We start from the raw sequence: 288358 nt of genomic DNA on the forward strand, positions 1-288358 counted from the left end.
CAGCTGCTGGAGAAACGCCAGGAAAGAAAATACCAAGACCACGGTCACACAGCCCGGATAACCTACGAGAACCAATGAACTCTGACCGTGAAAGCCTTCGACAATATAATGGATAAAACATTGCCTGTTAACTCATTCTAGTGCTATTTGGTATATATCAATCATTTGATTAACTGGAAGTCATATAAATGTACAATGATTCCCACTTTTCGTCAAATTGTTCTGTAAGTTCTGTAAATAAAAAAATATTTTTTAAAATTTTTCATTATAGGATACAGAAGAAAAAGGGGAAATGCAGGTGTGGGGGGGTAAGAAACATAATATTGACAGTGCTCAAGAGTCTATCCATCTCTTGTTGGGTCGTCCTCTTTTCCTGCTGTTTTTTGACTCTGTACCGGCATTCTTCTGATAATTTCCCTACCTCAGTACCCCAGCAGTGCCATTTTAAATTACATCAGTTGCAGTCAATAAACTCAGGAGAGTATAATTCTGCTTAAGATGGCACTGAAAAAATCATACAACCGCAGTGGCAGATCCTTCGACATTTGATGGGAGCAAACGGTGACACGCAAGTGGGAGCTGCTTTCAGCAACAGCCTTACATATGTATGCAGTCCGATCATTCAACCAGCTGGACCTGGGCTGTCTGGGAGGCAGGAGCTCCTCCAGGCTCAGGCGGGTATAATTCTCAGCCTACCTGACAGCCTGTAACTGAAGAATCAGCTTCCTACATGTAAAGCAGGAGCTCTACCAAAGACACACCCTAGTCATGAATTTTTGAAACATTAAGCTTTTTTATTTGCCATCAAGTAGCAGCTGACTTATGACGAGATGTTCAGAGGTGATTTGCCTGCCTCTGCAGAGCAACCCTGGTATTTCTTGGTGGTCTCCCATCCAAATACTAACCAGGGCTGACCCTGACCACTTAGCTTCTGAGATCTGACAAGATTGGGCTATTAAACTTTAAAGGTAAAGGTCCCCTGTGCAAGCACCAGGTCATTCCTGGCCCATGGGATGACGTCACATCCCGACATTTCCTAGGCAGACTTTGTTTTACAGGGTGGTTTGCCAGTGCCTTCCCCAGTCATCTCCCCTTTACTCCCAGCAAGCTGGGTACTCATTTTACCCACCTCGGAAGGATGGAAGGCTGAGTCAACCTTGAGCCGGCTACCTGAAACCGACTTCCGTTGGGATTGAACTCAGGTCGTGAGCAGAGCTTGGACTGCAGTACTGCAGCTTAACACTGCGCCACGGGGCTTTACTTACTTTACTTATTCAGAAAATGGTCCTATTTTTGCCTCTTTGCATTTCAGCCTCCCATCCCTCCCTCGCCCATGCACCACTCAATGCTTAGGTAGGATTCTAAATGTTCAGAATTAACTCCAAAGTGCAGAAGTGCACTTTGTTTCTTTGCAGTCCATCAAAATAAATAAATTATGCATGTGTTACATAATGTTCATGGCATTTCAAAGCGTAACATGGGTAAAAGACATGACTTTGTCACAAGGCCTGCACAATGGATACTTTGCACAGAGGAAAATAAGAGGGAGAGGAGGAAAGAGGATCAATGGGAATTCAAGGGTAGAACTAGGGACATTGTCTCTTTTTCACATTTAGGAGCTGAATGCTTTTAACAGCTACCTGGCCAGTTTATTCAAAGAAGAAAGTCTTTCCATGTCACTGCCTCTCATTCCAGGATAAACTTTCTCTATTGAATGTTGCCTGTCAGACAATTTAAGGGCAGAAGAGTTCATAAGGACTAAAGAAAAGATAAACAATTGCAGTACTATAGAGAAATCCAACAATGGTATTATAAAAGTCAGTGTTTTTACCATTGCCTTGTTCCTCAGTATTTTCCCCTTTGACCACAACTACTTGTGAACCACTTTGAGGACCTCTGAGTGGAAAAGCCATCTAAACACGTGGCAAAAAAAATTAACTGGGGTTCTTGGTTCCCCTTGCTTTAAAGAAATTCAAGTATACCCTTATAGAATATAACAAAAACATAATTTTAGATAGGAAAACTACAACATTGTCACATTATTAAAATTCAGACAACTTTACTGACAAAATGAAGTCAAATATTGCCTAGATTTGAAGGAGAGCTAAAACATTTATCAGCTGTCATAAATTCACAAGGATAATGTCCACACTGTTCCTTGTTTGATCCAATTCCTTGGCATTTCTGATTAGGTCACAGGTGTTGGAATGGGCAATGTCTAGTGTACGAAGAAGAGAGAAGAAGACTCTGTAGGGGGCAGAAAGAGGACAGTTACATAGGATAGTGAGTAGGGATGTGCAGAAAAAAATTGCAGCAATAAATGGGAGCCGAAAAAGCGGATCCAAATATTCAGGCTGCTTTGGCCCCACCGCCATTTTTTCCCTCCCTCCCTTCCCACCCCCCTTCCCTTCTGGCTGCCTCACATCCACACCGCTTGCCTTCTCTGGAGTCTGGAGAAGGGGGCGGCGCAGATCTGAGCCACATTCACACTGCCAGACCCGGATAGCAGGGTGGAATTGAAGGCAGGGGCATTCTGATCCCTGCTGCCAGTGTGCTCCCGGATTTTCCATATTTTTCAAAAAAATCCAGATTTGATAAACCTGAACTGGAAAAATACTGGAAAAATTGGTCTACACCCCTATAATGAGGTCAGCACCTTCTCTTCTGTTAAGTGTTACTCCTTGTCTGTCTCCAGATTGCTATTCTTAGGGCAATATCCTGCTTGTTCTTGGAAGTTCCACAGTCAATCTCTCCCACCCACCCCCCAGGCTAGTGATGTAGCTAGGAATCTATTTCTGCCTCTTCTCTTTACTAGCAAGTATGTTAGCTCCCGAATAAAGCTTTATCTACATTATAATTAGGGTTGCAAGGTCCCTCTTCACTATCGGTGGGAGATTTTTGGGGCGGAGCCTGAGGAGAGTGGGGTTTGGGAGGGGAGGGACTTCAATGCCATAGAGTCCAATTGCCAAAGTGGCCATTTTCTACAGGTGAACTGATCTCTATCGGCTGGAGATCACTTGTAATAGCAGGAGATCTTCTGCTATTACCTGGAGGTTGGCAACCCTAACTATAATCACTCTGTGCACCTCTGCTGTGCTCTGTGTACTCTGCCAACAACACGTTGCCACTTCTGAACTCCCAGAAAAATGCTTAAACTTTTCTACTATAATTGCAGTTCTGTGAGCCACTCTGCTTCCCAACAACTCAACTGAGTGCATTTTTCCCTCATTTAATTTTCATTCAATCATTACAAGGATTAAAGGGCCCTCTCATTTATAGCTGCTGCTTTACTTTAGTCACACCCTTTTGGGATGAATGTTTTGTTTTAGGACATCCTATGTATGATTTTCAGGGTGTTTTTCCCCCTGACAACTTCAGTTAATTTCAGTGGGTGTACACAGAGTCTGTAAAAACTAGATAATTGCAGCTGAAACTAGGCAAACAAGTGCTCACAGGGATTACCGAGAAAGATGGGCGTGTTCGTGTTTCAGTCAGGCCTTAGGAACCCGAGGAAAGCTGGACTAGAGTATTAATAGAATTAATAGAAAAATGAAATTCAGTTAGTCAGATGACAATATTTTCAGCAAACCAAGGATAAAATAATGGCATTTACGGTAGAAACTAATAGAGGATGAAGCATGTTTAAGAAACTATCAGCCCATTCCTGAGATTTTGGTGGCCGAAGACAGCATGGCCGCAGCGCCTCTAAAGCCGTTTCCCGGATGCCAAAATGTCGAAAAAAGCCTGAAGAATTTGCAGGATGATGGCAGTAGTCCAGATTAAGAGTAGCTGGTTGTACTGAGTTATCCAATGGTTCACCCACTCTGTAAATCCATCTCTCTCGCTTCCACACATGCTGCCTCTTTGCAGCCAATTAGGTGGGCTGGTTATAATGCAACTTCTGCTTGCTTCACAGCTTTTTTTGTTTAACTGGGGCCTTTCGCCCCATAGGGAATAGCAAGGCTGCACCTGCTAAAAAGCAGGCGCAGCACCGCCATTCCTGGCACCAGCGGAAGTGGCCGAAAGGGGGTAGGAAGCCGCCTAACCAGCAGCTCCCACCCCGCCCCCAGAATGCCCCCCCCTGCACAGGCGTAGACTTTCAACGCCGTGGCCGCGCTGACGGAGGGGTGAGGCACGGCTCCACGGTGCTTAGCCGCCGGCAGAGCCGCCCTCCCCGCCAGCGTAAGTGCGTGTAATCACGACATTATTCGCACTTACGCTGGCGGCGGGGTCACGCTGCCTCCTAAGAGGTTTCAGCAGAAACCTCAGGAATGGGCTGAAAGTGTGCTTTACCAAATGCAAACTCATACATAACCTGCCTTTATTTCAATCAGTTATTTAGAGGTGAAAGTCTGACATTGTAGCCATTCTATACTGGATTTTCTCCAAAATTTAGCCATGCTGTATCCCACTCCGAGGAGATTATCTGTGCCAAATTTAGATTGATGGAACACACTGGTTGATTTTATGATTAGCAGGCTTTTCATGCTTTACAATGATAGAGCATTGAAAAGCAACATGCTTTAACGATAAAGCTGATTTTGAAGTTATGTAATAAAAACTACTTTCTTTGAAATGGTTGGAAAATCTAGAAGTGTCTTAATGAGGATATTTTGAAGTTAGAAATATCTAATAATGTCTCTTTGCCATCTGCCACACAATGGTGAAGTCAAAGGGAGGATGTAAATCTCTCAGGTCTGTTAGATTCCATAACATTCTCTCCCGAGACCCACCCCCAGTTTACTTTACAGGTGGTGAGCCTCATGGTGTAGCATGAGAATAGATTATATACCTTCCTTAGAGACTGTCATCAGTTCTTTTCCAAAAGATTTCAGTTTGTTTGGCCCCAAGGGTAAGACAATCTGTTCACTCTTTTTTTTTCAGCCACCAGCAAATGAGAATATTCTGACAGAGAGCTTGGTGAGCAGATGAACTGAACTGCTGCTGTTGAACTCCTCTCACCTCTCCACATGGTAATATCTGGAAAAACAGCCAAGTCACTGCAGGTAGCTGTATAATTACTGCTTGTACACTATCAAACACTGCAAGATGGACAGAAGTCATACTTTCATTTTTTCCCTCTCCCTCCCCTGTCTAAATTTAGACATATTTAGTGGTTTTCTTTGAGCACTTTGATTAAAATACTTTAGGTTTCATTTTTCATTACTAAATTCTGTTGATATAATTTTTGCTCCATTTCAATAGCTTTTGCAGAAGGTTTATTGCTTTGTTATCTTGTACATTTTGATTTTTAAAATTAATTTTAAACACACATTGACCTGCTGGAACAGATTTCTTTTCTGTTTTGAATTTGGGGAGTGTCTTAAGAAGTATATTCAGCTGGAGGTAGATATTGGCATAACCAGTAGTAGTATTCTATCACAGAAATGCATTGTCTACATTTCATGGAAAACACAACCATGTTAAATTAGTCTTCCAAGGCAGATTATAAATTGAGCTGTTAATGTGTTCAACAACATATATTTCTCCAGTTTGCACCAGAATGTTTAGGCTCTAGTATGTTATTAAGGCTGCAATCCTAAGAATACTTTTCTGAGAGTAAGCACTATTGAATAAAATGGGACTAACTTCCAAGTAGACCTGCTTAGGATTGTTCCCATAGACAATTAGATCTCCTCTTCTGTGCACTTTATTTTTATTTATTACATGTGTATGTCAAGGAGTTCAAGGTCATGTACATGGAGTTACTGCATTTTATCCACACGAGCCTTATGAAGGAAGTGGCGTTAACAGAGAAGGAGTGACTTCCTGGCCCAAGATCACCCAGAAGGCCTCATGGCTATGCAGGGGCTTGATTTCCGCAATCCAAACCACACCCATTTTACCACACTGGTTCTCATGACATGTTCCTATGAAGAGATATTCTTCTGCCAAGGGTTAAGCTTGTTAATGTGAAACTTATTACCAAGTGTTTAATTGACCCTTCCTTCTAGAAAAGTTTTATCTTGTTGTGCAGGTAGGACTGACAACCTTCAGGTACTAGGTGGAGATCTCCGGCTATTACAATTGATCTCCACCCAATATAGATCAGTTCACCTAGAGAAAATGGCCACTTTGGCAGTTGGATTCTGTCATTGAAGACCCTTCCCGCCCCGCCCCCAAACCCCACCCTCCTCAGGCTCCGCCCCAAAAACCTCCTGCAGATGGCAAAGAGGGACCTGGCAATCCTATGTGCAGGTGATGTCAAATAACAATGGAATGGGTTAGGTGCGCTACCGGTGTTTATTGCTGGCAAGTCACTGATACCTAAAATTTTGTTACATTACTTTTCATTGCCACAGTTACTTTGTGAGCCTTCCTGCCTTTTAATAAGGAGAGATTTCATTAGCGTTAGAGGTTCCATTGTTGCTGCATTAGTACTCTGAGAGAAAGGGAGTCTCTTACAACTAGACATGGCAGCATGCATGGCTCTACCTCCCTGTGTTTTATCCTCACAACAACTATCTGAAATAAGTTAGCCTAAGAGAGAGTGACAGGCCCTATGAAACCCACTGAATTTCATGGCAGGGCAGGGATTTGAATTCTGGTCTCCTTAGTCCTGGACTGACACTACTGTACCCTGGATCTCCAGTGCTGCTCTAAGTGTTACCTAGCAATTCCTCTCTGAAAGTTACTCTTTTAAGAATTCATCTGAAATGCACATGCATATTGTAACATGTGATAACTTTATAAGTGCCTTCCATGTAGGAATTGTTTAAGGCAGTAGTGTTCACTCTGGATTGTGGAGAGCCACATTCACAGTTTTTGTTTATTTATTTCTCACACTTATAGCCCACCCTCATTTACTTCCATCAGTGTCACAAGTTCTGCACTTCAAGGAGGCTCACAGCCTACCTATGTTCCTCTGGCAGTGACTGTTTCATGATGGGAACCACCTGCCAACTACAACCCCACTGGGCAAGGGCCTTGCTCATGCTTCTGAAACATGGGGCAGGTTCTCAGAAGAGCCACAGGTGGCATGTCAAAGAGCCACATGTGGCCACTGAATAAGTATCACTGGTTTAAGATGTGGCTCTCTCATCTGCTCTGTATGTCTCCTCTTTAGTTGACTTATGAATGACATTACTGGGACTTTAGAGGAAACTGGCAGCATTTAAAGATTAGCAATTACAAACTGATAATGTGGCCTAGTGAAGAATTTACCCATTGTTACCTTTGGTTACTTGTCAACTGGTTTGATTCCAAGGGTTTAGAACTAATTCATCTATTAATTGTAAAAGACTTCTTGTAAATAACAATTTCTCAAGCTTGGCCAAATCATAGAGGGTAACAGGGGCATTATATTAAATATTTCCAGTTACATATAACATCTTTTATCAAATTCGGTGTATAAAATGGAAATGCTAGTGCCTCGTGATATGAGTCATGTGAATTCAGCATGTAGGCTGGACTGAACAAAACTGCTACCTCATAAGGTATCTCGTGACTTGGCAGACAGCAGGGCTGAGCTTTACAACCCTCACTTGTTACACATGGGTAGAGTGCAGCAGGATGAAGACAGCAATATGCCCTGGATGTCGGCCATGAAAAAAGCGACCAAGAGGTAGTGGGAGGGAAAAGAACTGGAGTCACCTACGAAAACGATACAGTGCAGTTTTTCTTGGCCACATAGCCTGATAAAAAATACTCTACATGTGATAAAATTCATGTGATAGTCATTCAGCCAGGTAATGTTTCTGTGCCAATCTAGATTATAAATACTTTGACCTACCTTGACATTTCTGTAGGGGGAAGGGCTGATTGACATCTCCAGCAGTCATTAACAATTAACCATGAAATGTCCAGTTCCCACTTTTGTCAATCCTTTATCTTGCATTTGCCATAGATTTTTTTTTAAAAAATGGAAGGTTGCTCACTTGCTACCAGCAAAATGTTTTAAGCAGCTCTGATAAAAAGATTTTCCTATGCAATAAATATGAGTTGTAAAAAGCCTGCAGGCTTTTCCATTTGTGCTTTTAAGATTCCTCAAAGTAGCTTACCTACCTGTTATTAGAAAATATTTTAAAATTATTAATCACAATCCAATAAATGGTTTAATTAATATCCTTACTACACCAATCTACCACTAATCTACCACTATGAAGTTTAGGTATGATTTGGGGAGGGGTGTTCATTTTGTTTTGCTTCAAAAGGCTTTAATTCTTAAATGTCTGAAGAAATTGTATAATTTGTTATTCAATAAATTTGATAGTGCAGGAGTTTAGTGACAGATAGGGACAAAAACAGTTCATTTCAAATATCAACTCATGTTGCAGATCTGAAGTAATATGCATCTGGAAGTTTGCAAATCAAGAAACAATCTAAGAACATATGGGCGCATGACTGTAGGTTTTGGAGAACCCTTGGCACAATAGCAAAAGATTGTTTAAGAACTAGGCCACCTTTAGTAGTAGCAGCTCCTCTCAGTCCTACTCCCAAACTAGAAAGAAGGCAGTTGCTTGATACCACCAGTAGCTGTTTCTAGGAATAGCAGCCAGTGCTTGTTCATCTCTTGTTCAACCAGCTGCTCCTAGCAGCACTTGCTGCCCTCTCAGACTGGCAGCTGGCTGAGAGTGAATGCATGAATGACAACAAGCAGCAGTTGCTGCACCTGCCTTTTACTAACTGGCCAAGAAGGAGATAGGGAAAGATGAGGGATCATTTGCTGCCATTTGCTGTGGCAGCATGCATCAACTAAAGGATGAGAGCATGCTCCCTTCTTTCTTTTGGAGGGGGTTCTATTCTGTCTCTGATCCCACCACTGTTGTAGTTCAGGGAGATGGGACAGATGAGTGGCTTGAGTGGCAGTGGTGCTACTGCTGCTCCTGTTCAGCATCACGGCTCAAGTGTTTTGGACATGCAGATGAACACGTGAATGGCATCCAACCAAGAGGGGCTTCCACCTGCCCTCTGGTGTTAGGTAGCAGAAGGTAGGAAGGAACCAGTGGAGCCACCTGTCACTACTGCAGATCACAGTGTGTAAACTAGTTTATATAGGGAGGAACCCAATTTCTTTGGGGCGGGGGAGAGGGAGATTCCAGAGCTAACATCACCACTGTTGCCCAGGAAGAAGGCAGGTACTGATGACTACTGCTGCACTGAAGAGGTTCAGAGTTTGACAGTGAGCCCTCCCAGGATGTCAGAAGCCTTGGCGTTCCCTGAAAAATATCAGGACAAAATGTACCTCTCCTCAATCCCCTCCTAATCCCCAATTTTAATATTTTGAGAGAAATATGTATTGGTATTTTGGGGCTACATTCAGCATCTCAAATATATCTGGGAATTTATTGTGAAACAAAAAAAAATGTCCCCCAAAATCCTGGAAATATTTGGGATTTACCGGAATAATCAGGAGCCAGGTTTTGCAGGATCCTAGGGACTGTTTTTTTCCTCCTTTCCCCCCTTTTCTTCCCTTTGTTTTTGCACGGTGGGGGGGAGTTCTATGGGCTTGCCAGGCTGCTTCTGTCAGTGTCAAGTTTCTTTGCCAGTTTCAAGAGGTTTTTATTTCTTTGAAAGAGTTGTTCTGTGCCCCCTTCACAGTGTTGCTCGTTGCTCAGTGCTTGGATTTGTTCTTCTGTGGTATCGGTGGAATAATGGTCCTGAAAAAATCAGATTCCTGAAAAAAACCTCTGAATCTGAATACCATATTGGTATTAGAATTCAGGAGTATCAGGAATACTGATATTTTTCGGGTTTATTGTACCGGAATCTGAAAAATACCGATTTCTTTTTTTGCACACTCCTAATGACTGCATCAGTGTTTAATTTAGCCTTGAGCTACTAGCCATCAGCACATCATATGGGAGCAAATTCCATGTGTTAATTATGTACAGGGAATAGTATTTTATATGTATATTTTATTTTATCTTATATTTTAGTAGAGTTTTATTTTCTCTATCTTTAATGTGTATTAGGCTTATCTAATAATTTCCTTACCATGGTTAACATGTTTTGACATAAATCATTTCATGTAATGTCATCTAATATGGTTGATAAATGAGTGAATTTCTTCTTGATAGACAAAAATCAAGAATTATCTAACAGAGAATTAGTGGGGGGTTTTCTTCTTCTTTTACCTATACAGAAATAACTACAGTGAAGACAGCAGCATTTCTTCCATATCACCCACATTCATGTCACACTTTCCAACCACTATGCCATGGGAGCTTGCTGGCTGACCTTAGGCCAGTCACACACCTGGCCTAACCTATTTCACAGGATTATCGTGAAGATTAAATGGATGAGGAAAACGATGTAAGCTACTTTGAGTCACACTGGGAAGAAATGTGGGGTATAAATGAAGTAAATAAATCAATCTACTTCAATTCTTTAATGCCTTTGCAGAGTGTGACAGTGTCTGCCTTTTCAAGCATACAAAAGAAATTTTTCAAGCCTACAAAACAAATAGCTATCATTTCAAAATAAAAAAAAATTCTTTCTAAGAATGGCCCACCATTCCAGTAATGGATAGAATGCTTTAAGTTGCCTTAACAGAGTTTTTGTTTCTTATGCTAATACCTCACCCTGCTACTTGTATAGAAAATATCAATAAATGCAGAGAAATCTTATTGTCACTGACAACTAAGTTGTTCAAAACATCCATACATTGCTTCAGTACTCAAGAAGAGCTGTTTTTCAATCCAACATGTGGAGTAGGCTTGCTAGTCAGGCAACTGAACACTCTGTGTGTAAAGTAACATCAATTTGCAGCCGGTTTATGGTAACCCCCAGCAAAGAGCTTTCAAGGCAAGTGAGAAGCAGAGGTGGTTTGTCAGTGCCTTCCTCGGCATGGTCTTCCTGGGAGGTCTTCCTTCCAAGTACTCACCCTGCTAAACCTCTGAGATATGATGGGCTATACCATGCCACCTTCCCTCCCACTGAACACCCTACATGGTCATATTATGTCTATTTTCTTTTTTGCCATCTGCTAACTCCTCAGGTGTATTAGCAAATGATTTGGAAGGATTATAACTCATTTTTTCCGCATGGGAAGATAACATTTATTGCCTCACTGCCCTATAGCAAGTACACCACAAAACAATAAAATACACAAGTGCCAATTTTCTGGCCTTTCACCACAATGCGCTTCCTCTTCTCCTGTATGTCAGGAACGTGGCATGAAAATACATACAGCTTGAATGACAGCCATTTATAAGCATATGGATTGTCGCATTTGTCATGCGAATAACAGGTAAACTAGTGTTTAATATGTTTGTAAAACAAAATAATACTTTATGTGCATGTGTATTGATTAAAAGCCATGGTCATAGTAATTACTTAGGTCAATAGAGAAAGCTGGAAACTTTCTCACGTTGAACTGTTAACCAACTAGTTCCAACATTTTACTCATGGAAAGCCTTCCTGGTATGCCTGGCTATAAACACTCTCTTTTTTAATGAAAATGTGTTCAGACATGATGGACTCAGAAAATGTTTTTTAAGTGCTCTTTTTTTCTTCATCATGCTTAGCTATGTGTGACGGTATCTTGACGTTGGAAAGGAAAATTACAGCCCAATACATGCATTTTGCTGGTGCCAAATGAGTCAGTACTGCATACTGCTCTAGCATATAGCTGCTGGGAGGAAGGAGAATTATTATAACATGGATCTGTAGTAACTCTCCAGCCCTTTTATCTATATAAAACCATGTTGTAGTTTTAAGAATTCAGCATAATCCTTCCACCATTTGATAAATCTCAGATCCAGCAAACAAAGCAGATGTTCTTTGCAACACATTTTTCACTAAAATATCTTGGTGGAATGACTACTGTACGTTGGGAGAAAATGGCAGAGTAGCTGATTCCAGCCCGTCTCATCTTCCACTTACGTGAATGGCAGATGAGCTTATGAAGAACACTTTCACTCACCAACATAAATGGAATGGCTTGATTTGTATGGTAGGTCCATCGTAGTATGTGTGCTCTGCTGGACACGTGAAGCTTCCCAGTGCATGAATTATATATGTCTGTATGCAGATTCCTTTTAAATAAATAAATAGCCAATCCTATCCCCAGAGCTTTGTATGTGTATGGGCCTCTGGACATCATAAATGTTAAAAAGATTACCACCACCCCCACAACACAATGCCCTGTGGCATTAGTCTGTTTTTAATGTTGCACATTGTGATTGGTCAAGATCTAGTAAGGATAACAATGATTAACTTTTGGAAGGAAACCATCAGCGTGAGTTAGCTGAATGAAGTATGCAGGGTTTTGGTCAAGAGATGTAGATTGCTTTATTAGAGTACTTTGACAACATGAAAAACATTATATGTCCAGTATATCTCAGCATGTTTCTCTCTCTCTCTCTCTCTTCTGACCCATAGCTATCTATACCATTCTATTTTGGACTTTTTGTTTACTTTCTACTGGTATCTCCAATTCTATTTTTATACCCCTTCCTTTAAAAAAATCAGACCAAGTTCAGAACAAGTTTGGCAGATTAAAATCTGCTCCTAGTTTATATTGGCTAACTTCACAGAATCGCAAGGCACCTCTCACTGTTTCATATCTTTTCTAATAAATCCCTGACCTGGATAGCCCAGGCTAACCTGATCTCATCAAGTCTTGGAAGCTATGCAGGGTCAGTCCTGGTTAGTACTTGGATGGGAGACCACTGAGGAAGTCCAGGGTTGCTATGCAGAGGCAGGCAATAGTAAAAACCACCTTTGAACATCTCTTGCCTTGAAAACCCTATGGGGTCCCCATAAGTTGGCTGTGACTTGATGGCATTTTCCACCACCAAAGCATTGTGGTATAACACATGACCATCTGACCATCAGACCTATGCTACTATTTTATTTAGAAAAACATCAACATACTGCTTTATTTGTGAGATTCAGTGGCATAATAATTTACTAAGAGAAAAACTTACATTGACAACTTCACTACTGAGGTGGTTCACTATTATGGTAGCTCCACATTATGATTAAAAGGAAGTTCTGGGGGCTCAGGTACTTCACTTAAAAGTGGAGTGTCCGCTTTGAACCAATCTACAACTGTCCTACTGGTGCCACATCCTACCATGGGCTTCTAGCCTGAGTACAGCCAATTAATTTGGATGGTACATAGAGTAGTATGGATAACTCCACAGATTACTTCTGTGTTATGAACTGCTGTTGTGGGAGGTAAACTTAATGTCTATCCAGACGCTGTCACAGTACTTGCAGTACACATGCAAAAGAACTAGTGCATGGAAAAAGTGGAGGCTTATTTAAGATGCCCAATTAAGAGCAGTTTTACTTTCATGCTCAGAGTTTGTATGCCGGTTCTGGGATAGAGAATTTTCTCTGCCCAAGTGAACATCAACACAAACTCCTAACAGAAGACAATGGAATCCACTGAATGAGACATACATCCTATAAAGCTCAAAACTTCACTGTGTATTTAAAGCATTATATACACAGATGTTCCCAATGTGAAATATAAACAGACACACATTATATTTGCGTACAAACCATTATGTCATTAGATAGGGATGCCAACTCCGGCTTGGGAAATTCCTAGATTTGAGGGTGATGCAATAGTGACCTTCTGAAGCTGCTGTTTCCTCCAGAGGAACTGATCTCTATAGTCTAGAGGTCAGTTACAATTCCAAGAGAACTTCAGGCCCCATCTGAAAGTTGGCAGCCCCTTAGCATGAGAGTTAGAAAGAAGCTGAGTAACACTCAGTAACACTGAGTAACAAGAAATGCTTAAATATCACTGCCAGGATTAGAGAAGATTCCTAAATGTTAACTATCCCAATAACAGTGGTAATTCTTAGAAATCAGCACTCTATTCAACAGGATGCTTGTCTGTTAGCCATATTGGCAAAATGTCTTATTTTTGAATTTTACAGTATCACATCAGAGTTATATATTTCATGCCATAAGCCCAATGCACATATACAGCAGCCTCTAAATATAACGTACTACTTAATATCCCTGGATCCCATTATTTTTTACCCTAATTCTCTTGTAGGAACTACAAGAAAGCTGCAATGAGATTCATGTATTTGTTCAAGCACATACAGAAGCTATATGTCCCTTTGTATTGATAGTTTGAATTTTTGTTGTTCCATATTGGTTTTAGCATGACATAGGCACACAACTAACTATTGTTCCTGTGTCCAAAAATGTTCTCCCATTGACTGCTGGCTTGATCCACTTTAGTCTTGCCTTCCTTGACAGCAGATAACCCATGTTTTGTTATTAGATAGGAAGTAGATTAATAGCTACTCTACAAGTGAACATGTTGCATGCTGTAAGGCCTGCCTAGGCAAACAGTCAGCTTTCTCAACTGACATTTCCCAGAATGGAAAATAGGTCACAAATGTACAAGAAACATATTTCCAAATAAACCCAGAGCTTCTTGAATGCTTTAGGATGGAAAAGCCTTAATTTTACTGCAACAGCAACTTAGTTCCAAAAATCACATGGACAGCTGAACTCTGATGACCTAGACTAATACAACACATTTCCCAGATAATCACTGAATAGCCTTGCTCAAGGTACTACTGTTGCAGAGGCATGGGCCAGTGGCACCAGCGCGCTGGCATGTTTGCCCCCGCTCCAGCGTAGGTGCCACATTGGTGCGGGGTCATGCTGGCTCTTAAGGAGCTTGGCCTTCCACTTCAGGAATGGGCTCTGAATCAACCAGCAAGCATTTGTCAAAGTAATCTTATCATATCCAATTCTCTATAATCCCATTTCTTTCTGTCCTGATGAACCTTCCGTATTAATATTGACTAATAACACTTTCATATTAATAATATTTTAATAACTAGGATTCCTGCTGTAAATCATATAAAATTCATTTCTCTTGATTAGTAGCATGACACACACACCCTTTTATATTTATATCAGTTTTGGCTTGTTTCATGCATTGTGTGTTACTTTTACTAATCTCTTATCTCTATCCATGGTGGTATTCTTCTGTACTGAATGAGCAAAATATGTCCTTCAAAAAGTAATAATATTATTCTCTGAGATCTGCAATCTTTCTAGGATCACTCAGTTTTAAAAAGAAGCCTTTACTTTTTGAAAGAGTTCTATTTTAGGAAATCTGGAAAGCAATTCCATTCCTTCCTGGTATTTAACAACCCTGGCAAAACCTTGACATAGTCAAGCAGGTTAATCATTAACTGAAATAAATGGCCTGCCTTAATGAATTGTGGGCTGTGACTGAACATCATAACATGATCCTGTCAGCCACGCACAGAGAGATCACAGCAAGCTTTTAAAGAAGATGTTCTTATGTCTCTACTGAAGTGAATGAGATTCAATACACTGCACAGATCTTCCTGGATCAGGTAAGATACTATGATGGGTTGAACTGAGTCAATGTGGTTTTCTGTGGTATCATAAATATAGCGAATGAAAAATGTGATGTACATTTATCTGTGAGATAGATTTTCAAGAGAATTTTAAGCACCAGAATTCCATTTTTTTCATGTTTTTGTAGTAAATTTATTTCATTTATTATACTTGCTAATTTCATTCTCTACTGAAGAGAGTTTGAAGCAGTGTACAAAAGTTAAACGTTAAAATCCAGTTAATGGTGAGAATTATATTCAGTAACAATTGTATATGATTTTAGCTTTTAATACATCTCTGTCATGTTATACATGGCCCCTGCTTTCATCTGAAAAAGAAACAGAACTCCCTGCCACAGATAACACCTTCTTCAACCTTGTACACTTTAATTGGATCAGTTTTAACATGCCCTCTACAGCAAAACACCCAGTAGTGTCTCATGGATGTAGTTTGCTTAGGGATATTAAAGACTGAACATGTCAGAATGAAGGTAGAAATGGTCTAGCTGGAATGAGTTCAGCTCTGGAATATATTGTATAAATATTGTATACACATCAAAGAGAGTGGTTTGACATATGAAAAAAATCCCAAGCCCTTCTAATTTTTAAAAGTTCCACAAATTGTTAATAGGTCTAGTTTTCAAAGCAAGTTCTATTCAGAAGAATAACAGTGGTTCTTAATGAAAAGTAATTTTCCTTTAGAAAGGTTCCAAAACACTTACTTTGTTGTTGTTTTTTAAATTATGTTACGAATTAGAACTGAAAAATAATTGCACTAAAAATATATGACCAAAATACATGACCAAAGAGAAAAATAACGATATTTCTTCTAATTTCTTATCTTCTTGGCAGATTGAATAATACGCCATTCCAAACAAAATTATTAAACGCTATAGGAAGGATAATTTCTGTACTGTGATCCCAGAAAGCACAAGTGGATGTATTTCAACTGAAAAACAGAATGTTTTTTTTTACAAATGCATAAATAAATCCATCATGATTATAATAACCACTGCTCCCCACTGAGCAATTAGGGGAAGTAATAAGCTTCCTACTCCAGTGGCTCTGGGCTGTCCTCATGAACAGCAGGAAAGCTTGTGTAACTCTAAATAGCAGTTCTCTATAATCCCAGGGAACAGGCTTGCAGAGATCAGAACTGTCTGACAGGACTGTCTGCTGACACACAGTTACGAGATGACACACTCCTCCAGCCCTGCCTACAACACGACCTCTTCTATGCCAGGGCGATCGCCCTCTCTGTCTGAGGGGTTTCAAGTTAGGTTTGCCAACCTCCAGGTACTAGCTGGAGATCTCCTGATATTGCAACTGATCTCCAGCCGATAAAGATCAATTCACCTGGGGAAAATGGCTGGCTATTGAACTCTATGACATTGAAGTCCCTCCCCAAATCCCGCCTTCGTCAGGCTCCACCCAAAAAAAAAACCTCCTGCCTGTGGCGAAGAGGGACCTGGCAACCCTACTTCAAGTGGTTTGATGTATATGTATATTACAGGATACATTCTGTATTTTTAGTACTATTTAGGAGAAGCCTGGACTGAAATCATGATGGTGACAAAGTAACTGGGTTTCTGTCTTAACCCAAATAGTTTCCAGCTCTAACTGTTGGGTGATATCCTGAGAACTTAAGGAAACTCAGTTTCCTGTGACACATCATTGCAAGGGATGCAGGTACATAAACTATATATAAATAGATAAATAAACTGCACTGAGCTTATCTCAGAGATTAACTGGCATCTACTACCTGGTTTGTTAAAGTGATTCATGTACTTATGAGTCCTAGCAGCTCTGCTGTGGGGGAGGGGAAGCATAAGAAAAAGATTTCCTGTTATATGTTATCTCAGCGTATATGCAAACTGATCATTAGGCATCAATCATTATAGCTAATTCTCAACATGGCTCCATCTTTTGATACTTAAATCTGTGGATCAGGGCCATGGAGAGAGAAAGGAGAGGTTTCTACAAACCGGGGGATGAGGGGAAGAGACCCAAGTTTGCAGAAAAACCCTAAACGTTTTTTTAATGGCTTCTTCTCTTTCTCCTCCTCCTCCTCTTTTTTTTTTTTTTTAAGAAAAAATAACCCAAACATACCCTCTGCCTCTAAGGAACAGTTGTATGTGAGGAGGCAGAGGCTGTGAAAGAAGGAGCAGAAACCACTGCTCTCTGCCTCTCTCAGCTGCTGAGGGACAGGGGAGGAGGATCAGAACCCGCTGGCCTTCCCAGCTGATGAAGCAGCAGTCCCCCTCTGGTGGTACCAAAACAGGAGGTGGGTGGGGAAGAATGAACAGGACTCCCCAGCCATCCTTGAGGCTGAGGCAGCGATGCCCCCCCCCCATGTCCTGCAAATGCAGCAATGCGGGAGGCAGGCTGGGGACAGGATGTGAGAGTCATCACTGACCCCCTTGCTGAGGTGGCAACACTAGAGGTGGGAGGGAGGGAAGAGGAGCAGAGGCTTGAGTCATGGGAGCAGCCTAGTGAACAGGGTGTGTGTGACAGAGAAGGGGTGGGGAGACAGAAAGCAGGGATGAGTTACATGAAAGTGGTAGGAGAGAGGGGGGAAGAAAGGCAGGGGAATGGGAAGCCCCATCCCTACAAGTTCCTTGCAGGTCCCTGCTTGTCATCAGTATATCTAATTCTCAACATGACCCCATCTGTGGATACTTAAATCCAGAGACTGGGACCAGGAACAGAAAAGATATTTCTGCAAACCTGAGAAAAGTGCCAGGGTTGCAGAAAAATCTGAAATCTTAAGAAAAACAAACATTGGGTGATTAACTCCCTCCAAAATAGAAGCAGCACCTGTAGCTTTAAAAAAATTAATGCCCTCTCAGTGGTTGTTGTGGGGGTTGCTAGGCAACCACAACAATATTTCCGGCATACAAGTCTTGGTTTCTATCAATAAAAGGCAAGGAAGGGACAGGCTTTCCAGGATGTTTTGGCCTTTGAGGGAGGAGTCAATTGTCCAAGCTAGGTAGTAACCACCAGACAATGACCACATGGCTGTCATGATTTACCCAGACCCGGCTGCTTGGTGCTGTTGAACAACAGCCACTCCATGAAAGCCAGTGTGGTGTAATGGTTAGGATTTCAGACTATGATCTGGAGACCCAGGTTCTAATTCCCACTCTCCCATGGAGGCTCACTGGGTGACCTTGGGCCAGTCACACTCAGTCTAGCCTGCTTCACAGGCTTATTATGAGGATTCAATGGAGGATGGGAGAATGGTGTAAGCTGTTCTGGTTCCCTATTGGGGAGAAAGGTAGGGTATATGTGAAGTAAATAAATCATAAATGTAGCTGAAGATGAGGGGCACATAAATGATAGGTTGATGGGTGGGTATGAAGGAGATAAGGAAACAAGAAAAGGGACAGGCTATGGGAGCTTTCAGGAAAGGGAACAAGGAAATTGTGAGGGAAGGGAAATGAGAAGCCCCCCACAACTGCTTGTGAGTCCCCTGCTTGTATTTTATAAATATTATTTTCCCCAAGAGGGAACTACCTGAATTTCATCCACAGGTGGTTAGCTTGATGCCAGAGAACAATCATAAGAAGGTCTAGTCAGAATTCTCCTAATGTCTCTTCACTGCATCTTATTCCTAGGAAAGTGTTTTAAAGGATTGTACTGCATTATTACATTGTGACAACAGCTGGAGTTCTGGAGATTTCAGAGCAAAATATAAGTTGTTTTTTGGAAGGGAGCTTCCCATATGATGAAGTACCTTGGATTCTCCCCTTTTCTTTTTTAACGGATATTCAGCTGCTTCCTTTCTCGAGCATATTTACTCCTCGATCAGTATGGGGTTTGTAGATATTTTTTCCATTTGATTAATTTCCTAAGAATCATATTCTTTTGAATACTTGGGAAGTCCCCCCATATCTGGAGAGAACCCTAGCATGTCTGTGGGTGGCCTGGTTTTGCAGCTTTCATCATCCACTCAGGGACAAGTCAATTCATTGAACATAGTAATGATATTAGAGGTCAGCCTGCCAAAGCAAATAATAAGGTTTAGATATAAAATACCAGAAAGTGTACAGCTGCCTAAATGGAACTTTGCAGTTTCTTTGAATGACCCATTTTTAGATGCTGGAGTTGGTTCAAGATAAACAGAGAGCAGCTCTGTTGCTTATTTTAAACCAACACTCCCTCTAACTACAAATGGGGTCTCAGGTCAAAGATAAGGAAGGAACTTCTTTTGACCTGACCTGTGTGCAGACTGAGACTTTAACAGCCACAGGTTCTTTGCACTGTTGAAACATGTCTAGTATTTTAGACTCCAAGGCCTGCTGGAATTGCAGAATTACTCAGCACAAACTTAACCTTTTCTCCAAAAATTGATAAACTTAATTAAACAAAGAGAGATTCCAACAAAGGGTATTTCAGCCACACGTTGCTCCAACCAATGTGAAGAAGAGGTTTCGGATTAAGACCTTCACTGTGATGTACCAGAATATTCTTTGATAATATCTGAAGGAGATATTTTTTTATCTTTTAAAATGTATCCCTTGATATGAAGCTATCTAAATTTCAACTACAAATATATACATAGTTTCATGGATTTAAGTGAGACTATACTGGAATGAATATAGGGTTAGCAAATTTTGGGATAACCAGAGATATATGTTACTTTAGTGACTCTATCGCTACCCAGAGAGCTACCGTATTTTTTGCTCCATTAGACGCACCTGACTATAAGGTGCACCTAGTTTTTAGAGGAGGAAAACAAGAAAAAATCTTGTTTTCCTCCACTAAAAACTTGTCCCAATGCGCACGCGCCCAGCCGTCTCTATGCGGCCGGCCGCCTCCCAGCTGGCGGTCGGGGCAGGGAACGTCCGGACTAGAGCTGTTGAAAAAAAAAATCGGGCCGGTGGCTCTTTAAACTGTTCCCGGCTGGCAGCGAGGAGCAGTTAAAGAGCCACCTGCCTCTTGGGAGTCCAGGGAAGGGGGCAGGGGTCTTTAAACTGCTCCCCGCTGCCAGGACTGGCAGCAGGGAGCAGTTTAAAGAGCCACCGCCCACTCTCCCGGGATGCTGAGATGCATGAAGGAGTGGACAGCCGGCTGGGAAAAAAAGGGGCAGACGCGCCAGATCAGCTGGCTGCGCCCCCGGCCCTCTGTGATAGCAGCAGCAGAGAGGAGTAGGAGGGAGAGCGAAGGGGGCAAGGGGGGCATCAGAAGGAGGAAGGATCCTCGCCCCCAGAGGGACAGGCCGTTTTTAAATGGCTGAGACTGGACAAGGAGGAAAGGGGGACAGAGGGAAGAAAAGGGGGGCTGGCTGCTCAGCCCCCTGGCGGGCTTGCAGGCCCAAAGGACACTGGGAAGGACAAAGGGAAGGAGGGGAATGAGAGGAACGGATGGAAGGAATGGAAGGAGTGGAGTTGGGGCCGGAGATGGAAAAGGGGGGGGAAGAGATGCACATTGCATGGGAAAAGCCCATAGGAGCAAAAGAGATGGAAAAGGGGGGAAGGAAGAGATGCACATTGCATGGGAAAAGCCCATAGGAGCAAAAGAGATGGAAAAGGGGGAGGAAGAGATGCACATTGCATGGGAAAAGCCCATAGGAGCAAAAGAGATGGAAAGGGTGGGGGAAGAGATGCACATTGCATGGGAAAAGCCCATAGGAGCAAAAGAGATGGAAAAGGTGGGGGAAGAGATGCACATTGCATGGGAAAAGCCCATAGGCGGGCAGGAAGAGGTAGAAGAGGCAGAAGGGGACGGAAAAAAGGGGTGGACTCACCACAGACGGACAAGAGCATGGAAAGGAGTGGGGACATGATCCCAGACACGACATGGGTGGCTGGGCAGCAGGGGGAGGGGCTGGCATGGGAGACGGGGCTGCTGTTGCGAGTGTGAGCACTGGAAGTGGCGGGTCCCCTCGATCTGTCCGGACCTCGGGGACTCTCGGGAGAGTGGGCAGTAGGTCTCTAAACTGCTCAGTGCGGAGCAGTTTAAAAGGTCACCCCCGCCCCCTTGCCGGGTCTCCCGACGGCCAGCTGGGAGGCAGGTGGCCGCACAGAGCCGGCTGGGCGCGTGCGCGTCGGGACGGTGCGAGCCGGCATTCCCTGCCCCGACGGCCAGCTGGGAGGCAGGCGGCCGCACAGAGCCGCATTCACTCCATAAGACGCACAGACATTTCCCCTCACTTTTGAGGAGGGAAAAAGTGCATCTTATGGAGCAAAAAATACGGTAATTGTCTGTGCCAGTTGACAAATACTTCTGTATTCAGCTATACTGAATGTATAGACCTCCCTGTAGGTTTCCATATACACTTCAATTAGTGGGACAGCACTACATGCAAGAAAAGGTGTGCATGGGGTAGTGCTCTATGCACTCAAATGAATGGGATAATGCTTGTTGATAATAGAGGTCCTTATCTGTATGGAAGCTCCTGTGCTCAAATATCAGTTTAATGTGCTTCTATATAATGAGTCAAATCAGAATGTGGAGTTTTATGCCAACAATATCACACTCAGTATTATTCTCACAGAAGGCACAAGGGTATACATTTATAAGGCTTGTGCGCTTGTCTCTTGGGCAGCGCAATCCTGCAGTTGCACTGCAGCTGGCTCAACTGAGCTAGGGCCCTGTGCTGGCATAAAATGGCTCTTACACTGGTGTATCTGCCAACTATACAGGCGTGGGGGTCAGTTTGCCCCCCTATGACCCTTCATTAGGGTTGCCAGGTCCCTCTTCGCTACCGGAGGGAGGTTTTGGGGGTGGAGCCTGAAGAGGTGGGGAGGAGAGAGACTTCAATGCCATAGAGTCCAATTGCCAAAGCGGCCTGAAGAGGGGGGGAGGGGAGGGACTTCAATGCCATAGAGTCCAATTGCCAAAGTGGCCATTTTCTCCAGGGGAACTGATCTGTATCAGCTGAAGATCAGTTGTAATCTCCAGCTACTACCTGGAGGTTGGCAACCCTACCTTTCACCCCCCCTTTTAGGCTTGCACTGTCAATTATGAAATTACTGAATAGAAGTTGATTTAACTAGCAGCAGATCTACAGTAGTTATGCTGAAAACATCTGGGAATAGTCTCATATACTAGCATCACCAGAAGCTATTTTTGTTCAGTTTTAATTTCACTTCCTTGAAGGACAAAGTTTTTCCTGTTGGTGGAAAACAAGGAGGACATAACCACCAGAACTTTTGGCAAGGGATTGCCCATTTCTATACGCACACATGATATTTACCACTTTACTTTTTCTATGAATCTCAGCACAACACCTCTGTTCAGGAAGCTATCCCTACATGCATTATACAAATGCCTTTTTTATTACAGTTTTCTTAATTTATGCCAAGAGATGATTCCTCTGGAAAAGAACTATGCCTCTTTCCCATCTTCAAGAAACAATATAGTAAGTTGATAAAACTGCAGTTCTTTAAAATACATAATGTAACATGCAAAAACAATTTGATGCATACCTGGATCCGAATCATGGATGTCAGGAAAGCTTTTCAAATGTTCCATCATTTACTTTCTGGAACAACTTGGTTGCCCTGGATCCAGAATCTTGGTGTCTTAATTAGAAACATACTTGGTTCCTGTTTTTGCAAGAGATGAAGCTTAGAAAACAAGTGGGATTTCTTTTCAAAACAGAGGCTTGATACATGATATACTGAATTTATAGAAGCAGAATGACTTCATTAATCAGGTTTTCCTGTCTTGTTAACATATGGGATTGCCATAAAACTAAAGCTTATTTCAGCTTTTTTGGTGTGTGTGCCTAGATAAGAGGTTTCCAAAGGAAACCCACAGTGCTAAATCAGACCATGACAAATCTACATAGGGCAGATCTTGAAATGTTAAAAGTAGTAAACATAGAGCAAGCAGGTGCTTATGGGCACATGGAAGTTAAACTTTTCCAGATTTGTCTGGGGCTAATTAATGCTTACGGAGGACTACTGTGCACTTTATGAATTAACTGGGGTATATCAGTTACAATCTATACCCATTAAAGAGAGTGACTAGAGAGCATGCTAATCAAATTTGCAGATGAGTGGAACAGAGAGCATGCTAATCAAATTTGCAGATGACACCAAGTTAGGAGGGATAGTTAATACCACGGAGGATAGGGTCAGAGTTCAGAATGACCTTGATAGACTGGAGAGCTGGGCCATAAGTAATAAAATGGATTTCAATAGGGAGAAGTGTAAGGTACTTCACCTAGGCAGAAACAACATAAGGCACAGGTACAGGATGGGAGATAGATGGCTTGACAACAGTACATGTGAAAGAGATCTGGGAGTCTTAGTGGACCACAAACTGAGCATGAGTCAACAGTGTGATATGGCAGCTAAGAAGGCCAATGCAATTCTGGGCTGCATCAATAGGAATATTGTGTCTAGATCAAGGGAAGTAATACTACCACTGTATTCTGCATTGGTCAGACCTCACTTGGAATACTGTGTCCAGTTTTGGGCTCCACAATTTAAGAAGGATGTGGACAAGTTGGAGCGTGTCCAGAGGAGAGCGACCAGAATGGTCAAAGGTCTGGAATCCATGCCCTATGAGGAGAGACTTAGGGAGTTGGGTTTGTTTAGTTTGGAGAAGAGAAGGTTGAGGGAAGACATGATAGCCATGTTTAAATATTTGAAGGGATGTCATGTTGATGAGGGAACTAGCTTGCTCTCTGTTGCTCCAGAGACTAGGACACGGAGTAATAGATTTAAACTAAGAGAAAAGCGATTCCACCTAAACATTAGGAAGAACTTTCTGACAGTGAGGGCTGTTCGATGGTGGAATGCACTGCTTCGGAGGATGGTGGAGTCCCCGTCTTTGGAGGTTTTAAGCAGAGGCTGGATGGCCATCTGTCGGGAGTGCTTTGATTGTGGGATCCTGCATTGCGGGGCGAGGGTTGGGGTCACTGGGGATGGTGGGGGGGAGGTAGTTGTTAATTTCCTGCATTGTGCAGGGGGTTGGACTAGATGACCCTGGTGGTCCCTTCCAACTCTATGATTCTATGACTTTGTTTTAGGAATCTCTTAGGCGCTGGCAGCAATGTTACTGCAGTGATTTGACCTGCCCTATTTGCCTGCAGATGACTGATTTCCCAGTAGAAACCAATTGTGGACATTTATTTTGTGGTAAGTATTGTTATTTTTTCCAATTATTTTAATTTAAATTATATAGCCACATTATATAAATTATATAGCTTTAAATTATATAGCCACATTAATGCTGCATTCAGTTTTATAAAAGGGAAAAAAACTTCACCATAAAATGTTGTTTGTTATTTTGTATGTCTAAAGTTCACGTAGACTTCAAAATTAAGAAAAGTTTTTTTAAAAAAGAACAGGGGAATTTCTCATTAAATAAAATGGAAGGATTTACAAGAAAGGAATACACATTAATTCAAGTTAATTATTTTGGTCCCACAATTAAATAAAAAAAAAAAAAACCCTTCCTCTTTTGAAAACAGTCAAATAATCTGAACTGGCTTTAAACATCTCTAGTGTGTTTAAAATTAACCCGGGCTGGGTGTGGGGGAAACTGTACGCATTACCTTGAATGATCTGGGACGAAACTGTCTGCTGATCCATCCATGAAAACAGAAAATGGAGACGCATCCTTCCTGTTAAGTTAGCAGCGCCCCCACCCCCGGTGCTTGGTCGGTTCAAATAAATATTCAAGAGCGGGTGGGGGGGAAAGGCGGAGAACTCGCATAGGGATGGGGAAGACTCATTCAGTGTGCTCATTCAGTTTATCTGAAACGAGCCAGGTATAACGGTTTGACTCGGAAATTGCAAAAACTGGGTTCATTTGGCGTTGAGACAGGGCTGAGCCAACAGTAAATAAGGTACCATCTGTTCGTGAAGATTTGATCCTGGGTGAAACAGGGAACAAGCAGGGAAGGATGTGGGCTAAGGGATTATGCATTTTAGACCAAAGACTCCCCATCCCTACCAGGACCAAAACTGTTGTATCAGTAAAATACTATAAAGGAACAGTGAATAGTTCAAAACTTTTGGAATGCAAGCAGGGGAGAATTGCATGGCTCTGTCCCACTTCCCTGCTGACATATGCACTAGTGGCTGTAACTGTTAACATGAGGTAGAATAACAAGTTGTAAGTCTCGCATATAACTGGGAATGCCCAGGATGTGTCAGGTCAAGATTAAGAGGCCCTGTTTACTCCTTACAATGTGGGGAGGCTACTCAGAGTCATAATCCCCAGCCATGTGCTTTCCTCACAGCTGGATACAGCTGTATTCAATCACTGGGTAATAAGAAACGTTTAAAGAATCCTTAATCCTGAGGGGGGGGGAATTTGATTGGTTAACTTGCTTTTAGTGGGGCAACTGAAGCCGTACAAATTATTTTGAGGAATTAAAGCAAAAATTAACACTGGCTGTACATTAAAACTGGAATTCTTGTGGGGAAGCTTAGGATAATGAACCGTCTGCTCCTGTACAAATCTAGAGTACTTTCAGAGGTCCCAAGGCTGGTCTGGTTCTCCTTTAAACCATTCTGTTGCATGAATCTGATTTTATAATATAGTAGCTGAAATTTAGGCAGAAAACTGACTATTTCTTGCCAGGTACAAAATAGTATGCATTATAAAAATATGCCCACCAGGAAAGTTCTGATAGACTAAAGTAATCTGTATCCCTTGCAACAAATGAGTATCAACTAAAATTTTAATTATGTGAAAATACAGTAATCTTGAAGAGCCAATAAGCAAATATTGTGTTTGGTTTTTAAGCCATGGTACCATCTTTAATCTTAAGCACATAGTTCAGGGTTTATCAGAATCAGGGAGCCCTGTCTGAGAACTGCTGTGTGATATAGGTTTGCCAACCTCCAGGTACTAACTGGAGATCTCTTGCTATTACAACTGATTTCCAGCCGATAGAGATCCGTTCACCTGGAGAAAATGACCGCTTTAGCAATTGGACTCTATGGCATTGAAGTCTCTCCCCTCCCCAAACCCTGCCTTCCTCAGGCTCCACCCTAAAAACCTCCCGCTGGTGGGGAAGAGGGACCTGGCAACCCTACATAGTTCACAAGGCTACATGTGTGTTCTTTCATATAAGTGCTGCTTTATAAAAGATGCTTGTAAGAGAAATATGATTCCAATTCAACATGGAATACAATCCACTTTGGAATATATCAAGCCTGCTCTGTTACTCAGCTGCACAAAGTATCTAGTTATAAGAATATTATTCTGTTTCCCACTGCCTTAGCTGTAGATTTTCCTTGATAACATAATATTGTCTTGAAAAAGCATCACAGTTAACTAACCATGTTCTAATACGTGTAACTTGACATGGCTAGAAGTGATTCCATTATCTAGTTAAGCCCACAGGACCCTTAATTCATCCAGGCACACTCACACATGCCCCTGCTTTCTGTTCTTATCTTATTTTGATATTCAAGTTCCATAAGCACAGAGCATGAATGAATAAAGTGTCCAATAGTTAAAGTTCCCACCCAGAACAATGGCTAGAATCTTTGGTTAACTTTTATAAATTTATAACTTAATTCTATAAAGTAGTCCAGAAGGCATGAACTAGTTAATCCACATACTACCATTGACAATTGCAACAACATTATTTCAAGCTCTTTCTTGAACCCTTTTTCAAGATAAGGGTATATATCTATATACATACAAACACACATATTAAGTGAAACCTGACATGAAATGCAGGCTTTCTCTTTCTGAGGTCATTCCATTTGAAAGTTGGCGATTTCATTCTAATTGACATCCATAGAAGCAAAGATAAGCAAATGCCATACCTAAAATTCACATTATGTGCTAGCATTTAAAGGGCAATTGACTATAATTTATAGGGAAAATGAATGATTGCTATGGAGTGTTCCTATGTTTCTTCCAAGACATTTTGAATTCCAGCTATATCTCAAACCATATGTCCAGGAAACAGGCTAGAAAGCTGATTCCAGGCCAATATTATTTTTCTCTAATTGCTAATAACCAACAGGGTGATTAGTGGGAGCCTCAGTAAACTCTGCAGAACGCTGGATTAAACATAATTTCGGTCTCAATTATGAAAATGTGGAAGAGCACAAATAGCCTGGGTAGAGAGGGCTATGTAGTTCTTTCCTTCTTTCTGTACTGTTGTAAATGGGTCAACTCAGAAAAGTAACATTAAAACATAATTTTAAGGCCTTGCAATGTTGGGCTAGTTTCCTGTGTGGAATAACATTGCATTGCCTTAAAATTATGTTTTGAGTGTTGTAATAGCAGATCTCCAGCTAGTACCTGGAGGTTGGCAACCCTGCTAACCCCTGTAGTTTAAATGTGGCCTGAGATGCTATTGTTAATGCAGGACTGGTGCTCGAAGAGCCTGTGAGAGAAGCCTTTAAGTGGACTTTGTTGTGTACTGTTGACTAACCCACCCTCCCTTAGGATCCATATGGGATTAGTTGGACATCTTTAGGAGCTCAACAGGAGATCAGTTCACCTGGAGAAAATGGCTGCTTTGGCAATTGGACTCTATGGCATTGAAGTCCCTCCCCTCCCCAAACCCTGCCCTCCTCAGGCTCCACCCCCAAAACCTCCTGCCAGTGGTAAAGAGGGACCTGGCCACCCTATGCATTGCCTTAGTTGCAACCTGCCCTTAAAAGTTAACTTTTAGTTTGATACAAATCAAACATTTAATAACACCTATTTTAAACCATATAATCTCGTCCCTTGTCTTCACTGTAGGGGGCAGGTTGAAAAAACTGTCTTTTGTCTTTCAGCTATGCAGGTAGTTTTTTCTTCCAGTTCTTATAAGATTCATCCATCTTTTTCTAGGTTCCTGTCTGATTGAGTACTGGAAACATGGATCTTGGCTAGGAGAAATAAAGTGTCCACTCTGCAGACAGAAGGTAAGAATTTTCTCTGTGGCTTTTTATGCAGGTACGTTTCCCCGCAGTCACCCCCGCTGACTGCTTTGGGGCGTCCCTTTTGATTATGCATGCATGCTTTTTCCACCCGCCACAGGTCACCTCGCTCTCCCCACACATTTTGCCACACGTTTTCCAGATGCAGTTTTTGCCAGAATCTGGAAAATATGGTCAAAACACATGGGGAGAACAAGGCGACCTCTGACAGGCAGAAAAGGCATGCACAATCAAAAGGAAGCCCTGAAGCGGTTGGCGGGGGTGACCGTGGGGAAACGTCCCTGCATAAAAGGCCTGTAATTATCTGTGCTTTGGCTGTTATTAGGAGAGGTGGAATGATACCGAGAGTAATCCTGGTAGATTTACATAAGTTTTCCAGACTCTTCTAGGCTCCTATAACCACTTGCATCTCTTATCTGATACCGGTAAGATCAGGAACACCTATCAAATATTAAACAGGGTGCCTGCAGCAGGCTTTTTATTATGGCTGGTTGGTTCTTTGACATAGCTTTCTCTCACCTAAGATAAAATTCTTATCCTCATCTGCCCCTCATCACGGGCTGCACGCATATGACATAGGTAGCATTCACAAAGGTCTCAGAATAAGGAAGAGAAGCTGCAATGGAGGAAATTTGCCCAGTGAAGGTCAAAACTGATGAGCAGGGCGTCAAAGAGATAATCCCTAATTAAACTATAAAATACATTAATTTTTTTAAAAAGGAAAACTTGTGCCGTGTGAATTCTACCCTAAAATGCTGCTTCTTTTCACCTAAAGGTTATTCTTCTTTACAACGTCTCTTATGAAAATCAGCAGGATAAGCAAAGCAAACAAATTATGTATGACATCAGAGATTACAACAAACGCTTTTCAGGACAGCCTCGGCCTGTAAGTAGCAAGATTTATATTTTGCAATGATAGGAAATTAGTTCTGTGTTTGCATGCATTGCTATTCCTTATTGTACCCCCCAAACTGATCACGATGGGTAGCCATGTTAGTCTGTCAATAGCTGTAGAAAAGAGCAAGAGTCCAGTAACACCTTAAAGACTAACACAATTTCTGGCAGGGTATGAGCTTTCCTGAAGAAGTGAGCGGTGGCTCACAAAAGCTCATACCCTGCCAGAAATTTTGTTAGTCTTATAAGGTGCTACTGGACTCTTGTTCTTTTCTACAACCCCTATACTGGGTCAGCTAAGTAAATGGAGCTGAATATTCCCATTAGCAAGAGTTCTTTCTGAACAGGGCAGTGAGTCCCAAGAGTTCCAATTGTAGGTGTCCACAGTAAGAAGTAACTGTGAAGATTAGGCAAAAGAGGAAGAAGGGTTGTCACCAGGTTACTAGTTACTGGTTTGTCTGGTTTTGCAATACCTGGGATAGCTGCCAGTCCTGGCAATAAAAAGGCTGATGTTTACAGTCAGCCCAGATACCTGGCACACCCACTGTCTCGCAGATCCAAGGAAGCAATATGAATTTGCAATAAAAATATGATGGTTTTATAACCCACTCAAATTTCATGTTTAGTTTGCAGATTACCTCTATGACATGCCATTACTTCTCAACCTTGCCGTCCGAGGAGTCTTCACCTTGGGTGGTCTTGTAGGAATCTTCTTCCTAAGAGTTGTCATCTGCTCGTTTGGAATTATTATGAGCTTAACTTGTCCATTTGACGTGATGCCAGAACCTCTTTGTGGAATCCTGGGTGCATTCGATGACCTGGTTGTTGTGTTCCTACTTTTAATTTGTATGATAAACATTTGTTCACAAATGGAATCAGAAGGAGCAAATTTGGCAAACTCTACAACACAAAACATCTTGTTGGAATCTTAATGGACCAAAGCACTGCTTCTTCCTAAATGAAAACTGATCAGATCATGATGAGCTCTCCTGACATTTGGAAGCAAAAAGGATAGACAGGACAATGACTCAGCTCAAACCCAACCCCTTTCTGACTATATATTACTCTTCCTACACCCTTGACACTGAGAGACACTGTCCCTCAGTGTTACTCCTCTGAAGATGCCTGCCACAGCTGCTGGCGAAACGTCAGGAAAGAAAATACCAAGACCACGGTCACACAGCCCGGATAACCTACAAGAACCAAAAAGGATAGACTTCGAAGAATTTCAAAGGTTGATAGACCACACTGGTGTTTAGTGAAAATATTTTGGATGAAACTTCTGTAAATCATGGACTAATACCCAATGTCTGTAAGTCTTCAGAAATGTACTGGTGAAGGCGGACCTTTGTTAACAAATGCCAATTTTGCATGTGTACTTTTTGAGTTCTGGGGGCACAAGGATTACAGCTCAACAACTCTGATATTGCTATAAACAATTCAGTACATTTAAACTTGAAAATATTCTATTTCAACGGCATCTGCAAAGTAACCTCCATGGGACAGGTGTGCAGGAGAAAGAAAAGTGTCTGTTTTAGTTTGTGGGACATTCAACAGTTGAACATGGGATTCTACATTTGTTCAAACACATGTGCAGTGATTGCAATTTGAGTAGGTTTTCCAACAGTTGTTAGCACTCATGACGTTACCTGGAATCAGACTACAATTCACGACTGAAGGAAAAAAAAGTCTAAAACAAAACCCAGAAGCTCAGGAATGAAATAAAAGGGATTAGAAGGCTCAAACACTGAACCTGAGAACATTATTATCTGGTTCTTCTACAAATAAGCAAGCAGAGCTCATTTCAAATCACTTCCTCGTGCTTTTATTTTCATGAGAGTAACTCCCCCCCTTTTGTTCCCAAGAAGGGCTTCTTGTATACTGTTTTCAGACACATCCCTGTAATAAAAAAATCAGGACAGAACCCAGAGCAAACTTATATTAGATGTAAAATCATGTGTACATGCACACAGACGCACACACACACACACACCTTTGTGAGGTGAGTACACAAATACTTTCAGTGTTACTTGTTTTGTGTTTGTGCTATGGAATGAGTGTTGGGAATTCAGTTTTATACATTAGGTGTACATAAGCATGTGTATGTGTATATATAAATATTTATCATTCCAAAACATTCTAGAATTGTGTTGTTTCTTTTTTGCAAATGTGTATGCGTACACCAAATTTTTAAATAGCTTCTTTAAAAAGTGTGTTGGAGACCCTGTTCAGCAAACATTAACAGAAATAAGGCAGACAAAATAAGTCAAGGGACACACTGTTAGTAGTAGAGTCCTACTCTGGGCAGGAATTGTAGGCCGCCTATTAAAAAATATTTTCTGTTTCGCTTGGCATAGATTGCTTCATGACTGCAGTCAGTAACATGTGAACAGCTTAATCAAATCTAATTGTGTTTCATTCCAGCCCAGGGTAAGGCTGATCATTTTGAAAAATACCCTGGACTACTGAGCTTAAAAGAAATTTAACAAACTGCACCAGACATTTATGTTATTTTTTGGCTATCCTTAGGATAATCATATTCCTCTTTCTCTACCTAAACTTCTGCTGCTGCTAGGGAATGTCATGTGAACCTGTTCAAACACAGATTTAGAAAGGAGACTCATCTCCAGATGACTATACCATTGAGTGGACGTTAATTGGAGAGATGGCCTTTTCAGTAGCGGCATCCTTTTTATTATCATCCTTCCCAGGGCTAGGTTAAGACTTTCCTATTCTCCAAAAATTCAATGCCTCATTTGTGCTCTATCTTATCTATCTTATCTAGAGCCAAGCGGGCTCTAGATTTAAACCATACTGTTGTTTCACACGCTCCGGTCAGGGGCATCTTGTGATCTTTCCTTTCACTGGAGTCAAGAGCTTTTCCTCTGGTCAGGAATGACAAGAGGGAGGACTAGAGTTTCAAAACTTCCTGGTCCTGGTTACTGAGAAGGGGCCTAAGAAGCAAGGTTGCCCTCCTGCCCCATTTTACTCTCATTTTGCAGATGCCTGCAATAGTGGACTTCAGTTGCATATGGAAACCTCTCTAGGCATCAATTTAACTCCTAACCTGACTTGAGATCATAGCAAGTGCTTGTAGAAAGGCTTTGCCCTCTTTGGTTTCATTCAAAATTGGTGAGTTTCCTCCTCTGTGTATGTCTGGTTCACTGATTGACAGGAGCCTGGAGAACTCAGTAGGCTATATGTATTTAGGATTCTTTATTAGCCATAAAAATACACGGTGGGTTATCATTGACTTTGAAAGATAAAACCATTGTGAAATTTCACTAACATGATAAGCAATTCTCTTTCATGCTGTCTATGTACTCTGCATGATGGTTTTATACTGTTGCTGATGTTCCACAAGTTTCAGAAACACCTGGTATTTCTTGTCATAAAATCTGTAAAAAAAAGCATAAAATGTAACCTTTGGAAACTAGATGAACGTACCTAGAATATACACATTATACACATCCAATGGGACCGCAATGTATTTACCCAATACTCTAAGGGAGAAACTTCTGTGTCAAGCAGATCTACTGATCTTGTCTTGAGTCATTCTATGTGAGGCACATAAACATTTGGCTGTGGATTTATGGTAGGTGAATATTTGCCTCAATATTAATTTTAATACTTTATAAATTTGATGACTTTAGAGATATAGGTGTTCTTCATGTTGCGGTATGTAATACAGGCTTCATTCAAACGTGATGCTGGCCAAAGCACAAGAACTCTTCTATAAAAGTCTGGTTTTGCAAAACTTCTTGTTTAAAGCCACCAGAATTTGTAACTGTTTTGCATGGGTAGCAGCCAGCCTGATGTGCAAACGTAACGTTCCAAAGCAGAATGCTTTTGCTTCAAGTAGCTTTACAGTTAGATCACGCCACAATGTCCAAGAGTTCTGAGACCATGGGAGCAGGGAGGCTGCCATATTTTCCAGTGCACACTCTGATTTTTATAAATGCCAAGTGTTATAGCTTTATACTCGGAAGCATCAATGGGACAACACAGTGTTCTACTGTAAGCCACCGACAGCCACTTAGAGGCCAAGGCTATGGTCCTTTCCATAATTAGTCATGGGTAAATCCTGCTGAACTCAAGAGACATTACCATGCATAACTTGTGGCATCTCAATCCTAGACATGTTCGCAGGGAAGCAAGTCTAGTGGCAATGACTTCCAAGCATGTTTAAAGAACTAAATACAGCTACCCTACTGGGATTTTAAAGAACCCAGCCCTACTTGTCGATCCTATGTAAAAGTCAGGACTGGCAAGCTGCAGAGCAGTCAGTCAATTAATAAGTCACACTAGGATAGGCAGCTTAAGATCTCAGTCCATGTCTGAGAAATTGCTCAAACTTAGCTATTAGACAGTGGTAGCAGTTTTACAGAGCCAAGTAGAACCCTACTGGCCCCTTCTGGCACCTGCTGATTCCTTCCAGCCATGGACTATCTGCAGCAAAGAGCATCTTTCACAACACAAAAAGGCACATACTGCCAGAATCCTTGATCATTCATGTTACCCTGCAGTTCTTTAGAATCCAGTTTACTTCCACATAACTTCTTGTAGAGTTACATGCCTCAGTCTGTGTATATAAAGGTACATAGTAATGTTTTTCAAAGATAGAGGCACATGTCTATGTTGACACTATGAAGGACAAATGGCTGTGATTTCAAAGCCAAGAAGTGTTGATTCAACAAATCTAAACTTGGCTCTCCTGCTGCTATCTTTTCTCATAGCAAATGAAACTGCCTTCTCCTTGTTCTTCAGGTGAAAATGAAGGCAAGCACGCCATTTTCCTGTCAGGGTACCCTGGCCGAAGAAAGAGGTAAAGCAACAACCACGTTACATGCATAATACCACTGTAAATCCCCACTGGCTGAAAAAAAATTCATTATGAACTTCTCTGACTTATTTTACATCTTCACTCCATTCTACCCTTTCTGGTGTTAATGTTCTTCAATTATTTGCAGTTTGAAAACTTCATAGCAAATGTGTGCTATGTACTGCGAAGTTGCTTCTGACTTACGACGACCCTATGCATTAATTACCTCCAAAATGTTCTATCATTAACAGACTTGCTCAGGTCTTGCAAACTGAAGGTTGTGGTTTCCTTTATGGAGTCAATTGATCTCTTGTTGGGTCTTGCTCATTTCCTACTGCCTTCAATTTTCCCCAAGATTATTGTTTTTTTCCAGTGAGGCTTGTCTTCTCATGATGTGACTAAGGTATGATAGCCTCAGTTTAGTCACTTTAGCTTCATTCGTTGCAAATACAAAATAGTTTAAAAAAATAATCCAGGAAATCAATGAATAAAACTGTAGCTCTTTCATTAAGCCTCTAGGTGATGCTCTAGCACTTCTTAAATAAGTTTGTCTACTGCTTTAAATTGCAATGAACCTTGCTCACATTGAAACATACAATAAGTAGGACTGTATAGATGAGAACGAGTTGTAACGGATATATGTGAAACGTAGTGGAAATTAATTGTTTAGATGCTGTATTCAAAACAAAGCTACATTAATAAATAATGTAAGTATGTATGTTTTTAATAGGTATATGTTGGAGCTGTATGTTTTTAATAGTTTTGCTACTGTCTTGCAAATGAATGTTTTACTAGTTTGCTCAAAATATCTATCACTCTAAATATCCAAGATGCTACCTTTGGCCATGAAACACCTTTACAAATGAATGATAGAATGACTGGTTCCTGTCCTGGCTATAGCACGTCTGTGATTCAACTCAACCACATTCCTCAGGTCAAACCCACATTCTCTGACCTTCTAAGCTTCCTTTCAGTGTCCTTTTCTGCTCAAGAACACACCCAAACTGCCTGCTTATCTGCTCTGTGACCCCTCTGTAACCTTTTTATGTCTTCAACTCCTGTCTTTTTTGGGGCCCATCTCTTTCAGCAATTTAAGGAAACCAAACAGTAGCTGCACCATGAAAAAGTTGGTCCTCCTCTCCTTTCAGGATTCTGACAATGCAAAAAGGGATTTTGTGGGTTTTCAGCCACATCCTCTTGTTTAAATGAGCAGTTGCTAGGGTTACCAACTTACCGGTACATTAGAGGCCTGGAGTTCTCCCAGAATCACAACTGATCTCCAGACTACAGAGATCAGTTTTCCTAGAGGAAGTAACAGCTTTGGAGGGCACAGTCTGTGATACACCACAGAGTCAATGAGAAAAAAGCAGTCCTAGGGCCTTTTAAAAACACACTTTTAAGCAACATCAAGTATCTCTGTTCTCCCTTCTTCCTTTATGCGTGACATACTGGACAGTTCCATAGTTACAGAGAAGAAGAAATCAATCCAAAATGTCAGCAATATGATATAACTGTAAACCCACAGAATCCTTTGTTCATATAGATAATACAATAAAAGCTTTGTTATCCAGCACTGATGGGGAATGGAAGCTGCTGGTTAATCAAATGTGTGGGATACCAACACTTATTGCTCTGCCCCACGGCCTTGCCAGAGGAATCTGCAGTGATACACCCTACCCCTTTGGTGACACCATGGCAACAGGTCCCACACCTGGTGGACCCCCTTTCCCATTCCCCCAAGCCACAGAATTGTCCTGAGCAGCAGGCAAAAAAGCAGGCCAGCTGCCTAGGAGACCTCCAGCACAGCTGGCTCTTGATAGCTTGAGGCAGGCTGAAGGGAAAGGAGACATCCAAGGATGATGTTGGCTGCAGCACTGACTGCCCAGCAAATAACAGAGGTATCAAACTGGCTCACTGGAGAGGCAGGAGTAGAGGTATGCATGCCTGAAGACACAGGGGTAGGGTGGCTGATGGAGAGAAGCTAGCCCTCAAGAGTACTGCTGGGTAAGCACTCTGGGTAAACAAGTGCCAGCCCCAGATGACAAAGCCTTTACTGTAATTCTGAGAAAATCTTGATTGAACGCTCAAAATAAATCCATCATAATTAGCAGAGACTTCTCCCTAGTGGTTTTATAATCAGCATTGTGAGTTACTGTACCAAACTCCAAAGGTTGGAACTTAACATCTGGCTGCCATCACCTGTCTGGGAATCCTGGCTATGCTCTTCTTTGCAGAGTGCGGAAACAAATAAGAATTTGCAAGAAAGAAGGGGTGAAGGAACTGATTCAACTTTGACCTTTTATGTAAAAACGTTTCTAGTAATTGATCCTCATGGACGCAGTAAAGATGCACTTGAAATTTCGGCTGCGAAAAAACAACCGGGGTGGGGGGAGCTGTAGGGGGAAAGTGGCAGGCAGGAGAAGGGTTAATAATTCCTCCCATCTGCTTTGCACTCTTCCCATTTTTTTGGAGTGGAGAAACACATGTGGGGTTTCCATATGTTTGCCGCGTAACATTTTGTTTTCACCTAAGATATGTTTTAGCTGCAGTCCAGTGTAGCTTTCCTCACTCTGTCCAGTTGATTGGTGCTTGCATGATTGCTGTACCTGAAGATTTTATAACCAGCCTATTATCCATGTATTAGTAAACACTGAATATTCCCCTACCTGATATATAGTGGAAAAGCTGGAGTAGACCTTAAATCCCCCAAACAGAATCAAGATTAGACAGCTTTTTGAAATTTTGTATCTCTCCCAGACTAATACTCTGAAAAGAAGGAACTCAAATTACCTTTTATCCTTGTGGTTTGGCAGCACAATTTTCCCAACTCTTCCCATTTTCTCCATAGCATCCTGTTTAAAGATCAACAGAAGCCAGAGTGGCCTGTTTCAGTTTAACATTCTTCGTAAAGAACAAGATGTTTCAGAAATCAAACAGGAACATCACTGGTGAATTTTTGTTCAGAGTTAACACACCAGAGTGCTTGAAATATGGTCTAGCCTGTTATAAAGCAGCATCAAGAAGTCATTGCCAGACTCTTCAAGAAGCCAGACACCCTTGCAAGGAGTACTTGAAAAGAGTAAAGACATCAGATTATTTAAAATGAATCAAAAAGTATATACAGTAGTGGACAGTTGACTAATATGTTCAGGAAATTCTTTTGTAAATGCACATGTAGCATACAGAAACTGTTAATATCATCAATAAGGTTGGGGAAGGTATCTAACCTTTCAGAAATGTCTGGGCCCAATCAGGCTAAATGTATGGCCAATCCAATGATCCAAAAGTCGTCATGGCTACCACTAGAAGTTTGGATCTCATGTGCACTGGGAGTTCTGTGCTTCTCAGGTGTGTGGAGGGCGTGATATATTTTGGCCCTGTGAAAGATGTGGAGAAGGATCTTGAGCTGTCCCTCACAAGCCATTTTCCTGACCTAAAACAGTCCCCAGGAAACTACCATTTGCACCATCTGATAAAAGTCACATGTAGCCATCACTATACATAAATTTCCCAGCAGAGCATATAGCAGCCCCCCTGGGCCATGTCAGGTTAGGAAAACAGCATGTGGGAAAAGGAAGAAGTCCCTTCCCCACATGTGCCATGGTCCTGATCCAAATCAGTACAGTACAGAATTCCCAGCACACATAATCCAAGGTCCTTCTAGCCACCACAAGGATTTCTTATTGTATGAATTGATCCTTAATTCTAATGGATTAAATATATGTGCTGGTGGAAATTCCATCACTGGAGCGCCCAAGCATTGTTCTTTCTAAAGAGCAGGTGCATGGGGCCAGGACATGGATAAAGGCTATGGCATGGTCCCCATTACCATTTTCTTATATTGAAATGACCTTGTGGAGCTGCTATTTGCCTCACCAGGGCAAAATAAGGCAAAAGACAGGAGTGCCTCACAGCACTCACATGTCATGACAATTTTCTCCTTGGGATGAAAATGGAAATAACTTCTTAGCTGTGCTTGTGCACTATTTCTCTGTTCCATCTCCCTCCTTTCCTCATATGTGATACATGAATGAAAGTTCCCTGGATTGGAAAACCTTCAACTGAACTCCAGTTTTTCACTATGTCTGAATCGCAGGATACGGGTGTGTGCTGAGAAAAATGTCGTTATAACTTAGTATCCAGGGTTCCGGGGGAATTTTTTTTACTCTGATTGCTTAAGTTTGTGTAGGACACTGCATTTTTGGGATTATAATCCATGTGGTTTGTTTGGGTTCTTGAGGTTCAGGACCATTATTTTCAATGGAGAATTTATTAGAGGGTCAGGAGCAGCTGTTTATAAAGATAATGGCCCAACATTTGCAAAGAACATAGTCCTCTCTTTAATCTAAAGATCCCTCATGTTTCAAGCGAATTGGACCAAGGAATTTGAATTTGATTTTATAGACCCTCAAAGTAGGTGCCTCTTGGCACAGGCCCACTTCTTGGGGGAGAAATGGGGGTCAGCACTGGCCTAGCAGGAGAGCTTTGGCTGCCTGACAGCATTAATCTCACAGTAACTCTGTATTTGCCATCTTTCCTTGTGGTCTGTTCATTCTTTGTTTATTTTCAGAAAGTGAGGAAGGCTTCCTTTTCAGAAAACCTCCCCTCCCGGTCCCCAGAGTTTCAGGACAAGCACTGCCTGGAGGGCTTGGGGGGGGGGGCAGAATGGCTTTTTTTCAATCAAATGACACCAACATTTCAGGGGAGCTAGTGCTGCCTGTCCACTAAAGACCCCTCCCCCAAGTTTCAAGTGAACTGACCAAAGTGTTCAACTCTATAAACTCCTGAACAAGTAGGGTTGCCAACCTCCAGGTACTAGCTGGAGATCTCCTGCTATTACAACTGATCTAAGCCAATAAAGATCAGTTCACCTGGAGAAAATGGCTGCTTTGGCAATTGGACTCTATGGCATTGAAGTCCCTCCCCCAAACTCCACCCTCCTCAGGCTCCACCCCAAAAACCTCCTACTGGTGGCAAACAGAGACCTGGCAACCCTGTGAACAAGGTGCCCCCCCCCAAGCCATACTACTTGCAGAGCTGCAGCTCAGCCCCCACAAAGAAGGAAGGGCTGGAGAATGAGGTAGCAAGGCCAGTAGCTCTGCTGGGCTCTGTGCCTGGCTTGCCCTGGTTGGGAGCCACCCTTGCCCAGTGAGACTTGCCCAATTGGAAGGGAAAACCCCATTGCCAGGGAAATATGGAGAATAAAAAAAATCAATATGCCTGCCCTGCTGCTGCTGGTAAGCACTAGAAGACCAAAAAACACCACATAGCTTGTTTGGGGAGTGAAGGTTGGCAATATCTAAGAATCCTGGATTTGTATTACCGTTCTGGGAAATCACTCTAACTACCCAAACCAGCAATTTCTGTGCATATCTTCCGCTCAGGAATTTTGTTATGCACATCTCTAATGCAGGAGCCTTGGCAAATTGGAGGTTGATTCCTCCCCACAAACTATGGTTTAGAAGCCTGGTTCATGGAGAGGAGATAAAATCCCAATCTGCACAGGCATTGCATTTGGATGCCCGAGGAAACTGGAGTATGATGGAAGGCTTTCCCGACTAGGAAGCTTTCGATTATGCTACTGGCACAAGGGGAAGAGAAAGAGAATGCGCAGTGATAGCAAACAAGCCATATTTGTGCCAGCCACAAGAAGACACAAGGGCTTATCCTAACATATGGATGTGGTCTCCGTATCTTTTCCTGCAGAGATTCTAAGACCAAAAGCAGCAGAACGGGGTGGAGCAGGGGAATAGCCCACAGTATTGGGAGAGATTGGGGAACAGGGTTAAACCTGTCTCAACAGGGGCTGTTGTTTGTCCTACAAAGATAGCCAATGGTAGCTTGTGGCTACCTGTAATTTTTTCTCTGTGGCAAATACAAGCTCAGGGGGAGAAATTTTAACCTAAATCCTCCAGACCCAATCCAAATCCAGTCTCTGTGGCTGCTTTTAGCCTTTAAAAAATCACACCTGTGTTTAATCATAGATTTTCTAGGTCATGTCTAGCTTGACCCTTACTTTAAATGACAGAAAGAATCAGACCCTTCTAAGTTCATTGAAACCAATGGGCTTAGAAGAGAGTAATTTGATTTAGGATTGCACTGTGAGTCCTTTATTCATTGTAATTAGTTCCAAAATATTGTCCTAACCACACAAAGCAATGACTAATCTTATACTCCCTACTGTTATGCGATCCATCTGGAGTAGCACAATGTGCAGTCATGTTCCCAAACCAAGAACTAGATACTGTAGTGCTCCATATGAAAGAAAACTACTAGATAAACTCAAAGACTCCTCAGTATCCAGTGTCACAGAATTCAGTGAGACATCCATTGTGATATGGCAGTTAAGAGTCTTTGACTAGAACCTGGAACGCCCACATTCAAATTCCTACTCAACCATGAACCTCACTAGAATCATAGAGTTAGAAGGGACCACCAGGATCATATAGTCCAACCGCCTGCACAATGCAGGAAATTCACAACTACCTCCCCCATACACCCCAGTGACCCCTACTCCATGCCCAGAAGATGGCCAAGGTGCCCTCCCTTTCATGATCTGCCTAAGGTCATAGAATCAGCATTGCTGACAGATGGCCATCTAGCCTCTGCTTAAAAACCTCCAGGGAAGGGGTGCTTACCACCTCCCAAGGAAGCCTGTTCCACTGAGGAAACACTCTAACAGTTAGAAAATGATTCCCAATGTCTAGATGGAAACTCTTTTGATTTAATTTCAACCCGTTGGTTCTGGTCCGACAGAAGACAACTCAGCACCATCCTCTCTATGACAGCCCTTCAAGTACTTGAAGATAGTTATCATATCCCCTCTCAGTCTTCTCCACTGGGTGACTTTCTCTCGGCGCAGCCTACTTTTGGGTTGTTGTGAGGACAAAACAGTGGATGGGACAATCATGTGAACCGCCATGAGTTCCTTGGTTGAAGGGCAGGATAAAAAGGTGATAGAAAAGATAGGAAATCGTAGATTCTTCAATCAGGAATTCAAGATTTTGCAACTGAAGTATATCCTGCAAAGTCAAAAAAAGTAGCTACCTTTTGCACACAGAATTAAACAAAATTAAGCCCAAGTGGCTGCAACCATTGTATTGTTTTGTCACGGAATGCTGATGTTTATTGGCAAGAGGTTAGTTTATGCGTGAAAAACATGGGGCACTTAAGTACTGGCAGGGAGCTATGAGAGGCAGCGCGAAGTGCAGGGTGAGGATGAAGAGAACCTATTCAAAAGCAGCCGCTGGCAGCTAGCCCAGCAGATTGTATCTCAGCTTCCAAAGGGTTGGGTCAGAGGAAGCCACAAGATCCTAGCACTCTCCAGCTATTAATCATGCACCCAGATTCTTAATGTCCTGTGGCTATGGGGATTTTCTGAAAAATGTCTGTGACTGCAAATTCTAAAAGGTTTTCTTTTTTGGCAAGCCTGGCACCCATGAATATTTTAAGGGCTTGTCCTGATGCTCAGTTCAAAGTGTGCCCTTATTGCCTGTGGGATAGTCCTGATTCAAATATAGTACCATGAAATCCGGTCAGTATGCAATGGAAGGCAGTTGGCAGCCTCACTGCAGGATAGGACAGTTGTGTCCTTCTCTGCGTTTTAAAGGCAGATGCTGTGCTCTGATGCACAAGAGTGGAAGAAGAATTCGATTTTGTACCCCACTTTTCTCTATCTTTAAGGAGTCTTGATCGGGCTTACAATCGCCTTCCCTTCCCCTCTCCACAACAGACACCTTGTCAGGTAGGTGAGGCTGAAAGAGTTCGGAGAGAACTGGGACTGGCCCAAGGTCACTCAGCAGGCTTCAAGTGGAGAAGTGGGGAATCGAACCTGGTTCAACAAATTAGAGTCTGCCGCTCATGTGAAGGAGCAGGGAATCGAACCCAGTTCCCCAGATTTGAGTCTGCCACCCTTATCCACTACACCACACTGGTCCACTCGGCCTGCAAAGAAAGTACCTACCTGCTTGGGCAACTACGGTAGCTGGTTTTAGGACAAAGTTTGCAGACTGACTGCCAGATGTGCAATTGCCACGGGCTTTCTCTGCACTTGTCTATATTATTCAGTTTCAGGTAGTAATGGGCCAGTGCATTCAGGCTGAATCAGAAGTGGGCCAGCAACTGCAAAAGACAGTGCAGAATACTTGGGAAAAGCCCCCCCCCCGCCAAGTTCTTAATTCACTTGCAGTTTTATTCACTCCAATTCTCTTTCCACAAGCCTTGTAGCAGAAACTCCTCCAGTGGTGGCAGGAAGGAGGTATTCCCCCCTTCACCTCCCACTGGTGCCTGGAATTAAGGCTGCTCTGGCAGCACCCCAGGTAACAGGGACCTTGGTCAATGTAGCTTTCCCAGGTCAACTGATGGCCTTAGAATGGATATTAAATGCCCTTGGAAAACTATATGTCCAAGGACTCCTACCGCTTGGAATGCCACTGAAGCAGGTGCTGGGCAAGGAGAGACGGGCTGACTGATCTCCCTCTGCCATCAGTACTACAGCAGCAGCAACCAGACAGCTAGGTGGTAGGGAGGGAGAGGGCACTGGCAATGAGCAGTGTTTGTCGAACTTGTATTTAAAGCCAAATCTAGAAGAACTCGTGGTGCTGCCATATTTGCCTCATATTGCTTGGCTCTTGGCCTCTGGCCTGCAGGGTTCCACAAGGTTCTATCTTGTCCCCCAAGCTTTTTAATATCTACATGGAACTATTTGGAGAGGTGATATAGAGATTTTGGCTGAGTCGTCACCAATAAGTGGGTGAAGCTCTGCTCTATTTTGCGCTACCAGTATGTCCCAGGGATGCTGTGAAAATCATGAACTGGTACCTGGAGGAAATTTTTGGATGATGAGTGCTCATGAGCTAAAACTCAATCACGATAAAATGGGGGATGCTACTGGTGGGAGGAAGCCAAAACCCTCATATTGCAAGATCTGAGCAAGGCTGTCAAGGACAGGACATTTTGGAGGACACTGATTCATAGGGTCGCCATGAGTCGAAAGTGACTTGACAGCACTTAACACACACACACTGGTGGGAGGAAGGCCTCAGCCAGAATGGGGATATCTCAAGTTCTGGATATGGCCAGCCTATGCCTAAAGGAGCAGGTCTGTAGTTTGGGAGTGCTGCTGGACCTGGGGCTCTTGTTAGATAAACAGGTGGTAGTGGTAGCCAGATAAACATGTGGTAGTGGAGGACAGGAGTGCCTGTCACCAACTTTGGCTCCTGAGGCAGCTGCAACCTTTCCTGGACAAAAAAGATCTGGCCAGTCTGGTGCACGTCCTGGTAATATCTAGATTAGACTGCTTCAATGTGCTCTATGTGGGGCAAGCTACAATTGGTACAGAATCGATGGCCAGAATGCTTACTGGAATGGGTCATAAAAGCCATCTCATTCTAGTGTTGTTCTACTGATACTTGCTCTCAATTTACTTCCGAGTTCAGTTCAAAATTCTGGTAATGACCTTATAGCCCTATATGGCTTGGGGTCAACATGCCTTAAGGACCACCTACTTCCACATAAACCTACCTGACCACTATGGTTATCTTTGGGGATCCTGTTTTGGATGCTCTCACTGTGACCTTTCCCACATTTACATCTTTTGGCTAGGTTCCCCCGTGGCAAGACCATAAGGCACACCTCCGAGTTGGTTGTTGTCACTCCCCACTGGAGAGTTGTCCTGCGAAACTTACAGAAAAAGCGGGGAATCCCTCCACTTCCCCCCAAATGGCAACAAAAGCAGGCAGGACAAGTCTGGGCACCCGAACAAAGCACGAAGACTTAAAGGGCTGAACTTGCAGAAAATACCATGTGTGGAAACAGTCTGTCTGACAGTCACCACGTGGCAACCTGAAAATGTCTCTTCTAAACCTGAAAATGGCACCGAAATCATGGAATTGCCTCCCCAGGGAGATTTATTTGTCCTCCTCTTGCACTGTCTTTCTCCAGAGGATGAAGACAATCTTCAGTCTTTATTGGTACAGTCTAAGACCAGCAAAGAGGATGAAGAAATTTCTGCTTTGTTTAGGATTCCCTCAGTGACCCTCCCTCCCGTTTATGTGTTCTTGTATTTGTATATTATGTGTTTGTGTTTTGTTGAATTATTTTTATGGTTTTCTATATATGCATTTTAAAATCTGGAGACCCTGAACTGGGGTGGCAAGACAGCATGACAATATACTAAATAATAATAAGAATTCCATGATGCACTTCAAAGCTACCCACTAGCTTGGATAATAATGGACAATACACTGTGGTCTGAGAATTGGGGGAAAGCAATCACTTCAAAAGCGGAGGCATTTGCTTGAGTGAAGATATCTAGTGCTCACGCAGCAAAAGTGGAATAATTGTATTTGCTGCACTGTAAACTGATCGTGTGGAGAGGCCTTAAGTGTCCTGGGAAGCAAGGAACCCGGCCTGAGAAGAGAAGGACAGCTGGCTGCTCCCTCAAGCAATTCTACTCTGCCTCAACAGGGTCACAGGTACTGTACAGACAGAGAACATTCTCTGCCTGACAGAAGCACTCGTTATTCTCTTGGAGAGGATCCAGGCTTTCAGATTAAAATAAATACTCACACACATTTTATTTAAAAGCAGTTATTCATTTAGCCTTAGAGTTTTTCCTGGCCCTCCGGAATGAAGAAAACACCCACCCACGCAAGCCATGAAAAGATTAAATGGCTTTTGCTCAGGGAAAATGGAGGAAAGACACCACCATCCTTAGCACCTTGTCATGATGAACTATGTTCTTCTGGTTATTTATTGATGCTCATCTTTGCAAGTTGGCTGATAGAGCCCATGGAAATCTCACTCACGTCAGCAGGTATACAGCATAAAGAAATTTACTGAAGGCACCTGTGTGTATGTAAACATTCTACTGGACTCCTGTTTAGGGTATGGCTGGAAAAGCCAACCCAGTTTTTATCCCGCCTGCACTGGATTAACAGGCTGAGCCTCAGTGGTGTTGAAAGTTCCAGCCTTAAACCACTGGATTTATATATTCTTTTCCATACACAGTCTGGGATTTGGGGGCAGGGCCAACTGGGGGTGGGGGGAGACAGAAGGACCCTTTGGGCTGGGCTTCAAGCTCAAAAGGGGGGCTCAAATTGAGACAATTGTTAATCTCTTGGCATTCAATACATTTCACAATTTATTTTTATGTACAACACATGTTGTACATAACGTTTATTATGGATTTGGGGGCTCAAAAGCTGGAAGAGGCTGGGAACTCTCTGTACCTCTGTTCATTTTGGAGCAGAGGTCTCAATCTATTCTTATTTTAAAGATTTATATGCCACTTCTCTACCCATGACATCTTCACATCTAGGGTACAAAGCAAGAGCTGACTTTGCCACACAGTTCTAGATCTGTCTTCTGTACTTGCAACTCACTCACTGAAAGGGTTTCTCTTGACCCCTCAACTTATTTACCACTAGGAGTTCTGGGTTTCCCACTTTTATGGACCCACTGGGGACATCCTAAATCTTAGAGGTATATCAGTGTCCCAGTGCCACAAGACGAAAATGGCTTCACATGGCTTTACATGGTTTCCTTCCACGGAGGCTTGGAAATTACCAAAGAATGATTGGAAGTGCTAGATTTTTTTAAAAATGTAAAGAATGTAGAGTGTCAAGGTATAATACCATTGCCATAGGGGAGTGAGCCAGCATAGCGTAGTGGTTAAGAGTGGCAGACTCTAATCTGGAGAACCGGATTGGTTTCCCCACTCCTACACATGAAGCCTGCTGAGTGACCTTGGGCTAGTCACAGTTCTCTCAGAACTCTCTCAGCCTCACCTACCTCACAAGGTGTCTGTTGCGGGGAGGGGAAGGAATGAGATTGTAAGCAGCTTTGAGACTCCTTAGAGGTAGAGAAAAAGTGAGGTATAAAAACCAACTCTTCTTCTTCAGAGGGGTCATGATTGCTGACACTTTAGATCTTGTCAGTTTGGATATGTCTATCTTAAAAATTAGTTCCAAATCACCTATGTACTTTGGGTTCATCACGTCCAATTTTGATTAAATATAACATAATGGCAAAAATGCTCTGCAAGGAGAGAGAGGCTTTACATTAAATCTGGTAAACTGCCAGATGTGAAAGCACACGTGTTTGTTTTGCCTTTTTTATCCAATGCATTCTTTACTAAAGTGATGGAATTAGAATTAATCCATTAAAAAAAAGTATTTTCTAAAATTAATTTGAATAATTTCTTTTCCAGTAAACGCTGTGCTAAAAATAAATTCACAAATGTTCATATTTGATCATAAAATGCAAGGGAAAGGTTTTCTGCAGACAAAAATAGAGCCACTGTAGACCATAAATAAAAGGGTACATTCATGCTTTCTACTCTTTTGTTATAGTGTCCAAGCTTAGACAGATACAAGCCAGTAAACAATCTAGTGGGCACTGAGAGAATACCAGAACTGGAGTAGTCACTTTCCTTTTAACAGAGCATGCTGCTGTTTTATTATGTTTTTTATCCTGCTGAAACTAGTGTTCATTTTGTATAGTTTTATAGCTGACTACATATGCTGTTTTTCATGTATTTTTAGAGTGCGAGGTCTTTATGGTGTTCGAGGTCTTTATGTTGCAAGGCAAGAAATAAATTATCTAAACAAAGAGATAAATAAGTTGACTGAGAGAAACTAGGTCTAGTGGACGTGATTTTTAAAAATAGATGGAAAACAAGCAATTTTGCTAATGAAAGTGAACAGCAGCACTGATGTCCTGTTAGGACTTATTAATGGTGGCTCAGGTGTATGATGTGTCCCACAAGGGGATTCTTAACCGTAACATGCCATATATCAAGGGTCCCCAACCTTTTTTTGAGCCTATGGGCTCATTTGAAATTCTTACACAGGGTAGCGGACCAACCACAAAATGGCTGCCACAGAAGGTATAGTCAACTATAAAATGGCTGCCATGGGAGGCGGAGCCAACTACAAAGTGTCAGGGAGTGCGGTTACGCATAACTCTTAACAGGATACTTTTTAAAAATGAACATACTGGTTTCAAATACATTCTTGCATACACACAGCTTGCTTTCAGTTGTGCAGCTGTAGCAGCAGCTGCTGCCAAAGCAATTTTTTAAAAAAAACTTGCATAGTCTGTCAGATCTCCAGTGGCCTATCAGAAGCACTGCTGAACAAAAGCCCCACCTGGTCCCGCCCACTTTCTGAAAACACTTGACGGGCAACAGAAAAAGTGTTGGCAGGTGCCACATTGCCCATGGGCGCCACGCTGGGGTCTGCTGCCGCATATAATCATCATTGCTCATGGACTGCCTCTAAGTCTTCTCTGAGTTTCCACTGAGGAAAACTCTAAATGGATGGTGCAAACATATTTAAACAGGAGGGTTTAGTGCCATAAAGAACTAGTTTCAGTCTAGTCATTTGATAGAGTCTTCCAGGTCTCTCCTGAAATTGGGTCAGACATTATGCGTGTGTGTGTGTGTGTGTGTGTGTGTGTGTGTGTGTCGGGGTGGGGGGGTTCTTGGAAATCTAAGGCTCGAGCTTTCAAAGGCTAATTAAGACAAGGAAGCCCGATACATTTCACAGATTTGTACCCTCTGAATGCTTTGTTGTTATGGGGAAGGGTGCAGTGCCAGTCAGTAACACTTTCACTCCTGCTGTGACAATCCAAAATATCATTGCTGTCTTGCTCATTTAAGAAAAAAAAAACGAGTCAGGTGGGCAACAGTACCCCATTTCGGAAGCTGACAACTGGAGGAATTCCTTCATCCCATAAATCTCAAATAGGTGCCCTTTTGTCCTCGCCCCTGCTTCGGAAGGAATTTGATTAAATGATTTGAAACTATGCCAGCACTGCCTGATTTTAATCTAATCCACTTCCTCCCTGCATTGCTCCTAACTTGTTTCTGAATACAAGTCAAAGTGTTGATATTCATCTTTAACAGCTAAATACCCTTACTCTTAGGGAATGTCCCCTCAAGGATGAAACTTCCTGCCACACATTAATATGTTCTGAGGCCCCTGCTCCAAACTCCATTGTAATTGGAAATTAGACTGATGTCAGAAAGGAGCAGACTTTTTCTGTAACACCACACGTACTGTGGAACTCCAACCAAGGGGAGGCCAAACAACTTCCATTTTTGCCTTCAGAATAAATATTTGTGTTTGTTTCAGCAGGAAAATGGATGATGAGTCTTGTGATTTTGGTATTTTAAGGTTTTTTATGCAGGCGTGCTTGCTTTCGTGTTGGATTTTTTTCCAAAAAATATTTTTATGTTGTTGCTGCTTTTACCATGTTGTTGAGGAGTCTGCAGACTCACAAATATCAGAATATAAATCTAAACACATAACATCTTGAGATTGAGATAATTCTATAGGATAAACCTGGCATAATCCACCTACATCCCTCCCCTGAATTAAAGTGCAATCCTAAATAAAGTTACATCCTTCTAAGTCCATTGACTTCAGTTGCTTTAGAAGGGTTATCTCGGTTTAGGATTGCACTTACACTGAGAAAGAGTTTTGTGTAAACTGAAATCCTTTGCATTAAACACTAACAGCCTCTGTGTCTATGGGTTTATAACGTTAAGTGTTTATATTAGGTTTTGTTAAATTTAAAATATTTTATATATATTTATATTTAAAATGTTTTTAAATGTTTGCTGCTTTGGGGACCCTAAATAGGGTGGAAAGGCAGCATAGAAATATTTAAAAGAAATAAACAACCTGGGACCTGGATTTATGAAGCACCACCTACTAGTCCCAAATATTCCTGTTCATCCGTTAGGTTCATAACATTGGGCCCTGCTTCTTCTACTGCCAAGGTGGGGCCATCTAATTCAGCCTTCTCAGCTGCAGCCTGGACATTTCACTTAGCATCAGATCAGTTTAGTTTCCAGTACCAGCTGTGGTGCAGAGTGGTAAGCCGCAGTTCTGCAGTCAAAGCTCTACTCATGAACTCAGTTTGAGCCTAATGGAAGTCAGATTCAGATAGCCAGCACAAGGTTGACTCAGCCTTCCATTTGGAGAAGGCAGTGGCAAACCACTCCGTAAACACAGTCTGCCTAGTAAATGTAATGATGTGACGTCACCCCATGGGTCAGTAATGACCCAGTGCTTTCACAGGGAACTACCTTTACCAGCTGAAAATTCATTTGTAAGCTCGGGCTTTTTTGTTGATATATTGTTTGCTGTTTTGTTATTAGTTGATACATTTTTTGTTTTGTTTTGAATGATTCTTGTTTTCTCCTTCCCTCCTTATATTCTGCTGTTATAGTTTTTTTTTTACAATATGTTTTTAAGTCAATATAGACTTGTTTTATTGCTGCTTTGTTTGTTGTTATTTTGCCTGTAATCTGCTTTTAACTGTTGTCTGAAATGCTGCTTTTTGATAAGTTATACAGCTTGATTTAGTAGTATTGCTACTTTTAGGTTGTGGATATCGGATGGGCATTTTAACTGATAAAATACTATTTCTATGTTGTAAGTCACCCAGGGAACCTCAAGGCTGAGAGACAGTGTCAAAGTCATGCTTTCACACTGTCCTATAACAATTAGGCAAAATTAAAATTTATAAAAAGTTGACAGTAAGAAGACAGCCAGTATGGTATAATGGTTAGGAGCTGTGGACTCTAATCTGGAGAACCAGGTTTGATTCCCCACTCCTCCACATAAGCGGTAGACTCTAATCTGGTTAACCAGGTTTGTTTCCCCACTCCTCCACATGAAGCCTGCTGGGTGACCTTGGGCTAGTTACTGTTTTCTCTGAACTCTCTCAGCCCCACCTACCTTACAAGGTTCCTGTTGTGGGGAGAGAAAAGGAAGGCAATTGTAAGCCGGTTTGAGTCTTCTTAAAAAGGTAGAGAAAATCGGGGTATAAAAAAACAGCTCTTCCTTCCCACAACATACTTTGCACCAAAAATAGTAATATGCGCAACAAGAGAAGCTCTTTTCATTGTAAGGGATAGTGCTGCAGTAAGAAAAGGGTGAGTAAGGGAAGGGGTTGTTCGGGATCACTGCAAGACAAAGAAGCAAATGAAAAGTTTCTAATTTGTCAACAGCTCCTCCAGGAGTAATCCCCATATAAACAGACCCAGAGTGAGACTGGACAGCTGGATAAAATCACAAGGATCAGAGCAACTGAAATAGGAGTTTGCTAGCACTCCAGTCATAATTTTAGTCACTTATTCTGAAGACCAAATTTAGAAACAGAATGAGCCATTCTGATTGTCACCCCACCACCTTTTAGTTGGAAAGTCTGCTTTGTGGCTAATATCTGTGGCTGAAATTAGGCAATTGCTTATTCCATGTGCTGTTTTTCCAGTGGCTCCCAATCTCTTGAAACTCACAAGTAATTAAGCAATCACATTTACTGAGTGGCTGGCAATTTTGCACAGACTAAAGCAGATCAGGTGCCAGTCTAACTGCCCAGTAGTGGGAGGCTCAGTTTACATGGGCAATGGAAGGAGACCAACAGCTCAACTCCATTTTCAACTCTGAGGTTTTACTGGCACCAAGAAAAATGATTTAATAGGCTTGGTCTCTGACTCAGCAGTGCTGGACTGGGCACAGTGGAAGGGAACAGGTGCTCTTGAATGGTTCCATGACTCAGGATTGGGATGGAGTTAACAATCTATGGCCTATAAGAATCCTCCCAAATAAATATTCTCTTCTTCAGCCTATGAAGAACAGTTCGTTGATGACATCCACACAATACATCCTACCAGTATTGGAAAGGTTCCCACATGCTCCTTTATATCAGTGGGAAGCTGTTTATGAACATTTTTAGGGTCATCAACTGTTGTTCTAAGCTGTTTTATTGACCCAGCCTGGTCAATCAATTATATTGATAATTTATGATATTTTATGACATAGTAAGCTAGCTCAAGCAGGATGCTGGAGAGGCAGCATACAAATTCCATAAATGAATGAATGAATGAATAAATGTTAAAGGAACTGCAAGAGGGGTTGCAACAGAAGTTGGCTACTCTAATGACTAGATATCCTCAACTTGAAAAACAGACATTAGCCCAGTAACCATATGACCTAGACCTATATTAGAAAATAACATCCATTAACGTCTACATAATACACACTCTTTCTTTGTGTTTCTGCAGATGCTCGAGTATTTTTTAAAGTGGATCTTATGCTGAAAGACATTTGGAGATACTTCTTTTCAGCATGACTATAAAAACAAAAAGAGAAAGCTTTTCCACTAAGGTTTTCGCAGCTTCCTTTGGAGCAAACTGAAGCAGATGATCAACGGCACACTTAGAATAATTTAGAGCAGAGTATGGAGAACAATATCGTGTCTACAATGAAACTTTGTAGGGAAGGGTGGAAGAGATGCCAACAAATTCTTGTGAGGCAATCCCAAGGTTGTGAGAAGATTCTGCTCACAGATGGTACCAATTGTTTTTGCTATTTGGCTGGGAATTTTTCCGCACAGTGAAGTTGGAAGGTGAGATGGGAGGTAGGTGGGGTTGGTATCAGAAGAAAACTCTTAACGAGGGAAAGAGGATGGGTGGATTGGACTAGCACATTGTTGTCCATTGCTGAAAAATGACTGTACTTTGGATTGTGTGGAAAGGCACTTGACTGAGGATGCCAGGCTTATCCCTGTGATTTCTTGTCATATTCACTGCACACATTTTGCTTTCATCGCCTTCAGTTCAAACTTTTCTTCACCATCTGGTGAACGGCTGTTTTTTAAAAAAATACAAATCTGTATTTACTTTATGTCCTATGGCTAGAGCACTGTTTACATATTAGAAGCTGGATGGGGGTTTTCTCAATTCTTTCCATATGTTCATTTACCCTCTCATAAAAAATGTTTTGGATTTAGCCAGTTCACATGCATATAGAGTGCTTTGTCAAATCCCCAGGCACAGACCACAACACAGTTCTGAGCATCCAGCTTGGATTTTATCATGAGAACCGTTTCATAGAGGCCACCATGCCTCACAGTTATTGCCATAAAAACACAGAACCATGTAGTTATGCTTCCTAATGTTCTGTCCAACAGGATGGTCTAATCATTCATTCCCATCTTTCCAGCACTGGGTCCGTGACCTTAACTCTACCCCTAAGATGCTCTTCTTCAACATGTTGTGGCTTCCTAAGGTCAAGATTTTAAATACCAATTGCTGAGCTTTGCATCATATTCTTTTCTAATTAGAGTTGCTTGAATGCTGTCACAGAGTCTGTATCAGGGCATAACCCCCAGCATCATGTACAGCTTACATTTGTCAACTTCTGTCAGGTGCTTCTACTTTTTTTTTGGTTTTCATGTATTTTGTTATTTCAAGATATTACAAGGTATGTTACAAGATATTATTTTTTAAAAAACAATGAAGTAAGTACTTATGCATAAAAATAATGTGCATAGGACAACATGTTTCTCTACTAAGTTTGCACTGTTGATAACTCTTGTCTCCACACATAGGATACTATTCCAATTATCTCCTGCAGTAGAGACAGGGGAAGACTGACTTTCTTCCTAGACTGAGTGAGCCAAGACCAAGTGAAAGGCATTTGCTTTCCTTCATCTTCTAAGGTGGAAGAAAAAAGGCCCTAATTCTGCATATACTTATTTTTTAAAGTATTTTTATTTTATAATAATTAAAATACAAATAAACATACAATACATACCAAAAAAACAAAAACACAATACAAACATAAAAACTACAACAGACCAAAACAAGCTTTAGTTGAGTGAATGTACAGAATTTTGTTTTCCTCTTATAATCTACCCTATAATCTGCTATTCTGGTTTTATGAGATTGTATATAATACTTTTTGTTCACTCATTCATCTCATGTTCTGCATATACTTCTAAGAGAAACATCAGGCTGCATACAGATGTCACTTAACTATCATTATGATGGGATATACATGAACCTGGTTTGTTGTTAGGCACATACACCACACTCTTCCACCCTTCCATTCTTGTGTGGAGAATCTGTTAGAACTCCAGTTACCTGTACTGGGGAAATGAAGCCACATGGATTAGCTGGAGTTTGTTTAGCCACCACAAACGGATTCTGAGCCTGGATTAAAGTCTGGAATTCTCCATGCAAGAAGAGCAGGGGGAAGGAGGGAGGAGTGCATGTGAGCCTGACAAGGGGCCAAGCTCAGGTACATCCTAGTTTAATGTCTCTCCGAAGTTATTATCTCAGAGAGCCAGGTAGAACAGATGCATTTCTTCCATCCTTTGACCTCCTTTCTCTTACCTTTGAGACAGTGGTTACAATTTATGGGGGGGAGCATATTTTCTTCTCTTACCTGGTACCCAATACTATTGGAGGTCTCATGGATAAAACATAAGAAGTACTTAATCAAAATAAAAATTTGGAACTCACATAGCCTAATTGATTTAAGGGGGAGGGAGAGACCAACAACAAAGAGGTACGAACTTATATTAGTATTTGGCAATATCCTGCCACTCAATGTGGAAAGTATAGTTTCCCCGTATTCCTCTTTCAGCTAGGAAGGACAACTAGCTGAAATTGTTCCTCCCTCCTCTTCCACAAGCGCAGAGTCCACTGAGGAGGGGACAATTTCCTCTCATACTAAAGGGGAGGGGCTGTAGCTCAGTGGTGGAGCATCTGCTTGGCATGCAGAAGGTCCCAGGTTCAATCCCCAGCATCTCCAGTTAAGGGGACTAGGCAAGCAGGTGATGTGAAAGACCTCTGCCTGAGACCCTGGAGAGCTGCTGCCAGTCTGAGTAGACAATACTGACTTTGATGGACCAAGGGTCTGATTCAGTATAAGGCAGCTTCATGTGTTTATGCCCATCATCACTCCAGACCCCCAACCCTCAGAGCTGTTCCTTTGCATGGACCCCATGACCCCAGGAGTGATTGGGGGGGGGGGTAGACAGAAAGAATGGCAATAATGCAAAAGAACATGGGGAAACTATGTATGCCTTCCACATACAGATGATAGGATACTGCCCATTTTATTATTACAGATTATATTATAGATTATATTACTAATTTTTCCAGAAATGACTATACCCACTTCTCTGCATAAAACACTGCAGGGCACTGACAATCTCAGAGAGGACACACACAAAATAGGAAAATACATTGAAAACCTTTTTTGACACGGCTAATTATGCTTGAGCTGGTCCATGGTATGTGCTGCCAAATGTATCCTGGAAGGCGGGGGAGGGAGGCAGACAAGGGAGAGTTGTGACCTTTCACAACAGAGGAAAATATCCAGAGACTGTAGGATTCATGTTGACAAAGGCAAGGGATGATTTGTCAAAGAACATGGTGACCTCTCCACTGAAAGAGCAGCCATGCCTCATCAATATCTTGTACAAATGCCACTGTATGACCCACAGAAAAGAAAAAGTGTATAGAACTGCAAACAGCAGTTAAAGGAGAATAGAAGGTAGTGTTATTCATTTTTTTCCCCATACTGCTTCACATTTGCTGCCCAGGATTTATACAATCGGGATTTGCTTTCAGTAGGGTACTAAATATAAGGTAGCAGCACTGTAGCAAAATCAGCACAATCAATGGAGACCATTATCAGTCATCCCCAGCTTAAAAACTACCATATTCCAAATGTTAGCTTCATCCAGGGCTTAAATATCAATAGGGATGGAGCAAAACAGACCTCCCTGGCAGAGAATTCTACAATCTCGATGCCACTGTCAAGAAGGTCCAGTCCCCCATAACCATGCACTGCATTTCAGCTGGTGATGCCATGAGGAGGGCACCCAAGAAATATCACATTGTACAGGAAGGCCCACATAGGGAAAATGCCTTGAGGTATTTAAGACTTCTAATACTTACATGGGAGCATTATTTTTGATGAGAATGAGGCACACTCATAATAGGTGAAAACTAGTTGAAGGGGAGAGACTAATCTAGAAAGAGAACTTCCCACACCGTGCTGCAATGCATCTTAACAACTTCATTCCTTCCCTCTCCCTTGCTTCCACTTCCTCCTGGCACTTTTCAAAATGTCTTCAGAGTGGGAGGTGGCAGCAAGCATGTCATTGGGAAGGATCAAGCCTTCTGGCTTGAACCAGTGTGCGATCTGCTGATATGCTTGGCCCTCTTCAGACATTACGTCCATGTGAATTGGAAACCCACCAGTTCAGGTTTGTGTGTATGGAAACTGACCGCATACAATCAACACGTTGCCCAATGCACATGAAACAGTGACTATCCCTATCGGATCCATCACAGTTCCACAAACTCCTGATATGCATGGTGAGCAAGCTCCTAGTTTGCGTGGACTGTAGAGGTTTCTTTTCTGACATTTCCAGCGCAAAGCTGGCCTTGCATCTCAGTTGAAGAATGTATTGCAACATCCCTTTTTATATTACATCTGCCCCCCGTCACACACAAGGTAAGGGAGGTGAGCAGCCATCCCTAACCATGGAACAGCTCATCTGCTAAAGTAATCCTGTTGTAGACGCCAACCTCTTAGGGATACAGGTGCAACGAGAAAGAGACCAGGGCAAGCCAATGGAGCAGAGGTGGTATGGAGTTCAACCTGGGAAAGTGACTGTCTGTCATGGACCATCCTGGTTTAGCATGGGAAGAGGAATCATTGGAGGTGGACAATAAGCCCCCAAGCCCTACCTTTGTGGACCTCCATGTGACAGACTTTCCAGTGCCTCCCTGAAGGGACCAAGAGCCGGGACCAAGAGCCAGCACCACCCCCTGAGCCAGCAGGGCCATCCGATCTGGAGGCCCCAGCATGGACCCGCTTGAGACCAGACCTGTCATGGTGTCCTGAAGCACCCCAGGAGCACAGGAGGTGAAGGCAGCTCAAGGCCTCCCCTCTGCTAAGGAAATGCTAGGAGGGACTGATAAGTCACCACAGGATCTTGGCCCCAGTACTCCTCATAACTCAGACACAACTCAAGAGGGCAATGATGATCACTTGGCTATTTTAAGACCCCCGAGTCCTGGTCCCATTCTCAAATGTTTGCCTAATTGGAGGCAGAACAATTCCTTCAACTTGTAATTCTGGTGATGACAAAAGGAACTTGCCTTCAGTGTATCTGAATGTTATATTTTTAGGTTTTTTCAACCTCAATTTATTTATTTCAATTTATATCCTGTCCTCCCAGGACTCAAGGGCTCAGAGCCACTAACAATAATTAATAAATTACATTTTGAATTACAATAAAATATAACAAATACATTAAATACAATTAAAAACACTATAAATAAACATAATAAAATATAATTTAAAATTCTATAAAGCCAAGAACCTGGCAGCCTGGCAGCCACTCAAGATAGTCAGGAAAAAAGAAAGGGGAGAAGAGGGCAGAAGAGGCAGTACCTGTGGTGATAGCCAGTCCCAGGATTAAATGGAGATGCATCATAACCACCACAGGCAGAATGTTCCACTAGGTCACGGCCAAGAAGGCCCTGGCTCTGGTTGAGGAGAGTCAGGCTAATTTTGGCCCAGGGACCACCAGGAGGTTTCGTGCACTGGAGCGTAGACTCCTTGTGGGGACATAACGGGAGAGGTGATCATGAAGATATGAGGGGCCCAGACCATTTAAGTCTTTAAAGGGTAGCATCAGCACCTTGAATTTGATCTGGAAGCTAATCTAGAGCCAATGCAGTTGGCTGAATACTGGTGTAATATGTACCTTCCAAAGTGTCCTCATAAGGACCCAGGCAGCTGCATTCTGAACCTCCTGGAGCTTCCAAAGCAACCTCAAGGACAGCCTTGCATACAGTGAGTTACAGTAATTAAGCCTGGAGGTGACTTGCATGGATCACTGCGGTGAAGTTGGAGTGGGACAGGTAGGGGTTAGTTGCCAGACTCGCTGTAGCTGATAGAAGGATGTCCAGACAGCAATGAAAACCTGCCTCTCTGTAGAAAGAGAGGCATCTAGCCTAACACCCAAACTTTTAACGGAAGTAGATTGTATTAGTTGTATCTTGTCAAGGGTTGGGAGTTGACACCCCTGTTCCATTTTGGTCCGATCCAGCCACAGGACTTCCATCTTAGATGGATTCAATTTCAGCCAACTCTTTCTCAACCACTTCACCACAGCCTCCAGGCACTCAGCCAGGTCCAGACTCATATGTCCCTCTTGGTTGTCCATCAACAGGTAGAGCTGGGTGTCACTGGCATATTGGTGAAAACCCAGCCCAAAGCTCCTGACAAGTTGGGCGAGGGGGCACATATAGATGTTCAACAACATCGAGGAGAGGAATGATCCCTGAGGTATCCCACATTCATGAGAGTACCTGGCCAATACTTTCTCCCCTAACACCACCCTTTGGCCCAGCCCATGAAGAGAGCCATTGTAAAACTACCCCCTGGAATCCAAGGGTGGCGAGGCAGGAGTTCAACAGATCATGATCGACCATATCGAGTTGCGTAATATCAGTGATGTGGACCCACCTCGATCTAACTAACAGCAGAGATCGTCTGTGAGGGCAACCAGTGCAGTCTTGGCCCCATAGCCAGGCTGGAAGCCTGACTAGAAAGGGTCGAGAGCTGTTGTATCTTCCAGGAATTTCTGGAGCTGCTAGCTCTCTCCACTTGCAGTTAGCCTACCCTGACTGTTTATTAAATACATACCATCTCCAAATTGAGTAGCTCATAAGAAAGACTGCCTATACTAAACTAAACTATAAAAGCAACACAAAGCTTTCTGCAGGTGCTGCTGTGGGAACTGGAATGCCTCTGAACATTCCAAAGATTGTAGAGCTGAACTCAGCCATTTAAGAAAATAAAATTTATGCAAACTCTCCACAGACAATTGTTTTTTCAAGATGTGACCTTCCCCAAATCTGCCTTCAATGCGGCAATAAATCATGGCTTATAGCTCTTGAAGAAACTTACCTCTTCTATTTTTGTAACCTTTCCATCTATGGACATTTGCTCACATTTCATAGCGCCTTTCTCTATTTCGATACTCTACAATTTCACACTGTAGAAGATATCGTGGAAATCAGACTGTACAATTTGCTGGGAAACAAAACAACTATCATCGACAGCTGCCACCATAAACCCTTGCACTACAGCTGTATTTCTTTAATTGCGCTTACAAAATTTTTGACGCAAAAAAAAAAATCTTGACATTTATTAATTACCCCTAGTATTAGACCTGCTTGGTTTTCAACTTGAATTTTGACCGGAGTAAGATTACTTGTTACTCAGCAACATCTTTAAATACCAGAACCATCTATATTTATTCAGCCATAGGAAAATATTTACTATAGGTTTGGAGGGGTGGGGGCTAAGGAAAGCATACATGTGGAATGGGAGGATTTTAAATGTTAGGAGGCTATTTCTGCAGTGGTAGATGACCATCCGCACCATGTGGATACAACTGGAAGAGGTCCTGGCTTTTTCTTATTTTGCAACCCATTTCAAACCAAATTTAACATCCAATATGGAGAAGACCCAATATGTCATCCAAGAGTCTTTCATTAAAGTATTGCTTCTGCCATGGAGAGTATCCTATTTTCACAACACGAAAAGGTAATGCATCGGCAGCCTATTTGGTTCTAGGTACAGCTGGAAACTCTTCTACGAAGCTCTACAAAGCTAGGACCATCTCTACCAATATATCCCCCTGGGCAACAGTTTCACTTATCAGTCGCAGGCTGACAAAGAGTGATGTAATGCAGACAGATTAGATCTACATATGTTTGCTCCAAACATTTTTTAGCAGTAGTTCCTATGTGGTCAAATAGTCTGCAGATTATGAAGACCCCCCCACCCCACCACACACACACATACATTAGTAGCACCAATGACAGTGTAAGACTGACAGCACAGTCCTAAGGGGGGGGGGAATGGGCTGAGAGAGCTGACTGACCCACACACTGGCGAAAGGGCCAGTTATGCCAGTACAGGACCCCAGTGCCACTGTGCTGCTCTTTGCTGCAGCTGCGTACCAACGCAACACAACGCAGGGCTCTGCACCAGCGTTGTAGTGGGCAGTTCTGAAGGCATGGTTGGAGTCAGTCAGTTCCCTGAACCCTTTCAGCCCAGGAAGGCCCCAACAGAGGTAAAAATTTACACAATGAAAAAACACGGTGTAGCTCATAGGTGCCCATCAAAGCAAAAAATCAAGTGCCCCCCGCCACTGCTGCAGCCACACCCACGAGGCCCCAAGCAGCTAGGTATGCCGACCAAGGGAATGACCAATCACTTCCCTCCCCTGCGGCAACCAAAGCCTTCACCCCCAACACCCAATCACAGTCCCCCCAGGCCCTACAAAAACTCAGGCCGGGACGCCCCACAACTCATGAGGTAAAGCGCCCAGCATGGGATGCTGTCTGACTTAGAGCAAGCGGTGAGCAACCTTGGTGATGGGAAAGCACAGAGTAGCACTTAGCACTACTGCACAAACACCCAACTGGGAGAGGAAAGTCCACACTCTGTGGCTGAACTCTCCTTGGTTTGAACCCTGACAGGTCCCCCCCCCCCATCTCCTCAGCCAGGATCCAAAGGGGCAGCCATGTAAATAAATAAATCTTTGTTTACATTCAAATCCTGCCTCAGTGAGCTGAGCTCCATAAATCCCTTGCACACCAAAAAACTTACCTCAAGGCAGCAAACCCAAAGCCTCTACACTCACTATCTTTAGAACTGAGGGGAAAGTTTATAGTTCAAAACAAACGTCAATCCCAAAAATCTTAGGAGGCCGTGTGCATCCCCTCTGTAGGGGAAAAAAGGCTTGTCACAACAGTTCTGCTGAAGCTGTGCAGTTACAATGTGCATTTTCTTAATAATAAGAAAAAAATCACATAACATAATTGGAATTGTAGAGACATATGAACCCAAAGATTGTCAGTCATTTAATTTTACAAGAGCAGAAAGTATGCAGGCCCTTTCCACCCAATGTAGTAATTTAATTGTCAAACAAATACTGCCAAGTCTTACTAAGACATGCCACTCTCAAACAAGGAAGTCTTGTTATCTAGGGACATGTTTTATATTTCTTTTCTTTAGCTGCTCTGCTTTTATGAAACAATTTCGAGTTCAAATCGGAAGGATGCAGTAGTTCTTGTTATCCCTGCAATATCTGAGCCAAGCCGTGGATATTCTTTAAGGAATGAAAGCAACACTGGGAAGAAGATAATGCCCCGACTAAAGAATAGAGAGTGTGCCAAAAGTTGAATTCAATTTGTAGCAGTGCATGCACACACATGCTCAATGGCCTCAGTGTGTGCTCACATGGCCGAAAGAGTAGAAAAAAGTCCGTTCCCGTAGTAAGTGCCACAAGCAGAAATGGTTGGGTGTGATTCAGCCTTGGTGTAGAATCCTGGAACACTTTATCAGGGTAGAATTATCTAGCACCACAAACTTTAATGTGTATAAGAAGTAGGGTATTAGGCTTTTGCAATGGGGGCAAACGTTAATAGATCTGGGAGTCCAAAGGACACTTATATTTTTAGGCTCTTTGGGTATGCTGTACTTCTTATACTAAGAAATGAAAAACAAAGTATTTAATGTGGTTTCTCCTTCTAACGCCAAGTGTTTATAAATTAAATGTTCTCACTCTTCTTATCTCAAAAGGTTGAACCTGAATTCTGTTTCTAATGCCAAGTGTTTATAAATTAAATGTTCTCACTCTTCTTACCTCAGAAGGTTGAACCTGAAGTCTGCTATTTGATTGCTGCATCATTTAAAGACATCTTTTCCCTTTACATCTTTACACAGAATTAAAATTAATGTGCTGGTCATTGCAGGTAAAGATGATTCATTCCACATTCCTTGCTTTTAGCACTGAGATTATCCTCAATACAGCAAGATGGCACCATGGCGGGAGCTCTGGACGGGAGCTCCCATTTCCCCAGATTTTCTACCATTTTTAAACCATTTTCTACTGTTTTGACTGCTGTTCTACCATAGATTTATTGTATTTGAGCTACAGTTTCCCCATTAAATTATCTTTAGTTCTCATTACTACTGTCCTTGAGACTTGGGACTTGGAATTTTATTTAGAGGAACCTCTTGACCACCTCCTTGGTCGCCTTGGTTTCCTTGGTTGCCGGTGGTGCCCACGGCCTGGATTGCCAAGCCCTGATCTTGCTACTCAAGTTGGCACAGTGGCTCCTGCCTTGGCAGGTGCCGAAACAGGACTGGGTGCGGCAGGGCATGCAGTGGGGTTGCATCCATGTTTACAGCTACCAACGCTACAATCATTAGCAATGGGGTGGCAGCAGCTGCTCCCTGTGCCAGTTGCCTTGCACTCCAGAGGCCCCTGGGGCTGAAGTTGGTGCCCCAGCCCCAACAGCTTGGTTGCTGCAGAGGTGACAGCACGGTCCAAGTGTTAGGCAAGCTGGCAGTGGCAGCGAGAGAGACTCACTTCCTTCCCCCAGAAAAGAAAGCTGCTGATCTCTTTTCTCCAAGGTCAGGGACAGAGGGTGTAGCTAGGGTAGAGAGTTTCAACACGATACTCCTTAGTATATGGTATCCCGCAAGGGGCTATTCTCTCCCCAATGCTTTTCAACATCTATATGCGTCCCTTGCCCAGCTGGTCAGGAGGTTCAGGCTGAGTTGTCACCAGTTTGCAGATGGTAAGGAGGTACAGGCTGTATCTATTGATGGATGGCCGGCCCCGGAAAACCTGGCCAAATGTCTGAGTGCCGTGGTGAAATGGCTAAAACAGAGTTGACTGAAATTAAACCCAGCAAAGATGAAACTCCTGTGGCTGGGTTGGGGTGGTCCAGATCAGAAAGTCCAACTCTCCACTCTTGATGGAGTGAAACTAACACCATCTTCCTCTGTCAGGAGTCTGGGGGTGACTCTGGATGCCTCCCTGTCATTGGAGGCCCAGGTAATAAACACCGCCAGGATGGCATTTTTCCATCTTCGCCAGGTCCGGCAGTTGGCCTCCTATCTGGCCACAGTGATCCATGCAATGATCAGTTCCAGGCTAGACTATTGTAACTCGCTCAATGTAGGGCTTCCTTTGAAGCTGCTCTGGAAATCACAACTGGTCCAGAATGCAGAAGGATGGGTCCTTGCGAGGACCCCATGTTGAGCCCATATATACCCTGTGCTTTGCCAGCTGCACTGGGTCCAGACTGAGTACTGGATCAGGTTCAAGGTTTAGGTACTGACCTTTAAAGTCCTAAATGGTCTGGGACCTTTGTATCTGCAGCCTGCCTCTCCTGGTATACCTTCCAGAGGGTGTTACACTCTAAGGGAAACAATCTCCTGGTGGTCCCTGTCACCAGAGTTATCTGGCTCTCCTCAACCAGGAGTTTATCGGCTCTGATCCTGGCCTGGTGGAACTCTCTGTCTAATGAGACCTGGGCCCTGTGGGATCTAGCTCAGTTCCACAGAGCCTGTAAGACAGAGATGTTCTCCCAGGCCTATGGTTGAGGACAGCAATGGTCCATAAATAACCTGGCCTTACTTTTGCCCTTTCCCCTTTTTCTATTCCCTTTGTTAAGTGATTGACTGTATTTGTTGGAAGCCACCTGAGCCCAGTTTCAGCCAGGGGAGGGAGGGGTATAAATTGAATAAAATAAATAATAAATAAATACATTCTAATATGACATTGAACAGTGTCATCTATCTGGTATGTTTTTACCTTTCCCTTCCTCTAAAGAGCTCAAGGTAGCACACACAGTTCTCCCTTCTTTATACAGCCACTGAGATGATTGGGCTGAGAGGAAGTAACTGGCCCAAGGTCACCCACTGAATTTCATGGCTGAGTGAGAGTTTGACCTTGGGGTGCTCAGATCCTAGACAGGCACCCTAACTAGTACACACTTCACTGGTTATAAAGGTAAAGGTTCCCTGTGCAAGCACCGGGTCATTCTTGACCCATGGGGTGATGTTACATCCTGACGTTTACTAGGCAGACTTTGCTTACAGGGTGGTTTACCAGTGCCTTCCCCAGTCATCTTCCCTTTACCCCTAGCAAGCTGGGTACTCATTTTACTGACCTCGGAAGGATGGAAGGCTGAGTTGACCTTGAACCAGCTACCTGAAACCAACTTCCGTCGGGATTGAACTCAGGTAGTGAGCAGAGCTTGGACTGCAGTACTACAGCTTACCACTCTGCGCCATAAAATTATGCATGGTATGGAGAGAGTGGACAGGGAGAAACGTTTCTCCCTCTTTCATAATATTGGAATGTGGGGTCATCTGCTGAAGCTCGAGGGTGACAGATTCAAAACAGATAAAATGGTAGAAAATCTGGGGAAATGGGAGCTCCCGTCCAGAGCTCCCGCTATGGTGCCATCTTGCTGTATTTAGGATAATCTCAGTGCTAAAAGCAAGGAATGTGGAATGAATCATCTTTACCTGCAATGACCAGCACATTAATTTTAATTCTGTGTAAACGTACATGTATTTAATGTGCTACCCAGCAAAACAACTGGAGGAAACAAACAGTCCTACAAATGTTTTGAAAGCAACTGTAACATCAATATGTTCTTTTCTCCTGTCTTCCTTCTAATGAATTATACCTAATCTCTACTACACATCTGGGCAGCCAAAAGTCTGAATAAACTTACAACTCTTGTGAAATTGTTGTGACTACTGTCTTGTTTTCATGTCTACTGGTACATGAATGACTTTTTGTTATTGGTCTTGAATGCTGGAGCATAAAAAAAGTAAGTTCGGAAGTCAGCTTTTAAAGATTTCTGTTGCACTTTGAATATTATTCCCCAGATGGAGCTGCTGCAAAATTAAAAGACTGCTCAAGCTCTCATTACCAGAAAATACAAGAAATGTATACTGGTACACCAAGTTCTTTTATATATGCTGTTAAGGAAACACAAGAGCTGCCCATCCCCCAAACGCAACTGACTGTCTTAAAGGGCTTCTGATATTAAGCTGCAGGTAGAGCTGGAAAAACTGCTAGATAATTACCACACAGGGCTGGCAGACCAGGAAGCAAAAAGCTATTCAGTGTAGCCATTGTTAGGAGGTTCTGTAGAATCCAGCACTGGTTTTCATTAGAGCAAGCTTCTCATCGGCTGGAAAAACTAGAAGTCCAATTGGGTGGTATGCCAGTAGAATAATCCCCAACTATAAGGCTTTCAGATTCTACTGCAGGGATCCCCAACTTTTTTGAGCCTGTGAGCACCTTTGGAATTCTGACACAGACTGGTGGGCGTAGCCACAACATGGCTGCCACAGGAGGCGGCGCCAGCCTCACCCTCAATGACAGGGAATGAGGTCTAATAGTAACTCTTCAACATTTCAGGCACATGCCTGAAACAGGATGCCTTTTTAAAATGAACTTGTTGTTTTAAAATGTTGTATTGCATACACGGTTTACCTTTAGTCACAAAAAACCTTGTGCTGTGGTGCAAGCTGCTATCAACGCATTTTTTAAAAAAAAAAAATCTGCCCAGCTAATCAGATCTTCAGTGGCCAGTCAGACATCCTGCTGAACAAAAGCCCCATAATGGCCCCACCCACCTTCTAAAAATACCTGGCTGGCATCAGGAAAGGTGTCTGTGGGCACCACACTCTACTGATGTCCTCCTAAAATAGTCCTAATTACCAGGATACCTCACAGAAAGCAGCCTGTGGGATGATGGCATGGGCCGGAAAGCTGACTAGCTGTTTACAATGACTGGGGGTTTAATGGATGAGTGATCGCTCCAACAGACTTTCTCTACAATGCTTCAGGAAGTAGCAAGAATCAAGAACAGAAAGAGGACTAAAAAGAAGTATGCAACTTTCTGCTTTCTTCAGGTTCAGAAGTCTGGAAGCTAACCACTAACAACACTGCCTGTAAGTCATGGGTAGGTGCACCCGTGAACGTTGATCACTTGATGGTTATAACATCAAGTGACAACTTGTATCAGAGAATGAGCCTTCACAGACCAAAGGCATCAGACACAACTTTTAAACCATTTCACATTGCCATGAATACAACCATTTTAAAGGGAGATAATTCATGCAATGAGATATGAGCCATCCAGGGGCAAATCCGTGAGTAATGTCCAAACACAGCTCTATGTGTTACTTCATTCTGAGGGAAAAGGAAAGTTGTAGAAGTGTGACAGATGACAGGAATTAAAATTGTACAGGACACAGATACAGCACTAAAGAGGCCAGCACAGATATAACACAGAGAAGGCTTAACTTCAGCAGTGATATAGCATCAGGTGCCCTCGGGCCTTTTGTATGTTTATTTTGAAGTCAACCCCATTGATTTCAGTAAGCCTTACTGCTCTATCAAGATACTGAGAACTGAAATTTAACTCTTGCAGCCAACTTCAGAATAAAGGGCAAAACACGCAAGGTCGCAAACTTCCCTAGGAACCAGGCTTGTTGCAGTTCGTCCTAGTGGTTCAGATGGCTGGTGTCAAGTGTGCAGACGCAGTAATCATCAGTGTCCTCTGAAAAAAATGCATTTTAGAAAACCCCAGGCATTTCAGACATCTTGCACTGACTCTACATGCCTGTGTTTCCTTACAGAACACTCTGATCTCCGGCACTGGCATAGCAAGAGTTCAGATCCCAGATGGGGAATTAATGAGGGGGATCGGGTTTCCTACTCTCTTGTGTATGTCTTGAAGTTTCCCTTCAACTTAGCTAGAGGGGAGGGCGGCCAGACTGCTCAATTTGCCTGTAATACAGCACGCATAATTAGGGAAGGCACACTCTGAAAAGAGAGACAGCTGACTTGGATCTGCTATAAAGAGTCCAGATTGTCCTACCGTCACTTCAAGAATGGCACTATTTTATCAGCAGTGCAAAGAGCGGCTTCAATTGCCATAGTAGAAATTGTGCCTGTGTACGAAACATATAACATTATGCAAGATACAGATAATTTGGGCTTTGAAAGAATCACCGCGTGCCTATTAGTTTTCAAGCACACAAAAGGCAGGATGTCATTGCTTTAATATAACCACCTTTGGGGAATAGACATTAGAGCAATTTTTATGTAACTGATGTATGTTTTAAGTCAATTGGGAAAATCGGTTTACTCTGGAACAACAACTTTCAATGATTTACACGCTTTATTTAAATGGCAACAGCACTTTCTGTACCAAGGAAGACTTACAGCATGTGCCATAAACAGGATGCTTGAACTATTTTATTGTAACATCCCATTCCAAATGCATTACATGGAATTAAAGACAGCCATGCCCATTATGATTACTGTGGGAAACACCATTGCTACCACAGTGCTTTCTGCAGCACACACATCCAGCATAGACATACACGCCCTGTCGTGGTTAGAGATTTGTACATATGGGAAACTGTCGGAAAACTGATGTTATCTCGGTGTTCCCTGCAACAAAATTGTAACATGTAGAACTGTACTTCATCCCATTACTTTTCAACACATATGTGACTTCAAAGGGAATCATTTTTAGGATCAGGGTGCCAATAACTTTCCTTCAAGCTCTGATGCTATATGGGTAGGGTGAGCAACTACTGAAGAAAGAAAACAGTAGGCTCTGGTAGAGTGAAAGCCAATTCACATATGGTGAGTCCGGTACTCACAGGATTGTACTACTTGAGATCTGTGTGTACGACGGGGTTCCCAACCTTTTTTATCCTGTGAGCATCTTTGGAATTCTGACACAGCATAGTGGACGCAGCCATAAAATGGCTACTATAGGAAGTGGAGCGAGCCGCAAAATGGCTGCTACCACAGCTTTCGTTCAGTAAGACAGTGAAAATCCTTGTGCTGTGGTGGCAACTGCTGCCAAAGCAGCTTTAAAAAAAATCGGCACAGCTAATCAAATCTCCTCACGTTGAGGATGCCTAGTGTAAGGTAATCGCTTTCAGCGCATTCTCAGGAATGTAAACTTTGCAAGTGCAAGGACATTTTTTTACCTAGCAACGTCTTCAAACAAGTGGTGCTCATGTTTGTATGGCAAGTGTCCAGCTTGCCACTTGATACTGAATTAACTGTACGATTGTGATCCTAAAATGCACGTAATTGTAAAACAGGTTCATTGCATCTGAAAACCTGACTTTCAAGTAAAAGTGCTTTGGACTGGAATGCAAGTGTGCTTTGCTTTTAGTTGGCTAGGGCACTGTTACTTCATTGGCGTGATGAATGCCTACTATCTAAACATCAAGAGGACCTCATTTCAAAATCTGAACAGGACTGCAAAACATATGCTAAATTAAAATGAAAAACAACTTGAATTTATAGTTATAGGAACTGAGCAGAGTAGTAGTAGTAGTAGTAGTAGTAGTAGTAGAAGAAAAAGAAGAAGAAGAAGTTGGTTTTTATATGCAGACTTTCTTTACCACTTAAGGAAGAATCAAATGGGCTTATAATCAACTTCCCTTCCCTTCCCCACAACAGACTCCATGTGAGAAAGGTGGGGCTGAGAGAGCTCTAAGAAAGCTGTGACTGGCCCAAGGTCACCCAGCTGGCTTCACGTGTAGGAGTGGGGAAACCAACCCAGTTCATCAGATTAGAGTCCGCCGCTCATGTGGAGGAGTGGGGAATCAAACCTGGTTCTCCAGATTAGAGTCCACCGCTCCTAACCACCACTCTTAACCACTATACCGCACTCACTCTCAGCAAAGTAAAGGTATATGGGACAAAGTGGCAAGATATTGGAGGAATAGGAAGGAAATGCCTCAGTGCACGGTTGTTAAGGGAAGAGGATGTGCTCCTCCAGCTGCTCCACTGCTACTCCAGTTCTCAGACATACATTCTAGAAAGTCAGATAATGCAATTCTAATCACTTGCTAGGGAGTCTCCCTGAATATTCAGGGACTTATTTGTGTGTAAATATCACCCTGGCAGGACCATTCTGAAGTTGGCTAAGGGTCTCAGCAAACAAAGCTTGTACAATTCATTGCTGGTCACAGGCATCAAGTCTTGGTGTTTGACATTATGTTTGGCCAAGACAACATTTTCCTCAGGGATTCAGATAAAACTACAAACATTTCTGCTTAATTACTGCTGTGACATTTTCCTTTTCTGGCGATATACATTTCTCAACTCAGGGCCAGTAGCTGAAGCTCTCTTGCCAATTCAAGGAGATTGGAAGCCAAGTGTTGTTTTCACCTAGGCTGTTATTTGAAAAAGACCTCTGGATTTTTATTAAAAATACCACAAATAAATTATTAGTCAAGTCAGAGCCTCAGCAATAATGGGCCCAAATAAAACAATCAATTATGTTTTATACCAGCTGATTACGCATTATGGTCTGCAGAAATTATGACCTACTGTTAGACTTTGGCTTTGCTTAAATAGGTTTTACCTATACATTTCTAGCAGCATAAAATGGTTACAAATCATCCAAAGTGACAGCTAACCATACACACATTTTCAGTATGTACCAATCTGAGAATATATCAATTGTATGGCAGCTCCTAACACAGACGACACAGCCTTTTCCTTGAGTCATTTCAGAGATTGGGCTTATGCTGGTTTTCTTCTCTGATTTATTGGTTTCAAAATCAGCCTGATAGGACGCTGTGAAACCTAGCCAAAGACGGGAGTCCCACAAGTACCATGCTGAATGAGCACAAGAATAAGAACGCTTTACTTTTGGTACTACCGCACACAGCAAAGTGGAAATGTTAACCATAAATAAAGCACAGCAAGTGCTCAAGCAAGAGAGAAGGGCAACAGATGTCAGCCTGTATCGTGTGTCAGTAAACAGCCGTGGCACATGAAGCTACAGATCTTCCTTTCCCCGTTTGTGAAAACATCATGTTAGGGTAAAAGCCACGTTGCAGTTGCTGAACTCTCTAAGATATAGTCGAAGGGTGGGATCCATTCCTCTAGGGCAGCTGCTCCAGCAAAGGAATGCATAAACTGTCCACCCATTATCATCTCACAAAAGAAAGGTTTAACAGGAGCAGAGCTATATCCTATGGTTCAAAATCTAACACAGAGCCCATAGAAAATGGTTTGATTTGGGAGGTATAGGTTTTTGAGAGTCAAAGCTCCCTTCGTCAGATACTTCTAAGGTGCTACTGGACTTGAATCTAGCCCCAGTACAATTGATTGTGTTATGAAAAAGACTCCTGCATGGAGTATGGCTATTTCCCCATTTCCTCTGTTGACAGGACAACTTTTCCCCTAAAGGGAGGAGTACTGACTACACTAACCTTCCCAAAGAGAAAATCAGAATATCTCTCCATATTAAAGAAAAATAAATCACTTTATGCAAAATGTTTTTCATTCATACAGTTCTAAATTATAGACTCGTGACATAGGAGAGTGAACTTAAACCTGGTCCTTTGGCAAGGAATGAAAGAAGAAGATTAAAGCATCTTAGCCTAGTTCTGCCTGTCAGTACAGCCTTCCAGAACCTCTGTCTCTTCCTTCTTCCCTCAGTGTTCATACAATGATTAAAAGAGTAGTTTCTGACACTGCAGTAGACTTTTAATAAAAGGTGCATTATCAGCAAGCCAACAGAACAATTCAATAACCTCTTGCTTCCAATATGATGTTTACACAAGATGAATACAGCAACTAATTACTAAATTATCCTAGTTTACATAGAAGAGTCAGGGTTTTTTATTGAGGTGAAGGAGATTTAGACTAATTCAACAGATACAAGTGATCTCAGTACTTCTTCTAACGTAGCCTGCTTAGTCATCAATGAGTGCCTAGGCCTTTCTCCTTTTCATTGTAAGCAGACACATAAAAGAAAAGATCAGCAGAGAGCTTGGTTTCCAGCCTGAAAAGTTTTGGAAGACCTGAATTTGTGTCCTGATTTTGAGAAATTTTAGATTAGGCCCTATATCTGCTGGATTTTGAAGTACCGGTAGTCATTTGGGCCTCTACAACTTAACAATTAAGGTAGCAGCTCATTTAACATGATGAACCTGTGTCTCTGTACACACGGATAAAATCCTAAACCATTCTTGAAATCATAAGAAAACATATTTAATTATGCTTAGGTGAATAATGGTTGCAAAGCTCCAACAAGAGAGTGGACATTTTTACAGATCAGAGAATTCATCCCACATCAAGTCTAAAAACGTGGTAGTGGAAAGCAGCAAGCACCTGGGATCCATCGACCATACCTTGTCAAAAGCAACCAGCTAAAGCTAACCAGCTAACCCGTGACCTATATATTAAAGGCGACTTACTTGTACCAAAAAACTCTAACCACTAATGCAGATACAGAATATACAATGTTCCTCTGACTAAAAGAGCTTGCCCATGCATGTGCAAAATCCAAGGCACAAAGTCATAGTGGTGCAATTTCTTGTTGGGGATGGGACCTGGGTTTCTAAGTGGCCTAGGTTTCTAAGAGATCTCTGCGTGACTCTGTGCTCACAGAATGTACACAAAGGCATTGAACAATTTAAAAAATCCAGCACTTAGCAAATCGGACTGAGATTATTGATGTAGGAATACATATAAATAAATCTGCAAGATCCCATACCCAAACTAGATGGTCTTGCACCAGCCTTATGGACCAAAGCCCCAGTATTTGCTACCCTAATAAACTGAGCTTCCTTAATGGGATGGGAGATACTTTGCAGGTGGTCACTCAAACTGGACAGGAACACTTCATTCTCATTCAAGGATGCCGCACAGGCTCAACCTCATTGCTTGCAATTCAAGCCAAAATGGGAGTCTTTTGCTTACAGTCTGAGCATCCATGCCTCTTTATACCTCAGCCAAATAGTTTAATACAACACCTTTGTCACTGAACATCCTTTCATGGGGAAAGCCATTTTTTAAAATTAACTATTTCACTTTGTATGTAATTCCTATTGTGAAGAATACCAAATGTTCACAATGGGGAAAAACCCTACGAGTGAAGAATAGGTCCTTCCTCTATGCTTTGAGGAGAAATCCTACCAAGATATAAATCAGCTTATAAATCTCATGCTCTCTCCACTATTCCCTGAGGATACAGCTCTTGCCTTCTTAGCAACCAAAGTCTATCTCAAGAAGTTAAACTAAACAGAAAGCTAGTCATTACACATCATAAGCATAACTGTATGAACTTCAATATACGGGGCGGGGGGGGGGGAGGGAATCTGGAGGTTCTTGATTTTTGAAATACAATAATAATTCTGGTCCTAGGTGTAAATACTCTTTCTGAAACAGTGAGTTGTAAAGACAAAAACTGGATGATTGCCAAATAAGATTTCTACGTTTTGACAAAAATGCAGCTATAAAGTAGAGTAATATGAATAGCCTGTTTCCCTAACATTAGGGACTGTATCTTTGCCAGTTAAACTGAGAGTGAAACAAAGTGTTCCATCTCTAAAACCTAACTTTCAAATCTCCCCCTTAAGGTGTAGGACTAACAGAGCATAGGCTTGGATCCAATAGAGGATATCCGCAAACAGAAGTGATTTGCATTCGTGGAGTGTGACTTTTGCCCCTCCCCCTTCAGCCCCAGATGCCCCCCACTGCTTTTCCTGGTGGATAGAGACCCCAGGGACAGCATGAGGGGAGAATAAAAGAAAATCCTCTGCTGCATCCAATTCACTGTTTTTAGTAGAGACGCAATGGTTAGGAGAAAGCCCCCCCTGGCTTTCCTCCTTCACTCCCCAGATCTACCTCTCTGTCACAAACAGATGTTTGCACTAGATGGGTAAGTAACTGGAAGAACTTTGCTTACCAAGAATTTATAGAAAAATCACCAAAGATTTCAAATCCTAAATTAATTCAGCAGAATAAAGTCCTTTGCATCTATTTGTGAGTGTTAATCATTTCTACCGAGCAACAAGCCGTCCACAAAAAAAGTCTCAAGTGTGCCAAATGGGACACAGGTGGTCAGTTTTACAGCATGTATAGGAAAGAAGAGATATGATCATGAGGGTTCAAGAGAGAGTAAACAGGGCTGGAGAAAATGAAAAGAAAAATAAATAGCAAAAAGTATGTTCAGACAGGGTTTCCGTTTCCTCTCCTGAGACTCAAGAGATAATCCAGAGATTAAAAGGGAGAAATTTAGTTCCTCTTGAGCACTGTGTGTGAAACTGTGGTATGCATGCATTGTTTCATGGGATACTGGGGTGGGGAGGTTCAACACACAGAGGTCAAAGAAGAGAAAAAGAAGGCAGTCTGGTGACTTTAAAGAGCAAGACAGGGAGGCCAGGCACTGGAGATGGTTGTTCTAATTTCCTACTTGGCAGAATTACCTAACGGTGATATTTTCAAGTTAGAGTTTTATACTCACACAAAAATCTGGCAAATTAGTTTACAAAACTTATTATAACTTATTTTACAGCAAGCTATCAAATTCAGATAAATTGGTGGTACATTCCTCACATGCAGGTGTCCACGTGCGAAATAGCAGGTGCAACAACGCTGTTCCGGCCACTGGCGCAAGTGGCCGAAAGGGGGTAGGAAGCCACCTAAGCCACCTAACCGGCAGCTCCTACCCCCGGCCCACCCCCCTGTGCCAGCACGGCCTCTCTACGCTGTTTCCGGCGCTATAGAGAGGCCGTGCTGGCGGAGGGGAAAGGCGCGGCTCCGTGGAACTTGGACGCCGGCGGAGCCACCCTCCACGCCAGCGTAAATGCGTGTAATCTCATGTCAGGCCGCCTCCTAAGAGGTTTCGGTGGGGCCCTCAGGAATGGGCTGTCAATTTTACGCCCAAGACTGCTAGTTCTAGCTGAATACGATTTCCTATATCTGACATGCTTGTTTCCAATTCAGGGGGAAGAGGAAAGAAACAGGCTCTTGCTAGAGATGAACAAGCAGCCATCAAGTTTGCTCTGCTAAAAACATCAGGTTCCTAGTCCTGAACATGCTCACTAATGTGTGTGGAAGAGGTGACGACCAGCAGACTACACTGGGGACCCCTAAAGAGCCAGCTAAGAGTCCTAATCCTTAGCAAATGAAGTTTCAGACATTATTGAGCAAGATGTCCGGGATGTTAAGGGACTAACTAGACAAGAGGTTGGAGGGATCTATAATCAGATCTTTCCATTAGTTTTTAAATAGAAATAGCAGACAAGCAGTGCCCCACTGGATCAACAGGGCACAGAGAGGGGGCTTAACTAATCAACGACTGCAGTTTGAGAAGTCAAAACTAATCTTGCCCTCTCATCTTTTGCCTACCCCCTTTTCTTCCTTGGGGAGGGGGCAGAGTGGATTAGTTTTGATTGGTGAAATCAAACACGAGTGGAAGAGTTAATCCTCCTCCCACCCGATATTTAAAAATTTGGGGGAAGATCTGATCACGGACCTTCAAGAATCCCATCTAGTTAGACTTTAAGATCATCTTAAGATATGCTTAATAAAGATAACAAATAGGACGAAATATGATATTTAGGAAGAAAGCCCCTGTAACACATATTTCAAATTATTTCCTCTGTTTCTCTTTTATAAAGCAGATAATGATACAAATATGGTATTTGGAAAATTCTTTCAGTTAAATATTTTTAAGAATGTTGCCAAATACCTTTACTTGGAAGTACATTCTACTATAATTAGTGGGATTTATGAACATACGTACTCTAGATTGTGCTGTGGTTTTAGATTATGTGCCTGCACAGCCAATATGTGCTTTGAAGAGCAGTTTCTGATATACTTGCATATTGGGGAGCCATAGATGTAAAAATTGATGATGCACAACAGGCACATATCTAAATTCAGCCTTACTGCTAAGTAAATGTGCTTAGGAGGATTTTTTCCTTACAAGAGATTGGAAGCCTCCTCACTGTAATCGCATTGCAAATGGTTACCATTATTGCTCCTATATAGTGCTCTAAGGGCCATACACATAAAGCTAGGAACTCATCATTAGATCCCCCAATGTGTAATTTACACTTAAGAAACAGGTGCAGGCAGGCCTGATATGAATCAGAGCCATGGCGCCCAGGGAAGGGGGGGTGACTCCCCTCCCTCTGTTTCTCAACTGAAATTGACCCAATGAGCTAAAAACAGCCCGATGAGGCCATTTTCCATTGAAGAAATGGGGCAGGGGGGTGAGTCAAATCACATCTTCCTTAGCATGTGGCCACAATCCACAATGCTGTCCTTCCCCCTCTCCTCCCGTGACCATTTTTTGAGGCTGAACTAACATTAAGGGGATCCAAACATGCCTTCCCAGCATCATGCACAGTTTGGCCCTGTGAGAAAATTACTTTCTAATTAGCGGCCTTTTCTTAGGCAGAAGTAGCTATCACACTGTTTGCAGCTGGTTGGAATAAGCCTCTTCTAACAAGCGATTTGTCTACAGCTGCCTTCCAGCAGTCTACTGCAGCAAAGCTATAATGATTGCCCTTCAAAATGAAATAAAGAATTCACCGTTGGCGCCTAATCTTTCAATTAATTCTTATAAATCCCCAGTGCTAAAAACACAGGTGAGAAATTTAAGCAGGGATTTATTCATCTGAGCACTGCCACAGCATCAGCACAGTGCGATCCAAAGCATATTGACCAGAAGTAAGCCCCACAGAGTTCAATGGGACTTGTTTGGGTTCAGGTAAGTGTGTACAGGATCACAGCCAAAAAATCAATTTTCTCTTCAGTGAAGAGGATACTGTTCCAAGCAGAAGCAAATGACTGTGGGAATTCTCTTATTACAGAGGCATTCTACAAAGCAAAAATATTCTGCTCTTAGGCAACACATTATTCAGAAACAACTACAAAAGTCGCCTTCTGAGGTCAATATGTATTATAAAATGTTAGCATACCAAAAACAAACTTAGGAGAGAAAGCCTTTGTGAGAAGAAACAATGAATACGATTTCAAGATGGCCACTCTATTACATTTTCAGGAAGTATTGTTCTTTTTAAACAGTGCACCCAATGAAGGAAATGGGTTGGCTATTCCTGATTCGGCCAACATGGACAAGCAGAACCTTTACCATACCATTAAAAAAAAGAGAAAGCCCAATGATATAAATGTACTTTACCAACTGATGGCATTGTGCCACTTTACACCAGAGTTCTTTACTAGCAGGGTTACTGCACCAGCTGCACATTTCATTGTGTGTGTGTGTGTGTATTTTATAAGAAACCATACCCACTTTAGATACAGTGCCAGTGAGCCCATGAGTCATGTGGAAAAACCTTTGAATGACTGCTATTTTTCTAATGCAGAAATATAGAGGCCTGTATAAAAATATATATGCAGCAATGCCTTACAAAATCAGTCTGTAAAAATAAAGTCAGTAGCTCATCAACTTAACGGTGAACTCTTATCCCTAGTATTTCAAGCTTTTTCTGCCTTGAACAACTAGGTCCTGTTATGATCTGGATGCATGATGCATCTGCTAGGTAATCTAAAAAGACCAGCCTAGTAAACTGAGATGAGACTGGAAGCATCCAATTTTGTTATGAATATAACTTGCAATTTGATGTAAGACAGAAAAATGCAGAAGTCAAGTTTTCACATCCAGATCTTATATGATTACATACCTGCAGAGAAGTAAAATCTTTAGAAGCACAAGCTCCAAGAATAGCAGCACCCATTAGAACGGACTCCACTTCTTTGGCCAGAACAATAGGCATGCCTAGACAAAGATAATACCTTTTCAGAATGCCCAAAGTGTAGATAATATTAAAAAGATAGAACAAATAATCAGAAACACAAACAGCTGGAGGATTATTCTATGCATACCCTATGCAACATGGTAACATGGTATGATCATATGAGTGACTGACATTTGGAGTCTTTTTCCATGGCTGCAGAGGTCATAGATATCAAATTAAAAGCATGAACTATGCTAGTTTACAGGAAAAAAGTAAAGCTGTAAATCTGAAATTTGAACAAAGAAAAAAACAAAACCCAGAAATTCAAAACAGTAAACACAGGCTGATTTCAGGACAAGATTGCTAGAACTTGGGCTTCAGTATATTCCAATGATTATACATAAGTTGAAAGCATGGCTACTTGAAGGAAGGCTGATGAGAAATGAGTGGAAAGGGGTGGAATGTGTTAAAATAATGACATTTGGTTGTCTGTTGGGGAAGGGAGTTGTGTCTGACCCAGGATTCGGTGATAAGAACAGCCAGAAGAAAGTGCGAGTATGAAAGGGAGAGGATTTGTTTATTTGACTTTTATGCCACCCTTTCCCAACCAAGTAGGCTTACCAGGTCCCTTCCCTCCTCCGGTGGGAGGTTTTTCAGGTGGAGGTGAGGTGAGATCGCGCAGGCGTGCCGAAGCAATCACATCACTTCCAGTTTACACCCAGAAATGCCACTTCGCAAGGGGCCTTTACCACTCAAACTGGGAGTTTGAGTGGTAAAAGGTCCCTTGCGATGTGTCACTTCCCGGTGTAAAACGCATCGCAAGGGGCCGTTTACCACTCAAATTCCCAGTTTGAGTGGTAAAAGGCCCCTTGCGATGCATTTATACCCGGAAGTGCTGCATTGCAAGGGGCCTTTTACCACGCAAACTGGGAGTTTGCGTGGTAAACGGTCCCTTGCGATGCGGCGCTTCCGGGTGTAAACCAGAAGTGACGTGGCACCATGGGCAGGCGCACGTGCATGCGCTGCCCGCTGACCCTCAGCTGGTCGACAGACAGCCAGGATTGCCCACCACCACCTGGCACTTGGCAACCCTACAACCAAGTCAGGCTCAGAGCAACTTACAATAGGTTAAAACATTCCATTTATAATCAATAAAAGACAAACTCACAGAGAAGTGAAAAAGACAGACCATAGAGAAGAAGAAGCCAAAAACAGACTCTCTGGAACTAAGAAGTAGAGAGATCTGAGTAGGAAACAACACTGCAGGATCTAGAACCTTCAAAGAGGACAAAGTCCTACCCATCAGCTGATCGTAAATAGCTGCCAAAATGTTTAAACTACCAGAAGACGGTACAGAGGTAGTCTGGGGGTGCCCCCTAAGGACAATGAAAGGCTTCATGGTTTGTTTGTGTGTGTGTGTTTTTTGGGGGGGGCGGTCAGGCTGCTTTATAGAGCTTTGTGAAAACCCCTTCCTCAATATTATCAGAAGGGGGCAATATGGCTCCAACCACTTTATCAGGAGCCAGATCAGCAACCAACTGTACAACTTTCTCCAATCCTCCCACAACCTATCCATGACTTTTTGTAAGTTTCAGATTGTTGTGGCACAGATAGGTTCACACAATGCACATATGGAAAACAACATGAAATAAAGAAGTATGGAACATTTGTAGGTGAACATAAAACTTCTCCTGTTAGTTTTCTGATAGCATCTCACAATACAGATTTTGAAACCTCCTGCATCTTATTCAGTCTCTGTATAGGAATGATTTGTAGCTTATATTATGAATGAATATTTTTACCAAATTTAACTATTCAGTTTTATGTTACTGAAAAGCAAACAGTTTACACAGTTCCTGAGTTAGGGTTGCCAGCTTTGGGTTGGGAAATACCTGGAGATTTTTGGGCGGAGCCTGAAGAGGGCAGGGTTTGGGGAGGGGAGGGACTTCAATGCCATAGAGTCCAATTTCCAAAGCAGCCATTTTCTCCAGGTGAACTGATCTCTATCGGCTGGAGATCAGTTGTAATAGCAGGAGATCTCCAGCTACTACCTGGAGGTTTGGAAATTAGCACGGGTAAATGGTACACAAATGCACAGAGCCAAGTTATAGCAAACAAGTATATAATATGTGATAAAGCCAAAGGACAAACAATGTGTAGCAATTAAACCTAACTAATGTGTGACTAATATATACATTAAAGCACAAAGATCACAGTGTATTTCACAGGCAAAAATGTCCTCTTCTTAATGTTTCAAAGATGATCAGTTCCATAGGATATCCCTTAGGTATAAATCCAAAAGATGGGGGACGGCCGTTTCACCTTGGTTTCTTCAGCCCCACATTATATCATCTATTCCATAGTATTCCAAAATATTACTAAGTCCACTAAGGTTCAATATTAAGCCACAGCAATGTCAACAGGTTCCCTTGGGATACTAGTGTGGTAGATGATATAATGTGGGGCTGAAGAAACCAAGGTGAAACGGCCGTCACCCATCTTTTGGATTTATACCTAAGGGATATCCTATGGAACTGATCATCTTTGAAACATTAAGAAGAGGACATTTTTGCCTGTGAAATACACTGTGATCTTTGTGCTTTAATGTATATATTAGTCACACATTAGTTAGGTTTAATTGCTACACATTGTTTGTCCTTTGGCTTTATCACATATTATATACTTGTTTGCTATAACTTGGCTCTGTGCATTTGTGTACCATTTACCCGTGCTAATTTCCAAACCTTGAAGGTATAGGCACGGAGGTGCCCTTGTTTTTGTTTTGCTTACTACCTGGAGGTTGGCAAGTCTATCGTGACTTTATGTGCAGTCCTTATGACCACACGTTGATTGCTGCAATTATATCACAGTGTGACTGGCCAGAGAATCCCAGCAAGCCCAGTTGGCGGCTGGGGCGCTCCCACAGCTTGGAGAGAAATTAGAAGGTCCAAGCCAGTTGTTAGTGGCTGCTACCAGGGGGAGTCCAATATCTGACCAGACGGTCAAGGACACTAAAAAGGGCCTCTGAGACACACGGGGAGGAGAGTGTTGAGCAGGAAGCCAGACATCAGGACCAAGTGCGCCTCCGAAGCAGTAGCTGCCACAGCAACTGAGGCCACTCTCACTCCCGAGGAAGAGAGCATGGCCGCAGAGGAGATCCTAGCAAAGGCACCACGAATCCTGGAGGGAGCAGGCAAGAACCCGGGCAGCTAATCCCTTGACACAGCAGCAGAGCAAACATCCAGTGTGGCAGGGGCAAGCAAGAACCAGGGCAAGTCCTCAGGGCCTCTAGGGAGACCTTGGGTCCGCAGCTGGCAAGTTGACGGGGGCAGCACCAGGGGAAAGGACTGATGCACATGAACAACCAGGGAATCAAGATGGAGCTTGTCTGACAGTTGTCAACAGAGAACTGTAGAGGGAGAACTGGGGATTCAGGAGGAGTGAAAGGGCTCTCAAGGGACTTTGGGGACTGTACAGAAGTGGCTGAAGCTGGCCTGGTTGGGGGAGTGGGAAGGCACTTGGGTCTTAGATGGCTACTGAGATATGGTGAACAGGTGCTGGGAAAAGGTGGAAACTTCCTGTGGCCAAAGAGGAGCTAGGGAGGGTGTTCCCAGCATATTTGCCACTGGGCAAATATTCCCGGCATATTATTCCCGGCATATTTGCCACTGTAGCTACTGGGAAACATAACAAACGGTAAGAGGCAAACATAAGGTACCCAATACTACCACTGCCTTGTAACGTTATAGTAGGACCAGGGGGACATTAAAATGGGGAAATGCCTTCCCCTGTCCATATACTCCAAACCCTTTACCCTCTGGGTAATTTTTCCTGTTTTTTTTTTTCTTCCAGCCAGTCCTTCGGACCCGAATTAAGCTTAGTACTGAAGATTCATGGATCAAATCTGTGTGCTCTCAATGGCAAAAATGTTTTGACACAGAATTGTTTAAACGTAACAGAATACTAAATTAAGAACTGGGTTTACATCTGGTGCTTTTTAAACGTACTTTAAAACTTGGCTGCTTGTTTTCCGCTCTGCAAGTGCTTCACAATGAACACATTCATCTTAGCACTTAACAATACGAATCTGAGGCTTTTAAGTGGTCTAAGAAATTGTCTACTGGTAGCCTGCATAACTGGCTAATGGGAGCTTACATTTTACAGTAATATATTCAGATTTTTCCTGTCTTTTCCTGGAAGAATAGGGGATTGATACAGGAATGCTAGCTATTTTATCTGATAGATTTTAATGAGGGCAGGGGAACCGAGAGCATTTTACTCAGATGAACTCTGACTTCTCCTGTCAGTCACACTTCCCTGCAAACAGGGAGAATTCTAAGACGGCAGAAAGGCCTCTTTGTCTTAAATTGTGCTTGGCTATTAGATACAGTCAAAGGGCCCTATTTTAAAATTTAATCAGAATTATCTATTAATAGATCTTTAATTTTAGACATCAGAAAGCAACTCTCAATTCCAAGGCTCTTTGAATTCGATAAGAAAAGGTGTGGATTTGATAAAATCTTGCTTGACAAGTAGAAAGCAATAGTCTGCACTCGTATCTAGCCTAGGTCAAGGCCCTGTGTCATTTGGTTCACTCTTTCTGCTTCCATTAGGCATAATTACATAATGCTGATTTTCATCTTTCTTCCTGTATCAAGGTAGGAAGTCTGGCTTGATGTTCAAATGATGCAAATCTGCAAGCTAAGTACCCTGAAACCAAGCTTTAAACTTGATCTAAACCATATTGACTTGTAGGTTTTTAAAAAAATTACCCTTATGGGGTTTTCTCTTTCCACCCTGCCCCTCCTTCAAGGCTTTAGAATGAAACAAAGATGTTTTCCACAGGTTAAATCACATATTCTATTGTTCAAAAATGTGCTATATTAAAGCTGAATTTAGATGAATCTGAGGCCTCTTTTGCAAACATATAATTTGTTCTGAAGACTATTGCATTGTGGGCTCGAGAGAATGCAACATGAAGCTGGATAAATTACACTTGGTTAACTAGCTTCTGCCGGTTATAATATCTAAACAATGAACCTCCGAGAGACCTGACAAAGGCTCAACATTCTTTGACAAAGGCTGTCTGAAATTAAAAGCCGCCCCTTATGTATTTTGTATAAACGTGTACATGGTCGAAGACTGCAGCTTCAGATTTGGTTTACCCAAATTGATTATGCAAATTGATTTCATAACTAATTAACTTATCGAATTACTATAAATCTCAATGCTGTATAGGCGGTCCTGACAAAAGCGCACTACCCACGTGTCCCTCAGTCTTTTGTGAGGCTTCCCTCCCATTGCCCACCACTCCCTCAGTTTTGCAATCTTCAGATCCTCTTGCCATAAGGACTTGCTTAATTTCCCACAAGTACTCCTTGGGCAAACCTTCGGTCTTCCTCTGTTCCTTTGCAGAAGACATTCCCTCTCATCTCTAGGCCTGAACTTCTGCTTCTTATACTGCAGCAGCACTGAATGGTGACATATTAGGCAGCAAACAGCTAGGTCATTGTATCATATGCTAACTCCTACCTAGCATATTTTCTACAAAAGTGTAGAAGTTCTCAAACTTTAATCACCTGGGGACCCCGTTTTGATTTTAAATATGCATGGACCTTGAGCTATCCCATCCTCCCTCATCAGTGACTGTCATGGGTTAGACAGTCTCCGTTCAAAGAGCATGACAAGCCTCATGTGCCCCATGGAGGTCTCCATCTTCTAATGTCCTCCAAACAATACAGTGGGAACCACATTAGACATTCATTAAAAACAGGTTGAAGTAAAAAGTTTGCACTGTCTGTACATGGTCTTCAAGATCAGGACTAGTTGATGCTGTGAGGCCACAAAGCAAGTGGTCCTAGAAAAAAAGTTCTAAGCAACCTCGCCCCTTGGTCAGAAGGGATTACTGCTGGATGCAGCAATAAACTTTCCTACTGGTTAATGACAGGGGTGGGAAGGTGTGAAAAGGTGTGATGGACAGGAGGCTGTCCTGCCTCTGAATGGAAAAATCAACCACTCAGTTCCCTCTTCTCCACCAGCGGGAGGTTTCTGGGGCAGAGCCTGAGGAGGGCGGGGTTCGGGGAGGGAAGGGACTTCAATGCCATGGAGTCCAATTGCCAAAGCGGCCATTTTCTCCAGGTGAACTGATCTCTATTGGCTGGAGATCAGTTGTAATAGCAGGAGATCTCCAGCTAGTACCTGAAAGTTGGCAACCAATGCCACTCAGAGGAGCCCATAGGAGCACTGTTCCAACCTCCAATCACTTTTCAGGAGGGGGGTTGGAATGTTGGAAGGAAGACAGGAGGAGGAGTCTTGCTTGGGACAAAGAGCAGGCAGTCACAGCTCAGGTCTGGCTCAGGAAAAAGAGCAGATTGAGGGGTAGCTCTGCCTAGTAGAGTGGAAGAGTGTTTCAGCTCTGTCCCTGGGATGGAATAGAGTACCCCATTTATTAGGCCTGTCTCTGGTGATGAGCAGACCTTGTAGCTTTTAGTCTGACTCTTGGGAAAGGGCAGGCTGGTGTGGGTGGAATCTGAGTAGTGTTACATCTGCACAGATCCACTGTATGGGGCTCCCCACAACATCTAAAAACCTTTGTACTCTTTCTTCTGCCTAGAAATCAAAGCTTCTGGAAATCAAGCAAGAAAGTATCCCATCATTGAAAAACTGGTTAGATAAACTTGCAGAATATGCAGTGATGTCTAAGCTTACGAATATCATCAACAAAAGACCCAGAGAAGACTTTCTGAAGAATTGAAAATTGTATTTTGAATATAGTGCCAAGTGATATGGAAATTAATTAACAGGAAATGTTACAAAAGAGATGGCTACAGTTAGTTACCAATTTTAGCTCTGTAATAACTATATAACTCAGTAATAATTATATAAGATTTTGATATAAAGATAAGTTTTTTATATTCTGTCATAACATGATCGCATTAATTTTTAGATATATTACTAAACTGTTTTATTGTTAGTTCATTGTTAGTGATTACTTTTAGGCATAGTAGCATAAGCTGTATGAGAATTATACTGCATAATGGGCAAAAATATTAGGTTTATTTAGCACCCATATATCCAATATGTCTTTGTAATATTTACTTAACTGTTTTAGAATAATTGAAGTTAGTCGAATTGTAGACCCATTTCAAATACTTATGGATAAGTGCCTTGTCTGAGATGTGTACTAATAAGTATGTATGCTATGTTATGTGTTTTGTATTGTATTTTGTGTTGAAAATGTAAATAATCAAACATTCCTAATACAGATTTCCACCAAAAAGTAATTCCTATTTCATTCATAAGGGGTTAAACAACACCTTAGGGCCACAATCCAGAGGACTATTAGTTGCTCTTAAGTCCCTTAAACCAATGGGACTTTAGTAAAGAACAACTAACATTTCCCATTGGTTTCAAAACTACCTGGACAGAGCAAACTCTTAAATCACTTAAAATAATAATTAATTAATTTATCTTCGCCTATCGCTATGCCTTCAAACTTACCCATGATGTCCGCATGCATCTGCACAAAGAGGGGGTTCTTGCTCAGCCCGCCACACATAAACAGGGTGTTGACATGATGCCCCGCAGTTTGCATGGTTTCCACAATATGCCTTGTTCCCAACTTGAATATGAGAAGAAGAAGAAACACAAAAGTAACCAATTAAAAAGACCTCAAGCCTGTCTAAAGAGCTGGAGAGAAATGACTGTTGGCAGTACCCACTGAAAATGACAGATAGGCAAACTGCCAGGACACTTAGAAAAGACATGAACCAATTTCAACATGAGCACGACTTACATAAATTTCCCATTTTTCAAGATGAAACTGTATGTCTGAATATGCATGGAGAATTTGTATGGGCTGGATCCCATGCAAAGGTTCTAGCGACCAAAGTAGGGTTGCCAGCAAGGCTCTTCACGCCAATGGGAGCAAAAATGAGTGACATTGAGCAACTATGATAAAAACCACAGGAATTTGGGGAATTCCGTGTTGCAGGTAGCAACCTGAACAGACACTGCAATGCCACTTCCCACCACAGAAAAGGTGCACAACCTGATAAAGTGTAGATAAAGGTTTATTAAGGAACTAATGTAATTGATAGAAAAGAGTAGACCAAAGTAGTAAAGAGCAGACACAGAGATAGTCTCCTAACTACATAATCAGCTGAGAGAGACACACACACTAACTGTGGAACTTCCGAGAAGGAGGATACTGCCCTAAGAGTAGCAATCTGGAGACAGACAAGTAAAGACACTTAACAGAAGGTGCTGACCTCACTATCCTATCTAACTGCCCTCTTACTGCCCCCTGCAGGGTCTTCTCTTCTTCTTTGTGCACCAAACATTGCCTATTCCAACAATATATCCTCCTTTAATTTCTCTATCTGGTGCTCTTATCCATCATAACTTAATGGTATGTTCATATTCAGATCTAATACATCTTGAATGCCAAATGTTAAGAAGAAGGTATGGACATTACCTTTGTGCCTTGCTTGTGAGCTGAATGAGAACATCTGGTTGGATAGAAATGTTGGACTCACAGCCACAGACCCAGAATATTACATTACGATTTTTCTTTTATTTGACAATCATTTTGAGTTTTCAGCCCCACACAGAGATGTAAATTTCCCAGTCAGCAAATGTTTAGCAGGGAAGGGGGAGTCCTAAGTTGAATGTCCTCCAGCTCCCATGAAGAAGAATGATGAAAGGCCCCACAAGGACAATTTTATGCGATCACTGTGGTGAATCTTTAGATCGGAACTAGACCCAGACATTAACTAGGGTTGATGATGAAAGATTCTTCCTCACCTACAGGAATAGGGTTGAGTTGTGAAAAGTTTAACAAAGGACATCCTCTCATACTGTTTTTCGAAAATAAAGTACAAAAGATAACAGCTCATCCCTGAGCCTTGCAGCAGCCGGGGACGGCATGGCTGAGGCAGTGCCGCAATGCCTCCAAAGAGGTTTCCTGGCTGCTGCAAGGCTAAAAAAAGGCCTTTTAAAAGACAAAAAAAAATAAAAAATGGGGGGGGAGCCCCACTGAAAACAGTGATGCTGTGCCAAGAAAAACCTGGCGCAGCAACGCTGTTGCTGGAGGGAAGCTGACTACAGTCAGCTCTGCCCCTGGGAATACACCCCCTATGCCAGCGCCACATTTCTCTTCTGGGATTTAGGTCCCAGAGAGACTGTGGTGTCGGAGGAGCGCCATGCAGCTCCGCAGTGCCCAGGTGCTGACGGAACTGCCCCCATTGCCATTGTGTCTCTTATTCCATGATAAGAGGGCACTTACACTGGCGGCAGGGTCACGCTGCCTCCACTCCACTTTTAGCCCCCAACCTCAGGAATGGGCTGAAAATTTAATACATGCTCAAGAATTCCTCATGTTTCTTTGAAAATATGTAAAACAAAATTTGAAACCCAAAAGGAAACCTGAAAGCCTCTTAAGAGCCCATGTTGCATTTCTTTTATTTGAGGAGTTTGTGAATCTAAGAATCAGGCAAATCAGGGCATCAAAGCCTTAGCTAAATTGTTATGATAAATGAAGAAACAAGGAAAAGGCATGTGAAAGATCTAGCGGTGATACAAGCTTTCGGCTATTTCACAAAATTAGATCTCAAAGTTTTCTTTAATCTTAGGTCTGTGGTTGCAAGATAACAACTGTTGTATAACCAGGAATTAATGAGTGCCTCAGAGAAGCTAGATGGGCGAGGTGGTCAATATAACCATTGTATGAACTTAATGTTGCTCTGCCAGCTTCGTAAAGCAGTTAAACAACATACAAACATGCACATGTGAACATATTCACACTGAAATTTAAAATGACATTTCATTGTTGAGCTAAAATTAATTTAATGTAGGGTTAAGGTAGAGTTGCCAGCTCCAGGTTGGGAAATACCTGGAGATTTTGGGGGTGGCACCAGTTGAGGGCGGGGTTTGGAGAGGGGAGGGACGTCAATGCCATAGAGTCCAGTTGACAAAGCAGCCATTTTCTTTCTCCTGGAGAAAGGTTAAGGAAAATCCAAACGTGGAAGCTACCAATGCAAATTTCATCCTCCCCTGTAAAAAGTTTTTCAGTGGAAAGCAATTAAAAGGCTAGAATTTAGCAAATACGATTACAATTCTGACTAGATTTTAAATGAATTTCATGCTTATATCTAGGCACTGTTTCAGCTAACATCAATGGCAAATGCCAACTGATATTGTGTTAGTATCAAACCTCTAAAGAATTATAACTATCTTAAAAAATTAAAACTATGCATTCAAAAGAACGTATCAAACTTCACGAAAACAAAAATTAAAACCTGAACATTACAAAAAATGACAGGTTCTCCTCAACATAATTCTCTGTTGCCTTAATTGTATCACTGCTGCATATAGACAAAAATCACTTGTCAAGAAAAAATAAGACAGGATCAATTCTCCTTATATTACAAATCTCAGTCATCACTAAAATCTAATGCAAGCAAAACAGGTCTAAAGAAGCTTAACTTAAAACTACAGTGCAGTAATGTGCAACGAAGCCCTTGGATAGTAATAGAAGGTTTTCCCAGGATATCCAACTGAGTAAGCTTCCACCTCATTAGCATAGAATAATGCTGTGGTACTTGTCTGGCATTGAAAAGTTGTGGTCTGTAATCTCTTTCATGAGACAATATTGCCAGCTCTCATTTTCCAAGAAAGTGATTGCATTTCTTATTTAAATTAAAGGGGTGGTATGAAAGTACAAAGCGTATTGCTATTACACGACTTGAACTCAGCGATAATAGGACTCGCGTTAATATATTCCAGGTTCAGTAAGAGTAATCCTGTTTTTGTCAGGAGTAGTGCAAAAACAGTATAAATCGCATTCACAGAATCTGCTCTTACCAGCTAGAACTTCTGGAGTGCCGTAAGGCTGAACGCAAAAGCAATTTGCACTGCCTGACTGCCTTTGTAACCTACATCAGAAAACAGTAGCAACTGGTGTCTTTCAAGGTAACCCTAAAACATGGCTGACTGGGCAGGAGAAAGCTAAAGAATTTCATTTCCATGCCAGGCTTTATATTGCTTTTCTAACAAGTACACAAGGCTGTAGATTTGCATTGCAGAATTAAATTACACATTGATGACTATTGGCCGAAATTAGCTATCAGGCATCACTTCAGGATGATGGACAGACAAGATGTAAGTAAAAGTACAGTTATAGATAAGGTTGCCAGCCTCCAGGTACTAGCTGGAGATCTCCTGCTATTACAACTGATCTCCAGCTGATAGAGATCAGTTCACCTGGAGAAAATGGCGGCTTTGGCAATTGGACTCCATGGCATTGAAGTCCCTCCCCTCCCCAAACCCCACCCTCCTCAGGCTCCACCCCAAAACCTCCCGCCAGTGGCGAAGAGGGTCCTGGAAACCCTAGTTATAGACCTCACTGCATCTAAGTCTTTAAAGAATGGCAGAATTGCTGGTGAACATTTTGCCTTCTGAAAAATGCTGTAAAAGGCATATGGCCTCTGACCAAACCAACATTTTTTTGAAAAAACGGCAAAATCAAACCTCTCTTCTTAAAAACTTCCAACAGTTTCAGAGGAAAGACAGGCCTACAGAGAACTCACTAAATACGCCCCTCCCCCCAAAAAATCTGTGGGGCAATCTCCCGCTATACTCTACACAAGGGCATTTTCTAAATCCTCTGGGGAAGGACTTGGGCAACTAGACTATAGGCATTTCAGCACTAACATTTTAAAATGTTTAATGAAATGTTACATTAATTCTTGTTCGCACCATTTTCCTAACATTTTGGGTTGAGCCATTCTGCAAACGTTATATCGTCATCTTATCAACAAACACTTTTATGGCGATGTTTTCCTTTTTCAGGTTTTTAAGACATCTCCCCTTGAGGTGCAGACACGCTTGAGAGGGCATATTTGTTATTCATTTCTCCACCCCTTCATTGTTGCCCATTTCCCTCCCCTTTCCCCTCCCCCTCCTCCCGCCAACCATTTCCCACTTCTTATTTTTTAAAACTAATTTTGCATAGCAAAGTAACATAGGATCGTTACACTAAACAGAGCTCACCCCCACCTCTGGGACATGCAGTAGCTCGGACGGGGGGGGGGCTTTGCAAGTATTCTCCCCGCTTGATAGCATAAGCCTGCATACATATGCATATGCGCTGTCTCCCACCCCCCTCCCACCAACCATTTCCCCGCTTGTTACTTTTAAAAAATCTATTTTGCATAGCGAAGCTACATTGGAGCCTTGCACTAACCCTTGAGAGCGCGCGAGGAGGGAGCCGAGCGGGGGGTGGAGTCTGTTTGGGACCCCCAAGGCCTCACCTGTCCTTAAAGGTGGAGTGTAAGGTGGTGGCAGGGGTTCCCAAGCGGGTAGAAGGGGAGCGGTGGGCAGCAACTATTTAGGAATGCATAGGGTGACTGTCTGGCTGTGCCTGCTTGAACTCCATGTGCCTTGCGGGACAACTCAGTGAGGAAAAAAAGAAACCTCTGGCTACACTAGAGACACAGAAGTCTTTAAAGTGCTGCTGCAGACCAATACCCCCAGGACCTGCAGTATTTCTTGCCCACTCAGGGCTAATTGAATTTAGCAACGAGACCCAGGGCACAGCTCATTAGCAGCAACACAACAACACTGGTGTTGATCAACCTCCACTGATCGTTGGGGGGGCGGGGAGTGTCTCAGTTTTCCTAAACATTTAAAGTGGGTCACCAGGGAGCCCCGATGGAAGAGGCACATGCCCGAAGAAAGTAGGGGAGGGTGTCCTGCATGCCCGCAACGTCAGGAATGACGCAACACTCCCCCTGGGACCATGAGGTTTATTTTTATGGAAGTGCGGATAGGGTGAAAACGTTCTCAGGAGTAAGGCAAGAGGCAGCATGTGACCATAAAATTGGAACACATCGCCAAACCTAATAGATCGCCAGCGAGAATTCTCTGTAGTAAGTGATTAGTGCAGAAACTGTCTATGTTGTGAAGTTTTTCCCATAGTGCTTTAGCAACCCAGACAGAATTCCAGTAGAAGTAATTATTTCTATACTTTCTTTTGAAATTGACCTTATTCTTACCTTATGGTAAATGTACTGGTAATTACACATTTGTTTCAAAAACAGGTATGGTCAATCAATAACACTGGATGAATTAAAATTTCATTTACCTTTTCTAAAAAATGAACCAAAAAAAAAGCATAAATTGCTTGTTTAACAGGGCAATCCAAAACAGAATTACACCTTTTAAAGTCCATTGAACTCAGTGGTCATAGAAAGGCTTAATTGCTTAGGGTTGAAGTATAATGTACTTACTGCAATGGCTTGAATTGTGGCCAAATACAGAACAGCAAGATCATCAAGGCCTCGAGATAATGTCAGTCCGACAACCTGCAGGGAAAACAAGGAGAAGCATACCATTCTTGCTGATCTGAGACTTCTGTTTTTCCAGGATCATTTCCTAAGCAAATTATTACAGTGAATTGCAACTTTGCCTTTCTAAACTGCACATGTAGCATACATGTTTTTTTTCTGGACAAGTGCAAGATTTACACGCTCACCTATTTAACAAGCAGCAGGTCAAATAATTAAGATGGTATTCTCCCTGATCACATTCTCCTTGTGAATCACGTTTTAAAAGTATTTTTCTCCTTTCAGAAAACCTTTCAATTAAATATTTCAAAGCATACGCTAAGACAACCATCGTTGCCAAGGGGCTGCAGAACTTAAAATAAGATCCACCCCCACACCCCCAGGAAGAACATAGTAGTAGGGTTGCCAACCTTTAAGTATTAGCTGGAGATCTCCTGCTAACACAACTGATTTCCAGCTGATAGAGATCAGTTCACCTGGAGAAAATGGCCGCTTTGGCAATTGAACTCTATGGCATTGAAGTCCCTCCACTCCCCAAACCCCACCCTTTCCAGGCTCTGCCCCAAAACCTCCTGCCGGTTGTGAAGAGGGACCTAGCAACCCTACATAGTAGGTACTATAAATAATAGTAGACAGCTAGGGTAGGCAACCGCAGACATGTGTGCCAACAGTGGCACACCAGATCATTTTGCTTGGCACCCAGGGCCAGAGAGCACTGACAGCCCCTTGTGCATCGCCTGCCACTTCTCTGAAGCTGGCTCATGCACTGTCCCCTCCCTCTGCTTCTCTATATATTTTGAACAGAAGAGAAGAAGGAGTGCTGGACTAGCCATGGCTCCTCAAGAGAAAAGAGTTAGCACCAAGAACAGCCACCAAAAGGCAGCACCATCCCATGCTTTTCTGCAAGTTGCACATGAGATTGAGCAAGCTGAACTCGTTGGGACTTCAAAAATGGCGCACGGGGGGGGGGGGTAAACAGCCTTGCAAGGCACAATTCTTAGTGGACCATGTTTGTCACTTCATACTTCGTGTCTTTAGGTGTGCATGCAAGATGTCGGAAAGCAGCAGACATCTTTGCAAACCCAAACTAAATGTGAACACACACCTCCCTACATTTTATTCAAATGGTATTATCTATTTAAAATACTTAACCCCATTTTCCCATGAAACTGTTCAAATCAGCTTATTATAATGGATCAGTAGAAGTACCGAAGGCCCTGACCTGGATGGCTCAGGCTAGCCTGATCTTGTAGGATCTCAGAAGCTAAGCAGGGTTGGGCCTGGTTAGTATTTGAATGGGAGACCACCAAGGGTTACCAAGGTCAATGGCAAACTACCTCTATTAGTCTCTTGCCTTGAAAACCCTACTGGGTTGCCATAAGTCATTTGTGACTTGATGGCATTTTACAGATGCACACACATAAGTAACCAGAACCCCTGTGTCTTTTACAAATCTACAGATTTCAGCAACAGCAAATGTCAGAGAGAAACCCAAATCATGTGGGATTTGTAGTGATTAACAATGAGAATGTTTAAAATTAAAAATGCTAATTCCAAGCTTTTATTTTGCCCCCTTATTCTGTTTTGACCCTTCTGAAAAGACAGGCTATTTCTTACCATGCCCTTTAGAGTCAGATCTGCTAGGGGAGATCTGTTGCCATGGAAATCTGGCCAAACATGTACATCAACAGTGAGGAAACCCACAGGCAAAGATTTCTTAATCAAATCCAGGTGACCATTCAAGTACATATATATACTTTGAGCACTGCAAGGGAAACAAAAAAACAGGGAGGGGGTGGGGATAAGCAACGGAGGTTCTTCCCTTATTGCATGATACGTACTCCTAACATAAGCACATTCAAATCTTCAGAAGGCCCACCTGGTGAAAATGGACAGGGAGCTGGATACTCATCTCAGTAGCACCTAGAAGGTGATTTATAGTCCAATCCTAAGCAAGTCTTGCTTAGTGCAGGGATTCGCTTAGGGTCGCAGACTTGCTGGAAAAGCTCTGACCAAGTCTCAATGACTTCATCTATATTACCAGGTAGCCTCACCGACCGCGCCTGAGGTTTGAGACTCTCACGAAGAGGGCTGCAGTTCGTGAGACTTCTGGAAAGCCACTGTGCACATGAGCCTGGCATGCACAACATCTGCATGTGGAATTAGTTACCAGACTGGCTCACGGGAATAATCTTGTGTTTGGAAACCATGGCACACAATACAAATGCTGTTGCGCAGCTATTAGAAACCTGGAGTGCCATCCAGAGAATGCTTAATTTCCATTCATTTCAGTAGAACATGCGTGTGCTTAATTTTCTCTGGAATACACCCAGAGGATGAAATCCAAAGAACGTAAACTTGCCTCTATGTTCCAGTGAAAATAGTGGGAACCGTGATCCAGCCTTGACAGCCTATACTGGCATGCCAGCTGAACATGCTACTATGACTTACAATTACCGTGCTTTCTAAATTTCTAGGGACATTTGGAAAAGATTTTTAAATTCTATCTTTGGTTTTGCCTCCCATGAAACACCCTCATTTGCAGGAGGTAGGTCAGTGTGTGAGCATCTTCCTCTAATTACAATTGATTGGTCATTGTCTCTGTTTTTGAGGTCTAAGTAGTGATATTCATTTAGCCTCTGCATGTATATTCAGTCATGCACTAATGAGCTCCCTGAGGGAATTTGGCATGTGTTTACTGCTCTGACTTATGACCTCCTTGCAGCTGTATATTTATGCCCTGCATTTATGCATTCAGCCACACATTGTTTCAATTATACTATACCATGTGTTAGCTATCAAAGGTATCATTCAAAATGAAATGCACTTGGAAGACATTAAGTGAACTAATTCATATCATTATTCTTATACTTTAAAATTTGCTTTATGTAACTTCTTCAGGGGAAAAATACACAGCTTAGCCAGTTATTAAAATTCTTTAGTGTCCTCATTTCATTTCTGCTTGTCCCACACAGTCTTCCACTGAAACAGAGACAGTGATCAGACTTCCTTACTGATGTGTAAAGCACTGAAGCCATTCAGAAAAACATGGTGGGTTGTTTACTGAGGAATCTAGGGAAACCTAGCGGAAATGTAATACAAGGCCTCGTCGTAAATCATCATCCAAGTTAGTACATTTTAATCATACAGATATTAAGGATAATGTAATGAAATATTAGTACAGTGTAGAAGATTTATATAGCATGTGATGGTTTTTAAAGCATTTTATGTACATTACCTTGGTAATCCAAATAAAGCAATCCTTTAAGACAGGTCAAGATTTTTATCCCCTCACTGCAGATGTGACATATAGAATCCAACTATTTCAATCTGTAGAGCAGCTATGGACTGAGGCCAAGAAATATCGCTACATGACCAAGCAGCTTCTTCCCTCCCACTCTTCCTTCCCATCCTCCAATTCCTTCTCTTTAACAGCAAACCACAGTTTGCTGTTACATCCAATCCCACACTGGGAAACTATAGTATGAGCTCACCCTGCAAACCAGGTTTGCAAACCATGGTTTGTAATATTGATTACTAGGGCAGATCCTTATACTTGGTTGTAACAGCAAACTGTGGGTTTGCTAAAAACCATGAAGTAATTAATTTGTTCACAGTGTGCAAGACGAGAAAGGAGTACATAAGTCCAACAGTGAAATACTAAGAAGATGTACACCCTTCTTAATTCACTGAACTCAACTGCCTTAACAAGGATGCAACTCTGTTTGGGAGCGAACTGCAAGATTCCTTTGAAGATTGCTCCCATATTGCTAAGGTTTGGGGTTACAGCTGAACCATGTACCTAATGAATTCTTCATAGAGGCAAGCTTTAAACTCAAGCCTTCCTGGTTCATAGGTCTTAGCTGCCATGTTACACTAGATCTTCATGAACTTTCTTGTATTAAATGTATATGTGCAATCACTTCCTGCCAACCAACCCCACCCCCACTAAAGCATAGCTCTGTGTTAGTATTAATGAATTATTGCACTATGGTAAGAAAATAAGTAAGAGTCTTTGTATTCAGTGCTCAGGGGGAAGACTTTGTATGTACTAGTTTCCTGTCCAAAGAATGCTAAATGAATCTAAAGTTATGATTGTTTCAAATATCATAAATATTCCTTGGGGCTGACTGTAAAGATGACATCTGTACAGCATAATTTTATTTTGTAGCCTGTGTCTCAAGAACTGTGTCTTCACCAAACTTCAACTGTTTCTGGAAGCTATGCTAACATAAAGGTGAATCTTTTAAACTTCAGATTTTTAATCTGGATTACCGACATTAATGCACTTGCAGAATTTTCCAGTCTGTTTAAACACAGGATTAATTATTCCTGTGATCATTTCTGAGGTGGCAAAATTACCACAAGTGGATCATTCCTGAAAGTTTGATAGGGTGAAGGCTCTTTGTGTATTTCAATCATGTGGTAATGTCCCCTCCAAACAAGGGTTTGAAATTAGGCTGAGGCACTGAAATGTCTAAGCATTTGCAATGCCAAAATGGCTAGGAAAAGGCAATTTCTGGGGATGTCACCAACTCAGAAATGAGCATGTGAATCAGTCCTCAGGTGGATATGTTCACAACATAACTGACTATATTGTGTAACGGGAAGTATCGAGTGTAAACTTGTAAGGAAAGGGAAAGAAATTAAGATGGTGACAAACAGCACAACCTGCAACCCAGTAAAGCTGGAATATTTCAGATGAACTAGTTTTTGATTTGCAGCCAATGTTTCTAAGACAGAGACTGTAACGAAGAAATAAAGATAGTGACCTGGCTGCAGCTTTTGTTTGTAGTTCAGGGAATGCAGTGTGTCCTTGGACGACATGCTCTACCTTTAAAACAGAGAAAGACAGGGGGATTGATAAATGATTTTGCATATTATTTCTTGGTTGTTGTTTTTTAGTAGAGAATTTTTGTGATTGTGGAATCTTCCCAAAATACCCATTCTGATTTAACTGTGTGCAATCCCAGTCAAATAGTTAAAGGAAATTTTTACAGCTTCAGAATGCGGTTTGGGCCATTCATCGATGCTTTCGATATCGGGCAACAGGGTGGTCACCCGAACTTTGGATCAGCCCCCATGGTTTTTTCCGCCAATTGCTCCATCTTTTGTGATCCATAAACCTGTGGCCATTTATTTCCCAAGTTCAGTTGTTTGTGTGTTTATTGGGGGTCTTCCCCTTTTTCCCGTGGAGCCGTTAGCCCGTGGGGCCACAATGAGCAATCTGAAAAAAGAGGATGGTCCCAACCTTCTCAGTCCTTCCAAGCACAGGATAACTGAACAATTTAACTGTTCAATGTGTTTCTGGGAAATCTGAACTTCACCTTCTCCTGCATGCCTGATACAATTATTATGGTGTTTAACACAAATATTTACCCTGAAAGGAAATAAGGCCCAACTAGCAGTCTTGATTACTCCTGGAAGTACTAAAACAATGCCACTTCAAATAACTGTTTATGTCTGAAGTATCATCTTTATATTCATATGATGATACACAATATTGCTATCAACTTAGTTCCAAATGGCTATTCGAAACACACAGTGCAAAACTAATTGAAACACATAATAGGGCTCTTATCTGACCGCAGGATTCCACTAGGTACTGTACTATTGCCCATGCTCATATCAACAATCCATCTAAGTGGATGATCATATCAATATCAATATCAATGTCAATGTCAATGTCAATGTCAATGTCAATGTCTATCTATCTATCTATCTATCTATCTATCTATCTATCTATCTATCTATCTATCTATCTATCTATCACCACTGAATTAAATCATCCAAAGCTTTGCAGGGTGCCATCAATATGTTGGTCAGATCCAGCTATTTTCCTCTTTGAATAAGCCTCCAGAAGAAGCCTCCTCTGATCTAGGATGGTATCTGTTTGGTGTGGTCAAGTAGCTAAGGGGAGAACAAGCTGAAATTAAAACCAGGCAAGGTGAAATTGATTCTAAGGCTGATGTTCTGGAAAGGATTATGCTACCTATCTTTGAGGGTATGAATCTCTGTTTGACAAATTTGGTTAAGAATTTGAGTTTTGTTGGACCCAGAGAAATAAGTTGGAATAATAGCTAAAAGTGTTTTCATCAGGTTAATTTAGCATAGAAGGTAGTTAAACGTCTTGCTAAGATACTACACGTTTTTTATTTGAAAGAAAAAGCCAACAGTTACCAGTTTTCCTGTAGCACTCTGGCCTCCTTCATTTAACCAGAACCCTGGCACCATTGCTGAGTAGTATGGTCCCCAAACACCAGGGACAAACACAGGAGAGTCACTTATCTGAAAAGATAAATCCAAATCTGGTTAGTCAAAAGTGCAAGCCTTCATCTGTCTTCACTGTTGAAAATATAGGGCAGATTCCTTCTCCTGAACAGATGTTTTGGACAGGGAAGATTGAGGAACTGGGGCAAATAGTGGTAACAAGGCCGGAACTCCTAGAACGTCCAGACAAACTGCAAACTAATAAGTCACAGGAACCAGACTGTATTCATCCTAGAGTTCTTCAAGAACTCAAATGGGAAATTGCTGAACTTCTAACAATAATATGTAACATGTCCCTTAGATCAGCCTCTGTACCAGATGACTGGAAAATGGCCAATGTAACACCCATTTATAAAAAAAGGTTCCGGGAGGACCCAGGAAATTACAGGCCAGTTAGCTTAACGTCTGTTCCAGGTAAATTGATAGAAAGCATTATTAAAGACGGAATTGTCAAGCATATAGAAGGGCAAGCCCTGCTGAGCAAAACCCAACATGGCTTCTGTAAAGGTAGGTCCTGTCTCATTAACCTATTAGAGTTTTTTGAAAGTGTCAATAAACATGTGGACAGGAATGAGCTGTAGACATTGTGTATTTGGATTTCCAAAAGGCTTTTGACAAAGTCCCCCACCAAAGACTGCTAAGAAAACTTCATAATCGTGGGATAAGAGGACAAGTCCTCTTATGGATTGAGAACTGGCTGAAAAATAGGAAGCAGAGAGTAGGAATCAATGGTCATGGTCAGTTCTCACAGTGGAGGGATGTGGGCAGGGAGGTCCCTCAGGGATCTGTGTTGGGACCGGTGCTTTTCAACCTGTTCATCAATGACCTGGAGTTGGGGGTGAACAGCAAGGTGGCCAAGTGTGAGGATGACACCAAATTATTTAGGGTGGTTAAAACAAAATCGGACTGTGAAGAGCTCCAAAAGGATCTCTTCAAACTAGAGGAATGGGCATTAAAATGGCAAATGAGATTCAATGTGAGCAAGTGTAAAGTGATGCATATTGGGGCAAAAAATCCCAACTTTACATATACACTGAATGGGATCTATGCTGGCAGCGACAGACCAAGAAAGGGATCTTGGGGTGGTTGTGGATCGCTCAATGAAGAAGTCAACCCAGTGTGCAGCTGCTGTGAAAAAGGCAAATTCCATGTGGGCCATAATTAGACAAGGAATAGAGAATAAAACTGCTATCATATTGCCCTTGTATAAATCTATGGTGAGACCACATGGAATACTGTGTGCAGTTCTGGTCACCACACCTAAAAAAGGATACTGCAGAGCTTGAGAAAGTGCAGAAAAGGGCAACCAAAATGATCAGGGGACTAGAGCAACTGCCCTATGAGGTGTGGCTAAAATGCTTGAGGCTGTTTAGCTTGGAAAGAAGGCAGTTAAGGGGAGACTTGATGGAGGCCTATAAAATTACACACGTATGGAGAGAGTGGACAGCTTCTCTCTCTCTCATAATACTAGAATGCGGGGTCATCTGCTGAAGCTGGAGGATGACAGATTCAAAGCAGATAAAAGGAAATATTTCTTTACACAACACATAGTTAAATTGTGAAACTCCCTGCCCCAGGATGTGGTGATAGCTGCCAACTTGAAAGGCTTTGAGAGGGGAGTGGACATGTTCATGGAAGAGAGCTATTCATGGCTACTAGTAAAAATGGATACTATTCATGATGCATACCTAATCAGGATCAGAGGGCCGTGCCTATTATATTAGGTGGTTTGGAACACAGGCAGGATAATGCTGCTGCAGTTGTCCTGTTTGTGGGCTTTCTAGAGGTACCTGGTTCGCGACTGTGTGAACAGATTGTTGGACTTGATAGACCTTGGTCTGACCCAGGCTTGTTTTATGTTCAAGCATATTAACAGCTAAGCCTTAATCTTCATTATTAACATAGTGCTTGACACAGTAACATGATGAAAACTAGTGGGTCCCTACCTTGAGAAGCTTATGCGCAAAGTTTCAATAAGAGAGATGACAAAGGGAAGTGGGAAAGGAAAAGATAAGGGTAGCAAAGTAACATTATCTTTGCTGAAACACTGCCATTCTTCTGGTCAAGGTTTATTAAAGGTTTCATCTTGCAGACATGTTGCAACAGCCTATGTTCCCAGTAACAGCATCTATATGGTGGAACTGGCATCCTAAGGCGGTAAAGAGGCCACCACCTAGACACTGGTTTTTTGGAGGCTATGAAAAACCACATTATTCTAATGGGTGTGGATTTACTTGGATTCTTTGATGTTCTAGTTTTTGGAATCTGGTTGAGAATAGGGTTGTGCGGGAAAAAAATCAGCAAATTTTGGGTTAATGTTTATTGGGCCCGATTTTTTTTTTTTTTTTTTTGCAAACCCAGAATAAGCCAAATACGCATACTGGTAACTATGGGTATGCAGGTTTATTTCTGGGTTTACCGAAATACCAGGTCTATTATAGTCTATGGGGATTTTTTTCGAAGCTCCTGTGGGGGGAATTTTTGGAGAGATAGTCACCAAATTTGCAGCATAGCTGCAAGGGACTATCCTTAGACGGACACCGAAGTTTGGTGAACATTGGGATGTGGGTCCAATTTTATGAGCCAGCAAAGGGGTCACCCCCATCCTTCAAGCATTTGTGAGCTAAGCTGTCCATCGGTTTTCAGGTTCAGAAGTTGCCAAGGACTGGTGGAAAGAGCCAATTGGCAGGCTGGCACCTCAAGGTCTGGGGACTCCCTTCGTTTCTGGGATGCACAGCATGATGTCCATGCAAATTAGCTTCCAAACTGAGGAAAACAGATTAATTCCAAGAGAAGTAAGGCACGGAAAACATTTTTTGTGTGCCAAATGACATCCTGTGAACAGTCTTTTATTATAGTCATCAAAAATCTGATTTCAAGAGATGGTCATGATGCGGGGGAATGAAGCTTCCACTCGGGGCAACCTTCAGTTTGAGAGCTGGTTTTCAGGGGCGGGGCGATACTGGAGCCAGCCAAAGTCATGATGACCAAGGCAGCTCTTGTGAAGAAGATTGCTCATCTGTGCAGGTGAGGAGTCTACTTCAGAAGCCTGGTAAGCAGCTGTAGAAGCTGGGGTTTTTTAGTTGGAGGGTATATCCCTCTAGACGGGACTGGGTGAGCCCCGTCTTTTAAATGACACTTCCAGACTAGTTTGGTCTGACCAAGCTGGCTCCGATTACATGACCCCTACCTCAAAAGGGCCCCAACTATGGGGTCCTAACAAAACCAGTCAAACATAGAAAAATGGGAGAAAAAACAAAGCTGTGCATCTGAGCAAAGGCGAATAGCCAAAACCCGAAAAAGCCAAATATCTATTCAGCTTTTCAAGAATTGCCTATTTAGCTTCGGGCAGATTCCCAGGTTTTCATATTCAATCTACCCAAAACCCAAATATTGCCAAAATGGCTGATTTCGGTTTATTTTCGGTTCAGGTATATTGATATGCATAACGCTAGTTGAGAAATACTGATATGGCTATAATGATCTTTGTGTCTTTTCATTATGGTTTTAAGTAATATTGTAACTATGCCTTGAATCTTTTTATAAGGCTGAAGAAGCTGCAAATAAATATGAGCAATCTGGTCTTGGTTGGCCTACTACTGCAAATAATTGCTCATGACCATTGCAGCATATTTATACCCTTTATTATAGGCCTCTCATGATGGAACTTATCCCGGATTTGCATGAACAAAAAATGGCAGAACAAACACTGTTAACAGTAAAATACCTTTGAGGAAATAGAGCTAACAGGATTACTTGAGGGCAACAGCAAACAAACAGTTACTTGGGGATGAGGCGAACTGAGGATGAAGTGAAAAGTCTCAAATCTTTTGCTGTACTTCTCATACCCTTCACAGGGAACAAGAGGGAATCAAGCTGCTCTAAAAAGATTTATAATTAACAGCCTTCCCTCCCTCCTCTCATCTACCACACCCATGTTTACAAGGGACATTAAGTGATTTATTTACTGAAACACTTCAAATAAACGTTTGATAATTGGATTTGTTTAACTGAGTGTGCCACATCACACAAGCTAAATATCAATTTCTTCCACAAGACATGGAGAAAAAAACCTTGCTTTCTAACATGGGGAGGAAAGGGTCTGGATTTTAATTGGCCCGAGGATGCAGAAAGAGGCAGGACAACAGGCATTAGTTAACACTGTTTATTCTTCCAAGTTCAGAACTCTCCTTTCAGTGGACCAGGCCACAGTTCACTTACAGCTATTATGACAAGACACTGTTTTGCTTTCCCAAAAGGGAGAGGCAGTGAGGAAACACCCATAACTAGTCTCACTTTACCCTTTGTCACTCCCTATTCTGCTTTCTCTCCCTATCTCCAACACCCTCCTTTGCACTTCCTTATAACACAAAACCCAGCAGCTTTATAAGGCTTCAGGGCCTATGGAATGCCTTTCTTGCCTAGACTCCACAGCCACAACATTCAAGTGTGTGGCGAACGAGGTGAGGGTCCCTTTAAATACCCAGCCATTAGACGTGAGTGAAAAACCCAGGTCTGTAGCCCGCCTGCCGGGGCCCACCCCAAACAAGACCAAGCCTGATTGGCTCATTCAAACCAGGGGTGGGAAAGGACGGAGCTCAGTTGACGGAAAATGTTCCTGCCAGAGAGGAGCCTGCGTCACCATAGAAAGGCACTACACCTGGCCGTGATTTTAGGCTGCCTGTCCCCATCCCTGGCCAAGCTCCTGCTGCCAGCTGGGATGGCTTCACCTCACCTGACACCTTCCCCAAGTCTCCCCAACACGAGGCAACAAACAAACAAACAAACAAACTCCAGGTGAGTCCTGAGCCCGCACTTACACGCTGACAAATGGCATTTGGCATTCTACCAAGCTAGAGTGCTATTTTCTGTTCCTTTTCACATATCTGATTTTTTTTTATTTCCTTGACATGGATCTGGTGTATAATTAGGGTTGCCAGGTCCCTCTTTGCCACCAGTGGGAGGTTTTTGGGACGGATCCTGAGGAGGGCAGGGTTTGGGGAGGGGAGGGACTTCAATGTCATAGAGTTCAATTGCCAAAGCAGCCATTTTCTCCAGGTGAACTGATCTCTATCAATTGGAGATCAGTTGTAATAGCAGGAGATCTCCAGTTAGTACCTGGAAGTTTGGAGAAACAAAGGTATCAAGGTTCTCGTAGGTTATCCGGGCTGTGTAACAGTGGTCTTGGTATTTTCTTTCCTGACGTTTCGCCAGCAGCTGTGGCCGGCATCTTCAGAGGAGTAACACTGAAGGACAGTGTCTCTCAGTGTCAAGTGTGTAGGAAGAGTAATATATAGTCAAAAAGGGGTTGGGTTTGAGCTGAATCATTGTCCTGCAAAAAGTAACAAAGTAAAAAATAAGGCTTGGCTTCCTGTCTTGAAAACCTCCAGACTAACAAAGACTACAGTCAACAATAGCCATGCAGATTAGCTTTGGATTTCACACATTAACAGATCAGGATACAATGGTTCCATATTAACATACCACACCCTCATTAGCACATTATCTGATACTTACAGGACAATGGTTAGCACATTACCTTTGTTACTTTTTGCAGGACAATGATTCAGCTCAAACCCAACCCCTTTTTGACTATATATTACTCTTCCTACACACTTGACACTGAGAGACACTGTCCTTCAGTGTTACTCCTCTGAAGATGCCGGCCACAGCTGCTGGCGAAACGTCAGGAAAGAAAATACCAAGACCACGGTTACACAGCCCGGATAACCTACGAGAACCAATGAACTCTGACCGTGAAAGCCTTCGACAATATAAAGGTATCAAGCTCACAATAGTAATGCAAAAAGTGCTCTATTATTTACAAGTGCAAGCGTCAAAAATATCATGAACATATACAAACATAACACAATGACAATGTGTAGCTGAAAGCTTTCAGCTTGTAAATAATAGAGCACTTTTTGCATTACTATTGTGAGCTTGATACCTTTGTTTCTCCACAGTTCGCTGTTGGTATCTGTGCTGTATTTTTGCTTAGTACCTGGAAGTTGGCAACCCTATATATAATAGTGTTGTTGTGTGCTAGATGTTCAAAAGCTCTAATCCCACATAAATGTCCAGCCACTTGAAAACATATTCCTCTTGATACAATACAGAGATAAGCAGCACAGTTAGAAAGCCATGTACGTTAAATAAAAAAGATGTGCAGCCTTACAACAGTATTACTTATCTATATCCAGAAAACTCATTTACCTTGATATAAAGAAAGTACTGCGTAGTGACAACATGAAATGTTGTGAGTTTACTTTTCCTAATGAATATTAAAAGTCACTCCAGAGCAGTTCTAGAAATGATGTTTGTGGGCCACCAGGAGTGGTCTTTGATACTGTGACATTTTACTTTGCCTACCTGTGAAGGCTAAATAACAGTAAATCCAGCAACTATGTTAACATAAAACCACTCCTTTCCTGAAACTGGAATTAAAAATACGATAAAATAAAATCCTCCTTCCAGTTATACTTAGGAACCTTACCTGTAATTATGAACACAAGGACATCTAAAATGCATTTTCTGAACAGTTTCAGGAAGGTCTAAATATTACGTGTCCTGCCTCATTATTTCTCACATTCCATAAATTATTGTTTAACTGTTCCCAAAGCTACCCTGTGCTTCTGCCAGCCTTGAAAGGCAAAGTCCAATTAAAAGACTATAACTGGTACTTCTGGGAAACCATCAGGTTTTGAATATCTGCAGTCAGGCTTGGTATTTTAGAGGATACCCACAAGAATTTGCCAGGACAGGATATTTCCGTGCTGGCTCGTTTCTGGTTACACTCTTAGTTGTTCATATCATCTTACTACTGAAATACCATTTGTATACATTCCAAAAGACTATAAACAAATGTGTGGAGCAACTAAGAACTGAATATCAGCGCATCTGTAAGCACAGGCAACGGGTGTGGAGTTTCTCTTTTGCACAGGGAATTTTCTTCTCTTCACAGTAACTCTGCTGGGAAAAGGAAGTTCCCTGGATATGGCTGAGAGCCATTTTCTGCTTCCAATAAATCACTACAGAATCTCAGATACATATACACACCCCAGCGTTCTCATTTGCACAATATGTATTCAAGTGGTCAGCCAATACATTCTTAACAAAGATGGGACATTATAACATTATGTGTACACCTTGTGGACGATTTGCATGCTTAGTAATGCTCACTATTACCCCAAAACGGCTAGCTGAGACTACAGGACAGTTCTGTGCAGCTACACCAGGACTATGTCCAGTGAAGTATATTCATATCTGATTTGTACATGCACCTGAGTTTTCCAGTTAGTTATTCTTTCAGCAATGCCACATCTTATCAGCTCCCAAATATAAAAAATAGGATATACTACAAAATTTATTCATAAAAATATAAGAAATGCCATGCTGGATCAGACCAAGGCCCATCAGGTCCAGCAGTCTTTTCACACAGTGGCCAACCAGGGGCCTCTAGGGTGCCCACAAACAAGATGATTGCAGCGGCATTGTCCTGCCTGTGTTCCAAAGCACCTAATATATTCGGCATGCTCCTCTGATCTGGGAGAGAATAGGTATGTATCATGACTAGTATCCATTTTTACTAGTAGCCATGAATACCCCTCTCCTCCATGAACATGTCCACTCTCCTCTTAAAACCTTCCAGGTTGGCAGCCATCACCACATCCTGGGGCAGGGAGTTCCACAATTTAACTATTCATATTTCTGTTTACTCCAGTAATACACATATAAACCCAATGACAATCTAGTTAACTAATATCTGTATTCACATCCCTTTTCTAAAGCACTAAACTCTGTATGATTAATTTTACATACTTTGGTACGTACAGCGTAATCCTTTGCAGATTCTCTAGTCTAAACCCATGGGCTTAAACTGGAATAGCTCTGCATAGGATAGCATTGTAAGTGGAGGAATAGAATCTCTTGCCTGCCTCTCTCAGATACTGGTGAGACTTCCCATATCTTCCCCATTGTCTCCACAAACTGACATTCCCCCCGCCATCTTTTCTCCCTGCCCATGCACTGCCTCAAATCAAAATGGATCCCATTGCAAGGGCCACCCTTGCAAAGAGGGAGGTTGCTGCAGCAGTAATTCTGTGTGTGTGTGTGTGTGTGTGTGTGTGTGTGTGTGTGTGTGTGTGTTAAGTGCCGTCAAGTCGCTTCCGACTCATGGTGACCCTATGAATGAAAGTCCTCCAAAATGTCCTATGTTTGACAGCCCTGCTCAGATCCTGCAAATTGAAGGCCCTGGCTTCCTTTATTGAGTCAATTCATCTCTTGTTGGGTCTTCCTCTTTTCCTGCTGCCCTCCACTTTTCCTAGCATGACTGTCTTTTCCGGTGACTCTTGTCGTCTCATGACGTGACCAAAATACGACAGCCTCAGTTTAGTCATTTTAGCTTCTAGGGTCAGTTCAGGCTTATTTGATCTATAACCCACTGTTGTTGTTGTTGTTTTTTTGGCAGTCCACGGAATCCGTAACCCTCTCCTCCAACACCACATTTCAAAGGAATCTATTTTCTTCCTATCAGCTTTCTTCACTGTCCAGCTTTCACACCCATACATAGTAATAGGGAATACGATGGCATGAATTAATCTAGTCTTGGTGGCCAGTGACACATCCTTACACTTCAAAATATTTTCTAGCTCCTTCATGGCTGCCCTTCCCAGTCTCAATCTCCTTCTGGTTTCTTGGCTGCAGTCTCCCTTTTGGTTGATGGTGGAGCCAAGGAATAGAAAGTCTTGAACAATCTCAATTTCCTCATTGTCAACCTTAAAGTTGTGTAATTCTCCTGTAGTCATTACTTTTGTTTTCTTGATGTTCAGCTGTAGTCCTGCTTTGGCACTTTCTAACTTTTAGAAGTAGTCATTTCAAATCTTCACTATTTTCTGCCAATAATGTAGTGTCATCAGCATATCTCAAATTATTAATGTTCCTTCCTCCAATTTTCACTCCAACTTCATCTAAATCTAATCCTGCTTTCCTAATTATATGTTCTGCATATAGATTGAAGAGATAGGGAGATAAAATACATCCTTGTCTGACACCTTTGCCAATTGGAAACCATTCTGTTTCTCCATATTCTGTTTTAACTGTGGCCTCTTGTCCAGAGTACCGGTTGCGCATTAAAACGATCAGATGTAGTGGCACACCCATTTCCTTTAAAACCAGCCATAGCTTTTCATGATCAAAAGCTTTGCTGTAATCTATGAAACACAAGCTGATTTTCTTCTGAAATTCTCTCGTATGCGCCAGTAACTAGTGTATATTTGCAATATGATCTCTAGTGCCTCTTCCTTTTCTGAAACCAGCTTGAACATCAGGCATTTCTCATTCCATATATGGTAACAGCCTTTGCTGTAAGATTTTGAGCATCACTTTACTTGCATAAGAAATTAATGCGATGGTCCGATAGTTGCTGCAATCTTTGATGTCTCCTTTCTTGGGAATTGGAATATAAATGGATCGTTTTCAGTCTGTGGGCCATTGTTTTGTTTTCCATATCTGTTGGCATATTCTTGTCAAGATTTTGATGGACTCTGTTTCTGTGGCTTGGAATAGCTCTATTGACATCCCATCTGCTCCTGGTGATTTGTTTCTCCCGATTGCTCTCAATGCAGCTTTCACTTCACTTTCTAAAACTGTAGGTTCTTCTTCAAAGATTCTTCTTGGAAAGAATCTTTTATCCTTTCATCTCTTTTGTATAGTTCTTCAGTGTATTGTTCTTTATTTTGTCCTGTTCAGTTAATGTATTTCCATGCTGATCTTTCATCATGCCTAACCTTGCTTTAAATTTCCCTTTGATTTCTTGGATCTTGTGAAACAGATCTCTTCTTTCTTTTTTGTTGTTCTCTTCTATTTCTTTACACTGGTTATTATAATAGGTCTCTTTGTCTCTACGTGCGAGTCGCTGGAACGTTGCACTTAGACTTTTGATTCTATTTCTGTCACCTTCTACTTTTGCTTCTCGTCTATCTCTGGCAATTTTAAGAGTTTCCTCAGACATCCATCGAGGTTTTTCTTTTCTTTTGGCTACAGGAATAGTCTTTGCACATTCTTCCTTGATAATATCTCTAGTTACCACCCATAGTTCTTCAGGTTTACATTCACTTGAACTCAGTAATGCAAATCTGTTTTTTACATGGTCTTTAAACTCTTCCAGAATATTGCTTAGATTGTATTTCGGTGCTATGAATGTTTCGGTATTTTTCTTAAGCTTTATCTGGATTTTTGATATTAACAATTCATGATCTGTACCGCAGTCGGCTCCTGGTCTTGTTTTGGCCGAGAGAATAGAGCTTCTCCATCTTCTGCTTCCAATTATATAATCTATTTGATTTCTATACTGGCCGTCTGGTGATGTCCACGTATACAATTGTCTATTTGCCTGAAACATGTTTGCAATGAACAGATTATTGTCTTCACAGAATTCTACGAGGCGTTCTCCTGCTTCATTCCATGCTCCTAGCCCAAATCTGCCAACAACATTTGATTCTGCTTTGTTTCCTACTTTTGCGTTCCAATAACCTATGATTATCAGCATATCTTGTTTAGGTGTCCGATCAATTTCTTCCTGAACACTGGCATAAAAACTTTCAATTTCTTCCTCATCAGCATCTGTAGTTGGGGCATAAACTTGAATTATACTTATGTTGATAGGCTTTCCCTGAAGTCTGATTGATATTATTCAGTCAGACTTTGCATTATAGCTCCTGACTGCCTTTGCTACATCTTGCCTCACTATTAAAGCAACTCCGTCTCTTCTCTTTTTGTCATTCCCTGAATAAAACACTTTGTAATTTTCTGATTGAAAATGTCCTAATCCAGTCCACTTTAATTCACTTACTCCCAAGACTGAAATGTCCATACGTTCCATTTCTTGTTTAACAATTTCAAGCTTACCCTGATTCATGCTCCTCACATTCCATGTTCCTATTATATGCGTCGAACAGCTTCGGACTTTCCTTTTGCATCTATTCATGTCAACCACTGAACGTCCTTTCGGCTTTAGTCCAATCGCATCATTAAGAACAGCGCTACTCGTACTTGTCCTCTGCTCTACCCCAGTAGCAGATTGAGTGCCATCCGACCTGGGGGTCCCATCTTCCAGCACTATATCTTTTTTCATTTTGGATTGTCTCATCATAGGGTTTTCAAGGTAAAGGTTGGTCAGAAGTGGTTTACCAGTGCCTTCTTCTGCGCAGTACTAACCAGGGTTAGCCATAGTGGCACTGCCGTTGTCTACGAAAGATTCTCCGCCAGTGTCACCTTCCACTACTGCTGCTGCCCAGTAGCTAACCTTCAGGGATTCCTCTGCCCCCATCCCCATTGGAACTGCCTGTTCTCTTCTGCGGATGTGGCCATTGATCCCTTAAGGGGGTGGATGCATCTTCATCTGGTGTCGCAGCTGTGACCATTCCGTCTTGAGTGACTCTGCTAGGAGTTTAGTCTCTTGATAGAGTCTAGACCCCTTATGGTATTGCTCTCAGCTTCCCTGACACACACAAACCCCCTCACCACGTTAAGGTGTGCATCCAGAAGGGGGAGCAGTAATTCTACAGCCTAAGTGGACGTCCTGGTCTACCACTTTAAGCACTACACTCTATTGGCTCTTGGTGAGTATTCTACAGGCTGTGCAGATGAGGCTGATCACTGCTGTTGACTTTAAGTAACTTTAATAAAATTGTCCAGAATGCTGAAATTGACCAGCAGTTCATAAATGCAGTTTTAAAAAGCAGTAATTCTACAGCCTTTTAAAACTGCATTTATGAACTGCTGGTCAATTTCAGCATTCTGGACAATTTTATTAAAGTTACTTAAAGTCAACAGCAGTGATCAGCCTCATCTGCACAGCCTGTTGAATGCTCACCAAGAGCCAATAGAGTGTAGTGCTTAAAGTGGTAGACCAGGACGTCCACTTAGCCATAAAGGTCTGTGGATGACTTTCTCCAGTCTCTCTCTGACCTATCCCACTTAGTTGTTATGAGGATTAAATTGCCCTGAGCGTCTTGACTGAAGGATCTCAAAAATTTATAGACAGATTGTGGAGGTGTAAAAGTGGTACATAGAGAGCCAGCATGGTGTAGTAGTTAAGAGCAGCAGACTCTATTCTAGAGGACTGGGTTCGACTTCCTACTCCTCCACATGAAGCCTGTTGGGTGACTTTGGGCCAGTCACAGTACTCTCAGAACTCTCTCAGCCCATGCGGAGGCAGGCAATGGCAAACCACCTCTGAACGTCTCTTGCCTTGAAAACCCTACAGGACTGCCATAAGTCAGCTGTGACTTGATGGCACGTTACACCACACACACAAAAGTGGCACATGAGCACAACATGCATCCTATTTTTAATTACAAGGAAAGAATCTGATTAGTAATGAGTATTAGAAACATAGAAAATTTGAATTATGAGCCTATTGTTTTCCAAATTTGGTACCACTAATGAAAACTCACTGAGACTATGCAATTGCCTCGTGGATTTATCTCCATCTTGGTTCACAACATTTCACTACTAAAAAAAAAAATCCAGTGTTTTTAATAAGAGGAAGAAATGTAAAAACTCTGTGTAGGAGGCTTTAACCTCTGTACTCCCTGCATGATTTATGCTAATATGTAAGATATGTAAACATAAGAGAGCAATCAGAAACAAATGAAATGATGAATTCAGTTTAACAGTCTTCAGCTGTGATGTAACTGCCAGGAGGCCAAGGTTTGTTATGAGTAAATCATCTGGATGAGATACAGTCCTCAAGTCAACCTCAGCATGCCCTAATGAAAATCAACATAAAACTCGCTAGGCTCAGAAGACTGCAGAGGAGCACTGAATAACTACATAATGCAGTTAAAAAATAAATCATACACAACTATACAATATATAATTCTATGTGGAAATACACTAAAATACCAAAGGACTTTCTTGGCAAATGACTGTCACTTATTCCAGAAACAAAATGCAAACCATACAAAGCCAAACAAGTAGAGGCGCATTCCCCCCACCCCCGCTTCATCCACACTAAACTCATATGTGGTTTGCAGTACCAACCTTTTTGGGTTAGACAACAAATGAACCTTCCCACCAAGATAAAAGCATATCGGGTTGTTGTTTTTTTAAGTGGAAAGACCAGGAAAGAACATTTTTTTCTTACAGATGTGAACATCTACAAGAGTAAATTTGTATGTCTCTTTCTCTCAAAATGTCTTTACTAAAGTCAGTGATCACGGCTGGGGATCAATTATGGGAGAAGCATGGGAAAGCCAACATGGCATAGTGGTTAAGAGAGGTGGACTCTAATCTGGAGAACTGGGTTTGATTCTTCACTCCTCCACATGGAAGCCTGCTGGGTGACCTTGGACTAGTCACAGTTCTCTCAGAACTCTCTCAGCCCCACCCACCTCTGTCATGGGGAGGGGAAGGCGATTGTAAGTTACTTTGAGACTCCTTAATTGTAGAGAAAAAGCAGGGTATAAAAAATTATTCTTCGTATTTTTTTCTTAAACGTTTTTGCACTGGCATCTTAAAAGCATTCAATGGGTCTATGGAATCCTGCCTCTCCCAATTTATGATGTGCTTGCACCCCTTTCTGCCTAACATGACGCTAGAATTTCTTCCCAGATGATTGCACCATTACAGAGGGAAGGCGCAGTAGTAACCGGCTTGGATCTAAAGCAGAGTTTCCAGAGAAAAAATGATTTCTGCCCATTTTATTCATCTAATTTACAGCTCAATCCTAAACAGAGTACTACCTTCTATGATCACTGCAGTAAGCGGATTTTAAAAGGAATAGCTCTGTTTAGGATTCTACTGTTCATGTATTTGATTGTACTCATTGTCTGAACATTTGTGGTTCGGAAGACTGAACTTCCAAGGTGTAACTAAATGGGATCAATTTCCTCCACTCATCCACATCAGGTCATCAGAATTTTAAGCTCATCCTTAACCTGGATATGGGCAGACATTTACAAATGGCATAAAGGTATGAACAATGCCCCTACTTTTTATTTCTGAAGGCAAAGATTCTATGAATAAAGACTGAGATTTTCTATCCCTTAATTTCTCCTCCCTCCATTATTTTTGAAGTCCAGTTGTTTCTAACAGAGGCAGAATGATTCTTCCAAGACGTTAAGGCCAGAGCTCTTCTCTCTCTTTAGAAAAATCATTTAATGAAATTGTCTGGGTATGGAATAACCTTTGCCCTTTCAGTATTTACTGTGTCGCCTGCCATGAAACTGAAACAGAGCGCTTTGATAAATGGATACAAAGGTTGTCTGGGTACATGTCTACAAACTGTGTTCTGTTGTGTACTGAAATGCCTTTTTGTACCCTTCTAAAGTACCACAGACTCTGTAGCACATAGCAGAAATTCTATATGGAGATGGAACTCTACATGTCTATTAGTAGGGTTTCCGTATGTCCGTTATATTAAGGGATCTTAAAAAAAGGAAGGGGGAAATGTTCCTCTTTGCAGAACATGACAGCTCCACAGATATCACTCACATCAGAATATTCTTGTTTCAAATTATAGAGCAGAAATTACTGATTTAGTGCATGATTTCTCACTTGATTTTTCTTTTAATCTGGCAAACCTAGCTATTGAGTCTCAGACCTATCATTCAATATATCTAATTCTCAACATTGGCCAATAAAGCTCAGCATGGATTGATCTTGTCCCTTATGCTATTTAATATCTATATATGAAGCTGCTGGGAGAGGTCATTAGGAGAGGTTTGGGCTGCAGTGTCACCAATATGCAGATGATACCCAGCTCTACCTTTGTTTTCCACTTAATTCCAAGGAAGCTGATGATGTTCTAAACCACTGCTTTGAGTCAATAATGCGCTGGACAAAAGTGAACAAGCTGAAACTTAATCCTGACATGACAGATGTTCTTCTGGATCAGGAGAAAGGCAGACTGGGGACTTGAGATTTCCTCCTGTACTGGATGGGGTTACATTCCCCTTGAAAAGCCAGATTTGCAGCTTGGAATTGCTGCTCCACCCAGTGGTCATCTTAGAAAATTAGGTGGCTGGTGTGGTTTGGAGTGCTTTCACCCACTTTTGGCTGATACGCCAGCTGCACCCATTCCTGGCTCAGTCTGATCTAGCCACAGTGATCCATGCCTTACTTACATCTAGACTGGACTTCTGCAATATGCTCTTTTGGGGGGCTACCATTGATGAGTGTTCAGAGGCCGCAGCTAGTGCAGAATGCTATGGCTAGATTGATGGTTGGGGCCAGTTACCATGACCATTTAACCCCAATTGCATAGCAATTACACTGCCTTCAGATCTGCTCAAAAGCCCAGTTCAAGGTGTTGGTTTTGACCTTTAAAGCCCTACATGGATTGGGACTGGGGTACTTGAAGGACTGTCTTCTCCCCTACAGTCCTCCTCAGGAACTAACATCTCAGGGAGAGGCCCTCTGGACTGTCCCGTCAACCAAAGAAACTTGTCTAGTGGGGACATGAGGGCCTTTTCAGTGGCAGCCACAGTGTTATGGAACAACTTTCCCAGGGAGGTGGATCTTTTCTCCTCGCTCTTGATCTCCAGGAGGCAGCTGAAGACAGTTTTATTCATGACAGCATTTGATTAGCTCTTCTGCCTACCAGCAGTTTTCATAAACTTCGCTTTGAAGCCTTATGAGACAGTTTTACTTAGCACCACATTTGATTAAGTTACTGGCAGTCCTAAACGGTTATTTTAAATTTTGGGTCTCATGTTTTCTATTTTATGCATTTTATCTACGTTGTAAGCTGTATTGAGCTCTGTAAAGAAGAAAGGCAGCTAATAAATATTTTAAATAAGTACATATTTTGGAAATAACCAACTTAAACTGCAATTTAGAGCGGGGGGGGGGACACAAACCAACAAGCTCAGCAACAAATTGGGATTCCTGGTCATGTAGATAGTCTAGAAGCAACCACAGATGTTCCACGGGACAGCAAAGAACAGAGAGCCTGAACTTCTTCAGTCTGCAAGCTTCTTTCTTTTTGTCTTTAACGCTTTACTTGGCAGTATTTCTGAGGCTCAATATACTTCATCTCCCTTCGCTTATGTGAGCCGGCCTGTCCCTATCCGCAAATCCACATGCTGAACAAAAATAGTTCCATGACGCTCAGATGGAATGAATGACCTTTTGCAGCCACTGAGTCTGAAATCTGTATTTTTAGTAAAAGCTTAGACGTAAAGCAAAGTTAGTACAGAACCTTATCATTCTGTGAGAGCCCCATTCCACCACCCCTGGCTGGAAAACATGTTTATTAGTTGAAAAGCCTCCTTTATGATTTAGTACAATTAATCAGCTTGTTAACTATGTTCCAGCTCCCTCCACACCAGTCTATAGATCCTCTTTCTGTGTTACTTTTTTCCTGTGTAGAAATTAATCTGTCTCTTCATGTTGTCAAAGGAGCATTCACATTCAAGATTTTTGGTGTTGTTGCAGTAGGCATATAGATCTGAGAGGGAATGTTTGTCCTGTGAATTAATACCATAAGATACAATACTACAGTAACAAAACAAGGTTTATTCCCACGTGTGTGCGCGCCCCTAAATCACAGCTGACTTATGGCGATCCCCTAGGGTTTTCGAGACATTCAGAGGTGGTTTGCCATTGCCTGCCTCCATGTGGGCTGAAAGAGTTCTGAGAGAACTGTGACTGGCCCAAGGTCAACTAGCAGGCTTCATGTGGAGGAGTGGGGAATCGAACCGGGTTCTCCAGATTAGATTCCACCTCTTTTAACCACTACACCACCCTGGCTTTATATCGAAGCGGCCAAAGCAGGCTGTGCAGTGAGGTTTTTTTTTTTGTTATCAAGTCACAGCTGACTTGATACAGGTGACCCCGTAGGGTTTTCAAGGCAAGACACGTTCAGGGGTGGTTCGCCATTGCCTGCCTCTGTGTCACGCCCCCGATATTCCTTGGAGGTCTCACATCCAAATCCTTGGCAGGGTCAAGGGTGATTGTGTGCGACTGGCCCAAGGTCACCCTGCAAGTTTCCATGGCTGCACCTCAGCTATGGTGTCACAATGACCTGTACTGCATGAACAGACATTAGGTTGGAGTATTTCCAGAAACAGAAGAGTTTCCACCCACGGAACACACCTTTCTCACACACACCCCTCCTGCTACAGCCCAAACTGTCTCCCCAAATGCTGCTCTCAGGGAACCCAGGTGTGCTGCGCAGGCAGAAAACCTTCCATTCACAGAAATGTTGCAAAGGATCCAGCCCTATATGTTTCATGATACTTGTCCTCTTCCCTACTCCCACTGTCTTTTAGCATAAGAGAGGCCATATCCCTGAAGAAGAATGCCCAAATACGTTAGCTTCTATGTAGCAACATAGTGCAGTAATTCAGCTCTATGTCATTGTTCAGAAAACAGAAAAATGCATGTCCATCATACCATGTGAATGAAACAAGCAGGGAGATAGGAAGTGCAATTTGTATTTCAAATAGCTATATCCCATATGTGAAAATGTATTCTGTTACTTGTGGTCATGCTTTAAGACAGGGGAGGCTGTATAGTTTCAGTTTGCACCATTCTTTCAAAGTTGTTTTATGTGCATTGCTTTTGCTTTTGATTTCTTTGCTCTGCAATGAATTTTCCCCACCTCCCACCCCTCTCCACTGGTCCACCGGAGGACAAATTGCTGCCTTTGCTAAATGCTGGGTTATGGCCAGCTGGCTCAGAGATTCATTGCCCCGGGCATTAGGCAACATTCCCTTGGAGACAGCACGTTTCATCTCTCTAACACGGGAGAGCCAGCAGTGGCTGAAAAATACAAGGTGAAAATCCAGAATTTAGGTTTTGGATGTTCCTTCTGAAAGCACATTTGCCTAGCCCTGGTACACAAAACCCTTGAACAGAGCTTCCAGGCCAGCAGTGTTGTGTGCTCTGTGCTTTGGTTGTGTGCAGGCTTTTCCCGTCACAGCCGGGGACTCATTTGCAATACTGATTCCAGGGGTCTGAAGCTTTAAGTATGTGGCATAGTCTTCCCTCGAATCGCAGCCAACATATACTGAAACCACTTGCTTGTCTGGCTCCCACTGAGATTACAGAGATCGGACTGCAGGAACACTTTGAGTCAGCATGCCTCTGCGGTCTCCACCCCAGGATGTTCTGCAAAGGACACGTACTGTGCAAACTCTGGGGCTGGAAACGTGCTCCAGGCTCTATTTGTGTAAACAAAGCTGGCAGTTTGGGTGGATATTGTACAGCAAAAGCAGCGCTGTTTTATGCTTGCTGGTTGCTGGGAGGAGCTAGGGAACCAAGTCAGAACAAAACCCTTTTGCCTGAAGTTGCTTATAAAAAACAAACTGGAAAGGGAGATTCCCTTCCAACCAGAATGAGAACCTTTAGGATATTTTAATATACATGTTTACCCCAGCAGTCCCTTAACTCTTGTGCACTTTTGATCTTTAAGGAGATAATTTCATAAGACTGAGAGGACAAAATTAGCTCAACAGATAAATAACTGCAGACCAAGTGTTGATAACTTCATACTCAAAGAAACAATTTAATGCTTAAGAATATAAGAGTAGCAATTCTGGATCAGACCCAGCATATCCAGCAGAGGATACAAAGACCAAAGTCTCCCCTGCTTCTCCCCCACAGCAATTGGCATTCAGAGGTATACTGCCTCTGAACATGGAGGTCTCATTTAGCCATCACCATCATTTAGCCAATGAAGACATTTTTTGGAACCCATGCACAACTTGCATGTTTTAATAATTGCCCATTTCAGCCTCTGTGAGTGTCCAACTTAAAATACAATGGTGGTTTACAAAGTAATGTGGATTGAACTAGAGAAGGAAGAAAAACTACACCAGGGTTGTGGTAAGGATAAAATGAGGGGCCCTGAGGTCCTTAGAGAATAGACTGAATATCAATGTAATAAATGTATTTTTAATTAAATTGTAGGGCTGGAATGCTGTGCTGCAAGAGTTTATGCTAATACTCCTCCTGGAAATTGAGTTTTCACACAACTCTTAAGAAAGGAAGGAAGCAGCCATTAGAAATGTGGGAAATCAATTTCCCATGATTGATTGTAACCCTGCAATTAACCATGGGAAAATTAGTGTCTTGAGGGAGAAAGCAGACGGCGGCCATTTTACAAGTCTAAAATGTACGTATTTTTAAAATTATCCGGGGGGGGGTTTCGAGGTAGAGCCCCCAAATTCACAGTGTAGCTTGAAGGGACTCTCCTTTCACGACCCCCAAAGTTTGGTGAAGATTGGATCAGGGGGTTCAATTTTATAGGATCCGGAAGGGGTTGCCCCCTCCTCCATAGAGAATCATTGCAAATTTCACAATGTTTATGGAGGAGGGGGGTAACACATTCCGGATCCCATAAAATCGGACGCCCTGACCCTATCTTCACCAAACTTTGAGGTTTGTGCAAGGAGAGTTCCTTCAAGCTACACTGCAAATTTGGGGGCTCTACCTCAAAAAATGACCCCCTAGGGCCAACATTTTTGGGGGAAACTCGAAAATCAGTAGAATGCCTATATTTACTGGTATGGATATTCAGCTAATTTCAGGTTTCCCGGAAAAAAATCGGGCCCAATAAACCTAAACCTGAAATGTACCAATTTTTTTATTTATTTTTTGCACAACCCTAATACCAGGGCTAGGTGGAGTATGCATCTCACACCCATTCTGCAGGAATTCTTTTGGGTACCAGTCAGTCAGATACTATCACCTACAAAGCCCTTAATAGCCTTGGACCCACGTATCTGCAGGACCATCTCTCTTGCTATGCGCCACAAACAGCTTCACTCATCTGACCAAATGAATAAGATCTGTAGCCTGTTCACACACATACTCTGCAGTGGCTCCCACCTTGTGGAATGACCAGGCTGAGGTCAAGAAGTCTCCCAAGTGTTATTATTTTGCAAAATTTGCAAAAGAGAAATGTTCAGGAGGGCATTTTTAGAAAGATTAAAATGGTAGCAGAATGGAAAGTCCACAAAGGCACCTTTGTATTGGAATAAGATTGCTCTTAGTGCACTCTCTTCTCCATCTATAATTCCACTATACCTTGCCTAGACAGTTTGTGGTTCACATTGACTCCTAAAATTCTGTAATCCTAGTCCCACTGCATTGAGTGTCAGTGTGGTGTAGTGGTTAAGAGCGGCGGACTCTAATCTGGAGAACTGGGTTTGATTTCCCACTCCTCTACATGAAGCCTGCTGGGTGACCTTGGGCCAGTCACAGTTCTCTCAGAACTCTCTCAGACCCACCTACCTCAGAAGGTGTCTGTTGTGGGGAGGGGAAGGGAAGGCGATTGTAAACTGCTTTGACTCCTTAAAAAGTAGAGAAAAAGCAGGCTATAAAAACCAACTCTTCTTGTTGTTGTTCACTGGACCTCTTGGGCTGTATGACTGCATTGTTTTTTTAATTTTGTAATCTGTCTTGAGTCTCAGTGAGTAAAGGTGGACTACAAATAAAGTAAATAAATAAATCACAGTGATAGAGAAGATATCTATTACAGTCTGTGAAACCTAAAACGGTAAGAACAAAGATGACAAATGCAAGTACAGTAGGAATGGATGTTTTATGAAGTATCAAGAATACTGCACTCTGACCCTACTAAGTCTGATCTACCGGGTCATATGAGAGTACATCCACTTTTCATCAAAATAACTCTTAATGGAATACATGTAACCTTTACCCTTACTAAATCATATGTACAGATGTGTCCTGCAGTGAGCAGACCCTTAAGAGTTTAACACATATTTTGTATTAATTGTGCTCTGCACATTTAAAGTGTGCTTTCCTTCATAAAACAAATGTGTTGCCTTTGTCAAACAGCTTTAAATGGAGGCTCTCTGACAAGTGCCATGAAATGAATTTCAAGGGCCGACAAAGAATTTCTCAGCTGAAAATCTGGATTTACTGGACTAAGTCTGGGGTCCTGAGGATCATACGGCAGCCTTCCTCAAATAATTGAAATATTAGAATCCAAAAGGAAGGCTCTCTTAATATGTTCATACTTAAACGCCACACCGTTCTCTGAACTTTCTCAGGCCCACCTACCTCACAAGCTGCCATGGGGAGAGGAAGGGAAGGAGATTATAAAATGGTTTGATCCTCCTTTCAAAAAGGTAGAGAAAGTCGGCATATAAAAACCAACTCTTCTTCTTCTTATGCCAAGAATTATGGCTAAACTCCAACTCTGGTTATTCGTGATATACAAATGCAGCTGTGTGTTGAACTGGAGTTAATACCCTACCCACCAACCAGGATTAATCCAAGGGTTAATCCAGGCATAGAATCCTATTTAAAGGGAAGTGGGGAAACTAATTTTGGTTAATCCACACACCTGCATTTGCACATCAAAGATGGATAACCAGAGTTATCTTTTTAACCACACAAGTGGTATTAATGCTTTAAAAAATGTATAACTGCAGTTATACATGATGCCTGAAAACAGGGCTAATGAACCTTTATATGGAAGGTAAGGGGGAAATCCACACTTGAGTCCCTCATGGCCCAACCCAGTATTTGCCCCACTGCACTGCACATTCTAACTAATCAGTTTTCTCATATATGCCTATCTAGAAATCATTCCTAGAGTATGCATGTGGAAGCAAGAAAGGTGTCAAAAGAGATTAACTGATATACTAAATGTAGTAACTGACAGCCATTGTAATGACGCTGTTTGCTTCATTGTATGTGAAGTAAGTAAGGATGAGATGTGTATGTTAAGTGTTGTCAAGTCGCTTAAACTATGCCAATTACCCTTTTTCTAGCACTGATTCACTTTAAAAGCGATATTCGGTTTCTGTACTATTTGTCAGATCTATGACCAATAAAAGCCTTTATTCGTATTTTGGAGATTCCTAAAGGTCTGAGGAAGTATATAAAGTAACAGAGCATCTTTTAAAATAATTGCACATGCCTCTGCCGAGGGGATATATACATCTGTCTCGCAGAACAGTCAGTTTAGGAAGGGAATGTATCATATTGTCTCTGAGCTTACAAGAACCACCCTCCCCCACCCATGCTTGCAAGAAACTAAAGTAACCCAGCAAATTATTTTGAATGCTTTCTTGTTAAGACCCTTTGAAAGAAACCCACGACTCGACCACTGCACTTTCACCCTGCTTTATGTTCCCTGAATTTCTCCTGACAGTTGACTTTTTCATTTGCCAGAACCACAACAAAGGAAAGCCTTGAGTTTCCATACAGGCCGTTTCCCCACCCCCCCTCTGTTTCACATCTCCGTGCTGATCATCTCACAAAGATATTATTGTTACTGGCTCCGTGCACCTGAAGCAGATCAAAGGCACTTTTTTTAATGCCAGCCTGACCACACAGGTCTCTCTCCCACTGCATTAAATTAAGCCCGATGATTCATCTCTATTGCCCTCTGGGTCTCTCGGTACAAAGGGAAGGAGAAATATATGTAGAGAGAGATTTCTAACAAAAACATGGAGGATAATAAACTTTCATTTTATGGCCCTAATTAAAAAAGGTACAGTTAATTTCAACCAACTGCAGCTGCATATACATCTCATTAAAAAGGCACACACAATTGCCCCGTGTCATCGGCACAGTATAAACAGGTAGAGATAAAAGAATACTTCATTGAAGACTTTTTCATACATTCATTTCAAACCGGTTTTGAATGCATTAGTTGTCCACTGATGGGAAATTACATTCCATTGGTCAATGAAATGTGCTGGAATAAACACTGAGTGGTTGTATTAAAAAACTGCAGCAGATTATGCTATATATTAAAGTACAGAAAAAGCCTTAAGTAGGAAGCTAACCATTAGCAATGTTTTTGTTGTATTATTTCTTCTGAGTAGTACTTCACACTGCCTTTGACACTCTCCTTCATAGGCCAAAACATAATAATAACAACAATAATACTGATGATGATGATGATGACGATAACAATAACAATAATCTCTTCTTAGAGAATGCCCATGTATATCATCTTACTTAATCCTTACACCACTGTAGGATAGATCAGTATCTCCATTTTGCAGTCGTGAGTGCTGAGGTTGAGAGAGGCTTGTCCCAAGTTCATCTGGGGATGCACAGCAAAGATTCAAACAAGGGACTTCTAGATCAATCAGCATACATGCAACGCCAGATCTGTACATTCAGAGCCTCAGCAAATGAGCTGAACTCATGAAGCTTCCTTATACTGAATCAGAACAGTGGTTTATCAAGATTTGTATTGTCTACTCTAAGTGGATCTTTAGAGTCTCGGATCCAGATCTTTCATGTCAGGAAGAAGAAGAAGAGTAGGTTTATATATGCCGACTTTCTCAACCACTTAAGGAAGAATCAAAGTGGCTCACAATCACCTTCCCTTCCCCTCCCCACAACAGATACCCTGTGGGGTAGGTGGGGCCAAGAGAGTGTGATTAGCCCAAGGTCACCCAGCTGGCTTCATGTGTAGGAGTGGGGAAACAAATCCAGTTCACCAGATTAGCATCCACCGCTCATGTGGAGGAGTGGGGAATCAAACCCGGTTCTTCAGATCAGAGTCCACCGTTCCAAGCCACCACTCTTAACCACTACACACCACGCTAGTACTATCTGATCCTTTTAACGGGAGATGCTGCTGGGGTGTGAGCCTAGGATGTTGTGCCTGCAAATAAAATGCTTTACCTTTAAGCCATGGCACCACCCCATTAACCACACCTGCAATTAACCATTAGACAAACTATGCTACAGGAGTGTGGAATGCATATACGTATAAATTTAGACAAATGTAAATATAGGTAATCAGTACTTGGTAGCAAACCTATTGTGTCCTTAGTAGAATGGGGGCTTGAATCATCTTTAGTACTTAAAGGTGACTTGCTTGAGTCTTGTGGGCCCATATGATGACATATATTACAACTAAGCTTAAACTATTTTGTGCAGGTCAAGAATCTCTCTCTCATTCAGAACCTAAGAGCCAATTCATGCAGGGATATTTTCTTATACAGATTATTATCACTGGTAAGGAAAAATGCATACAAAAGGAAAACACTAGAATTTGTGAAGAATAAAAGTTTCTGTTCTGCTGCATGTACTCATTATGTCATACTCAACTTATAATGACTCCATCTACATTTAAGAGAGTTAACACGTTTTAAATGAAACAAAAATGGCAGGAAAAGGGTAGTCATGAAAATTGAATGCTTTCAGGCTTATACATTTTAAAAAGGTATAAATTTCAAAAAGAGACACTAAACTTTAATTGCAATCTCAGGAAAAAGCTTTCCCCCCTAATTCAGTGAGAAAAATTAACGAAGTAAAAATTGCTTATCTGGGCTCTTTTGGAGCCACAACGCATCTCATAACTCAATAGAACATTACAGCTCTCACAGCAAGATGGATTTATATTGATTGAGTGAGGAGGTGGTCCAAGGGGCTTTTCTAAAGACACTGAATACTCAGTTATACATTAGCGACAAAGCACATCATAGGTTACCCAAAGCCAGAGTCTGACTCCAATTTCACACTGCCCAGTTGAAGTCACAGTAGAATCATTTGCTTTTACATTTTGTGCTGTTCCCCCCAGTATTGATTTCTGCAACTATTAAAGATGCTTCTTGATAGCAAATGCATGATGATATATAATTAATATCTCAAGGCAATGATAGAGTTACCATCATAATACACAGGACAGACACACACAGAGAGACAAAGGCAAGGAAATTAAAAGAGGAGTTTCAAAGTCAGTTTCTCATCAGCTCAGTTTATATGAGTAGCATTAAGATTCTGCCCCCAACTTACCCCCATGTGGCATGAAGACGTTCCACATATCACAGCAATTCGGGAAGTAATTGGCTGGTTTTCACAGGGCAAGTTATATCCCTTCACACTGGCTCCAATCATGCCTAGCATAAACAAACGAAACCTAGTTTAGAGCAATATTTCATGACATTATTGAGAAGGCGGACAAAGAAAGCTACAGATAAACTGATTTCTCGACTCATACTTCTTGGCTTATACTCTTAAAATATATTAATCCATTTGATATATTCCGTCTAATCAGAACCAACACAAGGGTTCACATCAAGGAGACAGGGCAGATCTAGAGGTAATTGGAGCAGATCTATATCTTGAGATGCAGCTCTTAAGCAGAAGGTGAGTGCATATGTGTGTGTACAATTTCAAGCTGAAAAATGACAAGGTAGGAGATGTGGGACACAGGTCTGCCATCGTGTTTAATTCTGCCCATAGTCACAGGCCAAGAAAAATTGATCAGAGCCATTGACTGAAAATTTTTGAACTTGGCTGTCCTTGATTCACAATGGACCCCCCCAAATATAGCTACTGAGTGTATGTAAGTCACAATGAGTGTCTGAAATGTAGTGAATACTAATAATCATATATGAATACAGACTATCCAAGAGTAATTTTGTGAATCATCAAAACATCAGACACACACCAGCAAATGTTGTCAGCATTCATCAGCATGTGCATAACAAGTGGTTACTGACATTCGCTAAACTTGTCTGGGATTATCAACATTCACCAAATTTTGGACATACTTTACATATACAACCTGCATTTAACAGAGCTATACTACACTTGCTTCATTCAAAGAATTCAACTGTATCTCAGACACAAATAGCAATAAATTTATCTAGAAAATGAATTTTCAATGTTTATTCCAGTTCAAAAGGAGTGGGTACCCTCCCAAATATATGTAGTATTATTTGGAACATTTTTGCTTGTGTCTGTTATTATGGCTTGCAATACTCAGATCAGATTATCCAAATTAATCAGCATCTGTGACTACTTTCCAGAGGTGTTAATGCTTGCTGTATTTGATGCTGATAATTTTTACAGCATATCGGTCTAAAACGCACGGTCACTTACTCCGGTTTCTGCCCAGTCTCCTCCCCATTCCAACCAGGATTAAATGAACCCAGGCGGGGGGAGAATCTGTGCGCATCACCTTTGTTGATCCGTGGCGAAACAGCGTGCTGATCCATCCATCAAAACCACTCAAACTCCCAGTAAACCGAAAAGTGATGCGCGCACACGGGTCAGCACACGTGCGAGATCCCCCCAGATCTGCCCCAAAAGTATCCCGCCGGAGGAGAGAGGGAACCTGGCAGCCCTAGATCCTACTGAAGTCAGAATACAATTATATTAGACTTTGCATGAGAAACTATGCAAATGCAGTATGTGGATGGAACCTTGAAATGGAAGTTCTCTCTTTAATTAGGCTCAAGACTGCATCTGATACATGGAACAGAGAATTAAACCTTCATGTGTAAATTCTAATGTAGTGTTCCTACAGCAAATGCGAGAACATAATCCAAAGCCTTAATCAGTCTTTTAACCAAAGACCATTCATTCTCACAAAGTAAAGAGAGAGAGAAGTCACTTTCCATAGGTTTTACATAACACTCCCTCACAACTGACTAAACTCAAGTTAACTGGGCAAAGAAATGTTTCTCTGTAGTATTTTGGGCACTGCTATTGTCCCACTGGCAGACACGGCATTTACATGCTTAGCTCCCAACAGCCTTTATGAAAGATAACCTCTTCATGACTAGTGGATTACTCCGGGGGTGTATCAGGCTCACATGAGACTTATTCATTTGCAAAGAACAGAAACAATCAGGACTTCCTGCTAACAATTAAGCTTTCTTATTTTGCCCTACAGATAGGCAAATATTCTACATTGTGTTATCGGTTTTGCACAGAGAAAGCCAACAGGCAATTTCCTGTACAAAGCAGTGCTATAATTAGAAGTGTACCAGGATGTTTAAAATACTTTCTGTACTTCAGAATGTTCATGTAAATTAAAGAAAGAATCACCCAAACTAGTAGAAATCTGTATGAATCAGATTGCTATTAATGACTCACACAGCAAAATGTGTTAATCATACAGAAATAAACATCAAGTAATATTTGTGCCAACTTTCCTGTGTTTGAACCAAGTTTACCCAGAGAATGAGTCTCTTAATTTAAGTAATTGGAATGGTAGATCTAAAGGAAGTCTGTGTATGTTATATCACTCAAATGTTGTGTTGTTTCCTGTACAGCCATCTGAGTTACTTTGGCCTATCTGAGGCTATGGCTCCATTCAGAAAACTACATGATTAATCAGAATTTATTGTACAAACCACAGTTTGTATACAAGATGTAAGCAACAAATATCAGTTCATGTGCAAACATTGGTCTGTCTAATACTTGTCTCTTCTCTCACCTCTCTGGAGAGGGACTGCTGGCCTCTATGGTCAGCTGCTTATGACGGGCTCTACTACTCAACAAGCTGAATATAGCAGGACAACCAGAAATGCCAAAACAAGCTAAATAGACAAAGTTTTTCCATCCACCCAAACTGTATGGATACACAAATTTCATGAATGCTAAGAATAGGGTTGCCAACCTCCAGATACTAGCTGGAGATATCCTGCAATTACAACTGACCTCCAGCCGATAGTGATCAATTCACTGGGAGAAAATTGCAATTTTGGCAATTGGACTTTATGGCATTGATAGCTCTCCCCTCCCCAAACCCCACCCTCCTCAGGCTCCGCCCCAAAAGTAAATGATTAAAAGAGATGCGTTTTTAATACTAATTTGTTCTATTGGTTCCACTAAGTCAGATCAAGTCACAACTAACTTTAGCTGGATTGGGGGCAAAGTTTTTAACAAGCAGTATAGTTTAGAGGTCAATGATCTTTGAAACCCAACAACATAGATAGGGTTTAATTTCCATAATCTGAAAATGGCCTATGCTGTATCTGATTTGGGCTCTAGGTCTTTTAAGATGACCTGTATAGATACATGTTTCTATTTTTATGGAACAGGCTCTAGATGAAATTATTTGGAACTTGCCATTTGAATGATCTAACACCGGGGTGTCGAACTCAATTGTTACGAGGGCCAGATATGACATAACTGTCACTTGGTCAGGCCGGGCCATGCCTCGCCAGCCTGGATTGAGAGTGAGGGGAGGGTAGATGCCTCAGCTGGCTTGTGGGCCAGATAAGAGCTCTCAAGGGGCCGGATCTGGCCCGCGGGCCTTATGTTTGACACCCCTAATCTAACAGATTGGGGAGAAAGTGTTGCGCAACTGCACTTTACACACAGAGAGCATCCTGGCGCAAGGAACATTACATAGAGATCAATGAGAAGGGCAGTTTGTAGATTCATTTCATTTCAATGAGACTTTCATATCATAACTGGATGAAAGCGTACAACTTAGTTTTTTAAAAAAAATATGAAGGTGGCTAATATAGTTCAAGCAACAGATGATGGACAGCTGAAGGAGTAACATTGCAGAATTAGAGAGCTGTGTGACTAGAACGGCTTCAAATACCACTTTATCCAGAGTAACTTCACAACATGCTAGGGTTGCCAGGTTCCTCTTCGCCACCAGTGGGAGGTTTTGGGGGCAGAGCCTGAGGAGGGCGGGGTTTGGGGAGGGGAGGGACTTCAATGCCATAGAGTCCAATTGCCAAAGTAACCATTTTCTCCAGATGAATTGACCGCTATCGGCTGGAGATCAGTGGTAATAGCAGGAGATCTCCAACTAGTACCTGGAGGTTGGCAACCCTACAACATGCTGACACATACCTCTTAGCGGTTTGCCCCAAGTCTTCCTGGCATAAGGTTTCCTGTCTTAATTATATCAAATGTGTCACGGAAACCAAAAATACTTTGACTGACCCTGCCCTGTAACCTCTGCAGTAGAACCTTCTGCCTGCACTGCCACGGCTGCAGCAAAACCTTTGCAAGGCAAGGAGGGTAGAGCAAAGGCATCGATTGTTTATTGGAATACCTATTCCTCCAGCATGGGCATCAATAAGAGATGCAGCTACCGCAATCCCACTAGGAAGGCCAAGGTCATTTGCAGCATCTGGGCTTAGCCCATTTCCAACTGGAGCTCCGGGAGGCAGAACTTCATTTCCTGAGCAGACACGAGAAAAATCAAACATTTATCAGTCTGGTGAAAATGAAAACCAACTTAACTGTTTTTCAGACAACTCCTTTGACCTCTCTCACTCAACAAATTCCCTGTTCCTTTGACACACACACGCATCCCTTATTTTCTTTACCAAGCATTAATAATCCTGCATTTTATTTTATTTTAATACTCATGCAGATTGTATAATGTTAATTGTAACAGTTGAACTGCTTATAATCAACAATGCATTTATCCATGATTTAGATAAACAACATGTTTATATGGCTACACTCAAGTGGATTTCAGAGACATATAAAGTTAGTGAAATTTCAGTGGTTGGTCAGTATTTCCAGGTTTAGCTTTCTGTGGCTTTTGAAGGTCAAGCTTGCTTGGCCTGCACTAAAGCACAGACAGTGTTGTGAAGAAATTTACAACAGTACAATTCCAGTCCACCAGTTAAGATCCTCCTCACAAGACCTGCTTTCTGTGCCCCTGCTTGCAGAGGTGGAGGAGGGTGGCGACTGAAGGTACCACCTTTTCAGCAATGGCGCCTCATCTGTGGAATTTCCTCCCCCCTGAGGCTTGTCTAGTGCCTACTCTACTCTCAGACACCAAACCAAAATATTTATTTTAACTTGGGATTTCATCTTTTTAAATTTTTTTTAAATAATGTGCACCTAGCTTGATACAGGGATCAGGTGTGTGAAGAGGTAGCCACAAATTTTTAAATAAATAAATATACTGCTTCCCCAATGAAATTGGAGGAGTTTTTCTGGTGGGTACACAAGTGCTAGGGGGTCTGGACTCAAAGAAAGGTGGTAGATTGAGACAAAAGCTTCTAGCTCCAGCAAGGTATCGGGTACTCAAAAATGGCTTTCAGCATCTCCAGATCAGGAGGCAAATAACAACAACAACAACAAAACAGGGCCGTTTACAACAAGATCTAAACATCCTCAATAATATAGGACATAAAAACACAAAAGTTAATATGTTAAAATAAAGAAAAGCACAACCCTTAAAATAACTTTAACTCATATAATAACATCACAATCACATGACAGTAACTACAGGAGTCATCGTGCCCTCACTGGTATCAAGCCTAGGACCATGGACAACAGAACCAAGACAACACCTAAATCGCCATAAAACACATAATCACCAGAAGGTATACTTTAGTGATGAAAAGCCAAGAGCTAGAGCAGTGGTCCTTTACCTTTAATGCACTACCATACACTGAGTCTGCAGCATCACCAGTGAATGAATTCTCAAGCCGCTGTGCACAAAATATCTTTGTTGGTTGACTCATAGGGTCTGCCTCCTTTTTGTGGTATGACCCTCATCTGTCTTTTGGATTTTTTTGTCCCCACTCTGGACTAGGGATGTGTATTCGGATATATCTGGTCCAAATATATATATATATAAAAAACACTTTTTGGGGGGTGGTATTTTCTGGATACATTTGGGTCTCCAGATGGTATCCAGGATTTTCCAGGAAACAGGTCCCCCCAAAAACCCAGAAATATTTGGCAGTAACCAGGAATACTGGAAGCCAGCATTTTAAGGTGCCAATACTGTTTTTTCCTTAATTTTACTGTGTCTGTGTCTTCCCGGGAGTTGGTATCAGTTTGCTGTGTTGGTCTGGCTTTGATTGTCTCCTTTGAAATTGGTTTTGTTGGTCTTGCGTTCTTTGCCAAGTTGGTTTATGTCAGGTGTGCGGTAGAGCGTCAGGTTCAACATTGAACTAGATTCATGGGTTGTATATTGGACTGGATTCTCCAACATTTGTTGGGCTTGCAACAGCGTTCTTAATTCAGTTTGGCTTGGCCGATTGTCTGGTTTGACATTTGCTTGGATTCTTGGGTTGTACATTTGTTGTGTTAGGCTTTCACTACTGCTGGGATTCCCTGGTTCTGCATTGGTTGTTTGGGCTTTCTGGTTCTGTCTGATTTGGCAACCAAATAATATCAGAATTCCCCCCCCCCCCCAAAAAAAACACCCTGGATCTGAATACCAAACCAGTATTTGGAACTTGGATAACCAAGAATACTGACATTTTTCAGCTTTCTGATATCTAGATCCAAAAAATACCAATTTTTTTCAAGGTGCACATCCTGTTCTGGACTATCATTCTTCTGGTGTTGGAAGAAGGTTTTCTGTGTTGCCAGTTCTGCCTTTACAAAATTGTAAATATTTAAGCTATAACGTGTTGATTTTCTAATACCTAACCACAGAGTGGAAGAATATATGTAGACTGAGTATGCTAGCTGGGGGGGGGGGGTTGCAAGGGGAGGTTTCTTCCTTTGTATTGTTTCACTTTTTGTTAGCTCTGATGCTCCCCCTTCCCACAACGTCGCAAAACTTTTCTACAAAATATGGAAACTATTTATTTTTACCTTATAGTAAAGGGTCATGCACTGTGCTTGTGCTCAAAGACACTGCATTGAATCCTATTAGTTCATTCCAGTACTGTGCTCTTCCAGCACACAAAGCATACTTGGGTCATAGCTCAAACTCTTCCCTACCACACTGCATCAACTCATACATTCCAATAAGGCCCCATGCTGGTACGATTTATTTACACAGTATTCAGATAGATCAGCAGAGCAAACTGAGAAGGATGTACATATCTGTATACGTATAAACACACATATACACACTTCTCCATCTGCAATTCCCCACCTATCTGTGGATGTGTGAATTTTAAATACAAAGGTATTATCACAACTGCATCAGTTTTAATTCTCGTTGGACAGACACTCTCTCCCCCTCACCCACTGCTGCTTGATAGGAGGTCAAGATATCCTTCTTGATGCATGGCTTATGGATAATTATCAAAGGGTGTGTGTGTTACAGAGAAAAAGGCCTAAAGTGAAACAAGTGAAAGCTGACTTGAGTAATCTGTGTATATGAGTGGTATATTACCATGCAAGATGAGTTGACATGTGGTTATCCACAGAGAAATATTTATCTTTTCAGTCAGTGGGGAATTTCTGATAAGGTGTCAAAGTCTCCTTTAAAAAAAAAAAAACTTGCAGCAGTTTCTTCTATTTTCTCAGTGGGCTTAGCTTTGAAGGTCTTTGCTGCACCTGTGAATTTTAGAATGCTTCAGCAGCCTTTTTCTCTGAAGGAAAAACTTATAAACGTGACCCTGTGTCCAAAATTTATCAGTCTTTCATGCTGACTTAACTTACACACAGACGTCATACTGTGCATTATACCAGAGCATATCTAGTATGTGATACTGTCTAGTTTAAAATAGTTTAAAAGTTTAGCTCTACCCAGAAAATGTAATAGCTTGGATCCCACCTAGATTTCTACAAGTGCAAAGAGTAAAGGAGTTTTTGACAATTCCCCCAGTAGTGAAACTCCAATCCCCTCCAACCTATTCCGGGGGGGGAGGGCTGTCCCCTAGGAGTGCCATTTCAGAGTATGTTTGGGGCTTCCACAGGAGGAAAGAATTGGTGAAATCACCTTCTCTCCTTGCATCTGTGGAATTCTAGGTGGGATCCAACCCATTTACATTAGCTAGTTTTTAAAATACACCTTATTAGACTTCACAGCTGACATCATTGATTTCAATTTGTGCTTCTTTATATCCCAGTTATTTTCCTTCAGCAAGGAAGAACAGTTGCTCTGTATAGTTTCAAACTCATGCAAGCACCATTTTTAATTTGAGAATTTCCTGAAGGGGTACTGGTGCCAAACCCCGGCTACAGTTAATATAGTTAAACAAGTGGGGGACACGAAACTCACAAGGGGATGCCATCTCCCTCCCATGGAAAGGATCCCCCGGCTGGGTGTGGTTGCCTGTGACAGTGGCCATCCCTAAAGTGGTCCAAGGCATCCGCCATGGCAGCAGCAAACCCTGGGAGCTGTTCTCAGAATCTCTTGCAGCCTGACCTGGCCCGGTGACCAACGCAGCCAGGTCTAGTTTTCTGAGGCGGCGGCAGCATGCATCCCCTGAGCAGTCATAAGAACATAAGAAAGGCCCTGCTGGATCAGACCAAGGCCCATCAAGTCCAGCAGTCTGTTCACACAGTGGCCAACCAGGTGCCTCCAGGAAGCCCCCCAACAAGATGACTGAAGCAGCACCATCCTGCCTGTGTTCCACCGCACCCAAAATAATAGGCATGCTCCTCTGATACTAGAGAGAATAGTTCACAGTGGGTAGCCGTGTTAGTCTGTCTGCAGTAGTAGAAAAGAGCAAGAGTACAGTAGCACCTTAAAGACTAACAAAAATATTTTCTGGCAGGGTATGAGCTTTCGTGAGCCACAGCTCACTTCTTCAGATCACTTCTTCAGAAAGCTCATACCCTGCCAGAAAATATTTTTGTTAGTCTTTAAGGTGCTACTGGACTCTTGTTCTTTTCTACTAGAGAGAATAGCTATGCAGCATGACTAATATCCATTCTAACTAACAGCCGTGAATACCCCTCTCCTCCATGAATATGTCCACTCCCCTCTTAAAGCCCTCCAAGCTGGCAGCCATCACCACATCCTGGGGCAGGGAGTTCCACAATTTAACTATGCATTGTGTGAAAAAATACTCCCTTTTATCTGTTTTGAATCTCTCACCCTCCAGCTTTAGCAGATGACCCCGTGTTCTAGTATTATGGGAGAGGGAGAAAAACTTCTCCCTGTCCACTCTCTCAAAACCATGCATAATTTTATAGACCTCTATCATGTCTCCCCTCAGCCGCCTTCTTTCCAAGCTAAACAGCCCTAAGCGTCTTAACCGCTCCCCATGGGACAGTTGCTCTAGTCCCCTAATCATTTTGGTTGCTCTTTTCTGCAAGTCCAAGGTGTTTGCTGCAATGGCAGCACAGCCCAGGAGCCACTCCCATAATCTGCTGCCCGGCTCTCTGCAGCGGTGGCCTCTTCGCCATTTTGAAAGAGCTTTGTCTGGGTATGTGCAGACAACTCTTTTTAAAAAACAGAAGGGGGTTTAAAAATCCAATTTTTTAAAATTTCAGATTTTTCTGCAGACCTAAGGGGTTTTCTAAATCTGCAGAAAAACCTGTTGGGAGTGAGTGTGCCTCCTATATGTAGATTTAAGTATCCGTAGGCAGGGGGCACACTTCAGAATAAGATATATAGATATTAATTAGGTTCTCTTCCTGCAGCAGTTAAGATAAGGAGGTACTGAACTTTCAGTATTAATTTTTATTTATTTTTGGGAGACAGAAAAGGCTAGTAGGGATCATTTGTTTTAATATAAAATCACTGACATTATTACAGAACCAAAATGTTATATAGAGAATTAGCACTAATCTTGATATTTTTTAAATTATATTGTCTCCTAGGCACTTTTAAATCTCATCTTTTTAAAATAGGGAGATGTTTATCTGACTGTAACATCAGATTAGTGGAGCACTTTACACAGTAATCTAAGCATTAAGGATTACCATGTTAGTATTATGTTGCTTCTGTTTGTGACAGCCAGAAAAGAAGAATTTTTATACTGCACCCAAGGAAAAAATCCGAGTTCCTAGATTTATCTCCTGGGCCCTTAAAAAGTGGCACCTGGCAACAGGAATCAAACCTAACAGTAAGGTCTTGGCTGATGATACAAACATCTCACTGAATATATGCCTGATATCTGTGCATCATATGCATATTAATAGGTAGGTAGGTAAAATTTATTGTGTAATGCCAAAGACCGTAGAAATACAACAAAAACAATTACCCAGATAATAATAAGTATAACAATTTAAAAATATACAGCAAGTTTAAAAACAGTTTTAAAATTGTCAGGACCAGGACATAACATAGATCACATCAGGGCGAGAATTCTGCACGAATCTTCTTGGATGTCAATGCATACAGTGACATATAAGTGACACAGTGATTGTCATCAGATAAAAGATGATTTTGTCTGCCACTGAATGCTGGGCTAGCCTAACTAAAATGGCTGCAAGAAACATGGCCCTGGAAATCGAATAAAAGTCACAAAACAGGACATACGGAAGAAGATCCTCCAATTCCAAGGCTCCACGGATACCCCTTCCAAATTGTTCAAGAAACAGATGTTCTCAGTGGACATTGCCCCCACAAGATCTTGATGGTCCTGCACTTGTAGCTATATACAGTTGCTTTGTGTGGAATGACCTTTATATTGCCTATTCCCCGCTCCCTTTCTAGTACACAGTACATTCATCTGCTGGTAACACACCTGAGAGCTAATTAGAAGACCATGAAGCAATCTGAAGCTTCCAAGACTCCTGGGTCTAACACAACATAACAGTCTGAACATTGAGGTTGCCCTTAGCACATATCATGTGATTCTCTGACCAAACTTCCTTGCCACGTATTGCTGCCTCTGTATTCAGCTATGGAGAAAGCAAAATGACTAGATAACTCTTTCTCTTGAAAGACTAAGCAGAAAAATGTGACCATGCTTTCCTCAAAGGGATGGTTGATTCAACTGTTACATATTCTTTAGTTCTCAAAAGAACTAAGGACCAGCTGAGCATTTATCAACTCCAAGTTATGTATGCAAAGCATACTCAGAAGTTCACTGTAGTCTCTAATGCATTGCTATAGCATTTTGTAGAGCAATCTCCACTGTTGCTCACGGTCTAAGGTCTGGTATAGACAGGCAGAAGTGAACAGTTTTTGTTTTCCTAAATCTGGGCCATGGAGCTGTCCAGACGGCTGCTTTGACAACACAGCAGTTGCAGGTATTCCCACGGATTACTTTCTTCAATACTAACATTCAAGGTTTTTAAAAAAGCATATAATAAATCCAGCAATTAGAAAATGTGCTGTTTCATCTATTAAACAGTATAAATGTGTATGCACTTATGTATATGTGAATGTGTATACAAAAATGTAAAATAATCAGCAGAACAGCTGAAAGCGTGGCCATTCCATTAAAGGGATGATGTCAGCTAAGGGAGCAAGCATTCAAGACCTTACCACTTGCTGCAATGTTATTCCTTTTTAGAGTGAACAGATAATTTTTGAGCACTTCTCTTGATATTCTCCTGGAAGATGCTCTTATGTTATAATGAACAATGGAATTCTAACTTTTCTGTACAAATACTAGAATGATCATACTACTTGCTCTTAAGTAGCTTTCATTGCAATCTAGGCGACTACTCTGAATGCAATGGGTTAGACTCAGTCAGCTTTTCCCCCCCGTCTGTCCCAGTTCCCCTCCTTATGACAGGCCTCCATGACACATGGCTTTTGTCAATGCAAGGCCCCAGGTCTCCGCCATAGCTTGTTTGATGGTTAAATGATCCTCTTCTCTCATTTTCACTAGTAGAATGGCTGGTTGGGTCCAACCTAGCTGGAGGTCAATTTAATTTAATTTAATTTAATTTAAACACATTCTTAAAGAACCCTAAAAACTAAAGTCTTGACTTCCTGAGGCACTTGGAAAAAGTGGAAATTTGGAGAGTCACAGAATATAGTGAAAGGATTTGCATTTTATGCTACACCAACAAAATGCTGCATGACTCATAAAACTAGGCAACATTGATAACAGAGAGCATGTGAATGGGTTATAAGCAGCAGTAAAAAGAGGTCCCAGGCAGGAGATTTCATTGGGACAAAGAAGGATAAGGTTATTGTACAAGCGAAGTGCCAGGTTATTTGATTGTATGAACTATCTAGCAGTGCTGCTACACTAAGGGTACCTAAAAAAACCCGGTAAAGGCAAAGAACCTTTTGTTTCACATTTAAACAGCTGTTTGAGAACAGAGCTTTTCTTATTGCAGAGCTTTAATTCATAGCACTTCTATTTCATTGCAGACAGCCCATTTTTAGAAGAGGATTTTTCCCTGTGTGAAGTGAGAAACAAGTTTACCAAAGGAAGAACCTGTCTGAAACCTTTCCTTCCCTTTTATCCTTTCCTGATGACTAGCTCTGGAATTTGCTATGCTCTTGTTTTGTTTAAAGAAATTTATGTGGTACCAATGAACGGACAGCTTTCTGGGCAATTGCCATGGTAACCAGTTGTTTACCAGACGTAACACATGAGGTGCACAACTGTGTAACTTTAGTAAGTAAATCACTGAATCCAAAGTTGGCACTAATGTTAACAGAATCAGCCATTTTAATACTCACTAGCCTTTAAAAATAACAAAAGAAAAGTGGGGGACCAGCGGACTCAGCTATGATACATTCACCCATTCAAGAGCAGCTTTTAACCTGTCTACTGAAAATGAAAACTGAAAGTATATAAAAACATCACTGAAAGTATATAAAAACATCACTCTAAACAGGAGAAATTCAACAGGAGAACACCCCTATTGGTATAAAAGAAAAAAGGAAGAATGTGTTCCAACACAGTAGTTTAAAATCAGACTTCTTTGCGCAGATTAAGTAAATGTGTCCTTCCTCTAGGGTGATGTTACTTGAGCATAATTTCCCTTGCATCAAAGATATAGACACAACCTTCTTGGCCTATGCAAGAAGGTTGTGTCTATATGGATAAATATATAAATGGATAAATGTTTCCCCTTTGCATTTTAGGGACTTAGCTCAGTCATTTTAGCATATAGTAAAAATCCTCCCCTCTGCCCCATAACTGGTGTCACAAATAGCACAGGTCTTCTTCCAGCCTGAGGAGTCTGATTCATGGAAAGGAAAGCAGATTTAATCCATCACTGCACAGTTTCACCTATTGAAACTGTCCTCCTTTCACTATTGGTACTAGAAGCAGGTGAGATCCAAATAGGGGTCACATGTGCCTGAAAAGTACTTTTTAAAAACACTAGGAAGAACCAAACATGGATCCTGCAGAGTCTCACTTACAAACAGGGTTGCCAGGTCCCGTTCTGCACCCCCACCCCCGCCACTGGCGGGAGCTTTGTTGTGGCGGGGCAGAGGGGTGATCTACACGCACTGTAACATCACTTCCTGGTTTCCATAGAGTTTTTTTGAGGAATGTGCTAGAGCGTCTCCATCGTTTCCGGGGTAAACCCAGAAGTGGTCTTATCTTAACATTTGACTAACTATTTGAAGTATTTCACCTGCCACCTTCCTGCAAGCAAACAAGTCACTAAGGTGGCTTATAATATGAAAAACTGAGACACAAAAAAATAATCTTTTTGAGGGCCAAGGTAATATGTAATATTGGCAGTGTGTGTGTGAGTGAGAGAGAATATAATCTCAATCCTCATCAATTATTTGGATTATTTCTATACTGCCTCTCCATAGAGTCTGCTCAAGGCTTACAAAGTATACATGATGTTAAAAAAATAACACCATAAAAGGCATAACAATTGAAAAACAATTAAAATACCGCATTTACATAGAAACAGCCTAAAACACACAGCACAAGTGTGTTTCACACACAAGTCTCGTAAAACTCTTCTCAGGCGCATTAGACTGTAAAACAAGTTAAAACTGCTACTCAGTAAAGGCTCCACAATTGCTATAAAAGAAATACTTTATTACCACAGGACTAATACTTAGCTACCAGGGATAGATAGTACCAGATGTTTTTTCTCCACAGTGGATAAGATTCCCTTCCCCCAAGGGAAAAAAATAACTTCTGGAAAGTATTTGGCCCCCAGCTATTCCCAGCAGGAGTAGTGAATGATCAAGGCACTGGGGTAATAATGACACAAATTGTCCTCTTCCTTGTCCTTAGATGATACTGAAGTCTAAGTGTGTATCTTTGCCTTGCTACTCTTATGGTACCTTCATTAGCAGCGTTACACCCTTCTAAAACTACGGAAGGCTTAGAGAGGGAATACCTTTGCTTAGAACACCTCTGCTAAAAGGCCAATTTCCTCTTCACTTTCCAGAAAGAAATGTCTACCTAATACCAGTCTGAATACTCACTCATCCATAAAGGTAAAGGACCCCTATACAAGCACCGGGTCATTCCTGACCCATGGGGTGACGTCATATCCCGACGTTTCCTAGACAGACTTTGTTTATGGGGTGGTTTGCCAGTGCCTTCCCCAGTCATCTTCCCTTTACCCCCAGCAAGCTGGGTACTCATTTTACCGACCTTGGAAGGATGGAAGGCTGAGTCAACCTTGAGCCGGCTATCTGAAACCAACTTCCGTTGGGATCGAACTCAGGTCGTGAACAGAGCTTTTCACTGCAGTTTATCACTCTGCGCCATGGGGCATCCATGCCCAACCCTTAAAGTGGATGCCGTACCTGGGAAGGGAAGGCTGAAGGGTGGGCTAGGGCTACTGGTATCAACAGCTATTAAGGCCATGCCCAACCCCTTCAGAATCAGAAAGTAACTTTAGCCTACTTATATCACATCTGTTATATCTTCCAGACCCCATTCCTTCCAAGCACAGTTGGTCAAGGAAGTAACACATTCTTTATTGGAGGGAAATAAGTGAAGAGAAGAGGATGAAAGAGAGCCCCAAATTGTACAAGGATGAGATTTTCCCCTTGGAATAAAAAATAAAATAAAATAAACAGGTCCAAAAATGGAAGGTTTTATTATGAATATGAATCCCAATTGAAGTCTGAATGCATGTATTTGCATCACAGATATAGTGATAATATATTTATAAAAACAATCCTTATGCTACAGTAGTGGTTTGTTTTTTTTAATGTGAAGTATTGACAATCCCAGGAATAACTACAGCACATCCACAGCATTTTCTACATCGAGACAAATGTGAATTGCTCTAGAAAAATAGGCTATGTATAAAGCACCATTATTCAGTGAAAAAAATCATTATTTAGTCCCTTAAGTAGCCCCTTAAGTAGAGGAGTGGGGATGAAAATTTATCAGTCTATTTAAAAAAACAGATTGCACACTTCAGCACCAAAAAGATGCACAGTTCATAAAAATTTAAACAGAATTGTTAATGTCTACCTATGTTTTGTAATACCACAACAGTCCTTACTTTCATCAGAAAACATGCATATTAGAATCTGCTGCACAGTATTTTTTTTTTTTTTTGGCACAAACCTACTCCTACTATTAGGCTGAAACTGATTGAATCAATAAAGTTCACAGTAATTTAAGGCTCAGATCTATACCCTTAAGTATATCATTATTCATAACATAAAACAGAAGAACACAATAAACACAGATTGTTGCAACCCTGAACATTTAATCTAGCCTGGGAAATGCAAAAGGTCAGGTCTGAAGATTGATATGTTTATAGGTGAAACCCCACATTTTGATGTGGCAAAGGTTCAGATGACATCCTGTAAAGTGTGAGTGGTTCTGCATAACCTATGAACATATGAATTAAAAGTGAAATTGAATGTAGATGTTACGTAAAATTATAAACAATAGCTTTCATATGGGGAACCTGGTGCTAAATCATCCTTAGATTACTTGATTCTAGGTCAGAGTTTTGTACATAGAGCAGCTCTCTTGTTGCTATCTGTTGGAAGTCAGTCTTCAACACAAGCTTTTGTAAAACTAAAGTAATACTGGTTATAGGGGGATTAGTTACCTTTTGCTTGATTTAAAAGACATGGCTTTCAAAATATGCATACATCTATAATTTTAAATGACAAGTTTTTACAAATGTTTTATGAACCCTGTATTTTCTCTTGTTAAATAGAAAGCTGTAACTTTAATTTTAAGGAATTATTATTTAACCAGTATGAGATTCCCTATAAGGCCAATATTTGTAAGAATAGCTACAATTGTTCCTGACATGTAGATAACTAAACATACATGGCATTTGGCCAGAGTGAGGAAGAGATGCTCCATGCAGATATGAAAGCATGGTGGAGAGGGTTAAGATCATGCCTCTTTGTTTTGAAGTTCCAGTTGCCTATATACAAACACCGGTTCAGATCAAATATGCAAAAGCCTGAGTATGCTGAAGGTTTTGCCCATGGATGCTGCCCAACCAGGTTGATCCTTTCACTTCTGAATCACCAAGATAGCTACAATGTGATCATTATGAACTGAATTGACTTCTAGCCCAATCTCATCAGCTCTCAGAAGGTAAGCAGGGGCATCCCTGGTTTGTACTTTGATGGGAGTCCACCAATGAAGTCCAGACTTGCTACGCAGAGGCAGGCAACAGCAAGCCCCCTCTGAATGACTCTTGCCTTGGAAACCCTATGGGGTCACCATAAGTCGGCTGCGCAGCACTTTCCACCACCACTACATAATCATTTTCCTGAGGTTGGAGGTACAGTTGCTGTGAGGAATGATACTATTGTGTAGTGGTTAGAGGGTTAGGCTAGAAATGGTGAGATCCACACACACAAAAAACCCTCTGCCTTTGAACAACTTTGTCATTCAGTCATTCTCTCAGCCTAAAAAAAAGGTAAAGGTCCCCTGTGCAAGCACCGGGTCATTCCTGACCCATGGGGTGATGTCACATCCCGATGTTTACTAGGCAGACTTTGTTTATGGGGTGGTTTGCCAGTGCCTTCCCCAGACATTTTCCCTTTACCCCCAGCAAGCTGGGTACTCATTTGACCGACCTCGGAAGGTTGTAGGCTGAATCAAACTTGAGCCGGCTACCTGAAACCAACTTCCGTCAGGACCGAACTCAGGTTGTGAGCAGAGCTTGGACTGCAGTACTGCAGCTTACCGCTCTGCGCCATGGGGCTCCTTCCCTCAGCCTAACTGACCTCATAAGTTTCTTGCGAGGTTAAAAAAAAATGGAAGTACCCATTCACATACACAGGATGAAAAAATACTGAAAGGCAGAATAAAAACATCAAATAATAATTAGTCCCAGACTGAATTCATCTACATTTCTAGTCTATATTAGGTCAAAAGTCCACAGATTGGGCAGCTGTGGGTATAGTTCTGTGTCAAGATTCTAGTACCAGGAACAGGCTCCTGTAGCTCCATTTCAGGAGACAAACGGGACATGTCCGCTGGCCTCTAAGAACCCTCAATCTTGGATCTATGACCAAGTAGGAAATGTATAAGCCTTGTAAGCACAGATTAGCTAGCAACTACCTTTACGTTCTGTTATTAGCAGCCTCAATTCTACCCACCTATAGATTGTTCCCAAATATCTAGAACTCATGTGTAGTTAAAGTTTTTGCAGATCTGTGATCACTCAGGTTTACTGGCCCTGCTCAAGAAAAACTCACTCATGTTGTCTAGGCTGCTGGGACATGCCAACCAGACTAGTCAGTGCTGAAAGGACAGTTCCAGGAGACACACAGAGAGAAATGGGAAAGAAGCTGAAATCCCCTTTTTGCTCTCATGCATGCTCAGACAACTTATAGTCTTTTCGAGGAAGGATAAAGGAGCAGTTCAAGTATGAATGAACCCCACTGAATCCTCAGAAAAATTCCTTTGAATCGTTGGAGCAAATGGAGTATAACGAGGGAACGGGAAAAGCTTCCCTAGTTTGCTTTTTATTTGTTTTTAAAGCACAGATCCCTTGATGCTTGGCTCAACTGGTGTGCAGATTGGGGACCCTGAAAGAGGGGGAGGTGGCAGCTGAATGAATCATATGCCAGGAGGGTCTGAAACATGGACTCACCACACTGGAAGCATTGGAACTTTCTGAAAGTGTACTTTATTTTGACATTAAGGTAAACACTGAGTAGATCTAAAATCACAAACCACACACCCTGAGATGTAGAAGAGGAAGGATACTGCATATGGAAACCATCCTGAACTTTCTGACTTGAAGAACTTGATTTAGGACGCTTCGGTCTAGAATAGGCCTCATAAATGAAGTAACTGCTTTTTATTGTTCTTGAAATTATGCCAAATTTATTTAATTATTTACTGTATTTATAGTCTGCCTTTCTCACTGAGACTCAAAGCATTTTCATGCAGTGTAAATCAATAACAGTCCATACAAAGAGAGATCTAATAAGCACAGTGTAGGTTGACAAAATCTATATGAGCAGAACAAGTAATGTACTAGTATTACCGAAATCTGAATGATTATGGCATATTAGGCATATTACAGAGTGTGGATATAATGGATACAATAGTATTACTTCAGAAGAAAACAATGAATCAACAAGAGGGTAATATGTGCAACAAACTGATAATACGTCCAATTCATAGCGGCATAATCCACTCCCCTTCCCTTTACAAAATACCTTCATGAACTATTCTTTTACAGTATAGCCCTACGACATTATAGAAAAGCTCTCTTGAACTGTTTCACATAATCTGAGGAATGAGAGACACGTGGCAGGCTTCCTGATCTCCAAGGTGGGGGCAACAACAAAGCATGCATACAAGTAGCTGTTCATCTTCTCTGTTCAGGTACTGTAGCAATGGATTTAGACCCACACATTTCTGCTTAGGACTGCAGAGTTAGTCACTAAAAATGGACCACTGCTTTCCTCTGTCCTTGAAACGCACTATATAAATATTGTATTCAATCCTTGGCTCCCACACCATAAATAATTTATGCTTAAAAATTCTCTTCTGTGGGGCCATAGGCATTAGGGTACTCAAATTTCTTTTAAACCATTTATTTACTGCTTATTCTGCTTTAGTGTTCTCACACCACCAAAAAAAAAAGCTAAAAGCTGCATCTGGTAATAGCTGTCAGGATGGTGTTTATGCAAAATAAATACTCTGGAAAAAATGCCAAAGGTTTAGCAGCCACATCTTACACTCTATTGCACAGGATACAAACAGCATCAGGGCCCCCAAGGTTTTTTTTTCCCATAAAATTTTTATTATTTTTAAAATATTTTACTGTCTGGTACTTTTCAACAACACATTCATTTCATAAATCATACAATAAAAAACTTTAACAGCGTCATCGAAAAGCATATGCATCTATTAATGAAAAGATATTCAAATAAGAGACTTCCCCCTCACCTTCCTCCATCTTGTTATAAATTTATCTATTCTTTTGCAAAGAAGTTCTAATCCAGAAAAATACATCAAGCTTGATTACTAAGTTAATTCTAAATTATTCAATTCATTTACAATTAGTACGTGTTTATTATTGATTTCATATATAGTAACAGATTTTATTTCAAAACCGTTCTTAAGATAAAAGGATTAGATCAGTAAATACAAAATTCCCTAGTCATCATTTAAATCCCTGTTTAGCCCTCTGTTTCTCTCTATCACCCATAAACTGCATGTTTCCTTTTAGTTTTGTTCTTGCTGTGAATTTTTGTTTTTCCAACACTTTGTTATTTTTGATGTCCTGTCTTTTTTGTCCAGATGTCAAGGCCAACTCCTTTTTCTCCTCTTCTTGTTGATGTTGTGGCTCCTGGTTAAGGCCAGCTAGATCTTTTTCATAATTCTTCAAAAAAAAATTATTTCCTCCTGTGAAGTGATAGTAAATCTGACCTCTTTGTAGGTAAAAGTGACTCCCTGTGGGAAGATCCAGCAGAATCTTATTCCATTCTTCTTCAATGTCCCAGTAAATTCTTTGTACATATTTCTCTTCATCATCAAATGTCGTGGGATATCCTTAAGAATGATAAGAGGATTTCCATTCACAGACAAAGGATTATCATAGAGGGTTTGCATAATATAATCTTTCATCCTTATATCATAAAAGGAAATCATAATATCTCTTGCCTTTGTCTTCTCCAAACTGGTGGGTAAAGGAATTCTATATACTTTGTTTATTGCATAATCCAGATCTTGTTCACTTATATGAATCAGGTCAGCCAATGATTTTATGATAGTTATTCTGGTACATCCCATTGCTTCTGGAAAATTGCGAAGACGTACGTTCGATTGTCTTAATTTTAACTCCATAGTAGCCAGTTGGTCTAAAACATTTTCTTGTTGGAAATGTATAGCTTGAATTTGATTACCTTGAAGTATCTGTTTATTTTTAATATCTTTCTGTTCTTCAATTGCCTTTTTAATTGAAGTATCCATTTTTTCCATGTCAGTTTTCATTGTAGATATTTGAGATTTCATATTCGTAATTTCGCTTGCCAAAATGTCCAATTTCTGACTAGTCTGGTTGGTAGTTTGAGTTAGACTAGTCAATATGTTGGTTAGCTGAGCCAGACGTTGAGATTGTTGCTCATATTGTTTAGTAAAGGCATCCATGTGTTTTGTTAACATTTCCCGTATTTTCTCGTCGGCCTTTCCCATGTTTATTTCTGAAAATAGTTCTAATAATTCACCAATACCAAGAAGTGCTGTTTTAAATATGTTGGCAGGGTCCAAGACCTTGTAGTGGTTCTATTCATCAATTATATAGATCCCGGGATTAAATGGCTGCAAATTCTTCTCTCCGCTGTAAAACAATTAGTGTTGTTGTAAAGGGCCATCAAGTTTTATTGACACTCTGCTCGATTGTAAAAGAAGGGGGTGAGCTGGGCATTATTTAAATCGCGGACCTTCGGCTGTCTTGTTTTCCAGTAGTAGGAATATATTGCATGTTGCACAATAAAGACACACTTCAAGCCCTGCGATTTTCCTGTATGATCTTTCCTTTCAGTCTCGATGGTTTTCTTTGATGAATCGGAAAGACGTCATCTCCAGAGGAATTTAGCCCATTCGCTCCCACCCCTTTTAACACCTCGGCTTCTAATTGGTAGCTAGAGTGTCTGTCAGCCGTCCCGTTTGTTATGCCAAAGTGGAGATCGAATAGATAAGGCTCCTGCCGTTCAACTATAGTCTTTTTAAACAAACAAAGTCACTTATATTCTGGACAGAGAGATGCAGATTGCATTGATGATTGTTACGATCTTCCAGAGCTTCAATTTCAAGGTAAAGACAAAAGAATTCTTGCAACTTACTCAGATGTTGGATGATAAGGTTACGGTGATGATAATTTTCTTAGATGGTGATTGAAGGGGGAGGACTGAACCTTGATTACCCATGAAATGTTCCGGCGATGACTTTCCCTCTGCCCGCAGGACCGGCATCAAAACTTCCGAGGGGCTTAGAAGCCTCTCTCGGAGAGTTCTGGAGGTCAAACCGCATAAGTGGCTGCAGGGAATTCCTGCTTCCCAAGTCCACTGTTTAGGACCGGGTTGAGGTGCTGTTTAGCACCCCAATTTGAACATTTCTTGGATTTTTCCTGGAGAGTCCAGGAAACATGGCGCTCAGCCCAGCTGCCCCAGCAGGACGTCCGGGCCCCCAAGGTTGAAGCCCTATCCCCTCATTCCAGCACTATATGAGGATCACTAGGGATGTGAGCTCAGATATAAGCGAGCCAAATACATATACGAAAAATACCTTATCAGTATTTTTCAAATATAATTGGGTCTCCCAAATATATCCTGGATTTTTCAGGATACCAAAAAATTGGTCCCCAAAATCCCAGAAATATTCAGAATTAATCAGGAATATTGGGGAATATTAACCAGGAAAACAGTCCCAGGGCTGTTTTATCCCTTCTCTCCCCCCCTCCCGGTTTTCTGTGTCTCCTGGGGCTTGGTATTGGCTGGCCAGGCTGCTTTAGGTAAGATTCTGTCAGTTTTCAATTGGACCCTTTGGTTCAATTGACTTAAAATTTAGGGGTTATTTAAAGGACAGGTACCAGGAGTTCCCCTGCAATTTTGGTGTCAGTACCTTTAAAAACACCACCCAGCTCCTCGGAAAGATTCCCCATAGGGAATAATGGAGCCGAAAAATATTGGAACCTCCCCCCCAAACCCAGATCCAAATACCACACCAATATTTGGAAACTGAGAAACCAGGAATACAGATTTTTTTTACTCCAGTATATCCAATCCAAAAAATATTGTTGTTGTTGTTTTTGCTGCACTCTTCTAGGTCACACCATCTTCTGCACTGAAGCAGCGGCTCCAGCAACAGAAATACTACTGTTTGGCAGGAGGGAGTCCTAAGTAACAGGATTGTTTATTTGCATGTGTGGGGGTACCACCAGGTCTTTGTAACCCATAGCAGCCCACATCTTCAAATACTAGCGTTGCCTTGTGAAGGCTGTGGTTTCTCCTTACTTACAGAAGAAAGCAGAATAGATACATCCAAGTTTTCCCCTGCTTACCCCCACACACAGCGGTACAACAGGTGCTATGGTACAAATCTCTATTTGTACCACAACAGATGAGAAGGAGAAAGGATTTGACTGTAATAAGCAGCATCAGAAAAGGCTTTCAACCACAGCTATAAAATGAGTCCAGAAATTACTTCCTACATCTCTATTTAAAGACAAGAAAGCTTCACAGATTTCATTACTGGTATCAAATTATTTCTACTTAGTTAAATCCATTAAACTGTTATAGAAATTTGTTCAATTAAAAGTGTTAATTTAAAAAATCAGGTGATTAACTTTGAAGAATAGGGATTTTAAATTCTTGTATGAGAACACTCTCATTAAGGACATGTCTGCTTAGGTGGCCATTAAAAATCCATTAACTTAATAAGGAAAGCTTTTTTTTTTTAAGCTACCCTGAAAGATTTCTGGTAAATGAACATTATAGACTTTTAATGGAAATCTGCCATAAATATTATGCAATTAGCAAAGCCAGCAGTCTAATTAAGCCTTGGGAAAGTTCAAAGCAACATGAAGACAGTACAACAAGCACAGTGCAGATCACAAAATATGTAAAGCACAGCATTTTAAGACCAGGTTACTTTGCATGAGCACTACAAATGCAGGGGCTTACCCGCAAGACCCCCATTCCACCCTGCAAATACTGACACTATTGACACGATCTGACTGCTTTGCAATCTTCTTACTAGTATTTTTACCAACACTCTGAAAACTCTGAAACATCTATCCATTAGTTGTGTATGCCTGCATTATTAATTGGTTGTATTTTGATGGGTTTTTGTAAGCTGTCTTGAGGGCTAAATATGGTGGAAAGACAGGGTAAAAAAATCAACAAGAAATGCACACCAGGTCCTGGGCAATGCTTGGGAGTATCTTGGCTATTTATCCCAAATAAACAACGTTGCTCAGTGTTGGAGGTTTCATTCTCCAGTGGGCCAACATTATAGAAAGCACATATTTCTCCTCTGGTCTCTCTTCCAACTTTACGTTAGTGTTCTTGCCTGGTACACACACATTATTCCGCACTCTAACCTACCAATAGCTGAAAAGAGGGAAGGTTTTCCCTCAAATTCTTTCCTCCAGAAGGTATAAGACTAGACCAGACCTCAATCCTATGTCCACCTCCTTCAGAGCAAGCTCCATGGTTCTTCTCAATCACATATATTGTGTCACAAGACTATTTCACTTCTGAAGCTGGTGTAGATATGAAGCTGGCTACCTTTTCTCTGCAGTTAAGTGAAGGAGCCAGCCATGAATATGCATACTCCCTTCTCCAACCTCTGGAGCAAATTCTCCTCACATGACTTTAACAATTGATGTCAAGGACCAATGACAACAATGCCAGTATCAATGTACCGGTGTTACCAATAACCAGGATTCTTCTTAATGTCATATCAGAAACCAATCTTAAATCTTGATTTCAGATCCTCCTTAAAAGGGTAACCTGGTTAGAGTTGCACATGCTTAAAATTGTTGCCAACATCTCCTTTAAGTGGGCAGGAGAGGGAGGAAACTTCTCCAGAGAAAAGAGCAAATGGGAGAAGGGACCATACATTCTTGAGGCTGGCTTCCAAACTCCTATTAGATGTCAGAGGGTGCCAACATCACATCTGGTCTGGGCCTTGATGGGAAAATTAAGCCAGAGCCTTTCAAAACCGTAGCTTCTTCTAAGTTGTAGACTGAATTTATCTAACTGGAAAGAGAAAAATGTTTTCTTGATTGACAGATGTAATATTTCAACAGTTATGGGGCCAAGAAGAATGATAGAATGTACAGTTAAGTACTACAGGACAACTGTTATGCAGAAGTACTTTCTTTTATTATTTTTGTTAGATTTCCCATTAACACGCACATGAGAAACACTTAGTTCTATGAAAGCGGTCTTCTAAAAATCATACCAAGTATTTAAGGTAAACTGTTACCTATTTTTGTGTACTTATCTGCCACCACATCTTCTAATCCAATCATACTCCAGAAACTATGGTCCCAGCCTTTCTCTGAAGAGTAGGTCCACTTACACACCAATGTACACAATGATCTGTTGAGGGAAAAACCAAATTGGCATTTTTTTAAATCAATGAAAAGCAAAACATATGTGTGTTAGAAATGGGAATAAACCACACTTACAATTATAATATGCAATCTTTACTGTGAAGGTTTAAAAACTGAAGTCTATTATGACTTCATGCCATGTGGATGAGAACATATTTCTGGAATATTTGCTGCCATTATCCCCTTGTACCCACTATTACCTCCTGTGCCATTTTTAGTCCAGCTTTTTACTGGCTTCCTTTTAAAAACTGGTATTTGCTGTATCGCTATAAATGTTGCACTACAGTGATACAGTTAACTACTGTTTTTTTTTCTAAAGCCAGCAAAAAGCCTCTCTGGTGGCACAGGATGACAGAAATGATGGCTGTGATAGGACGACAGGGAGGATGATCCTCCTATGTGGACTCTGCATTGCCACTCAAAATTTGCAACAACTGTGGCTGCACAACAGGGCATTGGCATGTGCGGAAGCATGCTTTGTCTGCAATGTCTAAATCGGGGGTCCCCAACATGGTGCTAGTGAGCTGTAACCATGACGGTGATTCCAGTCATCAGGAACAAAATTAGGTCAACTGCTTTGATAACGTGCATTTAATTAGCAACAGAAACTGTATGAATCCATAGCTGTACAAACCCAATTTGTTTTACCAAGCCTGCACAATGTTCAATTAAGTGATGGTGACTGTAACAGTATAATTAACTGTGCTCAAGTTTATTTAAACATGCAGTGTAAGCACTTTTGGTCCCAAAAGAAAAAGAGAGACACTCCTAATTGGCTTTGTCACTTTCAGCTTTGTCTTTGTCATTTTTGGGAGCAGCAGCTCTTAGCGTACCTTTTTTTTTTTTTTGGTGTCAAGTCACAGTTGACCTATGGTGACCCTGTAGGGCAGGGGTGTCAAACATAAGACTCAGGGGCCGCATCCAGCTCCTTGAGAGCTCTTATCCAGCCCAGGAGCAAGCCGAGCAGCCACCCCCCACACACACGCTTAATCTGGGCTGGCCAGGCATAGCCAGGCCCAACCAAGTGACGTTTATGTCATATCCAGACCTCGTAACAATTGAGTTTGACACCCCTGCTGTAGGGTTTCAGGGCAAGAGGCATTCAGAGGTGGTTTGCCATTGCCTACCTCTACATAGCAATTTTGGATTTCCTTGGTGGTCTCCCTTTTTGGATTTCTCTTGATGGCCAACCCTGCTTAACTTGAGATCTGACGAGATTGCACTAGCCTGGGCTATCCAGGTGAGGATACTACCTGAACTCTTTAAAATTTCCCTGCAGGGCCACAGCTGTCACAGACACCTTGAGGAAGAATGAGGAGGGGATAAGATAGCAGAACACTGATGGTGGAGGTAGAATGGACTGTACCAGTTGACACTGTAGGAGAAAGATCACATTTCAGGATACTCTTACGTTTTAAAAAATCCCTGCCAACAGAAAAGCAGCATAACAAAGAGAAGGGACAGGGGGTTTCTCTGTACTGTGCTGCATTTCTATTTGCATGGAGTATTTTTCATTCAAAAGATCATTCAAAGGTGGAAATTACCACCTGCAGTCTGAAATGTTGTAATCCATCCCATCATCTCAACATTCTACAATGTGTACATCAGACCTGAATTTCCAGATACCACAGTACTCAGTGCTGCTGAAGACCAAAAGCTGGACTAAATAGACTTGACTCAGCAAGGAAATACTGATGTTCAGCTTTGCTAGTCCAGGTTACTATCTTCATTTTGGTCTACCATCTCCTAGCCAATTCCCTTTGCTTCTCTTCAATTTCAACATCCTTACCAGGAATTGGGGGAAGTGTTTCCTATTAGTCAAAATAAGCATTTATTATTTGTTTAAATTATGAATATTAAGTCGCTCTACTGCATTGCAAGATCATAAGCAAAGTATCTGTTCATGAAACTTCCAATGCTCTTTATGGAAGGAAAGATGCATAAGTGCGCAGTGAACTCATGGCAGAGTCCCACAATGCACACAAACCAACTGCATCAGACTGCAATCATCTTGTAAATGCCCTATTGACGTCAATAGAACCAACATTTAACAAATGTGTTTAGAGTGGTCATGGGGTGTCTATCAAGTTAGAGAATAGGGAATCATAGGTTTCCATTCAGTAGTACTTATTTTAGATGCAACACTCTGTGCCCAAGCTATGCTGAACTGGGAGGTCAGCTTAAGAGGCACAGACTTTACAAGGGAAGGAGAGATCAGTTGCTGTCATGGGAAGAGGGAGATACTGTATCACACTGCACTGTCTTTCTGCAGAAATTTCTCATATTTCTAGTTTCACGCTAATGTACCATACTGGAAGCATGGGAACTTCAAATACAGATGAACCTTTTTTGAACTCCTTTGAACTACTTGATATATCTCAAAGAAGCAGAGAAAACACAAATACGAGTAATCTGCAGTTCTGGCTTTCCCCACTTCTCCTGTAACACATGAAGCATGACTCGTGCATCTCAGCTTCAGTGAGATCCAGAGGGATCATCTGGAGTTCACAAAACACACCATGCAATGGACTTACCCATCTTTTCACATTACACCAGAAAAACACTTCATTCTGTCCTGTTTTTCTAGCGGTATGTAGCTAACGTAGCACTTCTCAAACTGCAGGCATTCCTACCATTTCACCAGACCTAGGCTCAGAGTAAGCAGACATTCATACCATTCCTGTAGAATGACCACATTCAGGACTAAAGCCTTCAATACATGTTACCAGCAGGACTGAAGCAGTTCGATAAAGTACTTGGATGTATACCTATTTGATTCCATTTTCCACACTTGATGCTAAATATTCTTCCTTTAGAAAAAAATACCACTGGATAATGCTGAGACACTGACATTTTAAAATGGTATGTCATTGTAAGGTAAGGCTAAATATACCATGCTATGTGCACCATGTCTTCAAGTATTAATAAAAGCATACCACATTCAGCACAAATATAAATCTTGTAAGTAGCGAAGACTCCAGAGTCTATGTACTAAACACAATAAAACAAATTTTAGGGAAAGGGAGGCATAATCATTGACTGCACCTCAAAGCATAATGACCCTCCAATGGTTCTGAGACCAATGGGGAGGGAGGCTTTCACAAAATGTTGCCCTGTGAGACATGCATCCTCCATTTGGAGACAGGGCAAGGTTTTGGAACAGGGTAAAAACATCCACCCATTCCTTACAATATTTAGCCAAATATCGTTGAATATTTCTTAGAAAATACATATCCCACCCTTCCAAAGCTCAGGCCAATTACGACAAAACACACAATAAAATGTAATAGGTTAAGCAATGAACTTACGCTATGTCATCTATAATATATAACCCTCAATAAAACAGATCAACCCAAGATTCCTCTCACCCTCATGAGCCTTTATATACCGGTAGTCTTCATTGAATAACTTTGCATAGTTGGAAAACTGCACGAATCTATCTGGAGGAAATTATCTTCAGCAACTGTAAGTATTAACTGTGCTCTAATGGACCCCTACACTTCTTGCAATGTGCTTGATCTCAAAACCTGCTTAGCGCTATCTGTATGGAGAACAAGATTGCCCTCTTATTTTTCCTGGGAGTATCTCCTGATTTGGGGCTGGACCAGTCAAACATATTTATTGTGCTGTTTCAGGTGTGACTAATGGTAAATACATTGTCAAAGTTAAAACAAAGGAATACGGCTAATAAATATGCCCTCCTTTGTTTCATATATTTGCCACTGTGGGCCTTTTTGATTTTGCCCATTTTTGTTGCTAGTGTCCCCAGTTTGTTTCTTTTTCTGGACATTCATGGCATTTTTAAGCTGCTTATACATTATATGGCATTTATATGTAATTGACACAAAATAGTGTAAAAATTGCAAAACTTCACCACCATAAAACATTAAGCCATAAATGCAATGTCTCAAGGGGTTGATTTATCCAAAAGGAAAATTAGAACAATACTGGGATTTCTGTGCCAACAGAAGCTGCAAAAGTCAGTAGCAACCCTAATTAGAGCGGGCTCAGCTCCAGTAACCTTAATGGTTCAAGTCTCCCCTAAAGCTTTAATCAGAAATTATTGTTCACAAATGAGAAAGATGACCTGGAGCAACACTCCCACTGTCAACACTGCAGCTCAAGACGGCTGAAGGCAGGAAAAGCAGCTGTAAAATTGTGACAGTTTGTAACTGAGAGCCAGTACTGCATAATGGTTAGCGTGTTGGACTGGTATCGAGGAGAACCAGGTTCAGATCCCCATTCTGCCTTGGAAGCTTCCTGGGGATCTGACTCAGATCGCCACCACCTGCTGTCTCGGAAGTCTGTGGACTTCGGAGGGTGCAGTCAGAAGCGATCTGAATGTAGATCCCCACTGCCTGCTGCCTACGAAGTCCACGTGGACTTCGAAGACTGCTGGCAGCGGGGATCTGACTCAGCCAACAGGTGGGGAGGGTGAGGGGGGAAATGGTGGCAAGGCCACAGTAGCCCCGAATAATGCTTTTTTAGTTCCTTTTTATTGCTGCCATTTTTTACCAATAACCACCACCACCCCAATACCAAAAAGGTATTTTGGGGTTTTTTTTCCAGTTTTGCTTCAGATGAATGCACACCCCTATCCCAGCCTGCATTCCAGCAAGGATATCACTGTATGTTATGCAAAACCATAGTCAAGATTAACTGTGGCTAATAAACATTTTTAAGGCATGGTTTCAGATCCTGGTCTGACATACCCTAACTAACAGCAATTAGTGGAATGTCCTATATTCCTACAATCATATTAGTTCACGCAACATCTGAACCCAGCCCTTGAGACTACAACAGATAAGAGTTTATCATCAGAGAACCAGCTAGAAGATTATCTTCTGCAATGTCTGACAAATGACACGTACACACAGGTCATGGAAACACAGTTTTAAGCTCAGACTGGGCCTTACACTAGAAGTAGCAGTAATACTTGGACACATCCTTTATTATCCCAGCAAGCCACAATGAAGACAAGAGAAAAACAATTAAAAAAAAAATAGAGGAGTAAGGTTTCCAGTCCCCTAGGAATATGGATAAAGATATAATCTTATGGGCAGAATCTGGTAAAGATTCAGAAACAAAAAGAACTTTTGGCAGAGCTCCAATTATTAGAAGACAGGGCTTTCAGCACACAGGAAGACTCCAAACAGCTCTAGGCTTCTTTTGTTATGAAAACAGACCTATAGAAATCCTAGTGTTCTCCCCTCACCCCACCCACAGTTGTCTCAGACAGAACATTCAGCACATTTAAACCCTCCAGCAATACTTTATTTTAAATAGAACTGGGTGTTGGTGCCATGGAAGCCACAGGTCATCACGTGGAAGTATGTGAAAACAAGCAACCATTCCCTCCAGCATGGTTAATTACAACAGTATTAATTGCAGGAGGATGCTGCATTAGTTCTAGACACACAGTGCACATATAAATGGCCCTTGTGTCTGAATTAGCAGCGTCTTCTCTCTGCAGGGCTACTATCCTGTGCAAGGTAAGAGAATAGCTGAAGGAGAACTGGGGGAAGGGGAGGGATGGAAAGATTGCCCAAACCTGGTAGGCATTGATAACATCACAAAAAATATTTAGATACACATGACCACAGCACATAAATTAAGATCATGCTTCTAGAGGAATATCAACTTAGCCCTGTAATTTGAACCCACTGGCTAGTTAAATTTCAGTTATGTGTTACATCTTTGGCTTCGGTAGACGTTAGGTCAGGCCAGTAAGGTTCCAGGTTACATCAACACATGAAGAAAATTCTAGGGCAAAGGAAACCATTTTGAAGGTGATGATGAATGCTCAAGGCCCATTTCCGGTCACCTGCAGGGAGTGCGCCATGTTTGTTTTCCTCCCTGAGGACAAGATGGACTTTGCTTGTCAAAAGTGTAAGCTGATAGGGATCTCAGAAGAGAAGGTTCAGAGCCTGGTGTAAAGGATCACTACCCTTCCTGAGATTAGGGAAGAGGAGGATTTCATTAAGCAAAGCCATGAGGCCAGCATAGGGATGGAGACCAATCAAAGGGACAACAGAGTGTTTGACTTCCCTGATGTGCCTCCTCTGAGCATGACAGCACGAACCAGGAGGCATCAGATGAGATCGCACTCAATGCAATTGGAACTCAGAAAATCATTATAATGTTCGGAAATTTACTAATAAATGAAGTATTGCTGTTCCCATTATGAATTATCTCCCTTCACTTTGAAAACTGTCCCTTTATTACTTTCCCGTGCTTCTGTTATCCAGCTACTCACGCATAAAGAGGACCCATCCCCACCAATCTGAAAAAAAGATGAGCGAAGGACACCAGATTTCCTGTTAATTAGCAGAAATATGCTGGCCCTCAACAACTCTAGTTTGGCACAATAGTGTGCGTTTGCCCCATCCACATCACTGCTTCCTGCTATCTTATTAGGGCCTGGACAAGTAACCCTGGCTAGAGCAGAACAACTGTAAATGATGAGCCCTGTCCTCCTTTTTTTTTCCCTCATCCCCATTTTACTCCTACAAATAATCATTCTGCATCTGATTGTTGGCCTGCCATTTCAATTGGTTAGGAAACAAAACAGGTAGCACAATTTTTTAAAATGACTTTTGTAGTATTATTTTCATTTCTACAGTCATGGGTCTTCTTTAGGTAATATAGACAAATATCCAACTATGCAGATCCTCTGACAGAATGGCATTTCCATTTGTAGAAGAGGGGCAAGCAACTTCCACTGATTCTTCCCTCCCCCTGCAGATCCCCCCCTTTGACCTGATGCTGTTTCTGAGGGTTGGCTGAACCCCAGGAACAAAATTCAAGGGCCTGCCATTGGAATGCAGGAGGAAGGAAAAATGGGAAAGTCCCTGCTCCTCGAAGTCCACAGATGGCTGGATATACACTACTGCTGGAACTCTTCCCATAAGCCAGAAATACACTGTATGATTAAAGAGTACAAAACCTGTTTGGCTTCTTTTCTTATTGTATTTTTAACATAAGAAAAATTGGATTTAAGATGTACTAGATCTAATTTGTAGAAATATTTGTATTTATTGTTCTCAGTGGGTTTGTGGAAATGCATAAATCACATGAGCACTCAACCTTCACACAGCAATATTCATTTTATCTTCTGTTTATGAATACTGAGGCGCTTAGGCACAGCTATACAGTCTCCATCTTTGCTAGTTAATCAAGGAAAAACTGGACAGTCCTCCTTGGAAATTAGACTAGACTAATCAATCTTGGAGTTTCTTGGTATTGTATGACAAATTAATCAGCAAAACCAAGCACGAATCCAACAGTATTTCATTCTAAGAATCCTTGCATGTAGAAATTCATAAAGCATTTGCTTTGATTTTGAATTTCCAAAGAAGGTATAGTAAACGCTATTATGCACCCCATTTGTCTCAGCTAGAACCCCCATAACCTTTGGGGGGGGGTTTGTAACAGGTAACATTTGAATGAATTCAAGGTTCAAGAAAACCTTGGCCGCCTAACAAGCATAAGGAGACAGCTAAGGTGAGAATCCCTAGAAGATTAAAAATCATCCCTGAAATTGTTGTAGGTAGTTTGCCAAGCTACAAAACCAACTAAGATACAACATATCAGTACCAGTGAATCCTAAAGCAGTCAACTTGAAATAGTGTTGCCAACCATGACCTCAGTTGGTTAACTTCTGGGACTGGACACAGCTGATAATGGACAGAATAGATGTACAAAGGAATTAAAGCATTCCATGAATGACCTTTAAATGTGCCCCTTTTAGTGAAAACAGGAGCTGTGCCAGAAGACTAAGCCCCTTGTTCCATGACAGCTTGAACTCCCCAAATAAATATCTAGGGTCAAGGTTTTTTGGGTTAACTAAGATTCAAGGTTCTTTGGATTAACAATGAAGTTAATGTCAGAGTGTACAAAATGGAATGCACCATGCATTCTGCCTCTCTAGATGTCCCAGTGTACATTTTCTTTAAAAAAAAAAAAAACTTCCTGGAAATCATATACTTCACAATATCAGAAATGCTATTATTTTATCAAGCATCTAATTAGTAATTTTGCTTTTTCATAAAACAATTATTATATTTATTACTTTTTACTGTACTGTACTCACATTGCTTCCCATTACTAGACAAAAATTTTAACCTACATGTGCTGTTTCATAAAGTTTAGGATTTTACTGTTGGGGAGAGAAAACTCTTGCAGTTTTCTACACCCATGTGTGCAATTAATCTTCTGTGATTTCAGCCACTCCCTGGCAAGTTCCATTTATATTTAACACTGGACAGAGTTTCAGAAATGGATAGTGTACACAACCGGATTCTTTTCCAGGACAATGTAACAAGATAAACAGAACCCTTTGATCTTAGGGAATTCTCTGGCAGTTTTGCACCCAAATTTGGAAGTGACCTTCAGTTAACATTTCTAAGCAAATGATGTAATCAAGAGAAACATTTGGAGACAGCAAACCACCAGGGTCAGACTCATCTAATCAAAATTATACAAATAATTATTTGTATTAAAATATGGACCCTGTTACTTATCTGTGTAACTGTGTCCTGAATGCCAGAAGCTTTGTTATATACGAGAGTTTAAGTGACAAAGTACACATGATGTTGACATTTCATGATTGGAGATGCCAATGTCTTTTTGGATCCCTCCCCCACAAAAAGCAACTGTGGGTCGGGCTACATGGATTAGAAATATAATCCTGGGGAAGGGTAAATACTCTGCCCTCTTGTACTTTCTCGTGTGTGTGTGTGTGGGGGGGAGCTGACTTCTCAAACCTAATGTTTTCCTACCCCCGTGTTTAAAGAAAAACTTTTTGACCCAAAAGGTTTATAGGCCCCACATATGAATTGTGTGAATATATCACTCAGAAATCTGAACTGGATTTTGCAGTGGCAACCATCTGCTTCCTATTTCTACTAACTATTTAGCCACCCCTATCCCACCACCTCAATCTCATTGCCCTTTCTGGATTTTGACCAGTTCTTTGTATACAGTAGTAGTAAACAGTTTGCAGAAGACTGAATAACCAGACTTCCAAAGCTGCTTCCTCAGTGTGTCGTCCCCATCCCCCTGCAATTTGTCTAAATTTTTGAGCCAGGTTTTCCTTTACACATTGGAGCCAGTGAAAGACCACTTTTCTCCTTTGTCAGTGCTTTCATCACCACTGAGTCTGCAACACACTGCCCTGTTCTGGGTGTCTCCCCCACACCAAGCTGACATACTGGGATACTGTCTGCTTCCGTGCAGCCCTCCATCCTCCTCCTTCCAGCCCTGCGCCTCCACTAAAAACCATCTGGATACATTTTTCTTGGAAACATTGGTTCAAAGGTGGACTGAGAAAGCATGGAGAAAAGGTGGCTTGAAACTGGCACAACGACGACACACAGTGCTGTGCATATGTGTGTAAAGTGCCCTCAAGTCGCAGCTGACATGGCAACCCAACAGGGTTTTCAAGACAAGAGACATTTAGAGGTGGTTTGCCATTGCCTTCCTCTGCAAAGCAACTCTGGTCTTTCTTGATGGTCTCCCATCCATGTACTAACCAGGGAAGACCCTGCTTAGCTTCTGAGATCTGATGAGATCAGGCTAGCCTGGGCCATCCATATATATAAGGGGAAAACAAATGTATCTAAGAAGTCAAGTAGAGCAATAAGCTCACGCATAAATGCTTTGAGTCCTGAAAGCTTATACCCTGAAAATTTTATTGGCCTTTAAGGTACTACTGGACTCAAATTTTGTTCTACTACTACAGTAAACATGCCTACACACCTGAAACAATCTGTAGTTTGTTAACTGGACTGCTAGAATGAATAGGGTTGCCAGGTCCCTCTTTGCAACTGGCGGGAGGTTTTTGGGGCAGCGACTGAGGAGGGCAGGTTTGGAGAGGGGAGGGACTTCAATGCCATAGAGTCCAATTGCCAAAGCGGCCACTTTCTCCAGGGGAACTGATCCCTATCGGCTGGAGAACAGTTGCAAAAGCAGATCTCCAGCTAGTACCTGGAGGTTGGCAACCCTAAGAATGAAGGAAGAGAAGAAACCAGCAGTGACTCTTTTGTGGAGGGAAAAGACAGAGGACACAGCTTCTGCACTGAAAATCACGGCTTAAGCATGTGCTCAAACAACTCATACCTGAATTCTGTGTGCCTTGTGGGGAGGGGGCTGCAGCTGTATTTGGTTCTAGAACCCGCTTTCTGCTTGAGGCTCCTTGGAGACTGGGATGTGTTGGCCTTACAATTCCTTGCCAGACCAGGTTACCTGACTGTGCCCAGCCTGCCTTTCTCTATAAGAATCCTCATTCTCATCTCTGCAGTGTTGGAGGAAACACTCTGATATCTGCCCTGCAACTTAAAGCAGCCTTCACATGGCAGTTATTAAAAATACAGCAACCCTCTGAGGCAGCCCCTGTATATTCTGGATTACATGCGTTTTAGAATTATTCCCAGAGATGCATGCACAAGAAAAGTCTCAGTGACATCATCAAAATGCCTTGTTAAAATAAGTTTATAAGCTCTATTTACCAGGAAGCCAGGACATAATATAAACAGGATTGCCTGAGCATGCTGCATAATGATCTCATGTACATACATCCAAGAGAACTATTTTTTTTAATCATCATGTTGGAAGAGAGCTTTATATCAAAACTGTCATCTTAAAATTGCCTAATAAAAGAGTAAAGACACATATGATAACAGAGCTCACAAAGAATTCTTAGGCTTCAGCCCAAATCTGGCTTTGCAACCTAAAAGATGGCTGTGCATCCCGCCAGATCAAGCCCTGACTCAACCATGAGTTTTGCCTCTTCCCACCATTTTTATACAGGTTGTTTACTCTTCTGTGTGTTTAAAAGGAACACATGAACTCATGTGTTTATATTTTACCATACTTTTTAAAAAGGATAAAAAAAATTTTTAAAGGAAAACTTTTCAGGGAGTTTTCTCCCCGGGGGGTGGGGAGGAAGAGTTCCTTGGTGACATCATGGAGACCAGCCATTAGCACTATATAGCAAGTTTGCAAAACTTTTTTTTAAAAGAACTTGACCCTGGGCAATTTTAAAAGAAGTGCTCTAAAAATGGGGGGGGGGGGAGTTGCAAGTGTAAAATCTTCACCCATATGCTGCAAAGTACAGAACAATGCACGGAACTGTAAACACTATTGTCCATCATCTTTGACAGATACCTAATATGGGAGAAGAAAATAAATTATTCATAATGAAGATGTCACTTGCTAGTTGAAAACTGCCAAAACCCATCTTCTTTTTTAATTTGTGTCTTTATCACTGAGGGCAAGTGTCAAACTATGTGTACAAAAAAATTAAACATGCTGCTGTTAAATTAATGAGAGAAATTTATTTTGACAGCTGTAGCAGCTAACAGAAAGTGTTTCTCTACTTTAGGGGACACAGATCTTATGTACCACAAATCATGTCCATAATTTACGTGCTGACAACACAAACTCTTTAGAAAGTCTAATGGCATATTATTTTGTCAATAGCATCATTAACTCTAATCCAAAGAGCCTCAAAGACAGAAGTCTGGAAGATATACATAATGGCATCACCTGCCAAGGCCGAGCCCTAGATCCGAGTCTGTCACTGAGCAAGAACCAACATCAGGAAACTAGGAGCCCCTTGCTGAGACCACCAGTCTACCTCTGCATCCCCATGTGAACAACTTGGGACACCAAGAACAGCAAATACAGCAGCTGTACTGAAGCCTAGGCCAGACAACAGTGGGTGTCTAGCAGCTCAGACTATCCCATCTAACAGATTGACTGCAACAGGAAGAAAATAAATGAACTCTAAAGTCAGTTATGCGTGGTACTTTCACTCAGTTCACCCCCAGTCTGTCTCGGTTGTTCCCTGGAGTTATGCATGAGTTTTCCCTTCATTAGAGATGACCTTGCTGCCAGCCCTCACAAATCCCAGGTCTTCCCATCCCTCTGTTAACCCGATTCTGCCCTCTCCCCTGAGCTCAGCCCACTTGAAATCCCCATGCATAAGGCAAAGCATGAGACAAGAAGCTTGGAGGAGCGACATTTCTCTCACAGAAAGAACTACAGCCGATTACAAAGCGTGTCAAGAGGTGGGGATTCAAATGCTTCCTACTTCCTGGGAGTTCTTTCTGAGCATTTAGAAATGAGGCTTGGGTTTCTCCCCCACCCCACCCCCATTCCTTTTAGGGAGCTCCGTTTTGTTTTTTGTTTTTAAAATGCTTTTTGACTCGGCACTTGGGTTTCTGGGGGTGGGGACTTCTAAGCACTATGGTCAATTACAAAGTAGCATTTCAAGGGGTGGGGACTCATAAGTGTCTTGTTTTGAGCGTGAAGACTGCTAGTGCATAGCTTTGCAAGACGAAAGTGTGGGTCCAGCAAGCAACGAACCTCAGGTAAAACTCCCATGCATAATAGAACCTAAGTCTTATCGGGAGCAGGGTCCTACTAAGTACACCACTGATAAACAACTGACTATGAAGAATGATTGCAGGGCACTCTACATCAGAGGCAACTGTGTAAAGGGCTTTGTGAACATGTAATTACCGATGCCAAAAGCAGTAACAACATGGATTCAGTCACACTGAAGCAAACCAGCACAATGATGCCCATAAGGATCAGTCCACAAAAGCTATTGAACCAAACATACCAGCCTGTTTTACTTTTCTTTGAAACTGATCATTAACAATAATCATTATAATTGATTTTTACTCCAATTTTATCATATTGATTGGTTTAAAGGGCTAAAATAGCCAAAGCTACAGCACAGCAATATCAAGCATGATGGTTTGGGAGGTGGGGGTGAGAACAAACACACGCACAACCCTGTGGCCTAAGGGTATGGGTTACTGTGTGCGCACACACAGAATTCTAAACCTCCCAGGTGACTTAAGGAATGCCTGAACATGCCTCACAGTGAATGTTGTCAGAGAAATCGGTGAACCAGAAGGGTGGAGTCCATCACTAACCTCAGGAGAATTGTTGTATGCAGCAGTTTGAAATCACATCATTAAGACCTTTTTCAATCCTCTATATGAAGCAAGAATTGAAACAAAAGAGTGCAACAATGTAGAACTACTACAAGTTTAAGAACAATTAGACTGTAAAGAGCAAGGGAGAAGACTAAAACTAATTTACTTTGAGGTTCACATATTCAGCCATAGTTACAGTTTGGGAAGGATATTGTCAACTTAGAGAATTCAAAGGAAAATTAGTAGGTCAATCTATAAGTTCAACAGAAATAAACAGATGTTTAACCTTTCTGTATAGGAGGGAACAGAGACTGATAAATACAGGGAAGGAGGATAGATGTGTGAGTTGGGACTCTCTTGGGTCCTGCCCTTAAGGCAGTTTAGTAATGGAATAAGCCACCTGTAAAACGTACCTATTTTCATCTTTTCACTTGGAATTTTAAGTTGGTCATTTGAGATCACCTGACTTGACATAGACTACTGTTGTATGTACATACTTACATAGAAACACTGATCAGGATACAAGCATGTCCCTCTGCTGAACATCACAGTGGCCCATGTAAAAGGTTGACACAGGTAATATGATGCCAGCAAACACACATGCTAGCTTATAAGCATACTATCTGGCACAGGTGACTATCATAAAGAGCTTTTAAAAAGGGCAATGCTATTTTGCCAGTCTGCTCCTAGCTGTGAAATCATTAAAACTCTGGACCACTTTCCTATGAAAATGAATGACAGCATAACTCACTTCTAAGCAAGAGTCAAAGTGGTTAAATCCTAGGACAAATATCACAAAAATCAAGGTATTCCTGATCTCAGAAAGTTTAAAGGAATGCAGACTACCCAAAAAAAAGAAAGCAGTTGTTTGTTTTTTCTGCCACCTTTCCAAGGTTTACGTCTGAAATGAGGATAAAAAGTCTTTTTTTTTAAGTTGCAGCATTCAGACTTTATGAAAATATAACACCAGACATGCATTTCTTAAGATTTTTTAAAAAAATCATTTGATCTAACTTCATGTGAATTTTCAGGTACAGCTCCAAGAAGTAATGAGGCGGATGACACAAGGTACCAACATATCAAAGTTCTTCAAACCAGTTAGCATGTTTAAAAAGTTGGTCCACTGCAAACTCCTTACACAATACTCTCTAGTGCAGGGGAAGAATACATTTACTGGGTTATTTATTTCATTTATACCCAACTTTTCTCCCCACTAAGGACCCAAAGTGGCTCACAACAGCCACCCCTTCTTCGTTTTATTCTCACAACAACCCTGGTAGCTTAGTGAGAGCATGTGACTGCACCGAGGTCAACCAGCCAGCTTCCACGGCAAAGCGCTGATTTCAACTTGTCTTCCTTAGCTAAGGTTCTAACCACTACACCATCAATTGTACTACCTATTTTTCATCCTAGATAACACGCAGTTGCACTTACCCATAAATGATGTTCCCTGAGTGGTCATCTGGGAACTGCTCATGAACATTATAAAGCTCTTCAGACTGTCTGAGGCACTCCTCTCCCTTTTGTGCCATTCCCCCCCCCACTTTCCCACTGAGACTAATGAGCAGGAACATACCTCCCTCAGTTCCTTGAAGCCACCACTAGAGAGCAGATAAAACAGATAACTAGGAAGCTCACAGAAGGGTCAAAAGGAGGGATGGATGACTGCACAGATGACCACTTAATGAACATCAGCTGCAGGTAAGTGCAACCAGGTTTTCAGCATCATGGTCATTGTGCCCACATGTTAGAATAGAGAGCTAACTCATGCAGATAGTGGGCAAGCAGCTTTCAGTTGAAAAGACTTTGCAAAACTACCTTTCCTGCTTGTGCTTCCTTCACGGTATCAACATCCATTGAATAGTAGCTGCTGAAAGTAGAGGAAGAGGACCAAGCTGCTGCTCTCCAAATCACTCCAGTGGAGACCTGTAGAGCTCCGGTAGAATAAACACGAACCTGTAGGGGACAACTGACCCATGACAACTCATAGCAAAGTTTAATCAAAGACACTATGAGAGATAGACTGTGAAGAAACCTGCAATGTTCTTTAGAACTTCCATAAGAAATAAAAAAAAGAGCTGATATTTTCTTAAATCTTTTATTCTGTTAAAGTACAAAACAGAGTGATCAATGGATATCAAGGGACTGCAATGAGCATTCATGCTCATCCTTTGGGTTTGGGAAATAGATGAGGAGGATTATGTCCTGATTAAGGTAGAACGATGAGACCAACTTGTTGCAAGGCCACAGAATCACCCTGGTATTGTGGATTTTCAGAAAGGGGCTCATTGCCTTAGGGCTGACAGCTCACTACTGATTGCCACTAGAAAAAAACAGTTTTAAAAGTTAGAAAGTGAAGAGAACAGCTAGCCAAGAGCTTAAAAGGATTCGGAAAGCATCTTCTGGAGTCTGGATCCTGAGCCCCCAAGAGAACAGAAGTATAAGGTGAATTGCCATCTCACAAGAGCCCTCTGGGACCTGCTGAGGGGGGCATTTTTCACGGTAGATTTTGCTTCTGTTTTGCCACGAACTAAAAAAAACCACGATTTAAATGTTTTTTTCATGGCCGCGATTTATCCCTGTCAATCTCGATGTAGTTTTGGTTTTTCATGGGAACAAAGCACGCTGTATTTGACAACGATTTGGTCTGTCCCTTTTGCAGGAGGCCTTCCCTTCCAACAGGCTCATTGTTTATGCCTGCCCCCAGCTCCGCCCCAACTCCGCCCAGCAGATTACCTCATGCGGTTCACCAGCCCCAGAGCAAAAAACAAGCACCAGTCTCTCTGGTCTCCTCCATTTTTCTTCTACCCTCGCTCTGTTCTGCTTTTGGAACAGTCAGATTTCAAATTTGGGGGGGGGGGGGGCAAGGCAGCGCTTTCCTCAAAGCTTCCCTCTATTTTCTATAGGTGTGGAACCCATTGCCCTTTAATGATAGACAGGATTGGGGGGGGGGCAGGAATTGCATCCATGTACTCAGAGAAGTGTTTAGCTGAAAGTGGGAATGGCGGGGGGTAGAGGAAAGAAGGCCCCTGGCTTGCGTGCTGGCCATGATCCGGCCACAGTGCATCGAGAGAGAGGAGGGAGATAAGAGCAGGCTGGCCGCCCCTCTTCAGAAGAGTGATGGGAAGGAGTTTTGCCTTGGGTTTTCCACTCTCAGGATGCACATTTTTCCCATCCGAATTCTCAAAAATCCCCCCTCCCCACTGGGGTAGAGGGGCATGGCGGGGGGGGGGAGAGGAAAGAAGGCCCCTGGCTTGTGCGCCGGCCATGATCCAGCCACAGTGCATCAAGAGAGAGGAGGGAGACCCAGAGCAGGCTGGCCGCCCCTCTTCAGAAGAGTGATGGGAGGGAGTTTTGCCTTGGGTTTTCCACTCTCAGGATGCACATTTTTCCCATCCGATTTCTCAAAAATCCCCCTCCCCGCTGGGGTAGAGGGGCCAACAGCCCCTTCCCTTGAACATCCCCCCCACGGGTCCAGCTGCCCTAGACCGAGCTGCCGCCACCACCACCCCCAGCACAAGAGGAGCACATGGCGTGGCCCCGCCGGTCTCTCCCTGGAGCCGTCTGTCTGACTTCCCCCTGGGTTTGGAGGTGTGGGCCCTACTCCAAGGCCCATCCCGGGCGAGGGGCGGGGAAGGTGTGCCACCTGCCCGCCAGCCAGCCTCCGGGACGGAGGGAGAGAAGTGCCAGGACTCTAGGCAGGCAGGCAGGCAGGCAGCAAAAGGGGCGGTATTCTTGTACGAGCACGAAACTCCCCCAGACAATCACCGTTCTTGGGGGAGGAGAAAGGAGACGTTACGGGAAGGGACAGCGGAACCAAAGCAAACATTTTTTCATGGGCATCCGAGCAACAAAACGTGCTTCTACTGGAAAGTACGGCTCAGAAGTGGTTTAGTTTGCCACTGACATAACGCGGCTTTTATACCTCTATCAGGGAAAAGCCGGATCTGCAGTGAATAACCAAAATTTGACTCCAATGCAAATCAGCGTCGAAACAGCAGCAAATCTCCGTGAAAAATTCCCCAGGGAGTCTCCTATCAGGTTCAGGCAACCTGGAACGTGAACTGCCAGGATGGTGGAGTTATTTCTGACCCTCCATTCCTCAATTACCACAACTTTCCAACAGAAGAATCACGAGGCTGGGCTCCCTTGTTTGTTCAGGTAAAACATAATTTCATAAGTGGCCTTCTATCGCTTTCCAGCTTACTACAAAGGCAATATACCATGAATAAATACAAATACCTGACAACTGTAAAATATTCCAAAAGGTGCATTATAAATCATAATATGTGTTATAAAAAGCCAAGCACATTTTGGCAAAGGTCATTCTGAGCACAACATATTTTCAAAAGGTACATATTGTCGCAAAAACACTAAAATACATAGATAGAACATCTGTATAAATACTTCTGATCAGATACAATAAATATCTCATGATTCACTGATTACCTCATCATAGCATATAATTTACAATGGACTGTAGGTAGGTACGTACAGATTTATTGCATACAGCCAAAGGCCATTACAATCAAGTAGACACAATCAAATACTTCAGTAGGTCTTTATGGTACTCTAAATAAAACTGATCAGAATTAAAGCTAGTACTTAAGCATGGCCTCGACCGCCATTGTGATACCATTTACAAGGATTCAGATAAGGCTATTACAAATGTGGGTCATCAGAGTATTCAAGCTTCTATATATTACAGCCAAAATACAAAACCTGGCATTCCCAGGGAGCTGATTAATTCCCTGCAGAAATCCACATATGAAATGTCACTGGTTCATTTTAAGGTAGGAGAATAATGGAATATACTGGCCTTTTGTATGGTAAGTCTGGGAGTTTTTTGATAAAGCTGTTTCCCACTTTTCATGCCATTTTCCTCAGTTGTGTTGGGGGGGGGTGCAGATTCATGTAAGGCCTAGCTGAAGTTTAGAATCTCACCTAGTCTTTATATTCTCACAGGCCACTAGTAAGCACATTTAATTATAGTAGTCACCCTGTTTCTCATCACTTTGAGGCTGTACTTCAAGCTATAAACCTAGCTTGAGATGCTCAGGAGTCAATAAGCAGGTAGAATATTTTTTTAAAAAAAGAATAGGACAAAAATGTATCAATTGCATTCAGGCCTGAGAAAAAAAATTCAGTTAGAGAATATAAAAGACAACTGTCGGTCCCCCCCCCCCCCACCATTATTTCTTCTTTCCCATCCCTGGAAGCCCCATAGCTTCTCCCCTTTTCCTGCTTCCTTCTCTCCTTCTCACCCACCAGCCAACCTACCTTTACCTGCCCCTGTCTTCAGTTTTCCCTCCTCCCTTCCCCCTAGCAGTCTCTCCTGGGAACACTCTGGCCAGCTCAGCAGGGCCCAGTTGCATAGCAGGGAACTCGCAAGGACTTGCGGGAGTTACCTCACTTTCCTCTGTAAACCCTCCCCACATTATTTCCTTTTTCAGTTTTCCTGGCAGCCCCCATATCTTCACCATCCCCAGCTTCCCTCTCAACAACCAAACAACCTACATTTTATCTTCCCCCTTCTCATCTTCAGCTTTATTTATAATGTACTGGTGTCATTTATATCTGGCCTTCCTACACAACAGGGGCCCAAAGCATCTTACACCATTCTTCTTTCCTCCATTTTGGCCTCACAATAACCCTGTAATGTAGGTTAGGCTGAGAGTATTTGACTAACCCAAGGTCACCCAGTGCACTTACAGAGCAGAGTGGTGATTCAAACTTGGATCTCCCAGATCCTAGCCTGAAACTAACTACTGCACCATACTGACTTTTATGGGGTGGCTGCTGTTGAACAGTAGCAAGCAGCCAGCTATGGTGACTCAAGCAAGTCTTGCGGTAGCAAGTTGCCCAGTGATTGCTGATAGGCCTGGCCCGAATGAGCTCTCCCTCAAAGGCCAAAACAGGCCTGAAAAAGGCCCGGACAACTCTCCGTTGCCCTTTTCTGGCAGAAATCAAGGCTTCAAGTCTAGTACTACTGTTGTGGTTGTGTAACAATGGCCACTAATTACATCCTTTTCTTAAAGCTACAGGTGTTCCTTTTATCGTTTTGGGGTGTTTTAACCCACACATTTTTTTTCCTGCAAACTGGGCTTTTCTCAGGTGTGCAGAAAGTTGTCTTGACTGTCCATGGCTCCAGCCACTGCATTTAAGATGGGGCCATGTTGAGAATTAGATATACTGAATGAAAGGTTCTAGGCTGTGACAGTAATGAGTGCAAGTTTTGGTCCTCTTTTAATTTTTCTCCCACTGCCTTTGCTGTTTTATGCTACTTTTCAGATAGTGCCTAAGGGTCTTCCAATCAAAATGTAATTGTATGCCATACATTTAAAAACCCAAACACTCAAGGAATTTCGTTGATTCTACAAATACACATCCAATTTGTCAACTGTAAAATGTAAAACCATTCACAGGAGGAAAAGCATAAGAGAAAGCATATAACTAATCCATCCACCTTGATTATGTTATATATTTATCTAATGCTGCTCTTGTTATCAGGGAACATCAATTTACAACCTACAGTTAAAAGGGTATAGTATCCTAATGAAAGTTGAAGTCACATTCAGATGCTTATAAGAAATCAATAATTAACCTTTACTCAGTCTTAAGGTGGCAGACGCTTCACCACAACTCAATATACAAGAAGAACGTCAGGGTTTGAAAATGAATTATTGAAAGCCCTGTGCTTTTGATGTACGAGGATTTTATAGGTCTGTTTGACAGGTCACACATAAAAGTACATTATTTAAAAGGTTAGAGTTTGCAAAACTGATATCACTGTTGTGGATAAAGAATGAACTCCCTTTGAAGTATGAGGTGTTAGGATACTCATTGTTTTCTAGTTAAAAGGCTGCTCTGTGGATAAAATTATTGCAAAAGCAAATGGAGTTGGTTTTTTAAAAATAACACACGTACAATGTAATCTACTCATACTTTAGAAAGATAATAAAAACTAAACTCCAACAGAGCCAAAGAGTGAAAGTATTTAGAATATTGGGGTGGGGGGAGGGGTAAGCACTACTTGCCAGGAAGTGCAGTACTTAAATAAATCCAAAACATTTGAGACTGTCATAGTCATTACAATGCACTTAAGAAAACATAAGCAGGATGTCAGAGAAAGGAGTTCAAAACCTTTATATATCAAGATCTATTCAGTATTCCCCAAATCTTCACTGAGTAAAAACCAACAAACAGAAATGGGCCTTTGGTAGTCAAATTATTTTTTAACCTTTATATCTGCACTGCTAATATAGAGATTTTAAAGAATAATGCATAACAGAGAAAATACATCAAATGAGTACATGAAGTAGAAAGAGATGATGTAGAAGACTCAAAAGGAGCCACAAACTGAGAACAGGCCTTCTTGAGTCTTCTGTGATGCAGAGAACTTGCATGTGTGAGTGGGATGTCTCACTTAATAAAACAGTGTTGCACTTACCTGTAGCTGTTGTTCATTGAGTGTTCGATTGTGCAGATACCCTCAGGACTGCTCAGGCCAGCCTCTCTCTTCATGCAATCTCCTACTGCCCCTCCATGACAGAAGACCAAATGGGCAGAAAGATTTCTATATTGTGTCAATTTCCCTGACAACATCTTGCACTCCAAATCTCATTGTTTAGAACTGATTCTCTACCTATGTGGAATACCTTAAAAATGGTAAATACCATGATAAATTAAGGTTGCCAACCTCTGGGTAATAGCTGGAGCTCTCCCACTATTACTACTGATCTCCAGTTGATAGAGATCAGTCCACCTGGAGAAAATAGCCACTTTGGCAATTGGACTCTATGGCATTGAAGTCCCTCCCCAAACCCCGCCCTCCTCAGGCTCCGCCCCAAAAACCTCCCGCCAGTGGCAAAGAGGGACCTGGCAACGCTATGGTAAATTTCAATCCCTACATCAGAGGAGCATGCCTATCATTTTGGGTGAGGTGGAACACAGGCAGGATGGTGCTGCTGCACTCATCTTGTTAGTGGCTTCATAGAGGCACCTGGTTGGCGACTGTGTGAACAGACTGCTGGACTTGATGGGCCTTGGTCTGATCCAGCAGGGCCTTTCTTATGTTCTTATGTACTTCACATTTGTATTATCTGCTTGTTAGAGATTTTAATGACAGCCCAATTTGAATGTCATTGCTTGTACATCTCCACTTCAATATGGGCTCACTCTGTGTGGGGAAGGGCTGTGGCTCAGTTTGTAGAGCATCTGTTGGCATGCAGAAGGTCCCAGGTTCAATCCCTGGCATCTCCAGTAAAAGTGACTAGACAAGTAGGCAATGTGAAAGATAGAGGATCTGAGACCCTGCCGGTCTGAGTAGACAATACTGACTTTGATGGACCAAGGGTCTGATTCACCATAAGGCAGCTTCATGTGTTCATGTATACGTAACTTGACAAAATTAGGAATCTTTCACACCAATTATGTTCTCTACTTAAGGATAGATGGACTCACATTCTAACTGTATTTGAAGAAGTGAGCTGTGACTCATGAAAGCTCATACCCTGCCAGGAATTGTGCTAGTCTTTAAGATGCTACTGGACTCTTGCTCTTTTCTACTGCTACAGACAGACTAACACGGCTACCAATGGTGATCTATCACCAACAGTGTTTTTTTAAGACACAGTCATTTTGAGGTACAATAAGCATATAGTGATTAAAGACAAGGATATGTAAGATATAACAAATCAAATGCTTTTTTTAAAAAAGGGGAGGGGGGAGGGGGAAATGTCTGATTTCTGGTAAAAAGCACTCTAGCACTTCTCACCCACTATTTTAAAAAAGCCAAACCACACTGGGCAAGATCAGAGCCTCACAGCCAACAACACAAACATTCAATACTTGAGATCATTTTCCTGAAATAGAAAACTACATACATTTCTCAAATTTCATATCAAGCCATTGCAGAGCCCAAGAACTGCAGAGAAGAAGAGAGTGCCAAAGCGGTTCTCAAGCTTGAAAGTATATGTTACAACGGGGAGGGGGGGAAGAAAAAATGATTCTGTCGTATCACCATATTTCTCGCTCTCCACCTAAACTTACAGGCAATGCCCCCTCCCATCATTTAACAGCATTTTTAATAGGCCTGCTTATCAAGAAGTCTTTAGTTTGTCAAATTAAGGCACAGGTCCTTGGATTAGAGAGACTTTTTAAGTTCAGCATGACTTCATGGTTGGCTCAGAGTTCAACATTTCTATGGCAGGCTGCCAGCCAATAATACACCCACTACAACTCCTCCCTCCCTCCACTGTTCCCTTGCCTTCTAACTCAATACCAAGCTAGCTCATTTTCTTCTTTCCTCAAGGCAAAAGAGCATCATACAAAAACAACAGGCAAACACCACTATGATTTAAAGCCCAGGCACCTGCTTAAAAAAATTATACAAAATATTTACAAAAGATTGCATGTTCGATAGACCCTAACATACACAAGTGCAGCACCAAACTCAGATGTTTCAAATCTGTTAATAAAAATTGGAATCCAGTTTCACGCAATTGTACAATTAGTTAAGCACTGTAATGGAGCCAAGAACAACAAAAAGCTCAAGGTAATTTGGAAACCACCTCAAATTCCGCTGCTCTAAATTTGATAGAAGTCCTTTGCGCAACAGTTAGATTTGCCTGCCTGCCAAAGAGCTGCTCTAGTAAATGGCAATGACACATGCAAATAAGTTTTGCATTTATCCTATATGCATAAAAGTTATAGTGACATGATATTCACAAACTGAAATGTAAAGCCTTGTGTGAAAATCACAAGGTTCCCTTTTTTTATACTCTTCATAATCTCACACCTTTAGGTAAAGTTTTCAACTGTTTGGTCAGAGCCAGCATGGAGTAGTGGTTAAGAGTGGCAAACTCTAACCTGGAGAACTGGGTTTGATTCCCCAATCTTTTCACAGAAAGCCTGCTGGGTGACCTTGGGCTAGTTCTGTCTGAACTCTCTCAGCTAGTGTTGCCAGGTCGCTTAGATCGGCCAGAAGCAGGGATCACTTGCATGCACAGCTGTGCCGACGCGATCACGTCACTTCCGGTTTACACCCAGAAGTGCCGCATTGCAACAGGCCTTTTACCACTCAAACTGGGAGGTCCCTGTTGTGGGGAGGGGAAGGGAAGGCAATTGTAAACACTTTGAGACTCGTTAAAGGTAGAGAAAAGCGGGGTATAAAAACCAACTCTTCATCATCATCATCACTGACAAGACTGAGATGTTGTTAGTCAAAGACAAAGTTGCTACCCTTAAAGAGTGTTTGGAAGCTGCTGCTAGTGCAGAATGCTGCAGATAGACTTGTGATCAGGGCCAGCTGTCGGGATCATGTGACCTCCCCCCACTATATTAAAGCACAGTGGGTAGCCGTGTTAGTCTGTCTGCAGTAGTAGAAAAGGGCAAGAGTCCAGTAGCACCTTAAAGACTAACAAAAATATTTTCTGGTAGGGTATGAGCTTTCGTGAGCCACAGTTCACTTCTTCAGATACCAAATATCTGAAGAAGTGAACTGTGGCTCACGAAAGCTCATACCCTACTCTGTTAGTCTTTATGGTGCTACTGGACTCTTGCCCTTTTCTACTATATTAAAGCAGTTACCCTGGCTACCATCCACTCCTGAGCCCAATTCAAGTTGCTGGCTTTGACCTTTAAAGTCCAAATGACTTGGTACCAGGGTTTCTGACCATCTTCTCCCACATGTTCCTTCCCAGGAATTAAGATCACAAGATAAGGCTCTCCTGACTTTCTGCATGCAAACAAATACTCTATCACTGAGTCACAGTCCCTTCCCTACACAATTCTACTGTCCATCTCCTGACATGGGGTGGCTGCAGGAGCACATTCAACATGTTCTTTTCTACGGTTTCTGATGCAGACCCCAAGGTTATTGCATTTAAAGCCCTGGGCCTAGCCTACTTGCAAAAGAGATGCCTTGCACATGAACCATCCTGATCTTTGACATCTGCTGCAGAAGTCTTGCTCCAGGTTCTTTGTCTTTAAAGGGGACAATTGATGCTATAACTGATTGAGAGGAAGAGTTCTTTCAGGTGTGGAAGCAGTGTAATTTCAGGTACAGTTCATTGCTTGGCTTCAGGGGTGCTATTTTTACTCACACAGGCATTTTAAATTTCAACTAAAACTGCTTTAATGCAGTTTGAGTGCTGAAGAAAACTGTTCCCCTCAACCGCTCATTTAATGCTGCTTTGTACATTTATGCTATTTTAGGCTTATCATGTTTGCTATTTTTATAGAAGGCAATTATTTAGCTTTATAAATCTGTAAGTCAACAAATGGTTTCCACAGCCCCTTACCATACCATGTGCTTTATTTGATTACAATTAATTTAAAATCCAGTGTAGCCTCCAAGTTATTATTCCAATAATTAAAATGAACTTTCGCTAAAGATGGACCCATAGAACTGTGATTGAAGTATGCTCCAAACTTGGGATGTAGGATGACAGCCAATAAAACATCTCAATCTGACCTTAGAATCACAAGGAGGGTTGTGCATTTTAATACGTTAATTCTTAACTGGATCAGTTATTCATTGAAACTGAGTATTATTACTACTACTAATAGCTTTAACCAGATGACCATATAAAGTAAAATTTATTGGAGTTCATAGCGGATGGGTGGAGAATGATGAGTCATACACTTCCTAATACAAATGTTGAACTTTGAAGAGAAGGTGGAGGAGGAGAGTTGGTTTTTATATGCCAACTTTCTCTACAACTTAAGGAAGAATCAAACAGCCTTACAATCACCTTCCCTTCCCCTCCCCACAACAGAGGACTGAGAGAGTATGACTAGCCCAATGTCACCCAGCTGGCTTCATGTGTAGGAGGGAAAGAAATCCAGTTCACCAGATTAGCCTCTGCCGCTCATGTGGAGGAGTGGGGAATCAAACCTGGTTCTCCAGACTTCACCGCTCCAAACCACCGCTCTTAACCACTACACCATGCTGGCTCTCAGAAAAGTAAAGGTATATGAGACAAAGTGACCAGATACTGAAGGAATAAGATTTACAGCATTTTTGTAGCTATTGATTCAAACCATCTGAGTATGTGTGTGTTAAGTGCTGTCAAGTTGCTTCCAACTTATGGCGACCCTTTGAATTAATGTCCTCCAACATGTCCTATCATTAACAGCCTTGCTCAGGTCTTGCAGACTGAGAGCCATGGCTTCCTTTATGAAATCAATCCTTCTCGTGTTGGGTCTTCCTCTTTTCCTTTCACTTTTCCTAGCATTATTGTCTTTAAGCTCTGATAACCCTGCTACTCCTGGCGATTTTTTCTCCCAACTGCTCCCAGTGCAGCTTTCACTTCACTTTCTAAAACTATAGGTTCGTCTTCAAAAGATTCTTCTAAAAAAGGATCTGCCTCCATCTACCTCCATTCATATTTCAACTTTGTCAGGTTCCCTGGTTAGTAACAGATAATTTGGGCTTTTATGTGTAATGGAGCACCTCCAAATACCTAAAGGCATCAACAGAAGTATTCATTTTAAATATAAGTTATTAATCACTTCATTTGGAGTCATGGCAATGATTACTGCCATTTTAGGGATTTATTTTTTAATCAGCTTGATAAGGAAGTTCAGTAGTAGCTCAGCTGAGACCAATGAGCCTGTGGCTTCCTTTTTTTATATAATTTTTTTATTGTTTTCTATTTTCTTATATTAAATCATTTCAACAATCAAAAAAGAATTTTTTAGCAAACCAACAAAAACAAATATTGTTGTTGATCTTATCTTGTTACGTAAACTAAACAAGTCTTGACCCCCCCTTCACCCCCTCCAATAATAAATTGTAATCTCTTTTGCATAGATTTACTAATCCCAATGTTATTGTATATCCTAAAAATTTCATTAAAACATATATTTCATTATAATCAATAGATCTATATATAATTATAAAAAGAAATCATAAAAAAGGGATTAGATTAACGAGTAACCTTTAAACATTCCCATTTGAAATTCATTTTCACAGTATATCCTCCATGCCTCCCATTCCCCCAAAAACTGTGCATTGTCTTTTTGGTCTATCAATGCCGTACGTTTCGCCATTTCCATCAATTCCAGCATCTTTGATATCCAGTCTTTTTTGTCTGGCATTTCCGCTGTCTTCCATTTAGCTGCATATATCAATCTTGCTGCAGTGGTGGCATATGAGCCTGTGGCTTCCAATGCCACAAAACTGTGGTGATAATCCCCTAAAAGGGGATTAGACAAATTAATGGAAAATAGGCACGACAGATTTTTGGGTTGCCTTTTGGGTAAGTGGTACAAAAGCTTATACATAAATGCACACCTGAACCTCTGTGATACTGTTCCATGAGTTGTTCAAAACTTCCTGCTCAACTTTCATGGAAACATGTACTTGACAAGACAGAAAGACATATTTGTAGTAGTGAGAAAGAGAGAGAGAGCTGTACGAATAAAATAACACATACTTTCTAATGCGACTACCTAAATATCACATAAAATTAAGCATTCAACTTATTTTTATTTTATATAGTAATTTATATAGTTATTTTCTATAGTTATTTAAAACTTTTCTATACTGCTTTTCCACCCAACTCAGGGTCCTCATCACTGCAAACATTAAAATATTTAAAACAATAAAATAGCATTTAAAATATAAATATTTTAGTGTTTGTTTTAAATATTTTAATGTTTGCAGTGTTGATGACTCTGAGTTGGGTGGAAAAGCACTTGTGTATATATATGTGTCTATTAGTGAAGGAATGTCAAACAAAAGAAAAGGTCTTCACCTGCTGGCAGACGACAATGATAGTGGGAGACAGATGATTCTCCGTGGGGAGGGAGTTTCAGTTATCACTGGATAAACTTCTGAGAACTGAAATATAGTAACAGGGCAAGCAAGACTATAGATATATGGTAATATGACTTTTAAGGGACTTTCAGTGTATTTGCTTTAGCAACACCTGCATCATTAAAGACATAACAAAGTCTTCACTCCGTTCTTTCACCTTTACTCACACAGACTATTACGCTGTTTGACTCTTCAAGGGTTCCCAAGAGGCTAAGTTTAAGAAAGAAAAATATACTCTTATCTTTGACCAATGTGAACATCTAATAGGAATATAGAAGTCATTATTATTATCTCTTATTATTAGACAGCAAATACTCTATGGCATGCTCACAAGAACAAATATTAATTAATGCAGAACAGTACACCTTCCCTCCAAGGTCTTTTCATGGTCCTTTAGAACAGCCATCAATTATACTTTTGGGTTCAAGAACCATTTTTTCCTCACAGTGCTTATAAACCAAAGACCAGAGATGGATACATTTAAGAGATGGAAGAAGCTTCCTTTGAGCCACCGTTTCAGGAGAAATAAGTATGAAGGACTGCATCAACTTTTTTTGCAATACAGTCAAGCTGCTTTGAAATTTCTGTGTATTCTTCCTTCTGTCCTTCCCAATAAATACTGACAAGTTTCATAGATGGTATCAAAACACAGAAGACTGGCGATTTTAAGGCAATGGTTTTCATCCCATGGATCAATATGTTTATGAGTCCCTATAAAGTTGCCTTTTTAACTGCCTCTTGGGAAAACCTACTACTAGTGTTCATGCATTTTGAGCAAGGATGCTGTCTCTCTCTCACGCACGCCAAGAAGAGTAGCAGACAAAGTCATTCAGTGGTGGAGTGGATTCCTCTAGATCAGAGGTATTGAACTCAATTGTTATGAGGGCCAGATATGACATAAATGTCACGGTTGGGCTGGGTCATGCCTCGCCAGTCCAGATCCAAGGTGGGGGGTGGGGGCTGCCTCAGCTGGCTCACGGACCAGGTAAGATTTCTCTATGGGCTGAATCCGGCCCACGGGCCTTATGTTTGACACCCCCGCTCTAGATCATCTGACTCTAACCTTTGTCTTGTTTCTCATTATGGGAACACCCTCTTGGTGCTCAGTTTGTGTTTGTTGTTCCCCATTGTCATGGTTTAGTCCTCTGTCCTCATCTTGAAGCCAGTAAGGTCATAATCTGCACTCTATGATACGACTTTGATGTCACATAGCTTCCTGTCTCATGCTTTCAGATCAGTGGATACCAGGTCTGAAACCGTTGAAGACCATTAGTTAAGATAGCTTGATTCTCTTTTGCTCAAAACCGTTAGCAAGTATACTGCTGGGAACAGGATAGGATTGAATTACAGTATGCACAGTTAAAAACCAGGTCTGGATGTTCCAGACAAGGAGGGTAGAAGCTGTTTAAACAGCATGGGAAGAGGACCCATTTCAAAGCTGAACTCTCTTTTGCTCACAGAGACACTGCCAGTGTTGACTGTGGAAGAACAATCTCTGGAGGAATGTGAAACTTAAACATATCACTTTACTCCACCAAGATAAAAGTCAGATTTTTCAATGCCCGCATCTCAAATTACCCTGCAGATTATGTCTCAGATTTAATAACATTTTAATTTATGACAGAGGCTTAATAACAGCCCAGAACTAATAATAATGACCAGAATTACCTTTCCTTACAGTAAATTCAGCATGAAGTACCCCTTAAGCTATGTTTTATTTCCCATCATTGTGAAATGTAGCTATAGAAAGTACAGACTTTGACTTGCTGATTACCAAACCAGCATAGGAAAAAAAATAGTTTCAAATGTGTGCTCAGTTCAGAGTCTCAAGAGAGAAGTAGTAGACTTAAAAACTACCAGAGTCTGAACCACCTTGGGAAGCGGCAGGTACAATAGGAATGTCATCACTGACTATAGCCCAAAAACCCTAACTCTGAACAGAATGAATCATGGGGAAGGGGAGAACACACACTCATCAATAAAACTTGTATGTTAATGTGCTTAGGACTGGAGGGTCTCTGGGCAAACTTATAAATAGCAGCTCCAGGTTTAAAAACAAATAAATAAACCACCAGACCCTAGGTGCTATGGCCAATGATCTACAAAACTAAGGAGGCAAGTCAATACTTAGTCTTGTTCTCATATTTTTTCATCAAAGGGTACTGGAAATGCTCCAGAAGCTTCACTGAGTGGGTTGCTCCGGAGCCTCTCAGCAGAAGTTTGTTCAATTTCCAGTAGCATCTTAAACAGACTAAATACCATTCTACTTTTTTTTTTTAACAAGTCAGGTCCATGTTCCCATGTTTAATCATACTTTTCATATTTTACTCTGTTTTTCATATGCTTGCAGTGCCAACCCCCTAAAATCAGCAGAAGAATAACAACAACAAAGGATAACCACACTATATAGTATGAATTTAGAACAGTTTATAGCAGTTTAACTGTCCTGGATTCCCCAAAGAATGCTGGAACTTGAGCTACAGTTCCCAGGATTCCATGGTAAGTAAGAGGCAAGGTCTACTAATCCTGTTTGTATAGATATGCTCAAAGTGGGAAAGAAAAGATCAATATACAAAGTTCACAGACATATTTTAGGTGCTTTACAAAATTAATAAATAAACACATATAAGCAAGTTAGTAAGTCTTTAATAAGTTAACTTTCTCAAGACAAAATCTTGAAGTGGGTCACTGATCAGTCACCTCATCTGCGATGAGTCACTGGTTATGCCAGATGTTTGATGTATGTTCTGGGTCATAAATTATGAGAACAGCTAGAGCAGTTGTATGGTGATTCTGTGACAAAACTGCTTTCCCTGGTACACTATACAAACCTTGGCAGTCGAGAAGCTACAGAAACAGTTAAAACGGTATGTTATAAGGGCTAGCCTATTCGTTAATTTTTATCACAGATTTCCTTCAAGGCCAAAGGTTTTGTTTTGATGAAATTTGCATTTTGCTTTCCCCCCCTCTATTTTTAAATACTCTGACTTTTTACAGTGCCAGAATATGCCTGGCTTGTAAACACAGCAATGTTATAAGTACAGGAACCAGATAAGGGGGAGAGAAAACAGAGCCTTTATTATGGAGGTTTCATCTAGGTCAGAAATTTCTAAATGGTGGAACGGCATGTATCTGATATTCCTGGGGTCAGTTCCAAGCTATCTTCCATATAAGGTACACTAGACTATTGTGAACAGTATAAGGGTACACTAGACTATTGTGAACAGAAGATTTGATCTTGCCCCATCAGAAGCAGCTAAGGGCTCAGATGAAGCAGAGACTTCCTAACCCAATGAGGATCATGGTGCTCGACTATTCATTTTCTTCCCTACTATACATAGCAAGCAAGAGAAAAAAGGTTTGAAATTAATCTGTAATTAGGACTTGTTATAACTAAAATTATAACTAACACCCATCAGTTCAGAGGATGCAAACAGGTAGCTCACTATTCATGGCCAGTTAGAGACCATTTGTCAGGTTCCTTTCCAAGAATCCAAACAGTACAGTACAGAGTGTTTACACATGCCCAGTCTCACAGATCTCAACGGCAATCCTACTCCCCACAAACCTGTTTTTGTTTCATACAATTCAAGTTGACAATATTAAATGGTATTTTAAAGAATCAGCACATCATCCATGAACCTATTTTCCCCAATCAAGAAAAATGTCTACAGTGTTTACAGCTAAATGGAATCCATCCTACATGGAACTGGTCAACACATGGGCAATAGCCTTCAAAAATGTAGTCAAATAGATTAACCTCTAAATAATCTTTAAATAGATTAAAGATCTCTTTCATGCTTGGTAGATGTCTCAGAAAACTATTGGAGAAACCAGTAATTTTGGTAGTCCTGTACCCTGGTAAGGATATCATAGTCTGCACCTTCTCCAATTTGAAAGAATAACTTCATATTGGTATGCTTATATTTCATCTTTGTTATAACAAGGCAGAGGGTTATTGTTCAGAGGCATTCACATCACACTGTACCATGCCAAACATTACTACCTGGAGGAAGTACATATATCCCAAAATTTATTTTACACCAGAAAAAAAAATACTAGTATTTCAGAATGGCAGTCATTAACAGCATGCAGAATATTCATATACAGTGACATTCTCACAAGACAGTATCTTGCACCAATAGAATTCCACAACTGTTTCTGTATACTTAAGAGACAGTCGAGTTTGTTACTTAAAACAAGAGCCCATGTCTCTACTTTCAAATATTAGGACAGCTTCTAAAGCAGTTTCTTTGCTGTTCAAAAGATAAGGGGGGGGGGGAATTCACTGGTTCATTCCCAAGCCTTTTGGCATCCCTAAAGTAGCAATTTGTATCCTAGTCACTGCCTTGAAGGAACTCTCTTTTAGGAATTTGTCTCCCTGCCCCCTCAATGGTGCAAGTGATACAAAATGTTGAGAAAGAAGATTGCCTAGGTTCTACTCAAATTATAAATCTCTGCCATTTGTTCCTATGGACAAAACTGGCATTGGGCTGGCTCAGGATCCCTCCCCCCACCAATGGAGCACAATAAGCTAATGGCAACATACTGTCTATAAGAATTAAAGCACTTCGAAGAACCATTTTGTTCAGGAATGTACCATGGCAACAGAAGATTGGTTCAAGATGTTCTCAAATAGCCCAAATCACATACAGATGTACATACATTATGTGCAGTCAAAATGAATTAAGCTAAAAACCAACTCAAGAAGAAAGATTTTTTTTTAAAAAAAAGCAGGAAATAACATTTTACATACCTTGCAGTGACACCTGTTGCTTTCCATGATAAGAAATCCGGAAGATCAAAGAAGCAGCCTGCCCTTTCCCAGCAAGACTCTCGCAAATTCTGACAATTTTTTGAAAGACACACATTAAAAACACTGTTGCAGCCCATTATAGTTTTTAAACAAATTTAAATCGTATGCAATTATCCAAGGAACAAATCAGTATGTTCCCTAACATGAACCATTCAACATGTGCCGGGCCCACTCAGATGCTGACAGAACAGACCCAGGGCCATTTGGCCCCAATCATTCCTTTGTTACCAATATGTGTTGCTAACGAGAAAAACAATTGTTTTCCCAAGGACACTTTTACAAGTCATACTTGAAACCACTGCAGGACAATTAGAGCCTATATAGTACCATTACCATTTTCTTAAAATTTACTGCTCTGAATATACCATATCTACACTTGGACAAACATTTTGGTTATAACTGTCACATGCACATGGGTCAGAATAGTGCAGGGGTGCCCAATGTAGTGTCAATGGATGCCATGGTGCCCGCAGACACTTTTCCTAGTACCCACTAACCGTTTTTAGAAGGAGGGTTTGGCCAGGTGGAATTCTGCCCAGCAGTGCTTCTGACTGGCCACTGAAGGTCTGATTGGCTGAGCGGATTTTTGAAAATTGCTTTTTGGCGGCAGCCACAGCACAAGGCTCTTCTCTGCATGACTGACGGTAAGCCATGTGTTTACAAGAAAATGTTTTAAAACAATATGTTAGTTTTAAAAGCTATCCTGGTAAGCAGAGCTTCTGCCTGAAATGCTTTAAGTGTTACTATTAGGGTTATGCATAACCTTACATCCTGACATTTTGTGGTTGGCTCCACCTCCTGCAGCAGCCATTTTGTGGTGGTGCACAGAACCCTGTGGCAGAATTCCAAAGGTCCTAGCAGGCTCAAAAAGACTGGGAACCCTTGGAATAGTGTTTTCTTTAACCACAGCGATCCTTTAAATAACAGAAAAATATATAAACCTCTAGAGGAAGCAATATAGAGAACAGTGTGGGTAGCATTCGAAAGTTCTAGTGCAAAAGGGAAGACCCTGGATTATACAACTACTGTATTAACATCAAAATAAGAAAACAATGGGACGCCGTACCACTGCCACTGGGTCAAAGTGGCGGCTGAAAGCTCTTCCCATAGTTCTCAATATGAAATTAATGTTGCAGTTCATTGATGGAAATTTTTAAAAAATGTTTTTTAAAATTTTAAATACGTGGCTTTGGTGAAAATCTGTGCTGCTTTTTTTCGTGAAGCGGCACTGCAATGACAGTATAACGGCAGCAGCAGATGCCTCCACCACTACTATTCAACTATCATTCTTCCATGAGCTCAAAGGACATGGAGTTGCTTTACCAGGATCAGGGTCCTGAAAGAAACAAATTCAGGCAGATTCAGGAAGAAAGTGCTTTGGATGAGGAACAGTTAACAAACTCTGGGCAAGAGCTGTCAAACAGCCTGTTCCAGATTCTTTTATGGACAGGACCAGAGCAGCCTAAACAGTCAAGCCTGTGCTTTAATTATTGGTAAGCAGGGTAGGACTGAAGAGAAATTCCTGACAATAGTATGCCCTTTCCATGATGATTTAGTGTCAATAAGAACAGATTTTTTGGTTAATATTAATCATATAATCCTAAACAAATCCTACTATTCAATAGAGAGAGAACTATATATAGTCATTGGTTTTAATTTTATTACTGTAGAAATCTCTAAAAACCACAATAAAATGATCCTGAAATATAAAGAGGTATCCAAGTGATTCATTTTGGTTGTCGTGACTGTGATTTGTCATCACTGACTAAGTACAGACGAAGTATATGAGGCTCTGCTGTAAGCTTCCACACTAGGACAATAATCCCCATGTATTCAGTGCTAATTATAATTCACTATTATATATGCACTACCCCCACGCAATTAACAAGTATACTGAAATCACATGGACAGGCCCTAAAAAAGAAAAATATCTTCAATGCAGCAATTCATCCCCTGCCATTCACCCCCCCATAGCCACAGGCAAAGAAAATTAGTTTAGTCACTCTTGTTTTCCTGGGGACTTCAGGGCTTCTTTCTCCCATTTTCTCTCGCTCTGCCAGATTCCACCCACTTCACTGTAACTCACAAAAGCCTCATCAGGGCAGCTGTTGCTGAGACAGTGGTCAACACCACAGTAATTAAACAGCTGGAAACACTACCATGCTACATACAGTGTGCCCAGTTATTAGCCACATTTTCTGAGCTTCCTCCTCAGAAGAAAAAGAAAACAGGGATGACAAATAATCCTTAGTTTTTAATGGCACATTTTAATGAGGGCGGGGACCAGCAGAGAGATGAAGCCAGACTTCGTACTCTGAAGTCTAGCTACATACTGGTCCCAGACTTAAGTCATAAGGGCACCAAATCAGCGATTTTACCACTGCAAAGAGAAAGACTACAAAAATCATGTGTGCAAACCTGTGTCAATACATTCTCATATATAAAAGGGGCAACAAAGGAACACAGTAGAACAACTAAACTGTTGGCTGGACCTACTGCCTTGCAGCAACCCCCTTTCACGTGCAACCATTGCATTTGTCCCAGCTACCATGTCGCAAATTTTATCAATCAATACAGCCATTATGCTACCCTATTGACTTACAGATCCATAAGGGAGTAGGAAGAGAGGAAGACCCAACAAGAGATGGACTAACTCAATAAAGGAAGCCACAGCCCTCAATTTGCAAGATCTGAGCAAGGCTGTCAAAGATAGGACATTTTGGAGGACTTTCATTCATAGGGTCACCATGAGTCGGAAGCGATTTGATGGCACTTCACACACACACACACAAGGGAGTAGGCAGGTATGTCTGTCCCAAAGTATTTTACCTTCCCTGAAAGATCCCTTTGCCTCTCCCCCTTCCCTCCCTGCCACTCTTTCCCACCCATCCAACAGCCTATTTTTATCTCACCCCTACGGTTGCCAACCTCCAGGTACTAGCTGGAGATCTCCTGCTGTTACAACTGATCTCCAGCCGACAGAGATCAGATCACCTGGAGAAAATGGCCGCTTTGGCAATTGGACTCTATGGCATTGAAGTCCTTCCCCTCCCCAAACACCGCCCTCCTCAGGCTCCGCCCCAAAACCTCCCACCAGTGGCAAAGAGGGACCTGGCAACCCTACTCTCCCTCCCTTCAGTTTTCCTTCTTTCCCTACCTTCCTTCTCCTGGGGAAAAGTCTGGCCAAGCTGTGCAGTGCTGGCCAACAGGCCAGGCCCATTAGCATGGTGAGAAACCCACAAGGACTTGTGAGGGGCATTTCAGTTTAGTCTGTATCCCCTTCCCCACACTATTTCCTCTTTTCTTCCTCCTCCTCCTCCTCCTGGCAGCCCCTTGTATTTCCCTGCTTCCTTCTCTCCTTCCCACCCACAAACCAACAATTTATCTTCCCCCCATCTTCAGCTATATTTATTATTTTTACTACATTTATATCCTGTTTTTCTCCATAATGTGGACCCAAAGCAGTTTACATCATTCTCCTTACCTCCGTGTTCAGAAGAACCCTGTGATGAAGATTAGGCTGAGAGTGTGTGACTGGCCCAAGATCCCCCAGCAAGTTTCCACGGCTGAGCAGGGATTTGAACTTGGGTCTCCCAGATCCTAACCTGAAACTCTTAATGACTAGAGCCAGTGTGACAGCCAATGTGGTGTAGTGGTTAAGAGTGTCAGACTAGTATCTGGAAAACCCAGTTTCAACCTCCCACTTGAGCCATCAAAGCTCACTGGGCGACCTTGGGTCAGTCACACTTTGTCAGCCTAACCTACCTCACAGAGTTATTGTGAGGATTAAATTGAGGAGAGGAATAGGGTTGCCAGGTCCCTCTTTGCCACCAGTGGGAGGTTTTTGGGCTGGAACCTGGGGAGAGCAGAGTATGGGGAGGGGAGGGACTTCAATGCCATGGAGTCCAGTTGCCAAAGTGGCCGTTTTCTCCAGGTGAACTGATCTCTATCGGCTGGAGATCAGTTGTAATAGTAGGAGATCTCCAGCTAGCACCTAGAGGTTAGCACAGAGATATCCGTACAAAGCGGACACACAAGTATCGTGTTTAAACATATAATTAACCAAAGTGCAGTGATACATATAGGGAACACATACAACTATGTACACAAATATACAATGCTTTTTCTAATGCAGTCTTTGTGCAAAAAGATTTTCTATTGTAGCAGTAGTTGTAGAAAAGTTCTTTAAAAAGTCCATAAGGTACTCTTTATAAATATTCAAATCTTCAGAAGAAGGCAATGGCTGGGGGACGGCTTTTACACTTGGGAGTATCCTACGGGAACCAGCTAACTGAATGTATGATACATGATATTGTAAGATTGAATGAATTGGGGCTGAAGAAATTTTCTTGAAACGGCCGTCCCCCAGCCATTGCCTTCTTCTGAAGATTTGAATATTTATAAAGAGTACCTTATGGACATTTTAAAGAACTTTTCTACAACTACTGCTACAATAGAAAATCTTTTTGCACAAAGACTGCATTAGAAAAAGCATTGTATATTTGTGTACATAGTTGTATGTGTTCCCTATATGTATCACTGCACTTTGGTTAATTATGTTTAAACACGATACTTGTGTGTCCGCTTTGTACGGATATCTCTGTGCTGATTTCCAAACCTTGTGGTAATAGCGCAGGAGTGCTCTTTTTCTGTGGTTAGCACCTGGAGGTTGGCAACTCTAAAGAGGAGAATGATGTAAGCTGCTTTGAGTTCCCATTGCGGAAAGGAGCGGGATAAAAATGAATTAAATAATACAGCACACTGGCTTTTTTGTAGTGGCTGCTGAGTGGCAGCAAGCTGCCCTGTGACTGCTGCCAGGCCGGGCCTCTATGAATTCTCCCTCAGAGGCCAAAGGAGCCCTGAAATGGAGCCTCTCCCCTCCCTCTGCCTTTTACTGACAGGATCTAAGCCTTCAACTAACAATTCTGTTGCAGTTGTGTCGCAATGGCAACAGAGGGCATTTTTTTTTAAGCCACATGTGCTACTTCCATTATTTTGGTGGATTTTAACCCCCAGTATTGTTTGTTTTGTTTTTAGATTTTTACTGCAAACTTGGTGATCTGTCTTGTCTGTTCATGGCTCCAGTCTGTAGATTTACATATTACATATGCGGTGTGCATACACACATAATTTTATTATAGAACATGCTGAGCAGGACTGATGTGCCGGTTGCAATGAAAGGCTACAGTTAAAGTGTCCAAATGCATGGGTCAGCAAAAGGACAGGAAAGAGTCAAAGTGGAAACTGAGCTCAGAAAAGCCTGCACTCCGTCACTTTAATCAATGGAGCAAGACACCAGTAGTAGACTGGAGCCAAATCAAAAGGGGGATTTATGAAAGTTTCAAGCATCAAACCTCATGTCTATTATTATTACTTATTATTATTAGGCTACTTATAATCGGTCTTGCTTGCTATGACTCAAGGTGGATTGCATAGTGTAAGTCAAGTACAATCAACTGGGCAGGACATCCAACGAGCAGTACAATCTGAAAACAAACAGAAATCTCAAACAGAGCTAAAATGAAGCATGAGATTTTTAAACATGATATATCAAGTGGTGCACAAGCTACCTAGTCTGGAATATATTTACAGTGACAGGCAGCAATACAGTAGTGTAGGCCACAGTCCCTATCCCTTTACCAATGCAACTTTCAGACCATTTAGTTACAGTACAGTCCTATTTATAGGGTTGCCAGATCCCTCTTTACTACCAGTGGGAGATTGTTGGGGCAGAGCCTGAGGGTGGGGTTTTGGGAGGGGAGGGACTTCAAGGACAGAGTCTAATTGCTAAAGTGGCCATTTTCTCCAGGTGAACTGATCTCTATCAGCTGGAGATTCAGTTGTAATAGTATGAGATCTCCAGCTACTACCTGGAGGTTGGCAACCCTACCTATTTACCTGTGCAAAAAGCCCTCCTGAATAATTCCATTTTGCATGATATGTAGAAAGCCAGGAGAGTGGGAGCCTACCTAACCTTGTCAGGGAGGCCAGTCCATAAGGTGGGGGCCATAACAGAGAATGCATGTGTACAGGGAGTTGCTAATTTTGCCCATTTGCAGGGTGGTACCTGCAGAAGGTCCTGCTGGGATGAGCGAAGCTTTAATGGTAGAGAGAGGGAGGCAGCCCTGCAGTTACGAGGGACCAAGGCCATGAAGGGCTTTGTACATGATAGTCAATACCTTGCATTGAGCCCTGTAATTGATGGGCACCCGATGGACTGACTGCAGAATGGGAATGATACGCATGCTCCACCTAGCTCCCATCAGTATCCTAGCTAGTAGTCGAGTCTCGATGTTACCATGGCTTGGTTACCATGGCTTGGATCCAGGTCACCAGATTGGCAGAGTCAAGGTAGGGGCCATCTTGCAGGCTAGACTGAGTTGGAAGAAAGTGTTGCTTTCCCTCTCAGTGGGGTATATGAAGCGAAGTTCATGGACAAAAAGAAGATGTAGTGATTACTTATGAATTTCTAGTGTTCCCTTGAATCTTTACTTGAAAGCATTTTCTGCTTTTAATATAGAAACCAGAATCCATTGGGAGAACAAGGGGACAGCCTGTTTAAATATCTTCATCTTGCCTGGTGAGGACACTCAACTATATGCCTAATGTATTTGTGATAAAGTGCAGTTTTTCAATACTACGTGTTTGTTCTAAATACATACAAGTTGTTAGAAAAGTTATAAATCAAAGAAATGTTCACTTTTTAACCACATCAGCATCAGTGGTCCAAATTCAGTCAATACCAAAGCTCTGTACTCAATGTAGTAACATTTGGAACTTTGTTATGTATTTTCTCATACTTTGTGACGTTGTTTAATGAAAACGTAGACATATATGCATAATATTTGCAGTCAACATCATTAACTTTGGAATTATATTAATTCATTAAAATTCGTTTTGAATCAAACATTCACATTTCTGGTCCTGCCCTTTTCCTTTGGGTTGTGCTGTACAGTTTCAACTTCCTGTAACAAGGCAATATTTATTGAATCTATACCTTGCCTAAACTATTTGTCTTTTGTAAGTGTCCATGCTCTGACCTGGATAGCCTGGTCTCATCAGAGCATGGAAGCTAAGCAGAGCCTATCCTGGTTAGTATTTGGATGGGAGACCACCAAGGAATACCAGAGTCACTATGCAGAGGCAGACAAACCACCTCTGAAAGTCTCTTGCCTCGAAAACCATACGGGGTCACCATAATTCAGCTGCAACTTGATGTGGGGGGAGGGAGGGAAAGACTCAAAGGAATAGAATAAAAGGCAGAGAAAGCACAGCAATTGTTCACAAATGTTTGATCTAGGGAGCTTCTAGGAATCTGAAGTATTTTCCCAGCCCCAAACACAGTTCTCAGGTTTCCCAGTCCACTTGCCTAATTTTGCCTGCAAACATCCCACTCCCAAAGAGCTTGATTTGTAAGCCATTTCAACTGAACTGATATCTGCTAAATGTGCTTAAGATATGGGTGCTGTTGTGAAAGAATAATATAGGATACCTTGATTAACACTTTGGGAAGCCCCAATCTCAAAGAAAACACTCTTTCCTGGGTTTCAGACTAAGAGGAGATAAGTTCTCCTTTATGGAGACAAATAGGATGGAGATGACCATTTGCCTACCTGACAGGAAGGGTCAAGACAGATGGCTGCTTGGATATCCCAAGCTGGTCCATAAAAAGTTTGGAGACCCTGTGCCTTGATATGATTGGAGAAAGGTGGAAGGCAGCCCCCAGATGGGAGAGTGATAAAAATGTAGAATTTGCTGCCTGAAGATGAAGTGATGGCCACAGGCATACGTGGCTTTAAAAGGGGATTGGACGGATTCATGGGGAGTAAGTCTGTCAGTGGCTCCTAGCCACGATGACTAAAGCAAACTTCCACAGTAAGAAGCAGAAAGCCTCTGAATACCAGTGCCAGTCTTGGCCTCCATGCCCTATTGTTGGACTTCCAAAGGAACTGGTTGGCTGTGTGACAGCATGCTGGACTAGATGGACCACTAGTCTGATCTAGCAGGGCTCTTCTTGTGTTCTTTTTAAAAGGTGTGACACACTGTGAGAAGGAATGCAAGCCAAGAACTAGGAATGGGGCAGAAGTGGAGTGAAATCTGCCTTGACCTGCCTCTATTTTCACGTTCCAGCAGGAGGTTCCATGGGAGGAAATGCCAAGGTAACACCAGTGATTTTTACAACTTAAGCCTCATTTTTTGTTTTTTCTTAGTTCTGTAACACCCTGTAGTGTTTTGATATAGTGTTGCCAGTGCTCTTGTGCTCTAGTGAATCAGGACTGTATTTTAGGTACTTAAATAACTTTTTCCTCCAAAGATCTCTGACTGTGTTCAAAGATCTTACTCAGGGTGCCGGGCTGCTTGTCCAGGCTTAGACCAGAAACTCCTAACCGGATCAAAGTCATTAAGCAGGCAGGGGAGGAAGGAAACAGCATGCACACATACATATAGCCTCTATCTGTGCCTCAAACTGCAGATAGAAAAAGAAGAGCCAGCATTTTTAATAACTTCTCTGAAATTTCTTCAATAAAGCCTTTCTTTTGCTTCATGGTGTCTGTTGCTTGGGAAGTTACTGAGACCAAACCCAGGTAAAAGCTTTGTTATGTTACTGCACCAAAGTAGGGTCAGCCATGACTTACATAACAGCAGATTGGCCCACAAAAACTTTAAACATTAAATTTAACGTTAAGCCTTATATGTTAGATTGCTAATTCAGAAAACAATATTATCTGGCATGTTTAATACTTTGCTTTTTTCAAGAGACAGTTCCATTTCAAATTTCTACAATTCCTAGTCCTATCGCATTGCTTATTAGATGTATCATCCTATTGACTGCACTGATTTACATTGTTTAATTCGCTTTGCGTGAGAAAGGCAGAGTAAGATGGGAGGGTCTGTAAAACAGCAAAGCCAAAAGGATATGACATACAAAAAGGTACCAGCAATTTTGCTGTATTTCAACAGAAAAAGAAAGAACTACTCAGTGAAGCAAGTGTCACTTAAGAATATGTGAGGGTGATCTGGCTGCAACATCTGTCACCCCATTGATCACCAGGGTTGATTCAGAAAGATTCTCTAGCTGCACAGTACTTCAAAGAAATGTTTTTAATAGTGAATTGGGTGACATTTCATCCCCTAGAAGCTGGAAGCTAAAGGCAGAGATCAAGCCAGACTCCATGCAGGCAGACACTGTGTCAACTTCTCTACATAGCTGTGCCAAAAACACTCCAATATATTGCCCATCCAAAAATGTTTTCCTCTTACAAACAAGAAGTAGGGATATATTTTAAAATACTTATTTTAATGCTCTCATTAATGTGCCCTGTGTAAGTCATTTCCAAAACTGAACTATGGAGGAAATCATATTTCTCCACTCCCTCTTTCTTTTAGACACCAAGTTTTTAAAAAAGGCAATACACATTTTTCACTAATAAACAGTTACCAAGTTTTGCCTTGTTTTGTTCATTCTTACCTTCTGAATAATCACAACTTAAAGAAACATTTTGTTAACAGATCCAATTAAAAAAGATTGCTGAGGCCAAAGGGAGAAGGCAGCAGCTGGGCATCCTTCCAAAACCTTACTAAAATTGGATTCTAATTAATATTTATATTAGTTTTTAATTGCCAAGAGCCATTTTGGGAGACTTTTGTTGAAAAGTGGGGTGAAAAGCAATAAATAAAACAAGTCAGAAAGACTAAAACAATGGACAGAGAAAAAGCAATAAGATTCCACAATTAACATTGCTACAGCTTACTCTCTCCTTGTCAAAGACTAATAATTAGTAAAACAGGAATGTACATGGAGTTGGTTCACATGTTGTAACAACAAACCATGGCTTGGCACTACAGCAACGAGGGCATAACTACATAATATGCCCAATACGTGCCAGGTCACGGGCGTAAGACCAGACACGCAGTCAGAGGTACACTGGGGGAACTCGCCTCAAAAACCACTTTCTTGCTCGGTGCTACACGAGTGTACTGAGAAGGGGGCAAAGCTGCTTCTGGCTTCCCTACCAGCCTGCTTTCACCATCAGAAAAAGTGATGGCAAGGGGTGCTTTTCGCCTCTTCTCTGGCTCCCTGTGTCCTTCTAGGGCACAGGGAGCCAGAGAAAAGAGGGAAAAAGCCCCTCCTACTGCTCTTTCCCCTGGTGAAAGGGAGGTGGGAAGGAAACCAGAACCTCCTCCCCCCCACCCCCACAGAGCAGTCTCACAGCACTAAGTGAACAAGTGCTTTTAAAGGCAAGTTCCCCCAATGTACATCTGACTGCGAGTCTAGTCACACACCCATAACCTGATACATGTAGAGTATATTGTGTTCCTTGGCCCTCACTCACACATTCCCCTGAAAGCTCTAATTCAATTACAGTAACTACTTCTGCCTTAGTGCAGCCCATAGTTTACCATTGCATGCAAACCAGTGCTGTTTGCTCTTACCCTCCAAACCAGGATAACAAACCACAACTTGAAACTAATTTGCAATCACCTGGAAGGCAAGCAGCACAAGCCACATTTTGCCACCTTGGATGTAACAGCAAATTGTGGTTTATGTTAAAGGAGAACTAACTGCCTTGGAGCAGTGAGCAGAGAGGGATGTATGTGTGTAAGCGAAGGTTCATTCCATATTGCCAAACCACTATTTCACACCGTGCATGAATTGATTGTATTACAATTTATTTTATCTGAGATCTTACAAGAGATCAAACCCAGCTGAATATACTTATGTATAATTGGTATATAAGAGTTTTTAAAAGAAAATAATTGCATAAACATAATAAAAATTATTTATTTACATTTTCAGTTAACAACATCTGAAACTTTTCAAAAGGTTTTCAGAGATAATTCAAACTCTCTTTCAGTGGTCCATTACACAGAGGCAATCGTTATTATGGAAAATGGGATTTGAATACCAACTCGTATATGTATTCATCAGATAACCAAGACTCCTCTCAAGTTCAATTTTCGGTCTTTAATACAAAAGCCCAAACTATTAAAATTGTGGTGGTACAACCATTTTAATTGTGTGTGTGTTTGTGTGTGTGTGTCGTCAAGTAACACCTAACTTATGGTGACCCCGTAAGGTTTTCAAGGCAAGACATGTTCAGAGGTGGTTTGCCATTGCCTGCCTCCACATCATGGCCCTGGTATTCTTTCCGCAGGTTTGTCTGCAAAAGTGATCGGCTGGGAGCACTCTGTGCTCCTCCCTTGCAAGGATCTGACTGGAGAAATGTCATTGCCCAGGAAAACAGTGGAATCAAAGAAAAAGATGACCATGTACTGCATGGCTGGTAAGCACCCAATCTCAAACACACACACAGAGAGAGAGAGACTGTTTTGGGGAAAAGAGTTTTGTTATACCAACAACCGCAGACTTGTATTAGTATTCCGGAAAATCACTGCACCAACCTGAACCATCGATTTCCATGTATACCTTCAGCTCAGAAATTTCATTATCACACCCCTAATAGGTACTTCACATGCCAAAGATGGGATATAAATGTTCAATTCAAATCCTTAGGAGTTTCAAGCTGGTAAAGTAATCTTTTTAACCAAAAGGCAATCATGGAAATAAACATGCACTCCAATCTACTGGGGAAAGCTTCCTTGCCCCAACCATTTGTGATGTTGTACAAATTTGCTGGGAGACAGACTACAGGCTGCAAAGCCTTCAGTCAACTACTCTAAAACTTTCAGTTAACTACTCTACATCCACAACATCAATTTTGGCAAGTCAAGGAGATCTTACATCTTCACACCTACTTATTTCCTTATGTGGCCATATTTGTCCACTTGGGGCTACGAGACTAAACATTTTTGTTGGCAAACTCTACTTGTTGATGTTTCTAACTCATTGACCTCCCCCACAAAATGAAACCCAACTTTTTTCTAAAACTATTAAAATAATCAGAAGACTACGGAAGTAAACAACAGGAGTGTAAGTGAATAGTCATATTTCCTGACATGATCCACAAGCAATGCTAATTAACCCCTAATTAATATGAATCTGTCACTACCCACTTCTGCCAGTTAACTTTCTTGACCTTCTCCAGACTGCACCTTGTTTCTTCATGAAGAGAGTCAAGAAAAGAGACTCCAGCTGTTGTAAGTTGACAGAGTGTAATTTACACTTGGCCTTTATTAAGAGACGGAAAGCATCATTGAGACCAAACGTACAAGCCAGACTGGTGGAGGTTATAAAAAATTCAAGTGGCACACATTTTTGCCTTTCATCTGACAGTTAGTATTAAGAAGCTATATATCAACCTGAGCCACATAAAATATAACCTAAAGAGAGGGCATTAGAATGTGACTATGAACAGAGTACCTACTTTTGTTCAAGGGCACAGATGAAACAGAACAGCTCAGGACGTGATTTCAGAGATTTGATGAAAAGCTGATTACTTTACTAGAACAAGTAAGTGAAAACACAGACCTAGAGGGATCTTTGTACTAAAAGCTGGACCTTGTAACAGAGCAGAAAGGCATGATATGAATTTTAAAAATAAGTATGCACGATATCCTCCCTGTTACTTAAGATCCCCCATCTGCACTGATGGGTACTTTCGGGTATGTAGCTGAAAAAATTCTTTAAGAGGTCCTTCAGCCAATCCCTTTGTCGCATAAACTGAATCTACTTAAACAGTTTTCTTAACTTGAGAACAAACCTACAGTTAGCAAGATTCATCTACATCCTTGGCAACATATCCTAGCACCCCACATTCTGGCACTGTAAAGTACTTCCTAACATTCAATGTATATCCTTTGGGTTGTTGAGCCACTGTTGCTTTGTCTTTTAGATAAGGAAAGGAGTTGATCCTGACTCTCCTTGAGGTAATCATTCAAGCATCTGAAAATTTTAGTAAGTCCTCTCATTACTTTCTGTAATTAAGCACAACATTACAACAAAAACTCAACCATAACCAAGAGACAGTGGATGCCCACAATGAGACTGTGGCACAAACAGGGCTTTGCATTGGTTTCCAGATCAACTGTACCATGCTGTCCTTTCACTGTGGCTGCTTTCACACACATTTGCAAGTTGTGATGAATGAAATACCAACATAAAGATTGCATTATACAGTAGATTACACGTTCCATGACATGGACATCAGAAAGCCATGGCTCACAAATGGTCTCCCTTGGATCACAAATGGTGTCAGTTGGCTGGAGGCAGGTCAACAGTGCTGATATTATTCGGCCTGTCAGTGGCGTTTAATATGGTCAACCACAATCTGTTGACCTCCCGCCTTGCCGCCCTTGGAATCCAGGGGATTGCTTTATAATGGCTCTCCTCCTTTCTCCAGGGGCAGGGACAAGGGTGGTGCTAGGGGAGAAGGTATTGACCAGGTACCCTCTTTAATGTGGGATACTGCAGGGGTCGATCCTTTCCCCAATACTGTTTAATGTCTGTATGTGCCCCTTTGCCCAACTTGTTAGGAGCTTTGGACTGGGTTGTCGCCAATATGCTGATGACACCCAGCTCTACCTGTTGATGGACAGCCAAGAGGGATATACGAGCCCGGATCTGGCCGTGGTAAAATGTTTGAGACAGAGTCGGCTGAAACTGAATCCAGCTAAGATGGAAGTCCTGTGGCTGGGTCAGACTGAAATGACACTGGGGTTCCAGCTCCCAACCCTTAACAGGGTTCAACTAACACCATCTACTTCTGTCAAGAGTTTGGGTGTTATGCTTGATGCCTCCCTTTCTATGGAAAGGCAGGTTTCCATCATTGTCTAGACAGCCTTCTATCATCTACGGCGAGTCCAGCACCTAGCCCCTACCTGTCCCACCCCAATCTCACCACAGTGATCCATATAACGGTCATTCTCCAGGCTTGACTACTGTAACTTGCTCTACACAGGGCTGCCCTTGAAGCTGCTTCAGAAGCTTCAGCTGGTCCAAAATGCAGCTGCCCTGATCCTTATGAGGACACCTGGGAGGGTACATAGTACACCAGTATTCTGCCAGCTGCACTGGCTCGAGATTGGCTTCTGGATCAAAGTCAAAGTGCTGGTGTTAATCTTTAAAGCCCTAAATGGTCTGGGGCCTTCATATCTTTATGACCACCTCTCCCATTTCCCCCCCCCCCAATGAGCCTACGTTCCAGTGCACAAAACATCCTGGTGGTCCCTGGTCCAAAGTCACTCCAGCTATCCTCAACCAGGGTCAGGGCATTCCCAGCTGTGGCCTCTGCCTGGTGGAACACTCAGCCTGTGGGATCGCTCCCAATTTCGCAGGGCTTGTAAGACGGAGTTGTTCCACCAGGCTTACGTTTGAGGGCAGCAACGGTTATGTTCCATCTATATTTATAATCTGAGACAGGCTGGACACCAGTGTTGTCACTGCAGGTACTGCCTCTTTTGCCTTCTCCCCCACCCTTTTCTCCCAACTATGATGGGTGGTTGCCAGGCTCCTAGCTTTATAGAGTTTTAAATTGTGTTTTATTGCATTTATTTACAGTGTTTTTAAATTGTTCTTATTGTATTTATTGTATTTTTATTATAATCTGAAAGGTACTTTATTAATCGTTTTTAGCCGCTCTCGGCCCTGCTTTGCGGTGGGAGGGCGGGATATAAATTGAAATAAATAATAAAAATAAAAAATCAAGGGTATAAGACAGAAAAATAAAAACTTCTTGATAATCTATTACATTTTTCAGATAAACTCACTTCTTTCAACCACAGCAACTTAGGCGGTTGCATCTCAACAGACATCACACCACCAACACAGCACAAGACCCTGTGCCGAGTCCCATTGATGCGTGCTACTTGGTCAGATGCACGATGGTCCATCCACATGATGATGTTTCTGTTGCAGACTCCTTAAAAGACAAGATCAAATCCACATGTAAAAAATAATCATGAGAAATTTCTCTGATTGTACTCATGTTTATCACTACCTTTCTCCTTTCACAATGGTTGTGTCAATTGAGCAAAACTATTCAAATCAGTGTCAATGCACATTTGAGGCAAAATCTGGTGGCACCTAGTTTAATTCTTGTCCCATGAGAATAAAGAACTTTAAACCAAAGCAAACATTTGGCATAAAAGGGACAGCCCTCTATTGGTTCTTGTAGGTTATCCGGGCTGTGTAACCGTGGTCTTGGTATTTTCTTTCCTGATGTTTCGCCAGCAGCTGTGGCAGGCATCTTCAGAGGAGAGTAACACTGAAGAACAGTGTCTCTCAGTGTCAAGTGTGTAGGAAGAGTAATATATAGTCAGAAGGGGGTTGGGTTTGAGCTGAGTCATTGTCCTGCAAAGTATTAAAGGTAATGTGCAAATCATTGTCCTGTAAGAATCAAGATAATGTGCTAATGAGGGTGTGGTATGTTAATGTGGAACCATTGTATCCTGAAGTGATCTGTTAACAAGTGGAATCCAAGGCTAATCCGCATGGCTATTGTGGACTGTAGTCTTTGTTAGTCTGGAGGTTTTCAGGACAGGAAGCCAAGCCTTATTCATTCTTAAACTCTCTTCTTTTCGGTTAAAGTTGTGCTGGTGTTTATGAATTTCAATGGCTTCTCTGTGCAATCTGACAAAATAGTTGGTAGAATTGTCCAGTCTTTCAGTGTCTTGGAATAAGACCCTGTGTCCTGTTTGGGTCAGTCCATGTTCAGCCACTGCTGATTTCTCAGGTTGGCCCAGTCTGCAGTATCTTTCATGTTCTTTTATCCTGGTTTGTATGCTGCGTTGTGTGGTCCCGATGTAAACTTGTCCACGACCGCAAGATATACGATATACTCCTGCAGAGGTGAGGGGGTCTCTTTTGTCTTTTGCTACACACTTGACACTGAGAGACACTGTCCTTCAGTGTTACTCCTCTGAAGATGCCTGCCCAGCTGCTGGTGAAACGTCAGGAAAGAAAATACCAAGACCACGGTTACACAGCCCGGATAACCTACAAGAACCAATGAACTCTGACCGTGAAAGCCTTCGACAATAAGTCCTCTATTGGTTTCATTCTTTTCTTATTGGCAGGACACAAAGAGCTCTCATAGGTGAATTAGTCAGCTGGTTGGGACCTGATGTGTGAGGAGCCACAAGGGTTTATTATATACTCGATGCTTTATTCCCTTTATGTTGGCTTTTGGCCAAAATCATTTGGAGCAGATGCCAGCAACATGCAGACAATACCCATCTCTACAGACTTTGAGAGAGCCTTGGATTGAAGTAGTTCTGGAATTTCTTCTAGCACTCCAAACTTTTATGGTACAGTTTCCAAATTTCATTGTTACCTGTTATGTACATTTGATTGTTTTAATAGTAGTCTTTTTTTAAAGCACTGGACATATTGGTGCCCAGTTTGAGAGTCGTACCATCACGGTTGACTGCCAAGGGGTGGAAATTATTATCCAAGACAACAAGGGAACAGGTAGCATCAAAACCAATTCCTCGAATCTGTCCAATATCTATCCCTTGGATAACTTTCTAGGGAAACACGAGAAAAAAGCATTCAGGTAGAAACCACAGAATGACACACATTAACATTCAACCCACATTCAAAATACTGATAGCTACAGAGGCTTAAAAATTAACACTTAGGACAGGAGCACAAAGGCACTGATTTATTTATTTATTTATTTTGACAAACTTCCATTTAACTACATTAAATGTAGGTGAGAATTCAAAAGTTTATGTAAACTATATACGCAATAAAAATGCCATACACTGAGAAGAAATTACTGGCTTCTCTAGCTCAGTGCTGCCTACTCTGGCAGTAGTTCTACAAAGTCTCAGACAAAGGAACTATTATACCCTTTTGTGCTGGAGGGCCAGGCTCTTGGGGGCATGCCGAGGGCTTTTCATCCACCAACTCCTGCAAGCCCAGGAGGAACTCTCTACTGTACCAACCTATTATGCAAAACCTGACAGCTGCTATCATCTAAGATTCATTTGGGGAAGGGTAAAGTGTTTTGGCAGATTTTTTAAACTCTGTGTATTAATTTTTAACTCTGTGTTTTATCTGTGTACTGTTTTCCCCTCTTTTTATGGATGCTTATGATATTTGTGTCCTTGCAGATTTTTTGCTGCTTTATTTGCTGTGTCCTTGCAGATTTTGCCTTGCGTCTGAGGAAATAAAGCGTGGTATAAATATTTTAAAATAAATGAATAAATATAAGTTTCAGGTACCAAGAACACCTTCTCTCCAGCTCTTAAGGCAATCAGAACTTATTTTATAATCTTCCCCTATGATCAGGGGGGTGGGGACAGAGAAACAACCTAGTAGGCATCATGAAAACATGAGCATGTGTAAACAGAAGGTGAAAAGGGTTATGTAACATTCAAAAAGTCCAAAAATAAATAAAATTATGAAAGGAAAATAAGAAATGAGCCTACAATTTTAAAAAGTCAGAAAACTGATACAAACTGGCAGAAAACATAAAAATAGAAAATGTAAACACTTCTGCATTGCCTGACATCAGATGCGTCCCCCAAAAGAGCCAAATTTTCGTAGTTCAGATAGAATTCAAGGCTTCAGTGTGTGTGTGTGTGTGTGTGTGTAAAGTGCCGTCAAGTCGCAGCTGACTTATGGCGACCCCTTACGGGGTTTTCAAGGCAAGAGACTAACAGAGGTGGTTTGCCAGTGCCTTCCTCTGCACAGCAACCCTGGTATTCCTTGGTGGTCTCCCATCCAAATACTAACCAGGGCTGACCCTGCTTAGCTTCTGAGATGTGACGAGATCAGGCTAGCCTGGGCCATCCAGGTCAGGGCAGGCTTCAATGGAGCTAGTATAATTAATTTGCTCAAGACTGTACTCCCTGTTGTCAAGCTGCTTTTCAATATGACTTACAAACATGGAGAACACGATATAAGAATACAATAAAATGAGATGAACATAGTATCAAACAACAGAGCTACAACAATAAAATCAGCATATAAAACACCATTTAAAAAGAAATTATGAATAAACCTTTTTTGCTGTAAGGGCACAGCAAGGTGAATTTGAGGGAAGAAGGCATTTCAAAGTTCTAGGGCAGGGGTGTCAAACTCAATTATTAAGAGGGCCGGACATGACACTTGGTCGGGCCGGACCCTGACTCAGCAGTCCAGATCGACAGAGGGAAGTGGGTGGCTGCCTCAGCTGGCTCTCAAGGAGCCAGATCTGGATCAGGGCCCTGGGCCTTATGTTTGACACCCCTGTTCTCAGGTCACCACTGAATAGGCAGAGGCCAACTTGGCAATTCCATGCAAAATTTGAAGCAGGGTCTCACAAACTGATCTCAAACCATGAGAAGGTTCATCCTCTCCAAGAAAATTTATAAAGCTTTAAACAGTTGAGTTCCTGTGTAAAGCACTTTGAATTTAGCCTTTTGGAGATATGATCTTGCCTGCAAATGCCAAATTATGGTTTGGCTTTGGTATTTTGCATCTGTTCAAGTTTCTGAACCATGTTCAAGAACAGACTGACATACAGCCTGTTAGAACAGTCTAATCTATGCCTTTGAAATATCCACATCTTAGTCTTGTCACCACAGCGAAAGGTTGCCGAAGAAGCAACTCATCTTATAACTCCCAGAAAATGCTTAGAAATATAGACATCAACCAAAAGTAGATATCACCACCATATGTTTGGGACAGCAAATTCTCTTCCTACAGTTTCTGGAAAACCACCTACTGATTTAACAAAAAGCATTACCCTAAAAAATTTTTTAAAACTTTTATTGTTTTTTTTAAATCAGAAAAAAAACAAAAATAGATACAATGAAATTAACATCAAAAGAAAAAAATTACAAGCATAACAAAATAGAAAATACAAACAAAAAATAAAATAAAATACAAAATACAGAGGGGTATCTATATACCTTAGCTAATACAATCTTGATTACTAAATTCCAAAGTTCAAAAAGATACCCCTTCTCCCTCCACCCACCAGAAAAGTGACCCTTCACCCGACTTCCGAAGAAGTGTCTTAACAGTTTTATTATTTTAATAACACAAAGATATAAAATTACTATAATTTCTATAACTCGTTAATTAAAGCTATAAAATCCATTTTTGCCATTTTATCCCAATATGTGGCGGCCTTAAACCATGTTTGTTTGAACTTTTCCATATCTTTTCCACATAGGGATTCCGTTAATTTGGCCATCCTCATATAGATCCATAATTTCTCTCTCCAGATATTAATTGAAGGTTTATTCACTTGCTTCCAGACTTTGGCTATCGCAATTCTTGCAGCAGCAAAACTATATTGGCAAATAACCCTATCATTATCACTCAAATTTTTTGGTGGTATTCCCAATAAACAGAATACTAGTTTTCTTTTTACTCTACCCGTGATCAAATTGTTCGTTTCCCTCAGTACTTTTATCCAAAAATTTTTAATCTTTTTACAAAACCACCATACATGCATATATGTGCCTCTTTCCTTTCCACATTTCCAACATAATCCCGTATCTCCACTATTCATTTTAGATCTCATCACTGGGGTTATATGCCATCTATAAAACATTTTATATAAATTTTCTCGAATCTCATTGGTTATTGTAAATTTAAATTCTCTTTTCCATAAATTTTCCCATATTTCCAAGTCAATATTAAATCCTAACTCCTTCATCCATTTAATCATAACTGGTTTAATTCTTTCTTGTTCTAAATTAGTTACCATTAATAGTTTATATATTCTACCAATCAGTCCTTTATTTCCTTTTACTAATATTTTCTCTAAATCAGATTTATTTTTATTAAATCCAAGCTGATTATCTTTGTTAAATATATCACTTAACCTATAATATAAAAACCAGTCTTTTATATCAAGTTCTTCCCTGCTTTTTAAAACCCATTTCCCTTCTTTCCATTCAATCATATTTCTATATATATCCAATTCTAAATTCAAATGAGTTCCTCTTTTCATGTAAGTTTCTACGGGATTAATCCATCCCGGAGTTTTACTTTCTAAAATCCTTCTATACTTTTTCCAAATTTGAAACAGTCCGGCTCTAATAATATGAATGTTAAATTCTCTATTAACCTTTTCTTTCTCATACCATACGTAAGCATGCCATCCAAAACGTAAATTATAACCTTCTAGTTCTAATACTTTAATATTTTCTAACATAATCCAAGACTTCAGCCATGTAAAACATGATGCTTCATAATACATTTTTAAATCTGGTAACCCTAAACCTCCTGTTTCTCTTAGTTGAATCAAATTATTATATGCTATCCTATGTTTTCCTCTATTCCACAAGAAGTTTAAAATATCTTTTTTCCAAATTTTAAATATTTTAGTTCCCCTAATTATTGGTAAATTTTGGAATAAAAAAAGCATCTTAGGTAAAACCATCATTTTAAAATAACAAAAAGCATTACCAAGCAGTGCAGCACAGAAGGGTAACACTACTCTGTTACAATAAAACAGTTTTAGAAAGCAGAACCATTTATTATAACCCTGAAGCAGTATAAGTCTACAGGTTCTGTTTCCCTGACGTGGAGCTTTATCATGGTCTTCATTCCTGCTCAATACACACTCATTTCCCCCTGTTTTGAGAACAGCGGCTACAAAAACAAATCTGGGAAACCTAGCTCCTGCGTTGCTGAGTAGCTTTTGGACACTGGTTGGTGAGGGGAGAAAAAGGGCTTGGAGGTTAATGCCCACTAATACAGAAAATTCCATCCTACTTGTAAGCTTTTGTCATTTTCTCTTCTGTGCTTTCCACTGCTTTCCACTGCTACCATACAATATACTTAAACTAAACCTTTACTAATAGGAGTGCTAGGACAATGCTCGTAATAGGTGTAGTTTCTGAATACATTTCATTATTCACATCAGCACCAATAGTTGAATTAGCAGAGCCTTCCTCCAATACAAGGAGCACTCAGCTGGGGCAAGCCGCATGTCCCACCAGTGCAAGACACAAACAAAATTCTCCTTGCAAACAGAGGCAGTCTCCTCCATTGTTAGCAAAACAGAAATTTTGGATTCAAGGCTCTCCCCCCACCCCCATGTTTTGTATGCACTGAAACACTTTCCCCCAAAAGTTAAAAGGTGGGGAGTAAAGATGTGATCAAAGAGAGTTCAGTTTCATTATTCACGTAGTACAATTGCAGTATCATATCCCCTGCCCAGCCTTCATCTTCCTTCGCCTTCTTTATCTTAGGATGCTCAATGCACAGGAAGGTTCATTAATGTTTGAAAAGGCTGATCAATAATGAGAGAACAGCGAACTGTCCAATGACAAATTACGAGGCATCTCATGCATATTTAAAGAGCCAACCCCAGAACACCAAGCTCTCCTGGTCGAGGGCTTTTTGTTGAGGACCACAGAGCCCCCAATACTCATTGCCAATACAGGTCATAATACCCACACAGAGATGCAAAGAACAATTCATAACCAACTAACAAAGAGCAGGAGCAACAAAGAGCAACTGCTCTTTATTTCATTTGGTACATTATGGTTCAGCGCAGCTTCCCAGGAAAAGAAAACAAGCTACATAGGGTACCCCTTGTATTTAAATGTATTATGTTTGATACCAACCAGAAGCTTCAGTTATCATACGGAACTGGATTGTGCCAGAAGCCAAACCTGTTGAGAAGCCCTATAATTGAGAAGTCATAAATATATCTCCTCCACTCCTACAACACACACACACTCTTTAACAAGCTTGACTTTACCCCTGTAAAAGATGCTGTTATTTTTCCAGTCATTTTCTATGTACGCGTCTTCCTGCACGATTTGTGTCAGGGGCACTCTCTTTATTCCTGTACATTACAACACTAGTAAATGCCTGTAGTAAAAAGCTTCCTGCATAGTTGAAATCAGTTGGTTTAGATGTGAGTGACTCTGGATTTTTAACAAACAAAAGGATTTCTCCTCACAATTTATAATTTTATTTTATCTAACAAGAATGCCACGTGTCCTTTCTCCTTCAACCCTGAGTTTGAAAACCAAAACTCACTTAGGAATTCTCACAGACTCTTCCCCCCCCCCAAAAAAAGAAAGAGACAATGACTATAAGGGGGGAAGTTAAGAATACTTTCAAGTATTTCAGACGACCCCTATTTATTTGTACCAAAAAAACAAACAAACGGAAAACCCCAAAACATAAAAATATATGGAATGCATGTATTAGTATATGCAGCCATAAGACATACTAACTTACCAAATAAAATAACTCGATCAACTCTTTAAAAAATCTGGCCACGCTAAAGGAATGTTCATTATAAATGGCTACTCAGGAACAGGGAAGACCACATTAGTGATGTTACTGCAGGGCACAACAAACACAAGCTGCCAAGTCGCCGTGGTGCCTAAAATTCCACTGTGGGCACCCATTGTGTGCCAACCCTTCCTCTCTTATCTCTTAGCTTGGCTGCCACTGCTTCCCACAGCTCTTGTCCACTCCCACTGCCCTTGTTGACTATATTCAGAGGACAGGCTCTGCTGACTTCAAACAGCTCCACACCATCCTGATTGTTAGGAGTGGGGAAGATATCCGCGGCATGTAGCCCTGAACAGGTACATATATTGGGAACAGCTTCATCGAGATCTTAATACCTCGAGGCAGACTTGTACATTAAACACTGGGTACCATTTAATTTAATTTTAAAAAAGGTTATTTTGGTCTTCAAAAATGTCTATTTTATATCTGGGTTAGAGGTTAGCTTTTTTTGTTGTGGATATGACAACCCCTGTATTTATTTATGTAACTCAATATTTTGTCACATTAATAAAATTACAAGAAACTGTGAAAATAGGTTAGGATTGGATTTTGTAGGAAATGTAATCATTAATAATAGAACATATAACAGAAAATGTAATCATTTCTTTAAAATCCCTGAGGGCTGAAAAAGGCATCTGGCCCCTAATTGTTTGGACAGGTTCCTAGAACTAACAAAAATGTGCCAAGTCCCCTTTTTGCTTTTTCCTAAAGTTAGTGGTAGAGAAAGAAATTGGCTGGCAAATTTCACCAGTTATCTCAGTCAGCCCTCTTAAATTCTGTTATGTCTGGGTTATCAGTGAGAAAAAGTTCAAAGTGATAAAGTAGAGGGAAATTGCACTGGGTCTCATTAGACAAGCGGTATTACTACACCTGACACAGAATAATGGATTTTTGTGTCTGTACCTTTGTGACTGTACAACAAGCAGTCCAAATGTCATCAGAGGATTGCTCATAGTGGTCTGGTTGGGGTGCCCACATTTGAATTGGCTGGTCTGCGTAAACCACCACTGTCCCAAACTGGTCGACCAAAGCCGCACGGACGCTTGCTGTGCCAACATCAATTCCAACATAGTAATTTACTGGTTCCATGTTCTCGCTTTGCATTTTGATTGGACCTTTGAATGACAGAGGGGAGGAAGAGAGAAGAGAAGAGAAAAACAGTCCTTTAAAATTGCACTGGACTTACATAAAATATCACTGTTTAAAAAAATAAAGTAGCTTTGCAATGAAGTCTTTGCAACAAAAAAATTATCCAACATACAAAACATATTATAAAATTGGAATACAACCTGATATTACAACTATTTATCATTTACATAACCCTTACCTTACGGTGTACTTTATTATTTTTATTGTGTTTGCCTTTACAACTACCCAGATAGCTAATAAAGCTGACAGACTTTGACACATCCAACTTAGGTCCATTTTACATATCACTCAGGGCAAATCCAGGCAGCACTGTAGGTTTTCCAGAAAAATAATCTGAAGCCCTAAATAGGGCATGAATTGACGGAGGTTTTTGTTGTTGTTGTTGTTTAATAGACAATTTTAAAGGAATACCTCATGTTAATTTGATGGCCTTTTATGCATGGCTGTTTTCCCTCACGGTCACCCCTCCAACAACTTCAGGTCGTTGTTTTTATTATGCATGCCATTTCCAAGCATCAGAGGTCACCTCGCTCTCCCGCTGCATTTCCCATGTTTTGCCGGCGTTTTCAGATACCTGTTTTATCTCAAATTTGAAAATGCGGGCAAAACATGGGGAAATGAAGGCGGAGAGCAAGGCCAATTCTGACGATCGGAAATGGGATGCATAATCAAAACATAGACCCGAAGTTGTCGGAAGGGTGACCGCGAGGGAAACAGCCGTGCGTAAAAGCCAAAAAAAAAAAATTGAACTGAAATATTTCATTAAGAAAAACGTATCCAGTGTGATTATAATGTTATAAACTTTGACTATATGGACATTGTTATGGGCATAATACTTATCTTTAACTTTTTAACAATAAAGCATGTACTTCTTTGATTGAATTTAAGAAAAACCTCTGGCACTGAGAACTGTTCACATAGTAATTGTAGCAGAACCAAAGAACGATATGCTGTGGAAAGGGCTGTCTACACAAGTATTTCAGGTCATTTGAGCATCTTATATTTGCACTGCTTGTTAGTTCCATATCAGATTGGAAGGCTATACACAACTTTCCAACCAATGACAACAAACTTATTGGGCAGTAATTCACAGGGTCAGATTTAGAGACTTTTATGTATGGGGACAATTACTGCATGCCTCCAAGGTGGAGGTATGATTCCTGAGTTATTAATATGAGTAAAAACAGGGGCTAACAGGTTACGCCATCATTGTGGGTTAGCTTTCAAAAGATCTACTGGTATAAAATCTAGGTCTGATGCTTTACCTGGCTTAACCAAACATAGAGGAGAAATGCTCTTCCCAGATCTCCAATGGGATGCATGATGGTAAATTAGATACCCTGGAGAGGCCACTATTAACCAGATCCCAGAATGTGTATGTCTCATGGTTGTTAATAGCCGAAATAAGAATGCTCCATCCCTTGCATAAAGCATACAATTTTTTACGCTAGATCACAAATTTAAAAGAGCGTTTGATTGAAATCAGCTTTGGTAAGTGGGGGTATAAATCGGAGTGTTTAAAATGTTGCTATTTTGCTCTTATCTTTCTGATGTATTCTCTACACTCATAATAAAACCACATATTGCTTCTTACCAATCTGGGAGCTGAAGACAACTCAGTACAGGCTGACTCAAAGAGCTCTGGAATTTTCAGTAGACGTTCTATTGATTTAAAGGTCTGCTTGCAAACTCAACAATTCAGCAAGGAGAAGTTTACACACCCTTGAATTCATTATACCAAACACATTGTGTGTTAATAATGGGGTCCATCTAAGTGGTCCATCTAAGTCAGTGGTTCCCAACCTTTTTTTGACCAGGGACCACTAGGACTTTTTTGTTCGGTGCAGGGACCCCAAGGTTCAAAATAAAAATTCTGAGGATTTGAAAATAAACTTTAATCATAATTGTTAGTTAAACATTAAACTTAGAATAACATTTGAATATATATTTTTATAATAGAGAACTTTTAATTGAAAATATTAATTTATTATGGGTTTATAACTTTGTTTCGCGGACCTTAATTTAGTTCTCGCGGACCCCTGGGGGTCCACGGACCCCTGGTTGGGAACCAATGATCTAAGTGGTCTTAGAATTTTTGTACCTTGAAGTAGCTTGAAGATGCAGGGCCAGAAGATAATAAACAATGTGGTCGGAGTTGTACCAAGAACTGAAAAGGGCGATGACCACTACCTGATGGTCTCCCACCCCAAAATCATGGATCTGTGGCAGTAGCCCAGGTGAAGCCAAAACAATCTATTAGGCTAGCACCTTTATGAGTCACACAAGTGTAGCCTCCTTCTGGCTCTTTCTCTATACCCACTTAAAATCGCAAGGCCATAATTTATCGCACATTTAAATAACAGTTTGCTAGCCAAATGGATCTTGGAATCGCTCAAAGTTCTCTCATAAAGATACAGATATGTTACATCATTCAAAAAAATCAGCTAACTCTGCTGATAAGAGAGCTTCATCGCTGGTCCCAATCCAGGCATTAAATCACCAGCTAAAAGTAATAATGCCCTAGGACTGTGTTGGCGAACCTATGGCATGCGTGCCGCAGCCGGCACACCGAGCCCTCTCTGTGGGCACGCGCGGACCCGTCGCATCTGCCTAGGGCTGTGCCGTGTTGCCGTGGTGAGGGCGCTGAGGGCGGTGCTCTTTCTCCCCAAGCCCATGCTCCCCAAGCCTGCGCTGGCACCCTCCCTCTCCTTGCACCCGGGGCAAGCCCCTCCCTCTCTCTCAGCTGAGCTGGGGCCACAGCTCAGCTGTTTGTTGGGGCCCCCGCCCATCTTCAGTTTGTCTGGGGCCCCGCCCATCTAAAAAAGCATTTAGAAAATTCTACAACATTTGCAGACAATCCTACAAGCCATCAGGAAATCTACAAGGAATTTTCTAGCATTGTAGCAGCTGCAAAGGTGAATTTCAGTAACAGATTTTTACAGTTCCGTAAGATGGAAACAACCCTGTGTTTTCTTACTTCTCCAGATAAAGCCAAATTTGAAGAACTTGATCTTTCCTGCCTACACTGGTTAGATTTAGAAAATCTGGAAATGGAGCTAATAGAATTTCAAGAAAGCAATATCTGGGAAAATAAATTCTATGACCTGCGTGAAACACTTGAAAAGATAGAAGGGATGCCAAAGGACACCACAGTTAGTTCTGAAAATGAAATCCTTAAAGTGTGGAATTCTCTGCCAAATAATTTTAAATCAATGAAAGCTGTTGGGATTGCTTTCCTTACTTTGTTTGGATCATCTTATGCTTGTGAGCAGCTGTTTTCAGCTTTGAATTATATCGAATCTGACACCAGAAACAGGCTAACAGATGACCTAAGTGCTGCATGTGTTGCTCTCAAACTTACAAAGTATGAGCCAAGGGTAGACCAATTATCAGCATGCACACAACAGCAAAAATCACATTAATTGTTCAAAAAATTTGACGATGTCCTCAAAGATGTCACAAAAATGGTGAATTACATCATGGCTCATGCTCTGAATTGTCGACAGTTTCAAGCACTTCTCGAGGAGGTTCAGGCACAGTATAATTGTTTACTTATGTACAATAATGTCCGGTGGCTGAGCAGAGGATGAGTCCTGGAGAGATGCATGCCAAATGCAAACTTTTACCTTTCAATAAAAAGTTGTTTGTATCATTGAAAGCTCTGTTATTGTGTTTTTCTTTTAACGAAAAATATGTGAATGTATGAGTTGTTTTTTCTAAACTAAAACCTCAGTATTCAGGTTAAATTGCCGTATTGGCACTTGGCGATAAATAAGTGGGTTTTGGGTTGCAGTTTGGGCTCTCGGTCTCTAAAAGGTTCGCCATCACTGCCCTAGGATACTGAACTGTAGTTTTATTTTAAAAGTCATTACAACATCTTACAAATTCATTACAGGAGGTTAAAAAAAGGATAAATAAACTGTAATAATTAAACGGGAAAATAATGGCAATTGTAATGGCGTTGCAATTGTAATGGCCCAGGTTTCTTGAACTAAAATAATCTAGAAGCCTGAAAGTTAGGCAGAAACCCGAGGATCTCTTAGTTTGCTACTCCAACCGGTAATATTCTGTGAAAGGTTTTAAACAGAGTTCAATCATTCTTAGATAAAAAGCAATCTGGAATATTTTTGGGATGCAACAGTTGTCGCTAAAGCTGGAGAGCGAGAGATTCAAAACAGATAAAAGGAAATATTTTTTCACACAACACATAATTAAATTGTGAAACTCCCTGCCCCAGGATGTGGTGATGGCTGCCAGCTTGGAGGGCTTTAAGAGGGGAGTGGACATATTAATGGAGGAGAGGGGTATTCATGGTTATTAGTTAGAATGGATACTAGTCATGCTGCATACCTATTAGCTCTAGTATCAGAGAAGCATGCCTATTATTTTGGGTGCGGTGGAACACAGGCAGGATGGTGCTGCTGCACTCGTCTTGTTAGTGGCTTCCTAAAGGCACCTGGTTGGCCACTGTGTGAACAGACTGCTGGACTTGATGGGCCTTGGTCTGATCCAGCAGGGCCTTTCTTATGTTCTTATCATTTTAAACAGTTCTGTTGGCCCATCAGACAGAAAAACAAGTTAACAACAATAATTTCTACATTAGCTACAGTACTAGAGCCAGAGGAACTGAGTTCACTCTACATGATGATTCAACTTCATGATTATTTTCAAATCGTTTTATTGAATGACTACATGCATTGCCTTGGATAGAGAGGTACTTTATATATGCACTAAACAACTATATAAAGAAACATCAGCAATTGAAAAACTAGTACTGTCAGTGAGCAGTAAATGTTGTTTATTGGTTACAAATGAAGAGCATCGGTACGGATTTTTAAGATGTTCAACAAAAATCACACCTTGGCAGCCATGTAATTCCATACATCACACAGTGGCAGTCTTGTGATATATGTCCTTCCTGCCCAAATAGCCTACATTCAGCATGCCTGTCAGCATGACCTGATACTTATATGGGCAGAAGTCTCTTGAATTAATATCTCACAATTCATCTATAAAAGGTCCAAAAATGCCCTTCCCTCTATCGGAATGGCAGCTGCTTGAATGATGCATGTGTGTGTTAAGTGCCGTCAAGTCTCTTCCGACTCATGGCGACCCTATGAATGAAAGTCCTCCAAAATGTCGTATCTTTGACAGCCTTGCTCAGATGTTGCAAATTGAAGGCTGTGGCTTCCTTTATTGAGTCAATCCATCTCTTGTTGGGTCTTCCTCTTTTCCTACTGCCCTCAACTTTTCCCATCATGACTGTCTTTTCCAGTGACTCTTGTCGTCTCATGACGTGACCAAAATACGATAGCCTCAGTTTAGTCATTTTAGCTTCTAGGGTCAGTTCAGGCTTGATTTGATCTATAACCCACTGATTTGTTTTTTTGGCAGTCCACGGAATCCGTAACACTCTCCTCCAAAACCACATTTCAAAAGAATCTATTTTCTTCCTATCATCTTTCTTCACTGTCCAGCTTTCACACCCATACATAGTAATAGGGAATACGATGGCATGAATTAATCTACTCTTGGTGACCAGTGACACATCCTTACACTTCAAAATCTTTTCTAGCTCCTTCATGGCTGCCCTTCCCAGTCTCAATCTCCTTCTGATTTCTTGGCTGCAGTTCCCCTTTTGGTTGATGGTGGAGCCAAGGAATAGAAAGTCTTGAACAATTTCAATTTCCTCATTGTCGACCTTAAAGTTGTGTAATTCTCCTGTAGTCATTACTTTTGTTTTCTTGATGTTCAGCTGTAGTCCTGCTTTGGCACTTTCTCTTTTAACTTTCAGCAGTAGTCGTTTCAAATCTTCACTATTTTCTGCCAATAATGTAGTGTCATCAGCATATCTCAAATTATTAATGTTCCTTCCTCCAATTTTCACTCCACCTTCATCTAAATCTAATCCAGCTTTCCTAATTATATGTTCTGCATATAGATTGAAGAGATAGGGAGATAAAATACATCTTTGTCTGACACTTTTGCCAATTGGAAACCATTCCGTTTCTCCATATTCTGTTCTAACTGTGGCCTCTTGTCCAGAGTACAGGTTGCGCATCAAAACGATCAGATGTAGTGGCACACCCATTTCCTTTAAAACCAGCCATAGCTTTTCATGATCTACACAGTCAAAAGCTTTGCTGTAATCTATGATTTTATCTGATTTTATTCTGAAATTCTCTCGTTTGCTCCAGTAACCAGCGTATATTTGCAATATGTATGAATGATGCATACCTGAGCCTTTTCTTTCCAACTAGAGTTGTTTAATGTACCAGGAGCCAAGCAGGGAGGAACCAGGTGCAACTGGCTGCCATGGCATGACCTTGGACAAACTCTTGATAACATCCTCACCCTTCCTGCACAATAGATTGTATCATTTAATGGGAACACGAAAACTGTTGAACACCATAGCTCACATTCGTTCCAACCACAGACTCACCCTTACCTGCTTCTGCTCCCACAAGTGACTTGAAATGTAGAAATTTATACCTCATTTTTCTCCCCAACGGGGCCCAAAAGAGCCTACAACATCATTCTCCTATCCTCTGTTGTACCCTAACAACCACCCTATGAGTAAGGTAAGGCCGATGTAGAGTGACTGGCCCAAGGTCACCAAGCAAGCTCGCACGGCAAAGCAGAGATTCAAAACTGGTCCTCCCAGGTCCTAGTCCAGCACTCTAACTGGTGCACCAGACTGGCTATATCAATATGAAATGACACTTTATCAGTGCTTAATGTGCATACAGCAATGCTGCATGATATTTTACTCTGGAATCTGCTGTATGATACCTTGTGCGCAATCCAACAACGGTGAAACACTGCTCTCCCTTCTTAGTTCCACAGTCTCCTTTGCCACTGATTAATTCCGTTGACAGATGCTCCAACAATTTCTGATCTAAGATTTGCCTGAATAATGCAACTTGACTACAATTGTTTAAAAATATTATACATTCAATCACTTTTAACAACAGTATCCCGAGCCATGAGTTATTTAAGGGGCAACGTTCCTATACCTCAGTCCAGTTTCCTTACAAAAACATTGTTGGATACGAGAGGCATTACTGGAGCACAGTACATTTGAGATTTCACCTATATGACATCTGGAGCCACAAAAAAGGACTGTATTCTCCTGGGTGTCCTGTGGGGGGGTGTTCCACAATGAATATATTAATGTCTTAAAACAGATCTCTGCAGAGCTTTGCAAGTGGACATGCTGAACGTGTTTCACAAGAAAAATTTCTAACTTGAAAGAAGAAAAGGTTAGCTAGAAGACAAATAAAGGTAACTGTAAAAAGCAGAAAAGAGGAGGAAGCTAGAAGCTCCAACCTGTACCTACTGCTCTAAATGGCAGAATATTACTAAAGGTCAGGGAGCCTTGGAGAACTCATTACCAAACAAGGTATCCTTACACTGGCTCCACATACCCAGGAACCAATAACAGGAAAGAAAGAAGCAATCCATTCAAGCATTCCCTTAGTAGTTAACATCAAACTAATTCTGATCCATTCAAGGGGACATCCCCATCTATTCTGCCTCCTGCTACAGAAATATCCAACACTCCAAACCTGCAAAAGCACATTCACATACAGAAGTCTTTCCACAAACACAGCAGGTTAAAGAATAAGAGTCTGTGATAACTTAACTGATGAAACAGACAGAAAAAGACTGCCAGTATGCACATACAATGCAAAACAACATACCAAATACAAACTCACCCTTCCACTACTGACACTGTAATTCAGAGAAGGACATCATTGGGAAAAGGACAGTTAATGAAAATGTTAACTTGGGAGATTTATTAGGAAAAGAGACAACAACTGCTTCTCAGTAGGGACTGAACTGCTTCTCAAACAAGTGTCAGTGATCAAAAGCCCATAGTACATGAGAAGTTTTTTTTCCCGTTCATCCAATAACAGTCTCCACAAATATTTAAATTATATGCACAGGAAGTCATAGGCTTCCCACTTTGTCCTTGAACAAATATACCAATCTTCCCCACTGAGGCAATGATGAAAGAAGAGAACTACTACTACTCTTTGCAAATATATTCTTCTATTTAAAAAAAAATGAACATTGGTTCATTTGAAGAGAAGCAAACACATGACTGATAAAGGTAGGCAAAGGGACACTTTGCTGGAATTAATATATTAACCCAGTGATACCATGTACACTGACTTCCAGTCTGTTTCCAGGCTCAGTACGAGCTACTGGCTTTGTCCTTCAAAGCCATAAATGGTGGTAATAGAAGTGGATGGCATGGTTACTTATGGTATGATAAAATCAAAATGCATACATCATTTCAGCAACATAGGGTCAAATCTTCTTTATTTAGAACTTGGAAGAAATATAAATATCTTCTTGAACCAAAGACACTGATGTGGATATCATCACAAGAAATATTAACTCTTAGACCACTTAGGCCTGCACAGTTTGTCACATACCAGGAACTTGTGAAATGGGAAGGTAATAAATGTTTATTAAAAGACTATAAGGAAGTAAAAGATCTTTTGACCTGGTTTCAATACCACCAGATTAACTCTGTCTTTACACAAGATCTGAAAACAGGGTTTTCTAAAAATAAATAACTTTTTCAAAAAGCTTTACTGGATACAAATGACCATCTAATTTCCAAGATGTATAAACTACTTTTGGAAATGCATTGCGAACAAGATCGGATTAAACCTTCCATGATTACTTGGGGACAAACTTTAGGCCATGATATTCTATTGGACAAATGGGAAAGACTTTGGTCTCGAGATATGAAGCTTGTTCTTGCTCAATCTTTGAGAGAAAATATTTATAAAATGATATATACCGTATTTTTCGCTCCATAGGACGCACCGCTCCATAAGACGCACCTAGTTTTTAGAGGAGGAAAACAAGAAAAAATCTTGTTTTCCTCCTCTAAAAACTTGTCTTATGGAGCGAATGAAGGCTGGGCGCATGCGCGTCGGGACGGCGCGAGCCGGCGTTCCCCGCCCCGATGGCCAGCTGGGAGGCGGGCAGGGCTGCACAGAGCCGGCTGGGCATGTGCGCGTCGCGCTGGAACGACGCGAGCCGGCTCTGTGCACCCCTCCCACCTCCCAGCTGAGCCGGCTTTCCCCGCCCCGATGGCCAGCTGGGAGGTGGGCGGGGTGCACAGAGCCGGCTCACAGTGTTCCAGCGCGCCCAGCCAGCTCTGTGCGCCCCGCCCGCCTGCCAGCTGGCCGTTGGGGCGGGGAAAGCCGGCTCGCGCTGGAACGACGTGAGCCGGCTCTGTGCGCCCCGCCCGCCTGCCAGCTGGGAGGGGGCAGGGCGCACAGAGGCGGCTGGGCACGCTGGAACGACGCAAGCCGGCTTTCCCCGCCCCGACAGCCAGCTGGGAGGCGGGCGGGGCGCACAGAGCCGGCTGGGCGCGCTGGAACGGGACGCACAGAGCCAGCTCGCGACATTCCAGCGTGCCCAGCCAGCTCTGTGCGCACATTCGCTCCATAAGACGCAGACATTTCCCCTCACTTTTGAGGGGGAAAGTGCGTCTTATGGAGCGAAAAATACGGTAGGTGGTACTTAACATCTAAAAAGATGGCGACGATCTACAGCACAATGTCCCCAAAATGTTGGAAGTGTAATACGGAAATAGGCTCATTTCATCACATGTGGTGGACTTGCGATAAAGCAAGACTTTTGGGACATGATTTATAATGAAATACGATTGATTATACAGAACAATATACCTAAAACACCAGAGATGTTGTTGCTTAGTATGATACCGGACTCTATTTTGATGCAAAGATCACTTTTACTTTATGCCACCACGGCTGCAAGATTGACTTATGCAGCTAAATGGAAATCATCAGATATTCCAGATAAAAAAGACTGGATACAAAAAATGTTGGAACTGGTGGAAATGGCGAAACTCACAGCACTGATAAACCAAAAAGATAATATGCAATTTGTGGGAGAGTGGGAGGCCTAGAGACATTACTGTGAAAATGAATTGCAAATGGGGAAGTTTGAGGATTATTCTTTGATCTAATCCGTTTTAAACTAATTTTAGGGACAACACTATATTAGTATATATAGTTACTACAATTGACTATGTGATAGATAATAGATAATTGGAAACATATATACACGAAGATATTTTATTTGATTTAGACATAAATATATTTACATGAATATAACAATATAAGGATTAGAACTATATTCAAAAGAGTATACAAATTTATATTGAGATGGACAGAGATGAAGGGGAAGTCTTATGTTTAGTTTAAATCTGTTTGTATTTTCCCCAATAATTTACTATTTTTATTTTTTTATCTTAATTATCTTTAATATTGTTGATTTGTCTTTTTAAATATTTTGAAAAAATAAATTATTATTTTTTTAAAAAGCCATAAATGGTGGAGGCCAACTGTACTGCCTCCATCCACATCAATCAAGCCAACACTTGAGGAGGACCTGGGAGACTTCTGCCGGGAATCGAATTTAACAGAGGCTCAGGTGATGAGAACTGGGGGAAAGCTCTTTTGTTTTCCTTTCTACGTCAGGAGGATTCCCATCCTCTCAAGTCGAGAACTGCTGCTTGCCTAAGGTGGCATTCCTGATGGGCTTGAAAATCTGCCTTTTCTGCAGGTCCTTAGAGCTACATTATTAATAAAGGGTGTGAGGGGATTGCAGCATTACTGAGAACATTGCTTTTTTATTGTATTGTACTTACTTTTCACAGTATATTAACAGTACTTTTATTTGTATTTACTTTTTATTGTTTCATTGTGTGGTAAAGCACCTTGGGGATGTTTATAGTTGAAAGGTGGTTTATACCCAAACTGAAATAAACACGCCAGCTGTCTACCCACATTGTTAAATTACTTGGCTTAGTGGGGGAGTGTCCTAGAGCAGAGTGACCCTGGTTTTCTTATCTCTGTTTGGACAGGAAGGTAGGCCCCCCAATATGGCACCATGGGCATCCTGGCAACCATGAACACCTTTCCTGGTATCTACCAAGTGTTCTTAGGAAATGACCAGGGTCAGGTGGGACTTCTGCCCAGCAGGGCTTCTGATTGGCTGTGAAGATTTTTAAGAAGTTGTTTTGACAGCAGCTGTCACTACAGCACAAGGATCTTCCCTGTGTGACTGAAGGTAAGCTGTGTGGATGCAAGAAAGCATTTTAAAACAATATGTTCATTTTAAAAGGCCTTCTGTTAAACAGGTTTTTGCCTGTAATGCTGAAGAGTTACTATTAGAATTATACATTACCTCACTCCCTGACATTTTGTAGTTGGCTCCACCTCCTACAGCAGCCAGTTTGTGGTTGTGCCCAGAACCCTGTGGCAGAATTCTAAAGGTGCCAGCCAGCCTTAACAAGACAGAGAACCCCTATTGTATGACATCAGTCTGGCTGTGGGCAGCCTAGAACACACCCAACACATCCTTGAGACAGAAGATTAGTAGTGGCAGACAAACTTGGGATGAAGCCACTTCTGTTATTTCCTAACTTCTCATGGAGGAATCCCCAGCAAGATACAAGAACTCCAGGTTCCTAGAAATACTGTATGAAACCACTGTAAACAGAGACCAATTGTTCCACCTCCACTCTTGTTACAAACCTCTAGTAGAAAGCACAAGAAAGTAGCACAGGAGTCATTTCAGTGTTTCATTAGAATTACCACACTTGGTTTGCCTTACCTCAACTAAGGATTATTGAAGAATCAGAAAAAAATCCCCTCATGAGAATGGTGACATTCAGAGATTCTGTGTCTGCTTTTACTGCATGCAACGGCGCAATAGAAATATTTAGCTATTAATAAGTACAGATTCTCTGACACTGTGCTGTGTAAGGAAAATCTCTTGGACCTTGATCACTGGAGCTTCCCAGGCTAAGGTTAGGGAACCCATGCAAAGTGTCATTTAGTAGCAGTGTTGTATAGATCTAGGCTCATGAAGACAAAGTTCAAGAAATTATCTAATAAAGCTTCATAATCTAGAACAGAAACAGGAGCTAAACTTGCCCATCATTTGTACGAACATTGCAAGTAGTTAATTCCTGTATTGTTCATGTCCATGAACCTGACACATAAACAAGTATAACATACAAGTTGTACAAATACACATTTTCAGTTATGAGCTGTGCTTGACCATGGTTTCTAGTTTGTCCAGCAACACACACACACAATTTTTGTTTGTTTTATTTAATTTGCAGCAAAAAAACAAACAACAAATGTATAGGGCCACAATTACTTGGGAGCAGAGAACTTTCTCCCTATTCACTTACATACAGTTTGCTTACCCCAGCTTGGATGCTAGTAGAAAGAAGGTTCCCCCCCACACACACACACACAATTTCCCAAAGCATCTTGGTGTTTCAGTAAAACTCCCAGGTTTTCCCTGTCTTTTCAGCAATCTTTACCAAATTCACTTTGCTATGAAGTTTCAGGAAATACTGCAGCAAGAGAGCTCCTGAGCCCTTGAGTTGGGTAGGAGCTGATTTGCATTAGCAGGCGGAAGGAAGAGCCAGATATCATGATGCTTTCTCCTTTGTGATACAGTTGGAGGTGGAAGGATGAAGCCCATAAAAGGGAGAACATTTGGCCACCCCCACAGAGGACTGCAGGAGTAACAGAGTAGGGGTGCATGTGGTAGAACAAGTATGGGTGGGGGGGACATTTTCTGGGGAGGGTAAGGTATTTGCACATCTATCTCCCTCCCCAGCAGACCCTTCCTTTGTCCCTGTTCTGCAGCTGGCTCCTTTACTCTACATCTGGCAATACAGAAGCCCGCCTCTGCTCCATCCTCCCTTTTTTGTCCTGGCAGGTGGAGAAAGACAGAGCAGGAACCAGCCACCTGGAGGGGGGAGAGATCTCCCTGGGCTTAAGTAGTACAGGAAGCCCTTAAAGGGTGTTATTATCCTCAACACATAGAGCCTGCAGCTAGGGGGAGAGGAAGTGGCACACCTCCCTTCAGCATCATGAAGGCTTGGCAAGGAGGAACCCGGGCCGTATGTATGTGACAGCCCACAGCTTGGAACCAGGGTGGCCTCACCCATAAATTCAGGGACATGACAGTAGTCGATTCCAGTGTTTCCCAACTGGTGTGTCAGGACCCAAAAGTGGGTCACGAAGCCTCTGAGAGTGGGTTGCGGGGCAGCCATCCCTAATGGCTGCCACTGCCCTTTCCATTGCTCTTGTTTTTTGTGTCTTGGAAACCAAGTTCTGACCCTCTGCTCTTACTGCACTGCTTTCCACTTTTGCGATTCCATTCTTTTTTACATTGTTTATGCCACATCATGTCTGCTACTTTTTTGCATTGTTTCTAATTTTTGTGATCCTTGGTATCCTGCATTTTCTCATGCTGACTGATTGCATTGTTTTTTACACTATGTAATTCACCTTGGGTCTCAGAGAGAAAGGTGGGCTATAAATAAAGTATATAAAAATAAAATTAAAATGAAGGTTGGGCCTTCACCCATGTTTAAGCGTGAGATGGAAGTGTTGTGTAGCCAGTAACACAGCATAAAAATTGAACAAGGGAAGCTTCTGGATCCCTCCTACTGTACTCTAGGAGAGAACTAAAAAAAAAACCCCAGCATGTACACACCCTTCTGAATACACCAATAAAGAAACATTGTTATAGCGGTTCCCAACCTTTGTACGAAGATGACAGTCCAACAACAGACAATTCCTGTTTTTTAGTCCCCATACTGATCACTGGTACATGCAGCCAGCCATCTGGCATCACATCCCCAAAGCTTTCATGACACAACCAAATACAAATCTGGTATTTGGGAATCTCTGTGATAACACGCACAAGAACCCCAAGGGTTTGTGAAGGAGATCAACATTACTGTATTTGCCATCTGCTATTACTCCAAGGAATTCAAGACAATATACACAGCTGTGGGATTGTTTTTCTTTTTATTCATCCCCCTCCCCAAACACACTCTTGTTAATTTAAAAGATGCTAACTGGCCCAAGGTCACCCACTGAATGTCATGGTTGAGCAGGAATTTGAACCCAGGTCTCCCTGGGGCACGTCCAACACTATCCGTTGTGCTACGCTGGCTCTTCTCAGCCTAAAGGAGACTTGAAAAGAAAAAGCAGCAACAAGACTCGTTTTTGAACTCTTAACTGGCTAAACAAAAATCTCACTCAAGCAGGAACAAGATGTTGCCATGACAGATGTCAGCAAAAATCAAATTCTGTCCAATGAACCCTAAAGTTGTTACAGCTGATAATTCTGGATTAATGAAATCAATAAACATAAGACTGACATTTATGCTGCTTTCTGTAGCTGTCCTCCCAAGCATGCATTAACTAATCCAGGGTTTCAATAAATAATGCACACATTCCTCAGCTAATCAGTTTTTCAGGCTTCAGGAACAGGACTAAAAGTGTAAAAAGGCTTGTTTACACCCTGAGTTATCATTGGATAACAAGCCTTGAGCTCATGTAAACCTCTACTTTGTTGCTCCTCATTTGAAAGGGTAAATAAAAAAGAAGCTGAACCAAGTTCAAAGAGACTCCACAATCACAAAGACCAGCTCAGATGTAAATAGGAGACTCCACAATCACCAGGACCTTACCAAGATCAGAGGGACATGATTAAAACGAACAACTAGGGAGAAATCCTAAACAGGTTTTCTCAAGAAGGTAAGTTATTCCCTGGGGCCCAGGAAAATGCCTTAGGACTGCAGCCTAAGGTTACTAAACCATGCCCTAATCCCCACAGGCAAATTTACCAATGTACAAGTTTCAGCAGAAAACTCCTGAAGTATGTCAACGTGCCTGAGTATGATTGCCTACTGAGAACCCCACGATAAACTGCAGGGGGGAAGACACCACCACAAGGACAGGTTGCTAATGCTACTGCCAAGAGAAGCAAAGTAATCTTTCCATAGACATAGCTGACAAATTACTAATTCCACAAATCTTTGTACAGGCCTCCAGAAAGTGACAAGACATCAACATTTGCATATTGGCTACAATCCAATATGTTTCCGAGCAAGCTCTTACTATTGAACCATCACCCAAACCAAGTGTCTATAATTATTCTGGCAGATACTGGAAAACCTAGGCGAGTAGTAAATTCAACAATTAAATCAATTTTTAAAGACTTGCTGTAAACCACATTTTTACAGACACTTTCAGCCCGGCAGTAAGAATATTTCAGTAACCAGTTTCCAAAGTTTAATGCATGGAGCTTGGCCATCCTTGCATAGTAATTATGTAGAGACATAGCCCTAAGTAATTTGTCACTTGAAAATTAACATTTATTTACATTGTTGATAAACGTGCAATTCTAACACACTAGAGTACTGAAAGTTCCTGTTCCATCCATTTAAGAGAAATCAGGAGCTCTCACATCAGCAAATTTACAAGAAGCACACTTTTTTAAAAAAAAAAGGATAAATCAGATCACAAAGGTTATAGTACACACCATTTCTCTGTAAACTTAACATTACAACACCTGAATACTTCTGAATCAACCACTAACAGAGCAATTGTAAGAACACTTTCCTAGGAGTCTGTGCCCCAATGCACAGACCTGAGTAGGCTTCTGAGTAGACCTGCCTAAGATTGCTTTCTGAAAGAGCAGAAGGAAGACCCATTCTATTCAATGGTGCTTACTCCCAGGAAAGCACTCTTCCAGCTTTGCAGCAGCCGGGGACGGCATAGCCACGGCACCTCCAAAGAGGTTCCCTGGCCACCGAAAGACTAAAAAAAGCCTTTTAAAATCCAAAAATGGGGCATTTTCCACCATAGAGAACAGTGAGGCTGCCAGGAAAAACCTGGCCGCCGGAGGCCAGCATGGGGTTGGCAGGGCTTTCCATGAAGGGCAATGGCCAGGTGCTCCAAAGCAGCTCCACATGGGGCTGCTGAGAAACAACACTCATTCTCCTGCAGCTCTCAAGGGAAAGGGACAGGTTAGTGCAACGTTCCAACGATTCTTTGCTAGTCCCAATGCATTAAAATCAGGACCCGGCACAATTCAAGGGGGGGGGGGGAATCGTCCAACACTTCAACTTTAGTCCAAGTGCATTTAATTAAAAAAAAAATAGCACAGAAAATGGCCACCGGAGGGAAAGAGGAGGGGAGGGGACATGGGCTACACAGCGGGTGTGGACAACAGAGAGGCAGAGAAATAAATAGTGTCTCGATTTTGCCTCCATCTCAGGGGAAGCTGTCTGGGAAACAGAGAAAGGAAAAACATTGTCCAATAAGTGTTTGCAGAAATCACAGCAATTAAACGATTACAAAACAGTTCCACCCCCAAAGGGAGGGGAGAAAGTGTGAACATTAATAAATAAAGTCTCTTTAAAAGTTTCAAAAAAGTTGGTGCGACAATGACCTAAATCTGGGGCCAAAAAGACCCAAGTCTTACCTAAGTGACAAAAGCTTCACACCCTGGAAACAGGTTGTTTTAGGCCATGACCTGACAGCCTTTTGTTTGCATCCTGGATAAGAATGGCAGGTAGGCCAGTGGTGCAGGGTGCAACTGGTTACAAGTTGTACCTTTGGCCTTCTTCCAAGGTATCAGCTCCACCCAGCACCACTATGTGTCCAAGTCTACTTGGCGCTCTATTTAGGATGCAAACAAGAGGCTTTATGGTCATGGTCTCAAACAGCTTGTTCTCTTCCTCCTCTCTGCTTTGACTGATGAAGAGTTCCGTAGAGCTTGCAGCCTGCTTTGTGTTATTTTAGCCAAAAGGCCTTTTTGTTCTGAATGTACGCTTCATATTCTATAATGCTTTTTCTGAGTGCTCGAAGTGTTTTACAAACAGACTTCTCAAGAATGAGAGAAGCAGAGATAAATTTATGCCACATAGATAGTTATACCTGTGGCAAAAAATTGTTTTCCTCCCTCCCCCACCCTATTACTGTTTTTCAACATCCAGCCTGATGAAGAGTTCTAGAGAACTGAAGAACCTGCAGAGTCTTTGGGTTGTTGTTTTGGTTGACCTGAATAAACAGTATTGCACAGCTTTTGTTTTTTGTTTTTGCTTTTGGTTACCTTCAAACTCTAAATACATATTCTAGTTACTTTACAATATTTTATACTGCTCTTTTACAAAAAACAAAACAAAATGAGGACTACCCAGTTAAGTTTACATTACAGGTTATATCGTATATGATGGATGCACATGTGTTCTCCTCCATGTGCTTCCCATCACTTGTTAACATACAGCAAAACACACACACATACAATTGTCACACATGGCAATCTACATAGGGACTGCATATTAACTTCAAGACAGGAACCTTTCCCTTGCAGGGATTTCATTTGAAATGGCCCTATTTTGCCCAGTGCCCTGGATAAAGAAATAAACACCATGAGTGTATGTAATACCTACCACCGGATTACACATCTGTTTAAATGACTTTTTTTAAAACTTCATTTATACCCCATCTTTATCCCCAACAGGGACTCAAAATGGCTTACACAATTTTTTGGTCCTCCATTTTATCCTCACAACGTTGTGAAGTAGGTGACTGGCCCAAGGTCACCCAGCAAGCTTCCATGGCAGAATGGGGATTCGAACCTGATCCTAGTCTGACACTCTCCTAGGATAATATCATAACTTGTTTCAAGGTAAGAAGAATATGAGGCACTTGTCATTAGATCGGGGCTCTTGACTTACCTGCCTTTCCTCCCAAGACAAGTAGTGAGGTACATAACGCTAAAGCATTACCTTTGGGATGTTTTAGTGTTAGTCCTGGATCACACAAGCAAAAAACCAGAACACGAGCAAAGAAAACCTTCCTCCCTACTATACTATTCAGTTTGCATGGGAGGATATGTGTGTGTGTTTTTAATGCAAAGGAATATTTAAAATTAGACTACACTACCAGCAGCTGGGGTTCCCCTAAAGAAAATAGCAGGGTTGGACAGGAGACTCTATCGCAGGAGTGTCACACATAAGGCCCAAGGGCCGGATCCGGCCCCTTGAGAGCTCTTATCCGGCCCATGAGCCAGCCAAGGTAGCCACCCCACCCCCATTCTCAAATTGGACTGACGAGGCATGTCATATCTGGCCCTCATAACAATTGAGTTCAACACCCCTGCCCTATGGTTTCACACCCTCCCCAAACCCCACCGTCACCAGTCGCCACCCCCCAAGCCTCCAGGAATTTCACCACCCAGAGCTGGCAACCTTCCCTCCAGTCTGCAGTAGTATAGGCCATTCTCCCACTTCATTCTCCCGCCACTTGTGAACCAGGCCTCCATTAACAAGGACCTTTGGCAAGAGTTTCTCCAATTTCCTTGTTTGTTTCTTCAGCTTATATGGAAAGGAACCATTTAACAAGAAGTTTTTTTAAAAAAACAACAACACAAACATCCTGGCATTTACACACACCCAAAGCATGAATTAAAAGCCTAGCTTGTCTTCCCGTCTCCACCCATCAGCCACAGGCAGAATCCCAGTCTTGTGTCTCCCCAGAGGTCCACCGAATTCGACATGAATTAATCCCAAATGCGTTTTGCAGAGGATTTCAGCCGTATTGTCACCGATGAAGAGGAAAACATGAACAGAAAACAGCCAAGGCCTGGTATGTTTGCTTTGTTTGTTTTTCCTACGAGAAGGGGGGGAGGGGGGGGCGCAGCCTAAGGATTTCCTGAAACACAGCTAATTATTATTTGAGTTGGAAAGCAGAGGCCACTTACTTGCCCAAAAGTGAAATATGACCTAGCTAGCAACAGAGAAGCAGCTAGCAGCACACTTTGCAGAAACCACAGCTCTCCTGACAAGGCAATTCCCGGGCTCCTGGTAGCAGCAGCGGTTGCCGGGGGGGGGGGGGGGGGGAGAGAAGCCTCCCCTTCTCCCCTCTTGGCAGGCGAGCGTTTGCAATGCGTTTCCTGATTGGTGGACTCCCCCGTGAGCTGTGACTGGCTGGAAGTCTGCTTTTGCTGCCACGCTCTCGAGACGTGCTGAGCAGTGAGAGTCACAGGCCGTTTATGCACGGGGAGGTTTTGCTTCGGATTTGCCGCTCTCTAGATGCGCATTTTCCCCATCCGAATTCTCAAAACTCAACAATCAGCCCCCAGGCAGAGTTTTTTGCCTCCACCCAGGCAAAACCTCCCATGCAGTCAGAACTGGCAATTCTTAACTCCGGGCTAGCAAAGGTTCCCCCCCCCCTTTTCTTAAAAAGTCAAGAAAATCTTTTAACGATTAAAGTTTTGTTCCTTTCCCATCTTGCCTTTTTAAAAGATAAAATTTCAATTACCGGTACTCCCAATTTGGAGGGTTGCCAACCTCCATGCAAAAAAAACCAAAAAAACTGCATAGTATTGCACAGACAATGATTGTATAATTGTATGTTAACTATATCCCTAAATTGAACAAAGACATACCTTGCATTTATTGAATGCTTGATTTTCTGCTATTTTGGATTTGCTAACCTCCATGTACTAGCTGGAGATCTGCTATTACAACTGATCTCCAGCCGATAGAGACCAGTTCCCCTGGAGAAAGTGGCCACTTTGGCAATTGGACTCTATGGCATTGAAGTCCCTCCCCTCCCCCCAACCCTGCCCTCCTCAGGCTCCACCCAAAAAACCTCCTGCCGGTTATGAAGAGGGACCTGGCAACCCTACCAAGTTGGAGCATGTACCAATGCTGCCTTTGCCACTTCCTGAACAGGCGGCCTTAGGCAAGCCACTCTTGCTGGATTGAGAACCAGAGAGATCTAGTCAGTGAGTGTTGAAGGCAATCTGTCAGAAGACTTGCCAGGTGACACTAGGTCAGTCTCTCTCTCTCTCTCTCTCTCTCTCTCTCTCTCTCTCTCTCTCAGCCTGCTCTGTCTCACAGGGTAGTTGTGAGGATAAAATCGAAGAGGGGAAAATCATATGCAACCCTGAGCTCTTTGGAGGAATGGTAGTGAATGTAATGGGTGTAGAATCAAATGTCATTACAAACTCATGAAGCAGATGCTTGCCCACGTTGTGCAGAAACAAGTTTAGGATTCCAGTTTGTGAGGGACCTGTATTTGACAGTCATGGCAAACTGAAGCTTGGTCCAGCCAGAAAGTGTTCAGCCAAACTCCCCCTGCTAGAGGACATGGGAGGGGTGAAGTGAGGTGAGCACGGCAAACTGAATGCTCTCTGCTTAATTAGAGTTTGCAGTGATATCCCAGTTCAGCCTTAATCCACCTCCACCTTTATGACATGGGGATACTGCAGGTCTGTTGCAAGCATTACAAATGAAGCTGTGTGAAGTGTTTTGAATACTGGAGGTACTGCACTAAGTATTAATAGGACCTGTTTCAACATTTAACAGTAATCCCAGATTTCACCCCGAAAAGCATAAATAATAGGGGGGAAAGGTGAAAATAAAGATGTCTTCAAAAATTACAAAATCCTACACGGAAAGTACTTCTGGTAGAAATTAATGTACAATTGATACCTAGTCATACTTTTTGCTGTATGTACAGGCTACAACACACACTAGAAAGCTGCAGTCAACCATACTTCCAAATTTCTACACAATACATATGTAATTGAATGATAAACTATGTGTACACTAATTATAGCTAAAAATAAATGCACAAAATCACTTTCTGTGAAGAAATGTGTAGGCTGCACCACAGCTCACATTAAAAGAAACAGGATTCTAAAGTTAAATCTCTCTCTCTCTCTCTCTCTCTCTCTCTCTCTCTCTCTCCCCCCCCCCCCCTCTTCTCCTTGATCCTTTCCCTTGAAGAAAAAATACTCTCCACCCCACAGATGAACCCAGGCATTGGAGGGTAAAGAAAGAGATACATTGCAGGAGTCTCGCCTTTTTTCCCTACCAGGTCTGCTAATAGCTTAAGGAGGAATGGGTTGGGTTGGGTTTGTTTGTTTGTTTGTTTGTTTGTATGTTTGTTTGTTTGTTTGAACTTGCCAGAGCACCCTGGGTCTGATCCAAATCTACCACTGCATCCACTCCCATTACTATTTTTTACTATTGGAGTAAACACTGGGAGATCTGATCACAAAATCCCTGTGCAGTATATAGTTTAACCCTCTGAGTTTTATAGGAGACCTTCTTGAGAAGACTAAAAGAAACACAAGCATTTCCATGATTCTCTCTTCCTTTAGCACCCCAGTTCTGCCTATGAATGAAAGCTCTTCTTTATTTCAATTAGAAAGGAGGACCAATACCAACAATACTATAAATCAACATTGCTCCAATGTGACTTGTTGACTGTTTGGCCACTAATGTCTGATACGTAGTGTTTCTAAATATGAGATGGCGTCTTTGAAGTATTCTCCCGTTAAGGAGCTGGACCTGATGTGACACTTACTGGAGGAGAAACTCTTAGCATAAATCTGTCTAAGAAGACGCTCTTAGTCATATTACTTCACTAGCAGCCGTAGCCTTTCAAGGCCAAAGTCCAAGCATGTTGAGAAATTGAGTCTCCGTAAAGCTGATTATTCTGTTAACTATTGCAGCGCAGGGCCTAAAGTTACATTGGAGGCTCTGGTCATTGTTTGGGAGAATTTCCCAAAGTGGAAAGTGTTTCTGCCTTGCTGCCTGCACAGATCTCCTTTAATACCCTCTGCAGCACTAAACATGTGGCTGATTCAAAATAAAAACAAAAAAGTGACTTTTTTTTCTGCTGTAGCAACAAGGTAGAAGGTTAAGTGCCACAACAAAAGAGGTCTTGTCATAGGGTTGCCAGCCTCCAGGTGGGACCTGGAGATCACCTGGAATTTCAACTGATCTCCAGATTACAGAGGTCAGTTCCCCTGGTGGGAAAATTGTTGCCTCGGAGGGTGGACTCTATGGCATTATACCCACGAGCTCTCCTAACCCCAAATCCCACCCTTCGCAGGCTCCACCCACAAAAGCTGGAGGAGCAGGGCCACAGCAATACTCAGGCAGGATCATATGTGTGCAGACCGTTCTTTAGATACCCAGGTCCCCAATCACATACTTTGAACTGTACACAAAAACAGACAAGCAGCCAGTTTGCATCTACTTCCTAGGCTGAATTAGCCTGAGAAACACCAAAGATCAAAGTTTAAGAGATTTGAAGATCCAATACTTAGCACTTTGTCATGGAATTTGTACTTAACAACAGTGAAACATTTTCACTGAGCACCTGCATGCAGAAAAAGTGGCCATAGAATCTCTGGATGTCACCGTTCTCATCAAGAGATTTTTCATGGTTCTTTGATAATCTTCAGTTGAGCTAAGGCAAACCAAGTGCAGTGGTAGTTCTAACTAAGAAAAATGACCTGTCCCTTTAATAGCTTAATGTGTGAAAATGGACAAATGAAACTTTTTTCTGGCATGGAGGTAAGTAATATTACCATGTAAATAACATCCCATTAGGCCTCTGATAAGAGCACAAGACAGGGTTTTCCCCCCTCCAAGCAGTAGCAATGGTAGTCTCCTGCATAACTGCTATATAGCTTATTTCTTCAAGTATATCTTTAACAAAAGAACAAGTACTGTCTTTAATTTTAAACAAGTGCATTGTGGGCTTTAGCACAGTAAGTGTATACAGCATACTGGAATCATAATTGAAGTTTCTTCAGCAATGAAAAAGGCAGTGACCCCTGTTTAATTCTGTGGAATATAAAAGTACATTAGACATGTTTGAAGTTAAGACAGTTGCCTAAGTGATTAACTAGCTTCCTCATTGACCAGAGGTGGTGTCTGTTATCAGTATTTTCACTGCTTGCAATGTTTTCCATCAGCAGAGTGATTAGTAAGAACCGAGGTGCTGGACTTCAGTAACTGCCAATGACATACATAGTGCTTCAGTCCAGAGGAAATTTTCCACCAGTGGAAGAGAATTTTCCTGCCTCCCCCTCCCACTAATACTCCACAACATGGGGGACAGGGGACCTTGAGGAATGACATGGGGGGGTCTGTAGCAGGAAGGGAGAATTAGTGGAAATTGGCAATTGGATCCAACCCACAATTTAGAAGTATAACAATATCATCCTAAATGCACTTGCTAGGCAGCATGTCCAAATGCTGGTAAAAACCTAACCTGCTAAATTTAGGACAAACACCAAGTTATTAAAGATCATGCTCAGTTCAGCCATAATACAATTTTTAATTATATTTCATTTGAGAAACCAGGACTCAGTTTACAAACAAACCCTGGTTGGGTTTGACAAATACTGGCATTGTTGGCTTTGGCCTTTCCCTTAACCCTTGCAGAGACCCAGCTGGTATCCTGGCCTGCATTGTGGAGAGGGTGGTGCCAAAGAACAAGACAGGATTATTTCAAACCCACCTTTCTCCAGTTATGGACTCAAGACAGCTCACTGGTACAACCCCCCCCCCCAAATGCCAAGGTTTATTCTAGCCTATAGTCAGGAATCCTGCCAGGAATAAAGGTGGCAGTTTGGCAACTCTTAAAGTGACCAATCCGTGCTATTATTTGTCAGGGCAGTTATGTGCATTGAGTGTGCCTGGGGGAACTCAGATGCAAGAGGATTTCTTTCATTGTGTATTTGCACATACAAAGGTCCTGAACTTGGATTGATGGCACTGTGGTGTGTAACGGGGACACATTTTTAAGCTGTATGTATGATGAAGTAACCACATAACTGCTGCATCACATGGCCAAGCTCAACCACAGCTCTGTTCACAATTTATGGTGAATGCACATACAATCCATATACCTCCTACACACGATTTTTCTTTATATGCAGAAGAGTTGGTTTTTATATGCCAACTTTCTTTACCACTTAAGGAAGAATCAAACTGACTTACAATCACCTTCCCTTCCCCTCCCCACAACAGGTAGGTGGGGCTGAGAGAGCCTTAGAAGAGCTATGACTAGCCCAATGTCACCCAGCTGGTTTCATGTGTACGAGCAGGGAAAATCCAGTTCACCAGATTAGCGTCCACCGTTCATGTGGAGGAGGGGGGAATCAAACCCGGATCTCCAGATCAGAGTTCACTGCTCCAAACCACCGCTCTTAACCACTACACCACACTGGCTCTCAAAATGTGCATTGAGTAATTCTCATGTTACATCCAGTGCATGTATAGCTGAACGCGTGATTGAAACACCACATTTGTCTAGGTACTGGTCTCTGATTTCATTTGTAAAGTGTCTGTGCATTGGCTCTTTCTTACAAACTCTTGTACATGCAGGATGCACATGCGTTCACTGTAACATGTGAACAGGGCTCAATAAACCTCCCATGCCCATTTGATTACATGGGGCACTAGCCTGAAGAGGAGAAGACTGAGAGGGGATATGATAACCATCTTCAAGTACTTGAAGGGCTGTCATATAGAGGAGGGTACCGAGTTGTTTTCTGTTGCTCCAGAAGGTTGGACCAGAACTAACGGGTTGAAATTAAATCAAAAGAGTTTCCGTCTAGACATTAGGAAGAATTTTTTAACAGTTAGAGCGGTTCCTCAGTGGAACAGGCTTCCTCGGGAGGTGGTAAGTGCTCCTTCCCTAGAGGTTTTTAAGCAGAGGCTAGGTGGCCATCTGTCAGCAATGCTGATTCTATGAACTTAGTTCATGAGAGGGAGGGCATCTTGGCCATCTTCTGGGCACTGGGTGTGTGTGGGAGAGGTAGTTGTGCATTTCCTGCATTGTGCAATGGGTTGGACTAGATGACCCTGGTGGTCCCTTCCAGCTCTATGATTCTATCATTGGTTAGGTTCTTCTTCCATCTTGGGTTCTTTTATAGATTTTCATATCTAAAACACTGTTGCTTGGTGCTACACAAGTAGCAGAGCTTTAATTGCAGGAACAGGTTAATTGCAGGTTTTATTGCAGGAACAACAGTGGGCTCTGCAACGCAATTGCTGGCCACGTTCTGTTTTACAATTAATTTGATTTTTTTTTTTTGCATTGCAAGGGACAGCGATACATTAGGGGGGCACGACCTTACCATTTGTCTCTTGAAGTTACTGCTTTTTTCCCCTCTCCTGGTTTTCCCAGGTTAACAAGTTAACAGTTTTTCTCCTTGAGGTGTCCCTTCAGCATGGCTGTGATGTATCATAGATCAGTGTGTCGCTACCAGTGCATTACAATATTCGTCGTCAATTAGTTTTAACCCCCCGACTATAATATATCGTTTATCTAGCCTGTTGTGGCACTTTTGTGAACAATTTAATTTTTTAAGACATCTTGATGTTACTTTAAAGCATACACCCGCATCTCTCGGTTGTCTCCCACACAGACACCATCTCCTTAAGGAACAATAAAAATTAGATTTGTTTGACCTGCACTGCAAGTTCATTTAAGTAGGATGGATTTAATTGCTTTGCCTGGTTTGCCAGACAGCTTTTATGTAACATTCCAGACATTTACGTACTGTCTTTTGCGTGGCTGCAAGCAGGTGCGTTGGTCCAAGGGAGGACGCCTATAAAGCAAGGCTTACAATTCATTGTGCATCTCCATGGTAGTCCCTTGGGAAATTGCCTACTCTGAGATACCACCAGCATCTAGTTAAGAATTCACATTATTGCTATGTCTTGGTTCCTAATGACATTGCTTTTACTGTTCAATGTTTGTATTTATAGTGTAATTAATTCTAAAAAGACATCAATACAAGCACAGATACATGTAATCATTCCCTCTGCAGAGGACAAATCTTCATAAAGACACTGGCACCATGTCCTGGTTTTTCACCCCCATTTTGGTTCACTGCCTCCTCCTATTTTCAGCTGCGCCTTTACCTGCTCCAACAACACATCTCCCAGCCCACCTTTTCCCCCTATGCAAAATAGTGCCTTTGACTTAGAGATGCCATACAAATATTTGCCCCGGTTTCTCTCATATTTTGACATGCTTCATATTTGTACAGCCAATGAATGAGTTAGGATGAGCATGGGTGTAAGGAAATACAGGACTTTGCTTCTTCAGACTGGCAGCACCCAGGAGCTCTGAGTAGCTAAGTACATTTTATATTCTCCAGTACTGGTTTGGAACAGTTGCCTTCATTGTCCAGGACATAAACAGGCCATGGTGTCCACATCAGTTACTATCTGTTATTAATTATAAGGGGCACTTTCACACATTCTGAATAATGCACTTCGGATCCACGTTCAATGCACTTTAACAATAGTTTGCAAGTGGATTTTGCCATTTCACACAGTAAAATCTGGCTTCAAAGTGCATTGAAAGTGGATTGAAAGTGCATCATTCGGCATGTGTGAAAGTGCCCAAGGACTCTTGTATTTTGCTGTATCCTTTCTTAAATGTCATGCACATTCCCCTTTTGTATTCTTAAGTCATTCATTTTTAATAAACACTCACCCTGCATCTTACAATCTAGCAGTCATCTTCCCACAATTCTCCATCCTATATATATTCAATGTACAGGATGGATAGACAGACTTTATGAAAAGTCAACTCTCACTAGAGATGTTGAGGAGGCTTAGAATACCGCAGAAATCTTACTAACCCCAATGTAACAGACAAGGAGTTTTAATGTGATGTTTCCTGTTATCATCTTATTTCAGCCATGATTCAAATTACCTTGGGCTTCTTTTTGTATACATAACTTTTAATAAATAAATAGACACATTTCCTGGCTCTAAACTCAGATTCTTGCTACCATGCCACACCAACTTCACATGTACATTTTTGTGACCTCAAACTGGCCACATATAAACTGTGTGGGGAAAGGGGGGGGGAATCCAGTCCCATGAACTCAAGTGCACCAGTGGTCACTGTGATCAAATTTTTACCCATTCATAGGAAGAAAAAAAAATCCTTAAGTCTTGACTATTTGATACTTCTGCTTAAGGAATTCTTAACAAAAACTGGAAAAATTTAAAATGGCAGCAATCCAAGGCAACCTACCAACATAATACAGACTCTTTGTGCATTATCTGTGGATAGGGTTGCCATCTTTGCTATCGGCGGGAGGTTTTGGGGGCGGAGCCTGAGGAGGGTGGGGTCTGGGGAGGGGAGGGACTTCAATGCCATAGAGTCCAATGGCCAAAGCAGCCATTTTCTCCAGGTGAACTGATCTCTATCTGCTGCAGATCAGTTGTAATAGCAGGAGATCTTCTGCTATTACCTGGAGGTTAGCAATCCTATCTGTGGACTACCTCTCAAAGTCACACTTAGAGCCAAGTACTACCTTGAACTGAAGCAGTAAGGAAGGCAGTGTTGTTGCATGAATACATCTGTCACACAGAGTATATGGCAGCAGGCTTTAAAAAGTATTTGTTTTGGTTTTTTGTTTTAAAAAATTAAGCAAATTACCGAGAAATTTAGGCCCAAGGTAATGTATACTAATTTTTATCTCAAGCAGCCTGGCAGGTCAGTGTTCTTCTTGGTTTTATATCATCGACACAGTGTTTGTACTCTTCTACCTTCTGTAAAGTTCTAAGATACTTTCTAGATTATTACTATTATTATGACATGGGTGTCAAACCTAAGGCCCGAGGGCCAAATCAGGCCCCTTGAGGGCTCTTACCTGGCCCGTGAGCCAGCTGAGGCAGCCACCTCTCCCCCATTTCTGATCTGGGTTGGCGAATCCACTGCAAGCTTGCCCTCTACCTTCCCCAGCCCCGAGGTGCCAATGATCAAAACCTGTTAAATAAAAGAAAATACTGTAAGACTGTTATTGTTTTAAGCATGTTTATATTTTAAGTTTAAAAAGCAAAGTAAAAAAAGATAAGCAGCCTCAGTAAGTCAGGCCAGTTATATCATTGTAGCTACCTTCCAGATCTGACTGACAGCAAGAGACATTAACAAGAACAGTAGACTGGCTGTAACCTCCAAAGATCTCATCACACATGACCGAATTTCTAAATAGGAAAAAAAATTGAAATGTTGGAAGCAGTCCTGAGACATAGAGGTGTACACCTAGGGGTCCCATTTCTCTGGTTGGGGGCAGCAAATACTCTGTCCCCACTCCTATTTCCTGCCTTCATTCTAAGCGGCAGTACGAGAGAAACAAATTTAAACCCATAATGTAGCATGCAGCACTATGTCGCTTATGGTTAAAAAATGGAAGTGACATAGGGTAGCTCTAGGAATCGCTGGAAACTCTATGGTAAAACCATAGACACTGGTAATACAGAGACTACAAGGTGCTTCCTATTGCTCTCAGCCTGCAGGGAAACTATGTGTCTCTTATGGCATTTGAGACAATTTTGGAAGGACTTTGGTTGGTTTCTGTATTTCAGTGAAAGAGCAAAGAGGAGATGACATGGAATAAATATTGCTTCCCAGAGAATGTGGTGTAATCTAACACCAACAATAAAGTTCAGCTATTTGCCTGCATGCAGTTCACAGATGAGTGCAAGATCAGGTCATGACATTATAGCCTGGGGAATCTGCTTCCTGCCCTTTTATCTTTTTAAAATTTTGTAACAACCTGCATCATGAAGAATTTTGGTGAGCTCAAAAGCTTGCATAGTGTTTTGTGTCAATTTGGTTGGTCTTAATAAATGATAGCACATAGATTTTGTTCTTGTTTTGGGGATTTTGCATGGACTAATATAGCTATTCACAACTTTTTCTACAACACACAGTGCCTCTGATCCCAATTCCAGACAGTATGTCCAGAAGAATATCATTGTTGAAGCTTTCAGTTGGTCCAGGAGAATCAATAATTACACATGCCATGTCTCTGTCCTAGCAAAGGTTGCCAGCTAGGGTAACACAGAACATTTCAGCACCAAAATTCTGGAGGGAAGCCAGGTATCATTGAGATGGAAGCCAGATATTATCCAGGCATCACTGGCATTTAGTTGCCATCATCTGCTCAATACTTTATCCCAAACGGTAACTAATAGTTTGTAACTGATAGTTGCCAAAATTATCTTAGTCCAGGCAGGGCCTGTTCAGGAATGACCATTTGGCTGCCTCCCACTAAAGCAGCCTTAAAGTGCTTAAATTTTAAACCCAGATTCAGCTTGCTTGGGAGTCTTGTCCTCTGGAATAACAACCTTTCATCTCATACAGAGGGAGCCTAGCTATGGCTATTCAGTAGTGATCAAAAAAGGAACTCTGCACATGTTCAAAAGGTACAACTTCATTATTATTGAAGATGCTAGAACAGAGCCCTAATATTGAAATGGATTAAAGTGCCTACATTCTGGCAAAGATTACATAAGTCCCTTGTAAAGCCAATTGCTCTGTTAGCTTCACTGCAAGAAATCCATGCTCATAATATTCAAGGAATGGGCCAAAGAAGTCTATGAGTGTGAATCCTTCACACCTATTAAAATTGTACAAGGATCAACATCTCTGTTGAAACATGATGCTCTAACGATTCTGCATCTTGGAGCTTGGATAATAAATGGTACGTTCTTAGAAAGGGATTAAAAAGAACAAGTCAACCCAACCATGGGAGAAAGAGAAGAGAACCAGCTGCTGTAAAAACTTAATGCTGCCTTTAAAAGAAGGGAAGAAGAAATGTGAAGTGGCCAGCTGCCAAATTGTCCTTCCCACCTCTGAAAGCCTTTGGAGTTGAAGGATGTATAAACAAACCTTACCATTCTCTACAATTAACTTCTGATCCTAGCTGGTGTTCAGATGATAGAATTTCAGCATTGAAGTATGAACTTGATATGGTACCAACAGTTTTATTTTAATTATAACTTTGGGTGTATGTGTACTCCTAAAAGTTCATTAGGAGAAACGCATAGCTTGTCATATGGAAAATGACAACCTTATATTTTTTTCAAAGTACACTGCATTCATTTATATCCCTTCACCGGCAGTGACCTGGAATAAACACTAAAGAAGAAAAAGAAGAAGAGTTGGTTTTGATACCCCACTTTTCTCCACCTTAAGGAGTCTCAAAGCTGCTTACAATCACAATCCCTTCTTCTCCCCACAACAGGCACCTTTTGAGGGAGGTGGGGATAAGAGAGTTCTGAGAGAACTGTGACTGGCCCAAGATCACTCAGCATGTGGAGGAGTGGGGAATCAAACCCGGTTCTCCGGAGTAGAGTCTGCCACTAACCACTATACTATACCATGGTGGCTTTAAGAAGAATGGAATTTTATTATCATGTAGACTCAGAGTCAGACCACGCTTCTCATTAGCATTAAATTCAGTTTGAATGCTTTAAGAAGAATTTTCTAGCTAAGTACAACAGTGCAGTTGAACATTTATATACACAAAGCTCAATGAGGGCCATTGAGTTTTTGAGGGAGAGTGCTAGAGCGTCCCCTAGAAGTGACGTTATTCCATCGGCCATGTGGATTGTTGCTCCCAACCCCTCCTCTTGGAAGCTCCTGCCAGTTGCCAGAAGGGACCTACAACCCTAGCCATGGTCCCCAGCACGATTGAGTCGCTGAGTAGGGTTGCCAACTCCCACATGGGAAATACCTGGAGATTTAGGAGGCAGAACCTAGGGTTTGGGCAGGAAGGGGGAGCTAGCAGAGTATAATGCCATAAAGTTCACCCTCTAAAGCTGCCATTTTCTCTGGGGATCTGATCTCTGTCATCTGGAAATCAGTTGTAATTCTGGGAGAGCTCCAGCTGCCACCTGGAGGTTGGCAACTCTACCCCTGGTGCATTTTGAAAAGTTAAAAAAACAAGCTCTAAAATGGTACTGTGTTCCCATGGTGGACTCAGGACGTGATATTGTCAAGTTTGGCCCTGAATCGTAGGATCATTGCAGGGATTCTTGTGGGCATGCCCAGTCCTCCATACAGCACACCATGCGGTGTAGCTTTTGTTCCTTCATATGGCTGTTAAGTGGAGGGGGACAGGGTGATATCAAGGTGGTATGTTGGGATCAACAAGCATAGGCTGGGTGTTGCCATATATGGTGGGCACAGAGGCACTGTTGACATGCTGCTGCGAGGGTAGTGTCGCTATGGACTGCAGTGCAGTTGTCTTGCTGGAGCCTTGCTAGCATCAGCGATGTGCCAGCATCCAGGATTTAGGATAACCCCGTTAATTTTCTCCAGAAGCCCTCCAACCAATGTAGGCATAGCAAGCTCCCTAAAAGTCAGTAGTCAGGAGCCTTCCTGACATACTTGAGTGAACTTCAAATAACCAGGGCTACTGCTGAAAAAGTCCACAACAACACAGTGGCAAATTTAATCAGCCTCATGGAAGAAATTAAAAGTAGAAATTGTTGGGATGAACACAGTTGCCTCATGGGTTCGTACAGAAAGATTTGGGAAGAGAGTGCATTAATTTCTGCCAGCCATTGCTAAGAAATGTTACATTTGTGTAAACAAAACTTAATTGAAAAAGTATTTAAAGGAGCCAGAAACTAGCTGGCAATCAGCTCAGGGCCAAACTTGCTGGGTTTCCAGAAGTTTCTTGGTTTTAAACGAGGAGCATCGATCACACTAGGCATTGCTCACATTGAAAGGGTGTTTTACTTTAGAATGAGTTATCATTCTAACAGCAAAAGGGGTGCATAGATGAGCAGGAATTCTCCCATGAGCAGAAATTCTCCTTGCAGTCCCTTTCCACAAACACTGTTCTCTTGACTGGGCACATTTTTGGTATCTTAGCTGAGAAGGAAATTGAGGAGAGAGGTTAAGTAGCAAATATAATATACTTGTTGGTGTTCAAGAATGTCTCCTACATTAACTGGTAATCTTTACAGCAAGCTTGAAAGGTAAGGGAGTACATTGCACAGGGAGAGATTCAGCTTGCCAAACTCCCCTTAGAAGGTTCAAGGCAGAGATGAGATTTGAATCAGGAGCCTGCAATTTCCCAGATACTCATCTCCAGAACATCGCAGGCTCATAGCTTCAGGGGGCAATTTTTTTTGGGGGGGGGGGAGACTCCGGAGAAAAGAGCTTTTGAAAAGCAACACTATCCAGTGCTTCTGTTCCAATCGCATTGTGAGCCTTCACCCCCGCACACACACAGCTGTTTTTAAAGTAAAAATAAAATGGTCACAAGACTGAATTCTGGATCTCCCACATGACCTGTAGTTTTGCTCGCAGAGAAGGTTACACATAAAAGCCTTCAATAAGTTGTATTGCTTGGTTAAGTGTGGAATATTCTAGCACAACTCATGCCGGGGATGTCATAGTTGCCTCCATTTATATTAAAAATTTCAGACATATCCAATTTACTTCCTATGATATTCTCCCAGAATATTAGAGTCCTTCTTCAAAGTTTTATTATTTTAACTGTGACAGGAGTGATGATGACATCATGTATGATGATTTATATTAAAAGAAAGAATCTGTTGGTTTGTTTCTTGTAGGTTATCCGGGCTGTGTAACCGTGGTCTTGGTATTTTCTTTCAGAAAAGAAAATACCAAGACCACGGTTACACAGCCCGGATAACCTACAAGAACCAATGAACTCTGACCGTGAAAGCCTTCGACAATAATCTGTTGGATATTTTCAGATGGCATATCCTTGCTAAGCCTATGAGAACGTTTGGAATTTGGAGTAAGGTGAGTGGGTGCCACCACTAAACGGCTGCCATGGAGGGTCGGGTCTTTGCTTTGGGGACAAGATGCTACTTGGTTTTAGTTTTCAACAGAAGTGGAAAGTTTGCTCCCTATGCAACCACAGGGAGATGTTGCCAAGCACAGAGCTAGGGTTTTCAAGCACGGCCTGACACCTGCCAGGAATCCAGAGGGCAGGGTCATTGGGAAGGCTGTCAGGGTGGTGGCATGATGTCATTTCCAGGGAAAACCAAGAAGTTAGCTAATGCTAGCACAAAAGTGCCTTCCATGCAACTTTTGTAATGCCTTACGGCCCTAACTGTTTAAAAAAAGCCAGAACCATTAAAGGTTCAGAGCGAAGGTAATATGGAATTCTTTGAACATTGCATTGGTTCTCAGTTTTTTTTAAGTGGGATGCACTTCTAAATTTACTCTACCTTTTGGGACCACTCACAAAATAATTCCACGCTACTCCCCCCACCCACCCAAAAAAACAAGACTCTTCCCAGTAGCCAATGGTGAACAACTTTATATTTTCTTTTTCTTTTTTACTGTTTATAAATGTTGAGCAACAGGCTGTATTTCATTGGTCATTTAATATTTATGCACAGTCAACCCCAGGTTTAGTACTGAGCCTGCCAGAGACCCCTCTTCCTCCTCTTCCTCGCCTTACAACCCACATGTAAGAAAGTCAGCACCCATTTTGTTTGAGAACCATTGGGATAGTGAATAAGTTCCCCATGAAACTTCCAATTTCTCAGCCATGCGCTTTCAACTTGAAAATCTCCATTTCAGTTTTGCTTCTGTCTTGTGCACTTTGACCTTGTGATTCTTTGTTTTTGAGCCACTCTCTATGGAAACTGTACACATCACAAATTAATTTACAAAACCAATTAAAATACCTGGAATATAAAAAGAAACAAAACAGGGAAATTCTAAATCCCTAGTTCTAAATCCCAAGAAGCAAAAAAGACAAATAAATGCCTCTGGGAAGTGGAAACTCAATATGCTGAGTACTTTAAAAATACCAACCATAAAATTTTATCTGTCTTTTGGATGGTAAGATAAAACATTTTTTAAAAACTGACAGAGGATTAGGAGGGCCAGTAAACAATGGACAGTGAAGCGGAGACAAAGCTGGGAATGTAACTATAAAACATTACAGGAAATCCCTCAGTATGAATCTGGTGGTAATTACTTATACATTCTGCTGTCCAGCCTTGACTCTGCATAAGTTTTGCCACTTAGGTAAGTAGCAGCCTTTTAGCGTAAAAAGTCCACAGTCTTACTGGCTAATTATTTGTTCCAGCTTCTACCAAACCCCCCCCCCCAAAAGCATACTGGCTTACATTGTAGCAGAGGTTCTTGTTCACAATAGCTTCCAAACTGGAGAGCTTTTGTCCTGTTCCTGTTTCCAAAAGGGTGTGAAGAAGAGTATTTTATGGGATTTTGAAGGCCTGAGAGACAAATTTTTGTAATTTGTTACCTCTTACACATTTTAATTAATTTTTATTGGTGGGAATTGCATCACCATCATAATATATCAATCATTACTCATAATAGATCTTTCCAGCATATTCTCTTGTTATATGGGGAACTTGTCTTTCTCCTACCTTCTGGTAGAGACCGTTGCCATCAAATGGGATGCATTAGTCACATGTTAACATTTGATTCCTTGCAGTTACATTCAGATCAAACTGCTGAGTTTTTCTTAGTGTGTTATCACAGTTAATTACAATGAAGGTCTGTCAAATACCGGCTTTGATACTTCAGTGCACTGCTTTAGACTGCTGCGTCTGAAGAAAGAAAAATATCACAACTGGAGTGGTGATTGAAGATGGTGACATATTAAGCTTTGTGGACGGTATGGTTTTCCATGTAATATGTCGGCCCTGCTTTTGTTCTCTGCCATCAATCCTCTGTGAAATGTTTCATTCCAAAGACCCATATTACCTTTCAGAGGGGTAGTCATACTAAGTCTCTTGCAGCAAGTGCAACAAAGAGTTCGGTGGCAGTTTAAAGGCTAATACATTTATTGTGTCATATGCTTTCATGTGCAAAAAGCATCTTCATCAAATCTATGAAGTTACTGTGTGATACTGTGGGGTCACACAGTGGTCCATCTTAGTCTTCATGCTGTTTAACATCTACATGACACCACTGGGAGAGGTCAACTAGGGATTCACAATGAGAAGGCACCGATATGCAGCTGGCACCCAGCTGTTTCCCCTTAACAGGTGAGTTGGGGGGGGCAGTGGAATCCTGCACTAATGCCTGGAGAAGGATATGGGATGGACTGAAGCTCAGCCCATACAAGAGTGAGGAGCTGTTGATCAATGACGCAGACTATCAAGGATAGAGAAATTATCCTGTGCTCGGAAGAGGTTGCTGTCTCTCCATGCCAGTGTAACTGTTATACTGATGTAGAATTGGGAGATGCCAGAGAAATGCTGTGGGCAGTGCTGGACTCCTCTTCAACCTCTGGCCCAACTCGGACATTGGTATAAAGTCATACCACCAGAAAACAAGTCGCTTAGGGCTGTTGACTAAGCCTTCAGTCAATCAAGCCCCTCCCCAGCAACCAGGCTCACCCTCCTGCACTCAGTCACAGCATATCCCCAGCACTACATAAACCCCAGCAAGGACACACCTAGCTCAGATAATAGGGTGTGCATCCTGGGACTATGTCTCAAGCCCTTGTCATGCTCCCTTAGAGCCTTGAACCTCAGTGGTGGGAAATGTACTGAGAGAGGTCTTAACCCTACAAAGGAGGGGGAAGAAGAAGAAGAAGAAGAAGAGGTTTGACTTTCTCTACCACTTAAGGAAGAATCAAACCAGCTTACAATCACCTTTCCTTCCCCTCCCCTAAATGCTTAGGGCTGTTTAGCTTAGAAAGAAGGTGGTTAAGGGGAGACATGATAGACATCTATAAAATTATGGGATATCAACAACTTGCTGCTTCTTGATCAGTGGGTATTGCTGGGGCTACTAGGGACTTCAGTATGCTCACTGAGTGGTCTGTCCTTACAGAGGGGTATTTGTAGAATGACCATAGCATCCCAGCTAGCAGCATCAGTGCCCTGCTAGCACTCCAGTGGTGGGGCATACCACTGCTGTCCGGATTAGAATGGGCTATCCAACTACAACCCTATTCTTGTACTAAAAATGCCTCCTGGACAACTCTGTTTTATACTTTCTGTAGAATTATACAAATGTGGCCTCATCAGGCAGGCCACAACAGAGAATGTTCAGGTACAGGCAGTTGTTGATCTTATCCCTTTGCAGAGTGACACCTTCAGAAGGTTTTACTTTGATGAGAAAATCCTACACACATGTGTACACACACACACACACACACACACATCCACCGTGTCCTCGATAGCTCAAGCTAGCCGGGTCTTGTCAGATCTCAGAAGCTGAGCAGGGTCGGCCCTGATTAGTATTTGGATGGGAGACCACCAAGGAATACCAGAGTCGTTATGCAGAGATAAGCAACAGCAAACCACCTCTGAACATCTCTTGCCTTGAAAACCCTACAGCAGTGGTTCTCAACCTGGGGGTCGGGACCCCCAAGGGGGTCACAAAGTGTTTTCTGGGGGGTCGCCGCCACTGTCCTGGGACAGCCCCCATCCCAGGCTGTCCAGGACTAACCCAGACGCCCTGTAACCCTGATCCGTCCGCGAGGGCAGGGAAGACCCCAAGCAGAGAGGTGAGGAACTGGCCGACTGACAGCCAGAAGGAGCCGGGCTGCAGAGATGCAGCGGCGTGCCGCCGCACACCAGCTGTAGCCCCGCTGCCCAGCTGAGAGGCGGGCAGGCCGGCCAGCCCTGGGCGTGGTCGCACCTGCGCCGGGCGGATGATGCGGCAGGATGTGTGGGAGGCCGAGGAAGCTCCCCTGGCTCGGCCAGTTCAGGTCTCGGAGGAGAAGAGGGCGGTCCCCCTTGAAACCGCTACAGCCACGTTGTTTTTACTTTTAGCTGCGCTCGGGTGGGGTGGGAGGTTCAGCCTGGAATCCAAGTGCTCATGTCTGTAGGGTGGCTTCGCTTTTCTGCCCTGAGTCATCAGTTCCGCTCTGGCAAGGCCAAGGGGGAGAGAGTCAAGATGCATGCGCAGTTCGGGATTTCCCCCTCGAGCACGCAGGTTCGGTGAGGCGCAGAAGGAGCGGTGACTGGCAGAGGGGAGAAAAAGGCACGAAAAGTCCGAGCGGGATAAGCGGCCCTCGGCTCTTTCCTGGCCCTTCGCTCTCGTGAGGTGATTAAATGGAGCTCCGCTTTGAGGGATAACTGCAGTTCTGTGCACAAACAGTGTCCCAGTCACAAGAAAGGGGATTTCCTCGCGAGAGCCCCGGCCTGTTTGGAAGAGTTTTTGGGGAGAGAGGGGAGGACAAGGAATGCAGTGCATGCTCAGAGGCACTCTTTCCTCCTTGCCAGGAAAGGTTGCCGTGCCACACAGTCACAGCTGCTGCGCAACACGTGGTAGTACCATTTGCTTGCTTCTTTTAAACTTTAAAGTTTAAAGTAATTATATATATGGATACCCTGGACTGCCAAAAAAACAAATGTGTTTTCTTTATCCTATTGAAAATGTCATTTATGCAAATTTATGCAAATTTATGCAAATGTAACGAGGGTCGCAGGTTACTTGGCAATTGTAAAAGGGGGTCGCGACTCGAAAAAGGTTGAGAACCACTGCCCTACAGGGTCCTGTAAGTCATTTGTGACTTGACAGTAAAACTTTCAGTTTCCATTTAACTGTTGACCAAAGGATCAAGCATTATTTATTACTAGTCTTCAAACCATCTTTTTTGGTGTGAATGTGTGTGTGATATGTAAATATTGAGGAACTCTTGGCACAAAACTTTTCTCCACAAAGTGATAATGCCATAACCAGATGGCAGCACCCCATGCTATTGGGCAAGCCCAAACTGAAAACAAGGAATGTGTATTGGGTAATGATGGGTAGTTGTTACTAGGGCTGTCAATTTGGTTCGGCCCGAACTGAAAATCAGCCGAATTTCCCCTGATTTGGTGGTTTTTAGTTCGGGAGGAACCGAACTCAAAAATGGCGGGCAACTGGGGGGCCCAATTCAGCGAGTTCGGGAGTTCGCGAATAAATTCGGCAAATTCGGCCGTCAGTAAGCAGCATAACCATCAGTAAGCAGCATTCTCCTCCCCCGGCCAATCGGTGGCCAAGCTGGGTCTTCTTCTGGCCAATCAGTCAGGATTGAGTACTGGAGGAATCAGCTGATGTGCGGCCCGGCCAGGGGGAGAGAGAGAGAGAGAGAGCGAAATCCTCGTGTGTGTGTGTGGGGGTGCTTGTGCACATTCGCTCCTTTCTGTGGCTGCAGGGGGCGTATTTTTTGGGGTACAGACACAAAACTTTCACTGGAGCTTCAGATCAAGCTTCTTAAGATACCCCCCAAGCTTTGTAAACATTGGGTCAGGGGGTCCCGAGATATGGGCTCCCCCCTTTTTCTTTCCATGGCTGCAGGGGGCGCGTTTTTGGGGGTACAGATCCCAAACTTTGAGCGGAGTTTCAGACCAGTGTTCTTAAGATACCCCCCAAGTTTTGTAAACATTGGGTCAGGTGGTCTCGAGATATGGGCTCTCCCTTCTTTTCCCTCCCCCCTTTTTCCATTTATGTGGCTGCAGGGGGCGCTTTTTTGGGGATATAGCCCCCAAACTTTTAGCATAGCTTCAGTCAATTATTCTTAAGATACTACCCAAGTTTTGTAAAGATGGGTTCAGTGGGGGCAGAAATATCGCCTCCCCCCCTTTTCTCTTTCCATGGCTGCAGGGGGCGCATTTTTGGGGGTGCAGATCCCAAACTTTGAGCGGAGTTTCAGACCAGTGTTGTTAAGATACCCCCCAAGTTTTGTGAACATTGGGTCAGGGGGTCCCGAGTTATGGGCTTTCCCCTTTCCCCTTTCGGGATGAATGGATCAGCTGAACCTGTGCATCTTCTCCAGAGAAAACCTCCCGTGCCTAATTGGAATCATCTTGGATTACAAGTCCTCTTCAGCCCCTCTTGATGGAACAGAAGACAGCCACAGTAAGACCCCTTTGGGGGCTTTAATCTATAATTTTTCTCCTGTGTATGTGTGCGTGTGTGGGGGAAAGCAGAGTCTGTGTGTGTGTGGGGAGGGAGCAGTTTCTGTGGGTGGGGGGGAAGCCAAAGGGGGCTTTCGTCGGTTCTGCCTGGGGTGTGTGTTCCCCCTCGAGTCTCTCGCTCCCTGGTTTGAGGGGGGAGGTTTCAGTTGTGTGTCTTCTGGTTTTTCCCTGTTGCAAAGGTGTTGTTTTACAAGTTGAGTTGCTTTGCAAACTGTTGTCGGGGCTGGGAGCTTTGTGCGTGGGCGGCAAGCTCTGCTGAGAGATGCACATTAAGGGTGGGGGGGACCCCTTTCAGGGCCCATATCTCAGCCCCCCCTGACCCAATCTTTACAAAACTTGGGGAGTCTTTCAATATACGTCCTCTGAAGCTCTGCTGAAAGTTTGGGACCTCTAAGCCCAAAAATGCCCCCCCCCCAGAGCCGCGGAAAGGCGCGATTGTGTTTTTAATGGCTTTATTCGGCCGAATTTTTTTTCCGAACTTTGAATTCCCGCTGAATTGAACGGATCTGAAGTGGGGGAGTTCAGACTTCGGCATGTACCGAACCCACAAGGGCCAAATTCGGCCGAATCCGAACTGTACCGAATTTTTTTTTTGACAGCCCTAGTTGTTACCTCATATTTCTACACACACCGCTTATGCTAGCCTCTGTCAGCCTTGCAGACCAAGTAATCCTGCACAGTGCATTTTGTTTAAAAACAAGTGCCAGTACTCATATGTGTGTGTGTAGCTTCCTTAATGCCCCATCTAGTTCCACAGTTGCTGATGCCTGACTTAGGGTTTCCAACCTCCAGGTGGTGGCAGGAGATCTCCTGCTATTATAACTGATCTCCTGCAGATAGAGATCAGTTCACCTGCAGAAAATGGCCGCTTTGGCAATTGGAGTCTATGGCATTGAAGTCCCTCCCCTCTCCAAACCCCGCCTTCCTCAGGCTCTGCCCCAAAAACCTCCCACCAGTTGTGAACAGGGACCTGGCAACCCTAGCCTGATTTATCGCGCACTTGTAAAACATCCTCCCCCTGCATGTTGATTTGGTGCTAAAAATGAGAGCAATTTGAAGCTCATGCCTCAGGTGGGACTCAAAAGAGAAAGAGGACTGGGAGGCACTGTTCTGTGATGATTGCAGCCCTACCTCAGGGGCAGGTTGCAGAGTGTGGTATTGGGGGACTGCTGCTCTGCCCCTTGGCCTCTGGCCTACGGGGTTCCCCCCAAGGTTCCATCTAGTCCCCTATGTTTATCAAGCTTTTCAGCATCTATGTAAAGTGGCTGGAAGAGGTCAGTCAGAGATTTGGGCTGAGAGGCCACTACTATGCAGGTGACACTCAGCTGTATCTCGTACTATAAGCAGATTCCAGGTTGGTTGTGTAAGCTGTGAATAGGTGTCTGGAGGATTTTTTTGGAATTGGTTGGAGTGGATGAGGGTCTAATAAACTGAAAGTTAAACCTGACAAAATGTAGGTGCTACTAGTGGGGGGAAGGTTGGACACCCGAAATTATCACCCGTTCTGGATGGGGTTGCACTCACCTTGAAGGAACAGGTTTGCAGCTTGGGGGGGCTCTTGGACCCAGGCATCCTGTTGAATAAACAGATAGCAGCTGTGACCTTTCATTACCTTTGGCTAGTAAGCCAGCTGTGGCCCTTCCTGGACAGTGATGCAAGCCCTGGGGTAACATCTACATTAGATTACTACAGTGTACTCCACATAGGGCTGCCCTTGAAGACTGTATGGAAGCTTCAGTTGGTACAGAATGCAGTTAGAGTGTTGACTGGCATGGGTCATAGGGACTATATCACACTGGTCTTGTTCCATTTTTCTTCCAAGCTCAATTCAGGGTGCTGGGACCAACATAATTGAAGGACCGCCTTCTCCTATGTGAATCTACCCAGGTCTGAATTCACTTTGGTCATCTCTGGAAGCCTTGCTTCAGTTTTTCCACCATCTGAATCTAAATGGGTGATGACCCAAGAAAAGGCTTTCTCGGTTGAGGCAGCAAAACTCTGGATTTCCCTCCCCAGGGAGATTCATCTGTTTCCCTCTGTCAGTGGCTTCTGCTAGTGCGTGAAGACTTTTTCATTTCATTTGGCATACCCCCAATAACAGTTATTGGCCTTCTTCCCTGGTTTTGGTGTTGTTAATGGGTTTTTATTGAATTATTTTATCATTTTAAATGCTTTTATTGTTCAAAAGTTTTTAATTTTTGCTGCCTTGGAGACTCTGATTGGGTGGAAAGGCAGCATAAAAATGTTTTAAACAAATAAATAAAAGCTACAACTATGTTTTTATACTTTGCTTTTCTCTACCTTTAATTAGTTTCAAAGCAGCTTACAATCACCTTCCCTTCCCCTCCCCACAATAATTATTTTCATGCACCATTTTCAGATTTGGGAATTTCAGTAAAAGCTATAGAGTTGTGAGGGAATCCTAGAGCAGCAGTGGAGGACCAAGGCAGAGGACAGGGAGTTGCCTGCCAAAGCAGAGAACCTGGCGATCCTTATACTTGTTTGTATACTACCACTCCACACAGCAAAGTCTAAAGCCTTCCTCTGAAAGAACTGCTGTCCTTCCAGTAGAACAGCCACGTCTGACAAAGAAAGACCACCTTAGGCTGGAAAAAGGCTTCAGACTTTGCTGAGCATAGTGGTAGGATACAAGACATTGCTTTAAGCAGAATTCAGTACTAGTCAATAAATGCCTTTGACTAGTCAAATAATAGTTGCCAAAATATATATGTAGTGTATAACATTGAAAGAAAACAATATTCATCATTTTCTATTTATTTTTATATTTTCCTCATGTTTCTTTTTAAGAAACCCCACATGCCCAACTTCACAAAACCTGCTTTCGCACGGCATGATTCTGACACCCAACAAAATGTCTAGCTACATTAAAATAAACTGTACCACCACTTTTCTCCTCATGAGGATTTCCTCAATTCCTACAGAAAATTTCCACAGAATTTTCAGAGAAATAATGCCATTAAAGAACTCTGAACACCAAAAAATGCTATACGTGTTTATTATTGCTGCTGTTGTTAGTCTCCTGAGTTTTTGGGATAGAGTGGGCTATAGATTGAAATGCTTAAGTGAATAATGATATATGGGTCAGATTGCCTGCATTCCATTGCTAACTAGCCCTAAAGAAACTCCCCAAGCGTTACTAATACATTTTCCAGCAGTCATTAGTCTAAAAAGGGCTGTATTGACAAAGGAACACCACTACTAGGGGGGGAAACCACACACACACCCCAAAATTGGGATCATTTTCAATGTTTGTGCACATTGACAGGGCTTACTGTGCCATGTCCTTCATCTTGCCATGTCTAAAATGAACACTCGCATAAGAACAGTTTATTATGTCAGATGAGACATCTGCTGCTTGTTTGGATGGTAAATTGGCAAGTGTTTAATATTGTCATATTGATCTAAGAAGACAGTAAACAACCAAGTGGCCATGGAAACTGCACAGTTCCCCTCCACCCCCTCCACTTTGTTGCTTTGATTCTTAAGCGTGAGTTTAATTCTGGTGGATGGAGCCAGATTGGCAGCAACAGAGGACACAGTCTTCTGCTTCCCCAGAGATCAGAGGGAGCTTGGATGAAAACCATGTCGATGTCTCCACTAAAAGTTCTTTTTAAACTACCTCTCCGGCATTTTGAACTTTGTAGCTAAGGATAAGCTTTATCTTCATGCTGCATTCTTCTCCTGGTCCTTCTGCTAAGAGTACAAATGAGGGAGTGGAGTGACCAGTGCCAAGTGTGCTTGTGACTTGGATAATATGGGACACTGGCCTTCTAAGAGTGCTGGTGGTTCAGGAAGCCCAGGTAATAAGCAACATTATTATCTATATTTTATTGGACTTTCCGAGTGCAACATAAGTCTGCTCCATTGTTCAGACAGTGGTGGAATATCTGTTCAAATGAGCAAAATGCTCATTTATTCTTTTCAGAAGAAAAGGCCTATCTTCAGTTTGGAAGAGTCTGGCACCTTACTTTATGCAAAGATGTGTATCTCATACAAGCTATTTGCATGTTATACCGGTCAAGAGAACATGACGTTCCCCAGTCGTTTGCTTGTGCAAGAGCAATAATAAATAACATTCTCAATCAAAAGAGGACTCAAGACATACTGCATGTCATCACATGAAATTACATGCTTTCTTGGTTTGATCTGCAATATCTCATTTGGAAAGAGTATGTTTGGTTCAGTGACAGGTTGCAAAACAGAATGTGGTAAAACTTGATCCAGGAAGTTGAAGGCAGTTGTGGCCTTTCCCATTCCTTAACAGACACCATCCTGTAAAAGTGCAGCACATCAGTTTCCACTGTAGTCAATAAAATTTACCTTTTCAACAGGAGTTCATCCCTTGAGGGAACAATTCTCAGGTTATGCAGTGATCAAGTCTGTTTTTATGTCTACCATAAAACCCCAGTTAATCTAGCAGAGTGTTGTGATGGGCTGTATCAAATTTAGCTGACAAATCCAGTACAATCAAAGGAGATGAATTGCCCTTATCCATTTGCAGACAGAGATCATCCACAAGAACGACTGATTCTGTCCCATGGTGTGGTCTGAAGCCTAAGTGAAACTGGTCAAGGACAGATGTGTCATCCAAGTACCCCTGAAGATGTTCTGCTACCACCTGTTCAATTGCCTCTTCCAAAAAAGTAGATTAGACAGTGATCTTTAATTGCTTACATCATCCTTTGCCACAGCAGGCTTCTTAAGCGGTCTAATCATACCTTCTTTCATCTGATGTGGAAAAATCCCTTGCACTAAGAACATTTTGCCAAAGGAATTCTCACCTTATCCTGGAATGATTTAACCAGCCAATTTACAGGAGGTGGTTTTCACAACCCTAAGTACCCTGTCAACATCATTCAAGGAAAGGAACCTAAAACTATTCATAGAACTGTGACAAACAGATGTCACCAGTACTTCATGCACTGGGTCTACTATTAAATTGGCTTCCGAGCTAGATCAGATGAAGAATCTAGCAAAATAGGCACAGCTGCAGTTCACTTTCTATCAGGGAGTTGGGTTCCAGATGCCAAAATACCACAAAGATCTCTGAAGAATTTCGCCAGACACAACCTTACATATTGGAGTCATCGCATGAAATGCATGGTTGGTGGGTAGGGTTGCCAGGTCCCTCTTCGCCACCGGTGGGAAGTTTTTGGGGCAGAGCCTGAGGAGGGCGGGGTTTGGGGAGGAACTTCAATGCCAAAGCAGCCATTTTCTCCAGGTGAACTGATCTCTATCAGCTGGAGATCAGTTGTAATAGCAGGAGATCTCCAGCTAGTACCTGGAGGTTGGCAACCCTATTGGTGGGCTCCCAGTTCATGTGGATATAACATCCAAAGAGGCCTACTGTTTCTTCCTCCATGCAAATATTTAGGCCACTTTACAAATTAACAGCTTCTTGAATATTTCTTCATCCAACACATTGATATGATGCTGGGACATTACAAAGTATTTGTAACTAGGTGTTCCTCTTGCTTTTCATCCTTCCAATTTCCTTTCAACAATTAGGACTTCTTTTCTTTCCCCTTCCCTTTAGAATGTGTTGTGTCATACTTGATCACCTCTTGCATTCCTGCTGGTCTCTTGACAGCCTTGAATTCACTGCTGGATAAAAAAGAAAACTAATGAAGAACTGATGGATAGGATTAGAGAGGGACCAAGCCTGATGCAAACTCTGAAGAAGAGAAAATCAATTATGTCAGATATCATTAGGAGTGGAAGGAAGCAAAGCAAGAGATAGAGACAAACCTTGTGGCAAATGCAAGAGTAAAGGAAACAGAGATATATGCAGACTCTACTTAAGTAAGGTAGCCAACTCCAGCTTAGAAAATTCTTGAAGCTTTGGATGTGGTGTCTTAGAGGGTGGAGTTTGGGGAAGAGAGGGGGTTCAGCAGGGATGTGATACCACAGACCCTGCTGTCTGAAGTTGCCATTTCCTTCAGCGGAGCTGATCTCTGCAGTCTGGAGAGACATGTAATTCCAGGGGAACTCCAGACCCCACCTGACTGTAATCCTGTACATGGGAGAATTGGTGGAGAGCTGTCAAAGACCAATCTGAAACACAAAATAATAACTGAATGACAACAACATTGCAGAGTCTGGTGCAAGGATGAATGGGATAAGCAATGACAGCACTACTCTTGCAGGCAATCAAATATAAATAATAACAATTATTATTTTTTAAAAATGATACTGTATTTATAATGATTAGGTCAGTTTGTTTCCTTTTTGGCCATGACTTCTTCTGTCAAACTCAGGCCAGATTTTCTCATCTTCTAGCCACTTAACTTATTTTTTTAATAAGTGTCCTACCCAGAACTCTCCATTAATGGGAAACTCTAACAAACATCAGTATATACATCTTTGCTGGCCACATTTTTTGAATATCCATTTCAGTCACTGTCTGGCAAATTCCTGATGAAGTGTGTGGCATGCATTTGTGGAGAGGCAAGGCTGTATGACAACTGAAAAGAACTTTTAATATTCCACTGTGAAATGTTTTAAGTGGAGTAGTAATCAGTTTAGAGTCAGACAAGAGTAATATGAAAAAACTAAACAAATCTGCTTGAGAATCTCAAATTGTCTCTCCTGAACTTACTCTCTCTGTGCTTCTCTGCTGAGTCACTTCCTGTAGCTGTTCCCCCTCTTTCACTGTGTTCCTGAGTTATTTCCCTTGTCTACTTTCCTAACTCAATCAGTTCCACATGGATTGATACATGAAAAACTTGAGTACATAAGAAAACCTGCTTATTTCACATCACCAAGATACATACTATTTGTGTGTGTGTGTGTGTGTGTATGTGTGTTAAGTGCCGTCAAGTCGTTTCTGACTCATGGTGACCCTATGAATCAATGTCCTCCAAAGTGTCCTATCCTTAACAGCCTTGCTCAGATCTTGTAAAATTGAGGGCCGTGGCTTCCTTTATAGAGTCAATCCATCTCTTGTTGGGTCTTCCTCTTTTCCTACTGCCTTCAACTTTTCCTAGCATGATTGTCTTTTCATAATATGTCTTCTCATAATATGTCCAAAGTATGACAGCCTCAGTTTAGTAATTTCAGTTTCTAGGGTCAGTTCAGGCTTGATTTGTTCTAAAACCCACTGATTTTTTTTTTTTTTGGAGGTCCAGGGTATCCGTAACACTCTCCTCCAACACCACATTTCAAAGGAATCTACTTTCTTCCTATCAGCTTTCTTCATTGTCCAGCTTTCACACCCATACATAGTAATAGGGAATACGATTTATATACAATTTATTTACATACTATTTATATAGTGCTTTTTGTAAGTGTTCTCTATTCACAAGACATAAGTAATCTCCAGAGACCAGGATAGTATTGTTATCCTCAGATTACAGAGGGCTGAGACGTAATAGCTTGTCTAAAGTCACCCAGTGATCCCATGGCTAAACAGAGTTTTGAACCACAAGCTTTTCAAATTGCAGTGCATGGGATCTCAAAATGCTGAAGCAGCTGTGCATGTGTTACATTTTCATCCTGCCTTTACTCTGAAGAGACCAAAGCCACCAACATGGTTCTTCTTTATCCACACAACAACCCCACAAGACAGGCTAGGCTGAAAAATGTGTGACTGGCTCTGGGTAACACCGTGAGGCTCATCGATTAGGGTGGATTTGAACTCAGCTCCCCCACATCCTAGACACTCTAACCAGTGCACCACAAGAAATTCTGGTACAGTATTTGTGCTTGAAAAATTACTTCCTGTTAACTCTGTACCCAAGCTTTGAGTATTTCTGGGGAGCCAAGGGAAATTGGGAACATGAGCCTTAACGGTGTCACCAGGATGGAGGCCCCGAATTCCATTTGCCTGTTTTTAACATTCCCTAACCAGTCTATCTTGTTTGCTGTTGTGTCACCACACAGAGAATTGAGTAATTTCTCACAGCAGGTGGACCAACTGCTAACAGGCAGCCTTTGAAAAACCATCTCCTACTCTTTGGCTTCTACTCTGCTGACATCTGTTGCAGAAAGGGAGTTCACCCCATCCATGTGTCGGTATGCAAACACTCGGATCCCAGGAGGAAGCTTAGAAAGGGAGGGATTGCAGCATTTTGATTCCTATTGCTAGAGATTTTGTTTGTTTGTTTGTTTAAAGGTCAACCAAAAAGGGCTACATTCAAGTACAGAAAATTAGGCATGATATAGTCCCAGTGATTTAAATGGGATATCAGGGTATCTAGTACATTTTTATGCCACCTTTCTAGGACTGCCAGGAGGAGAGAGGGAAGCAGAGAAAAGGAAGGAGATATGGGAATTTTCACCAAAGGGAAAGAGGAAATCATGGGGGAGGGAAAATGAAATGCCCCACACAAGTCCCTGTGGGTCCCCTGTCTGTACATATAATATCCTGATAGTTTCATTGGCCTAACTTTTACATTACAATCTTTCTACTGTAGCATGTTTTATGTTACAGTATCAGAAGATTCAGACTGTCAAGACTAAATAGGCTTTAAGTCAAAATGCAGTATTTACGGAAAGGCAAGATGAGGTTTTAGGTTTTCTGTTTTTTACTTCTTTATCTGTGCCATCTGCTACATTCATCCTAGACATAACAAACTCTTCCTCCTTCAACTTTCTTTCCAGAGGCACTCTTATGTAGGGTTGCCAACCTCCAGGTAATAGCAGAAGTAGGGTTGCCAACTTCCAGGTATAGGGTTGCCAACCTTCAGGTACTAGCTGGAGATCTCCTGCTATTACAACTGTTCTCCAGCCAATAGAGATCAGTTCCCCTGGAAAAAATGGCCACTTTGGCAATTGGATTCTATGGCATTGAAGTCCCTCCCCTCTCCAAACCCCACCCTCCCCAGGCTTCGCCCCCAAAACCTCCTGCCAGTGGCAAAGTGGGACCTGGTAACCCTGGCCAGGTACTAGCTGGAGATCTCCTGCTATTACAACTGATCTCCAGCCAATAGAGTTCAATTCTCCTGGAGAAAATGGCCGCTTTGGCAATTGGATTCTATGGCATTGAAGTCTCTCCCCTCTCCAAACCCCGCCCTCCCCAGGCTCCGCCCCAAAAAATCTCCTGCAGGTGGCGAAGAGGGACCTGGCAACCCTACTCTTATGATTCCTTCCCTGTTCTCCCCTAAATGTACTATATCCACATCATTGACTTGATTCAAATAGTCTCTCCTTGGAATAGTGATAGAAACGGCACCCTTGTGGTTGAAGCTTATATGTGGCTGAAAGAGTGTTGAATGCCATATGAGTCTGCTAGATCACATGGGAAGCCCCCTTGCTGCCAGATCCCAGGAGGATGTGGGACTCTCCTGAATGATCTGGTGGACTCATGTGAGAAGGGGATTCAAACATTCCTATAGCCATGTGGAGCCCTTATTACGTAGAAGGGATTTTCAGCAGCAGCCATGCCACTGAAAGAACATTTGAGTTAGGCCTGAGGCTCCAATCCCATTTCCTCTATTATGTTCCCTGCTTGGATTGCCAACAGGACTGTTAAAACATATTCTGTCCCTTTAGTGGAAGCTTAATGCGTGGAAATGTGCAAATAAAGCTTTTCATGGCATATAAATAAATAACATCCCCTGGTAAATTACATCCTATTAAGCCTCTACTAAAGAGAGAGGACAGTGGGCAACTCTATTCCCTGCTTAATCATCTAATGAATATCTTAACTTTATTGTGCAAGGACTGTGAAAATGTCTTATGTCTTCTATATAGGGTTGCCAACCTCCAGGTACTAGCTGGAGATCTCCTGCTATTACAACTGATCTCCAGCCGATAGAGATCAGTTCACCTGGAGAAAATGGCTGCTTTGGCAATTGGACTCTATGGCATTGAAGTCCCTCCCCTCTCCAAACCCCGCCCTCCTCAGGCTCCACCCCAAAAGCCTCCCGCCGGTGGCAAAGAGGGACCTGGCAACCTTACTTGTATACAATATAACATATTGTTGATGCTCCATTGCCAGTGAATAGGAAAAATTGTATTGCCTTTTTTTCTAGAGAGGCTCTTTCCGATTTTAAGAACTGTCCAGCAGGCCAAAATTGAATAGGTATAGTTGCTGTCAGCATAGAGGTCAGTAATGGGAAATACTTGCTTGCTGAATTTATGCACATCCTGGAGATGATAAACCTGAAGCCTTGCCAGGAAAAAAAAGCAGCACAGAAACTTAAAGCAATGTTAATAGCAGTCCCACTACAGTTAATTTAATAAAAACAAGACTTTTTTTAAAAAATCCCTGACTCATGTCATAACCGATTTGTATTTCATCCTAGCAACCTGCTATGCCAGGGCTGACTCTTGAATCTTCCTGGAAGCAGGAGAGAAAGAAAGACAATGGACCTATGGGCTTTGATACTGTAACAGCAGGTAAACTAACCAATTGACATTAAGTCTTCACAGTCGTGCCCCTTGGACTAAACGGTGAAGCTGTAAATTCACTTTGGAGGTAAAGCATGTGCTTGCTGGTATATGCCTGAGGGGGGTTCTGGGAATTAACTCTGCTCTCAAAAACTATTCCAGTTATTCATGTGACTCAGCTGCTGAAATCAGGATCTTATTGTGGTCACACGGTGGCATGCTGACTCAGTCTCTGCTTGAGCAGCACAGAATACAGTAAAGAGACATCTCGCCAGAGATAAAAGTGACTTTCTCCATTCGTTTGAAAAGGGAACCATCACTGGTTAGAGAATAATTTTTTTTTAATTGTCTGTTAGCACAAAAGTTTGACATCATACCAATAATGTTCTTTTTATTGCTCTAAGATTGTTCAGGAGAAGAAAAAACGCACACGGGGGGGGGAAGTCTTCACAAATGTATATCCATCTCTATTTACCAAAAACCTCAATACTTATTCTTTCTCTCCCCACAGGAAAGGGATAGGAGACAAGGATAGCGTTTGGAGCACTGCCTTTCCTGAAAGGAACTATCTTGGAGTGTGGAAGTATTCACAAACTTCCCTGTAGAATTTGCCTTAAAAAGGCCCCACTACGCTAATGGGATTTCTTGCTCTGATTAGTTCTTGAGGGTTTTAGAACCTTAGTTTGGCTGAGTGGCCTGAAAGGGCCCTGTGAAATCTTGTATGTAGGGTTGCCAACAGGCCTGGAAAAATGTCTTGTCCCTTTAACAGAGGCTTAATGAGCGGAAATGGACAGCTGACACTATACATGGCATGGAGGTAAATGACACCACTTGGTAAATAACATCCCATTAAGCCTCTATTTAAAAGGGGGCATTTCCCCCCCTCCAGGCAGTTGGCAGCCCTATAGCACACACAGGAGCTTGTGCTCTAAGATGTAAAGCAGCCAGTTTCCCAGTTTATGCTACACCAGTGAATTTTTTTCCTACTGAATTTGTATCCTGTCATTTACTGGTTACCGGGTATATTCTTTGGGTGAAGGCAGTTGATCTAGCTGCATTTGAAACCACCTCACATGCTAGAGTTCTGATAAAAAATTGCTTACGAGGGAAAGTACATTGTGACGAGTTAGGCTCTATATCCTAGGCAATCAACATTGCAGTCCTAAGCAGAGTTACTCCATTCTAAGGCCTCTAAAGTCAGTATGGGTGTGTCTGAAAAAGCATGACAGAATTTGGGGAGTGGAAGGATACAAGCAACCTCAGAGACTGTATGGGTGGTGGCTAAGACATTTTAGGCTAAGTATAACTGATAAACTATTTGGAGTCCTGAAAGAACAAAATCATGTTTGTATTTATTTTATTTTATTCATTAAAACGTTTATATCCTGCCTTTTGTCTTGGTTCAAGGCAGCTTAGAATAATAGTTAAAACATCCTCAGCTAAAACCAAAGTTAAAATAACAAGCCCCAAATTCCTTCCCCCCTTAAAAGATGTCTGCTATTCATATCCTATCAAAAGCCCTGGCAAACAGGCAGGCCTTGCAGGACCTTTGGAAGATCTCCAAGGAGGGTCCCCCTCACCTCTTCATGGAACCCATTCCTTAGAGCACAGCCATGATGGGAAAGGCCCAGGCTCTGGTCAATATCAGAGGGGCCACCCTAGATGGTAGAATACCCAACAGATGGCTGTTTGATTACCATAGTTGACACGCATATGGAAGGGCATGGTCCTTCAAATATGTGGGTCCTAGGTCAAGGGCTTTCAAGGTCATCGTCAATGCCTTGAATTGAACTCGTAAACAGACTGGCAGACAATGAAGCTCTTTCTGAACGGGCAACATATGTTTCCAACAGCTAGCCCCTGACAGCAGTTGGGCTGCAGCATTCTGGACCAGTTGTCGTTTCTAGGTTGTCTTCAAGGGCAGCTCCATGTAGAGCATGTTGCTGTAATCCAACCACAAGCATGGATTAGCATGGCTAGATCACGGATTAGCATGGATTAGCATGACTAGAACATTGAAATGCGGAAGCATGGATTAGCATGGCTAGATCTGCTGAGTATAGGTAACAAAATAGTTGCTGAATCAGATGCAGCTGATAGATAGTGCTCCTGGCCACCATGCCATCCTGCTTTTCAAATAGCAAGGCAGGGTCCATGAGCACCCCCAGCACCCCTGTTCTGAAAAAGCCAACATTACTCCATCTAGGAAAAGTGTATTCAGTCCCTCTAGAATATCAGCCTTCTCAACCAACAGTACTTCTGTCTTGACTGGGTTCAGCTTCAATGTTTTCTGCCTTAGCCAGCTAACCACAACCTCAAAGCACTGGTTCAGAACCAAGACGGATGTATCTTCAGGCTTGGATAATGAAATATAGAACTGGGTATCATCTGCATATTGGTGACACCCAACCCCAAAGCTCTCAACAATCTCACTCAGCGTCCACAAATATATATTAAAGAGCATGGGTGAAAGAATAGTACCCTGTGGCACCCCACAAGACAAATTCCACTCGGTTGATTCTGCAGTGGCGAGAGACTCTCTGTGTCTGGTCAGACAGAAAACAGTGAAAACACCAAAGGGCTACACCCTTAATACCAACTCCGTATTCAGGCTTATGGATAAGAATGGTCAACTGTATCAAAGACCACTAAGAGGTCCAACAGTATCCCCTGTCCAACTTTAAACAAAGATTGTCCACTAGTGCAACTAAAGCCGTCTCAGTACCAAACACAGGCTGGAAGTCAGATTGATATTGGTCAAAGGAAGATGTGTCATTCAGGAAACCCTGGAGCTGCTCTGCCACCACTCACTCTATCACCTTTCCTAGAAAAGGTAAATTGGAGAATGGCCAATAATTGGTCACCTCATCCCTAGCCAATGAAGGTGCTTTGAGCAGAGGTCTAATAACTGCCTCCTTCAATGGCCTAGGGAGAACCCCCTCAATCAGGGAGGAGTTGATGATTTTCTCTAACAGCTCCAATACTTTCTCCAGGCAAGATTTTAAAAGCCATGAGTCCAGAGCCCAATTAGTAGACTTCACACTTCCAAGGACCCTGTTGGCATCCATAGGCAGGATCAATCTGAAACTATTCATAACAAAAGGACAAACAGGCTCTTCTGACTGGATCTGCCCTCAACTTGGCCAAGTTGGAACAGATAAGAGAGATTTTCTCAGCAAAGAACCTTGCAAAAACATCAAAGTTGGGAGCCAAATTTTCATTAATTTCCAAGGATGGACCATATGAATCGGTCCACTGATCTGAGATATATTAAAGAATGGATAGCAGAACTGAGGACATCACCTAGCATGGTACAGCTAAGAATGAACTCGTTATTGTGAGGAATACATTAAGGCCATTTATGCGGGGTCGATTCTGCTCCTCGCTCAATGCTGATTTTTTAAATCTGACTTTTAAAATGAGTATTCATGGTCCCGATACAAGAGGAGAAAGTCAAACAAATCCCACCCCCCATACACACTCGCCTGCTCCTTCATTTGCATAGCCATTAGCAATAATCATTTGCATAGCTAAGCCGGGGCTGGGATTCTGCATGCTTCCTTCAGTGAATGCTTCGATGCGGGGGCGGAGCAAATACAAAAGGTCACGCTAAAGGGGCTCTTAAGAAATGTGAAGCAGGTAAGCGCCAGCTTCACAGTGATGTCTGGAATAACGGTTCAGCGTGAAGAAATAAAAAATAATGCGGGGCACTTCAGCCTGGAACGCACTGCTAATTATGAAACATAAACGGCCTACGTTTTGCTGCCTTGGGGGAAGCATTTTTTTGGGGGGTCATTATAACTCTATTCATTGGGCCTTTTTAAACATTCTCTTGTTCATAGCCTGTACTTATAATTGTCTAATGTATACACACACCCCTTGGTAATATTCTAGTGGCAGAGTTTCGAAACCCCAGGGGCAGAGATTGGCACAGTAGCTTTGAGGCAAAAAAAAAAAAAACCCAGCTCAGAGTGAAAAAATATTCCTCCCAACCCAAACAAACTGAGGCTTCCCAGCACAATGATATCAGCATTTGCCTCAGAGATTAATGAGGTATGCTCAGAAACAGTCAACTCTACAAATGTCTGGGAATGAGAGAATAGAGTGAGAGAAGCCATTTTTAAAATGTGTTAATTTAATCTATTTTTATTGCTCATCAACAAAAAGGGCACAAGTTTAAATCAACTGCATAAAACTTAAAAAGCAATAAAATCATTCAATATAACAAACATTTTAACTTACTTTCTCTCAACAAATGTCCAAGAAAATAAAAACATCAATTAGTGTCTAACAGGACAATCCTATGAAAGTGTTCTCAGAGGTAATCCCTGTCCAGTTGTTCTTACTTCCAAGTGTTTTTGGGATTGCAACCTAAAACTGAATAGAGTAAGCAACAGCTTAACAGATGTAAAGAAGGTATTCCACATATGGGGCTAAAACTGAAAAGGCCCTGGTTTTGGCAGCCACCCATTTTCTTCATAAGGTGGGTGCACATATACAGCAGGGACTTCACTGAAATCATTAATAACCAGACAGGCTCACAGGGAGAAGGGAGCCCTCATTTCTGAGAAGAAGACCCCAACAGTTGTTTGCTTATCTTCTTATTATCTGCCTAAACCTTTCCTTTAGGGGTCAGTCAGGGATCATTCCACTCTCCTGTAATGTTCAATGTTTGTCTGAAACTACAGAATAAGGAGAGATGTGGAGCTCTGGCATGTGGTCCAATCAATGCACTAATAATAACCTGCTCTCTGTCTAAAATTTACAGAAAATTAAAGCAAGTCAGTTATTATTGCTGTATGGAAATAGCAATAATACTCCAGACCTGCCAGGATTTTTTCTGAAATAAATGCATTTTACAGGGTTGGGGTAGAGTAGATAGGAAACATTTTCAGCCCATCATCTGACCATGAATATGTCAAAAAACAATAGCATTTAATACAGTGAAGAATTCATGTGAAACAGCAAGTGCTCCGAAATACACAAAAACCACAGTGTACTGGAGAATGAAGACCTGCAGAAGAATTCTTCCCTGGGAAAATTAGGGGATTTCCATTGCTGCTGAAAATGTAATGACAGATTTAAACTTCAGAGTGGAAACAGTCTTTGAAAGGCATGTGAGACTTCAAACTTCCTGAAAGAACAGGTCTTTCATTATGTAAACTATTGGTGCATTTATCAAGAAAAATAGGGGGGAAGCTATGGAAATATTAACTAAAGCTTAATTATTAAACAAGGTAATAAGTAGCAACCCTATTAATGAGAGAGAAAGGGATTTTTTTAAAAAAAATATATCAACTGTGAGCTTTCTTAAGAAGGAAGCTTGCTGGAGTCAAAACAATCATTGGTAAGATGAAAATGTAAACATGACCTGACAACCGTGAGCTCCGATGAAATTTAGAACCAGACAGAAATGGGATAAGCAGATTCCTTTTTGTTCATGACCCCAGTCATACTTTCTTTTCTCCTCTTGCAGAATGACACATCAGAATCCCCCTCATGTCCTGTAAATCACTCTCAAGGCAGCCCTAGCCTTTGAAATGCCATCTTGCATTACATTCATATCTTCCAGACAAGTCACATCACTAGTGCCTCTGTCCATTTTGGAACATTAACAGTAGGAAAAGCAAAGGCAAGCCAGCCAACGTGCAATAAAGAAAGCAGCAGGATCCCATTATACATTATACAGGTGTGTATTCTCTCATTTGAGTTGGGCTAAATGCATTGTATTGGCAGGAGTAGCTTCTCACTGGAAAGTGCAAATTGGCAATCCTCCCAAAAGATCACATGTGGACAATCTTGTTTTCTTATCCAACTGTGTTTGGGCAAAGAGCAGCTTCTCTGACTGCCCTCTTGCATTGCCTAGGGAATGTCCCATTTTCCTGTTATATTTTTCTTGTGGCAAGCATCCTGGTGCCCCCTGAAACAACTGCAAGCCCCTGGAGTCACCTAGTGGTTTCCCATCACTTGCACTTATTAGAGTTGCCAGCTCTGGGTTGGGGAATACCTGGAGATTTTGGGGGCAGAGCCTGAGGAGGGCAGGGTTTGGAGAGAGGAGGGACTTCAATGCCATAGAGTCCGATTGCCAAAGCAGCCATTTTCTCCAGGAGAGCCATTTTCTCTGTCGCCTGGAGATCAATTGTAATAGCGGGAGATCTCCAGCTACCACCTGGAGGTTGGCAACCCTAGCACTTATTGATAGTCTTCAATGCTCAGCCACGCTGTGATTCCCTGCTGCCATTCTGCTTGCTAGCACAACTTCAACCACTTTATTTCTTGCACAAGGCCATTTATTTTCTATAAGTGGTTTAGCTGTATTGGAACTTCAGGTACATGGCTGCTTAGAAGTTTCTATACAAACCTCTTTTGAGCCATATTCTACAGAGCACATTTTAAAAAGTGTCTAAGGCTGTAATGATTGAATAATGAATATATAACATTGTTTCTTCTGAAGTTGGAGTATTCACTACTCCTCAGCTAGGAAACTGGGGAAGAAATTGTGCATATCGTATAAATGAAATGTACTTGCTAAGTAACATATTGTTCCATCTTACATTTCCAGCCATATTGGGAGAGCCATAGCCAAATCATATAATTTACTGAAATGACTCACAAGGTTGAAGATCCAAAAGAAATATTGTGTGGCCTGGATTGATTTCACATGTCTAACTATTTGAGAACAAAAAAAAATTAGTTATTTATAGGGGCTGATGAGAACAGAGATTAATATATGAGGCCTAGAAGAGCAGTAAATGTGATTCCTGATGCAGGCCAAAAAGGCTCCATGGTTTCACTTTTCACTGAACACTGGACAGGTCCTACAGAGAGGTGCTTCGAGAGTAGAGCCAAACCATCCCCTCCCCCAGCTTACTAACTAAGGGAAACATTTGGCAGAAGATCAAATATTGTGCATCTAGACTCAGAATTATGAATTTTTGGCCCTCAAATCTGAACATCTTGAACTCAGGCGAGGGAGAACTTCACACCTTTGTCATTTGCTGGGCATAATTTCCTTGTAACTGTCACCACCTATCTCTTGCTGACTAAATCCCAGCATAGAAGACAATGCTTTCCTGTGCCTGACCTTGCGCTGCCCCTTGTAGAGCAATATCAGAGAACCACCACCCTATTTGGCTAGAGGGGATTTTACCGGGGAGGGGGGGTTTCTTCCATTGCTTATGTACAGTGTTTGAAGAAAACAAAATCCTGTCCCTATCAGAGCCCTTTTCAAAATAGTTTTGCCCTCAAGCAGAAAAACTGAAGTGAGGATTCAATAATCATGAATTCAAGGACAAGTTAAAAGTTCCAAAAACGCAACAGTTCTACAGATAAAGGGGGGGGGGAATCCCATGGGTAGTCTAACAAATCCCATGAATGCACTGCAGCTCCAATTCTTTAGCAGATAAAATATCAGCCTGCATGAACAGACTGGAGTTTCTCTGCTCCATTCTTGCCTACTATGGAGCAGCAGTGTTAAGTTGCTCTACGGTTCCAAGCTCCTGAGCCAATAAACAGCCTGCAGGATGCCATCATGACGAAGCAGGGGGGGGGGAGCGCTGGCATGCAGTCCCAGAGCAAAAGGCTGAGCAGCTCTTCAAAACATCTTGAGGGCCCGTACATTTGATACGACGAGTTTCTATTTCAGCACAATGATTCATAGCAGTGGATTTCTCAAACTGAGAGGAAAGATATTGAAGTATATTATTTGTCACTAGAGGGGGAGGGGGGAGAGATGAAATTTACAGAACAGCAGTGAGTGGCCCCTATGCCATCTCCACATCGACCAGCCAGTCCTTAAGACTTTACACAAGGCGGCTGATGGGGGATATATACGTTATCAAGTTACAGCCTACTTACGACAACCCAGTAGGGTTTTCAAGGCAAGGCGGTTTGCCATTGCCTGCCTCTGCATAGTGACTCTGGTATTCCTTGGTGGTCTCCTATCCAAATACAAGCCAGGGCTGACCCTGCTTAGCTTTTGGTTATTTATGCATGGGAGTTTTACCTGAGGTTCATTGCTCACTGGACCCACACTTTCCTGTTGGGAGTCTATGCACCAGCAGTCTCCAAGCTCAAATCAGGAAGTATTTGAATCCCCGCCCCCTCGAAATGCTGCTTCATAATTGGCTGTAGTGAGAGAAAAGTTCCCTCCCCCCCCAAACCCAATTGCCACATAAAAAAGCATTTTAAGAACATAAAACAAAAAACGGAGCAATCTGAAAAGAAGTGTGTGTGTGTGTGTGTGGGAGAAATCTAAGCCTCAGTTTTAAAAAGTATTTCTTCTGCTCAGAAAGAGCTCTGAGGAAGCAGGAAGTGTTTGAATCCCCACCTCTGGATATGCTGCTTTGTAACTGGCTGTGAGCAAAACTAAGCTTACGTGTCCCACATTTTGCCTTATGCACAAAATTTCACCCGGGCTGAGCTCAGGGGAGAGGGAAGAATCGGGTTAACAGAGGAATGGGAAGACCCGGACAGGTCATCTCTAATGGAAGGAAAACTCATGCATAACTCCAAGGAACAACCAAGACAGACAGGAGGTGAAAGTGAGTGAAAGAACCTATGCATAAACAACCTTTGAGATCTAACTAGATTGGGCTAGCCTGGGCTATGATGGGTGACATTAGGGAGACAAATTCTGGTCCCTTGGGGCTTCATGGACCTGAGAAGTCATGTGCAAAGATATCTCATTATTGAGGCAAAGTGAAGTTGTCACCATAGGTGGCAGTTGTTAGGAGGCAGCAACCTCCCCCTCCCCCCACTCCTGTCCTCATCCCTACCTCACTGCCATCTCTTTCCTTGCCTGGGAGCCGGACAGCTAATTCTTCATGTCTCCTCTCCCCCAAGCCTATCCAAGCCCAGCACAGTCACTTGCATGCCTTCTAGGGCTTCCTGAACTCTCTCAAGATTCATTCCTCTTCACGCAATGTAGTCATTGCGTCATTGTAGGGAAAAGGGCTTGGGGGTGCGTGCAGAAAAGCTACAGGGATTGGCAGCAGCGAGATGGAAGTCAACGATGGAAGCCTTAGGCAGCAAATTGATTTGAGCCAACTCTGGTCATGTGATTTTTGTATGATGTTTGGATTGGGTCTGGGTGGTGTATCTTTTGTCTGGCTACCAGTGGTGGCTCTTGGCAGGTTACAGAATTCACAAAGGTCCGTTTTAACTGACATGAGTAACAACTAGAATTCTATTTTAATCAAGGCAACTGAAGTTGTCCTTATAAATTCCACCAACAGAATGCGGTCAAGAATCCTTCGCAAGATGCTATTTTTTTTTTTAATTTTAAAAGGTGTAGTTGAAGCTGGGTTTTTTAACTCACTAGAAGGTAAGATTTATAAAAAAAATCATCAAAAAGTTTTAATACCAAATTTCAGTCAGTGTGAAACTTATTGTTTACTGTCTATTCAAGATATTGACCATTCCACAAACCGTCACTGACATAATTTCAGTGACAGGACATTCATGGAAATCACAAAGAACTAAAAAGACAGCAGCTATGAGAGAGACCATTATGCCTCAGATATTACTGCTGTTATGTTCTACAATGTGCTGGTCACTTGAAATATTCCAGAGACACACTGCATTCTTTGATGAAGCCTGCTGTATAATGGGCAAGAAGTTTCATACATTTCTAGATTTATGCTTTCTGCCTGTAATTAATGAATACATTGACCAATTATTGCTGCAAAGTATTATCACCACTATTATAATTCTAATGTACCCAGAGAAAGAGATATCAGTGTGCAGGGCACTTACTTTACAGAATAGCAAAAGAAAAAACAGTCTAATTCTATGCAGGATTAGGCACACGTAATCATATTTAAACCACTGACTTGGTGCAATCCTAAACAGAATGATACCCTTCTAAGCCCATTGACTTCAATAGGCTAAGAAGGGTATCACTGTGCTTAGCATTGTGCTGTAAGTGTGCTCAGTTCTTCACAGGACTGCCCTGAATGGTTTATCTGTGCTCTGAGGGTTTATAATTTAACGTTTTGACAATGCTAAACATAACAAAAAATCCTTTCTCAGCCCATAGGGCTGCTGAGACGCTTAACTGCAATATTGACATTAAGCCTTTCAAAAAAAGATACCTTGGGGCTGAACTACACCTATCAAACAGCATACATAAACCACCACTTGACAACAGAGAAATAGAGGTCTGGGTTCCCTGATCTGAACTTGCTGTTCAATGCTTAGTTCAGCTCTGGGAACTCTTTACTACTGGGGGCATACTTTAATGATTTTTCACTCTCCAGGTGCCATACCTACCGAGGGAAGTTGTTTTGTTAACCTGGCACTTCACCCCAACAGCACAAAAAATGGCAACCTGATTTCCAGTCACGAAATGTCTAGTTCATCTCTTGATCCTTTGCGAGGGGGGAATCTACTGATTTTGGAAAGACTATTAAGTGCTGCCTCTTTAAGCACCCATGGAAGTGATTGCAGAGATTCTCACTGCTGTCCTCTCCATTCCTGGGTAACAGGAAGTCATCACGGGCAACATGTGGTTGTCTGGCATGTGGGTTACTGTACCCAGTATTCAGTGGCCTACACAGCCTTGATTTGTTCTTTGTCAAGGGCCATATTTGAAGCCACATGAATGTGACTTTCAAAGGCCATTCAGCAGTCTCAGACCATAGCAATTTCTCCTCATTTTCCCCTCAGACAGCCAAGCGAGCTCTCTGCCTTGCACAGACATCTGTGCTATGCATGGAAGCTGTCGCTGAGCACGCTGGCAACATTTGGATCCAGTATGTCGATAAACTTTACTTCAACTTTGACATTAAGCTACTCTGCTGTGACTCATGGATGTCCACAGTGCTCCCATGACTTGAACACTGCAGGAAGCAAACATCCAAAGCAGAAAAGAGAGCAAAGCAGAGTAGCATACAGTGTCTGCTTGATTTTTCTATAAACATACATTGAGTAATTTTCATGTTAAATTCAACGCATGTATACCTGAACATATGATTGAAACTGCACTTATCCGGTTCCTTGTATCATTTGGAAAGTGAACATGCATTGGCTTTTTCTTACAAAGAGATGTACATGTGTAAAGAACACATTAAACACATGAAGCTGCCTTATACTGAATCAGACCTTTGGTCTATCAAAGTCAGTATTGTCTACTCAGACCGGCAGCAGCTCTCCGCATCACCTACTTGCCTGGTCCCTTTAACTGGACATGCTGGGGACTGAACTTGGGACCATCTGCATGCCAAGCAGATGCTCTACCACTGAGCCAAAGCCTACATGCAGGGTGTATGTATGTTCACAGTTACATGTAAGCAGGGCTAGAAAGAATGTTCTGCAGTGGCAGGAGGATAGGAGGGAGGCACTGGTGTTGCTTGTTACCAGTTATATCATAAGTAAAATCAATTCATATTGATACTAGGTGCACAATCCCATTCTATACATGAAGGCAACAAGATAAAAAAATCACATCTTGTCCTGGAACCAATATATTACATTTTACGTATTGAACAATGCAATGCAATATTCATACAACAGAGTGATTCCAGTATCACTCTTCGCTACGCCCACAAAGGGTGTAGGATGTTTCACCCTCCCTTTGCTTCCAAAACAACAGCTAGGGGAGAGGTCTGCAGCTCCTTATGCTGTGAAGTTTGCTTCTCCAACCAATACCCCCAACCTTCCCTCAATAAAGCTATCATGCTGTCTTCTGCCACTTCTGATTTATGGTGGTCTTTCCCAAATCCGGTTGGTGTAATCTTTTTGGAAAGATCACAGTCAAAGCATGTTTGTGTGTTGTATGGATGAGAAGGCAACCATTTTTGCACATCCTGCAAACACAGTGAAAGGGACTAGAGGCTTACTTTTTCTGGGGGTGGGGGAGTCATCAAAGCTGAAGACTCGGAGGACCCAGCAGACAGATCTTTATACTGTTATGATATGTCAGTGTTTCAACAAAAAAAAAATCATAGAAAAGCTCCCTGGTGTGGTGGTGGGGCTACAAAGGGCTGAAACAAGGGATGTGTGAGCAGAAACTGCCACATAGATGCTCCACTACCACTATGAACACATCTGTGTTTGCTGTGGCAATGAACGTTACATGGCGAATCATCCTCAAGGCTAGGGTACCATCTCCCCCCTCCCTGAGTGCTCCACACATCTACATGCGGGGGATCCTTTTTACTAATAGCTACTTAGAATTTACATGCCATTCCAGTTGTTCAAAATGTTCCATGTCTATTACCTCAACAATCTTCACAATAGCCTTTGTTTAGGCAGGACACTATTATTCGTGTAGGAGCCCTAGGAGCCCAGACAAGCCTGATCTTATGTTCTTATGATCTTGCCAGGGTTTGGAAGCTAAACAAGGTCAGTGCTTGGATGGAAGACTCCAAAGAAGACGGGGGCTGCTATGCAGAAGAAGGCAATGACAAGGCACCTCTGCTCATCTCTTACCTTGAAAACCCCATGAGTGGAACTTCATGGGATCGTCACAAGTTGGTTGCAACTTGACGGTACACATAAAGTACTATCGTGTATTCCCACCTATTTTTTCTTATAGGGTTAATAGGAATGTGGGAAAGCAGTATCAACAAGTGAAAGTCCGAGTGTGGGAGAATCAAACCCCCTTCCTTTCCCTTCCCAGCTGAGGGCCAGCGTGGTGTAGTGGTTAAGAGCAGTGCTTCGCAGTGGTGGACTCTGATCTAGAGAACCGGGTTTGATTCCCCACTCCTCCACATGAGCGGCGGAGGCTAATCTGGTGAACTGGATTCATTTCCCTGCTACTACACATGAAGCCAGCTGGGTGATCTTGGGTGAGTCACAAACTCTCAGCCCCCCTACCTCACAGGGTGTCTGTTGTGGGGAGGGGAAGGGAAGGTGATTGTAAGCCAGTTTGATTCTTCTTTAAGTGGTAGACAAAGTCGGCATATAAAGACCAACACTTCTTTTTTTTCTTCTTCTCCCCACACAATCTCAACTGAACTGGGACCACAGGTCCCTAATATTAGTGCCTAAAAACACTGGGAACCTTGGTCAGTACCTTGTCTGTTTTGATCCTTAGCCTCAAAATCAAAACAAATCAGACGCTGAAAGATCAATGATGAAAAGCCCCAGTTTCTTTTAAAGCCAGACTGCAGCCTCCCATAGCCTTGATTTGGATCACAGATGTGTGGAAAGGAGACAGAGGGTTCAGCCCTTTCACCCTCAGACGCAGTTACAGCCACTGAAAGAAAAAAGAAGATAGGCAAAAGACAGATGTGCTTTCATATGACGATGCAAGTTTCCCATGCAACTCATATCAACTACTAGGTATATATTCCTTCATCAAACTGCCTCTCAAACAACTTGGCATAGGACAGAGGACAAGTGTTGCAGCCATTCAGGGTGCTCTGTTTCCTCCACGGTCGCCAAAATTCTTTCTCTCTTCTGTCTGACCCAATGGCTACATAACCAGCTGAGACACGACCTTGAGGAACTAGAAAGGGTTACATTTTGGGAAGCACACCTGACAAACTCTGGAGGCATGCCAGTATTCCCTATCTGGTTAGTTGGAAACCAGTTCCGTAGGACTGTCAATACTTTCTTGAAAACATGCAAAACAACAAACTTAACATCAGTTGTTCAGAAGGTCTAGAGAGGCTGTTTGGAAGATTTGTTTGTACATTGAAGAAGGACGTGAGATGACTTTTGAAGCAAACAAACTTCGTTGTGGCTGGCTGAACTATTAAACAAGCGTGGACTTGTTCCCAAGTGGTTTCAGTCAATCACCTGCCCACCCCAGTGTTTTGCGAGATGCATGAGTTGCTTTCTATAGATGTCAAACTCAGCCAGGCAGTGAAATTCAAAGGTGCACTCTAACAAATGCTTGTTGAAAATAACTGGCTGCTGTTTAGCATATTCCCATTTTCTGTTTTTCAAGCAGCAACACAGACATTCAGCCCTTATTGACAACAATATTGTGGCTTACCACATGTTTTGGTACATAAGTTTGTTTTATCCTTAGTGAATGGTTATGAAGGATTAGTATTAGAGGCAGGAGATCTCCACAGCTCTTTTACAGTTCAGTTACAGAAAGGAAACTTGGATGAAACAAATAAAAAGGGGTGGGGGGAGGTGCATAGAAATCACAGCCAGTGGAGATAGTGTCCAAACACTTGTATGCTTATCTCAGATATATTCCCCAAGGTTACATGGGAGTGTATGCAAGTGCTGTCTCCCTGAGTATTATGTGCCAGGACTTGTTAATAAATCATACAGCAAGTAAAAACACATTCTACTCACTTAGAGCCAGGATGAAGGATCAGCAAGCATCCTTGGCCAGCTGTTAAGGCCCTGGCACTTTGCGAGGGCACATGGCGCTGACCCCCAACGCTTCAATCATGGAGGAACAGCAACGCCTGCAGCAGCAATTGCTACTCCCACCTGCCCTCTGTGGAGGTGAAGATTGGGTCCCCTAGGAAGACTGCACTCCCACAGTAGGGTTGCCAACCTCCAGGTAGTAGCTGGAGATCTCCTGCTATAGGGTATAGGTTTGCCAGGTCCCTCTTTGCCACTGGTGGGAGGTTTTTGGGGCAGAGCCTGAGGAGGGCAGGGTTTGTGAAGGGGAGGGATTTCAATGCCATAGACTCCAATTGCCAAAGCGGCCATTTTTTTCCAGGGGAACTGATCTCTATTGGCTGGAGATCAGTTGTAATAGCAGGAGATCTCCAGCTACTACCTGGAGGTTGGCAATCCTAAGCAGATAGAGATCAGTTCACCTAGAGAAAATGGCAGCTTTGGCAATTGGACTCTTTGGCATTGAAGTCCCTCCCCAAACCCCGCCCTCCTCAGGCTCCACCCTAACAACCTCCCACTGGTGGCGAAGAGGGACCTGGCAACCCTATCCCACAGGGGGATGGGCACTCCCTTTTGTACAACACTACTAGCTGTGGTGGAGAAAAAAACATAGGAAGTTTACTCATTTCTTAAATATACTTCAACCATGGTTGGTTTTGTATTATTTTCTGGTGGTTGTGCTATTCCTAGTTGCAGATAACTTCTGCTGTTATGAATTCCAGACCCTAGTTCAGTCTTCCCCTCCATGCATTGATATCAATAGCTCCCCTGTCCGGAAGGTATAGTTATTGTATAAAGCACTGTGAGGCTTTAGGAGATTAATGTGGCAACCCTACTCTAGGGTCTCTAGCAAATGGCTTTCCCAGCTCTGAGATCCTTTGGCCTGAAGATGCCAGAGACTGACTCTTGGATCTTCTCCGTCTAACACATATTGTATTCCACTGAGCAAAGTTCTTTCCCACTCTTCTCACTATTTCATGGGTTCTCATTGATGACAAGAGTTCATTTATTCTGTTACCATTAGTGTATAATGATAGACATGATGTTTGCATTGGTTTTCAAAAATAAATGTAGTCTTTATAGCGGGAGTCATTCTTTTAAAATATTTTCACAGGTAATTTAACCCTGGGTTTGCACAAAGGTGAGAAGGCAGCATGGCATAGCCAAATCTTGTCAGATCTGACAAGCTAAGGAGGGTCAGTTCTTGGATGGGAGACCACCAAAGAAGGCTCTGCCGAAGAAGGCAATAGCAAACCATATCTGCTTTTCACTTGCCTTAAAAGCTCCTTGCTAAGTTCATTGTAAGTCAGTTGCAACTTGACAACGCTTAAGTAAGTTAAATGTACAAAGGCACAAGTCTCTGGCAAGAGCCAAATAGATGCTTAACCTGTGGTCACAGCCTGGGACCCTGAGTGAGCCATGCTACCCAAACCAGCACCAGACCAGGACAATTTCAGATCTCATCACCTGCTGGGAAAGTGTCCTCCAGTGTAATCCTAAACAGGGTATACTCCGACTCTTACTCGGGTCTGTTCAGTCGGGCTTACTCTCAGGATTGCACTGCAAGTCATAGAATCATAGAGTTGGAAGGGACCATCAAGTCCAACTCCCTGCACAATGCAGGAAATTCACAACTACCTCCCCCCTCCACACCCCTAGTGACCAGAAGATGGCCAAGATGCCCTCCCTCTCATCATCTGCCTAAGGTCACAGAATCAGCATTGCTGACAGATGGCCATCTAACCTCTTCTTAAAAACCTCCAGGGAAGGAGAGCTTACCACCTCCAGAGGAACCGCTCTAAGTGCCTGCTTGCATATTTCTGTTCAAATTGTATGCATGGGAATTTTGTGTATTTGTATTTAAGCCACTTTGAGACCCACTTTGGGGGTGAAAAAAGGGGTTTAAATATCTCAGTAATAAAATAAATACATTTCAAAAAACTTTTAAACAAAAGTGTTCTGGAACAAATAGCATGGCTATCACGCCAGAGAAACGAGCAAGGGAATACAAACCCCATTTGTATTTAATTCAAAGTATCCATACATGTGGGAGGATCAGTTGATTTCAGTTCAATCTTTTTTCCTGTTTTTATGTTAAATATATTATTAGTGACATATGTACATTGCAAATCCTTTGTAGATTGCATTAGACCCATGATTTCACAAAAATGGCAACAAAAGCCACTAAATTAAAGCCGTTCACTTTGAAACTAAAATGAATGACATATGAACACACACTGAACCTCTCTTTACATAACACAGACAAATATGATTTCAAAGATACTGGTAAATACAGTATCACAAAAAAATAACCTCACACAAGAATTCAGAACAAAGAGAAAAACAGACCTCACAAATATGCAAGTTGAGACTAATAATTGTGTGTGTTTAAAGTGCTGTCAAGTTGCAGCCAACTTATGGAAACCCCTTATGGGGTTTTCAAAGCAAGAGACTAACAGAGGTGGTTTGCCATTGCCTCTCTCTACATAGAGACCTTGGTATTCTTTGGTGGTCTCCCATCCAAGTACTAACCAGGGCTGACCCTGCTTAGCTTTTAGAGATCTGATGAGATCAGGCTAGCCTGGGCCATCCAGGTCAGGCAGACTAAGCATTACAAATTCATAAAGAACACTTGAAATTGTGAAATATGAAAACTTTAGATTTTTCCTATAGTATCACAGGAAAAAACAGGGAAGTTTGTTAAAGACTACAATATTCACCATGCAGGGGACACATGGCAGAAAAATTCCATACCATATGGTAATAACTAGTCATGGTCAAGCATCTGCCAGTTCAGCTTATGTTCTGACCACCAGTCACAAGCAGGTAGCTAACTGTTTAGCAAATTGTTTGGATGCATCTGAGCAAATCTGGACATGTCCAGTTAGTGTGACTACAGCGGTTTCTTGCTTGATTACATTGTTTTCACTCAGCCCTCTCACTTCACCCCACCCTGTCTGCTGCCATCATCCATTTTTAAAAGAAACAAAGCACGGGGAGGGGGGGATGTGGCATTTTTTAGTTGAGACTTGCTACTTTTATGTCTCTGTGTACCTTTAGTGTCTGTCCACAAACCTAGCTACTCTTGAAATTATGTTTTTATGATAAATTATTGAATACATGCCAATGATTACACAGACACAAAAAGGAGGCAATGAAGACTATCAGGTTTTTTTCCCTTCTGCATTTGACTGGATGGTTGTTTGTTTCAGAATTTGTCCAAGTAGATCCGTATTTGAATAAATGTTGCAAAACTACTTCAGGGATTAAAAGTATGTTGGTGATATGTCAGGCAGCATCTAAGAGATGGCTTGCATGGCTTTTACTCAAGGTCAAACTACATGTTATTTTGGAGTTCCATTATTGTAACTCCTACAGTGCAATCCTAAACAGAGTTATAGCCTTGTGAAGACTTAACTACATGTTACATTTTCCCCTGGGTCTTCTGTGGGGCCATGAAATGCACATGTGCTTGCTGGGAACTCCGTTCTCAGCAATGTAGGGCCCAATTTTGATCAGGAACACAGCACATGAGAAGGGGCTTTAGCCTTCTCCTGCACCATTTTCCCAGCCTGAAATGGCCCCAGGGGCTGCTATCTGCCCAAAGAGGCTCTACATATACTGTATTTAACTGTACTGATGGGGTACATTAAGGTTTCCCCAAAGGAGCAAATAGCACTCCCCTGTTTCAGGTTGGGAAAATGGCATGGAAAGGGAAGGCATTAGCACTTCTCCCTGCGCTCTACAGTCCCAATCTGAGTTGAGACCTGTGCAACTGGGCAATGAGTTCCCAGTGGGAAAATCGCAAGTGTACATCTGCCTTCATCCTCTATGGGCAGGCAAGATCCACTGTTGTTTACACACATGTGGACTGTGGCGTTCAGGGCATGTAATCCTAAACAGAGTTACACCCTTCTAAGTCCCTTGAAGTCAGTGGGCTTAGAAGGGTGTATCTCTGCTTAGGACAGCTCTGCTAGTCTCCTAAATAAGTACCACCTCTGCTGGTGGTAGTTATCCAGCTATTCTGAGTAAAGTTCCCCATCCTGTTGGCCAATATACTCTTTTAAGCTGCTTTTGCACAACAGAAAAAAGATGGAATATGCAGGACATCCCAGGACATCATTTGATTTGCAAGGTATATTTATTTAGTGGGGATTAAGAGGAATTTCTTGCTTAAATGGAAAATAAAGGAAAAATCAGTCTGAAGAGGCTTACTCCTGAAGACTAGGTTTATAATCCAAATGTTTAGACAGTACTGTTTGTTTATCAGTCGGGTAGCAATACTTGATTTTGGCATCGAGCTTTCAACAGGTCCCATCAAGGTGTGCTATAAATAGAAAGTATACAATGGGTGTCTAAACTTTTCTGGAAACAAAAACTGAAGAGCCGTGAACAAACAAAACTCTTCCCCATAAATCAACACTGTAATCAGTCATCGGTGTGGAAAAAGAAAAGGAATATTTTGCACCTCCGTTTATAATTAAATAAATCATTAATAACACAATAATACCAGTCATCATGCCTTTGAAAATGAAGAAATACTATCCTGCACTTCAAAGCAATCTACTGTAACCACTAATTCCAAATGTGTAGGAGGAAAGAAAACAGCCTTTAAAAACAGAAGGGATGTGGGGGGGAAAAGATAATAGCATTTGTTAGAACAGTCCTACACTGCTTCTGCCTATTTTATTTACTGTGGAGGAGAATCTGAAAAGCACACAGAATAATTATACACTGTGCCCCCATTTGGACTGTTGAAATTAATTTCCATCTCATTACAATTCAAACTGCAGGGTTCAAATCTTTCTTAAATACTTAAGCTTAGAGAAATTTGTGACTTCAGAGAGCTTACACAACAACATAATAATAATTGTGTCTCCACAGTACATATGGAAAACCAAGACACAGAGACATTAAGGTAGTAATGCTTTTTTTTTGTGGGGAACTATAGCAGAAAACCGATGCCTTAGTTCAGCTTTAGTGGGCAACTATCTTCATGTAGAGAGCCAGCGTGGTGTAGTGGTTAGCAGTGACAGACTCTAATCTGGAGAACAGGGTTCAATCCCCCGCTCCTCCACATGAAGCCTGCTGGGTGACCTTGGGCCAGCCACAGTTTTCTCAGAACTCTCTCAGCCCACATGGAAGCAGGGAATGGCAAACCACCTCTGAACATCTCTTGCCTTGAAAACCCTATGGGGTTGCCATAAATCAGCTTTGGCTTGATGGCACTTTCCGCCACACACACCCTCATGTAACAAACATAGCCCCAGGTAGATTTATGATTCTCCATTCATATCAAAAGATGTATTCAGGCTGTTCCTCGGGGCCTGAATGAGCATTGCAATGCAGACACAGATGGGCATCCAAATGCACATCTGCATCAAAAGGCTATTAATCATTTGAGGATCTCCCTTGCTGGAGCTAGACATGTGGTTGTTGTAGCAATGTCTGTGTTTTTCTCTATAGAAAGATGGAGGACACCTGGGTGGGAACTGGTACAGACAGCCACTCCCTTCTGCCTCAACTTGGGATTCTTTCAAGAGATAAAACACCACCATTGCAATGAGGCTGAATAAATCTGCTTCTGCTTTGTCATGGGCCTTTTCAGCAGTGGCCCCATCTGCATGAAGCAACGTACCTGAAAATGCTAGAAAAGCTAGGATTGCCAGCCCAGAATTGGCAACTGGCAGGAAACTGGGTGGGATGGGTGATGAAATGGTGGTGGGCAACAATGCAACATCTAGGGATGCCAGATCCTGGTTAGGAAATACTGTACCTGGAGATTTATTTTGGGGGGGTGGAGCCTGAGGAGGGCAGGATTTTGGGAGGGGAGCGACTTCAGTGGGGTATAAGGCTGTATACAGTCCACCTTCTAAAGCAGCCATATTCTCCAGGTGAACAAATCTCTTTTGCCTGGAGATCAGTTGTAATAGCAGGAGATCTCCAGCCACCACCTGGAGGTTGGCAACCCTAGCAACATCACTTCCAGCTATTTGTCGTCGTCCCCCCCCCCCACTGCTCCACTGAGCGCTGGTGGGGGATCCCCTGCTCCTAGTGGCCATCTACCAACCCTAAAGAAGGCTCTTACTCTGTTGAATTTACCAAGCTCTATAAATCAATGTTGTTTGTGAGGGCTTTGAAAGACAAGTAAGATTGATATGTGGTTTAGGGTTTCAGGGACTGGGGCGGTTTTTATCTTTTCCTGGTTTATTGTTTCTTGAAGCTCAATTGTTTAGTTTTGTTTTTACCTTATCCAGCGGTGTCAGCTTGTAAGCCATCTTGGACCCTATTAGGAGAGGGAAGACAAGGTAAAAAATAGTTCAGACAACTACATAAATATACTTGCCAGGATCCTATGGTCCAGTTCTAATGACTGAAGGGCACTTCTGGCAGCGGAACAGGAGGGATTTCTGCTGGTTCTCATTCCCACTGCAGAATCCCACTTTGCCACCTATATTGTTCCTGAGGTTCCCCTGACCTTCCCAGGTTCCCCTGACCTCCAGAAATTTCAGGGTGCTCAGTGAGCTGCAGAAGGAGGTGGATGCAAGTAAAGGCTGTACTGTGAGCTCCGCTCATGGATCTCTAGCTGGAGGTACTAGCTGGAGATCTCCTGCTATTACAACTGATCTCCAGTCCATAGGGATCAGCTCCCCTGGAGAAAATGGCCGCTTGGGCAATTGGACTCTATGGCACTGCAGTCCCTCCCCTCCCCAAACCCCGCCCTCCTCAGGCTCCGCCCCAAAAACCTCCCGCCAGTGACAAAGAGGGACCTGGAAACCCTACCTGGAAAATATGCACAGGACTGTAGCACTTGTGAATCTTTTTCAAGAAAAGCACCATGGTGCCAATAGTATATTATTATTCCCCCCTCTTATTCAGTCTCCCTTTTGCAGCCAGCGATGTCCTAAAGATTATTGAATCCAACAAGATTTTAGCTGTCCTGAGTTCAACTCAGATCAATGCATTTTCACATTTAACTCATTGTGTCCTCAGTGGCTACCTGTGCTCATGGTGAAGCCTGCAGACAGCAATTTTACCATGAATTCAAATGCCACAAATCCAGCAGCTCGTATTGTAACATGCAACAAACAATGGCGTTGGTATAAAAACTGTTTTTGTAGGTAAAAGCTGACTGCTGGAAGCACTCGCTTAGGGAGAAGCAGGGAACAATACTGACCTAAAAGCCAGGGCTTTCAGGAACACTAGAACAGAAGAGAGGAAATCTTGAATAAATACAGGCCCATACAGTTTGAACAGGCAGCAGTCTTGCTGGGTTGGCTGGTACTCTGATTTCCTGTCAGGCAGCCAGCTCCTCTGATGGCGGCTTCCAGTGGGTGGACAGGTTTGGTTGGATTGGAAGGCAAAGACATTTGGGAAAACCCCAGAAAATCCCACTTGTTTCTGGCAGGGACTCCCTCCCTCCCTTCACCACAGCATTAAGCTGCAAACAGACAAGCATTGCCTCTTCTCTCCCAATTAGAAAAGCTTGCCAGTTCACAAAACCATCTTGTGAAGTAGCGAGGGATGAGTAGTTCAGCAGTGGAATCGGCTGCCTAGGGAGGTGATGAACTCCCCCTCTCTGGCAGTCTTCAAGCAGCAGCTGGATGAACACTTGTCAGGGATGCTCGTCAGTGGTTTCCAAACTTTTCGGGCCACCGCCCCCTTGGTTCCACAAACTCAACCCCAGCGCCCCCTACCCTATAAAACGCATTATTCATAATAGCAGTTTGCATGACTCACTAAAGAAGACAATAACATTTCAAAACAGTAACAATTAATTGCACATCTATTCAAAATCAAATTAAAACTTCTTAGTTGAAATGCATTCAACAAAACTGATGAACTTGATCCAGTGGTACAAGCTCTTCAAAGTCTGGAACTTTTTTTGATAGTTTCTACCAAATTTGCCAGCATGGTGCCAAAGTTTGATCGATTGTAAATCAGTTGAATGGGCTCACCTCTAGAACTCCCCTGCTGCCCTCTTGCTTCTAAGTGCCCCCTAGGTAATCCCCCCCAGGGGGTGGTACTGCCCACTTTGAGAACCACTGCTCTAGATTGATCCTGCATTGAGCAGGGGGTTGGACTAGATGGCATGTATGGCCCCTTCCAACTCTAGGGTTGCCAGGTCCCCCCTCTCCTCTGGTGAGAGGTTTTTGGGACAGAGCCAAGGAAGGGATCATGTGCACACAGCTGCCCCGATGCAATCACATAACTTCCAGTTTACACCTGGAAGTGCCACGTCGCAACTGGCCTTTTACCACTCAAACTGGCAATTGCCCACCAATCTAAGTGACCTGGCATGATTCTATATGCAACTGGCCCTGGAACACAAGGCCCATTTTGAGGCCCTGGAAAGGTAACTATAATGGCCAAATATTCAATACCATGTGGATCCAGCTGTGAGTTATAGGCAGGGCAGGTTATGTTTGGTCTGGGATGGACTGATGAAAGCCTGGAAGTTCTCCTGTCTGGAAGGTATAGTTATTGTATAAAGCACTGTGGGGCTTTAGGAGATTAGCGGGGTGGGTGGGAATACAACACCAATTTCAGGCCAGGAGGTGAATTTTAAACAAAGGTCAAAACACTGCTGTAAACAAGAAGTAACGGAACAATTAGAAATCAAAACAGATTGTGAACTTTAAGACAGAGTTCTAAATATGTTTCATATGCTACTCTCCTTTCTTTTAAAGCAAGTGTGTTTAAATTTCTGCTTTGGAGGTTTAATTTACAGTTTCCTCTTACAAAACAATTTCTCTGCCTAGCTTCGGCACTCCTATCATAAGGGTTAAAAATACCACATCAAACTATTCTGCATTTAAAAAGATGTTCCCTCTTTTTTCCAATAAGTTTTCCCAAGGATATCATGACATTATATCTGTGCCATAAGAAAAGCTCAGAGTAATCATATCTATGTGCCAAATAGTGTTTTTGGCAGAGCTGTTTAAAAAGATAAAACTTAAAAAAAAAAAATCCTACTGCCCCTATCTACTGAACTAGCACTAGATTCAGGCAGTTAAATTTGATAGATAGGAACTACAAGACAATTCTGAAGTGTAGCAGATACTTTACCTTCTGTTACCCCAGGCTCCACTGCCATTAATAAGATCCACCTCCTAAGATGCTGGTTTGGGATTCAGCCAAAAACATAACTGCCTGAAACATGTAAAGTGAGGCCTCATAAGGCCTCTCCAGAGTTAAATGAGCAAACCAAAGCTGGGAATATAATGTGAAACTGAAAACATATAGAGTTTGGCCTGTGGTGAAGCAGCAGGTGCCTATCATTAATGACCCAGATCTTCAGCTTCAATTTATCCATGGATGATTATGCATCGTATTGCGCAACATGCAATGAGTTGCACAACTGTTTCACTACAAACATGCTGAACACGGCACAGATCTGCTCAGCAGTCATTCTCGACATCCCTAATGCATCCTTAAAATTAACAACAGTGCCAAGAAACAGCCTCTTTTTGCAATGTCTGCAAAGGAGCTGACTTTGCCCTGTTTCCACTTGTCACCTTTGGAAGTAAGTAGCAATGATGAAAGGGTTTCTTTCCATCATGAAATGGGTAGTCTTTTGAATCAGAAATTAGATGAAGTTGCTTTTTGGACTGTTTCCTTGGCAGCACATGTTCTCCTTTGAGGGTGTGATGTGGAGGAATTAGGCTACACATCTGTCTACTCCACCTAGCACAAAGCTTGCTGAATTTGAACAACAAAACTACACAGTTAATATCTAGCACATGGCTCTGACAAGCCTTAGTTATCATACAATTGCAGCCAAATAAGGAACATCTACTGTGTTTTGGAGAACATTGATTCATTGGGTCCACACGAGTCAGAAGTGACTTGATGACACTTAACACACACACACAATGTTCAGGGAATAGAAGAAGAAAAGTTAATTTTATATGCTTACTTTCTCTACCACTTAAGGAAGAATCAAACCAGCTTACAATCACCTTCCCTTCCCCTCCCCACAACAGACACCCTGTGAGGTAGGGAGGGACTTAGAGAGCTCTAAGAGAGCTGTGACTAGCCCAAGGTCACCCAGCTGGCTTCATATGTAGGAGTGGGGGAACCAACCCAGTTCACCAGATTAGCATCTGCTGCTCATGTGGAGGAGTGGGGAATCAAACCCATTTCTCCAGATCAGAGTCCACCACTCCAAACCACTGCTCTTAACCACTACACCATGCTGGCTCTGTGGGACCCATCTCTCTGGCCCAGTATTACAAACATAGCACCAAAGTGGGGTCTGGACTAATGGAAAAGTTCAAGTAAAGAGAATATACAAATCTTTTTTGTGGAGTAGGGTTGCCAGCCCCCCCTTGATTGGCGGGAGGTTTTATAGTAGCGTTGCCAGGTCCCTCCTCTCCTCCAGTGGGAGGCTGTTGTTGCAAAGTGCATGTGTGCGCACGCACGCACGTCACTTCCAGTTTAGAACCGGAAGTACCGCCTCGCGAGGGGCCTTATATCTCTTAGTTTGAGTGGTAAAGCAGCCCTTTACCACTCAAACTAAGAGGTATAAGGCCCCTTGCAAGGCGGAACTTCCGGTTCTAAACCGGAAGTGACGCGCGCGGTATGCACCTCATTTGGTCATGCTAACAGAAGTTGACTAGGCATCTGGGGAAATTCACCTGAAAAGGCCATAACTTCTGTTAATTAAGGACCTCCAGTAATTACTCAGGACCTCCAGTAATTAATCAGGAAGCCTGTAGCCACTAGCAGGTAGGGTTGCCAGGACCCTCTATACCACCAGTGGGAGGTTTTGGGGTGGAGCCTGAGGAGGGCGGGGTTTGGGGAAGGACTTCAATGCCATGGAGTCCAATATCCAAAGCGGCCATTTTCTCCAGGGGAACTGATCTCTATTGGCTGGAGATCAGTTGTAATAGCAGGAGATCTCCAGCTAGTACCTGGAGGTTGGTAACCCTACTAGAAGGCCTCGTGGCTACTAGCATTTTAATTACCGAAAGACAGGATCTATGCCTATATTTGAGACAGCCTGGGTTTCAAAGTTAGCTGTTCCGATTGTATAGTTTGAATTGCCTCTCAAACCCCACTTCTTGGTTTAGACTTAAACTACCTCCAGTCTCCCTCTTTCCCATCTGAAACCCCACTTTTACCTTATTTTGAATTATCCCAAGCCCCTTGACCACCCACCTCTTCTCCTTAACCAGTCAAGATGCTGTCTGACCCCCACCCGTTCCCACTCTTGTTGAATCTGGACATTTGAACAATGCACAGTGCAAACAAAACAAATAAACAGACCACATAACCAAACACAAAAATAGCTAGAACAAATACCCCAAAAGTGGCATCAACTAAAAAAACAGCTGCAATTCTAAAACCAGGTGAGATACAAAATGAAATAATAATAACCAACGGGGACATATTAAGCAACTAAATTAAAGATGGTGTCCAGGGTCAGCGGGAAAGCCGGGAGAGGCGCTGGGCCGAGCCTCGCCTTCCCTGGCCTCTCAAGGGGAACAGGGCCAGGAAAAGTAGCCCCAGGGGCTCTGCAACACCTGGGAGTCTTATCAGGATCCCAGGGAGCCACCATAGGGTTGCCAACCTCCAGGTACTAACCCAAAAAACAAAGCACTTCCGTGCCAATACCGCAAGGTGTGGAAAACAGCACAGGAACAATAAGTATAAGGAAACGACTATATTGTGTTTAAACATGCAAAAACAAGCAAGTGGGAATACACACAAGTAACGCTTATTACAAATATATACAAAGTACACAATCCATGTTTGATGCAGTCTCAATGCAATATAGTTTTCTTAATATATTTGTAAGAACTTCTTTTTTAAAAAAAGTCCATAAGGTACATGTATCATTGGATCCAGTGATACATGTACCTTATGGACTTTTTTTTAAAAAAGAATTTCTTACAAATATATTAAGAAAACTATATTGCATTGAGACTGCATCAAACATGGATTGTGTACTTTGTATATATTTGTAATAAGCGTTACTTGTGTGTATTCCCACTTGCTTGTTTTTGCATGTTTAAACACAATATAGTTGTTTCCTTGTACTTATTGTTCCTGTGCTGTTAACCTCCAGGTACTAGCTGGAGATCTCCTGCTATTACAACTGATCTCCAGGTGACAGAGATCAGTTCCCCTAGAGAAAATGGCCGCTTTGGCAATTGGATTGTATGGCATTGAAGTTCCTCCCCTCTCCAAACCCCGCCCTCCTCAGGCTCCACCCTCAAAATCTCCAGGTATTTGCCAACCTGGAGCCGGCAAGCCAATATATACAGTCATTGCAGGATCTCGGTCTTATTTACTGGGTCTTACTCCTCTACTTCAATTAGAGAACAGTTGGCATAGGAACCAGAATGTGGGACTTAATTCCAGTTCTCTGGAATTTTACCTCCTTGCCCATACTGAAACAGGGAATAACCTAGACTTACCTTATACCATCATATTTTTTTAATGAAAAAATATTTTCTTTTTTCTTTCCCCTACCAGTCTGCAAGTTACAGGGGAGGGGGGACCCTCATTGGTCTAATAAAGAAAAAAATGGTTTCCAGAAAGTTTTGTGTGTGTATCTCAAGCTTTATATGGCGTATTAATCAGAGAAACTTTATGTTGGATCTGGCTTGCAAAGGCTAGTAGATGGGAGGAGGCTCAGTTTATAAAAGGAGTGACTGAACTAGATTTTGTGCAAATGAAAAACTTGCCACTATTATCAGATCACTGCAGTTTTTAATAGTAGCAATACCCTGCTTTCATATACTCCCATTTTAACTTCAAAGGACAGTGCAAACATTAGTAACTTCACCCAACCCTTCCCAAAAAATGAAACAATTTAAGAACAACTGGTATACATTGTAGTCACTGAAAATATTTGAGGTTGGGCATAAGCCATTTAACATGTCATAGGCTCTATGGAAAATTCTAGCTTAAACGATTTTCCTATTTATATAACCAAAGGAGGGGATTACCTATTGCCAAAGGCCTGGGAAAATGTCTTCATTTGGTACTTAAAACTTACAAGAATAATTGCTGGGTAAACTGATGCAACGAAGGAATTCCACAGGTGAGACACAGCAAAATAGAAAGGATTAGAATCCAGAAGTGATAACTGGCCTGATCTTGCTTTTCCAGGAATGGGTGCAGCTGATAAACCAACCAAAGTTGGTTCAAGGTAAGTGAAACCTGAACATCTGTTTACAGACGAGCTGCTGCCTCTATAAGCAAGCTGGCTGCCCCAGTCCCATGTGGTGTGGCCAAGTCTCTGTGGCTCACCCATGCATCACAGGGCTGGGGCTAGCGTTGCCAACCTCCAGGTACTAGCTGGAGATTTCCTGCTATTACAAGTGATCTCCAGCTGACAGAGATCAGTTCCCCTGGAGAAAATGGCCGCTTTGGCAATTGGACTCTAAGTCTCTCTCCTCCTCATACCCTGCCCCCTCAGGTTCTGCCCCAAAAACCTCCCCCCAGAGCTAAAGAGGGACCTGGCAACCCTAGCTGGGGCAGCCGGCTTGCTCATAGCAGCAGCTTGCATGACCTTCACGGGGCCAGAACTGCTTGCTCACTCGCAGCAGTGGCGACTTCCATGCCCTACATGGGGCAAGAGCTGTTGGTTCACCACAGCATCGGCTGCAAGGACTGCCCTTGCTTGGGGCTTGTTGTGTATGTACATAGTTGGCAGACAGGCAGGGTAACGGAGGAGCTTGTAGTCCACAGACTTATTTAGGTAAAGATATTCTCGCGGTGGTATTTGCCTTACATATATGGCCAATTGCCAAGTAACCATATGCGTCAAAAATCATCAGAATGGAGTATATTTTTAATTCAGAAGCACATAAAAAATTAAGTGAGTTAAATTAAATATATCCAAATATATACATACATTCAATCCAGGTAATAACAAGTTCTTATCCGGCCTCCGAGGGTTCAAGGATGTATTCTGCATTGAGATGAATTTCTACCGGGATCTAAATAGCCCCATTTGGTAGAGAGTTGTAGCCTCCCCGTTTTCTTAAAGCTATAGTGCCCTTAACCATTCAAAGAAAACACGAGAGATCAACATCAGTATTTAAGCCTCCTGGAGTTAAGGTTTTGAAAAGAAAGATGAATTTCATCTCATGTTGGAGTAACATTTTTTGTATATTCCTAGAGTCATATGGAGCAGCTTTGTATTGCCACAAAACAAAAAAGGAAAGATCGTTTTCCGAGTGGCCTTTTGTTATATACAGGTGGTGGCTGGTGATCTTCTCCTCTTACAACTAGGGTTGCCAGGTCCCTCTTCGCATCCTGTGGGAGGTTTTAGGGGAGGAGACTGAGGAGGGCTGGGTTTGGGGAGGGACTTCAATGCCATAGAGTCCAATTGCCAAAGCGGCCATTTTCTCCAGGGGAACTGATCTCTATCGGATGAAGATCAGTTGAAATAGCAGGAGATCTCCAGCTAGTACCTGATGGTTGGCAACCCTACGTACAACTGATCCCCAGGCATCAGAGATCAGTTTCCCTGGAGAAAATGGCTGCTTTGGAAGGTGAACTCTATAGCATTATACCCCATTGAAGTCCCTCCCCTCCCCAAACCCCACCCTCCTCAGGCTCCATCCCCCAAAATCTCCAGGTATTTCCCAACCTGGAGTTGGCAACCCTAACCTGGGCCCATTTTCTGTGTCTATCAATTCACATGGGGGGCAGGTTCAGAATTAGCTATCGGATTCTAAATACTTCCAGGATTTCGTAAACATACAGTCGTCCAGCCAAGCACTCTTTAACAACTCAGAAGATCGTAAGGTGGGTTTTTGCTATGTTTGCCTCCCTGACTGTGCTGCAGGATTTCCAGCACATTCCCAGCTCAGCAGTATTCCCACCACAACTTTTGGGAAACATTAAAAAAAGAAAAAGGCTTTAAGGAAAAAAAGCAGGAAGAGGAACAGCCTGAGACTTCCATCCTGATCATTTGCAGAATGGTGTATAATTGGTATCTCTTTAATAACATACAATCTTTTCATTAGAAAATGAAGAAAAAAACTCATAATGTTGAGTGCTCTGCAGTGCCAACACATGGGAAGTGGTGCGGATTGCTCCACCTCCTCACATGAGTTTTGTAGAAAGGGTAGGGGAAGGCCTTTGGGAGGAATCATTTTTAGCTACAAGCAGCCTGATCCATGAATGTAAAGTAAAAGATCAGAAACAGATAACTTAAATGAGGGAGGGAAAGTGTGTCCTTGGCCATCTAAAAATCTCTCGGCAACTTCCTTTTCCATAGCACAGAGTGAAACCTGCCCTGTCAGATGCCAACCAAGCTGCTGCTTGTTTTGTTGTGCATGTTGCTAAGTAACAGAGCTGTTTTTGCTTATTTGTCTCCCTTGGGCTATTTCACAACACTTTGTAACACATGCTGCTCTCTTTTTTCTGCACATCTGGTTTGGATTTTGGATTTCAGAACACTTTTGTGCACACTGGGTTATTAGCTTTCCTATCCATCATCAGCGATCTGCAAGAGATAGGGCCATTTCAGCTATCCCCCAGGGAAGACCCATTTAATCGTTACCAGCAACTATGGGACTTGTTATAAAAGGCTATTCCTCCCCAGTCACCAAGCTGCAAAAGTAGGGCAGATTTGTCATCTGTGTTTTCATTGGTATCCACTACCAGAACATACTCTCTCAAGATAGGGTTCCTTGGGCTCATTAAATTAAATAGAAACCTACCAGCCTAATAAATGATGATGTTTGGCACCAAGTGACCTGGTAAGCAGAAAAACTGGCATAGCTGCAATGCTGATGGGAAACAGAGATCTTGGTTTCCAGTGGGAAATCAGGTGACTATTGTGTCTGTTGTATACAGAAACCCTGGGAAATAAAAGACCCTAACTCTTGAAATTTTCAAAGATAAACCACTGGGCAGGGTTCATGTCTCCCGAACAGCCATACAACTAAAGTATACCTTAGCACTAGCCCAGTCTTGCCAGATCTCAAAAGCTAAGCAGGGTCATCCCTGGTTAGTACTTGGATAGGAAATCACAAAGGAAGTCCAGGGTTGCTCTTCAGAGTAGAGTTGCCAACTCCGGGTTGGGAAATACCTGGAGATTTTTGGGGTGGAGCCTGAGGAGGGTGGAGTTTGGGGAGGGGAGGGCCATAGAGTCCAATTGCCAAAGTAGCCATTTTCTCCAGGCGAACTGATCTCTATTGGCTGGAGATCAGATGTAATAGCGGGAGATCTCCAGCTACTACCTGGAGGTTAGCAACCCTAATTCAGAAGCAAGCAATGGCAAACCACCTCTTTTAGTCTTTTGCCTTAAAACCCCCTAGGGTCACCATAAGCATTTCCCACCACCACCACTTTCCAGAGTGCCCTCTGCCCTATTAGTCTAATGGAAGACCTGTGACAGCTAAGCCTGGAATTCTGACTAAGAAATAGATCTGTCAGAAATACTACATTGTTATCTCTCAGAATCCTTCCAAAAGGCTTTTCCTTTAGAAGCAGCATGTTTCCAGTCCACATGGTGCAGTAGAAAAACTTGAATTCATTAAAGCACCGTCTACCCAAAAAATGGATTGAATTATCTCATGGTGTGTATTGGCAGTTACTTTCACAGTCAGGCCTGCCCTGTGACATGGGCTGCTACCTTACTCGGGGCCAAACTCAATGTGACAGCGTCCATGGGTCTAACTGCCACCACTTTAAAGTGATGTAAAAATGCCACAAGGGCACAATCCTGATTGGGTCCATAGTATGGCAAGCTGAGGTGCTTTTGTTTCCTCCTATGCCTTTTCAAGTTCCCAAATAGCCGGCTCTGCAGGATTTTTAAATCGCTTTAAAATGGCAGCAATGTCCACAGGTCAGCCCTGTGGATGCCATCATGCCCAGTTTGGTACTCAAGCTCCATCTACTCATCACCATGACCTCTGCAAACAGCAGGGACAGGGAACAACAGCTTCTTCTCCCTGTGTGCTGTGGTGCAAACAGAAAAAGAGCTGGTATACATCTTTGTACTGTACCCCAACAAATAAGAGGACTTTGTGATGTGTAGATGGATCCTCAAGGAGAGCTTTGGAAGTGTTTCCACAGTTTTACTGAGGTAAATTTATACCTTTCTCTACATTTAGGCACAAACCATCTTATATTTTTAAAGCACTATATATACAGCACACATCGAAGATTGTGTCCCAGCCATTACCTCACTTAGGCTGTAAACCTGGGTACACCAAAAGTAATTTCTGTATATGGAGTGTGGACCAAAACTTCTTGGTTTATATATCTGACCTGCCTGCAAAGTTTCACAGAAATCTCCCTGTTTTATTCTTCCTGCAGACTATTAAAAAGAGCAAGAAATACTTTGTGATACTGTAAGTTGCTACAGTGATGTTTCATACTAAATATTAAATATGGGCAGGGGCTGTGGCTCAGTGGAAAAGCCTCTGTTTGATATTCAGATGGTCCCAGGTTCAATTGCCATCATCTCCATTTGCAGTAGATGATGTGAAAGACCTCTACCTGAGCCCCTGGAGAGCTGCTGCCAAACTGAGTAGACTTTTGATGGACCTAAGGCTGCTTCATGTGTGCACATGAACCAGGTGATGATTCTTTCTGGGTCCTCAAACTACAGAATTTCCCTGAAGATATCATTTTGCTATTGGTTATCATGGTGGCTGATTAGGATCAATACCAGTCGCTACAGACAAGTAATACATGATAAGCATCAGATTTGGGCTTGGTTCATGGTCTTCCCGGGGCATCTAGCGAGGCATTATTAGAGACAAAAAGCAGCAATTGGTGCAAGGGAAAAATATTTAATAATTAAATTTCCCGTACGCATTTCTTTAATTGTTTCATTGCTTGCTTGGCACATTTGAGTTAACAAAGATTCCCCCGAGGAAACGTATGTGGAATGCGTAGGGGCAATTTAATTATTAAATATTTTTCCCTTGCACCAACTGCTGCTTTTTGTCTCCGTTTGGTTTGGTGCGGCCCTCTTTTCTTTTGTTTGGGCATTAGTGGAAACAGACTGCAAGATCACATGGCTGTTTGGTTTGGTCCACCGAGGCAGTTCTTATACCCATTGCCCATTCTTCAGTCACAGGCCTATGAATGCTTTTTACCCCTGACATTAATGTATTTCTGATCCAATAAAATGAGGTAAGGAGCTGTGGCTGATTGGCCCACATTCCATCACGGTTAGGGACCTGCTGGGGAACCAGCTCCTATTCCACGCTATCCTTGTATTGCAGGAATTTAGGAGCCAGTTTTACCCAGACTGTCCTGTTTTGAGGTTGAACAGGAGTAGAACCTATCTGATCAGTTTTGCTGGAGCTGGAGGAGCAGCAATAGCATGAGAAGGAGAATAGGGGAGCATGAAGGAGAGCTGCGTGTACAGAACCTGGTCCACAAAGGGATGCAGTGGCCAAGCCAGAGTCTCCTCCAGATGGTTGCCCGAGGGGCGGAACGCTTGGAAGCCTTTCTCGGGAGTCTGAAAGTTCTGTTCTGTACAAACAAGCCCTTCCATTCATACTTCGAGATGGCTGTTTTCAACTTCTGCCATTGGTAAATGAAAGGGCTCGCTTGTTCCCGGGAAGCAGAAACCGAATGAAGAGGCTTGAAAATATTGTTCAAACAAGTTTTCAGTTTCATCCAGACCTATTGTCCGCAAATACTGCAGGGCATTATTTTTTTTCCAGTATCCACCCAGGTCTGTCTGCCACTAGAAAGGTATGTTCTTAGAGCAAGCAAAAAATGTTTGCAGCAGGGATAGGTTACTAATTGCTAGGTCTGGAAAGAGCAAAGAACACACACACACCATTGACTCACTATACTGGTAAACAAATTTCGGATATGGAGAACCTTGCTAGAATTGTGAACCTTACTAGTGCTGTAAAGTAAGGTTAGGGGTGCCCTTAAAAACACAGGGAAACCTTTTTATTTAGTTTTCAGCAGTATTTAGGCTACAGACAGATGTATTGTTTTCAGATTGTTTTGTCCTCCTTTTTGGTGGTTCTAGCCCCAGTCCTACTTTGACAATAGCCCTGTAGATACAATAAAAGAGAATGGTAATTTACCTCCGGGTTGTTAGCATTAAGTCTAGGCTGACCATACGTCCCATTTTGAAAGGGGCACTCCCGTTTTTATCATATTTCCTGGCCGTCCCGTCTTTTTAATTAAAATGTCACTTTTGTCCCGTTTTGCGCCTCATTAAATTTCCATTGTTTGTTTCCTTCAGTTCTGCATTTCTTATGCTGCATGCAGGCAAGGCTGGGTAAATTCTCATAGGAAAAGTGCTCTGATTGGGTTACACTAATATTACATAGCCCCTGTCCCATTTTTGCCATCCCAATGTCCCGTTTTTGTCTCAAGGAAGTATGGTCAGCCTACTTAAGTCTTGCCATAAGAAGGGGTGGGAGAGAAAGCCTGCATTCTCATTTAAAAACACTGTAGAGTGTGATGGAGAAAGGAAACTGTAAACAGGCAAAAAAGAGTTTCATTTCAAAAATTAAAAGAAATGGGGTCATATCCAGTGATTCATCAGGGAACGCCAAATGAAACAAAAAAGTCTTCTCCCACTGGTGGAAGATGGCAACAGAAGGGGACAGATGAATTTCCCTGGGGAGAGAGTTTCCGGGTTTTGGTGCCACAACCAAAAAGGCCCTCTCCCAGATTGCCATCCATATCAGAATATGGGGGCATCTGAACCAGGGCCTCTGAAGATGACTGTAGCGGTTGGGTTGGTTCATAAGGAAGTAGACTTCCTTCCGGTATGCTGGTCGCAAACCATATAGGGCTTTAAGTGTCAGCACCAGCACCTTGAATTGTGCCTGGAAAGAGAAACCACTGGAAATGGGCCACGATGGAGTGGGCCTAAGACCCACTCCAGTCAACATTTTCTGAGGAGTGAGAAGTTCTAGGGCTAGTTCTTACCCAGGTTAGCTGTCTTTGCAGGAGAGAGCATCTTATGGGGTTTGGAATTTTAGGCAGAGGCGAAGGTAGACTGGGAGGGCAAAATGGCCCTGGAAAGGGCTGGAAAGGGCTCCAGGCCCACCCTAGTCCCTTACCCCTGACAGAGGTAAGAGGGAAGGAGGATGCATTATTTTCAGAGATAGCTTCCTCTGGCTTGCAACAGCAGTGGCTATTCTTACTCACTCCACTCATGGTGGCAGCTCTCATGTGCTTCCTTGCTGTCCTGAGGCAGCTCCTGTCCACCTCAGCCGGGATGACCCAGGAAGGGGTGGCCCAGTGGTGGGTGGTTCCCAGGGCCATTCGCTCACTGGAACCTTTCCCATTGGGCTTAACGGTCAACAGAGAGAAACTCCTATGGGGCACCAGATATACTATCTAGGGATGGATACCAGAAAAGAAAATTGATATTTTTTGGATCCAGATGTTGGGGAGGACATAATTATTGGTATTCCAAGTTATTCGAGTCTAGAGTTGCCAGGTCCCTTTTTGCAACCGGCGGGAGGTTTTGGGGGGTGGGGCCTGAGGAGGGTGGGGTTTGGGGAGGGGAGGGACTTCAATGCCATAGAGTCCAATTGCCAAAGTGGCCATTTTCTCCAGGTGAACTGATCTCTATCTGCTAGAGATCACCTGTAATAGCAGGAGATCTCCAGCTAGTACCTGGAGGATGGCAACCCTATTTGGGTCCCAAATACTGGTTTGGTACCCAGATTATTTTTGGAATTTCAAAATTCCATGGGAAATGTTTCCAGGGGGGCTGGAGGGGCTGTTTTTCAAGCCATTTTTTCTCTCTCAAAATGAGCAAAAGGCACTGGGGCAGACTTGTGTTAAATAAAACTTCTTCACAATATTGTGACCCATTTTCCCCCTCTCCCAAGGACGGTAAACATTAAAAGCAGCCCATGTTTCAAATATTCTTTCGTGTCATGCCTCTCCTCCCTTTTGCTTTTTCTAGAGGTGTGGTCATTCCTTTCTCTCCCTACCCTCTGCCACCAGTTCAGCCTTGGAATGTTGTCAGCAATCTCCTTCCACACCCCAGAAACACCCAGCCTAGAATACTGTCCCTCTTGGTGGAGTGAGCTCACTGTGAATTTTCCATTCAGCACAGCACTTCTTGACTGTTTACCAAGGCTCTGCTTCCAAAGGGTTATTTTAAGCTCTTCATTCACTTCTTCTTTAACCTATTCTTAATTTTTTGTTTCCTTTAGAAACCCTCTGTGTACTGTGCTGCATGTACATGGGCAATTAGGAAAATGTTTAGGATTCAGAAGGTCTTGAAGAGAGAGGTTAGGGATATATCAGAAACAATTCTGGCAGGTATGAATGGCATTCTAAGAAGGTGAAATAAAAAAGAATGGGTAGGCAAAACAGGGCTCTGATAACCACTGAAGTACAGAGCAGGATTTTGGAGTTTGACTTGTTTTCAGACTTAATCTTTCTCTTATACTTGCAGAATAGGGGATGGTCTGTGAGGCTCTGGTAATGCTTACCCATGGGTACGTGGAGCACAGAATAGGTAAAGGTCCCCTGTGCAAGCACTGGGTCATTCCTGACCCATGGGGTGACGTCACATCCTGATGTTTACTAGGCAGACTCTGTTTATGGGGTGGTTTGCCAGTGCCTTCCCCAGTCATCTTCCCTTTTCCTCCAGCAAGCTGGGTACTCATTTTACTGGCCTCGGGAGGATGGAAGGCTGAGTCAGCCTTCAGCCGGCTACCTGAAACCAACTTCCGTCGGAATCGAACTCAGGTCGTGAGCAGAGCTTGGACTGCAGTACTGCAGCTTAACACTCTGCCCCATGGGGCTCCTATGGAGCACAGAATAAGGATCTTTTAAAAAAACTGGAATGCTTGGTCTCCATTGACTATACAAATATAGAGCATGCCTACAAACATGCAAGAAACTTGCAATTTTAAGATGCACGGAGAACAACCCCATGTTCTACTTTACATGTGATTTCTAGTAGAATTCTGTGTAGCACAGAGAAATAGTTGAGCCTGATTCATACCTGGCAACAATCCAATCAGGCATCTCATAATACACACAATGTAGGCACCTCACATGAAGGTCCAGTCTGTGCCATTCTTGCCCATGAAAAAAAGAGGGAGATAACACACATTAGGCCTTTTCACAGAGGACATGTATTTGATGATATTCACAGTAAACCAACAAACAAAAATGATTTGACTGGTGACTCTACAATTTCTTGTTGGAAAAAAAAACACTTATGAACCTCTTCATTGACACAATAGTCTGAAAAAAAATCAGCACCATACTTATTTTGTATCTTGCATTCTCCAGGGCAGCACTTTATATGAAACTTAAACATGCCTAAACCCAAAATCCGCTCTTCAGAACATACTGTACTCAATTGAGTGTGTGACCACACCAGGGACCAGAGCCAACAATCTGAACTGGAACTGTGGCATTTTTAATGCCAATTTGGGCTGCATGTGTCTGGGAAAGGCACATATATGCATAATATTTCTGGAGGAAGCACTCCTTTGTGCCAAGATAATGATATGATCTTAGATGGTGTTTAATTCGAGCAGCACACTGCAAGGCAATACAAAATTTGTGCAGCTAAAGGAACAAGATGGCCTGTCACAGTGTATCTGCTTCCTTTACAACGTCTTGACACAGTCCTACTTTATTCTTTTGAAAACATATGACTGTACAATCATCAATTGTCATCTTGCTCCGTTCTTGTCAGGGAGGTCATCTTGCCCCATCCGTTGCATGAAAGCATGCCAAAATAGTTCTAGCAGAACCAACAGATCAAAAGATTATAGTTCATTAATATGTCAGAACATGGAACAGCCAGCAATATAGAGTCAATGTGGTCCATTACAGGGAATACAAAATTGTGATTTGAATTCAAATCCCTACTCAGCTACAAATTTTGTAGATGGCGTTCTGTCAGTCTGAGTTCTTCATCTCTAACTAAAGATTATTGATTGCCTTCCTCTAGTATAGTTGTTAGAACATTGAGCTAGGACTGCAGACACCCAGGTACAAACCTTCATACATCTAGAAAACCCAGTTGGTAGTCACAGGCCAAGTACTTTCTCTCAATCTAACCCACCAAACCCAGGAATTGATCTGAGGACAAAATAGAAAGAACAGTTGGTTTTTATATGCTGATTTTCTCTACCTTTTAAGGACAATCAAACCGGCTTACAATCTCCTTCCCTTCCTCTCCTCACAACAGACACCTTGTGAGGTAGGTGAGGCTAAGATAGCTCAAAGAGAACTGTGACGAGCCCAAGGTCACCCAGCAGGCTTCATGTGGAGGAGTGGGGAAACCAACCCAGTTCACCAGATTAGCCTCCGCCGCTCATGTGGAGGAGTGGGGAATCAAACCCGGTTCTCCACCACTCTTAACCACTATAGCATATACTCCCCTGAACTACATGCACTTTGAACTCTCACTGCCTTGGAAGAAGGTAGAATAAAAATGTAATCGACAGCTAATTTACAAAACTAGAACCAATATTAAGATGACTTTTTAACATAAATTATTTGTACTTCTAAATTTCTTGCCTCCTTTTTGTTCAGTCAGTGCTCTGCACTGGTTGTTGTTTACTCAGGGGAAACACATGTTCCAGTCAGAGTGGGGTTTGGGGAGGGGTGGGACTTCAATGCCATAGAGTCCAACTGCCAAAGAGGCCATTTTCTCCAGGTGAACTGATCTCTATCACCTGGAGATCAGTTGTAATAGCAGGAGCTCTCCAGCTAGCTCCTGGAAGTTGAGGAACTCAGTACAGGAGCGAAGTGTATACAAAGAGCAAAAAACTTTATAGGCTACCAAAATGACATAACAACACAGCTATACACACTATATACACTACTAAGCTGAAACATACAAGCTAAGACAAACAACGTGACTGTACAAGGTGGAAAAAAGTGTCCAAATGACACAGCTAATGTTCATAGAGTCTCTCTCAATTGTAGGAGAAGTGGTATCCAAAGGATTTTCAACGAGGTTCCCAACGAGGAGACGATCATTTCAAGTTCACAATGAACAGATCTTCATCGGTCCTTCCTAAGATTCATATAAAACGTATACTGAACAATTGTTTACATACAAAATTGTCAAAACAGTCCAATAAAAAGTTATACTTACAATGTCATCTTATACATTCATTCATTCAAATATTCTCCCATAACGGGTAAGATTTCAAAAAATGCCAAATCATTATTATTTCCCACGAAGGGTAAGAGACATCACTTCCCACTTGGGGTAAGGATTATAGTGTAGCAATCTCAATAGTATAGAGAAATATTCACTAAATAATCAACTGGTGTGAGTGACTAAGGATTGAATCAGCGCACCTGTCCCTCCTCGGCTGCAGCCGAGAGATGGGCTCTTAAAGGTACATCGTTCAATTTACAGAAAGCAGGAATAGTTGTTCTCTAAGTTTAAGCCATGAGGCGTAATAGTGTTCAGGATATGAATGAAATAAGATTCCTTTTGCCTCAATAATCTCTCATTATCACATCTGTTGAATTTTCTAGGATTAAGCCGCCAGATAACAAAAAACACAAGTCGTTTTCATTGTGTTTAAGTTGGAGAAAGTGCTCTACAACCGGAGCAGACGTCAGACCTGCCCTGATTCTAGATCTATGTTCTAATATTCGAGTTTTTATGGCTCTAATACTGGAACCAATATAAATTTTTCCACAGGGGCAGAAAAGACAGTATACACAATATTTAGTATTGCAATTTGTGAAGGACTGTAACTTAAAAGTAAAAGTAGAATCAGTCCTTGTGAATTTTTTGGCTTCTAGGGCAAAATTGCAAGCAAGACATTGATGACATTTAAAATGTCCTTTTGTGGTCTGTCCATATCCATCTCTATAAATATCTGAGTGTACCAGCTTGTCTTTAATAGATGCTGTTTTTTTATAGCCAATTTTGGGAAGATCACTACAACCCGGGATATCTGACAATAAATGCCAATGCTTTTTTATGGTGAACTCGAAACGATCATCTCCTCGTTGGGAACCTTGTTGAAAATCCTTTGGATACCACTTCTCCTACAATTGAGAGAGACTCTATGAACATTAGCTGTGTCATTGTGACACTTTTTTCCACCTTGTACAGTCATGTTGTTTGTCTTAGCTTGTATGTTTCAGCTTAGTAGTGTATATAGTGTGTATAGCTGTATTGTTATGTCATTTTGGTAGCTTATAAAGTTTTTTGCACTTTGTATACACTTCGCTCCTGTACTGAGTTCCTCATCCTCCCGATATTAGTACAGTGGTGTCTATTTCTCCCCCAGTTCCTGGAAGTTGGCAACCCCAGGCAGGCAACCAGTGATAGGGCTTTTTCAGTCGTGGCACCTCACTTATGGAATGCCCTTCCCCTTGAGGCTCACCCGGCACCTACATTCCTTTCTTTTAGGTGCCAGGCCAAAACATTTCTGTTCACTGGAGCCTTTAATTAAAGGGTTTAATTAAAGGGTACATTAACAGTCAATGTAAAATTTTTGCAAGTGTCGACATATTCTCTGATATCTCCTGGACTGTAAATGTATTAAGCAGATAATGTACCCATTTCTCTCTTCATGTTCATGTAATTCAGATGTACATATTCTGAATTACATGTAATGTGTTCAGTTGCAGGTATTCTCTAGTTTTCCTGTATTCTGACACACAACTCTGGAAGGGACTGCATTTAATGTGAAATATTCATGTATTAGCATGTATGAATCAAGTTAAACTTGAAAGTCGAACTATACAACACTATAAAATAAAAAGTAATAGCTTACTGTAACTAAGCAAGTGTTGAACCCTTCTTCTCTTCTCACATCCAACTGAACTCTACTCCATGATGAAAATTAGGGTATTCTTCACAAGCATTGCTTATAGAATGTCTGTGCATTTTTGACATACTGTTGTAGCAGCCATGTATAACAAACATCACCACAATACCATATTGTTTTCTCTTAGATTCTTACCAAGGTTTTCCATGCCCACGCCATTTCACTCGTTTTTGATTAAGTTCATTTGATCATCACACTTGTTGCTTTCCACCTCCTTATGGCACCAGCCATCTGTTCTGATCCTTTTTCCAAGATGTAGACTCATTGCCCATGCTATCTTTATCCATCAGCGATCAAAGATGGATATTTATTACTGATTTTTTTCATCATGATTTTTTGTTTTCTCTTGACTTTGGAAGAGGGTGTCCAACAACGTTTTTTGTCTTTTGGGGTAGGTTCACAAACGGGAAGTTTCTGTCTTTGTCACCATGACTTCAGCCATTTTGCTATTCCAGAAGAAAACAAGTCAACAAGCAGAGGAACCACAAAGAGTTGCCAGGAAAGTATCTCACCCCTCCTCCCCCAAACCTCTTTCTGTTCCTTGAAAGCCACCATAGCCTTGCCCCCTTTTTTGCTTTCATCTCTCCTTCCCACCCACCAGTCAACCTACCTTTATTTGCCCCCTGTCTTTATCTGCCACACAAGGACTTACGGGGGAGCACCTCACTCTCCCCTGTACCCTCCTCCCCACACCATTTCCACTTCCCCTCCTCCTGACATCCTCCATATCATCTCCCCTTTCTCTGCTTCCTTCTCTCATTTCCACTCATTAATAGGGCTTTCAGGTTCCTTCCAGGGGCAGGGGCCAATGATGTTACATTATTTTTAGGTTTTCCATAAGATTTCTGGAGATTTCAAACAGCGTACTCATGACATTTTTGTATTTTTCTCTGAAGTGATGTAACACTCTCAGCTGATAGTACCCAAGCATGTCGCTGTCCTCCCAGACTCCTGGGGGTAGCCAGCCAATGGCCGCCAATTCTAACAGCTAATTTGTCTTTTCCTACCCCACCAGTCTCCAGCTTTATTTATTATTTATTTACTTCATTTATACCTCATCTTTCCCCCAAAAAGAACCCAAAGTAACTTACATTATTCTC

General features: G+C 42.1%; 2 protein-coding genes across 7 annotated transcripts; one reads left to right on the plus strand and one right to left on the minus strand.

Annotated features, from left to right (window-relative positions):
• Positions 1-15266: 15266 nt before the first annotated feature.
• LOC130473811 (E3 ubiquitin-protein ligase RNF170-like) lies at positions 15267-30044 on the plus strand. The gene is made up of 4 exons (XM_056845424.1): positions 15267-15290; positions 28062-28135; positions 28926-29036; positions 29671-30044. The coding sequence occupies exons 3-4, from the start codon at positions 28986-28988 to the stop codon at positions 29974-29976; spliced, it is 357 nt and encodes a 118-aa protein (XP_056701402.1). The 5' UTR covers positions 15267-15290; positions 28062-28135; positions 28926-28985; the 3' UTR covers positions 29977-30044.
• Positions 30045-32265: 2221 nt separating this feature from the next.
• FGGY (FGGY carbohydrate kinase domain containing) lies at positions 32266-198392 on the minus strand. Of its 6 annotated transcripts, XM_056844234.1 has the most exons (15): positions 198192-198392; positions 191440-191551; positions 189794-189945; positions 175067-175155; positions 143406-143521; positions 123515-123643; positions 119500-119603; positions 94666-94773; positions 93258-93319; positions 90103-90250; positions 88429-88503; positions 82640-82760; positions 75086-75180; positions 36657-36718; positions 32266-32442 (listed from the first exon to the last, which is right to left on the minus strand). In XM_056844234.1, exons 1-15 carry the CDS (start codon positions 198390-198392, stop codon positions 32361-32363), a joined length of 1656 nt encoding a protein of 551 aa, XP_056700212.1. In that variant the 3' UTR covers positions 32266-32360. The 6 variants fall into 6 exon arrangements, with proteins under 6 accessions (XP_056700212.1, XP_056700214.1, XP_056700215.1 ...); XM_056844235.1 differs by lacking the exon at positions 75086-75180 and having other exon boundaries at positions 32309-32442; positions 198192-198391; XM_056844236.1 differs by lacking the exons at positions 75086-75180; positions 82640-82760.
• Between the last annotated feature and the right edge of the window lie 89966 nt (positions 198393-288358).

Source organism: Euleptes europaea, chromosome 2 (genome assembly GCF_029931775.1).
Source record: "Euleptes europaea isolate rEulEur1 chromosome 2, rEulEur1.hap1, whole genome shotgun sequence".
NCBI classification, from domain to species: Eukaryota; Metazoa; Chordata; class Lepidosauria; order Squamata; family Sphaerodactylidae; genus Euleptes; species Euleptes europaea.

Bases quoted from the DNA above. Each gene is read 5' to 3' on its own strand.
- LOC130473811 (XM_056845424.1), top strand. From the start codon at position 28,986: ATGTATGACATCAGAGATTACAACAAACGCTTTTCAGGACAGCCTCGG. The intron at 29,037-29,670 runs GTAAGTAGCAAG...TTTCATGTTTAG, and splicing joins TTTCAGGACAGCCTCGGCCT to TTTGCAGATTACCTCTATGA.
- FGGY (XM_056844234.1), bottom strand. From the start codon at position 198,392: ATGCAAAGCGAGAACATGGAACCAGTAAATTACTATGTTGGAATTGAT. The intron at 191,552-198,191 runs GTACAGACACAA...GTGTTTCCCTAG, and splicing joins CTTGTTGTACAGTCACAAAG to AAAGTTATCCAAGGGATAGA. The intron at 75,181-82,639 runs GTAAGTTTGAAG...ATCTTTGTCTAG, and splicing joins GATGCATGCGGACATCATGG to GCATGCCTATTGTTCTGGCC.